Source organism: Eupeodes corollae, chromosome 1 (assembly GCF_945859685.1).
Source record: "Eupeodes corollae chromosome 1, idEupCoro1.1, whole genome shotgun sequence".
NCBI lineage: Eukaryota > Metazoa > Arthropoda > Insecta > Diptera > Syrphidae > Eupeodes > Eupeodes corollae.
In genome coordinates, this window is record NC_079147.1 from 88,675,911 (window position 1) to 88,955,021 (window position 279,111).

A 279,111-nucleotide genomic window follows, 5' to 3' on the forward strand; every position below is an offset into this window, starting at 1 on the left:
GGGTTACTTGTTTTGATCCTTGATGTTAAATATTTAATTTTGTACCTTTGTGTATATTTCAGTGTTTTTCTTGTCATTAAGGTTATGTCAAAAGGTACAACAATAGAATATAATTTACATAACTTTTAGCACAGTAACTAAATTTTTGTTAAAGAAAAAACAATTCTGACCTCATTTTGTTTAAATCCTTGGAGTACAACAAAAAACACACTTGTTAATTATTATAATTAAAACAAAATTAAAAGATTATGTACTTATACAAGTATTTAGTTTAAAAATTATGCTTTTTGTTTATAGATTCATACAAAAATCAACAATTTACATATTTTTTCAAAATCTAAATAAAAATAATTGAATTTATTTTAATTTTAATAAATATTTTTAATGAATTTATTTGATATTATTATAGATACATATGTTTATGCAGATATTTTATACACGTTTACTTTATTTTTTTAATCTACATTAATTATAATTTTTATTTTTAAAATTTTTATTTTACGTCTTGGCACAAAAATCAGGATTTTTCATTTCTTAAATTATTACATACATTTTATATATTTTCATTTTGTTTCTTATTTATTTTTATTTGTTTTTGGATTATAAAATGGAAGATCGATATTTAGGTTGTCATTTTTGAAAAATTGACATTTTGTTATTATGTATTTCTTACAAGATACTTCTTTCTAAATTTCTGACATTTGATCGTCAGGCATATGATGGCTGCTATCATCTTCGTCAATTGAAGATTTGACATTTGATATTTTCGATACGGTAAGTTTTGTCTCGAAATCTAAAATAGGTGGCGGGGGACTTAGATCGGTTGATTTACGTTTATTACTGCTTCCACCATTACCATTACCACCGGAAGTAGAATTATTTTCAGAAGGCGGTCTTGATTTCTCTCCATTGGGAGGCGTTGATGGTGTATTTAAAAGTGCAAGTTTATTTTTCATTTTTGTTGAATGTTTCGCTGATAGTTTCGCACTAAGTTCAACTGAAATTGGTCGAGTTTTTTCGTTTGGTCCCATCACCGCCGTCGCCACTGACACTGGAGTTATTTGTGAGGATTTTTTTGAACTGATGATGGGCGTGGTAGATTCATTTTGTGGTGTCAGTGTGTTGTTGCCTTTGGGATTTTCTGAATTTTTTGATGTAACAGTCTTATGCTCTGCTGCTTCGGTATTCGTGACATTGTCTTGTTTTTTCCATTTTGTTCGACGATTTTGAAACCATATTTTAACCTAAAATGAAAGTTAAGAAAAAGAGTTGTTTAAAAAACAAATATCGAACAATTAAGAGTTTAAATGCAAACAAGTTTTTTTATACAAATATCTGTGTTTTAAAGTTTAAAAAAAAACTATTATGTATCGCCAGAGGTTTATGTCGGCTAAAGAACTAGAAGACTTGTTAATGAATCCTAGTTCAGACAAAGATGATGAATGGAACCAGAAGGTACATAAAGCTATTGAAACAAACGTGATTATTTTGCCTCCAAAAAATGATGCTTTGAGTGACCATGAAGAAATTGATGATAACGTCAAATTATTGGAAGACGTGAACATATTGCCAAATGAACAGCCGTTGAATTAGAGCTGGAATGCATATTAGACGATCTACATTGTGGGCCAAATGATTAAGAAAATGCATCAATATCACAAAATATTGCATCAACTTCTAAAAAGGAATCAAAGTGGTCAAAGAGCCATCGAGTTGGCTTTTCAAATACTCCAAAAGACGTATCAAGTGAAAAGATTCAAGCGATCTATAACAAAATAGGTAAGTTTAAAATAAAAATCACTCAGAACTTCCTATGTTGAATCCAATCCTTTTTTCTTGTAGGCAGTTTCAATCCTCTTCAAATATTCGAATTATTTCTTGATAATGAGATTATCAATCCCATTGTTGGAAGCACCAATACGTATTCTAATGCGGATAGAAATAATTTAACATTCAAGACAAATTTCAATGAAATCCGTACATTTATTGGAATAATGTATTTTTCTGGATTACATACAATTCCACAGTTGGATTTATATTGGTCCAATCAACCAGTCTCTCGCTGCAATATAATAAAAGAAGCCATGGGCCGAGATCGCTTCAAACTTATCTAATCGTTCTTACATGCATGTGATAATAGTACAATTGATAAGTTAAGCGATAAGTTTGCTAAAGTCTCAACTCTATAAACAACATGCTCAATAAGAATTGTATGCAGTTTGGAGTATTTTCCCATCACCTTTTCAATAGACGAACAAATGATACCCTATTATGGACGCCATTCTGCAAAAATGTTTATAAGAGGGAAGCGAATTAGTTTCGGATGCAAATATTGGGACCTGTGTTCTCACGATGAATATTTATATCAATTCATTCCGTATGGTGGTGAAAGTGCTGATAATTCCCCTAGCTTTGGCTTAGGGGAAAATGTTGAGACTTCTTTCTAATATCGATGTTCCAGACCAACACACAGTTACTTTTGACAATTTTTTCACGTCGCACAAACTGATTTGTCGTCTTAGAATTGGGTTACTTCGCAACTTACGATTTATTTATACTAAAAAATTAATTTCTTTTATACCAATCTACAGGAACTGTTCGTGAAAATAGAACTGGTAAAGCAAAGTTGACAGAACACAAATGAAGAAACAAAATAGAGGAACTATGGATTTTGCATTCGACAAGGAAAATGGAATTGCCGCTGTTCTTTGGAACGATAACTCTATTGTAATAGTTCTTTCAAATTGTTTGATGGACCAACCAATCACCCAAGCAAAACGGTTTGATTGCAAAAAAAAAGGAAACACTTCAACATTCCCATGCCCAATGCAATGCATGAATATAATTCCACGATGGGAGGAGTGGACTTGTTTGATAATTCTATCATCATTTACCGGATACGGATTCGAGGAAATAAGTGGTTCTGGCCACTTTTATTAAATGTATTGGATGCAGTATTGGTAAATGCATGGAAAATTCATGGCATTTGCAAAAAGTTTGCAAAGGAAACACCAATGGCACAACTTGAATTTAGGACATATTATGTATGTTGTAGACTCTTTACTGCGATCATCAAATATTCCACCAACACATCAAAGGGAAGGAAATCCCAGCAAAATGGTTCGATTTGATGACACAAAACATACAATAATAACAATGGAAAAGCGTCTTCGATGTCGAAATTGTTCCAGTCAAACAATTTACTGTTGCAAGAAGTGTAAGATCCCAATTCAACCGAAATGTTTTGATCCATACTACACAAGGACCCATTCTTCATAATGATATGTATCGTCATGAAGTTTAAAGCACCCAAGCACTAATAATATTTTAACCGTGAAATAAAGCTTATACCTAAATTTTACAACAAAAAAACTCGAAAACGCAACACGAATTTTCCGGAAAACTAAAAGGTTTTAAACTTTTTTTTTCAGGTTTCACTAAATTTAGATATAAAAAGCCCGCATATTAAATTTCAAGTTTCTAGCTCACCTGGAACTAGTAGCCGCCGGAAATGGGATAAAGTTCATTGATACTGAGATTCAATTTTCTATGAAACATTTAGCTTTCATTTAATCACCCGTGTTTTGTTGGATTTTACACGAATAACAAAACCAATATCCATAGTATGAATAACACCGACAAAATTTAGAGTAGAATCTTACTATGGATGGGTTTTTGACATTTATACGAGTCTCGAATGGATCTTATGTGATTTCGTTCTTAAATGTTGGTAAGATTGATATTGCATTTGTATCTCGATGGCTTTGTTCGTTGATTAGTTGTGCATTTGGAATCATGTGTGGTTTCCATTGGGGGAAAAATCAATCTATTACTGTTGATATTATTTAGTTTTGTTAGTGAAAATGAACTAACTGGGTTTATTTTGCAAGAGAAAACAATAGAAAAGATATTTTTGTTTTGGTATGTTTCCACTAAAGGTTTATGTCAGTTTAGATTAAATAAACCTTTTTGGTGTTTCCACCGCACAAGAAGATTTAAAAATGATTAAGTTTTACATTTGCATTCTAAAATGCAAATGATGTTTCGATGTTTCTTATTGTACACAAACATGCAAATAAACAGACCGTAACGCATATCTGTAAAACCAACTCCTCAGAACAAATTTTGACTCGATTTCATTCCCCGACCGGAATCGAAGCAAATCAAGCCCATTTCAACTCGGTTCAGGTATATAAAGAATTGAGGGGAGCTTTGAGCTCGCTTAATACCACATGTTAATGTACAAGTCTACGAACAAACCCCCTCCTTGAAGCAGATGTTAAATGAACTTTTTTATAGAATCTCAATTTCCAGATGTTTTATTACCATTTCTTCTTGAAAATTATCCATTTATTTAGTTAAAGTAAGTTTGTTTTGTTTTTGTATCAATTTTTAAATACAAAAATCTGGTTACTGCTGATCGTTTTGTTGGCAATTTCTTACTGTACTATGTATGGAATACCAAAAAAACGCACTTATTGAGCCAAAATTTAAAATTTGTTTGGAAAGGAAGTGTCATTTCAAGTTTTTTAAGATGGAGTAAAAAAAACTCCAACTATACAAATTACTCGGAATATTTCTTAAGACTTGATTAAATCAAAAAGCTGCTTAAAAACTTTGTTAAGTTGATGGAATCCACTAACCTCTTGAAAAGTCAGTTTCCAGATCTGCATGCATAATTTATACACACATGGTTTGAGAACTGTAATAGGGCTTATAAACGAAGGTGTTTTCAAACTTTAATACCATGACACCATAAGTGATTCATTCAATATACTTACATACAACACAATCCACTCAATCATTGATTAGCAATCAACCAATCTATTATCCAAAAGCATATTAATCAAGTGCCTTTTCATACATACGTCAAACAACAAAAACAACTCAATATAAGTTCAAATACACATGAGTTTACTAACATACAGGTATGGCCATAATAATAGGAACATTTCTTACTTATGAGTTTAAATTTTGTTTCATCGTTAAATCAAATCCAATCAATAATTGTGGTTATTCATTTTGCGGTTTCAAAAGCAAGCGTAAATGAAACACATGTTAGATATTTTTTTATGATACATTTCTTTTTATTATTAACCTTAAAAGTTGACAATTTGTGTGAAACACTACATCATTAAAAAGACCACACGCGAATTGTTGCAAGCATCGATTATTTTGAGGGAATTTTCAACTACTTTTTGACACATTTAGGGCGGTATTTCAACCATAACTGGACAGATGTTGTTTTTGTAAGTTCTCAAAAGTTAAAGGTTTACCTGCATAAAAACGATCTTTCGCGTAGACCCACAAAAAAAATCCCAGCGGTGTCGAATCGCATGATCTTGGTGATGAGTTGATATCGCCTTGCAATAAAGCCATATTTGCTTGAGTTGTGTGGCATGTGGCACAGCAATGTGGTTCCATTTGTATGGGAGGTGCGGTCAAAACTCCAAATTTAACTTTAACTCATGGAAACTAAATTAAAAAAGAGGGTGGGATGCGACCCACGCTGATAACTTCCCATCCCGTCTGTCGATTTGTCTTGCTTAAAAGTTTGTCTATATGTACTCGTATCAATTTTTACCAAATTTGCGTACTATTTCTTGTAGATTTTATTTTTTATGAAAAAACGGACTGTTGGATTTTTATATAAAAATTACTGAATATTGAAAACAATATTTTCTGTGCAATAAAATAAGTTTGAAGACAATATTTTTAATTTTTGTTTTAGTATTGTTTATTTTTAGAGTTTTATTTTTTGTATGTCAATTCGATTTTTTTAAAAATTTTACCAAATGTTAAAAACAATATTTCTTATAAGATAAAATTAGTTTGAAGCCAATATTTAAAATTTTTGACGAGATATTTGAGTCGAAAATCAATTTTTACCAACTTTTATACATTTTTGTTTAGGTTTTTATTTTTTGTAAAAAAAACTGTCAATTCGATTTTTCCCAAAAATTGTCCTAATGTTGAAATCAATGTTTTTTGTAAGAAAAAATTAGTAAGAAGCTATTATCTCAAAGTTTTTAAAAAATATTTGAGTCGAAAACCATTTTTTACCAACTTTTGTTAATTTTTTTTCGGTTTTTAATTTTTTGTATTTTTTTGATTTTTTTCAAACTTTAACTGAATGTTGACAATAAGATTTTTTCAAAGATAAAAGCAAATTAAAGCCAATATCTCAAAGTTTTGGAAAGATATTTGAGTCGAAAATCAATTTTTACCAACTTGTATTAATTTTTTTTTTAGGTTTTTATATTTTTGTAAAAAAAACTGTCGATTCGATTTTTCTCAACATTTTACAAAATGTTGAAAACAATATTTCTTATAAGATAAAATAAGTTTGAAGCCTAAATTTCAAGTTTTTGAAAAGATATTTGAATCGGTATTCAATTTTTACCAATTGTGAGTAATGTGTGTTTTTAGATTTTTATTTTTTATAAAAAAAACTGTCAATTCAATTTTTCTCAAAATTTTATCAGATGTCAAAAACATTATTCTTCGTTGCACACAATTGTTTTAGAGATGAAATCATATTTCAGTCGTAAAATTTTGGCGGCGACAAATTTTTTTTCAGTTTTATTGATTTATAAAAAAAACCGTTATATTGATTTTTTTTCAAAAAATATACCTGTTTGGTATCACGTTACAATATATTATCAATATATTATATAAAATTTAATTCAAGTCTCTAGCGTGTAGGGTTAACCAAAATGTTCACCTTTTTTTCAAACTGCTATGGTAAAAAAACCACCCACGCAATTTTCTTGAGAGCCCTTTCTGCATCTTTCTGCTTTATTATCTGTATAACAAAATTTATTTGAAGTTGATACCTCTTCTGGTTCTTGAGCTATGGACGACTAAAAAAACGTCGCGAACGTACGGACGTACGAACGTACGTACACACGCAGGCACAGACATCTTTCTAAAAATCTTTTATTTCGACTAAGGGACCTTGAAACGTCGAGAAATGTCAATATTTTCAATTTGACAAATCGGACCCATTACAATAACTTCTTTTGGGAAGTTAATAAAAAAGTAATTTTTTACATATATATTATTTTACTTTCAAAAGAATTACATCAATAAATTTTAAATTTCTTTGGACAAAGTCGATTTTTAATTTTTTCAAAAAATGTCTTTCGTTAGAAAGCAAAGGGTCTGAAGTCAACAATAGTCTATTTAACAAATCGGTGTTTGTTGACGGCCTTGATATTTTCCTGTGTTTTTTGAACGGAAAAACTTCACATCTTTGTTTTTGGCTTCAGCTGCCCCCTCCGTAAATTGGCCTATAGGCAATATAGAATGTTTCACTATTTTACCGCCATGAATTAAAACCTTGTGCTAGCAATGGATACCAATGATACTCTGCAATGATTTTTCGGGCTGTTTCTTGAGTGTATTCCTGAAAAATTTCTTCATTTTTGCAAGACAGCTAGCCAAAGTTTTTAAAATGACAGCACATCTTTCTATAACCGACTGTTTTATTCCAGTTGTACGAGAGTATACAGATGGGTTTGCGAAAAATCTGCGGGCAATATTTCCATCGTTTGAATTGCCTTTACCTTGTTTCGGCTTGTCGACTATCAACCCAATCTGCCTAAATTCTTCTTGGATACGTTTTTTTGTGCTTCCATAAGATGTTTCTCACTAATTCTCGTACGCCATTTTTTAAAGTCCAACCTATAGGCTAAATGAATGAAGAATTCAAAAAACCTTATCCAAGCATGCAGGGTAGATATGCCGAAATCTAGGAAATCTTTATTCATCGTTCTTTCTAAGGAGCTTTCAATGTCGTTCATATTGGTCGGTTTTGCTCCACAAATATAGCAAACTTGTTATGAAGCCGTATGAGACCTTACCATACCATCAACCATTGTCAGTTTAAGTATATGCCTTACGCTGATAAAACGGTCTGATATCTTTATAATTGTTTCATTCAGTTCAATTATTTGGCTCTGTATATACTCTTGCTCAGCTCTGCCGTTTCTTTTTTCAATTGAAAACGTATGGTCCGGCAGTATCGAGTTGATCCTGGCTGAAGATTTTGCCATACAATTTTCTTTTCAGACTCAGAACCCATTTAAGAAAAAAGTTTTATTGGAACATATTAAGTTATAAACATTACCGAAATCATTCTTCAAATTTTCAAAAATTTCTTCTTGGGATTCTACGATGAGTTCAGCTGTATGATTAAGAAGCCCTTGAAGGAAAACTTCAGCTAATGAATCCGATATTTGTATCATTTGACGTGCTGGGTAACATTCTTGTTTGGCTTTAAGAACTTTTACAAAGCTTGGAAAAACATCGACTTCAGTTTTTTGGTTTAACAAGTTTCTGATGATTTGTTACTGATGTTTTGACAATTTTGCCTCAACCAAAAGCTTCAAAGCATCAATCGTATCAAGTTGTTTAACTTGAACACTTTCTTTGGACTGACATTTTTTAAGGCACAAGCGACATTTTCATCGACCCCGTCACCGATCTCTGCAAGACGTCTTCTCTTTGTTCTAGACGAGTTTTCCAAAAATGGCTTTTTTGGTCTGCCTTGAGCTTTTTGTGAGATTTTCTCATACAGAACTAAAATCTTCTTCGAAATCAAGCACTGCACTGTTTTTAGACAGAAGTGAGTCTTTCTTTGAAAGCATTTACAAAGACTAATTATCTACTTTCGGTCTTGTTAAACCACAGATTTTTCAAGTCATAGGTATTCTTCAATAGCAAGCAAAAAAGTCTGTTATCAGACCACATCGCTCCGAATTGACGGTGATAGTCGTTCCATCATCGTTTTCGAAGAAGTAAGGTCCAATCACCGAAAGAGCGCACCGAACAGTAACTTTTTTGTGGATTTAATAGCCTCTTTTGATTGACTTGACGATTCTCAGAACCCAAAATAGGACAATTTTGTTTATTAACATACCCACCGAGTGAGAAATGTGCTTTGTCGCTAAAAGCGAAGAAAATTTTGTGTGAAAAATCGACGTCCACCGCCTGTTGTTCAAACACCCATTCGATTTATTTACGACATTGTGAATGGTCAGCTGTCTTCTGCTGTGATGTGAGCTGGACTTTTTATGGATGTGGTTGTAGATCCAAATGCAAAATATGCCATAATGTGCCGTGAGACAGTCCTAATTCCTGAGAACGACGAGGAATCGACACTATATCACTATACGGAACCATCGAACGGGATAGTCAATTTGACTAACAGAAAATTGATAGTCACTTATTAACTTAGCCGATTCCACCTCTTATCTTTTTATGCCTTCAAAAATCGGTACCGATATTTGGCAGGCAAATCAGCTTTTGACCGATCCTTCGGGTCCTGCAGATATATAGTCAAACTTCTTTATAACGAACTTCCTTATAACGTAATTCTCTCTATAGCGAACTTAATTTTGTTCCCTTTCCCTTTAAGAAATATCCCATACGTATTAGGTTCTTTATAACGAAATTCTCTTTATAAGGAACTAATTTTGTGGCCTGAAAGCAAAGTTGTTTCCTTATAACGAAATTTCAATTTTCAAATTTTAAAACAAAGTGTACTACGATTTGTAATCCTTATTTTAAAAGGGAACTCCACGTTTTGGGAAGAATTTTCTTAAAGTGAATGTGTGTATGCATCGAAAGAAGAAATATTACTTCAACAGGTCAATTGTTTGAGATGGTATTTTTAGTTCGAGTGTCAGAGATATAATTACCAAAAATGATGTTTTGCTACTAATATTTTGACCATAGCTGTAAGAGCAATTCAATATCCATTATTATATTGATTTGCATTCTGGAATCCGTGTTACATTATTTACATTATTGCGATGCAGTTAATTTCGAAGTGATTTTCTGTAACGAATTTCATGTTCTCTCTGTTAATATGTACAACTTAAGTACATTGTATATTTATGAAGATATGGCAACTCGTATGTAATAAGCTAAAACGCAAACACACACCAATGTGGATAAATAAATTAGGTATCACGACTAATTGTCAGCTTAATTGAAAATTAATTCAACTTACCACCAACTGCAATTACAATATTGGTGATGATGAATTAGCTACATATATGTAAGGTTATACATATTCATATGCATGCATATTGCATCAATATACATTTTTCTAGTTTGAGTATTTTCTAATATAAATTTAAAAATAATTGTTTAACAATAAACCTGTGAACAAGCTAAACGCATTTTATATTATTTTTAAATTGAGATCTTGATTTTTTGACAATATTTTTGTTTACATTGTGTTATCAAAGGCTTCATTGCGGATAGCCCGCTATTTGAGCAACTGTCACTTTGAAAGCTGTCATCTTTTGACATTTAACTAAAAACCATAATTAAAAATAAAACCAAAATGATACACGTTTCAACAACGCAAACAAATTATTAAAACTCACTATAAAAACAAAGAACATTTGGCAGTCATAAATTTTGCACAGGTTTTCCTCAAAACCCACCACTCTCTACCAACTACTAATCTCACCTCCCCGTGGTGAATATTGGGTGCCTAGTAGTTTGACTCAAGATAAGGTTCTCACCTCAGTGCAAATTTTTTGGGGGTAGCAAACGAGAGAGGGAGGGAGAGGTGTTTTCCACAAAGGCACCTTTCCTTTCATCCAGACGACAGCGGAGGAATTCCCGAAATGGAATCAACGGTGGCGTCTACAGTTTCAGTTGGATTGAACTACTTAGCAACATACTCGGAGCCCAGGCCTGTAAGGAGCAGTATCTTGCTCCAGGCCCTTAGATTCACACTAAGGATTTGGTTTCGAAAATGTTAATGCTAAGTTAAGAAGTAAGGACATATTTGGTGGAATAATGGAAACAAAACAGCTACACGATAATACTTCCGATAACGGATTCACGCTCATCGATTTTGCTGCAGGTCGAAATGGTACGCGTTTTCCACACCTCAATATCCCCAAACCAACTTGGAGTTCTCCAGAACAATCTACCTTGAACGACACACTTCCAGTATCATGTCCGAACTTTCGGAGAAGCTAACATTTACTCGGACCACTACTTTCTAAACCAAAACAGGGAAATTCTGGAAGAAGATATAACGTTGGACGGCTACAATTGCAAGAGATTACCGAATCCTTCTTCAATGGAGTCACAAGTATCCTCTTTTGAAGTTCTCTGCCGCCAATACAATTTATTGAAAAGCAGAACACCGACTTCGCAGAAGGAAAAAGAGAGATTTTGAGAAGACGTACGGTGGAAGATCTTGAGAAATTCAAAATTGCCATACATGTATATAAGCTGAAGTCTAAGAAAACCGGTGGAGCAGATGACTTGAATGCCGAGCTCTTCGAAGCAGCTGGAGATAATTTGGTAATTTATTTGTTAAAAGTGGTCGGAAGAAAGCTTCCCTGATTAAAGGGACCTTAGTGTTGTATGGCTGATACTGAAAACAGGGGACCTTCTAAACTGTAACAATTATAGGTCCTTATCAGTGTGATTTAAGACCAGGAAACTCCACAGTTGATGAAATATTCACATAGCGGCAGATCCAATTCAACAATTCAAAAATTTCTATTCCGAATTTGACAGCATCTACAGGGACGAGCTGTTTAGAGCCATGTCTAGTTTTGACATCTCTGCCAAACTCGTTCACATCTTAACAGAACCTTTCGATGTCAAAAAAGGCTTTATCGATTTATTTAACGTCGTACTTGAATAAAAGTGCATAGCTCCCACTTTAACACTAGAGGCAGTATCTTTCAAAAGTGTGTCCATGCTGATGACACTGACATATCAGAAGAACTCAGCGTGATGTATGTCGAATGGGCTTTTGCGAGTATTGAGGCAGAGGCGGACAATCTGTGTTGGACGGTTCATGAGGGCAAAACAAAGTACATGCTGTCATCAAGCAAGGACCTAAAACACCGAAGTCTCCGTCAAAACATCACCACCGACAGACGTTAAGGACTTCGTATACCTAGGCTCCGCTATGAACACAGATAACAGCACCAGCGTTGAGATCAAACGAATAATTATTCTTACTTTTCGCTGTTTCTTTGGTCTAAGAAAGCAACTAAGTAGTAAAGCTCTCTCACTGGCGCTTTTTAAAAACCTCATTATCCCCGTCCAGCTATACGGTGCAGAAGCATGGACTTTTCGACACAAAAGTTCTTCACGTGATCTACGGTTCCGTATGAATAGAAGGTAAGTGGATTAGAGTTTGGACTGACGAACTGTATAGCGACGTGGCCAAAAGTAAAAAAAACAACAACTGAGATGCCTGGATTAAGTAGAGCGCATGGAAACCAATGCTCCGGCCAGAAAGTCTTCGAATCCAGGCCCACAAGACAGCGCAGTAGAGCAAGACTGCAGATTAAGTGACAGTACGCAACTGTGGGCATATAGCTAGTCTCCGAGCTAGATGCTGCAGTTTGTTGGGAAGATAATTGTTCATAAAGACTATAGCACCCGTAATAAAGTAAGTTCTTCCGGTCCGACAAAGAACATTATTTGATGGTAGCGATTTGTGGTTTACGGATTACTTGTAAATTACTTAATATAACTCTGTAACGCCGATAGTTGACACAAAACCTTGTTCTTAATCTCATTTAACAATCCACACTTAACTATTCACCAATTGTCAAGGTATTGTCTTTTTAGAAAATATGATATTATACACTCTTAGATACAAGAGTCAAATTCTTATCTGTGCGCAGTATACAAAGATGGGGACATGAGCGTTGTCCACTAGCATCAGTCTCTTAAGGACGTTTTAAACAAACTTGTATACAGCAGGCGCTTTATCTCAGCCAAGACTTCTTTAAAAAAAAACGAATGGTTAGGGCTACACTTAGTGAAGTTGGTGCTACAGTCCTGTTTGAACAAGTTTGAACCCAACAAACTTCTCCATCTAGCTGGGAAAGGTGACTTTCCACTTGTGCGCGCCACCTGATCCGCGGTCTTCCTCTACTGCGCTGTCCTGTGGGTGTGGTATCGAAGACTTTTCGAGCTGGAGCATTGGTTTCGTGACCCAGCCATCTTAGTCGCTGGACTTCAACCCTTTTGGCTAAGTCTACGTCGCTGTACAGCCCGTACAGCTCGTCGTTCCATCTTCTCCTCCACTCCCCTTCAATGCATACGAGACCGTAGATCACACAAAGAACTTTTCTCTCAAACCGACCCAAGGTGCTTTCATCCGCTTTTGTCATAGCAGGACGCGGATAGTAAGGGTATTGTATTGTAACACTTTGGTCCCTCGAGAGAGGACTTTACCACTCAATTGCTTTTTTAGTCCAAAGAAACAGCGGTTAGCAAGAGTTATTCTGCGTTTGATCTCAGCGCTGGTGTTGCTTTCTGCGTTTACAGTGGAGCCTAGGTAGACGAAGTCCTTGACTACCTCAAAGTTACGTCTGTCGATGGTGACGTTCGGACCTCGGTGTTGTTGGTCCTTTCTTGATGACATCATGTTCTTTGTTTTGCCCTCATTAACTGTTAAACCCATTTTTGTCGCCTCTGCCTCAATACTCACAAAAGCTCCATTGACATCACGGTGAGTTCTTCTGCATATGCTAGTAATTGGACAGACTTTTGAAAGATAATGCCTCTAGTGTTGACGTGTGAGCTCTGCACTATTTTTTCAATCACGATGTTAAAAAAATCACATGACAGCGCATCACCTTGCCTAAAACCTTTTTTGACATCGAAAGGTTGTGTTAAGTTGTTTTCAACCTTTATGGAGCAGCGTGAATTCTCCAGTCATCCTGCACAAACTGACGAGTTTGGCAGGGATGCCAAAACTGGACATGTCTCTTTACAGTCATATGCGGCCTTGAAATAGATGAAAAGATTTGTGGATTTTGTGTTCTTGTTTTTTTTTCAGGATCTGCCGTAATGTAAATATTTGATCTACTGTGGACTTTCCTGGTCTAAAACCACACTGATAACGACCTATCATGTTGTTGACGATGGGCTTTTGACGTTCACATATTACGACAGAGAAGATTTTTCAGGCGATGTTAAGTAGACTGATTCCTCTATAGTTGGTGCAGTTTAGAGGATCTCCTTTTTTCACGATCGGGCAAACAATACTGAGGTTCTATTCATCGGGCATGCTTTCTTCCGACCATATCTTACAGATATGTTGGTGCATGCTCCTAACCAACTTATCTCCAGCTGCTTTAAAGAGCTCGGCACTCAAGCCATTTGCTCCAGCTGCTTTATTAGACTTCAGCTTAGATATGGCAATCTTTACTTCGTCTAAGTCGGGAGAACGGGTTTCCACTTTCGTCTTTGCTGCCTTCGGTTCTAGGTTTATGTACCTTTGAATTTCGTTTCACCTGTTCATAAAACTTTCGAACTTCATTCCTGCTTTTAAACCTCTCAACATCTTCGACCACACGCTTCTCGGTGTTCCTCTCGCCTCTTCTGCTCATAGAGCTCATGAGCAGCTCTCGTCCTTTTATGAAGCGCCGCTTTGCGTGCCTGTTGTTTGGCTGCATTTGCCTGCCGACATCAAACCAGGGGTTCCTTGTTTTTGGCTGCTTGAAACCCAGCACATCATAGGCGGCTTCTCTGATTGCATCATGGCAATGTTGCCACTGGTTTTCGATACATTGTGTTGGCGGCAGAGGACTTCGAGAGAGGTAACTTGTAACTCGGTCGGAAAAGGATTTGGCGATCTCTTACGATTGTAGCCGTTCAACGTTGTACCTTCTCCCAGCATCTCCCCCTTTTGCCTTGGGTCAGGAAACCCGAAGTCTTACCTTGGCTACAACGGAGTTGTGGTCCGAGCCGAAAGTTCGGACATTAAAGATGCTGGAAGCGTGACTGGCGTAGATCGCAATATAGTCAATCTGGTTGACGTTAGATTGATCTGGAGAACTCCAAGTTCATTTGTGGATGTTGAGGTGTGGAAAACGCGTACTGGCTACCATGTTCAAGCTTAAATCGGGGTATTTTGTTCGAAAAGGAAGAATACTGACTTTTTAATTTCGAACGGGAAACAGTTGTCAGTGTCAAAGTTACCTATGACTTAATTTTCAAAATACATTTAAACAACACGTTCAGTCAGAAGTCAGTTTATTTATGTTGAAATTCCAACCAAAACTAAAAATAATTGACTTGACAGCTGTGAAAAAAGTGAAATTAGAGTTGCCAACTTAAAGTTCTAAGTAAGTTTAAAAAAAACACCCGTTGTTTCATTGAACTATGTTGGCTTATTGGTGCTATTTAAACTGAGGAAATAAAAAGACACTCTGCATGTCATAACCGCGTGCTTTGTCAGGGCAGGGCCACGGCACAGCAGCGCTAGGAAAGCAACGGCAGCAGCATCAGCAGGAGAAATACATCACTTGGCCCGGCCCCAATGTTATCACAGCAATTAGTGTCAAATAATATAACGCCTGAGATGATCCTGAGCCTTTTATGATGTTGCAAACGATAAGTAGACAGATTACGTCTAACTTCTTCTCCTCACACAACCAGCAATTCAGCATTCGAGTAGTCTTTTCATTTGCAGCTCCCACCGACCGCCACTGACTGCCCTGCTCCCAACTTCGAACTGCTTTGCCATCTTCAGGAGGACTTTTCAAATGAAAATGGAAAACTCAATAACAAATTAACACTTTGTAGATTAACATTTTATTTGCATTTGACTTTTTATTTTGAAATCTAATTTTATGCCAATGAGTGCTCTCGCGCTGCTCGATTCTTGGAACGAAGGAGATGGGATGGGGATCGGGAGGGGCGTTCCAGAAGGAGAAGTAAAGATGTAATTTTTGTAGGCTGTTTATTTAGTTTTAATTTCTTGAGAAATTTCAATCCACAGAAAAGAAAAACGACGACGGACAGCTCAACTACAAACATCACAGCACAGCAAGCCTTCGATGACGATGTGTATTTTAAGCGAGCGGTGTCATTCGCACAGGAAGTTTATGTTTGCATCCCGCACCCCAAGCCAAGAGCGATATAGTCTCTATGGCACTCGAATATGAGATTTTTAAAGAACCCCGCACGGAAGCGAGATGATGTTCTTATTCTTGTTCTTCATCTGGGATGTTTATAGATTTGATCGATGATGGGGAAATCATCTTTCGGCGCTAATTGCCTAATTATGAAAATTCAATTAATCGCATAGGGAGGAAAAATATCTCTGTTGCGGACTTTTAAAAACAACATTTTTTGATTGAAATTGTGCAATTCTATCTTTCATCTCAATTTTTAATTAACTTTTTATTCTGATGTATAAAAATGTTGTTAAGTTAACAAATTACAAGTCGAGTAGGTAAATGTAAATTAGTGAAACATATATTATTGGTGGTTGGAGTGTGTGTGTGTTCTGTGATGATGAGAACGTATCCTAATTGACTCGTGAAATTAGATTTTATGGATGTATTTTTATGAGTAAAATTTTGTAATCTCCGGTCAGAAAAAGTTCTTAAAATTAAATTTTTTTTTTATTGTTTAGAGTGCTTTGATGATTGGTGGATGCGGATGAGTCCATTGCCATTCGAACTAATTGAAATATCAAACCATTAAATGTTACAAAAATTTTTAGGCGTTCTTAATTTTATAAAATCACAAAAATATCATTATGTCTTGAAATTATGGTTTGGAGCACATGTTTTTCCGAAAGAAATATTAGATATTAATTGTACTTATTACTCGAAATTAACTGGGGTGCATTATTTTCATGTTTAGATGAAATGATTTAAAGATTTAATGAAATCTTATTAAAAACTTTAAATAGTATCCCGCCATGGTTTGATTCGCAATTAAACTGGTTGAAGTCAAATCTATCGAAGAGTGATGATACCCTTAGAGTTAACCAAAAACTGCAATATGACTTGGTGAATCATTTAAACTTTGTGTACTCTCAATTCATTTCAAATATGAAGTTTAATCTAAAAATAATCTAATAAATGAATGTTTTAAAGATACGTTAATAGTAAACGGATATCCAGCAAGTATGACCTTTCAAAATTCTTCAAAAGTTAAACTCTATAACATATTTGCAGGTTATTTTAAAACTGCCTTTGAAGATTTTTCTTCTGCAAGCACCTCCTCTTTTATTTTTTCTAACACATAAGAACGCTGCCATCTTACATCAATACATTTTTCGATTTCTAAGGACTCTATACGTGACAATATTTTTAATCTAAATGAATGTTTTAGTCTTTGAATTGTTCGATGTTTCCAGAACTTTAGTTATATTCATACCTTACGCCAGTCCATTAAAAAGGTTCTAAACATTTATTTACGAAACTACAATTACAAATTTATTACAATTCTGTACTTTTTGTTTCTCAAAGTTGCCGATATTTTCAAAAAGAAATTCAAAAATTCCTTGACGTGACAAAACTTCTCATGTTCATTTTAATAATCCAAAAAGAGGTCCATCTAAAGTTATAGTGGAATTGTCAGGAATCAGTGTGGACCAAATGAAGGAAATCCTAGCGGAAAGCAAAAGACTTTCAGTTCCTCTATGCCGACTTGTCTGCCCTAAAAACAAAACAAGACGCAAAAGTTGCCTTCCTGGAAAATCGAAATAAGATACTCGAGACACAAATTGACGGACTTATGCAAAAAAGAGGCGAAGACAACGTTGTAGTACATTTGCCTACTGATCTTCACATCGACCCAGTTGAAAAATCCAAAACCGTATACGCTGCACTACTCGACGGAAATGAAAACAACACTGAAATTGAATCCGCGCACAGAGTAAACCACCAAAACGCACCCACTGCAGTAATTGTTGTCAAATTGAAGCCCCGAGCAACAGCTTTAATTGTTTTACGAAACGCGAAGAAACTTATAGGAACAAAAATAAGTATCAACAAAGATTTAACACATAATACCCGCCAAAGAAAAAGTAAGATGGTATCCATAATGAAGATACTCAGCGAGTCAAAACCTAGTCACACAGTACTTCATCCAAATGAGAAGAATCCGTCTAAGAGGCGAACAACACAATTTTTGACACCGCTGACGTCCCCCAGAGTTTTCGAAAGGAAAGATTCATCTAATTATAAAGGCATCTCATTTTTAAATACATCAGTTAAGATCCTTGGCTCGGTATTATATAATAGACTCACCAATTGACCAAATTTGTTCATTGATAAATATTGCTGAAATTTATAAAAGTAAAGGAAAAAAGCTTTACGCTTTTTTGTGGATTTTCGAAGAACCTTCGATTCCATTCCCGGGGAAGCACTTTTTTACAAGCTTTATAAATATGGAATCTCAACTAAACTTATATCTGTCATTAGAGCCATGTAGAGAAAATGTCGCACGAGTTTGGGATGGAAATTCTCTTTCAGATAAGTTTGGTACGTCAATGGACGTTTAGCAAGGATGCGTTTTAAGTACTCTTCTTATACATAAATGACATAACTGATTCGGTGAAAGGTGGTATTGATATAGGACTGAAGTTCGCGGAGGATATAGTTTTCCTAGCTTAAAGTATAGACGAGATGCAGCTAATGATAAATAGGCTTCAACTTTATTGCAAAACATGGAATTTGGAAGTTAATATTTTTTAATCAAAAATGATAATATTCCAACCATTTCTTGAACCGCAACACCTACTTCTTGGCCGAAAACAATACACAAAAAATCAGCTTGTTATTTAAAGTAAGAGGTGAACTCATCAATTTGAACTACTTTCCTCACTCCCATTTCCTGGGAGTTTGTCCAATACTCAAGGAGTTCCGAAAGCGCTATTTTGGTATAGATTTACTCGGTTTATAAGAAACGATCAACATCTTGAATGGAAAATTGGGTTGGGACCTTCTGTATGAATACTCATTGAACGCTTATCGCTATAGAACCAGAATAGTTGAGGAAAATTTTTAAAGTTCTAAAGTTTGAAAGTTATAAAGATTATTTTATTGAATTGTATCTAATTAGCTTTTTTTCTTCTGATAGACGACCTTCGGCCGAACCATTTAAAGACTTGTGTAATCTTACAATTAAGAATATAATGTTTTGTTCTTGTATCTTTTGAAGTCAATAAAACTAAACTAATCTAACTAACTTGTTGGATGCATTTAAAAAGCTCAAGTCGATTTCATCATTGGCAAATAAATTCACGAGATTCTTCTTAATAAATAAAGTAATACTGGTCGTGAAGTCCTGATCTTTAAGATAGATAATACAGCCCTATGTTCAAAAGCAACCGTTTATATACATATAAAGTCAATTCTATTGTACCTCAAGGGAGCCATATTGGTCCATTGCTGTTTATTTTATTTATTAACTATTTGACCACTGTTTTAAATAAATCTTTATCGCTAATCTATGCAGATGATGTTAACATTTTTCGAATTATTAACTCCTTCAAGGATTGCAAAGAGCTGGAAGAAAATTTAAATCAATTTTGGGATTAGTGGAATAAAAAGAGTTTGATTTTAAATATTGACATATAAATTATGACTAAACATTATGTTGAAATCGTCACGTTTAAATAAAGAATCCAGTTTTTCTGAACCTGGTGTTGTACTAGACTCAAAATTAACGTTTTCTGACCACTATAATTATATTATAAGACACTTGGATGTGTATGTTATTAGGCTAATTCTTGAATACGCTCGCGTTATATGGGCAGAATGCTATTCCGGTCATATTGAGAGCACAGAAAGTATGTTTAATTTTATAGTAATTTTTTTCATGACAAGAATAACTCTTGAAGGATTTGCCACTTTGTTGCAAGAAGCAGTATCCGAGAAAAAATCTTTATAGTTGACACGGAAAGACCTCTGGCATGACTTACCATCGAAAATGTCCGTTTTTAGGATGTTACTTTTGAACGGTAAAAGCTATAATAATCTTTTGTTTGCTAAACTTTGAAGATGTGCTAAAATAAAACCAAAGTATTTTTTTTACAACTAGTTAAAATGTACAATGCTTTCAAAAAATGTAAAGTGTCGATAACAACTTTTTTCGGATATTGTGCCTAAACTGCACTTTTAATCTAAAAGTATTGCAGTTAATAAATTTAGTTTTATTGTTCCCAAAGTTTCCACAAATTTTGTTGTCACTTGTCAATAACGATTTTCTAAGTGTCTTTACTAATTTTTATCGAAATACGAATTATTCCGCTTAAAAAGTTTATTTTGAGTGGACTATAAGGCTTACGGTGGACTTTTAAGTTGTGGCTGGCATTTATTGATTTCTTTCACCATGGGGTCTGAAAAACAAGGTGACAATACCTATATAAGTCTTTTTGAGTCGATCTAAATTAATGAAGTTGTTCTATATAATCCGTGTCTTCAATATACAGTTTGAATATTTATAGTTTTTAATAAAGTTAACAAATAAACTATAAGTTGTTAGATGTTGCCTATTTTACACAAATCTTAAAGAAATACTTAACAATTTAAGCTAAACAAGTTTTTACCAGAAGAAGACAAGGCATTTTGGAAGTAAATTTTGATTTTGTATCGAATCCATCGTCTAGCTTTTAGCAAGCATTAAGCTTTTGAAATATGGTAACGAAATTGAAAACGCATATTTTTAAAATTTGAGCTTATAAGTTCAAATCAACGTTCGAACTCAAAATCGGAACTAGAAATTAACCCCAAACTTTTTTTTCGAGACCATGGAAGTAATTAGTTCAAGGTTTTTCAAAACATGGTATATAGGGAAATGATATTAATATGATTTAAATTGTATCTAAAATACCAAGATGCGTAAAAATTATTGTCATTGACTATGTTGTTTTTTAGCTTGGCCGTTAAAAGCCATTTTGGTTGTCTTTAAAAATTTTAAAAATGTTTATTTTATAAACCCAATGTGAATACAAATAAATTATGTGTTGGTATCATTCAAAAGAAAACAATATGACAGCTGTCAGTTTAGGATTAAGACGACTGATATATTACACGATACGACAATATATTTTCATTGTTAACAGGCTTAAACAATTAAATATAATATTATGGATAATACAGGGTATTTTATGTTAAAGCAGCAATATTCTCAGATATTCTTGAGCGACACAGATGTTTTCGACTCCTTACGGAAGTTACTTGTCACAAGAAGCTCAACCTTTGCAGTTTCAGTTTTGCAGGCTGAAAATTTGTTTCACAAAAATATTTTATTTTATCGAATTAGCGATTGTAACAGTTTTGACCATTTTTAATCCTAAATTAAAAGAAAATTGAATGCATTGATGATACATTGATAGCAATGGCGTAGTTTTCATTTTTAAAATGTCCAAGAGAACAAAAACATGACAGTTGTCTTAATAAAGGGCTGCTCAGAAGAAAGAAATAAGAACGACAAAATCAATCCAACACTTGAGCCGCCACAAATTGTCATAAAAATACCCCCTTGAATTAAAATTTACAGAAAAGGTTGCTTATTTGTATCTAACTGTATATCAACTTTTTTGCCCCAGAATTTATCAGCTTCATTGTCCAAACCTATTCGTGATTGTTTTATAGCTAAGTTATCAAATAGTCAAAAGAAAAAGATAGAGCTTGAGAAGTGTGCGGTAGAAGATGTTAAGCAGTTCAAAAGCAGAAATGAAGTTCGGAAGTTTTATGAGCCGGTGAAATAAAATTCACCTCGAATCGAAGGCTGCAAGACGAATGTGTAAACATCATAGAGGAACCGCAGCCAAAATGGTGAGAATATGGAAGGACGACTTCTGCAGACTATATGTGACGAAGAACCAAATTCCAGTGTCAGACAGGATAATCCATTCAACATAGACGACGAAAGCGTAAAATCCTGTCTTCCCTACTGAAGTCTATAAAAGCCGCTGGAGCAGATGGCTTAAAAGCCGAACTCTTTAAAGCAGCTGGAGATAATTTGGTTAGGAGCATGCGCCAACTTAACTTAAACTTATGATATAAGATAAGAACAGAACCTTTAGATGTCAAAAAAGGCTTTAGACAAGGTTGTGCACTGTCATGCGATTTCCTTAACATCATCCTTAAAAGAACAGTCAGAGCTCCCACTTCAACACTAAAGGCACTATCTTTCAAAAGTTTGTCCAATTACTGGCATAACCGGAAGAACTGGTTTTGATCGAAATATGGCTTTTGTGAGTATTAAGGCAGAGACGCCAAAAATGGGTTTAACGGTTAATGAGGGCAAAAAGTTCCGTGTACATAGAAGGTGAGTGGGGGAAAAGATGATACGACGACCTGTACGGACTGTACAGTGACGTAGACTTAGCCTGAAGGATACAAATCCAACTGCTGAGATAGTTGGGTCACATAGAACGATGTAAACCAATACTCCTGCGTAAAAAGTCTTCGAAACCACGTCCACAGTAATGCGCGGTAGAGAAACACCCCGAATCAGGTAGCGCCCATAAGTAGAAAGTAACCTCACCCAACTTGAAGCTAGATGGAGAAGTTTTTTTGGATGAGGCCCTAGTTCACACAGGACTGTAGCCGCAAGTAAGTATCAAAGGGTCGCCCAGTCTATTTTGTTTTTCCTTAAAATTTGTTTTTAATATTTTCCAAATTTTCTATTAAATCAAGAAGACTCTATAAACACCAAACTTAATATTCCAAGGCCATGAAAAAAATAATTAAATTGATGTATTTATGAAATAATTCACTCAATACTTCATAATTTGATGCAAAGCAATTAGCTTTATGGATTCTTAAGTTTATACCCATTTCCCGCACCCGACGCGCTCCTTAGATACAAAAACATAAAACAAAAAAAGCTAAATTATTAAACAAAACAAATGTACCACATGCAAACTACCCGCAGTTTAATGTATTAATTCACAGTCTGAATAAACACCATCTAATGTGAAATAAATTGTTTAAGTGCAGGCTGCCCCTAAGATCAGAACATCAGATCAGATCCGATCAGCCAGCCAAAGCCTGCCAGCCAGACAAAGACACAGACACAGACACTACTTATAAATTATATGAAATTTTATTTACCACAGAATCTGATGCTTGAATTATAATCTCCGAGAATCATCGAGCTACATAAATAAACCAAACAACCAATTTAAATTGCCAGCAATAACAATTAGATCATTTTAATTTTACGGCCACAATAATGAATTTACATATGGATTGGATGTGGGCCTGTGGAATGATATCCATCCATATCGTCAAAAGATGGAAATTTCACTCACAATCCCAGAAATAAGTTCACAAACAAAACAAAAATCAAATTGAAATCTAAATATTTTTATTATTAAACGTTTTCGAGATTAAGAGAAAAAAAATCTCCATCAAGATCACGTATCCATTAAAAAACGAAATATAGATTGTTTTTGAGATACGAAGCTCTAGCCCCTGCCACATAATGATTTGCCATTAATTTTGTGTGAATCTTTCAATGGGATTGCCAACTTTATGGCACATGGCTTTGGCTACACATATTTTTATCTTTCTTTTTTGTTGTTTAATTTTTTTAATTAATTTTATTATAAACATTTTGGTTAATGATCTCGGCGTGATGAGTTTTGGAAATGTTTTTTTTTTTTTTTAAGATTTTTTATGGGTCATTTTAAGACTTTTTATTTATCTCAGAATTTAAAAATTAATTTTTAAACAATCAAGAAATAAAATCAGGAAAAACTTTAACCTGAATATGAGATATTTTTTTTACACTTCAGAATTTTCAGAAAGTAGGCAGCTGATCCGAGGCTTACGTTATAGCCTAACAGTTGCACAAAATACAAAAAAAGTTGTGCAAAGAAAGAAAGAAAACGTACGAAAAAGACCTGGCAAGAAAATAAAACCATTGCAACGACACCACGGAGTTTTGGAAACTAACAAACAAAATAAACGGAAATGAAGGAGAAACTAAGAATACCACCATTTCTCTGGAGGACTTAAGATTACATTTTTCAGGATTGCTAAATATCTCTTCAGAATAACCAGTATGGAGTTATGCGACACCACATACGCTGAAGATGATATCCTTGATGCGCAGATAACGGTTTTGGAAGTAGAAAGGGTACTAGAGTCGATTAAGGATGGCAAAGCAGCTGGCACAGACGGGATTCCCGCAGAGTTCTTCAAATATACTCCCACCGAATTTAAGCAAAAACTGGCGCAAGCACTCAATATCATCTTTAGTTTTGCTATACAACCCGATTGCATCGATGAGGCTACTATATGACCAATACTTAAAAAAGGTTACCCAAACGACCCAGAAAACTATAAGGGAATAACATTTCTTAATGCAAGTTTGAAGATTCACAGTCACACATCAATACGAAATAGAAGGCTTATTAACTGGGTAAATTTAAACAACAAACTGAGCGAGTATCAGTCAGGATTTCGGGAAGGGTATTCTACAGCCGATAACATTTTTATTCTTGGATGTATAAAACGAAGCAAACTCAACCGTAATGCTAAACTTTATACCTTTTTCGTTGACTTGAAAGCTGCATTTGATACAGTTGACAGAAAAACGCTGTTCTATAAACTTTACAACTTAGGTGTATCATCCAAGTTTGTGAAAGCATTGGAAAACTTTACAATCAAACGACAGCTAGCGTTCGTAATAGATGTAGCAAATCCAAAGAGATCCAAATAAATCGAGAACTACGTCAAGGATGCAACCTCAGCCCATTGTTATTTGCGTTATTGCTTGATGACTTAGTTGATTGGCTTCCTTGTGAAGTGGAGTTTGAAAGCTTAAAAATATGTAAAATATGTATGCTGATGACATTATCATTTTTGCAGAGTCTCCAGCTTCACTTCAGCTTTTGATCAATAGGCTATATGATTATTGAAAAAAATGGGGACTGGAAGTAAATTCTGCAAAATCTAATATAATGGTATTCCAAAATGGTACAGGACGGACCGCAAGAGGAGAAAGCTGAATATATGATGGGGTGGTATTGGAAGTAGTCAAGGATTATGTTTATCTGGGAATGACTCTCACGTTTAATTTGAACATGGACAAACACCTCCAAGCCAAGGCCGATGCTGCTACAACGGCTATTCGCTCGAACTGGAAGAAAATTTTCAATAATAACAACATATCAACAAACGCCAAATATGAAGTTTTTAACTCAACTGCAAAAGCAGTTCTGTTTTATGGAGCATTGATCTATGGTGTTCGGAAATACGGAATTGTTGAAAATTTCCTTCGGTTCTCTCCCTCTAAGTACGCCTAAGTACATGTATCCTTTGGAAACAGGGCTTTCGACACTCTTTGTATCAACATTGAAGCTAAGGGCAGACTATTTGATGCAGGTAATTAATACGGACCAAAACCGATTGCCATGCGTCGAAAAACTGGATTCTACAAAGATTGGATTGATCTTGCTGCAAATGTTGGTATTATTTTAGAACTGAATGGATGTACTGGTCTTCAGATGAAAAAAGCACGGTACGAGGTTATCCAATCGATCGATGAAAATGAAAGGAACACATTCATAGAAATGGCGAGAACATCTACGGAAAGGGACATTTATTTATTTGTTAGGCTAAATTTTTCAAGAAAAACTATTGGAATTATTTTTAAAGTAAGAAATTAAATAACATTGTCACTCGGGCAGACGAGTGTCATGACTTATTATTTATTCCTTAAACCAAAAAATGTTTGTAGCAAGAACCTGAAAATTATTGAATAAAAATATCTATCATCTATCTATCTATCTTTGTACAATGAAATCCCACCTTATTTATATTTAAATCTACTAAATTAACATTGTTTCCATAGTTAGTTCTATGGAAGTCAATATGTATAAAATGAAATGTACGAAGTTGATGAGTTCCGCCTCCGTAATTCAAATGTACAGAAGATAGCCAATAAGGTGCATTAATTTCACCATTAATGAGTTGACGAAAAAATATATAGTCATTATTAACACGCCTTTGATGTAGAGATTGCATTTGAAGAAGCTGCATACGATGAGCATACGGAGGCAGATCATAAGGATCATCCCAAGGAAGACCCTTTACGGCAAAGGGAATGAAATTATGTTAAATTGATTCAATATGTTTTCTATGAATTTCGTAATAGGGATTCCATACTTGCGATGCGTATTCAAGATGAGGACGAACATGGCAATTGTACAATGAAAGAGTATCATAGGGATCATTGAACTCCTTTGCCTAATATTTTATAAAACCATGCATAGAACTTGCCTTATTAACAATAAAATCAATTTAGATTTGTAAAAGAATACGATTATGGGTGGATTTAATTATTTTAAAAATCTTCATGTCATCAGCAAAAATGAGAACTTCACTTGAGCGTAGACATGACGATACATCGTTTATAGACAGGACGAACAGAAAAGGGCCAATATTACTTCCCTGGGGAACACCAGATTGAGCAACAAAAGGTTCAGAATAACAATTTCTAAATTTTTCCTCATAGGACCTGTTTTCAAGGTATGATTTAATCCAAGCTAAGAAAAATGGTGGAAAACCTAGAGCTTTAAGTTTAAATAAAATAATTCCCTGGCTAAGTTGGTCAAAAGCTTTGGTAAAGTATAACCTTGTTCTAAAGCGTTTGAACATATATTTGAAAATATGAGGAGGGATGTGACTACAAATAGTTTGCAAAAAGGAATGAAGATTATAAAAATATACTTCATCAACTACACAGAACTTAAAAAGTCATCCTATTGACTATTTTGGTAGTCAATAGAACAATTTTCGGATCGGATATTTTTTTATAATTTGGTAGTCAATATGACAACTGTTTTCAATCTGACAACTGCGGTTGAAAGAAATTGAAACAACGATTGTCTTTTTGCGACGATTGTTAATATCACAACTTTTTTTTTCTGTGTACTTTAGGGCTATTAACAAATGAATCTGATTTTTTCTTTAAGCTTACAAGTGTACAACATTTGTACAACATTTCTTATAATTATTCTCTTTCAAAGAGAAAAAGAGGATGGGATTCGACCCACACTGATAACTTCCCACCCCGTCTGTCGATTTGTTTTGCTTAAAAGTTTTCTATATATTCATCAATTTTTACCAAATTTGCGTACTATTTTTTGTAGATTTTATTTTACTGAATATCGTAAACAATATTTTCTGTGAAATAAAATAAATTTGAAGACAATATTTTTAATTTTTGAAAAGCGATTTGAGTCGAAAGTGAATTTGTACCTACTTTAAATAATGTGTTCTTTTGGGTTTTATTTTCTTTTAAAAAAACTGTCGATTGATTTTTCTCAGGATTTTATCGAATTTTGAAAACAATAGTTTTTATAAGTGAAAATTAGAAGGAATCAATAATCTCAAAGTTTTGAAAAAAATCTTACAAATTGTTGTTAAATGTTGTTTAGGTTTTTAATTTTTTGTAAGAAAAACTGTCAATTTGATTTTTCCCAAAATTTTACTGAATGTTGAATACAAGAGTTTTTGAAAGATTAAAGTAGTTTAAAGCCATTATCTCAAAGTTTTGAAAAGATATTTGCGTTGAAAATCAATTGTTACCAACTTTTATAAATTTTTGTTAAAGGTTTTTAATTTTTTGTAAGAAAACTGTCAATTCGATTTTTGTCAAAATTCTAATGAATGTTGACAATAATATCCTTTAAAAGATAAAAGCAGTTTAAAACCAAAGTTTTGAAAAGATGTTTGAGTCCAAAATCAATTGTTCCCAACTTTTATTAATTTTTTGTTTGAGTTTTTAATTTTTGAGAAAAGTTCTTCTTCGACAGTGTGATCTACGGTCCCGTATGCATCGAAGGGGAGTGGAGGAGAAGATGGAACGACGAGCTGTACGCGCTGTACAGCGACGTAGACGTAGCCAGAAGGGTAAAAGTCCAACGACTAAGATGGCTGGGTCACGTAGAGCGCATGGAAACCAATGCTCCGGCCCGGAAAGTCTTCGAATCCGCACCCACAGGACAGCTCAGTAGAGGAAGACCGCGGATCAGGTGGCGCGCACAAGTGGAAGGTGACCTCACCCAACTTGGAGCGCGAAACTGGAGACATCTAGCTAGGGACCGAGCTAGATGGAGAAGTTTGTTGGGTGAGGCCCTAGTTCACAAAGGATTGTAGCGCCACCTTAAGTAAGTAAGTGTTCATAAAAATAGCACTGCATGGCAAAGTACTAGATCTATTACGTAAAAAGTAAGAAAAACTGTAATAATTTATATGAAAGTATACAAATAATGTTAGCTTACAATTACTACGTTGTTGCATAACCATTATTCATTATGATGCTTGGCATCTACGTGGCATCGAGTCCGCTAAAACCTGACACCTCTCGTCTAGTATTGCGTTTCACGAATCACGAACTGCTACCACAATTCTTTCGAATTCTTGGGTTTTTCTTTATGAACTGCTTTCTTAACATCCCCCCCACAAAATTGGGATGCGGTTAAGGTCGGGGGATTGAGCGGGAGACTCCAAAACGGATAACTTCTTCCGCACAAATCATGATTTTGCCTTTTTGGACGTAGGCTTTGGGTCATAGTCTTGTTGGTATACCCAAACCAAATGCATTTCCTCTTCAGCATAGGGTAACATAACCACACATATTTTCACATATTCGGTTGCATCCCTTAAACCCCCCATGGGATAAATAGGCCCGACCCCGTAACATGAAAAGCAAGCCAATATCATAATTTTTCCTCCACCATGCTTCAATGTTTTTATAGTGTACCGTGGATCGTATGCTATGCATATTAGGGTCTTGTCACATATTCCCGACGACCCTTGGACCCAAAATGGACGACTTTGCTTTCATCGCTCCACAGAACTTTCCTCCATTTCTCTTTGGGCTTTTAACTTCGCTTTTAAAAGACGTCTTCGTATTGTGACAGTGTTAACAGACAGTTAAAGTCCATTTCTTATTTTCCTAGAGCGTATGGAAGGGTTCTGACTGATCAATATTTCTGTCTGTTCTTTCAGTAGTCATCCTTTTTGTGCCTCGCGTTTTCGGTTTATTTTGGCAATTTGAGGCGTTACAGACCATTTTTGCTGAGCCTAGGATGTCTTGAATATTTTAGTAGGTTTTTCTCTCCAAACGCAGTTTTTGAATTTCATCTGTGTAGTGTCTTGACCGTCCCATTGTTTATTTTTGAGCTAATATTTAGTAATTTTTTATATGCTAGTATGTTACAAATACTTTAAACTTAATATAGTAAAATATTTACTTACCGAAAAATAAAAAAAAAATGAATTTTTAACACTTTTAAATTATAAAATCGAAAGCACTGCTATTTTTATGAACACTCTATATCCAGAGAGTTTGAAATAATGTGTGTTCACCGGGAAAAGTAGAGTATAACTTTGAGCTAAAAGTTTCTAATATGACAACGAAAGACCATTAAATGCAAGAAACATGACTGTTATTATTTTTTTTAAAGAATTTCCGTTACTTAAATAATTGACAATCTAATAAAATCTGACCAGCACTGCTGTTTTAATGAACACAACTGTATATCTTACAGATAATTTGGTGGATACTCCTAGCTTAAGGGTCTCCAACTGCTCTAAAGAGTTCGGCATTCGAGCCATCTATTCCAGCAGCATGTTTCAATGTTCAAAATTTCCTAATGTATTTTACGTGCTTTACCCCATATCGTGTTGAATTTTATCTCTTATTAGCTTTAAATTTTATAATTTTCCTAAATTGATGTTTTATACGTTTATATTGTACAAAAATAAATATTCTAAAATGATTACAATAGCACCTCAAGTTACTCGCACCCTCTTTGAATGGGTCTAGCCAGAAAGCCAAGTAACCAACAGTGAATCGATTTTAATAATGAAATGTCAATAACTAATAATTTGGACTTTGTGGTTATACTTCAGAATTAACTCGCATTTCTTTATCTAAAGGATGAGCTAAATTGTAACGAAACATATTCTAAAAAAGCGATTTTCCTCTTTTCCAACTTACCTGAAGAAATAAGCTAAAACATTAATAAAAATAAAGAAAAAGATCAAAAATTATTAATCGCAAACGTTTTAATTCCCAAACAGTGAAATATATCTCTCTCATAAAAACATTCTACATAATTTCAATTCAAAATGAAACAAGAAGAAAAAGAAAAGCCAAATTTCTTCAAGTTGTTCAATTAATTTTATTAAATTTAATTAACAATTTAGCACATCAGCCAAACCTATGTATGCCAATTCGTATACCTATCATCTTTTACCGATGTATGTATGAATATAAAATAAATTTTTCCCTCTCTCTTTGACAGGACACATTTTTCAAAATTAATTTCCCGCATTAATGACATCGTTAAATTGCGATACAAAACAATTTGTCTGACCTACGTTACATGGTTACACCCTTAAACCAACAAACCAATCCTAAAAAAGCCGCATTCACACTCGCACCCTCGCCCTCGCTGCCAAATCCCTTCCCGCAGAGGTCTCCTTCCTCTGCGTCAAAAATAAACATAGTTTTTTAAGAAGAAAAATGACACATAATTGCAAATTGAGATTAGAAAATGCAAAACACTTCAAGTCGGCCATCAGCTCATTATTCTTAATTCTATTTTATCAATTCTTCTATCTCATTAAATATCAACATGCCTGACTCTGCCACCTCTGCACACCCCCTTAGCTTAACTTTCTGTCAAATTCAAGAAACTTGGCTACAGAAACGTCAAATAGAAATTTTTAAAACAAAAAATATGATCTAGAAATAGAACGGCACTCAGATGTGATTGCAATGTGTGAAGTACGATGAAGATGACAACGACGACGCATGGTACGGTAAGGACTGAACGACGATGCGGCAGGGGGGCGACTATGATGACGCGACCGACCGACGCGACACGGACTGCAACACGACGACGTGACGCTCGCTCTTGCTCCTGAATTAACAGAATAATCGAAAGCAAAAAGGAGTGAGATTGGATGTTTCTGCTTCTATGCAGAGTTATGCCATTACATCGTGATCCATCCTCAGATGTCACCACTCATTAATTGCATTTCGCTAAGCGAATCCCATCCCAACCTCAATCCGATTGTACAGACTTATAAGTTGCTTTTTACGAACCTCTGAACTATATATGACACGGCTTGGGAAATGGTTTAATGGGTGCATCGGGCTAGGAACAGGGACAAGGACAGGGAAAGAGGTATAAGCATTGCATGTTGGCTTATCCTTCGCATGGCATTCTCTTTTTCTCGTCTCTTAATGTTCAAGCTTCAAACCAATTAAAATCCACGGAAGCGTGAAGCAGGTCTAAGCAATTTAACTGCAATGTTGAATGCGCACTGAATCTATGGGTGTCAACATTAATGCGTTCTATGTTTGCGAAGCCCCCTTTTGAAAGAGTTAGCGAAGGAATGAGGAGGGGGGATGGTGTAACGACACAGGAGAACGACAGCAGGAGCATAATAACCATCAGCTTGTGTTTTTGCTTATGAGGTTGTCAAGTGAAAAGCCCGTTTAAATTAGCTTCGTTTATCTGCGAGCAATACACCTTATGATGTGGTTTGAATTAGCGGGGTCTTGTGCGGTATTCGGTGCGCGGTAATGGATGGTGTAAACCACACAGTACGATGTGCGATGAAAATAGAAAACTTTATACCTTACACTCTGTGTTGTGTGATAAGTGTCAAAAAATTCAAAATATATAAACTTTAGGGATTTTGGGAAAGATGATACTTAAAAAAAGGATGTCAAAAATTAGAGGCAACAATAGAAAGTTCAGCTCAGCTCTGCCCTTACGAAGATTCGAAAAACGAGATTAATATTAAAAAAGCAAATTCTGACTTTATTGTGAATACGCCTTTGTCTGTTTTCTTCCCATTTTCATGTGGGATTGTGAATGAGGCGTAAAATAATTTTTTCATACGAAAAGGGCTATGAGCTTCAGATACGTTTGTGGACAAAGTTGATCCGATTTGACACAAAATGTCAATTCAATGAAAAACATTTAATACTGAAACCATCTTGTTACAAAATTAAGTTGGCGTTCACATCAAATCGAAACAAAACACTTGGCCTTTATTGGCTGACAGATGACAGTCCTTTAGATTTGTTTGATTGCTTATCCAACTCCCAGTTTTTCATGATTACAGAGCATACTGCGTGAAGTTCAACAAAACTCTGCCTGATTTGTTTGCGAACAACAATATTCCTACATTGTCTAATCTGACATTTAGAATTTCTTTGATGAGTTTAATTGGTAGCTCTGTTTCCTTCACTTATCTCACGAACATGGGCAAATCAAAAGTCGACATAGAATCATCATTATTAGATTTAACCCATTAAACTATTAGTTGGTTGTGACTTTCGATGGTGAAATGTTTTATAACACTATTTTTAAATTTAATTAAACCAATTTTCGCGTTTTTTAGCATGCAGAAAAATACATTGAAATCTTGAGAAACTGGGAATTAAATAAGTAAACAAACAAAACCACCCAACTGTGATTTGTCAGTCAGTCAACGTCACCTTTATGATGGTTTTACTATTTAATGTTTTCCTTGAGTTAACAATAGAAATAAATCGGAGCTTAACGAAACAATGTACTTCTTTCAAAACGTTTACAACTGTCACAAATAACAAATTGGCAACCCAAATGAACTTTAAGATATTGAAACACAAATATTTTGACATACGAAATACTAGTGACATTTGACGTATACATTTATACAATTTAGTTCAAAAATGTATGCACTGTGTTTTAAGAATGAAAGTTATAAAACGAATAATAAATTATTCGAAATGATTTAAATGACTTTTAATTCATAAGCACAATAAATTAATAAGATTATTTTATTCCCCGTTGTATTTTTTTCAGTATATATTAAAATAAATAGCACTAATATGAATTTGGCTCTGAATGCACTCTCTTATTTTACTGTGAATACAATCTTGTTAAACAGAGTGTCAGTATGTAAGTATTTCTATACCTGTCATTCACAATTAAGTGTTTGTGTGGCTTTTCAAATTGGATTGATTAATTTTAGAAATTGTTTGGAATAATAAACTATTAATGTAATGATTACAAATACAAAAAGTGTGTATGTAATCTGCACAATGTCATACAAATGTAACAAAGCATAAAATTGATTTATTTTAAATTAATATATCTGACATAGTTAATACGACTTAATAAATTGTAACGTGGTGCGTTACGTTATGCTAAGTGCGTTATACTGTCATAATGACATTCAAGATTGATTTGAGCTAGTTTTTTGTATAATTGTGAACTTTTCTTCGGTTTATATTAAATAAATCTTAACACAAATTCTTAAAAGAATATTTTAGAAAATAAATTAAGACACAATGTTGAAATGAATCATTTTGATTAATTTCAGGACTCAATCAGCTAGGTTGATGGTGATCTACGGGCTATTGAACTGAATAATAAACATTTAAGTGTTGTTTTAGTAAAGGCGTTATTTTTATTTATGAAATTTAAAATATTTACAGCTTTGAAAATGACAGCTGCCGAAATAGTGCTTAATTCTATGCTAAACGTAAACGTAAGAAGACCGTTAATGTTTTTGCGACAAATCGTTCAAACGTTTATATTTTTTGATTCAACGCCATCATCTCTTTTTGTGCATCGTTTGACAATTAAAGAAAAACAAATAAGGATCTGGCCGTATTTAAGCCATATATCCCAGCATTAATTTTTGGACTATCACAGGAATCGGTACTATTTATTATTGCATTTATTTCAACTAGCGTGGGAATATGTACATCTTTTTTTGTGTGCCACAAACTATCAGGTAACGCAGATAAGGATCGAAAGCATGGTTTCGTCAATTTTAAAATTGGTGTTCCGGTAGATGTTGCATCAATGGTCTTTGCGGATAATTTTCGATCTTTTGTATATATGGCAAAAAACTCCTTGGAGAACCTCGGATATTGAACCAATTTGCATTTCCGTCCACTTAAATGGCTTTTCCAGACCAAATGTATTTTTTTATTCTAAGTTATGTGTCTCCAAGTAGCACACTTAATTTGTATGAAAAACATATTAGCAATATTGATTTCTTTAATAATCTTTGTTCTATATCTGATAATTTGCGTGTCTTAAGTGATTTTAATCTTTCTGATATATGTACATTGGAATTGGTACGAAACGGATAAAATGTTTTTGCCATTTAATATTAAATAAGATACCGATATTACATTTATTGATTTTGTATATTCCTTAAACTTAGTGCAAGTTAATAAAAAATAAATTGGGTGGCGCGACAGTCCGTTAAAAACCAAGGCCTAGTGACTTACAACTCTCAACCATTCCTGTGTGCGAGTAATGTTGTCAGGAATGGAGGGGACCTACAGTTTATATGCCGACTCCGAACGGATAATTTTGAGAGAGCACTTTTTCATGACAAGAGTTACTCTTGGAGAATTTGTCAATTCCTCGCAAGAGGCAGTACCCGTGAAAAGACTTTAGATGGCATAGGCAGGGATCGAACCCAAGACCTCTAGCATGAAAGTCCAACGCACTTTTGCTAGACAAAAATTCATAAAACCAGCCTAATTATCCATAACTTACAACTAACTTGATAGTCCCATACGGACACTCTAAGTTAAACTATAACACTAACTACTAATGCCTTTCGGCCCTAAGATCTATTTTACTTTAATTTGAATTTTATTTATTTTGTATTTATTAGAAAAATTTGTAAAAAAAACTAATATCAAGATCATTTTTTTTTATTTTTACTTAAAAATTACTTAAAATTAGGTCCTTAAATAAAACTTAAAACTAACTATTCTACCTATAAGCTACTTAAAACTAGAGCTACAACCACATCAGCAAATATAACTATCTAACATTTTTGTTTTTCATATTTTGTTGTCTTTTTTTGTTTTTTTTTAATCCATGTTTTTTTTTTTATTTTTTTTTTCAATTTTTTTATTTTTTTTATTGTTTTTTTTCTTTTTGTGCCACCATGCCTATTCTACTTAAAACTTAACCCTAAAACTATAAACCAAGTATGTAAGCCGGCCAAGGCTTAAAACCCCATCCCGACTACCCAATATCAAGTGCCGATTGAAACCACCAAAACTGGTTCTCCTGCTTCAGCCTATCAGTTCGGTCCCGTTCGGACACAGCCCTACTGAACCGAAGGAGCTCTGCTCCGCCTTGTGCCATGACGTCCCGATTGTACAGGAGTCGCCTATCCACGGTTCTTCGTCTGACGTGGTAGATTAACGGAACTGCCAATCTATCCTGTATCAGACCGCATTTGTCTAAAAAGAGGAATGCCTCTGGGGGAATGAAGACGCTCAAGCGTGAATTAAGTTAACAACGAAAGTTTTTTTTAAAAAAATAAACAACTTTATTTGTCGACGTCCAAAAATCAAATGCACAAGATTTTTAATTCATAACCTTCACAATGAGAACAAACTATAGATACATATTTATTATTTGGTGTGAGAACGGAAATGCAGAAGGCTTCTCACACCTGAATTTAAATGGTTTTAGTTTACAAATTCAAAATAAAGCAACTATGTGCTGACAATCAAATTTAAATGAAATATAATATTATTTATAATGAACATTAAGTAAAGGTTATGATTACATTGATATTGTATATATATATATTTATGAAGATTCATAACTCCTCCCGCCTAAGTATGAAGTGACGGCCATGATAATGTAACATTATCGTTCGGAGCTTCTTGGTCCATTGCTTCCTCTTCAGGATTATTGTTTCTATGACGTTTAAGGTATAGTATGGTTGCAGTTAAGATAAAGATGATGATGATGTAAATCAAAAACTCTGGTCGGTGGTCTGGCATATCTTTGGTCAAAGTGATAACTTCGGTGTTGGTTATTTTGGTTGCTTCCAATGTACTGCTATTAAATTTGTCTAAATGAAGAGAGTTATTAATTTTTATAAAAATTGATGGAATAATTTTAATTTGATCCCAAAACATAGTTAATTTGTTTTTGTAGATAATATTGTTAATTTTTATTTCACATTCTTCATAATGTAAAAGCAGGGTTCCGGAGATAAATTTGTCATCGATTCCACATGTTGAAGTCATCTTCGTGGTCGGGGAATTAATTTATAGTATGAATCCTTCTTCTGGTTGGGTGATACTACTGTTGATGGTGGTTTCGATGACGTCACAGGTTGCTTCCTTGTTTTGAATGATTTTTGGTATGCATTTTTCAGAGGTCAAGTTCTTTAGCTCTTCTTTTGGGCAGTAAAACGTATGTTCAATGGATGTACAAGGTTTGCTCATGTATTGGATGAAATGTTCATTCATAATTACATAGGATTGATTTAAATTTATATTGAGAGTTTCGTTTATAGGGAGTTTTATCAAATGGTATAGGTTGAAAGGTTGTGGGAGAAGGATAGGTAGTTTTATACTGAAAATTATGTTTGTATTATTATAATAAGCTTGTAGAGATAAAAACTCATAAAGTTGTTCGTCAGAAGAAATTTTAATATTTTGTAAATTCATATGTTCATGTATCAGATCAAGCTCACCAGGATTCAAAATTTGTTTGGATATTATATTAACTTTAGCCAAATTAATTGATTCAATTATTTCTTGCAAATGGCTTGTAAGAATTTCAATATTATAATTAATCTGATATATATATTGCATGTATTGAAATTTGTCTTCATCGGTTCGAATTTTTTGAGAGATTACTAATTGATACTTGCTCAAATACTCTTCTAAATCTTTTTGCTGTGCATTAATGTGATTGGTTATGTTTGCAAATCTTTGGATCATTTTGTCATTGATTTGTACTTGTCTGTTTAATTCTTTATTCATGTCATGTTCGTTGAGTTTTAAATTTTGTATGTCTTTATTTATTTGTTCTGCGTCATTATTGTCCATGTTGCCTGTAATTGTTTTGATCAAGGAACCTAGTCCGTTGATTAATCCTCTCCTTTTCCGGTATCGGGGAAGTAAAGACAACAATTTTGTTTGTAGTTCTTTAAATTTGAGATTAGTGACATCTTTCATTAATCCTAGGTTTGTATTTTTATTAATGAACTCTACAGATTTCTTAATGTTGTTAATATTTTCTTCATAGGCGGTTAAATTTACGATATGGATGATTTTTATGTTAGATTCAATCACTCGACTCGGACCTAATTTCATGGGAAGGATGCCTTGACTCTTGGATAGATCTTGTATGTCCATGCGTTGACTCATGGCTTGGGTTACCCTGAAATTTTCGTTTTTTTAGTAATTTATTTTTGTGAGCTTTTCTATTGTTTTTGGTTAGTACTGTTATTTTATTGTCTTTGATTACTGTAAGTTTTTTCGCTCTGGGAGCCATTTTATTCCTTCTGTTATTCCGTTCGAAGATTATATCATCCTTATGGAATAAAGGTGGAGTTTCCCTATTTTTATTAATTTTATCTATGTTTAATTTATTGTGGGTTTGGATTTTGTTTTTAATATCTCTATACAATTGGTCTTGATAAGTTTTTAGTTTGTTAATATAATCATGTTCCGAATCATCACGTGTTAATTGCTTGAATTTATGTGTCCTTCCCGTCATTAGTTCAAATGGTGTTAGGTTTGTCACAGTATGTATGCAGTTGTTGTAGGTTATTAGTGCTTCATTTAATATGTCAGTCGGAATCTGTTTGTTGTTTTTATCGTAAATAATTCGATATATTTCGGTCAAAGTTGAATGGAAACGTTCGACCGGTGAGTTACCAGTAGAATTTTGAGGTGTCGTTATGTGTAAGTTTATATCGTATTGTGTGCAGAAATCTTTGAATAGATTAGATTTAAATTCAGCAGCTGAGTCACACACTATTTTCTTTGGTGTACCGTGTTGCGAAAAGAACTGTCTTAATGAACTGGATATACACATACTGTCACGTGCAGTAAGAATAAAAGCAGAAGCAAATTTCGAAAATTTGTCTAAAATGGTTAAAATTTGTACGTTATGAATGCTGTAAACATCAATATGTAAAATATCCATGGGTTTATTAGGTATTTCTGAATGTTCGTATTGAATTTTCGGTGGATGTCTGTCGTATTTAAGAAGTTTACACTTTTCGCAATTATTAATTGTTTTGGTTAATGGTTTGGAAGTAAGCATATTATTTGATGGAACAGAAAATCTATTATTAAATTGTTGTTGCGCTGGATATTGTAATCTTGGAGCACTCTGTTGAATTGGTCTATATTGTGGTAATTGGTTGTATTGAAGGTTTTTAAAAAGATGTTGTGGGGAAGAATTATTAAAATTAGGTTGGATTGATTTATTAGGTCTGGAAAATAACAAATTAGAACTCGGTGAAGGTTTAATCAGAGAAACATTTTGGTTGTTCATATTTTGAGAAGGAAATTTGTTTTGAGTTGTGGAATATTTCATATAAAACATATTTTGTTCTTGAACACAATAATTAAAGGCTTCTGTAAGCGTTTTGGGCTTCATTGCACGAATTGTTGAACCTAATGGTTCTTTCAATCCGATTAGGAAGGTATTTAGACACATATCCGTAAAGAGAGATTTTTTGGCTGTAACAACTGATGGTAATTTTTCATGAATTTGAACATGGTTTACTATTGTGGACAGTAATTCTATTACTTTCGCGTAAAATTGTTCAATAGTTTCTGTTGTTTGTCTAAGACCGTGAAGGTCTCTTATCAGAGATGTTTCATTTCTCTTGTCTGCGTAGTGTAGAATGAGATTAGCTTTTATAGTATCCCAGTTTGTTGGGGTGCCATACATGTTTAGTACTTCATTGGCATCTCCCACAATTTTGTTTCGGACAGCTCGTAAAATAACATTCGCATACGGTGTACCATCTATTTGTGGTAATAAAACTAATATTTCCTCTACGTTTTTAATGAAGTCATACAATGACCTCGGGTTACCATCATAGAGTGGTAGGTCTTTTATAGCGTCCGGAATACGGAGACTTTGAAATATAGCGTTTACGTCTGGAGCCGTTGGGATTGTTGGGATCGTTGGGTTAGACATTGTTGAGTTACTAGCAGAAAGATTTGGAAGGTTTTCAGTTTCTGTGCTAATATGATTTTCTTCCAAAATTATTTTGGATTCGTAGGGAGCTGTATTAGATACACGACTTTGTTTATCTTTAGGCATATGTTAAAAAAAATATATATATTATTATTAATATTACTACTTTTTTTTCTTAATTATTATTTAGAATTATTTAGAACCAACTTTATAATATATATTTTTTTCTAGGCTTAAATTAATTTATTTTATTATTTATATCTAATTAGAAAGGCAATTTGATTAAGGAAATGAACAATATTCATCAATACAGAACTCACATTAAAACAATCCAGTAGAACATTGTTTCCTATCCTGAATTTCGGTCTGGTAAAGTTCTTCTTTGCTGTAGCAGGTTCCTGGTTTGATGAAGGTGTTGTACTTCTGTTGTTGCGTAAGTTCTTTGTGTCTTTTTCACAGTATTCACAGTTAACCGGTGTCTTTTTTGTTTTTAGTATCCACAATAAACCGTTGTGATTTTCTTATTTTATTATTCACTATTAACAGTACTGTTTTTTTTTTATTTTTTTTTTTTTTGATTTTACACAATAAACCGTTGTGATTTTCGTATTTTATTATTCATTATTAACAGTAGTGTTTTTGATTTTACACAATAAACCGTTGTGTTTTTCTATTTTATTCAACACGATTAACTGTATTGTTTTACACAATAAACCGTTGTGTTTTTTTTGTGAAAAAAAGAAATCCGCACGACTGCGCCAATTAAGTTAACAACGAAAGTTTTTTTTAAAAAAATAAACAACTTTATTTGTCGACGTCCAAAAATCAAATGCACAAGATTTTTAATTCATAACCTTCACAATGAGAACAAACTATAGATACATATTTATTATTTGGTGTGAGAACGGAAATGCAGAAGGCTTCTCACACCTGAATTTAAATGGTTTTAGTTTACAAATTCAAAATAAAGCAACTATGTGCTGACAATCAAATTTAAATGAAATATAATATTATTTATAATGAACATTAAGTAAAGGTTATGATTACATTGATATTGTATATATATATATTTATGAAGATTCATAACTCGTGCACTCTCAAAATACTCGTCGTTCGGATAGAACGCTCCGAAAATTAAATTGTTGGTCGAAGACATAGCTCTTGCAATGTGACCTCGAACGAGTTTTATCACGAAATTGTCAATTCTGTTGATTCGAGCCCCGTTGTATAGGACCTCGTTTGAATAATAATGCACATAAGAAGATTCGGCTGTTCGATATAAGCCGGTACAGCGTCGTAAACACTGCCGCTCGAACACCCGAAACTTCTCCATCTGGGAAGGGGCAACGTTGAACCACACAGGACAACCATAAACGATCATTGGCCGTATGAGGGCCATGTAGCAAATTACCTTCACTCTGGGGTCAAGCCGACTGCTAAAAAACAGTCGTTTCGTCAGAGCGAAGGCTCCTCTGGCCCTGGTCAGAGCAGCATTTATATGTCTGTCGAAATATAAATACTGATCTAACCAGATACCGAGGTACTTCACTACACTTTTGCTCGCCAATGGCTGACCGTGAAGATTAACGATGACCATCTTGCACCAATTCTTGCACGTATCCCTTGTGGCCCTAGCCAACGGAGTCCGGAACAGAATTGTCTCCGACTTGTGGACATTTATTTTCAGTTTCCAGTCGTTGCAATATCGCTGAATCTTGTCAAAATCACGCTGTAAGAGAATTCTAAAAACCTCAACCTTTCGGGCCGTTCTGTACGCGATTAAATCGTCGGCGTACGCAATTGCCTTTGTAAGACTACCTATCAGATCGCTGGTGTGAATGCTGAAGAGAATCGGCGAATTCACCGCTCCCTGTTGAAGACCATTTTTAATTGTGAATGTTGTGTTAGAAGTTACATTGCCACTTTTGACAACAAACTTTCTACCGTTAAGCATATCATAAAGTATATACAACAATGGCTTGCTTATGCCAAGCCTGCTCAGTTTTAGGTAAAGACCCTCTAACCATACGGTGTCAAAGGCCTTTTCCAAATCAACTAGAACAGCACCTGTGCATTGTTGTTTTGATTTATTCCATTGGATATCAGAAACGATTTAGACGCAGCATGAATTGTGTCATGACCCGCCTTGAACCCGAACTGTGTATCCGGAATTATCTTGTTGTCCGCAGCCCACTTAGTCAGAGCCCTATTAATGATTTTTTCGAAAAATTTGCTGATGCTCGGAAGAAGACTTATCGACCGAAGATTTGACGGGTTGGAGTTGTCCTTTCCCTTTTTCGGGAGAGGATGAACCACAGCGGTCTTCCATTGCACTGGATAATATGCATTATTCAGTGCATTATTGAAGAGCGTGGTGTAAATTGATAACCTGTAGTTCTCCTTAATCAACAGATTGACATTTTTTATTGACGATTTCAGTGTCCTAACCTCCAAGTCGCGTGGGTCTGTAAGTCGTCTGTGCAAGTTTTTGAGTCTTGTCAGTAAGCCACTCTTGTGCCTACGTAGTGCGTCAATTGTCGCGTTTCTGTAAGCGTCCATTTGGTCCCGTTCTTTGTACTTTGGGATTGTCCGTTCCATCGTTCGTTTTATTGTTTCGTCCATCTGTTGTAAGTGCTGGTCAATTTCTGTATTTGTCAGGTTTCTGTTGTTTGGTGGGGCTATGTCACTCGAACGAAGTTCTCTCGCTAAGTCGTTGGTGAAACGAGGCCAACGCATCTTACTGTAATTGTAAGAATGCGTTGGAACGTATTCTTCCAACTCCACGCGTTCGTTCGGAATCTGCATTACAGCAGCCAGTCCGCAGTGATCACTGTCGTACTCGACTGTCTGTTAGCAGTTTCGCGGGTGATTACCCACTTTGTCTGTAACTGTCAGTCTGGTGTCGTACAGCAAAAGATCCAGAAAGGAGCCGCTTCTTGGATACGATGGCTTTTCAGTAGCCAGCAGGTCGACGCCATATTCAATGCTGTAAAGATTCATCAAATTAAAAAGATGATTACCTCTGGGATTACTATGTTGATTTCCCCAATCTTCATGTTTTGCGTTCAAATCACCGGCCAAGATGAAATAGTTTTCTTCCAAGCTCAGTTTAAGTTCCCTAAAAACAATCTCGAGTTCTGATGCAAAGTAAGTGACCTGCGGGGCCGCATAATGTGTCCAACAGTCCAACGCACTAACCATCATGCCACGGGTACTAAGTTAATCATATTGATAATTCTTTAGGAAAAATATTAGACTTAATTTGTATATGTTGTGATGAAATCAAAGTTAATTTAACTAATGCACCTTTTTCTCTTTTAAACGAATCTATTCATCATAAGGAATTATTCTTTGAAATAGAGTTTTACATTATTATTCGTTAAATGATGTTAAAAAAACTGTTAGATGGTATAATTTTTCTAAAACTTATTTTGTTCAACTAAATAATTATTTCTCTGATATTGATTGTGTTGAAGCACAAGCAGTTCATCAATCTATTATTGAATTTTTTTAAACTAATTTTTTGAATTCACTTAAAATCTATACTTAAATTAACTTTTGACTTAAAACTAAATTTATTTCCTATTTGATATTAATACTTAAACTTTAATTTAAATGTAAAACTTAAAGTATTGACTTGAATTAAACATTCTAAAATGTAAATAAAAAATCATTGCGAGTATAGCTTAAAATGTCAAGATCCTAAATTTGTACTAAAATTCTTAAACTTTTAAATTTGCCGCCACTAAAAATCATCGGCCATCTTTTAATGTGAAAAAATGTACTAAAACTAAAAAAAAACAAGAAAGAGAAAGAAGAAAATAAAAAAGAAGGATCGGGGATTCAAGCACTGACCGTCATGACCACCTTACCGAAAAGTTTAAGTTTGTTTTTCTTGCGTGAGTTTCTCGAATCCGCTCCACCGTCGTCGTCGCCTATTTTTTTTTTTGTCGAATTTTCCGAAGACTTTTTTAGTTTTGAAGTAAGTAGAATAATTTATTATCTGCGAAGATTTGCTAATCAGATCATTCGCGATTAAAATCTTAGCAGAGCGAGTGAAAAAAGCTTTGCTCGTACAGATTGGTTAAATGAATTTATGTTTCTTGATTTAAAAAATATGTACAACCGCTTCATTGAAATTGTATTAATGGATTTTGAAATATTTGTTCCTTATTCTTTCCAAAAAAGTCATCAGTTACAACTTGTATTAATAAGCAGCTTCGTGACTTAAAAAGAAAGAAACGCAATGCATACGTGAAATACAATAAATCGCAAAATCAATCGGATGATGATAAATTTAGTAAATTACGTAAGGATTTTGTAGTTCTTAGTAAGTTTCTATATAGAGCTTATATCTTGAATATTGAAATTAATAACAAAAACAATAGTAAACCGTTCTGGCCATTTGTCTATTCGAAAAGATAGGGATTCCAAATACCATGTTTTTCAGAGGTGTTGAATCGTCGGATTTAGACTCCATAGTTGAATTGTTTGCTAATTATTTCAAATCTGTGTATACTTATTCAGGATTTAATAATAGTTCACTGAATAACATAATAAGTAGATTTGACATTAACTTGATCCAGTTAAGTATTGAAGAAGTTATTTCCGGACTGAAATCACTTCAGTCTATTTACAGTTCTGGACGAGACGGCATTCCTTCGGCACTGTTAAAAAATTGTTGTGATTCCATCTGTGCTCCTTTACTAAGCATATTCAATAAATCCCTTAAGGGAGGTATTTTTATTGATGAATGGAAACTTTCTTACTTGGTCCCTATACATAAACAAATTATGTGGAATATTATAGGGTTATTTGTAAACTCTCCGCAATTCCCACGATGTTTAAAAGCATGGTGAAAATAAGGCTTGATTTTCTTACAATTGAATATTTATCTGAAGTACAGCATGGTTTTGTATTCGGTCGATCATCTGTTACCAATTTAACTTATTTCACTTCGTATGTCACTAATGCTAGCGAACAAAAATTTCAAGTGGACGCAGTATACACTGACTTCAGTAAAGCCTTTGATTCTTGAGCTTTTCGGTTTTCATTCTCACTTTCTTCGTTGGTTATCGTCATATTTATCTTGTAAAACACAACAACAACAGCAAGTCAAAAAATTCAGTGTACATCAGGTGTCCCGCAAGGGAGCCACCTAAGTCCGATATTGTCTCGGTCTTAATTATTGTGAATGCTTATTATATGCGGACGATCTGAAAATATTTTCAAAACGTTCGATTATGGATGATTGTCAACATATGCAATCTGACAAAGATTCTTTATCAAATTTGTGTCACATCAATAGCCTTAAATTGAATATCAAAAAGTGTAACACGATTTCTTTTCCCAGAAAATCTCATATTTTAATTTATTATTATTTAATTTATTATTTATTATTATTTTTAAGTATTAAAGATTTAGGAGTTATTCTTAAAAAGACTTTAAAGATCCTCGTCAGACCAATTTTGGAATGCGCAGATATTATTTGGAGTCCTATTTATATAGTTCATTCAGATCGGATTGAAAAGATTCAAAGACGATTTACAAAATATATATTTAAGAAAATGGGTTGGAACTTAAGTTCTAGTTACGAGGCTAGATGCCAATTACTTGAAATAAAGTCGTTACAATCAAGAAGAAAAATTCATAGTTTGTTTCACTGCGAAAATAGGTTTAGGTTCCTTTAGAGAAAGAAAACTAATAACACAAAATTCAGCATAAATTAAAAGATATGAATGTAGGCGATAAGTGGTTTCGATAGGACGATGCCGCTTTCCACACAACTAACGAAAAAAAGTTTCTTTTGCTCCATAAGTTCATCGCCAGTGTTATCTCAAGTCTTGGCGATATCATGTGATTTGACACCTTTCGACTTCTTTCTTTGGAGTTATTTGAAAGAAAAGATGTGCGTCGATGAGTCAGCAACAATTCAAAATCTAAAGGTTGAGATAATTCGGTTTATTAACGGCATAGAACCTCAATCCTCAATTATGCCTCAGCGTCATCGACCATCGGATGGAGGTGTGCCGCCGAAGTCGCGGCCTTCATTTCGCCGATATTTTGTTCCATAAATATTTGAACCATTATAATGTTATCATAATGAATATAAACGAATATGATTTCCTTATTAATTTGAGTTTTATTTAAAATCAACATCGGCTTTAAAAACTCAGAGTCAGAGTTGTATATAATGTTTAGTACTATTGCTGCTTTAATGTCAACTGATCAAAGCAGAATATGATCCCAGAAATCTATAAAAGCTTTGTATATTGAAAAAGTTGCGGTTTACCAATATGTCACTATTTAAACATTATTAAGATGTACCATAAAAAAATTATAATTTGTCTGTACTATTTCAAAAATAAGCTGAAAAATGCGGAAAAAAAATAATCAAAAGCTAATTTTAAAATAACGACGAGACGATACAATATTTATTGTTGAGGTCATCAAAACCGTTCAGAAAACTGATTCTTGGACATTTTAGGACCCAAAATCGCAGAATCTTAGAAATGTAATGGGTACATTTTTATTTTCTTACAATAATTGTCATTCAAGAGAATAAAACTGTTAAGAAACATGGAATTTTATTTTTTTGGGTGTTTTTTTGTTAGAGTTTGAAAACTTTAAATCTGGACCGTGTGAAGTCAATGAAACCTTGAATATTGCCTTCCAATACCGTAAAAGCTGCTAGTCTGTTAACAATGACTGATAGCTCCGTAAAATGTAGCCAAGAGGCGATAAGTTAAACGAGGGATGAAGCCAGTTAACAGGACCTCGTTTGGAAATAAAGTTTGCATCAAATTGATTCATTTTTAGAAACAAAAAATGTGGTTAGAATAGTTCGTTAGTGTTCACCATACGGCAGAGCCTTCCTCATTTCGAAAGAAAAAAGAGGCTGAGATGCGACCCACACTGATAACTTCGATTTGTCTTGCTTAAAAGTTTGTAGTTTTTCGTATTGGGTTAAAAAAGTTGTAAGTTGAATTATTCTTAAAAATTTCAAAATTACCAACAATATTTTTCATATAAGGGAATAGTTTAGTTTGGAAATCTAGTTTTATAAATAGATTTTTAGTCCAAAACAAATTTTTACCAATTTTAGCAAAATTTCTTAAATTTTTACAAATTGGATAAATGAAATTTATTTGAGAGATACAGTGTTGGCTAAAACTAAAGCAACAGTTTGCTTCAAAGGAGTTCTTACGATGTAGTACGTTGTATTGATAGTGAAATCATAATTTTTTCTTGTTTCCTATAGCCACTGTTGTTGTTAATTATTTTACTAAATCTGAAAGCAGTTAGCAAACAATGCAAGAAAAAAAAAAATAGCAAAGAATTATCTCCAATTCGTTTTACCGTTGGCCAAATCTACATAAAGCAAATTTTTTGCTGCTCTTCTTTGAACTCCCCACACGACATCAGGAGATAAAAAATACTGTTACTTTTAATCAATCTGGAAATTAGAAACAAAAAAAAACCTAAAATTAAAAAAAAAAATAGTCATTCACTGTATGCAATTTGTGGAGTAATAACCTGTGAAGTGATTGTTCTCTATTTTTTTTTCAATTGCGCGAAATAAATATCCAACAACAAATTAAAATTTATTAACGATTCTATAAGTGGAATTAAAGAATCAGAGCTTGCAAAAAAGTTTAATATTAATAAAGCAGTGATATCTCGCTTAATAAAATCATTTAACAAGAATAACACCGTGAAAACTATCCACAGAGGTGTTAGGCCAAGGGCAACGACGCTCAGAGAGAATAAACTGCTTGTCCGAGCAATAAAAAAAAACCCTTCTTATCCTCAAGAGAACTTAAAACAGATCTATAATTGAAAGTGAGTAAAAGAGCTATTCGCCGGAGAGCGGTGGATGGTGGCTTGAAATCGTTCAAAATAGTTGAAAAACCTTTTATTTCGCTCAAAAATAAGAAGGCAAGATTGAAATTTGCAAAGAGCATTTAAAGTGGACAGTTTCCAAATGGAACACGAATTTGGTGTGCAACGTGTTCGTCGTCCAATTAACAGAGGACTAGATTCTTCGTTTATTTATTTATTTATTTATTTATTTATTTATTTATTTATTTATTTATTTATTTCATCAATGGACTATAGTCTGCTGATTACATTTAATATAATAAATAAGCTTACAAGATAATAATAGATATTACAGCTTTGATACAAAACAATTAATTGATTAACTAACGGTATGATTATACAGATTTACATATGATAAGTTAAAAAGTCTAATACTTGTCGTTTAAATTGATCCCTACTCACTACAATGTCGACTTCATTGCAGACGGAATTAAACAATGTCAAGGATCGCGAGATAGGCTCATTTAAGCCATAGTTGGTTCTATGATTAGACACATAAAAAAGGACACGTCTGTTCCGAAGTAATCTTTCCGGGACATAGAACTTTATTAGAGACAATAATTCAATTGAATCGATACGATTACATAAAATATCTTTAATAAAAATTATGCTTTGAGTATTTCTTCTAACTTCAAGCGTTTTCAAATCGATAAGTGCACATCTTGAAATATAGTTCGGCATATCATCGGTCCAATATAGATTTCGAAGTGCGAATCTGGTAAATCTTTTCTGAATTCGTTCTATTCTTTGTACACCATTCGCATAAAATGGACTCCAAATTATAGAACAATATTCAAGATAGGGGAGAACTAATGAATTAAATAAGGTTTTAAGTGTATATACGTCTCTAAATTCTTTCGAGTTTCGTCTTATAAAACCAAGCATTGAATTACCTTTGGATACAACAAAATCTATGTGCGCTCTGAAATCCAATTTTGAATCTACAAACACACCAAGATCTTTCACCAATTCGACCCTTGAAAGTTGTTCATGATTGAAGTTATATGAATAATTTATAGCATTAATTGACCTAGTTGCACTAAAAATCTTGCATTTTAAAGAATTTAACTCTAGGTGATTGTATTCGCACCAGTTTAAGAAAAGATCAATTTCCATCTGAAAACTTAAACAATCAGTTAAAGAGCGAATGGGATAAAACATTTTTACATCGTCAGCATACATTAAGCATTTAGATTTATGAAAGGTTAAGGGTAAGTCATTAATAAAAATGAAGAAGAGCAATGGACCAAGGTGACTTCCCTGAGGAAGACCTGAGTCAACACTAATAGGATTAGAGTAATACCCAGATATGTTAACGATTTGACTTCTATCAGATAGGTATGACTCTAACCATAAAAGAAAATATCTATCACAACCTAACAACTTAAGTTTTTGGAGTAGTAAACCGTGGTGGACTCGGTCAAAGGCTTTAATAAAATCCGTATAGAGTACATCTACTTGGAATCCCTTTTCGATTTCATTTAAACAAAAATTAGTGAAAAGAACGAGATTTGTGGCCGATGAGCGACCTTTAATAAAGCCATGTTGACTAGGCGATAAAAACTGTTTCACGGATGCATAGAATTTATCAGTAATAATTTTTTCAAGAAGTTTTGGAATAGCGGAAATTTTCGAGATTGGCCTATAATTTTTAATTAATTGTTTGGGGCCACTTTTATAGATAGGGTTAATAAATGATATTTTCCACTCGTCCACAAACTCTCCTGATAAGAGTGATTTGTTATATAGGAGTGTGAGAGGAAAACAGATAGATGAGGAGCATTTTGATAAGAGAAGGGGCGGAATTTTATCATAGCCTGCTTTTTTAGAAACATCCAATTCACATAAACCATCTAAGACTTCATTCACCGACAAATGCGGAAGAACAAAATTTATATCGGCATTGAAATTTGAATACTTAGAATTGAGATCCTCGATTATGTCTTTATTGTAAGATGATTTAAAAAATTTATCAAAAAGGTCGGTAGAAGATTGTAAATCATTAGATTTTTCATTACCATATTCCATACACTGGAAAATGAGACACATTTTTGCGCTTCGAATTTAAAAAAATCCAAAAAGATTTACTATTTTTTCTTATATTTGATTCAGTAGAATTTATGTATTGTTTATATAAAAAACGATTTAAAAAATCAAATTCTCTTCTAAATTGAAGGAAACGAAATCTATCAAAATTTTGCCCCGTCAATTTGAAACGCTTGAAGGCTTTATTTTTTACATTTTCCAGATTTTTTAGTCTTTTGTTATGCCATGGCAGTTTTAATGATGTTTTTTTCTTTGAAATTGGGACAAAAAGTTCTAAGCCTTCAAAAAGAATACTTTTGAAAATTGTGTACATGTCCTTGAGGGAACCATTTTGAAAAATATTTTCCCAATCAAATGCACTATAAAAACTATTCAATGCAATGAAATCGGCATTCACAAAGTTGAAATTTCTGTCTTCAGTAGGTGAAAGAAGTGCAAATTCATAAAATTCAAAATTTAACTCAAAAGCAATATGGTGAACTGAGTTATTTAATAATGGACATTGAACAGTCTCTATACAATATTTTAAATCATTATTAATAAAAACGAGATCAAGTATTCTGCCTAGATAGTTTGTTATATGATTAATTTGAAATAAATTAAGTGAAGAAATTGAATCGACAACTAAACTTTCAATTTCTTTGTATGTATTGAACGGAACTAATGTGAATTCATTTTCACCAGTCGATTTCACCAAGATTGAAATCGCCTAGTACGCAAGGATACTGATCAGTTGTCAATTCACTAATTAAAGAATTTATATTAATAATATGAACAGAATATATATATATACAAGAGGAACCGTGAAACATGGATGAGGATGCATCCTGATCTTGGGATGCTTCTCTGGACAGGGAGTAAGGCTTATTATGAAAGAGGCTTGGTTCCTAGCACTATTATCACGAATCTTATTAAGAGTATGCCTAGAAGAAGCAGAGCAGTGATCGAAAATAACGGTTTCTCCACAAAATATTGGTTAGAAATCACGTTTTTAAGAAGATTATTTTATTTGTAAATAAAGTTGCATTTGTTTTGGCCAGACAGAAAAGACATTTTTTATTGTAATTTTTTAAGGATTAAAATATTTTTTTTTTTTATAATTTTGATTTTTAAAGTTCAAACATTTTTGTAAACTATTAGCGAAATGAAATATATGCATCTTTATGCATTTAAATTCCAAAGATTTTTTGTATTAAAAAAGTTGCTTTAGTTTTGGCCAACACTGTATCAAGAACCGAACATCAATTTTTACCAAATTTGAGTTCTATTTTTTTTTTTTCGAAAAAACTGACTGTTGGATTTTTATATCAAATATCGAAAATAATATTTTCTGTGAAATAAAAAAAGTTTGAAGACAATATTTTAAATTTTTGAAAAGATATTTGAGTCGAAAGTAAACTTTTACCAAGTTTTAGTATAATTTTTTTTAAGTTTTTACTTTTTGTAAAAAAGCCGTGAATTCCAATTTCCAAAAATATACTGGTTTCCTATCACGTTACAGTATATAATATAAAATTTAATTCATGTCTCTAGCTTCGTGAGATATTTAGGGTTAACCAAAATGTTCACTTGTTTTTTTAAATTGCTATGGTAAAAAACCGCCTACGCAATTTTCTTGCCATATTTATTTGAAGTCGATATCTCTACTGGTTCTTGAGTTATGGATGACGAAAAAAACGTTGCGTACATACTCAAGCACATACATCCTTCTTTAAATCTTTTATTTCGACTCTAGGGATCTTGAAACGTCGAGAAATGTCAACATTTTCAATTCAACAAATCGGACCCATTACAATGACTTCCTAGTGGAAGTTAATAAGGATCGATGGTGCAATCGACGTATTAGGCAATTTTGGTAAATGACGAAGCCACTTATGAATTTTTCGAACAAATTTAATTTTTTCAAAGTAATCTCCACAATATGGAATCGTTTCTCTGGTATTAAACATTTATTATGAACTGCCAAACTTTACTGAAAAAAATCAGAATCTTGATGGTTGAAAAACAAACAAGCTTCATCTTCGGTTTCGTCTGCGTTACGTTGGGCCTGCTTCGAGATTGCTTTGAATGACACTTCCAATATGGCATTTCTAAAATGTCACTTCTATCATTAGCAACTGTTATTTTCTCTCAAAATAAACAAAAAAATTAGTTTTAAAATCTAAAAATTAAATTAATCGCGGAAGCAGCTTACACAGCCTATAAAAACCGAAGGGAATCCGTCCAAAACAAATTTATTTTGTTTGTTGAATTTTTTACAGCTGTGGAGCTGTCAGACGAAGCAAATGTTCAGCAAATTGGAATTAGAGCTCATATTTGGAGTCACATTACGTTATTTCCTTACGATTGTCAAACGAAACGTGAGATCGAAGCTTCATTGTGATAGCATGCGTTGAATTCTTATGTCTGAACTCGTTAACGCTGAGGCGTGTTTGTGATTAAGCCATAATTGTCATATCATAGACAACAACCCTCAAAAATGTTCACTCTCTAAAAAAAAACACCTTTTAAAATACATTTTTTGTTCTATGTGTACACACATTCACATGAAATTGCTCCCCTTGGATCTTTCACGCAATTAGTTTTCATTTGAAAATATTTAATTCTATAAAACAAGCTACCATTTTGTTTTCATTCTGCGAAGTCGCTATTAAATTAAATGTAAAATATAATATTCTAAGTCCCAGATTAGAAAATAAAATGTACATATATCATTTTTAATCTAACACACACAAAATTATCGTAATTAAATTGTTTCGATAAAATTACACATATCAAAACATAATTCATAGTCTAATATTTACTTAACCCCACTTGAATTATTTAATACTTCCGATGGTGGCCAAAATTGTATTACATATTATAAGCGCATCAAATTTTAATTTCCCCCAAATAATTATTACATATTTTATTAGCAACAAATCCACTGATGCCCTGACGCCTACATCAACCGGTCACGAATGCCAAACAAAATTTTTCCGAACAACTAATTCGACGAATTAAAGGATTACGAATTAAAAAACCCCAATTTAATTGAACATTAATACCGCGAAACGTTTTTCTAAAAACAAAACGGCGATGATGATGATGTACGCCCGCCCGCTCAACCCCCCGAGCGCAAAGCACCTCATCAAACATACGAATAAAATAATTCGAATTGAAAAATGAAATGCTGCCCTGAGATACATTTCGTTCTACTTCTCGCTATGAAATTGCAACTCTCGCAACATCATAACAATTTAACCACATTTTAGATATAAATTTCCCTCGTTGAAATAATTTGTGCAATTTGTTTAAATATTTTAATCCATTTCGACCAAAAAATCTTAACATAGGTATATTTGTCAGGATAAATATCTATGTATACGCATCACGGATAGAAAGGTAGGTTGGTTTTTGCAGTGAGTACATTTTTACATTTTTAGAATTCGCAGTGATTTGAATTAAGTGCGTTGTCGAGAGAGTGCAGCCCCATTAATTTACAACGACCACTTGGGCTGTGTTGTTGGCTCTTCCCGCCATATTATTCTAAAACGAAGCGTGTTCTATTCGTCCCTGGGCACCTCAATTGTCAGCGCGAGCATTGCAAATTTCCCTTTCGAATTTTAAATCGCACGTCGTCTATTTAATCGTTTCACATAGACAGGGTTGCCAGAGTTGGGGTTTGAATCAATATTTAAACTATTTGCAGTCAATGACCATGAGCATGAAGTTTATATTTTATTAATCAGTGGTTAAAATGTAAGTTATCGCTTTTTCTTCTTTTAGCTTTTGCCTATAAAGGGTGTTTTTTAGAGAACTTTGAAATGGAATTTTTGTATTAACATTAAATTTACTTTATTTCAAAGATAATCTTCTGGGACTTAAATTTTTAAATATGATTTCTGGCATAGCTGCAACTTCATATGAGTTTTTAAAATATTTGTGGCTGTATATCGAAAATAAAGGAGCGAATGTTGTCCTTCAAGTGGTTAATTGTTTCGGGCTTATGGGTGGCGTAGGCCCTAGTTCACACAGGACTGTAGCGCCACCTTAAGTAAGTTATCGGTGGCGTAGACTAGCGAATTTTACATATTCCGAATATGATGAAGCAGTTCACGGGTCCGTATCGTGAAATAATTTGTGGCAAGTGATCTGTAATATGTTAAAACGCGTACGTCCTGTTGATAATACAGCACGAAACAGTCAGTAATCGTGATTCTATTTCTTTCACAAAAAATTGAGTATTTTTGTTTAATACCATTAACATGTTTAAAGTTTAAACACAGTGGGAGCTTTAGGAAAACATGGAAGGATTAAAGAAGAGACACCGATGCACATTGGTCTTAAAGTTCTGAACATCAAAATGATAGGGAAAAATAATGTTGGGTCATTGCACATTTTCGATGTTCTCTCTACACTTGCCAGTACGTCCGAAATTGAGGCCTAGAATTCCTACAAGTACAAATATTAAGGCTTAATTTCTTGCTAGCAGCTGGCTAGTTTGACATATCACTGTTTTTAAAAATACCGGTAGAACAACGAAAACCTTCGGTTATAATTCTATCGCTTATCATTTCCAAAGCTCTTTTTTTGGATTCTCTCCAAAAGACTTGTCTTAGGAGCAACTGCCCAAATATGCGAGTTATATTCAAGTTTTGAACGAATGAAGGCCTCGTAATTTAAAGTCAGATCAGAAGGGGTGACAAATTTCTTGCATCTCAGAGAAATCCTAAGCAACTAGCAGCATTTTTGACAATATCGAATATATGATTTTTCCATAAGAGGTTATCTATGACACATAAACCGAGTATTGAAAGTTAATTAGTTTCCTAGGTGCAAGAGCCACTCTTAGATAGTGGCATGGGGGGTGGGTTACGTTCTAGCGACGTGAGACAGCATTCAGTTTTTGAAGCATTAATTTCCACACGGTTAATAATTCACATGTCGAGATCAGAATTTAATGAACTTAACATACGCTGCTGTTGAAGTTCCACATCCGAAGGAAAAGGATATGAATGTAGAAACAAATATAAAAAGCTGAGAGTACTGTCATCAGCGATACTGTTAAATGGATTAGAAGTGATTTGAAGTGACAGAAAAGATCGTTCATGAATATAAGGAAGACAATCGAAGACAATATGAGGCCCTGGGTAACACCATCATTTATTATTTATTTATGAATTTCAGACTTGAAACCGTCCAATACAACTTGAGTAAAAAGTAATTTCTAACCCAACGAAGAAGAGATTCATCAAAACCAAAAGCAAACACAGTTTCGATAAGACAGCTTGAAGCCAAACTCCATCAAATGCCTTTGAAATATCAAGTGCAATAATCTTACTTTCTTTAAAACGATGATGTAAAGATTTGTTCCACTGTTTGGTCAGATAAACCATCACCAGTAGACCTTTTGCTACAAAAGCCATTTTACGGTCATTAAGAAGCTTCGAAATATTTTCTAAGCTACTAAATAATCAGGCGATAGGTGGAGGGGGAAGAGGGTTCACCTTTTTTAGGGACAGGCTGGACCGATGCAGATTTCCATCCACTCGGAAAGGGACCCATAAATTAGGAAAGATGGAAAAGCTTACATAGTGGTTTTGCCAGCATTGAAGAACATCTGATTCTTAAAACCTTTTTACAGCTCAAATCAAACCGTTAGTTCTCTTTAGGTTTGAAAAATGTTATCCTATTCGAGATAAGATTTCCCATTCCACAAAGAATTAAATTTGTAACCATATTTCATATTTGACGTCACTATCGAGGAAGCACAGTGACCAGTTAAAGTTAACTGGGTTTTTGACATGAGAAATTTGCAGATGCTATGCAATGGTTTGATGGCAACACAATGATTGATTATTAGTGTCAGAGGTAAGAAATAAGTTAAGGGTGTTGGCGTATTAACAGTTGTTGGCTCAGTTAAAGTTAACTGGGTTTTTGACATGAGAAATTTGCAGATGCTATGCAATGGTTTGATGGCAACACAATGATTGATTATTAGTGTCAGAGGTAAGAAATAAGTTAAGGGTGTTGGCGTATTAACAGTTGTTGGCTCATCAACAAGCTGAGTTAATTCAATTTACTTAGCAAATACATCAACATACCTTCCTTGGGGAAATTCCAGAAATGTGATTAAGTCCATTTTCGGTACCGTGTTGATTAGATAATAAACGAAATATTTTGTAAGCAGAGCTTATATTAGGGCTTGTTTGCTACTAAATGATACTTACAAGTTTGAGCTTTTAATTAGTTTATTTAAAACATAATTTCTCATTTAAATTCAAAGTTCTTTAGCTTCGACTTCTTATGAAAATTAATAGCATCTTTTTTGTAAAAGAAGTATTTTTTACATTTTTGCATATTTAATTGGTTAAAATGTTAGTAATTTTCAAAAATTGTTCATTACACAAAAAACTATCCCGGCTGCAATATGAATTGCAATGAATTTAAGATACGACGTGAACAGCTTCTTTGATACTTATTTTTAACTTTACACATGGTATTCAGACTGAAACATAATCAACACGTAGAGTTACCACTTTTTAAAGCTTTATTATTAGTTTAAACTATTATGGCTTATAATGAATAACAAATAAAAAAAAGTAAATTATCAAATTATTGAAATGCATCATCTCAACTTTATCTTGCTTTATCAAAACCATTGAATATTGCCTTCCATCTTCTACTGATTAATAACAATTCTGAATGGAAACTAGTACATTTAAGAAAAAAGTTTTCAAAGTTACCAAATATAGAACAAATTGTTAGTATGGTCTTTTCGGCTTCTTTAAGTGCTTTGCCAGAATAGTAATGGCTTCACTAATCAAGGTTTAATGTAGACACTTAACCTCAAGATATACATTATTAAATTCATACCACAAAAATCGAACTTCAAATCCAATCTATTTGTATGCTTGTTTTGTCAAAAAAGACACCGATTTGTCAAAGCCTAGGTTGGTTACTTTTAAATTGAGTGGTCCAGCATCCAAATTTTCGGTTATCATGGAGGCCATGATTCGGTAATGTAAAAATATAAAATAAATTAAAATAAAATAAAATAAAGTACCACCACGCTTTCCAACAACAATACCAACATCTCAACATGATTTTGTTGTTGGTAGATCTTATAGCACAAACCTTAACATTTTTCTAATATTATTAAATGGACATGACAAGGTTATCAATTTGATGTTGTTTATACGGATTTCCCTAAAATAATCGATCGAGTTAATCATAATTTATTACTTATAAAGTTACTCTTTAAAAATTGTTTTACTTTAACTTAATCTGGATAGATGCATCGGGAGTGCCTCAAGGAAGCCGTTTCGGTCCTTTTTTGTTTTCATATTATTTAAAAATTACATTCCCAAAGTATTTTTAAATTCAAAGTGCCTCATGTATGCGAATCGTATATGCAAATTTAAAAGTCTTTCGTTGTATACAAACAGAACAGGAAAACCGATTTTTAACATACCAACAAAAACCTTTGCCTAGTTATTTAAGAGTAACTAATAGCGTTTGCGATACGATCGACTGAGTAGATTATACTTAAAAAATAATTTGCTTTTAATTTAAAGTAACCTTTATGGTTGCAATATTTAATATAATTGTAATTTTGTTTTTATATCACAAATTTTTTATCAAAATTATTGAAAAGTTGTAACTTTGTTTAATGAAATAAACTGAACTAAACTTAATTGTATGTTAAAATTTGTCAAAACGTTTTTTATTTTAACTTTGGGATTTCGGTTTTTAAAACTTTAATAAATGCTGTTGAATTTTGGAAACATTTTACTGACAATTTGAAATGACGAAGAATTATTTTTAAAAATCAAAATCCTTTTTAATTATCGATTTTATAAATCCACTTTACAAAATGTCTGCTTATTATGCTTCAATATGACCCGAGCTCCTCTTAAAATGCCGCCCCACGCCACCATTTGCCAACGCCGTCGCTGCCGCTCCAAACGATATGTAAAAACCAAACAAAGTTGGCTTAAAGTAAACAAATTCTATAAACTTCGAATTTAATAAGATGCAGCTAATACCATCCGTTGTTTGGCAATTAATGATAAAAATCTTAAATATTACAGGACCTTAGTCAATTGTTACACCATTTGTATGGTTCGTTAAAAACGTCACGTGTAGAGACATTTATGTCTTCGTTTTGATACCTGTCATTAGAAGGGCCATAACATAAGCAAAATTTTTGCCTATAGTTCCAAAATATACTATTTTTCAAAACTTGCTACAAAGTTCAGAAGATTCAAACGTAACCAATATTCGGCCTACATTCAGCAATACATGAACTTTTCTGTAAAATTTAAAGATTTTAAGGATGCGCTCGTTGTGGATGTTTAAAGTTTCCAATGCTAATTGTTATGAAAAAAGTTTAAAAAATGCAAATAGGAAACGTTTATTTCAAATACAACTTGAAGAAGGTGAATATTGAATATTTCAAACCAAAAAAATGAAAACTTTATGCTCTAACGAAAATTTGAATTGTTCAAAAAAATACTTTTTTACCAAATTTTAATCGAAAATGTTAATTTGTTTAAGCCTTATAGGTATACAGTTATGACTAAACGAACTAATGCAAAAGTTAATTAAAAACAATAATACTTTTCTTCAAAAAGTTAAATTTTGTTTGATACATTACCACCTGGCAACCCTGCATTGCCCACAGACACTCTTTAACAAATACTATTCGCAGTAATAAATGTACAATTTGTTGTATTTTTGTGTAATTATTTATAAATCAATTAGTACACAATCAGCAGCGGTGGATGGTGCGGTAACGGGCAAAATCAGCAGCCAGCCAACGAGACCGATGGGGGCGGAGCTATTCACCACTGCCGCCGCCGCGGCATTACCGTTTCTGCTGCCAGCACCACGCTTCGCTACCGTCGTCGGTCTTCCCAACCACCCGCCAGTGGCGCTTTTATGACACAACAATGCTTCTGGGAATAGAACGCGCTAAAGTATGTACTAACAGCTTGAATTTTCATTAAGCGGGAGGTAAGGCGTGCTATCTGGCCGACTGGCTGGCTGTATATATGTACATGTGTGTGGTGTGGGTGGGCGCAAAGGTAGGCAGGCTGGTTAAATGAAGTATAGGTAGGTTTATTTTGTTTAAATTTTCTTCAGCACCCCGTATCCCCAATCAGTGATGGGTGGCGCGGTACCGCACTATACCTTTCTATGTTCATTGTGAATATGATGGTCAATTTAAATGACCATCAAACAAGCAATAAGCTTAAGCATGCCAGACCTAAAAGTCCACATTATTATAGAAAATAACAGATCAGTGTGTCAGGCAATTTAATGAAATTATTTTGTATTATTTGGCTAACTGCCAATAAAATATTTATTTTATTGCCACCATTTGCCATTTTAGATATATTGCGGGCTAATTTTTGAATTCGTTCAACTGAACGTAACTTATATATGATGGCATCGGTCGAATTGCATTTTCGAATTAAAGATACAAAAATATATGTACATAAATATTATAGAAATCAAAACGCTACATCGTCCGTGCATCGATATAATTATAGTCGAACCAATGTACCAGCCCACTCTGAGTTTGCCAACTTGCCACCACATTAGGAATGTGATTGAGTGCGCGGTGGCAAATAACATTTATAATAAAACAAATACCTCTCGTATAGGTAAGAGTATCTATCTAAATTCTATACAATCGATTAAATGGGAATTTGAATAAAGCGTTGCATTAACGCACCGTGCCGCACCGACACGACGACGACGCGACGATGTTATCCCCTCTTGGTCTACTTAACATCTGCTCGTATTTATTAGATATAAATGGCAGGCCAATGCAGTATACTCGGGGTCAATTAAACGCGAAATATCTCTAATAGATACAAATGGACAACCCCAGTGTGAACTTATATTTATAGCTACATATATGAATGATACTAGATACAAATAGAAGGATAGATAGATAGATAATGAGCAATGCACATACGTTGTACAAGGAATTTAATACACAATGCGAAATGTCTATTTGATTGTATTCCCATGGGGGACGTTTTGTGCTCACCTGATGCGATGATTTGATGCAAATTTAAAGTAAGAACTGCAAAATTAGGTACATGGTATTATTTTGTAATAATAATAAATTATATAATAATAATAATAATTGGAAGCTATTGTAATCGATCCGATTGTCAAACTGAGTAGAATCGAATTAAAAGGTCTGTCTGCGTGTATAGGTATACGTTTGTACGCCTGCACGTCCTTACAATCGTGATACCTTTTTTCATTGGCCATATCTCAAGAACCGCCAGAAATATCGGCTTCAAATAAATTTTGTTTTACAGATAATAACATCATGAGAATGCAAAAAGGAAGGGCGGATCCAGACTTTCAATCAATAGGGGGATCACACACTAAACATAAAGATGAGTTTTTAAGTACCGTTTGAACATTTTTTTTTTTAAATTTAAATATCATAATTTACATATACCTTAACCTTACAATTACATATTTCACGGGCTAAAGTGACAATTTTAATTATTAGATTATTTTATAAGACCGTTGTTCAGGAAGATTTGGTATAACTGTTTCATTCGGGCGACTTCCTAAGTAAGAAAACATTGCAAAATTCCAACAGAACTCTAAATATGGCATATTTAAGCTAAAATACAATAGTAAAGATGGTTTTTGGTGCACTTTACGCCAAAAATTTAGAAATTGTGTTGAACCAAGGGCTAATCCAGACTTTTCATCGGGGGGGGGGGGGGGGAGGGGCGTCACACACTTAGATGGGTACTTACTCACCGCTTAAAAATGTTCTCTAATGTTTTGTAAACGATGCTAACAAAATTTAATAATTGCTAAAATGACAACTTTAGTTATCAAATTATTAAGAACACTGTTGTATAGCAGTTTATGGTCTAAAATATGCCACATTTAAGAGCTTAAATGCAATAGCTTGGAGGGTTTTTGGTGCATTTCACGCAGAAATGTAGGAAATTGTTTTGAAACGATTGCTTTTTTCCAAACGCTGCAAAAATTACAAAATCCAGAAAATGAGAGGATCTGATATGTTAAAATGTCGGGCTTTTTTGACGTAGTTTTTTCGAACTCAATTTCCGGGAGTCTCTTATTACAGCAAAAGCGTTTGACACAGTAGAGCAGAGATTTATTTGGAAGGCGCTTCTCAATCAAGGTGTAGAAGAAAAAATAGTTCGAACCCTAAAGAAAATGTATGACAGGAGCACATCCCACATAAAAACAGAATGCATCGGACCAGATTTTAAAATATCGCGAGGTGTAAGGCAAGGAGATCCAATTTCACCAGCACTCTTTTCCGCGGCCTTAGAAGGAGTATTTAGAAAGCTAGACTGTGAAGACAAAGGATTGAAGATAAATGGCAAATGTCTCTCAAACCTCCGAATTGCCGATGACATTATAATTATCGTAAACAGCAGTGAAGAACTTCAAACGATGCTGAACGAACTGTGCTCGGAATGCGGAAATATTGGGTTGTCAACAAATCAACAGAAAACTAAAATTATGACAAATGGTGCTTATGATCCAGTTAGTGTTAATAACAATATATTAGAATACGTTGAAGACTACACATACCTTGGTCAGATTATCTCATTCAAAGACAAAGAAAAAAAGAATATAGAGCAACGAATGACGAACGCTTGGAGGCAGTTCTGGAACGTTAAGCATCTTCTTGCATTGAATATTTCGAATAAAACAAGGAAATATGTGTTTGACTCAACAGTTCTTCCAGTCCTCACCTATGGGTGCCAAACTTGGCAAGTCACGAAAAACACTGAAATGAAACTCCAATCATGTCAGAGAGCAATGGAGAGAGTTTTTTTGAACGTTCACATTGCCCAGCAAATTAACCATCAGAATATAAGAAGTCAAACTAATTTTGAAGACGTTAGACATAGGCTTAAGAAACTCAAATGGGAATGGGCAGGACATGTAATACGTACACCTGATAATCGATGGACAAAATTAGTAACCGAATGGATACCCTTAGAAAGCAAAAGAAGCGTAGGTGGACAACATAAACGCTGGAAGGATGACATCCGAAAAATATGCCCACTTTATTGGAGAGAAGCACTAGATAGAATTAGATGGAGAAGTCTGGGGGAGGCTTATGCTCAGATAACCTAAAATTATACCTCTCTTTTCAAATAATGTATATATTAAAATTAGTTTTAAACCTTCATTGAATTATTTGTTTCTTGCAATTTAATTAATTTTACGTACACATACTTGTTTAAATGTAATGTAAATATATTCAATCAAATGGTAATTATAAAATTATTGTAAATTTGAAAGTATTAATGAGTGAATAAAGCTTGGAATAATAATAATAATAATAATATTACCACAAAAACTTAAAAATTGTAGAGACAAAAAAGGTTTGGTTGTTGAATTTGAGGAGATAGTTGTATTTAAGAACATAATTTATCTAAAAACTTAAATTAAAACAAAGTAAGGTAAGTAAACAAATAAGTTGGAAAGAAAAATTTTGTAGCACTCACAAATTACACATTTCAAAGCTTTTATCTCAATGGATATGAAACGTTTATTATGTTTTTACTTAGCCAATAGTTTAACAAAAGTGTCACTTGATTTTTTGTAACATTTTTATTATTGAAATTTTTAATTCATTTAATTTTTTAAGAACTTTTGTATTCAACAGAAAACCAATTTTGAAAGAAATGAAATGCAAGACTGGGTCGCAAGAACTTGATAATTTCTTCCAAAAAGTCTGTTTAAAAATATTGCCTATATTTTAAGATTTAAAAATGTACCTCCAAAATAAGTTCTTAATTTCAATCAGAACAATTGTTTGGACTGTAGGGGCCAGGAAAGACAGACAGACGGAAGGAATCGAGGTACCCACTTTTTTCGACTTGTCTACTTTGTCTACTTGTCGACTTGTCGAAATTTTGCCCGAATGCAAAACTTGCCATATATGTGGTTCCTATATATCGCAAGTAAAAAGTGTAAGAGTGTTAAACAGGGCTGATAAAACCTGTGTACCCTGAAATACCTAGGTACTCGAGTAATTTGGGAAGTCTTCGGTTACCCGGCTATTACCCGGAATATGTGCAAATAGAAGACTTGCACTAATTTTTATAAGGCTTTGAAAGTTCAAATAGATTTGTCAAAGCTAGCCGAATGAATTACTTAAAGAAGACATAATAAAAAATAGCATCGTTTTTAGACCCAAGATATAAAGATCTTAAAACTGATAATAGTGAAGTAGCAGACAAAATTCGTACTTTAAAGGTTCTGGCAATATTCAAGATGACCAAGGTTTGGTTCTCCTCTTTGTAACTGAAGGTCAATTACAAGACAACATCTCATAGTTCGACCAGCAAGTAATGTTGTTACTCCAAAGAAATCATGGCCCCAGAATATATTTCTTTGTTGGTATTTTTACACAAAAATCATGATCTGTTATTTTAGTATTTAACTTATCAAATTTTCCATTTCAAGAATTTATGAAATTTTGAAAATTATGTTACTAATTGTGTATTAACAGGTATATAATATATATTTCAAGGCATTGTTTCTATTTTTTGGTCTACCTACTGATTCGGGATTTCGATTTCTATATTTTCGGTTTCGTGGATTATGGGTTTTTCTCTTTTTAGGTTTTCTGAATTTCAGCTTTCAGGATTTTTACTTAACCCATTGCGATCACCTCTAAACACGGTTAGTAAAACTCTCTCTGCAAATTTAATTAATTTTTAGTAATGATGAAATTCTTGTTTGTAAAATGGCAAGCATTTGACAGTAAATTGACATCTTCCAGATAGCAGGCAATTCAAAATGAAACCTCTTATTGAAAAACCCTATACACACATACAGCCCACTTAAATTGCTTATTTTAAAACATTCTAACTTCTCAAATTAGGGCAACGAAAAAAAAAAGATTGTGGTTCTATAATTATCATAAAATATTCCTTATGAGAATTTAAATGAAGATATTTTGAAAATATTTTGGAACAAAAATTGAATTAGATGTTTGTTTTAGTGACTCATTTTCAAAAGTGGCATTTAATTTGTTTGATAGATGGATGGATAGATTCCTTATTAAACATTATTTCGATGTTAAGCATCCTTTTTCTCCGTTTAATATTTCATAAAGCCGATTTGAAGAAAGGTAACTTTCATCAATTTACAACAAGCGAATTTCGTACAATATAGGACAATTGGCAATATGTCTTCATTTTCAAGTCTAAGATTTGAGGTATATCAGCTCGATGGGACAGGAAGTTAAAATCTTTAATAAGTGCTCTGAAAATTAAGGTTATATCTTCGACATGCTAAAATAGGTTACTAAAGAAAACTGGTGATTAAGGTTCCTGTATTTAAGCCTGGACGATGTTGAAGTTGCTTTGGGTAGATGCTGAGTGTAAAGCTTCTCATCTTATTTTGCCACGTGACATCGTTATCTGTAAACATGCCCTGCCCTGCCATTCATCAGCGTTTGACTCCATGAATTGAGATCCGTTTGTTTGCAAAAGTATTATCATGATATTTTTGTGAAGACTAATTTCACTTCTTTTCATCACCCTATCAAATAATCATAGCTGGCTTTAAGATTTTGGATGCAAAGATTCATTATACCAAATTGTACATATATAACATAGTTCTGCCCTAAATTAGGCAGTCTAAATAAGTAGCTTAGTAGTACCCGTAGCATGATGGTTAGTGCGTTGGACTGTCATGCAAGAGGTCTTGGGTTCAATCCCTGCCTGTGCCACCATAATTAAAAAAAAAAAATCATTTTCGCGGGTACTGCCTCTTGCGAGGAATTGACAAATCCTTCAAGAGTAATTCTTGTCATGAAAAAGTGCTTTCTCAAAACTAGCCGTTCGGATTCGGCCTTAAATTGTAGGTCCCTTCCATTCCTGACAACAGTACTCGCACACAGGAATGGTTGCGAGTTGTAAGTCACTAGGCCCTGGTTCACAACGGACTGTTGCGCCACCCCATTTTGAATTAAGTAGCTCTGTAAAATGTATTGCTCTGGGAGTACTTCACGAATTTCATCAATAAATAAAGCAAAAAGTAATGGAACTAAAATGCAGCCCTGGGGAACACCTGTCGATGTTTCAAGCCATTCTTAGAAAATTCTTCCTAAGCAATACTGCTGCATTCGATGAAACAATATAGCTTAAAGTACATCATCAAGAATTTCCGGAAGATTCCTAGCGTTGCAGAGAGCTTGCACATCAAAGCTTGTCTATTTATCTTGTCCAATGATGCTTTAAAGTCGAATTGACATTCTAGCTAAACTACTTGTCAACGCAAATATATTGTTCTTCGTTGAAAAAACCGTCCGGCTTGAAACATTTTCTGAAGGTTTATGTAATTTGGTTGTGAGTTGTTTCAAAACAAAACTATTCCAATCTCAAAGCAACAACACACAAATGGCACAAGAATATCAAAATCAATTACTACACAAATTTAAATAAAATAGCTTAAGTACTAATTGACTTAAATTAAATGTCGCCCACTGTACTTGTTTTAATTTTGTTGTTGTTTTGTTTAATGTGGTAAGTATTCACTATTCAGTGCACATAACTGCTGCGCTAAATGCTCTGAAATTATTAAACTCACCCACTTTTCATCTAACCTACCCTCCCCGGCATAATTTGCATTAGTGATATGTTATATAGCAGAGTAAGTAAAGCGGCATAGCTATACTTCAGTCTTCTATATGTACAATCTGCCATCATTACTGAACTGGGGCGTCGTTGAGGAATATCATACATATCTATGGACCAGGGGTAGGGGTAGATAGTAGGGGTCAGCAATGCAATAATGGGCAAAATGGGTAGGTAAGAGGTATTTGTAGCATTGGCGGTCATATGGGGGTCTTGTCCACATTGTGAGCATGATATTAATTGAGATTTATTGACTAATTAGAATAAATTAACATTGCAACAATCTGTGCATATTGAATGGATTGTTATTGTTATTGCTATTGCACATACATTTTAAATAGGGGTAGGTTTATACGAAAACGCATTAAATAGGGGATGGCAGAGGCATTAGCAGCAGGGAAGTGTTGGGGTAGGGTATGTGGATGCATTTTAATGCGATCCAAATTGCTATCTAAACGTTGCTACTGCTGCTGGTGGTGCTACACTGTTGATACATGGACACCGATTATATTCGCGCCAGAAGGGTTGCCTGCCATTAATGTGATGATGCCAACTATCGATATTGATTAGCACCTCTTTACGCCTGCTTGTAAGTGCGGCGGGTATGTTAGAGGTGGCCAGAGATAGCCAAAGGGGTTGTCATCATCATCATCACGATCATCGTCGTCGTGTAACACAGATTGCCCAGCTCCACATCACGTACGAGTATAATTGCTATATATGCTTTCCCACATTGCAACAAAACCACCAACCACCCCGCCCACTAAAATCTAAAAGGTATACTCTCCTAAACCTCCCCCATTCATGTTATGTTGGAGAGGATACATTAATAACTAAATTGGCCATAAATATTATCTGGAAAATTGAATCTTTATGGTTTTAATAATAAATATTTTCATGCTAATGCAAGCAGATTAGATAACCTAATGAGAATGGTATACACTCGTCTATACCTGTAGACACATACTCGTAGGTAGGGTTTTTGAAGCTTTGGAAATATGCCATCGGTTAGCTATTTAGAAGCTTAAAAATCTAATTGCGTTGATGCAAAGACAAGCTGTTGAGGTAAAGTGGTTGGTTAATTGATAGTCAGATATTTTGAAGCTTATTTAGCGGTGTGTGCGGTGTGGAGTGGTGATTTTTCGGGAGGGGGCGTATTTGGAATAAATCGGTTTGCTTCAAAACAAGAACATGCACTTAAAGATATAATTTTTGATGAATTTGATGTCAGTGTTTTATTATTGTCTGTATACGAGTACACACAAATACAGATAAATGTGTGTGCATATGAAATTTCTTTAAGGCGATCCTTTTTAATTAGATTTGGGAATTAATTGACGAAGATTGATTGTTTTATTAGAAATGATTCTTAGATCGATCCTAATGAGCTGTAATTGTAATAAGCCTACTTTCGCGTGCCGCACCTCGTGTAAGAACCTTCAACTTCGTCTTGATTGTGATGGATAGAAAATGTATCAAAAGTCAGTTTTCCTTTCTATCTTTGAAATCGTTATATTTGTCTGACTTTGAAGAGGCCATGAGTCTGTCTATAGCTGTAAGCCCGCACATGTTTGTCTACAATTATTTGGTTGATGCACAAATCCACCGTGCTAAGGAAACAAGCGTTAAGCTGACCAATTTCAATTCGATGTTTTTGGAATGCAACCAAACTAATGCCTCAGTTTAGAAAACCTAGATTTTTTTATATTGTGCGCGCTAAAGGGGTCATGAATACCCTTATAATGATTGAACACAGTGCAAGCAATTAGAAAGAAAGATAGGATAAGAAAGGAGAAACCGATGCACATTAGTTTTGAATGTCTGCATATTGCAATGAGTGGAAAATATTGAGCCTGGTAAAGCATTTCACATTCGTGTAGTGCGGCTAAAGAAAGAATCTCTGTACTTAACAGTACGTCTGAAATTGTGCTCAAGGGTAAACTGATGGGCATTCCTAGCAGTAACGGTATTACGATTGAATTGTTTAAGGGGAGGAATGCAACTGGCTATTTCGCTAGAGCATTGTTTATAAAAATAACGATAAAACAATGACAGGCATGAGACCTTGCAGCGCTGTTCAAGAGAAGCAAATGTCTCGGTAAGAGAACGATCTCCAATAATTTTTAGAACTCTTTTTACAATTCTTTCCAGAAGACTTAATTAAGTTATTGGTGCACCAACCCAAATATGAGAGTTATACTTAAGTTTTGGACGAATAAAAGCTTTGTAAATTATAGCGAGATCAGGAAGGGTAAAAAACTTCTTGCATCGTCGCATTTGTGTCGACGTCAAATATGTGATCAATCCCTAAGAAGTGGTTTGTGATGCCAATACCTAGGACTGATAGTTTTTCAGTCTAGATGCAAGTACCACTCATAAAAAGTGGCATTGGGGAGGTTTACACTTTTGCGGCAGTAGACAGCATTGAGTTTTTGAAGCATTAAATTCTATACCGTTTTTGATTTTCCATTGAACAATACTGTCAAGATCAAAATTTAATGAGCTGTTGGTAGTCCACATCCGAAGAACAAGGATGAGAATATAGAAATGAATATGAAAAGCTGAGGGTACTATCGTCAGAAAAAAAATTTAGTAGGTTAGAAGTTTCAGACAAAAGATCATTTATAAAAATAATAAAGAGATTCGGAGACAAAATGGAGCCCTGGGGCACACCAGTGTTTATTGATGAATATCAGATTTAACCCGTCCAATACTACTTGATTTGAATGGCAATTTCTAACCCAACAAAGAATAAATTCATCGATACCAAAAGCACGAATTTTCGATAAGAGAGCTTGGTGCCAAACTCTATCAAATGCCTTTGAAATATCAAGTGCAATAATCTTACATTCTCCAAAACGATGTAAAGATTTGTTTAACTGTTCGGTGAGATAAACCATGAGATCACGAGTGGACCTATTGCAATGAAAGCCAATCTGCCGGTCATTAAGAAGCTTCCGTTGACATGACCTTGGAAAGAAGGGACGTAAGTGCAATTGAACGATATAGTTAGAGGGGGAGGATGATTCGACTTTTTTAGGGACAGGCTGGCCAAATACAGTTTTCCATTCACTCGGAAAGAGACCAGAAGGGACAGATGGAAAAGCTTACGCTTTATTGATAATAAACCGTCTACCATTAAGCATGTAATAGTATTGTGTACAGCATATACAACAGTGTTTTATTTTTGTCAAGCTTGGTCAGCTTTATATACAGACCCGCTAATCATAAGGCGTCGATGTCCTTCTTCAAGTCAACCAGACAAGTACCCGTACGTTTCCTTTTAGATTTGTTCCACTGGATATCGGAAACAAGCTAAGACGCAGCATTAATAGTGTCATGTCCAGCCTTAAAAGCCAAACTGATTATCTGGAATGATTTTGTTGTTCTCAGGCCACTTGGACAGAGCTCTATTTATACATTCCACTTTCACCTACTTCTGGAAAACCTTACTGATACTCGGCATCAGACTTATGGACCAGAGATTCGCCGGATTGGAGCTGTCCTTTCCCTTTTTTCGTGGAGTGATAGTTAGTGCATTGGACTGTCATGCCATAGGTCTTGGGTTCAATTCCTTCCTGTTTAACCTAAAGTTTTTCTAAACAAGTATTGCTTCTGCTTCTGTAATTGAGAAATCAAATAAGAGTAATTCTTGCCATGAAAATTGCTTTTTCAAATAAGGACTCGGCATTCAAACCCCGTATAGGTCTCCTCCATCCTTGAAATTACTTGCAGACTGTAACGAGGGGCGTTACAAAATTTAAGCTCGAGTTTTTCGAAGTCAATATCTAATTTTGTTTTGCTTCATAGCTGGTATTCCTTAGGGGTCTGTTCTTGGACCACGTTTGTTTTGTAATTAATCCTATATTAATGAAATGTCTAAGCTGATGGTCAGGTATTGTTCAGCTTATATAATTTTTAGAAGACGTTTGTTTTTTTTACTACATTTTTTCCCAAAAGCGGGACCTAGAAATCAAACAAGTGGGCGAGTAAACTCACCCGTAGTCATGTTGAACATAATACGAATAGTAGTAATTAATTCATATTATTAGAACAATTATTTGGTTCCAAAGTTTAAGTATTATGGTTATAAATTTGAGATAGCTTTGGCTTAGCCGTCAGCTTGAATGGCAATATATTATAATGGTAATGAAAAGTTATAGAAACAAAAGTAAAATTTAACTTCAAATATACTCAGTCATTAACAAATTTCTGCTTTCAATAATAGATTTAAGAAAATTACACCATTCTTTCCAGTTTCTTTCGTTTAAAATGTCTAATGTTTCCATCATTGTAAAACGTTAATTTCCTTGACATGCATGTCTTAGGTGTTTGAAGATTGGACAAACGCTTATAAAATGAAAGTTGTCTTCTTTGGCCTTCATGCTGCACAGCGTGCAAAATTGGTCGGATGCACCATTGTATGGACTGCCGTTAAGGTAGATGAGCTCACATCTCGATTTAAACAGAAGCGATATTTCTTCGTAGCTAAGGTTGTCCTTAAAGAAGTTGTTACTGCAGAGGTGATAATTTGATTGTGAATATATAATTCTGCTTTCAGATTGTCGTGCTTCTTCAATCAATGCGTTACAAGCATAGTCTTCATTTATTTGCATTAAGGTATAAATTTGTACTTTTCCAGTATAAATTAATGTTGTTATAAGAGGCAATATTTTGCCATTTCATCAACTACCAGTCGATGTTTCTTTGTTCGTAGTGTTTCGTTAAACGAGTATCAGAATGTGAAGCCATTTTTAAAACGTAGTCTGCTTGAAGCATGGGTATTAGTAAAAATCTTAGGCAACCCTGTTTCAAGATAAAATGCGTGATATGGGGTGTTTCTATGTAGATAAAACATTTTTTTCCGAAATTTTTTATGAAATTTTTCAACCACTTCAAATTCATCTATTCACCAAATATGAGCAGCATAACAGAGTGTTCATTTTACTACGGTTTCGCAAACTTTATTTAGATGAAAGAGTGATGTTTTGGTTGTAAAATATTTTTCGCCACGTCATGTTGACGTGAAGCAACAGCTTTGCCTTGAAGGTGTTTTTTGAAGTCTGGAACCGTATTCATTTTTACTCCGAGGTATTTATATTCTTTAGTAACCGTTGTACTACTGTTTATTTCTATTTAAACTTCGGAAGCTATATGTGAATACCATAATTCTCGATTTTTCAGTGTTTATAGAAAGACCCCAGGTTTTACAATAATTTGAAAGACGGTTAATCGTCAATTGCAGGTTTTCAGGTGATTCCGATAGTAAAACTAGGTTAGCCGCATAAAAAAGGACATTAACATTAGTGTCAGCAATATGAATTCCACCGGGTATACATGAGACTATATCATTTATAAAGAGCGAAAATAATAGAGCACTTAACAGGCATCCTTGTTTTACTCCTGAGTCTGTATCTAACCACTGAGAGTCAACTGAGTAACATAATCCGAATACATTTCTTATAATTTGTAAATAAATAAATAAATCGATAAACTGTTATTTGGTTTGAAAAACATCATTCTGCCTTCGATCATTTAAAAACATCAAAATACTTTTGGATTAATGGAATCAGGAAGACGATACCCAAACAAGCCTGCAGACATGGAAAACCATATCCAACATTTTCTTTTACCAAGTTCAATAGAGGGTGTACGGCCTTTTTAATTCAGAAACCTCCACTTTACATAAATCGTTCTTACTAAACTTACATTTACACATATACCAAAACTCAATCGAAAAATGTTTAAAAAATATCTGTGAATATTAAAATATAATAAATTAATTTGATTTTTTTTAAATTAAAACTTCAGAGTGTTTCTACTGAAAATATAAACATTTCCAGTGCAAAGGTAGATAAGAAGTACATAATCCAAAACAAAACAAAGAAAAAACAGTGTAGGACTAAGTATACAATTTTGCGGGACTCCACATTTGTGTGTTTTTTAAGATACGAATAAATATGTTATTGAAATTTCGGCGCTATTGGGATAATAAATGTATGGAGTTTGGTTTTTGAATTAAATGTTTAAAAAAGAATTATAAAATTCTGCTACTTTTTTAAAATTAAATTTCTGAAATCGAATAATAACATTTGAAAAAATTTGAAACATCAAACCCAAGAATTATTTGCTTACGAGTTTCAATTTCTAAATGATTCTTAGCTTACTTTGTTATAGGTGTTTTTCTTAGACGTGTGGTTTTTAATTTTGGAATACTCTTTTTGGAGTTCGTCTTTTTCACAGCTATTACTTGATTTGTTTTCAGTTTGGTTTGCCATTTCATAATAACGAAGTGCACAACGTTTCCATGGAAATATATTACCAAAAGAATGGTTCGGTTCGACTGAAGCTTCGAGCACTGCGTCCAACATTCGGTCTATATAGCAGCCTAGCATTATCTAGCGTCGTGGGCTTGTGGCAGGGCCTCCAAGATTATGCGATTCACCACCACTTTACCTTTTTTAGTGGGGTTATGTGTTTTGGAATTATGTCATAAGCCCGAAACGATTGACGCTTTGTAAAAGAATATTCGATGAGTTATCGCTGACATACGGCCGAAAATTGTTCCAGCCAGCTGCGGCGGCCAATTGTCCATTATTATTTTTTTTAACATAATGCCGACCCTTGTCTTTATATTAAATTTAAATTCTTGGCCATAAAACTAAATTATGTGAGTTTTACTTCTCTCACGTCTCTAAAAAAACACCCTTTACTTGTGTTTAGTGACAACAAACTGAGACTTATGTTCTTCTAAATGTTTACTAGTTTTAATAATAACAAAAAGATCGACATTTTTATCGACAGTTATACTATACTTATTGACGAAGAAGAATCAAACCAATTTATTAATATTTTAAACAGCTTGAAATTAAGTTTTTACCATTTTTCTTATTACTAACACTTAACTAGTTAAAAATCACTTCACTAAAATGTTCACCCAAGCAGTTTTATAAACAAACATCACCTACTGAACGCACCCAAAATAGTTAATAAACGAACCTTTTCCGACATTTAGAACTGTCAAAGTGTTATGTGCTGCTTACATGATAGAAATAATAATTAAAAAATTTAAAAGAAGCAATAACTTCCTTTTCAAATCATGACATTTAAATTTCCCAAAAACACTTCTAAAAGACAACTCTTGATATGATCCGAACACATAATGCAGAACTTCAATGACACTGAAGACGATTTTTAATTTAAAACTTCGAAATAACTTAAAATCAGTTCACTCACTTTTTAAAGTTATCTATGTTATGGTTCGAGTTTTAAAATTAATAAAAACAAACATTTATCTCACCTGAGTTTCCGTGACATTTAATAATTTCGCCATATCAGTCCGTTCACTCGAACTAAGGTACTTTTTAATTTCGAATTGTTTTTCCAATTCGAAAATTTGTCTCCCCGTAAATGTTGTACGGGCTTTCTTTTTTCGACGATTATCAGTTGAACCTGAATCTGAATCATCTTCAGTTGTTTCTAATTGTTGTTTTTCTTTGATTATTTCAGCGGCAGGAATAGCTTCTATAGAGAGTTTCTTCTTTTTCACATGTGGTTTGGAAGGCAGGTCTGAAATAAAAATATAAAAACAATTATAAATATCATTGCTTGAGAATTGTTTCTATAATAAAATTATCGTATAGATGAATTGCATTATTTTAAGGCAACATTTCAAAATTGAATCGGAGAATTTCGGAAGTGGTTGTACGGAAAAGGAACTCGTGTAAGGACACCATTAGAATTAACCGGTTTTTGGAGTTTGTTTATTTTAGTTCAGTTCAGTTCAGTTCAGTTCAGTTCAGTTCAGTTCAGTTCAGTTCAGTTGAGTTTTCGTTCAGTTCCGTTTAGTTTCCTTCATTTGATCTTTCAAATGCCTTCCAATGAACTTTATTGGAAAGTTGACTGGAAAGTTAGTCAAAAAAATCCCCCTAACTATTAAGTCAAGTTCACTTATGTCCAAATGACAGTTGTTAATGTTTTTTCATTTAACTGAAAGCTGAACTTTATTACTCTATCATTTATTTATTTTCTGGACAATTCAATGTAATATTTTATATTGTAGGGTTCGTTGTCAAATTGGAAAAGAGATATTATGCGTTCACAATACAAAACACCAATCGTGATGGGCTTCAAGCTTGACTGATTGGAAGTGTTTTGGAGACAATAATGGTTTGGTAGTTTTTGTACTATAAACTAAAGGTAGAGGTTAGTGAAGTAAAGTTCTGAGTTTGAAATGTTTGAAACTTAAAAAACTAACTAGTTGCCTTGGGTCAAAATTTCCGTTCAAAGAATGCAGTTGACTTTAAATGAAGTTTCTTATGTTGTCTGACCTTCCCCATTGTTCACATTGTAAACGTAAAAAACAAGAAAAATTGACATTTGACACTTCTATTAAAAATGGCGGACGTTTCATCTTGTGGTTAGAAGATCTGTTCCAAGATGTTTCCCTAAATAAAAGATCTCTGAATTTCTTTTCATTGAAATGCAAACAACATTCCTTTTCTAGTTGATCTTGACTTTAAGTAAGCAAGATCTCAATCCACACCCATTCGCTTTGTCAACGACATTTTTATTTTCATATAAAAAGCTGTCAAATCTATCTAACCAGAAGGATGATTGATTCATCAAATAGACAATACCTCCAATATGTGTCTCCCCTAGCCGTAAAAAAAAATATAACCTTGATCAATGCAAAATATTTCCATTATTTTATATTAAATCGTGTCTTAGCTTAGTTTAAAATGCAACAATAAAGTTATGCGCAATCGCACTCTTGAAACAATTCCTAAATGGCTCAACTGGCCATAAAACTAATTTTTAATAGAAAACAAAAGCCTATTAAGCCCCGATAAGTATTATTCATTGGCAATCAGCTTCATTAACATACTGCGGTCGATTGCAATTGCAATATAATATTTTTATTAACCGAACAAAATATAATGCATTAAGACGACCGACGACGACGACGACGAGTATGGCTTGCAAGTCCGGAAAACGCCAATCGTTTAATTGACTCCAGCGCGTGCAACGATAGCTATTTAGAAAAAACAAAATTCTAAAAATAACACTTGTGATCACGTAGAGGGTACTTAAAAATACAAATAAAGTGTCTACACAGCTTTAGCTGGGTTGAGTTGGATTGGTTTGGTTTTGGTTCAAGTCGTGGAATAAAAGTTTCAAAAATTTACCAAAACCCTCACCCTCCTGCAGCCATTTAAGCGCAAGCTGCATCAAGCAAAAGAAATAAAATACATAACTTAATAATAAAAAAAGCATTCCATATGCGAAGCGCATTCGTTCCAATTTAAATTGTTGCAAGTTGGAACGTTTGGCGCGTACGACTATAGCTCAATGCTACTCGCGTCGTTGTCATCGTCATCGTCGTCATTATTGCCATCACAATCAATAAAAATAACATTGAACAAGTTCACAAATTAAATATACCAATAATCATCGTTATATTAAAAATATCAAGAGAAATGAGCCATTTAACAAAGCAGTGGCGTATCAAATGAGAACTGATAAATTTCTAGGCGTCCCTTTTCTCGTATAGCATTGCAATCATTTTTCTCTCATTTTTTAAGGACCGAAATTCAAAATCCAATTATAAGTGTAAGAGTTTAAGGGGGGCCTTAAGATCCGATTTCAGAATAAAGTTAGTGTAAGTTAAACAAAAAGTCATATAAACCAAAAAATGAGTAGGTACTTCCATAGACAGCTAGGTTTCAGAATTCGAGTTAAGTGAAACCGAAATCTAATTTTCAAATCGAGTGAATTTATTTTCAGTGTTCTGCATTTCACGTCATTTGCTAACTCCGATTTTTTTCCGAAATCACTTTTCGTCTGATATTTTTTTTCTGATATTTTTGTAACTTGGGATATTATTGAAGAGTTTTTATTTTATTATTTTATTCTATTCCCTTGGAAATTGCAGATGCCACGTATGTTATTTTAAGACTGAAAACAAAAGTTAATCCCGATCAATTATTATTATGTATTGTTTATGTAGGTTCATTTCATACTACCGTCTTAATAAAAGTGAATTCCTAATGGTACTGGAAATTGTTGAGCAATATCTTAAACAATTTTCAATTCCTTCAACGTAAGAGCTAACCACAGTTTTCAGTTTTGCGGTTTTTTGAAGAAGGAAGGTCATTTGGGAAGGATGCTGATATCGGTTTAGGACGAAGCACTGTTTAAAAAATGCTTCCAGAAGTACTACAAATTTTGGAGAATCGAATTTGTACAAGTTTGATAAAACTTTATATGTCCGATGAAAATTAAAGTAAATCAAAAATCGATTTTTTTTGACAAAACCAATATTCCTGGAGTCATAGGTTGCATTAACGGTAACCATATTCGAATGTCGCAGCCAAATCAAGATCCAACGCTTTTCTATAACAGGAAGGGGCACTTTTTAATGATTGCAATGATTGTAAGTTGTTTTATTTTTAAAACATTCTTTCATTACGTTTCTTTTGAACAGATATGCGATAACAACGACGTCTGTCGTCAAGGATCAAGTCATGATGCTCTGATAGAATAAGCAAAGCTCGAAACTATTTTTAAAGAAGATATGACAGAGGCGAGCATTCATTCTGGCTGGAGATGCTGGTTATGGATTAGAGCCTTTTCTTCTGACGACCTATAGCGATTCACAATCGGGAACCTTAACGCATTCAATCAAAAACATTCATCGGAAAACAATGCTCTAGAAAACGAACCAAATGAAAATGAAATAGAACCCAACATTATAGAAAGGGCTCTTCGACCAAGTAAGAAACCAAATTTACAGCAGAATACACTTGAATGTATTAAGTTAACATGTGTACAGATTTATAAGTTGAAAAGCGTTAATAAAATTAGTATTACATTTCCGCTTGTCGAATTCAAATCGCACCAACTTTGTCTGGTCGAATTCAAATCACTTGAAAATAGCAAATATCGAAATGTAGAACATGGAAATTCACTTCGCTCTGAGTTGGAAAAAAATAAAATCGATATCGATAAAAGTGAATTTCAGAACTCCAATTTATATTTTGAATCGATTTCAATTCCACTTCGAGTAAAAGTAAAATGTAGAACCTAGCTGAGAATTCCACTTTTCAAATAATCTGTTCTTTGGCATATTTCGTCATGAGTATACTTTTATGAATGAATATACTCATAGCACGGGCTTCGTTTTATTGCTTGCTTTTTTGACGTGATTGCGGATTACCTGATCAAAATGTATAAAATTGTCATTAGCTGTTCATATTAAGAACTTGCATTAAGTATACGCTTGAAATCTATTAGTACAGGGTTTTACGATTATTTCAAAAAGCAGTAAACGGTGCGGTTTGGATTAGGATCAGTGATCGTACGGATTTCTCATTCACGACGTCGCACTAGTGAAATCGGTTTAGTACGAATAAATGATGGGCCGAGTGTGAATTTATTTCGTTCTTAAGGGCAGAGGTTTCGCGCAACTTCTTTGGCTATGAACACTTAAAGGCTAGGGCCCAGTCGATCTTCAAGGACTCCCGAAAATATTGAAGTGGTTGAAGAGTGTTTATATTAAAATCCACGGCTTTCAATACGGAAAGGGGCAGCTTCGCTGGGACTTCCAGGAGCGATTATTCATGAAATTTTAAAAAAGCATTTAAAGTTCAATATATATAAAGAATCTGATATTGGTTTACGCAAACAATTTTGTGAGACGATGTTTTAGCGTTTTGGTATTGTGAATCCCTTTTTTTCGAGCGACGAGGCTCGTTTTCATTAAACGGGCATGTTAATAAACAAAACTGTCGTTATCGGGCTCCAAAAACCTCAACCGAAATACGATAAACCATTGCATTGCCTTATGGAATAATTGTACCATTTTTTCTTCGAGAATGCTCGTTACCAGGCGACAAATGGCAATAGTCGCAATAACCGACGCATGATAACAGATTTCTTTTTGACAAACCTGCAACCTCATCGTTTTCATCGATTACGTGGATCCTAAAGGATGGTGCGATCGCACAAACTGCTAGAGATTCGATGCAATGGTTTCGGGAAGCCTTAACCCAAAAACTTATCAGTCGCTTTGGCGACATCACGTGGCCACCAGGTTCGCCGACTTAACCCCAATGGAAATTTTTTTGAATGGGATTTTGAACAGTGATTTATTCTTAGTTTGGTTTGGAATTCCACATTATTAGACTGACGTGTGAACAACGCTGCCAAATCATGGTTTTATTGATGCACCTTAATGAAGAACACCGTTACTTGTTAAGGGTGGTTAAATTTTAAGGGCCGATGTTGAATGTGAACCACTCCTAAACGTCAAGTTTTTTTCTGCATTTTCATTTTTCAGATAAACTCAATTTTAACCAATTAAAAATTCGTGAAAATCGTGCAAAAATTTAAGCAAACCGGGTCTGCAGGAGATGTGAAAACAGCAGTGCATGCTCGTAAATGGCAAAAAATTGCTGCTGTTTGTGATAGTCGAGCGCAACAATTGCACCAGTCACTCTCATCGTTGATGAGCATTATGCATAAAGACTTGCATTTACACGCTTACAAGGTGCCATTGATTCAAAAACTAAATCCTCGTGACCATTTTAAGCGTTGGAAATGTTCTGGATGGTGGCAAAAAAATGGTTACATGGGATGATCCATTTTCGAGGAAAATCAAATTCAGTGATGAGACACATTTTCACCTCAATTTTTTCCAATGAGGTCGGTCAAACGGTCGGTTATTGTGAATGGTGTTCACTATGGTGAGATGATAACGAATTTTTACAAAAATAATTGAACAATTGATTTATTGAAAAAACGTTTTGAAGTTGATTGACCTCCAAGATTGTGCAATATAACGCCGGCCGGCCGCTTGACTATTTTCTGTAGATATCGTGAAGTCGCTAGTCTACGGCAATAAGCTCAAAAAGATTGACCACTTAAAAGACAAGATTCGCCACGTTATTGCTAAAATACGGTCACAAATTTATTAAAATAGTCGTCGAAAACTGAACCTCCAGATTATAATACGTCCAATCTAGCCAGAAGATTATGTTTCGAATAAAGTAAAATTAATGTCAATTTAAAAAAATCATGATTTTAGTACTTAAATTTTCATTTCGTAATGAATAAAATGGGACCTAGTTTCATATTAGAGAACATGCCCAGAGGGCAAAGTATTTGCTCAATTTGGTATCTTAAGTGTAAGATAGTAATAAAATGAGCAAAATTCGGTTTTTCAAATCTTTGCAATATTACATGACGATAAGTTTCTCTTATTCAAAGAATTTTATTGGAGCAAGTGCTGCGATTCAGTTTGATTAAGTTAACTTTTTAGTTTCAAATTGTTTTTAGAAATATTGATATTGGAAATAATTGAAAATAGAAAACTATTCCATGATAATCCATATTGTAATTCCTCGGCAATAGCTAAAAACATAATCTTTAAAACCCTTTTCAATATTCTAGAAATTGTAGAAAATTGGCATGAGTGGCTTTTCTAAGATGCAAACTGCTACAGATATTCTTTCTAAGAACTATCGGTCAGGTAAAATGAGAATCAGAAATTCTTAAATAAACCTTTGTTCAAGGGCTCTGAAAGTCAAAACAATTAAAGGGAAAGTAAGCTTTGTTAGAAAACATTGATATTATCAGTTAAACTTTTAGTTTTCTACAATTTTAAAGAACAACTCTAATTTAGTGATTTTGGTCATTGCTCATCAAAGCCACTCTTCCTAGTTTTCAGCTAAAATCTAAATACTGTCAGAAATCCAGCTAGCACTCACTTATTCTACACTTTCCCGGACATAAGTCGTTCGTTTACATATTTATTATCCTGTATCCAAATGGGTTAATTAGTGTCTTCTCTTCGGCCAACTTCCCCAGACATTCAAGACTTTTACCTCAACACTTCTTGACACTTTAGCGCAACAATCTGTTGAGAACTAGACATTTCAGGAACAGTTTTAAGCCGAATCCGAATGGCTAACTTGAGAAAGCACTTTTTATGACAAAATTACTATTGAGGGATTTGTCAATTCTTTGCAAGAGGCCTTACCCGCGAAAAAAGCTTTAGATGGCACAGGCAATGATTGAACCCAAGACCTCTAGCATGACAGTACAACGCACTAAACATCACGCCACGGGTACTACCAAAATCATTTATTTAAGCATTTAATCACAAGAGCACCCATTTGAAAATATTCCACTGACCCCATAATTTCCTATTTCTTGCTACGCTACTGCCCACATTCTGTATGTCCGTCTCCGTACGTCCACGTCCGTTTGGACAGATCTAAATGATGAAGAGTATACGACTACTCCACAGCTTTGTTGTAAAATATGTGCACCGATATCATGAGTCACACACAAATGGCATCAAGAATAATCAACAACAACGGCAACAACAAAACAAACCAAGTGCGGCCGCCGGGTTAAACGATGATGCATTGCCACTTAAATTGACAGTTGAAGTCTATTTTGATGTTTTTCTTTTGACGTTTATTGGTGTAAACATGAATGTAGGGCTTGCATTAGCTTTGATGGGTTGGGTTTGGATTGGGACTTGCGATGCAACTTATTGTGGAACTTGAGTAAGTGAACAAAAACGAGCAAAGCAAGTTGCGTTGTGTAAATTGAGTCATTGTTCAAAATGAAAGTCGATTTTTGCAGTCACATTCGTGGAAAATTGCTTGACGATCTCATTAAGAACGCAACAATAAATAAATGTAGATTGGCAAGATTGAGTTCATCAGTAACACAAATATAATATAATATCAATGTTTTCATTTAGGAGCATTCATGATAATTCAAATAAAAATATACACACTCGTACATTAAGTATAAAAATGACAAATCGAAATGATATGCTAATTGATGGATGAAAAATGAGAAATGTTTTTCAATCTATTCTGGGACATGCCATTTAATGGGTGCGTTTATGTGTTTGAGTGAAGAAATAAGTTTATTATTTTTGTTTGAAAATGTAAACCAGATGAATGACACATTATGAAAGAGAGACGGAAGTGGAAGTTGACGGGTTTAACCAGAATGTTTTCTTTTTTAAGTGGCACATTTTTAAAGATCTTATTGTAGGAGAGGTTAATTTCTAAGAAATTGCCTTGGAATATAAAAATAAGGTTGAATCAAAGTGTAAGCACTTCAACATTAATTAGCAATCAAATTAATTGAAACGAAAATGGAGAGTATTAATTTAATATTCAATTCTTAGTAAAAGGCAGGTTTTAGAAATGTAAGAGATAAGTTTTTTAAAGATTTTAATTAGGGGAGTAACTTAAACGATTTTTCATTTCAATATTATAAGAAATCGAACATTTCATAGAAGAATTTAATAGATGTTTATTTTATTTTTAAGAGGTATGTCTCTAAAAATTCTAAAGGCAAATGGCCACCACTGCTACGGATGCAGCCACATATCCTGTTCTTGAAATTTGAAATGAAAAATTTGTATATTTATAGCTGTATGTCTTCGATAACTTCCCGAATTCAGATTTTTTGGAGCTTAAAAGAAAATATTTAAGCCCAACTATAATAGACTTAACCCAAAGTAAGCTAATGTCAAAACCGAACGAAAAGTTATCGTCAAAAAAAGTAACCACAATGAATTCAAGTAACTTAAGCAAATTTGACATTTGCTTAAGCTCAAGCCACTTAAATGGCTCTTGCGTAATTGCGCAAAATTTAACGAAACTGAGCAGAACGTCTATTATGATTAGTGACATATAAGGCTGCGTATTGGTTCGTTCCCTTAAACTGGCTTAAGCTCGGTTAAGTCTATTATAGTTAAGGCTTTAAGGAACATTGCGTGCTATGATCAGAGTTATGTGCTCTCATAAGGAAGGCTTACGAAGGCTTCGATACTTATTTGTGGGGTCAAAACTCAACGCGATCTGTGTGACTGAAGCCTGGCTAGTTGAGTGTTTGATTTATATTTTGTGTAACTTAAATGAGTAAAAAGGTTTTAGATTCGATAGGAAATATCGAATGGGTGGCGACGTTGCGATTTTTGCTAAAAAAAGAATTTAAGTTAAATTGCAATTCACCATCCGATAGTGCCATCGAACATGCCTTCATTGACAATTGCGGTGAAGGAGAAAAGCTTTTACTGTGGTGTGTGAATAGGTCAAACCAAAATATTGATTTCTTTCTCTTCGTATCTCTAATGGAAGAGCTTAGTTGAAGTCCCTGTACAATTTTTTTTTTTTTTGTGGAAATATTAGTTCAAATTCAATACATGATCAGTCACTACTAAACGATATTGGCACATTGAACTTGAACGCCGTAAATACAGCATATTCAAAACATTTTGCCCGTAATACATCTATGGGTACTTTGCTTTATATTTTTCGGGTCAGCAATCTGAGCAAAGTCAAATTTTATGATCAAGAGTTTGCTCCTGCTTTTCCATGAAACGATCTGATTCACTTCAGGAAATTCAGACGTATTAATTATGATTTATTAGAAGAAGACCTTCGTAGTTTTAACTAGAATTCTAACTACTACCTGCCAACGTCTAATCGAAAATTGGTTTCCTTAAATAAAGTTATATAAACGCTTTTCTTTTTCAGGCACGTCCTACCTAAAATTAATATTAAAACGTGACTTGGCGCATATAAATACTGGAAACGCTTCAATTTACCTGAACTTTTAGATGCGTATCGTTTTGACCGTAAACAAGTTGTATCTGCAATTTACTTCATAAAGCGGAATATGTATTTCAACAAATTAAGTCCATGGCTTACGGGACGAAGAGTATGGAACAATCTTTGTAATTTAGGAGTCGCCAAAAGTAAGAATAATTGTGTAAATGAAACTTAGGCAAATGAAGTCAACAACAAATTTATTTCAATTATATGGAGCCATGTACCATCAAATCAGTGTACCAAGATCAGTGGATAGTATGGAAGTAGGTAGTGTAAAAAATATTATCTGACTTCATATATGCTGTCCGCCTAGATGAAATGGATCCCAGATTCCTTAAGCTCATATTAACTCTTGTACTACCGTACTTTACTCATGTTTTCAACACCATATTTACAGCACTATATTTTTGAATAATAACCACTTTAATGGAATTTAGCTAAAATAATACCTATTCTCAAGAACTCTTAGAAAACTAATTATAAACCTATTGCTTTAATAAGGCATTTAATTAAAGTGTTTGAAAGACCTTAACATAAACAGATTACTCTATTCCTGGATTCTTTAAACCTACTCACAACTTAACAATCGGGTTTTCGTAAAGTTCAGTAAGGGGACAAAAAACATCCGACATGCCTTGGATATTGAAAATATAAGCCTTATTCTATTAGATTCCTCTCAAGCATTCGGTTTGGTTGATTATTCGGTTGTAAGTGAACAACTTTTTCAAACATTTAATTTTCCTAACACGGCAGTTAAACGTTTTCATGCATATTCCTACTTCATGTGGTGTACCACAGGGTTCAATTCTCGGTCCGCTTTTATTTTGTTTATATAATGATTTTTGACTTAATTTGTTAAATATTGTTCTAAACAAATGTGTGCCGACGACGTTTAGTTATCGCTTGAGCATTTAGTATTAATGAAGATATCGACAGAATTTCAACCCCAAAAATCAATATTTTCTACCTGTGGTGTTGCAAGTTGATACTATCTCACAAGTCGAAACTGCTTAAATTTTTAGAGTAGTTTTTAAACGTAAATTAACTTCGAACTGGAGTTCTGATACAACCACATTATGCATCTCTTATAGGCTTTTCACACCAAGTCCAAAACCCGGTTTTACGCGAAATCATCGGTTTTGGCCGAAAACCTACATCGAAAACTCAAGTTTTCCCATACATTTTTGGCAAACCACAAGTTTTCGTAAACCACAAGTCTTATATAAAACCTCTCGAAAACTAGTAGCAATTCAAAGTTAAACGAAACAAACAAACCTTTCGAAACATTCAGCGCTAAAATTAATGTCAACAAAACAGCTGATAGCTGCTGTCAAAGCAAATATTTCATTTTGAAATAAATTTGGTAGTGGTAAGTAATACAATTTTCTTACAAAATAAGATCTTTCATGATCCTCCAGAGTATCAAACGCTCTTTGTAAACATGGAACCGGAATTCATTATAGCTACTGGCGTGACGAACCAAAGGACGAGGAAGACTTGCTAATAGTTCGTAATGACGTTTCCAAGGGATTCGTCTTCGAACTCGCCGCCACAAATATGTTCGACGCTTTTGCTTACTACCTGGAGAAAAATTTTGCGGTTATTCTGTTTATTCACATGGGTTTTGGAGATATGAGAAAGGCGATAAGTTCATTTGTGTTAGAGATTAAGTATATGAAAGACAATTTTTGGTGCAGGCTAAGTCGCAGCAGGGTAGGAAAATTTGCGCCAAAACATTCCACAAAGTGGGAATCGTTGTTCCAGTGGGCTATCGCCCCTTGATGGACAGCGAGGCCAATATCAATAAGATCCTCAGTGCTTTGGACAAGCCAGGCGAGCACGCAAAGGTAGAAACCAAAGAGATAGTCATGGCGAAACTTCATCCCATCATAACAGCTTCAGTGATCGCTCTGGATGAGTGATATTTTTGTCCGAATATGGGACTAGGATTTGACCTTTTCTGTTCCGCCCATAAGGACCTGCACAAAATCGTTCAGAATCTTCTCAATCCCGCCTATAAATTGCTCAGACGGCCACAATATGTGGCGATTCTGCAGGCGCATTTGGCCAACAGAAGCTCAGTATTTTGGATTGAATTTGAATTGAAGAAGAAAATGTTTTGTTTGTTGTTGATTCTATGATATATTTTCTAAACAATTAGCTTTTCCTAAGTGAATTGTTCTGACTGGTTGAAGTGAACAAAGAAGATAGCAGCAGCTAAGCGAGCTTGTAGTTCTCGTTGGTTCATGTCGGGAGCCCATTCCACCCGACTGCAGACCTTCAGTTGAAACTCTTCTTCGAAACGAACTAGTGTTGCGGCCTGTCGGCGCTGATATGCTGCTCTATCACAGCACAGAAAAGGATTATCGACTTAGGATAGGATGTCGACGGCAAAGACAAATCCTTAGGAGAATGTGGTTAGAATTCATTTTGTTTTTACAAATAATTTGAGAAGAAGAAATAGTCATAACTTTTTACTCATCGATACAAAATTTGACAGCCGGTGTTAAACAAATTTAAATGTCAAATAAAAACGTGTAAGTGTTCTTTGTGAACGATTTTTGGGTTTTCGAAAACTTTTTGCCGAAAACTCGGTTTTGGGTTTGGTGTGAAAAGGCTATTACACCCGAGCGTCAGTTCTTTGCATTTTTTACATGTTTATGAAACCCCTTACCTCGTCACTGGTTCTCCAAAACATTTAAAATTTGTATTCTTATTTAGCCTTTCAATATCATCAAAAAAATGTAAGCTTTCAAACCTTGAAAATTTCAAAGTTGTATCTACATATGTATTTCATAAGACAATATGTCTTAATGTATGTATATAAGCATTACTGTGGTTGTGAAAAAGTGGAACACCAAGAAATATCGAAATCGGGAAACTTTAATTCCAAGACTCTTAACTACAAATTGTGTTTGCAAAATGTTCATATTTTGTATAATGAATTTTAAAATGTCTTTGTTGAAGCGGGTATCGGTCCATTTTCAATAATGGCGTAGTTTTGCTTGCCAAATGTCAACAGATGGCAGCTTCAAAAGTGACAGCTAGCTGAATAGCGAGCCTTTTAAAGATGGAAAATATGTGCATTAAATTCAGAGCATCCGCATTTCATGATGATGAGACTTACTGAACAACATTCGCAAATCGTGCACATTTATTACCAACACAATGATTCGGTTCAGGATTGGAGGTGTGCCCATCCACGTTTGAGAATAATTCGTGGAGGGATCTTGGTTTGAGGGCTTATAAAATCTAACTCGTACAATAATTAAACCCAAACTACTATCCAATTTTCAACGAAAAATTTTGTTCAGCGATGAAGCTGAATCAGCAGATGAAGACCGATCCATTATCGTGATTGTCAAACATTCAATTGATATTTTAATATTTCAAATGACAGCTGAGTTTGACATGTGTCAAATGACAGCGATACCAACTTGAAAGCACGAACTTACTGCCAAATCAATAAATATTGGCTAAAAACCCAAATATTTAGCTAAATAACACTTTTGGTGCATCATTCAAATTTCAAACTTAGGAGGTGATATGTGATGCATCGATAACTGAAAGTTGTTCTGTTAAATTTGTAGCGGTTTCGGGTTGGCTATTGGACAATACTCAAGGTCTGAGAAGGGATTTTCATCAAACAAAAACTGAACCATCTTTCGGTAAGCTTTTTGTTTTTTTCTGAGGCGTTCTTAATCTACATCAACTGTGTACTTTGGACGAGCCCAAAGTTCAAATAAGTAATTTAAGTCTAAGTCGGTCTAAAAAAAGGCTGAAATCATTTGAAATATAGAATACTTTCGTTAAATATTTTTGTCAGAATCTATGAACTTGTCAAAACTTTTGATAATTGATAAATTAGCAAATTTAAAGACTCAACTTACCTTTTTTATGAATTTTCGCAACAGATTTCGCCGTAACACTGGTACTATCGTTCGAGTCACTTTGCTTAGGAACGCACAAGTTAAGCGGCTGATCATTAGCAATGCTTCCACTATCATCTTCACTTGTCTCACTTAGAGAAGTACTTCGTGTATGACTGCTGCATCTTTCATCGAACCGGCTTATTTGTTGAGAGTATTGTTGTTGAAAAGTTTTCAATATAGTTCGAGGTGATTTCATTCGACTTGCATCTACTTCCGATGGAGTTTCCGACTTTAAGCTAAAAGCCGTCGAAATGAACGGCGACGTTCTGGTATCCAAATCACTCGACGCAAGCTTTGTTGCCTTTCGCCAACCCATAATATCAGCAATGGCATATGGTGTTGGTCGATTGGGGGGTTTGGCATAGACATGTGGATGCCATGTCGAGTTCATCGATAATGTCGTCAGATCACTGGGTTCTGGAGATGACTTTATCGTGGTACTCGACGGTCTGGAGGGTTGAAAACTTATGGGTTTTGGCTTTGCCGGTAACATGTCCTCGACACTCAACTGCCCGTTGCGTTTTAGGCTCCGGTATTTTTCTCTTTTCCTATCTCCTGCCGTGGGGATGTGGGCATCAAAGGCATTCGACTCGGAGGATGATATCGATCGAGAACTGTTACGCATTTGAAAGGTTAGTGGGGCAGTTTGTGGACGTTCGGCGTTTAGCAGAGTTGCCAAAGTGTCTTTATTTGTCGGTGGTAGCGACATTGATTGTGCTCCGAAATTCGTGAGAGCAGAATTTATATATTTCGCTGGTGGTATTGTCAGAGGGCTTTTATAAACAAACGGATGAACCATTGATTCAGAATCGGTATTATCGACTTCAGTACTTCCTCCTCCATTAATAATGCCACTAGCGCCACTGATACTGCTTCCACCACTGCAGCCTGTTCTGCCGTTTGTAAGTCTTTCGGTGGAAAATATTTTGTTTTCCTTGAAGAGAGCTTCTGAATCGAAAATTGGTGCATGTGCTCCACTCACCACATCGGCAACGCTGTCCTTATCCACTTCGGGCATCATCTAAATTATTGACATTGACTGAAAGTAAATAAAAAAAAAGAAGTTTAAAAAAGTGTAAAGACTTAATTTTTGGTATTTTAATTTCGAGAAAAGCTTAATAAATAATCAACAAATTTTGGGAAACGAAGTTACTTTGGGGCTTCTAAAAGAATTAAGGTAAGGACTTCTAACACAAATTGTACAATTTTAGTATTTTACTTGTACAGGGTGTTCAGATAAGAACGATAAGAACCACAAGGTTCGACAGATTGTTAAATTCTTTTAACTTATTGATCATCATCAGTTCAACAAGTCATTTATATTAAGAGAGAAAGATATGGACTAAGGGTGCAGCCTTGTCGTATTTTTTATCCATTCAAAATTGCTGATTTTGTGTCTTTGTATATGTTTTGAATTAGTTTCCTAAACTTTTGAGTCATACCAAGTCCATATAGCTTGTAAATAAGAGCATCGCGAATCACGGTATCAAAAGTTGCTCTAAAGTCTACAAAAAGAAAGTACATTTTTGTATTTCTTGCTAGTAATCACTCAGTAATACTTTCTTAGCAAAAATACATGATGAAAGATGGAATATGCAGATCTAAATGCAGCTTGGAAGTCACTTTGTTCAAAGCTATCCAAACTTTAAGTCGATTCTGGAGTGCAGCTTTGAAAATTTTATATGTGGCATCGACCTCTATAGTTCGATGGGTCATTAATACTACCTTTGCTTTATATGGGAAGAAAAAGCGCTTGGACTGATCTGGAACTATTCCATCTATAAAAACTTGGTTCATCAATGCAGTCAGCTTTTGGATAAGGTGTTTTGACGCGTAATTATGAAATTAAATTGGTATTCGGTCAGCACATGCTGCTTTGCCATTTTTGAGTCCAGCTATAAGTCTTCTTCTTCTGAAAGGGGTGACTCCAGGAGAAGGTTCATAGAAGCCAAGTGAGCATAGCGAAACTTCGAAGGATTCCTTGGGGTAGGGTTCAAGAATTGTTGAAAATGGTTTCGCAAAATTTTATTTAAAATCTGAGTTAGAATCCAAAAATGGAGAAGAGCTTATCGCCAGTCTTAACTTTCTTCTTTCTTCAGATTCACAGTATAATTTCTAACTTTCTGTACTTATTGCCTTAAAAATTCGATTCACTTCCAAGTATAAGTTCTTGACCGTATTTCTAGTGGTTTTTCGAAAAATGTTAAGCCATGTACATATAAGACATAATGCCTTCCTTTTGTGGAGCTTGCTTTGAACCAGCATTCTTTATAAGCTGTAGCTTGGCTTTTCTTTCTGTAAATTAGTGTCTTCGAACATATAAAAATCGATTGATTCTAGATAAAGCAGCACCTCAAACTAACCAGAACTTTTTTAAACTTGAACTGTGTTAACAAAATCTTGTGAGGGTTCTGCTCTCAAGTCTTGTCCTTAAATAATGTTAGATGAAGCCTGTAAAGGCCAAGGGTAACAAAAATTTGGCTGATCCTTAGAGAGAAGTTATTGAATGATTGCCCTTTATTAGATGACACTTTTTGGTGTAGAGATTCTTTTATGTATATGTCTTAAATCATTCCTAAAAAGTCCCCTTCAACTTAGAGTGGAGCAAGACATTTTGGGGTAAGAGGTTCGAATAAAGTTCAGTTTTTTTTCCAAATTACTCGAAAATAATAGTAGAGAAATATTAGAACTCTTTATTTTTGCAATTAATAGATTAAAGCAGAGTCTTTTGAAAACATTGGGGCTATCAATGTATAACCTGATTATACAGGTTTATTCATTTTGCCATTTCAAAAAATTAGGACTGGAATTTGACATCTGTCAAACTAAGTTGGAAAACCTATTATAATTCTTTCAGTTGAAAGTTTGACATTTACGAAAATGGAACGCTTAGCTATCGCACAATGCATACAAATTATTAAAACCTACTTCAAAAATGGTGATTCTGCCACAGCCACATATCGAGCTTTAATAGGAGATTTTGGTTTACATTATCGTCAAACTACACAAGCAATTGGCAAAATTGTGAAGAAATTTAAAGAGACTGGATTGGTCACTGTCAGGCCTGTACGTCATCGTTTTGCTCGTACCACTGAAAATATCGATGCTGTGTTTTTTCAACTCACACAATAACTGAAGCCAGCTGACCATTCACAACGTCGCAGATAGGTCTTGAACAACATGCAATGGACGGCGATTTTTCGAACAAAGTTTTCTCCAGCGACTTACATTTAGAGTTTTTGGGGCTCTGAAAATCCTCAAGTAATTGAAGAAAGACCATTACATTCACAAAAAGTCACTGTTTGTTGCGCTCTTCCGGTCCGGAGGTATGATTGGACTTTACTTCTTCGATAACGTCGATGGAACGACTGTCAGCGTCTATTCGGAGTCACATTATAAACCGTTTTATTCCTGGTAAAATGAAAACGCTCTGGAGAATATGTGGTTTCAACAACACGGTGCCACAAGCGAGCCAATATGCCTTCATTGCAAGAGACATTTCCTGGTCGCATAATTTCTCTTCGTTTCGTTTTCATGAATCCCTCCTTTATTGGATTAGTAATTACCTTTCGAAGTCTGAAAACCAAAAATTAAATGCTGATGTGCCCCAGGGCTCTGTTCTATTTCCAACACTCTTTCTAATTTTTATTAATGATCTCCTGTCTGCAACTTCTAATCCAATACATTGTTTCGCTGACGATAGTACTCTTAGCTTTTCATATACGTTTTCAGATTCACATCCCTCTTCTTGCAACTGCTACGACAAAATATTGTAAGCACATTAAATTCCGACCTAAACAGGCGAGATACACCCCTCTTGCCATTATCCATAGATGGCACTTGCATTGAGGAAACTGAACATCTCGATATTCTCGGTATGTGTATCACCAACCACCTGTCGTGGAACGATCACAAACGTGATGTCGCCAAAAATGCCGTAAGATGTTTGGGTTTTCTAAGGCGATGCAAGAAGTTTTTCTCCCTCTCATATCTGGCTGTTATCTACAAAACTTATATACTTCCAAAGCTTGAGTATAACTCCCATAACTGGGCTATTGCTCCTGCAACTAAATTAAACCTCTTGGACAGTATTGAACGTAGAGAATTTAGATTGATTGGTGATAATACCATCGTAGGATCATTTACGTCGCTCGAACATCGTCGTAAAGTTTCCTGTCTCACCCCCTTTTAACGTCATTTTAACGGTTTATGCTCTCTTGAAATAGCCAGCTGCATTCATTCCCTTAAACAGTTCAACGGTATTACTCGCGCTTCTAGGATTGCTCATCAGTATACCCTCGAACCCAACTTCGTTCGTAACGTCAAGTACAGAGATTCGTTCTTTAGCCGTACTACGCGAATGTGGAATTCCTTACCACACTCTGTCTTTCCCAGCCATTGCAATATTCAGGAATTCAAAACCAATGTGCACCGACACCTCCCGATGCTTGCAAAATTTCGCGTGGTGTTTATTTAAATGATGATGTAGCATTTCACACATAATGCCAACTTTCAAACTTTATAATAAAAAAGAAATATCATGATGTAAAACATTTTATTTGTGTTTTATTAATTTCCCACAGGAAGTTATTGCAATTGGTCCGATTTGTCAAATTGAAAATTTTAACATTTCTCAACGTTTCAAGGTCCCTAGATATGTATTAAGAGTGACGTCCGTACGTTGGCGACGTTTTTTTGTCGTCCATAGGTCAAGAATTAGTAAAGATATCGACTCCAAATAAATTTAATTATATAGATAATAATGCAGAAAGATTCAGAAAGGACTCTCGAAAATTGCGTGGGTGGTTTTTTTTTACCAAAGCAATTTTAAAAAAAGGTGACAATTTTGGTTGACCCTAAATACCTCACGAATCAATAACGCTAGCGACTTGAAGTAAGTTGTATCTTATGAACTGTTACGGGATACCATTCCACTTAACTGTTTTTTTTTACAAATAAAAAAAAACTAAAAAGAAATATTTTTCACTTTTAAAATTTTACGAACAAAAAAAGATTTTATCTCTAAAATATTTTGTACAACGAAAAATAACGTTTTTAACATCTGGTGATTTTGAGAAAAATCGAATTGACAGTTTTTTAACAAAAAACTAAAAACCTTTAAGAAGCAGTACAAAAAGCTCTTAAAAATTGTATTTCAACTCAAATATTTTTTCAAAAATTTGAGATATAGGCTTCCAATTAATTTTGTTTATAGAAAACTTAACTTTCGATTCAATTTTGAGAAAAATTAAACCGACACTTTTTTATAAAAAAATAAAAATCTAAAAAATGGGGATGCGACCCACACTGATAACTTCCCATCCCGTCTGTCGATTTGTTTTGCTTAAAAGTTTGTCTATATGTACTAGTATCAATTTTACCAAATTTTATTTTTTATGAAAAAACGGATTGTTGGATTTTTATATCAAAATCATTGAATATCGAAAACAATATTTTCTGTAAAATAAAATAAATTTGAAGCCAATATTTCAAATTTTTGAAAAGATATTTGAGTCGAAAATCAATTTTACCAACTTTTGTTAAATTTTTTTAGGTTTTTAATTTTTTGTACAAAAACCATCAATTCGATTTTTTTCAAAATTTTAATGAATGTTAACAACAATATTTTTTGAAAGATAAAAGTAAATTAAAGCCAATATCTCAACGTTTTGAAAAGATATTTGAGTCGAAAATAAATTTTTACCAACTTTTATTATTTTTTTTTTAGGTTTTTATTTTTTGTAAAAAAACTATCTATTAGATTTTTTTGAAAATTTTACCGAATGTTAAAAGCAATATTTCTTATAAGTTAAAATAAGTTTGAAGCCAATATTTCAAAGTTTTGAAAAGATATTTGAGTCGAAAATCAATTTTTACCAACTTTTGTTAATTTTTTTTCGGTTTTTAATTTTTTGTAAAAAAACTGTCAATTCGATTTTATTCAAAATTTTACTGAGTGTTGACAACAATGGTTTTTGAAAGATAAAAGTAAATTAAAGCCAATATTTCAAAGTTTTGAACAAATATTTGAGTCGAAAATCCATTTTTACCAACTTTTGTTATTTTTTTAGGTTTTTATTTTTTGTAAAAAAAGATCAATTCGTTTTTTTCAAAATTTTATCGAATGTTGAAAACAATATTTTTTATAAGATAAAATAAGTTTGAAACCTAAATTTCAAGTTTTTGAAAAGATATTTGAGTCGATATTCAATTTTTACCAACTTTGAGTAATGTTTTTTTTTAGATTTTTATTTTTTATAATAAAAACTGTCAATTCCATTTTTCTCAGATTTCAAAAACATTGTTCTCCGTTGCTTAAAATTATTTTGGAGATGAAATTATATTTTAGTCGGTAAATTTTGGAGGAGACATATTTTTTTTTTCAGTTTTTTTGATTTATAAAAACAACCGTTAGATAGATTTTTATCAAAAAATATACTTCTTTGAGATCACGTTACAGTTTATTATATACAATTTAATTCAAGTCTTTAGCGTGTTGGTTCGTAAGATATTTAGGGTAAAAAAACCACCCACGCAATTTTCTTGAGAGCCCTTTCTGCATCTTTCAAACAAAATTTATTTGGAGTCGATATCTCTTCTGGTTCTTGACCTATGGAAGACGAAAAAAACGAACGTTCGTACACACGCACGCACAGACATTTTTCTAAAAATCTTTAATTTCTACTCTAGGGACCTTGAAACGTCGAGAAATGTCAAAATTTTCAATTTGAAAAATCGGACCCATTACAATAACTTCCTATGGGAAGTTAAAAATTAAAAACATTTGTTGGAACCATTCAAATTCTGAAAAATTAATTTTTAGTTTTCTGTAGATACGTTTTCGGAATTCCTTTTCTTACCTATAACTCCTGTAAAATTACATCCACAATACATTTCGAAAAAGTAAAAAAATGCCTACACAACATATACCTACTCTCATTAAGGAAATGAATAAGAACATTTAACAAATCATTTATAACATAATACATAAACTCCAACAGAATACTAAATTTGAAAGATCAATTACTCATACACAAATAATACAATATACTTAAATTGAATACTAAAATATTTCACAACGTTATAAATATAAAGTCATCAAATCAAATAATAAAATCATCATCATTGAAGATACTTAAAAACCATTTAACAGAAATTCATACATTTATATTTATAGAAGCTCTTCTTCGTCTTTTTTATGACATAAATAATCTACCCTTACTTTTCACAAAAGAACACACACACACACACATACTCGTATATAACATCACTTTCTGTGAATTAAAAGCAAATCAGAGAATTTGTCACCCTAAAGGCATCATACAATAACTATTTCGTGCTTAATCTAAACCCCATTGTTTGATGTTTTCAAATTACAGCCTCCGGATCCGTATCCTGACAAAAAGCATAAGAATCCAACACAACACAAGAAAAGAATAAAATGAAACATTAACTATAGACGAATAAAATACACACACACACACAACATACACGAGGACAACACACAAACATGCAAACAAAAATACCTCCTGGGCCACAAATCACTTCAATTCCAAGTGATTAACTAACACACATGTGTCACCCTTAAATGCAAAATACACAATAAAACAACTTACTGAGATTGAGCACGTCTGGCAATGCTGCCGCTTCATCGATTTTGCCCATCGCTACAATAATATTAATAACATTACATTTCAGAGCAACTCACTCTCACTCTCACCCTCGTCCTTAAATTCATCTCTGCAGCTATCACTAGCCGCCGCCACCGCACCGCGCCGCACCGCTTTTCCGTGAGCAGGAGAAACAAGAGCTGCACCAGAAGTAGCAGCACAACAGTAACTGAACTTATATACTCTGGCAACCACCCCACCCCCACATGGACTCCTTCCCTTTTAAACGTTCCACCATTCTGGGAGAGACTCCATCAAGCTCCGCCAACTGACAACAATTTAACTCAATTTTCTATACAACTTGGCAGTCGTTTCGATCCAACTAACAACACGACACGAGCGACGCCATCACCGCTGCCGCCGCACCACCAACGAGGATGATGATGGGGCAACATGACACCCTCATCAAACCCTCTTGATTTTCACATTGCCTGAAGGCATACTCGTACACATAACCAGGAATTTGGGTGGTCCTGCTCCTCATCATCATCATCATCATCATCGTCGTTCTCGTCCTCGTCATTCACGTTAAAATCCTGTGTTGCTTTCCTTGAATACGGCGGCGCGCGGCGGGTGGTGGCGGCGAACAAAACGTGCACGCTAAAGACTAAACTGACATTTGTAGCACACAAGCGACCCCCAATAAATGGAATATCTAGGTATTCACGGAATCGTGCTTCATAAGCACAAACAGCAGTAGCAGTTAGCAGAAGCAGCATCGTAATATAGTATCCTAACCACCCCCATTCCATTGTATGCCAACAGTTCTACGAGTAGTTCCAGAGAAACCAAAGCCCACACCACTTGATCATCCAACAACCTTTATATCATCATTATTATCATCCCTTATGGGTTATGGGTTGGCTGGCTTTGGATTTGGATCTGGGTCTGGATCTGGATCGGGATTGGGGTACTATAGCTTGATGGTTTGGCTTATAGCAGCAGGAGAGTTGTCGTCATTTAAACATTGTTGCTTTGGCAATAAGTTGTGTCTCGTGTCGTATATTATTGAAGGAACAAAAAAAAAAAAAATCTCAAGGAGAGCCGAATGGTGGGGTTGTGTTGTGCTGGGTGAGAAGAGAAGGAAGGATTTGGAAAATCACTTACTTTTATGGGGCAGTGATGTTATATTACGTAAGAAAGGAGCTGTTGTAACATTAATTGGTCCTTATTTATTTTAAATAGGAGGAGTGTTACACCGAACCCGTTTATTAAGTTCTGCCTTAATCGAGACAAGAACATCTCATGTTTTTAGAAGTTCACGTCACGACCAGTTTTCAAGTTCAAAAACTTTATTCGATCTTGATCGACAACTGCAGCCAAACTAGCAGCCAAAGAATGGCGTTACCAAATCTAACAATATTGTTAAATTCGTACCTTGTGCCCATTCATAAGTCGGGTCCAAAAAAATATTGAAATTTATAGAGGTAATTAGACACTATCTTCAATTACAAAGTTATTTGAAAGCTTAGTGAAAAAGAAGCTAGATTTTCTTACGCCTAAATATTTCGCTGCAGAACAGCACAGTTTTATTAGTGGTAGATCTACGGCGACTAATTTAACTTATTTTACATCATTTCAGGAAGGCATTTTATTCAGTGAACCTCCTAAGACTAAAAAAAGCTTGAAATATTTGGATGCTTCGTTGGTTATCATATCCCACTGGAAGAACTCAACAAGTTCAGATAAATAACGTATTCTCTATCTACGTATGCTGAATGTCAGGTGTTCCCCAAGGAAGCCATCTTGGTCCACTTCTTTTTATTATTTTTACTGATGATATTATTACAGTGATGTTCAAATGGTAGACATGTGCACTCAAGAGGACACAAGCGTCCACAGGTTTTTCTCAAAACCCACCTCCGTCTATCAACTCCTACTCTCACCTCCCCGCGGTGAAAATCGGGTGCCTAGTACCTCAACTGGAGTTTGGGTTCCAACCCCAGTGAAAAGTTGTTGGGGGCAGCAAACGAGAGAGGGGGGAGAGATGTTTCCACTTAGGAACCTCTCCTTATACAGAATTGTCGAGATAGAATCAACGGCGGCATCTACAGTTCCATTAAGGTTCAACTACTTAATGAACACCTAATAGGGCTTCTACGAATTATTCGCAACCCAGGCCTATAAGGAGCATTCTATCCGGCTTCCCGTCCTTGGAGTTATATTAAGGATCTGGCCCTCCAGCTTTCATAGTTGCGGAGCACCAACAAGCCTCTGATACGGACGGATTTACTGCTGACAACCCAAGCAAACGAAATAAGGACAACGAACTTCGGATATGTACGTGGAATGTTAGGTCCCTTAACAAACCACGTGCAGCTGAACAATTAGCAGAAGCCGTAAACTGCTGCAAGGCATATATTACCGCCATCCAAGAAGTGCGATGAGATGGACCGGGCAAACGCAAACTAAAAGACTGCGATATATACTACGGCGACTGCTACCGAGAACAAAGACAGCGGCTATTTGGGTGTGGATTTGTTGTTGAAACTAGACCCAGGCAAAAAGTCTTGAGTTTCAACAGTGTGAGCGAGCGCATTACGACAATCCGCATCAAGGCTAAATTCGCCAACATAAGCCTAATATGCGCGCATGCCCCAACAGAGGAGAAAGATGAAGACACCAAAGACATATTCTTCGAGCTTTTGGACAAGACATATGAGCAGTGCCCTGGCTATGACATTAAAATTGTCTTAGGAGATTTTAATGCCAAGCTAGGAAGAGAAGACATCTTTGGTGGGATAATCGGGAGATACAGCCTGCACTTACTAACTTAAGGTGGCGCTACAGTTCGGGGCGGACATGGGCCTCAATCAACATGTGTCTCCAGCCAGCTCGGTCCCGAGCTAGCTGTCTCCAGTTTTGCACGCCAAGTTGGTTGAGGTCCTCTCCCACCTAGGTGCGCCACCTGAGTCACGGTCTTCCTCTACTGCGCCGTCCCTCGGGATTGGATTCGAAGACCTTCCGGGCTGGAGCGTTGATGTCCATCCGCTCTACATGACCTAGCCATCTTAGCCGTTGGACCGTTGGCCAAAAATCACTCGAAGAATTTTTCTCTCGAAGCATCCTAAGACGCTCTCATCTTTCTTTGACGGGGTCCAGGCCTCAGCGCCATAAATGAGAACTGGGATGATGAGTGTCCCATAGATGGTGATTTAAGATGCTCGAGAGAGGACTTTACTTCTCAATTGCCTTCTAAGTCCAAAGAAGCAGCGATTTGCAAGAGTTATTCTTCGTTTGATTTCAGCGCTGGTGTCGTTGTCTGTGTTAATAGCGGTACCTAGGTAGACAAAGACCTTAACTACCTCAAAGTTATAGCTGTCCATGGTGAGGTTTTGTCCAAGACGTCGTTGTTTAGTGTCCTTTTTTGATGACAGCATATACTTGGTCTTGCCCTCATTGACCACTAAACCCATCTTCTTCGCTTCCGTCGCAATGCTCAAAAACGCTCCACTGACATTACGCTTTAGAGATTAACTTTGTTACAATATAAAGCGTCCATCACTTCTTGCACCAGTTCCTATTTATGTTCCAGCAAGAACACTGAGAGATAGATTTTGTATATTTCAAATATAATACTACAGTACCCGTGTCATGATGGTTAGTGAGTTGAACTGTGGTAGAAAGTTTGTTGTCAAAAGTGGAAATGTAACTTCTACCACAACACACATAATCAAAAATGGTCTTCAAGATTGAGCGGTGGGTCGTATTTACACCAGCGATGTGATAGGTAGTCTTACAAAGGCAATTGCGTACAGAACGGCCCGAAATGTTGAGGTTATTAGAATTCTCTTGCATCGTGATTTAGACATGATTTAGCGATATTTCGACGACTGAAAACTGAAAATAAATGTCCAGAAGTCGGAGAAAATTCTGTTCTGTTCTGCTCTGACCAAGGCCAGAGGAGCTTTTGCTCTGATGAAACGGCTGTTTTACAGCAGTCGGTCTGGGGGTCAGAGTGAAGGTAATTTGCTTAATGGCCCTCATATGGCCGATGATCGTTTATGGTTGTCCTGTGTAGTTCAACGTTGCCCCTTCCCAGATGTAGAAGTTTCGGGTGTTCGAGCGGCAGTGCTTATGAGGCTGTACCGGCTTATATCGAACAGCCGAATCTTCTTACGTGCATTACTATTCCAACATGATCCTATACAACGGGACTCGAATCAACAGAAACGACAATTTCGTGAAAAAACTCGTTCGAGGTCACATTGCAAAAGCTATGTCTTCGACCATCAATTTAATTTTCGGGGCGTTCTATCCGAACGACGAGTATTTTAAAAGTGCACGCTTTAGAGGCTCAATTACACCAGAGGCTTTCCTCTTTTCAGACAGATGCGGTCTATTACGTCAGACGGCGAACCGTGGGTAGGCGACTGCTGTACAATCGGGACGTCATGGCACAAGGCGGAGCAGAGCTCTTTCGGTTCAGTAGGGCGGTTTCCGAACGGGACAGAACTGATAGGGTGGAGCAGGAGAACCAGTTTTAGTGGCTTCAATCGGCACTTGATAGTGGGTAGTCGGGATGGGGTTGTAAGGCTTGGCCGGCTTACATACTTGTTTTATAGTTGTAGGGTTAAGTTTTAAGTTAAATAGGTACGGTGGTGCAAACAAAAAAATATAAAAAGAAAATTAAAAAAAAGAAAAAATGGACAACAAAATATGAAAAAAAAAATATAAGATAGTTAGGTTTTTCACGGGTACTGCCTCTTGCAAGGAATTGACAAATTCTCCATGAGTAATTCTTGTCATGAAAAGTGCTTTCTCAAATTTGCCGTTCGGATTCGTCTTTAAACTGTAGGTCCCTTGAATCCATGACAACAGTACTCGCACACAGGAATGGTTGAGAGTTGTCAGTCACTAGGCCCTAGTTCTCAAACGGAATGTTACGCTACCCAATTGATTTTTTATTTATTTAGTTAGATTTGCTGCTATGGTTGTTCTTGTTTTAAGTAGTTTATAGTAGTAGGCATTAAAATAAAGTATTATTGTTTAATGTAAAGTGTTCGTATGGGACCAGTAAGTTAGTTGTAAGTTATGGATAATTAGGCTAGTTTTTTGAAATTTTGTCTAGCCTAAAGATATTTTTAAGAAATAATGAATAATATGTATTAAAAAAAATTGTGTTGAACTGTCATGCAAGATGTCCTGGGTTCAATCCCCTCCTGTACCATCTAAAGGTTTCTTTTCAAGTGCGCTACCCCATCTGCAGCACTGGACCCCTTAATCTACCTAACACATTTTAATATATTTAGCAAACAAATAGCTGCAAGCTCTGCTATACGGCTCAAAGACACTCCGTAATTCTTAGGTATTTAGAATCAATGTGTATTCTCAACGATTAAAATGAATCTCTCATTCCGCTTTCTCAATCATTGTAGGGTGTTCCAGGCGGAACTTTTGGCGATAAAAGAATTCTTGTCCTGGCTTAAAGAAAATGTGATATCAACATCTGATATCCGTATCTTCTCAGATAGTCAGGCCGCTATCAAATCTCTGGACCCTATCTCTACAAACTTCTTGTGAAAAAATTTCGCTTCACATACCCATATTAGAAGGTCTAATTTATCAAATAGAATTGTAATTTTAATGATTTTATAGGAAGCGTTCGACAAGAATTTTGTATTTTTTATAAATGGTATATCTTGAAATAAAACAAAATAACATTCTAAGTCAGTTTTTCCATCATTCCTACTCTACATGTCACTTTCTGAGGCAATGGAAAACAACATTTGTTCATCCTGTCTCTACAAAAACTTATCGTTCTCTTCATACAATTTTCATCCAATAGCACTCAATTTCCATCCTTCGAAGTCTATAGAAACGCTGATTAATTATCAGCTTAAAAAATATCTTGAAGAACGGAAATTTCTTTATGACCGACACTATGGCTTTCGATAGAGTTTGGCACTAAGATCTTTTATCGAAAACGTATGCTTTTGGTATTGATGAATCTCTTCATCGTTGGATTAGAAATTACCTTCCTAATCAATTCAATACAAGTTCTATTGGATGGTTTCAAGGCAGAAATTTATAAAATAAATACTGGTGTTCCCCAGGGCTTCGTTTTGTCTCTCTACCTTATATTCATAAATTATCATCTAATCCATTAAAAGACAGTACTCTCAGCTTTTCTTTTTTGTTTCTATTGTGAAACTTCAAGAGCAGCGTATGTTATAAGCTCTTTAAATTCTGATCTCGACAGCATTGTTCAATGGAGAATTATAAATTAATGCTTTAAAAACTTAATGCTGTCTCCTGCCTTTAAATCGTAACACACTCTCGATACTTGCATCCTTTAAACTTATTAACTATCAGTACTTTGCATGATTTGACTGTAATTTACAAAGCCTTCATTCGTCCAAACCTTGAATATTACTCGCATATTTGAACAGGTACCCTTAAAACAAGTTTGAGTCTTTTGGACAGGATCCAAAAATGAGCTTTGAAAATGATAGGCGATAGAACTATAACCGAAACAAGTACGTCACTCGAATGACAATGTTTCGTGTTTAGTGCCCTTCGTTGTTCTACTCGTAAAATTTTGTCGAATTAGCCATTTTTTCCCTCAAACAATTCAGCAATAATACTCGCACTTCTTGGAATGCTCACCAGTTTAAATTTGAGCTCAATTTCGCAGTCAAGTATAGATATTCTATTTTTAACCGCATATCGAGAATGAGAAATGCTTTCCTCAACTCTGCTTTCCTTATCATTTTGGTATTCAAAATTTTAAAACCAATGTTCACCGGTTTCTCCTTTTTAATCCTTCCCTATTTTTCTAAAGCTCACACTGTATTTAAACTTTCAAAATGTTAAGTGCCCGTTAATTATATAAAAAAGTTATATTAGGAATTCACTTTTATCCATTATGCATTTACGTCAGAATAAAAAAGTGTTGCTTCGGAGCTCCAATTTTCGGATTTTGAAATAAAAAACACTTTAAGTCCCTCCTCCTGTTTGGACAAATATATCAATTTTTTCCAATTATTCAAAATTGGAAATATAAAGACAATTATTTTCTTTTAAATATTTTGTATAACATCACTGTTTTTTAATTTTTATTATTGTATTACCGACGCTATGCATCACTTCTACTTCCACATTCAAACCCTCCCATCCTCACCATCCAAGTAAACCCTTCAAAAGGTTGTTTAATAAATGCTTTCAATGTGGGAGTGTATTTAATATGGAAAATATTTTTGGATTTCCCCATCACTATAATACAATTGAATACAGTTCCATATTTTCCATATATCCTATCCATGGTATGGCTTCATTTCTGCAGCAGGAGCTATACAGCTTCAACTTCCAGCTAACATCAGGCTACCAGCTAAGCTATTCACTTTGAAAAGTTCATGTATAATTGAGAGAATAATCGCTTAGGTACCTATTTGTATACCCATTGCCATCAGTTGGAAAGTTGGGATGGGTTTGGGATTGGGATTGGGATATGTTGGAGATCTGATGCTTCTGCTTCTGCACACAGAATGAGAAGATAAGTATTATAGTAGTTTCTATATTTTGCTATAACCTCGGAAACGACACGAAGTGTCCTTTAGAAAATTTATTATGTGCTAAGGATCTGGTTCTTCTGTTGGCTCGAGTCGATGTCGATGTCGAAGAGTCGAAGTCGGAGCAAGGCAACAAACAGAGAAAATGATGATGTACGAGTATAATAGTAGAGTAAAAGTTTTGCAACATTGTACGAAGAAGCTATAGATGTTCCTCCTACCAACCAGGACGAGGACGACGATGACGAAGCATTCGATGGAGGAATGAATGTATATAAAATCCATAGCAAAAGACAGAGATAGAAGGAAGAGCTCTGGATGAGGGTTTGAGGGATGAATGAGAATATGAGGATATCTTCTTGGAATTCATCATTAAACGTTTCCTTTTTTTTTTGTTGCTTCTTTGGGATGTACGAGGAGTATATAAATTCAACAAGGATAAAATACAATTTTACTTCCTCATCTCTTTTGTCCCATTTTCGTCCCTGGCTAATGCTGAGTGCTGAGAGACTCTTCCCTCTGTGTCATGCCCCAGCAGGGATTTTTACTCTGAAAGTCGACTATAACAATTTAAGTAGGTTTTTATGTAGGTTTGGGGTTGGGATGGAAGGGGGGTGGGTTACAAGGTATACATTTCTACAAAAGTGAAAATGTTATTTAGACATTTTCATTGTTTGAAACTCTCGTCCTATGATGGCTGTTAAACGAGATTGCTGCTTAGTACTTATGTTTATACGAAAAATGGGCAGATGGAAGAATTTTTGAACGCGATTTGGGGCTTGGGTTAATTAGGGCATTAGTGGTATAGGGTGGTTTTAGTGTAGTGAACATGCAGTGTGTTTAACAGAAAAGTTACTTCTTTGTCAAGTGGAAATATATTAAATCAGTAAATTAAGTATATGTAATTTGTATTATTGGAGTATTGTTAAGGTAATGAAGATATTTGGGATAAAGCATTTGACACATCATTTCTGGGTAGTTTTTAATTGGGCTTCTAATGCAATAAAAATGAAAATACTTGAAAACCCTTTTTTATGAAAAAGTAATGTTACTTCGAGCTCGAAAATTTAGACTATCAATATTTTGTTGCACATAATACGGCCCATAGACACATACATATATATTTTGTTCACACTTCTGTGCTGTGTGTGGGCTAGAGCAGACACCGATTTTCAGTGTCAGACACGGAGGGAGTAAAATCAAAAGTTTTTGATTTTCCGTGTCGGTGTCTCGATCGGTGTGATGTGCAGGGGATGCGCGAGCACATTTACTGTTCAGTTGCATCTGAATTGATGTTGAGTCAGGTGTGTGACAAGTTGTTTAAATCAAACGTTCAAGCTTTAACGTCACTCATTCTAATTTTCCTTCCTTAAGAACTCTTTCACAACTAATGTGTGTACGATTATGCCACACAATGATGGTGGAATGCCACACCGGATGCCAGTCCAACGGTGTGCACACAAGTGAGATTTCTATGGGCCGCTTTAAATTTTATCGTTCTTACTAGATGTGAGTAGTACCCGTAGCGCGATGGTTAGTGCGTTGGACTGTCAAGCAAGAGGTCTTGAGTTCAATCCCTGCCTGTGCCACCTAACTTTTTTCACGGGTACTGCCTCTTGCGAGGAATTGACAAATTCTCCTAGAGTAATTCTTGTCATGAAAAGTACTTTCTCAAATTAGCCTTTGGGGTTCGGCACTTAAACTGTAGGTTCCTTCCATCTCTGACAACATTTACTTGCACACAGGAATAGTTGAGAGTTGTAAGTTACTAGGCCCTGGTTCTCCATGGACTGTTGCGCCACCTAATTTATGTATTGTGAGCTAAACAAGAAGCTTGTTACTTTCAATTTTCAGAGACGTTATGTCTAAATGAGAGAAGAAGAAAATTCTCAAAATGGATTTGTCCCCAATGAATAATAAAAAGTTTGTATCTCTGTCGAAAAATAATGTCCAAGGAAAATATAATAAAAATGGCTAGAGTCCGAAATTCAAGAACCTCATAATCGATAAAAATAACGTTTCCAACATATAAGAAGAATTGCTTCTTTTATTGCACGAAATTGAGCATCAATTAAGTCTTAAAACGCTTTACTTTTTTAAGGCCAAATTCAAGCTCTTTTTTAAATGATCAATATGTCAAGTACCTACTGATTGGTTTTTGTACGAAGTGTTGTGGAGAATCTAAAAATTATTATCATTTTAGTTCCTTTACGCACACTCGGAATTGTGAACAAATAATATGATTCTCATGGCTATTTGCTTTTAGAACTTTAATACTTTGATAGATGCATCAAACTATAAATAAGTATTTGCAACAACTATTCGGGGATACTTGTATGTTTTTGATGAAGTAAGTATTTGAAATTTTATCTCAAAAACTGTGCCTTTTTGAACCTTAATAGTTCAAAATCTAGTAAGAAGTTTCCATATAAAAATGAATACTGTAAGAATGTTCGTAAGTCCAGAGAGTTGGGTTACTGTAATAACAAAGAGTTAATGTATACTATATTTAAAAAAGCGCTACCTTTCAGACAAATTTTTTACTAAAACGCCATTTAAAGGGGTTGAGTACCCTAGCCCCAAAGAAATAATCCCCAAAACATAATCCCCAAATGTAAAATCTCCGAAACCAAAATCCCTAAAACCAATCCAGAACTCTCAAAATCTAAATCCTTTAACACAGATCCACCATATTTTCAGTGCATCTAAGATATACTCGAAATATGGTGAATCTGTGCTTAAGGATTTTGATTTTGGGAATAATTCAGAACAACGTAAAGTTGTGTTTATCTTTTTATTCAACAAAAGATAAGAAATTAATATTATATATGTTTTTCAAAAATAAGAAATACATTTTGAATTCATGGTATTAAATAACCAAACTAAAAAAAAAATTTAATTTTAAAAAATATGATTTAAAATCGAACCAGCATAAAAGTGTTCATATTATGCGTTTCGCCCCCATGTAATGGTTGAGCTCATCAGAAGATGATGGCATGTTGATTTAGATCCTGATGATTTTGTTTTTGGAGATTTTGTACTTGGGGATAATAATTTTGTGGATTTTTAAAAGTGTGGGGATTTTGCTTTTGGAGATTTTGAACTTGGGCATTAAGTCGGTATCCCCATATTTAAAGCTTACAAAGAGCTTCAAAAACGTTCCTGTTTCAAAAAGTCCTCCGATTTATTGACAGAAACCAACACAACGATTCGAATACTTGTTATTATGTTTCACTGGAGGTTATGAAAAGTATTGTCAAATAAAAATTAAGACGGAATATGAAAGATTTGAAACAAAATTGTAAACTCTCATTTTTTACCAAAACTAAAGCTTCGGGTGTACGTGTTTTTTTTTATAATTTGTAGGCACTCATGGTGTTATCAGTACCCTTTATATTTAAAAACAGTGCGATTATTGGGAAAATAGGGAAGGATTAGTCTTAAAGTTTTGAAAATCAAAATGGGGGAAAAAACAGAGTTGGCCATAGCATTCCACATTCTCGGTGTGCGGTTTAAGAAAGAATCTTTATACTTGACAGTACCCCTGAAATTGAGCTCAAGGATAAACTGATGAGCATTCCTCGAAGTGTGAGTATTACGGCTGAACTGTTTGAGGGAGACCATGGAACTGAATAGTTCGACAGAAAAAACATAAAGCATGAAACATTGCGGGGTGTTCGTGTTTCGGTAATAGTTCTATGGCCTATCATTTTTAAAGCTCCATTTTGAATGCTATCTAAGGGATTTAAAATTGTTTAAGGGCACAAATATGCGAGTTGTATTCAAGTTTTGGACGAATGAAATCTTTTTTAAGTTACAGGCAGATTAGAAGGGGTGACAAATGTCTTGCACCATCGTCCATCAGAAAAATCCTAAGCACCAGCAGCACTTTTGGAAATGTAGAATATGTGATCAATCCATAAGATGTGATCTGTGATACACATACCGAGTACTGAAAGTTTATTAGTTTCCATGGATGCAAGTGTCACTAATGGATAGTGGCATCTGGGGTCGGTAACGCTTTAACGACGGGAGAAAGCATAGAATTTTTAAGAATAATATTCTACAAATCCCCAGTGGACAATTCTGTCGAGATCAGAATTAAATGCATATTACATTATTATAAAGTTGAAGTTCCACAACCGAGGGAAAAGGATGTGAACCTAGGAACTAAAATAAAAAGCTTTGAGTACTGTAGTTTAATACATTAGAAGTGGCAATCTTTTACACATAAGAAAGAGAGTCGAAGACAAAACGGAGACCTGGGGAACACCAGCATTTATTTTGTTAATTTCAAACTTGAAACCATTCCAATACGACGTGTATTGAACGGTTAGAAAGGTAATTTCTAATACAACTAAGAAGAGATTTATCAATACCAAAAGGAAGCAAAAGTATCAAAGTGATAAATCCGGTAATCGGAGGGAAAATTCCAATATTGTTTCTGCAAACCTCATCCGACAGCTGAATTCATTTGGATGCAACTCCTGGACAGTTATAGTTTTATATGCCAATCAAAGTGCAAAAGTCGCCGAACTGAACGATTTGACTTCGGCAGAGCCCGAGCGTGACATACAGCCAATCGACGAGGGCTGGCTTCAACTGCTTGACGCACACTTTCAATTTCCTGGAGTCCTTACCGATCGACTACTTCCTTCCGCAGTTCCAGTTCTCAAAGAATCGGTTCTGTGAAAGCTTCTTACCCACTCTATAATCATATCAAACTTTGGTAAACGACCGAGGTGACCAATATTAAAATTATTTTGGAATCATCTTTGCGTTTCTATGACCGAACGACTCGTTTTAATGAAAATATTTTAAACAAACACACGATCATTTTTGAAATGGCATCTCACAACAAGTGAGATACTCATAACAATACAGTTTTCCCCACCTCTGTTTAGGCACCTTTCAAAATTTCCATAATGTCGCAAAATTTAAAATGATTTATTAAAATGTTCGTGTTACTTAGCTTAGCTCCGATTTTCTGAAATTTCAAATAGTCACTTTTACATTTAAAGGATTTTCTTATAAGAGGTTTCAAAGTAAAGTAGAGTTTTTAAAGACAGTTATTCCATTTGTAAGACAAAATTTTGAAATTAAAGAATATCAGCCAAATATACCCTGCGGTTAAAGCTTCAATCACAAGATCTGGATAGCCTCAGACCTCTTCGAAAAAAACGGTAGTAAGCTTTACTTGTAATACGATTGTTGCTACTTATATTTCTAGCCTAGGTAACAGCAAGTGTTGCCAGGCACCATTTTAAATTTTCAACGGAAAGTTTGACATTTTTAACCATAACCTGCTACAAAACATGTTTTATTTTAGTGCGAATTGTGTTGTTGACAGTTACTTGAAAAATGGATCTCGGGCAAAAAATGGTATTAACTAGTGAACATTTTCGTGCGATTATTTTTCATAACTTTCGACGTGGATTATCAACCCAAAAGGGCAGCGATGAACTTAATTCTTTCTACAGCACCATCCTAGAGCACTGTAAAAAGTTTGTACAACGAATTCAATCATGGTCGTCGTTCGCTCCAGGATGAATTCCGTGAAGGCTGTCCAAAGTCGGTTGTTTCATATCGCTAGATAGAGTCATCTTTGGGCTTTAGTATGACTAGCATCAATAAGATATTACATAAATATTTGGCCTTGAAAAAGATTTATTCGCGTTGGATCCCGCATAATCTGACTAACGCTCAAAAGAAGGCTCGTGTCGATTGGTGCTAGGAAATAGTGAAAAAATACGGTCAAGGTGCATCAATGGCTGTGTATAATATTTGCACAGGTGACGAATCATGGATCTATGCGTATGAGCCCGAAACAAAAGAGCAATCGACTGTATGGGTCTTCCAAGATGGACCAAATCCAACAAAAATTGTTCGCGGAAGAAGCACATCGAAGCAAATGGTTGCCTGTTTCTTCGGCATTACCGGTCACGCGGCGACAGTAGCGTTAGAGAAACGAAAGTCGGTCAATTCTAAATGGTATACGACAATTTGTTCGCCCGAAGTCATCGGAGAAAATCGAAAGAAGCAGAAGAAAAGGCGAATCATTTTTTATCATGGCAATGCAAGCTCTTATACATCGCCTCAAACAAAGGAATTTTCGACCATCCAAAACATCGAATTAATGGGTTATCCGCTGCGCCGTACAGTCCTGATTTGTCACCCAATGATCTCTTTTTGTTCCTGCACATTAAAAAAAATGCGCGGACAACGTTTTTCGACCCCTAAAGAAGCCGTTGTTTCATTTAATAACTATGTTTAGGAGGAACCTCAATCGGAGTGGAAAAAGTGCTTCGAAAATTGGTTATTTATATTTTGAAAAACAATAAAACAAATCTTGATCGTTATTCTTTGTTTTTTCATTCATTTTTCATTATAGTAGCAACTCGTATAGCGATAGTTGCAAATAAAAATATCTACTAGAAAATCTTTCAATCAAGTAAGCGGCACCAGCCTCATTTCGAAACATGTAAAGTCTTACCACTGCCATCACCAGCACCAAACAGTTAATTGTTGGGAATGGAAGAAGCTTTTCAACAATCAGTCTTGGATTTTTCGATCAACAAATGCTACAATTTTGCTTACTTACGTAACCTTCCAGTAAAAACGGGCCTCATCAAGTATTTTGATTTTGGGCTGAAAATCCGGATCATTTGTAACGCTACTGTTTTGACTTAGAAACTAAGCCTTTATGTTAAACAGTTTGTAACATTTCTAATTAGAAAACCTTTTACTAACATTCATATTTAGAATTTTACCAATACTTCTGTCATCCAAAATATTTATTTCTTCATCGGGACTGCAATCTTTCGTTTCAAATTACATAATAAACGATGATATTTTATTATTCAATTATTATCTACTTTTGTTTTAAGCAAAGTTGAAAATGTTTGTATCCTTTTTATTTCCTTAATAGCTCAACGTACACATACACAAATCTTTATCAAAAAGTCCTCTAACCTCTTTTGTGAAATATTTAAATTTTGTAATTCTTAATTCATAAAATGAATTAAGAGACCTCAACCCTATATAATTTCATGTGGTAAACAAATCCTTTTTATGAATTATTTTTGCTCTTGGATCTTCCTTCCGAAATTCCCCTCACTTGTTTGAAACACTGTTTAGAGCCATTCCATTTGGCATTTAACATTTTAAGAGCTCAACTTCTCTTCTGTATAAAATGTTTCGGATTTCAAAAACAGAACAAAAATTAAAAAGGCATTTCATTGATGTTATTTTCGTTTTATTTTTATTTTTGTATTTGTTCTTGTTTTGCTTTTGGTGTTATTTTATTTCATTTCATTTTCCGGAACTAGGTCCTTGGATTTCTATGTCGATGTTTTTTTTCGAAAACGAAAACGAAGTCGATGTCTTCTTTAACGCGAACGAGGAGGGTAGGTTTTGTGTTGTTGTTATTTGTTTCATTTTGAGAGAGGATATCATTAAGAGCTCACAGTGGCGTCTGCTTACACATCAGGGGGTAGCATCATCAGCCCTACTCTACAAAACAGCCCTTAAACACGTGCTTCATATTAAATATTTTTCAGCCTGCTATGCGGCACAAAATTTAGGTTGTAGATATGCGGTGGTAAAGAGTTATGTTTGGTTGAATATAAGAGCAGCAAAGCAAGGAAGAAAATCAAACCATAATGCACGCACAGAATATTTAAACCTTACTTCAACCCCCACCCCAACGTGTACAGCATAGCACCGCATATCGTGCCACTGCCTGCCAAAGTATTTGGGAAATTATTCTAATTACGGATTGGAAACATTTTCCACTCTGTCATTTTCCATTAATAATGTAATTTTCCTTCCGGGGCACGACGACGCGACGCAACATGCGGGGGGTCTCTAATTCGAGCATTACATTCTGCAAACTCGGCACGGGCACGGAATCCGATGATGACGATAATCGTCGTTCTATATCTATGTGCCGTATTTAGTTGGCTTTAGCTTTGGCTGCTGCTGTCGTACCTCGTTCGACTCTGTCGTCCTTGTCGTCATCGGTTGAACGTTGAACCATCACCAAAAACCCATCACCATCGTCGTCGTTCGTCGCAACGGAATATTCCATATATGCTGCAATGGAAATTGAAATTTCACACATTATTGCATAATTAATATTTGAAATTATTCGCCGCTAAGGGATATGGGGAATTCGAGGGCGTACATTTTAGTTAGCAGTCAACGCCAACGCCAACGACGACGCACGACACGAGCTACGCAAAGCACGGACGACAAAAACGGGGGGCTTGACTTATACACCCCATTCCACATTTTGAAGATAATGTGATATGTGAAAATAAAAACAAAATATTTCTATACCAAAAAAAAACACCCTCTGTATATTTTATATCTTGCCTAATTGGCTTGAATTAGCGACGCGATATTTATGCGATAAAAACGGAAAATAAAATAGAATAAAAAAAAAAACAACAAAACAAACTCATAAAACGATTATAATTGTTACTTTTACAGTTTTTTATGTGAACTATAATTAATTGATAGCTGATTAGGGATTTCGATTGCCGGAGTTTGTACAAATAATCATAATTATAATAATGCCTAATGTCTCTGATGGTTTTTTAAGACCTCAACTCCTTCCCCTGACCTTACCATCACATGAGGGAAATATAAATATGAGCGATATTAAAAAGCAACTAAGGTTTGAAATGACGTCATTATGGCAGCGAGTTTGGAAAGAAGGGAAAACAAACTAAGTGAAAATGAATGCTTTAAAAGTTTTTCACTGTAGGATATTTAATCCTTTTTTTGCTGTCTTTCATTAACTTGCTAAAGAGGTTTTTAAAAACAAAAGCATAAAAAGGTTAATTAACAGCGTTTACGGAAAGTGGAAAGATGTATGAGATTCTGCAATTATTTTAGTTTTAGTAAAAGGATTCGAAATGCAGATCCACCTGGATATCAAAATTTCAATTAATTTATCTAAAAGATGTGAACTATTGGGGCATTCGTTCACCTCTGGCGATTGGTTTTGTTGGTTAAGTATGAAGCAAAATAGCGTTTCTATCGCAAACCATGTTGCATCTTAAGAAAAATTCGAACAATGGAAAAATATATTCAAAGACTTGTAACGCGCTGAGTTCTAAACTGCTATTATTGATATCAATGGGGATCTTTTTTTGAAGAGAAATCATTGCAGTCGATCCGATTTGTCGAATCGAAATTTTTGATACTTCTCGACATGCTACGGTTCCTTCTTAAAAACTTCGAAATCAAAGGTTTTACATACATATGTGTGTGCGTGTGTAATGTGTTTGTATAAATAACCTTTTTAAGTTAAGTTCAAGAACCCGCAAGGATATCGACTCCAAAAAATTTGTACATTAGTACGTCCGTACGTTCGGGAAGTTTTATATCACAAGAACAAGTTAACACATCGACTTCCAATAAATGTTGTTATACAGATAATAACGCAGAAAGGGCTCTCAAAAAATTGAGTGGGTGATTTTTTTACCATAGCAATTTTAAAAAATCAAAAACCTCCCCGCGGTGAACATCGGATGCCTAGTACCTCAACTGGAGATTAGGTTCTAACCCCAATGGAAAGTTGTTGGGGGCACCAAACGAGAGAGGAGGGGAGAGGTGTTTCCACTTAGGCACCTCTCCTTATCCAGACGTCAGCGGACGAATTGTCGAGATAGAATCAACGGTGGCATCTACAGTTCCAGTAAGGTTAAACGACTTAATGAACACCTAAAATGGCATCTACGACTTATTCGCAACCCTGGCCTATAAGGAGCGGTTTTTTCGGCTTCCCGTCCTTGGAGTTGTACTAAGGATCTGGCTCTCCAGGTTGGGGATTGTGCCGTTGGGTTGACTTCCTGGACACGTCAAAAATACCTTTAGTTGTGAAGTACCATCAAGCCTCGGATACGGACGGATTCACTGTTGACAACCCACAACGAACGACAACGAACTTTGGAATAGTACGTGGAATGTTAGGTCCCTTAACAGACCACGTGCAGCCGAACAATTAGCGGCAGTCCAACATAAGCTTAATATGCGCGCATGCCCCTACAGAGGAGAAAGATGAAGACACCAAAGACATATTCTTCGAGCTATGGGACAAGACATATGAGCAGTACCCTGGCTATGACATTAAAATTGTCTTAGGAGATTTTAATGAAAAGCTATGAAGAGAAGACATCTTTGGTGGGATAATCGGGAGATACAGCCTGCACGACACTACCTCCGACAACGGATTCAGGCTGATCGATTTCGCTGCGGGGCGAGACGTTTCGGGTAGCTAGTAAGCAGTTCACACATCTAAATATCCACAAAGGGACATGGAAATCTCCTGATCAATCAACCGTCAACCAGATTGACCACATTGCGATCGACGCACGACACTTCTCCAGTATACAGGATATCGGAACATTCCGAGGGGCCAGCATTGACTCGGACCGCTACCTCGTTGTACGACCAAGGTACGGCTACGGATATCCCGATCCAAGCCAAAACAAGGAAGTACTGTGAGAAGATTCGACGTTAGACGGCTACAATAGCAAGAAACTGCCATGCCCTTTTCCGATCGAGTCTCTAATAACCTCTTAACTCTTAAGGAGTCCTATGCTGCCTGCATTAAGCATTTAAAAGCAGTGGCAACATTGCTTTGCAGCCATCAGAGATGCTGCCTCTGTTTCACACGGCTAAAATTCACACGGCCACCACAGCGAAACCCCTGGTTTGGTGATGATTGCCGGCAAGCGCACCCAGCGAAACAACAGGCATACAAAACGGCACTGCACAAAAGGAACAGAGCTGCTCGCGAGCTCTACGAGCAGAAGAGAAGAGAGGAACACCGGCTTCTTAGACGGAAAAAAGAGAGCATGAGAAGAGAGCGATCGAGAAATTAGGTTCATAAATTTTACCAAAAGGTAAAAAACCTCTCAATTGTACCAGCCACGAACCGAAGCCTGTAAAGACGATCAGGGGAACATCGCAGTAGAACCGCAGTCTATGCTGAGAATATGGAAAGACCACTTCTCCAAATTATATAACGGCGATGACGAACCGAATTCCGCTGTAAGGGAGATAGAACCACTTAACCTAAGCGACGCAGATGAACAATTCCGCCTACCCGACCTTGACGAAGTGAAGATAGCTCTATCTAAACTTAAGTCAAACAAAGCTGCTGGAGCTGACGACATCGCTGCCGAACTAGTCAATGCAGCAGGCGATGACTTGGTACGGAGCATGCACCAACTCATCTGCAAAATATGGTCGGAAGAAAACATGCCCGATGAGTGGAATCTCAGCATAGTGTGCCCGATACATAAGAAAGGAGACCCTCTAAACTGCGCCAATTACAGATGCATCAGTCTCCTTAACATTGCGTATAAGATCCTCTCTGCCGTATTATGTGAACGTCTGAAGCCATTCGTCAACAACCTGATTGGTTCTTATCAGTGTGGCTTCAGACCAGGAAAGTCCACTATCGACTAAACCCAGGAGCTTCAAATCGATACCCACCTTCTCCGCGTATGACAACATCTATAGGGAAGAGCTCTACAGAGTAATGTCTAGTTTTGGCATCCCTGTCAAACTTATCCGTTTGTGCAGAATGACGATGAAGAATGCACGCTGCTCTATCAAGATCGGAAAAGATCTTACCGATTCATTTGATGTCAAAAAAGGTTTTAGACAAGGCGATGCACTGTCATGCGATTTCTTCAACATCGTTCTGGAAAGAATTGTGCAAAACTCAACCGTCAACACTAGAGGCACATTCTTCCAAAGATCCATCCAATTACTCGGATACGCAGATGATATTGACATAATTGGAAGATCAAAGCGTGATGTCAGTGGAGCGTTTTTGAGCATTACGACGGAAGCGAAGAAGATGGGTTTAGTGGTCAATGATGGCAAGACCAAGTATATGCTGTCATCAAAAAAGGACACTGAACAACGACGTCTTGGACAAAACATCACCATGGACAGCTATAAATTTGAGGTAGTTAAGGACTTTGTCTACTCAGGCACCGCTATTAATGCAGACAACAACACCAGCGCTGAAATCAAACGAAGAATAATTATTGCAAATCGCTGCTTCTTTGGACTTAGAAGGCAATTGAGAAGAGTCCTCCCTGGAGCATCTAAAATCACCATCTATAAGGCACTTATCATCCCGGTTCTCATTTATGGCGCTGAGGCCTGGACCCTGTCAAAGAAAGATGAGAGCTTCTTAGGATGCTTCGAGAGAAAAATTCTTTGGGTGATTTTTGGTCCCGTACGCATAGATGGAGAATGGAGGAGAAGATATAACGACGAACTGTACGGGCTGTACAACGACACTCACCTTGTTAGCAGAATTAAAGTCCAACGGCTAAGATGGCTAGGTCATGTAGAGCGAATGGACATCAACGCTCCAGCCCGGAAGGTCTTCGAATCCAATCCCGAGAGACGGCGCAGTAGAGAAAGACCGCGACTCAGGTGGAGCACCCAGGTGCGAGAGGACCTCAACCAACTTGGCGTACGAAACTGGAGACAGCTAGCTAGGGACCGAGCGGGCTGGAGACGCATGTTGGTTGAGGCACAGGTACGCCCCGGACTGTAGCGCCACCTTTAGTAAGTAAGTAAGTAAGTAAGTAAGATGCCTTTAGTTACAAAAATGATATTAATTTAATTTTATTTTTTATTTAATATTATTTTTAGTTGTTTTACTTTTTTGTTTAAATCATATTTACTGGATATGTGCTGGCGGTATTTTAGTCACTACTTATCTATCGCAGTAGCCTTGTGTTAATAATCAAAAATAACAGATTGTAATTACTACTCAATATTTTCTCGCTAATTGCCTAATATAATTAATACTCCAATTAAGAACAAGAACATTAAACCAGTCGTACAGAAGTTTTTATTTCTAAAATAAAAACAAGCAAAACTTGTCCTCAAAAGTCGGACAGTAAATAATACGATTAAATATTTTACTACAAAATAATTAAAGCTAAAACTCCATGATGATGTTAATCTCAATCAATTAAATTCTAGGCAAATACTTAGTTTCAATTAACTCGTAAGCGATTACTAGATTTTAATCGATTGATTATAATTTATTTAAGCCTCTTCCAGCTGAATACACATTTTACAAAATAATAAACCTAAACTTTTCTCCTCTAATCCATCATGTAATTGTATTTATTGATGTCACAGTAGAACTTATGTCAATAAGTACAAACCTTAATGAAAAACTTTTTCCAACAAAAAAAAAAGAAATCAAAACAAAATCAAATCAACTATAATAGTTTGACAACTTAACATGCAAATCCTATTTTCAAATAGAATAATATCCTATCTATAAATAGGTACGAGTATGTAGATTGTATCTGTAGGTTGTACCTATTCGAGTCGTATAATATAGAGGTTCAAATTGTATTTACGAGTAGATAAGTTATTGATTGAAAGTTTTGCAATTTTACAAAACAGAAATTGATGACCCAGTTTTGTATACATACATGAGGTCAACAACAGCCACTGACACATACACAAATACAAACACAGAGAGAGACGTGAATATCGATGGCATTTATTAAATGCTTGCGTCAAGAAGTGATTTACGACAAATTGTAAAATAATTTTCTTTTTATAGCCTCTATAATTTTCTTGTACAGCAATGGTGCAAATTACAGGAACACTTCTTAATTTTTAGTTTGAAATGTTTTAATTTGTCACTTAAATCGATTTCAAGCATCATGAAAAACCTACATATATTATATTAACGGTTAATATTCTTTCAAACTATTAAATTAAGAATTTTATGAGGACACAACAGTACATTTAGTTTATTGAAATTAACAATTTAGCTGACTTGAAGAAATTCTTTTATCGTAAAATGTGTACATTCGGTTTTCATGAATCCCTCCTTTATCGGATTAGTAATTACCTTTCGGATCATTCAATACAAGTAGTATTGGGTGGGTTGAAGTCTGAAAATCACAAAATAAATACTGGTGTGCCAAAGGCTCTGTTCTATCTCCAACACTCTTTCTCATTTGTATTAATGATCTATACTGTCTACAACTTCTTATCCAATACATTGTTTCGCTAAAGATAGTACACCTATCTTTTCGTGGAACAGCAACGAGAAAATTTAATAAGCTCATTAAATTCCGACTTAAGAAGGGAATTAAAAATCGAGTGAAATTTAATGCTTCGAAAACCAAAACGCTATCTTTTATCGTTAAAGTGAGATTGTACATCTCTCTTGTCATCATCAATGAAAATGAACACCTCGATATTCTCGGTATTTGTCTCAGTAACCACCTCTTCTAGAACGATAACATACGCTATGTCACCGAAAAATCCGTACGTTCAATGCTTGAGTATAACCCTTACCTCCTGCAACTTATTAAAGCCTTTTAAACAGTTTTGAACTTAGAGCATTTAAAGTGATTGCTGATAATATCATTATTAGTTCGTATATTTCGCTTGAGCATCGTCTCTTGTCTTACCCTTTTTTATCGTTATTTTAAAGGTTTATGCTCAGTTCAACAGTTATACTCGGGCTTCTAGGGATGTTCATCAGTATACCCTCGAGCCAAACTTCGGGCGTACTGTCAAATACAGAGATTCGTTCTTCAGCCAAAGCGAATGTGGAATGTCTTTTCTAGTCATTGCAATATTCAGGAATTAAAAATCAATCAGATTCTAGAAAACGTCAATATACTGTGTGGTTCTACTTTTTCTTTACATACCTTTTTGAGATTACATTAGTGTTAGCACTGTGTCTCTGCAGTAAGTAATGTCCCCTTATTATAAAAAAAAAACAATTTCATTCAATGACGTTAACATACCCACGGATTATTACCCAAGCCTCTTCGAACTTCTTTGAAACCGAATTCATTAGTGAAATTAACGGTAAAACTTTGATTCTTCAAGCTATGAAACCTTAAACTGTAATACTACAACCAATAATAAGTCTGTCGTAATAGCCCAAGAATTTTGATTTATTGAAATCTTTATTAATTTGACTAATACGAATTTCCTTCAATATGAATACTGACAACATTGCAAAGCTTGTTCCTAATCTTGATGATACTTTTTCGTAAATTTGTGTAAGTCAATTGTAGTTCCCAATGTCCATTATATTCAGTTTTACAATACCTTCTTGTGTGTTTTCAACTTTTTAAAAAATTCTTTTGTAACCCGATTAAATACAAAAATATAATAGACGAAGTTAAAAATTAAGGGCCTACTTCTATAGATAACTTAGATGTAGGCCCGTATTTTTTTCCTAAATTCTTTGAGTCTTTTCAGTCTAATGACTTCCAAATCAGCACAGCTTTTAAAAGAACGTTCTACAGCTCCTTTTTTATTCACTCATTTAAAAGCAAAAAACAATTGGATTTTATTTTTACTGACTTAAGTAAGTCGTTTGACAAACTCTCACATCGAGTTTTGCGTTTTTAAATAAAAAAAGTAAACATTTCGTATAATAGTTTTAATCTTTTTTCTGTCAAACAAACAAGTTCAAGGTAACCTTTGTTGGAATTCCACCAGGCAGGCATTTAGGCCCTATTCTCTTTTTACTTTATTTTTAAACAATTAAACGTCTGTGTTTAAGCCCACCAAGTGCTTTATTTATGCCGACTATGTAACGTTTTTTAAAAAGCTTTTTCAAATAATTGTAAAAATTATAATGTGACCGTTTTTTGATTAGACTGTCTTTCTGTGCTTCACGTTGTTAAATGTAAAAGTTTAATTATTAGTTTGAAGGAGTTTTATTATCTTGTGTAATTAATATTTCCGTCCTTGGTGTGTTATTTTATAAAAGCTCAAATAATTTTTTGGCCCGATTAAGACAGAATCAAAACAACTTTCACATCCTTTTGTTATAGCTTTCTATATTATTTGTTCGACGATTTCTCGCGTAAGCTTGTCAGATCTGAACAACAAATTATTTCTGTAATAAATTCAGACTAGAACTGATGGGAAAGAGGTTTCTAACATTTGCGCTTAAGGAGTTCTGATGAATAAATCACTGTAATCTTCTACATTACCAACACGAACTGAAAGTAATTATTATACTTTTTTTTCTGTTCAAGGTCAGAATTTAGCAGCCTAAGAAAAGTCTTCTGATCTTGTTACAAATGGATCATTAAGATTCCAAAAAATGCATTCCTTGCCGCGGAAATAGTTGACCTCATACAAGTTATCGTTACTAAGTTTGCAATAGTATTGTGTGTATAAACAAATAGTGGAGAAATTTAAGTTTCCGATGAATTTATTTTGCCAGTCTTTATGAATGCTTAAACAATCTTTACAGAAAAAGTGTCAGAAATTTTCAATGTCTTCCCTTACTTGCTAACTCAAAACTTAAGCCCGATTAAACAAAACTGACAAGAAGTTGATTCAAACTTGTTTCTACCTCGCACTGAAATTTTGTTTATTTGAACTAAAAGAGGTTTGAAGTGATTATAAGCTAACTGAAGCTTTTTGCGAAGATGACTTTTCATAGTTTGGTATTATTTTTATTACCAGATGATAATAATTTTTAAGGATCCCAATTTATTTATCATATAATTTCTACTTTTCGTTTCTTAAACAGCATCAACCGTTCTTTCTTCATATTATGATTTTGCATTAATAGAAAATTACAATGATCTTTCATTTTTCATAAAATCTCTAAAGTCCAAAATGATGCTACTAAGACCATATGGAGAGTCCGATAACAAGACAATATCATCAGCAAATAAAACTAATTTAATCTTCTTTCTAGTGCACAGAAGAACTCCATTAAGGTTATCAAAAAATAGAATAAACAGAAGGGTACCTAGAACACACCCCTGCCTTACTCCTATCGTTGTTGAAAATCATTCTGACAGAATTTTTCTATTTCATACTGCAGGTTTTGTGTCAAAGCACAAGAATTTGAGAACATTTCAATCACCTTTTTTAATATTTGCATCAATACAAGAAAAATAGTGAGTTTCTGTCAATAGAGTAAAAAGTTGAATTGAAATCTTTTGTCGAATTATTTTATCTTAAACCAAACCGAAATAGTTTTTTGTTTGCATTTGAAAGCAAAGTTTTGGTGTAGAATTTTATAATCTTGTATTTATTTAAAAATTACGTCAAAGTTTTCTGCAACATATTAAACGGTGCAGCAAAACACTGCACTAAGACACGTCTTGAAGTCTGATTAAGAAGAAGCAAAACGTCTGTTTTTGAGTAGTATTCTCAAGGTTGTTGCGGTAAAATTTACCACAACAAGTTTCACTAGCCTATCTCATATCCTTTTTCCTTTTTTAACCTTCCTTCCGTCGTTGCGGCTCCAAAATATTTTAAGAGGTCAGTAGAATCCTGCTTTCCATCAGTCAGTGACCTGCTCTTATTGTATTTTGGAAAAGCAAACAAAATAGGTTTCAATTGTAATGCGGTTGTGTGACAGAGGGTCCACATATTCACTTTAGAAATTTGTGACGGGCGGTCACAAATACACAATTGTGTGACGGATGAGTCACGGTTACGGCCTATTGAGTGTGTGACAGGTGGTTCACACAAGGAAAAAAACGAAAGTGTGCATCCTTGGTATAATTGGCACACCAACCTAAAATTAGTATGGCTTAATGCCCAACGTAAAGTGTCGGAATACGAAGTAAGGTCACCTTGCGATGTGTTTTTCCTTTTTCCTAAAATTGTCTGCACGAAAGTCTAAGGGTTTATAGTCTAAATTTCAAACTATCGGATTCTGCCTCTTAATCTTGATTGAAAACGCTTTCCTCAAGTTATTAAACTGGGCCGGTTTGGGCTGGGGAATTTTATTCGCGAACTTTCAAAAATTTTTCGTTTACTTTTTAGACCAATTGAACTGAACTCGTTCATTAAGCCAAGGTTGGTGTTCAAATCACCAATGTGAAAGAGACCACAAAGGTTTGACTGGTTTTTGAATCGGCATGCACCCCAGCGAAAAAGCCGGGTGTCGCAGTTAGACCGAAAGAGAAAACCAGATCATAACAAAAGGTCAGAGTAGGATGGCAAACTTGTCGTGGCTATTGGATGAGGAAAGTTCGCCATGAATATGGCACTTTTTAGAGAAGCTAAGAAGAGTGAGGTTTGAAATAAAAAGGAGTGAAAAATTTTTGGAAGAAAAAAAAATAAGAAGAATCGTGTAATTTTTTTGTGTTTGGATATAACTAATTAAAATTAAAAATTGGAAAAAAAAAAACAGACATAAAATTTGAGGAAAGCGTGATTGGAAAAAAAAAGGAAAGGCAGGACCGATTTTTTTTGTAAATCAAGGAAGATAAGTATTTTTTTTGGCTGAGTGAGTTTGTGCTTTTTTTATCTTTACTTTTAATTTGTGGTTGGCTATAAAAAGCCAAAATTTAATCCGTTAGACTTTCGGCCGACTTCTTTGTCTCCCGAGATTGCGGGACCCGCGACCTTTGTTCTTTTGTTCCCAAGGTGACCTTTTCTTTGTGTCCTTTGTACACAACCAATTGTTCTTTTTTTTTTCTTTTGTTCTTTCATTTTAAATTGTACAAATTTTGTTTGAAAAAATTCTGGGTTTTATCCCTATATTTATAAAGGTTTCCCAGATACAAAATAAAATATCTTAACCTTTCTAGGTGAAGAATTAATATTGAAGTTTATTTTATTTTTTTGGGAAGTAAATTTTCGCTTTTTATTATTATTTATATTAACTGGTGATGGTAAGTACCATAATACTTCCTGGCGCCCATTTTCATTATTTTTTTTGCTACGCCCCTGTGTAGTACATTTTATAAATTAATAATTAATTTCGATTTTATTAATCGAGTTCGATTAATAAAATCCACCTTTTCCAAACCCACCCCCAAACTGAGCTACTGGGTGACAGCACTGTTTTGCTGTCGGTTGTTAAATTAACAAACCAACCTTTTTGGAATTTGACATTTGTCAATTGTTTTCAATAAGTAGGTATCCACTCGTGCGCGCCGGCTACCTACCCATTGTTATTTTAAATAATATCGTTTTGTTTTCTTGTGTTTTGTTTTGTTTAATTTGCGGATCAGTGTTCCGCCAACATAAATAATAAAGTAATATAATAATAAAATTCGGGTTTGTTAATTTTACAACAATTGGCGCCCAACGTAGGGCTTTCGATTTCGCTTTTGTCAACAAAAAAAAAAATGTTTGGAAGTGCACTATACAATATAATTATCGGGATTTGTTTTGTGTTGTAACTAGGAAAGTGTCGTTCCTTTGTTTTATTTGAAAAGAAATTTATTTTGTGTTGTTTTCTTTTTCCTAGGTGAAAATTCAATCGTATCCAGGTAAAATCGCAACAACTACAAACAAGGAATACCTGCGGTATCACCAAGTGTTCGTTGGTTCGGATTTGTGGCGAAGGGGTTTTGTTTTATAGGAGAGAAAGAAGTAAGAATTTTATTTTTATTCGTGTTTCAATTGATTACTTCTTTTATCGTAATTGTATATAAAAATTATTTGGTGAGAAAATTATTTTGGCCACCATTTTGTAAATTGCGATTGATTATAGTGTTGTCTCGTTCAGACACATTGAATAATCTGTCAGCGCAATTTATATTAATTTTTAGTAGTTTCTATTGAATCAGTGCTGTCGTATCAACATTATAACTTTTAACTTAATAGTACTTTTTCTAATACTTTTGAATATTTTAAATATTATTACAATAGGAAGCAATTTAATTTTCGTTTCGCTTTTAGTTATCTTTTTTGTTAAATATATTTTTTTACTTTCGCTGAAAACGAGATTCGGTTTTCTGTATTGAATTGTATTTTAATATATGCAGATTAGTTTGTTGTATTTTTCTCAATATGGAAGTGAGTCAGGTTAATAGGTTATCTCAGGACGAGATAACCTATGAAATAGAATTTCGAGGTTTAACTGTAGGGACAGTCGAGGAGATGCGCAAAGCGCTCAGGGTAGCATTAAAGTTAGAGCGTAGGAATTCTTTTATTCCTCCCGCTTATCCGTTTACGTATGAACAGGATTCGATGGCGGTAGAGAAAAAATTGATAGAGATAGGAAAGTTGCTAGAAACTCCGCCGAAGTCGGAAACTTCAAAGGAGTATTTAAAAATAATTACAAAGGTTGAATGGGGATTACGTAGGATGGATAGAAGCATTCCAGAGAATGAGAATCAGGAGAAGGGAAAACAGTTTCTTAAAAATAAATTGGTAATGGCCATGGCTGAGTTAGAAGGGGATGAGGAAGACGAGGAAGAGGAGGAAGAGGAAGAGGATGAAGACGATGATGAGGAAGAAAATAAAGATAGGAAACAAAAAGGAAAATCGGGTGGTAGAGTTAGTGAGGTTGAAAAGCAGCGTTCAGCTGAACCTCAGCAAAGTATGTCGAGTAGTACGGCTACCGGTACCTCGAATAATTTAGAAGTGGCAGATTCGAATAGGGATAAAATTAGAGTTATTGAAAATCAGGTTAGCTCGGATAAGTTTTTCAATATAAACAAGTGGGACGTGAAATTCACTGGGGAGCGCTGTGGTGCTTCAGTGAACGCGTTTTTAGAAAGGGTTGAAGAGATTCGTTCTGCTAGGGGGGTTTCGGAATCCCAACTTTTTAAGGCAGCTGTTGAGCTTTTCGTAGGGAAAGCTTTAATTTGGTTCAGGGCAGTTAGACCATCAGTTAGTTCGTGGTCGGAACTCATTCGAGAGATGAAGTTGGAGTTCTTGCCACCGAACTATGATGATCAACTGTTGGATGAGATTAGGCGTCGCACACAAGGCAAAGATGAATCCATCGGAGTCTATGTGGCGACAATGCAAAATTTGTTTGGTAGGTTAACCGAACCAATTTCGGAAAGTAGGAAGTTGTCAATGATTCAAAGGAACTTGACACCTTTCTACCAAACTCAGCTTGGTTTGGCTAAACCAAGTTGTGTGTCCGATTTGGTCGCATTAGGTAGGAACTTAGAAGCAGTTAGGGCAAATGTGGAATCGTATCTTCCACCACCTAGTGTTAGGGATAATAGGAATCTGCTAGAACCGGATCTAGCATATGTAGGCGTAGAAACTCCAACGGTTTCGGTTGTTGTGGGGAACGACCAAACCAAAAATCAGGCCAGTTCTGTTAATCAAAATTCTTCGCTGAGGTGCTATAATTGCAATGGATCAGGCCATTTTGCAAATAGGTGTTCCGCTCCTAGGCGTTGTTTTGGTTGTGGTCAGTTAGGGGTGAAGAGACAAAATTGTTGTCGCTGCTCGGGAAACGGGCAACGGGCTCTTGCGCCAGCAGGGCGGGAAGTCCGCAGGAATTGAATAGGTTGCCTGCTGAGAACCAGCCGGCAGATCAAATTCATCTAGGTTTTACTTTGGAGGCAAACGGGAGTGATAGGAGACCATTTTTAGGTATTAGCATTTATGGTACTAGATTTTTAGGGTTATTAGATTCAGGAGCTTCTAGAACCATAATAGGTAGGGATGCTTGGAACATTCTCCAAAACTTAGGTCTTTCTTTAAAAACAGATGGTGTTCACTGCGTTCGTTTAGCAGATGGGACAGGTGTAGGAGTGTTAGGGACTGTCTCTCTTCCAATAGTTGTTGAGGATAGGGCAATCTTAGTTGACTGTATCGTCATACCAACTCTTCCACAAACAGTGATTCTTGGTGCAGATTTTTGGGCACTTTCGGGTATCGTCCCGGATTTGAGATCACGCGTTTGGAATTTTTCGGAACAGCCGGTTTCGATTTGTTCTATTACAGAACGTTCGGAGTTAGATGATAGGAAAATTAAGAGTCTAGAAGATCTGATAACTCAATCTTTTAGTAAAATGCCTGATGGTTTAGGTTGCACAACTATGGTTGAACATAAGATAAGGACGTCGGCGGAACCGATTAAGCAACGTTATTATCCGGTTTCTCCGGCAATGCAGGAACACATCGATAGGGAACTAAATGAGATGTTAGAAGCAGGAGTTATTGAGAGATCGACAAGTGCTTGGTCATCTCCAATACTTTTAGTCAAAAAGAAAGACGGCTCCTATAGGTTCTGTGTGGACTATAGGAAGCTGAATAAACATACAGATAGGGATGCTTATCCACTTCCATACATTAATTCAATTTTAGATAGGCTTCGAGGGGCTAGGTTCTTGTCTTCGCTAGACATTAAATCAGCATATTGGCAGATTCCTATGGAAGAGGAATCAAAGCCATATACTGCCTTCACGGTACCTGGTAGGGGTCTTTTTCAGTTTAGGAGAATGCCTTTCGGTCTTCACAATTCGCCTGCGACTTGGCAGAGGTTTATCGACACAGTTTTGGGTGCCGACCTCGAACCATACGTTTTCGTCTATTTAGACGACATCATCATCATTACAGAAAACTTCGAAAAACATCTTGAAATTCTGAATGAGGTGATGAAAAGGTTAAGTGAAGCCGGATTAAAGGTTAATAGGGAAAAGTGCAACTTTTGCATGCCGTCACTTAAATTTTTAGGGTACATAGTGGATCGAAATGGTTTACACGTAGATCCAGAGAAAGTGGAAAGTATGGTTAGGATTCCAGCACCGAGGAATGTTAAAGAGGTTAGGAGTTTTATAGGGACAGTTTCCTGGTACCGTCGTTTTGTACCAAATTTCGCTGAATTGCTTAGGCCGTTATCGGATTTGTTAAAAAAGAATAGGAAGTTCACTTGGACTCAAGAATGCGAGGATAGTTTTAGAAAGGCAAAAGAGTGTTTGGTGACAGCACCTATACTCACTTGCCCAGATTTTAAACGACCTTTTGTCGTTCAAACAGACGCGTCAGATTTCGGTATCGGTGCAGTTCTTTCACAGAACTTTGAGGAGGGAGAAAAGGTTGTCTGTTACCTTAGTAGGTCTTTAAATAGAAATGAAAGAAATTACTCTACGACGGAGAAAGAATGTTTAGCTGTATTGTGGGCTATTGAGAAGTTGCGGCCGTATATCGAAGGTGTTCGGTTTACGGTTGTGACCGATCACTATTCATTGGTATGGCTAAACAATCTTAAAGATCCACAGGGTAGGTTAGCTCGTTGGGCAATAAGGCTTCAACAATTTGATTTCGAGATCATTCATCGCAAGGGCAAGGAGCATGTAGTTCCAGATATGCTCTCTCGGGGAGTGCCGCAGTTGGGTGGTATCTCAGACGAGGATTTAGACCCTTGGATTAGAAAAATGATCTTAGCAATCAATTCTAATCCGCTTAGGTATCCGGCCTGGAGAGTTGAACAAGGTCAGTTGTTCAAACTGGTGAAGGCAAATCATGTTATAGTGCATGAGAACAGTCAGGAATGGAAGAGAGTCTTAGGGAAAAACGAAAGGTTAGGGATTTTACAGGAATACCATGATGGCCCTCTAGCGGGACATATGGGAGTTAGGAAAACTTTTTCTCGAATCGGAGCAAAGTTTTACTCTCCAAAGATGAGGGCCGATATAACCAAATACGTTAGGAACTGTAAAGTTTGCCAACAGGTAAAACCGGTGAATGAGAAACCAGCTGGGTTGATGACTGAGAGGGTAGGAATTAAGGCACCGTGGGAAATGATTTGTGTTGATTTGGTAGGTCCGCTTCCTAAATCGAATAGGGGTTTTATTTATATCCTGACGGTGGTAGATTATTTTACTAAGTTTCCACTTCTGTTCGCTTTAAGGTCGGCCACTGCAAAGGCCATAGTTAGGGAACTAGAAGATAACGTTTTCCTCTTAACAACGGTCCCCAGTTTCGATCTAAGGAACTGGAAACGCTTTGCCAGGCGTACGGGTCACAATTAAAATTCACAGCCCACTATCATCCGCAGGCGAATCCTGCGGAAAGAATAAATCAAATAATTAAGACGACGTTGAGGGCTTACGTCGCTGAAAACCACAGAATGTGGGATTCACAGTTGAGTAAGGTGGCGTGTGCTATACGCACTTCGCAACACGAGGTTTTGGGAGTTTCGCCGTATTATGCGAACTTCGGTATGGATATGGTTACTTCAGGTCGAGAAGTACCATTAGTTGAAGATGGTTCGGGAAATGTTCAGGATCTGGGTGAGATCGCTGAGCGTTTCAAGGAACTAAGGTTAGATATTGGGAAAAAACTGGAAGTAGCATCCAAGAGAGCTGCTCAGGCCTACAATCTCCGACGGCGTGATGTTCAATATCACCCCGGCGATCTTGTATGGCGTAGAAACTTTTCGTTGTCGGATGCCGCGAATTATTATGCTGCCAAATTAGCACCGAAGTTTGTCGGTCCGTTTGAAGTTAAAAAGCGTGTGTCACCTTGGACATACGTGTTAAAAGATAGTAAAGGTAAAGAACGCGGAACATGGCACGTTAAAGATTTGAAACCGTATACCGATGCATCCGAGGATTGATAAGTAAAGTAGCTTATTTTTTTTGTTGTTAATGTGAATCATTTTTTATGTAACATTTTTTTTATTTGATTTTTTTTTGATGGAAAATCCTTTATCTTCTTTCCATTACCTTGGCAACCTTTAGAAAATGTGTTACAAAACTGTAAGCACATTTCCTAGGAGGTAAGGGTGGGATTTGTTGCGGTAAAATTTACCACAACAAGTTTCACTAGCCTATCTCATATCCTTTTTCCTTTTTTAACCTTCCTTCCGTCGTTGCGGCTCCAAAATATTTTAAGAGGTCAGTAGAATCCTGCTTTCCATCAGTCAGTGACCTGCTCTTATTGTATTTTGGAAAAGCAAACAAAATAGGTTTCAATTGTAATGCGGTTGTGTGACAGAGGGTCCACATATTCACTTTAGAAATTTGTGACGGGCGGTCACAAATACACAATTGTGTGACGGATGAGTCACGGTTACGGCCTATTGAGTGTGTGACAGGTGGTTCACACAAGGAAAAAAACGAAAGTGTGCATCCTTGGTATAATTGGCACACCAACCTAAAATTAGTATGGCTTAATGCCCAACGTAAAGTGTCGGAATACGAAGTAAGGTCACCTTGCGATGTGTTTTTCCTTTTTCCTAAAATTGTCTGCACGAAAGTCTAAGGGTTTATAGTCTAAATTTCAAACTATCGGATTCTGCCTCTTAATCTTGATTGAAAACGCTTTCCTCAAGTTATTAAACTGGGCCGGTTTGGGCTGGGGAATTTTATTCGCGAACTTTCAAAAATTTTTCGTTTACTTTTTAGACCAATTGAACTGAACTCGTTCATTAAGCCAAGGTTGGTGTTCAAATCACCAATGTGAAAGAGACCACAAAGGTTTGACTGGTTTTTGAATCGGCATGCACCCCAGCGAAAAAGCCGGGTGTCGCAGTTAGACCGAAAGAGAAAACCAGATCATAACAAAAGGTCAGAGTAGGATGGCAAACTTGTCGTGGCTATTGGATGAGGAAAGTTCGCCATGAATATGGCACTTTTTAGAGAAGCTAAGAAGAGTGAGGTTTGAAATAAAAAGGAGTGAAAAATTTTTGGAAGAAAAAAAAATAAGAAGAATCGTGTAATTTTTTTGTGTTTGGATATAACTAATTAAAATTAAAAATTGGAAAAAAAAAAACAGACATAAAATTTGAGGAAAGCGTGATTGGAAAAAAAAAGGAAAGGCAGGACCGATTTTTTTTGTAAATCAAGGAAGATAAGTATTTTTTTTGGCTGAGTGAGTTTGTGCTTTTTTTATCTTTACTTTTAATTTGTGGTTGGCTATAAAAAGCCAAAATTTAATCCGTTAGACTTTCGGCCGACTTCTTTGTCTCCCGAGATTGCGGGACCCGCGACCTTTGTTCTTTTGTTCCCAAGGTGACCTTTTCTTTGTGTCCTTTGTACACAACCAATTGTTCTTTTTTTTTTCTTTTGTTCTTTCATTTTAAATTGTACAAATTTTGTTTGAAAAAATTCTGGGTTTTATCCCTATATTTATAAAGGTTTCCCAGATACAAAATAAAATATCTTAACCTTTCTAGGTGAAGAATTAATATTGAAGTTTATTTTATTTTTTTGGGAAGTAAATTTTCGCTTTTTATTATTATTTATATTAACTGGTGATGGTAAGTACCATAATACTTCCTGGCGCCCATTTTCATTATTTTTTTTGCTACGCCCCTGTGTAGTACATTTTATAAATTAATAATTAATTTCGATTTTATTAATCGAGTTCGATTAATAAAATCCACCTTTTCCAAACCCACCCCCAAACTGAGCTACTGGGTGACAGCACTGTTTTGCTGTCGGTTGTTAAATTAACAAACCAACCTTTTTGGAATTTGACATTTGTCAATTGTTTTCAATAAGTAGGTATCCACTCGTGCGCGCCGGCTACCTACCCATTGTTATTTTAAATAATATCGTTTTGTTTTCTTGTGTTTTGTTTTGTTTAATTTGCGGATCAGTGTTCCGCCAACATAAATAATAAAGTAATATAATAATAAAATTCGGGTTTGTTAATTTTACAACAAGGTCAGAACCAAAAAGTGATTGACCATTTCATTGAATGCAGGATTAAAAACCGTAGACAGAAGTTTTCTAAAAAAGCAATTTGTCAGAAAAATGTAACAAGCGAATTTGAAGAGCACTTTCAAGCTTAAAATCGAAATATAACATTAATAATTGGAGATACAGAAATAATTTTCTTTCAGAAAGTTGATCAACTTTTACGGTTACAAGAAAACTAGCTGAATTACAAAATCGCAGTTCATGGAACCCGGAATCTATACTCTGAGTTTTTTTTTTTAATTTTTAACTTTGTTTGGATTTTTAAAGCTTTTGAGCTAACTTTCAGTTAGGGTTTGCAAAACCCTTTGTTTTTAAAAATTACTATTTCTGGCAAGAGAAAAATTTTCAAGATGGCTATAGGTGAATAAGTAAGATAGTAAATTCATTTTTTCACAAAAATCAAGCATTCAAAAATGTACAGTTTAAGGATTCAAAAAAATAAACTTTCTTATTTTCTTCCCTCTAATTCAGTCTTATATTGACGGAATTTTGAATAACAAATTACTTGTTTCTTGTTGTAAAATCTATCAATAGTATAGTAGGATTTAACACGAATAACAAAAAAAAAAAAACAATAAATAAAAGTTAAACTAGAATCTTACCACTAATAGGTTTTTGACATTTATACGACTCTCGAATGGATCTTATGGGATTTCGTTCTCAAATTTTTTTACGATTGATATTGCATTTATATCTCGATGGCTGTGTTCGTTGAGTAGTTGTGCATTTGGAATCAAGTGTTTTCCATTGGCGACAAAAATTCAATCTATTAATGTTCATATTATTTAGTTTTGCTAATGAAAATGAACTAACTGGGCTTATTTTGCAAGAAAAGAAAAGATAATTAATTTTTACTATGTTTCCACTGAAAGTTTATCTCAGTTAAGAATAAATTAATATTTTTGGTGTGCGGTAGAACAAGAAGATTTAAAAATAATTAAGTTTGACAGCACTTTCTAAAATGAAAATAGTGTTTCGATGTTTCTTATAAAGTGCAAGTGCGATAGTTTGATTAGTGTTTAACAATAAAGAAGTGAATAGTTTAGCTCAATATTTGATTAAAAAAAACTATATTTTTTGTTCAAAAACATGCAAATAATGCATTATCTGTAAAACCAACTCCTCCATACATATTTTTGTTCACAAATTTTGGCTCGACTCCGATCCCCGAACGGAATCGAGTCAAATCAAGCTCATTTCAACTCGATTCAGGTATATAAGAAGAACTTCAAGCTCGCTTCAACACCACATGTTAATGCAGTAGTCTACGAACAAACCCCCTTCTTGAAGTATTTATTTGATGTTAAATGAATTTTTTTATAGAATCTCAATTTCAAGATGTTTTCATACCATTTCTTCCTAAAAATTCTCCATTTCATTAGTTTTAGTTAGTTTTTCTTTTTGCTGAAGTTCATTTAAACTTTTGATGTTTACAAAACTTTCTTCTATTTGTGTATTTCTTTCAGTTGTACCAATTTTTAAATACAAAAATCTTTCTACTGCGGATGGGCTTTCTTGGGAATTCTCTACTATACTGTTTTAAGAATGCCAAAAAAACTCTGGTATTAACATTGTAGTTAAAAACGAAATATTTGCAACTTGATATCATTAAAAAGGCTACATGTTTTTTATTATTATTTTCAATATTTAAAATACAAGTTAAAAATATTAATTTTCTACAATTTTTGTTTTGACAATTCCACCAAAAATTGTCTAATATAGTAAGGGTCGCCAAAAACTTATTTGTATTCCTATTATTTCGGCCATAACTGTATGTTTGTGTATATGAATCTTTTTGATGATAAAGAGCGAAATCCTTTTCAACGAAACTTGTCATTCAGTTTTATTTTTTTCCAGCTGCTTCTTGTCTTTTTACATCATTAATTTCAATTGAGTTCGCAGTTAACTCTGACTGAAGATTTATTTTTCATTTCAAGGATTCTTTATGCAGATACTCGTATAAAGCGAAATAATTAAGATAGATGATTTTTAAACGCAACACAAATTTTTAATTACTTCGAGTTTCTATAATTATGAAAAATGTTACGATATTAGATACTTTCGTTTTATAAAGTATGTCCGTATCGTCTACGACTCACTCTAAAATCACAGTGAAATCCAAAGTCCATAGAATAGAAAACTCCTTTATGCAAACATTGACCAACATCCAAAATCATGAACATAAATATACTATGCTAAAACCAATAACAATAAAAACCAATAATTATTCCATAATGTAATGAATTCACAATAAAATTGTCTATCGACACTGCACGTTATTATTATGCATTTATTAGCATTTCACATTGATTCCTGATTCTAGATAAAAATAATATTTATTAATAAGTGTCAACATTTACGGAGTAGATACGCGTGGACAGGTTTATTTGTTGTTTATCAATTCGCATCAGTTTATTCGCCGTAAATTGCCTTGTGGATTGTTTTATGGAGGTGGTATAACTTATCTAGGTAAACGTATATACACTCGTAATTCTACATTATAGATAGGTTCTGATGGCGTGCGCTCTCTTAACCAGTAATTACATATTAGTTTTAATGTTAAAACATTTTACACTCTACATCACTTGATAAGGGCTTCCAATAAAATCGTCGAAAATCTACAATTGCTGAAGAATCCAAATATTTTATCAGTTTTGAAGGACAATCTTTTGAGTAAATAACTTAAAATGCGAGGGCCACAATCTATACGGAAAAATCTCGCAAATCCGTCTTTGATGCCTTAAAAATATCTATAATTTTTGTGCAATGTGTTCACTCTCGATATGTATAATTATTTCTAGATGCACTTGACTTTTCAAATTGATTGTTTTAAAGTTCAACTGTTTATCAATGTTCTTGACTCAGCGAAACTTTTTTAAAATTAAATTTTTTGATCAGCATTAAAGATAATTCAGGAGGAAAATACAAAATAATGGGTAATTTCAAATTTATTCGATGTATGTTAATGAAGAGTTGACATGAATTATTGAGGAAACGAAATCAAATATTTCCAGAAAAGCCAAATATGCGAAAGAATTGTAGATTGAACCCTTATTAGAACCTGATGCAAAAAGATTTTTGATAAAATTTGTATCCCAAAACAACTGCTTGGAATAACTCAACAAGAACTCCCCAAATTGGAGCTTTTTTGTATTCCAAAATTAATCCCCAACCTTCAAAGTGAAAGAAATTCCTAGAAAGGCATGAAACAAGATTGAAATAAGTTTCAACTTTGAGAATTGTCTTACCATTTAATTTAATTACAGAACAGATATAACACCAATATTCAAATGTTGATCGTATTGCACTTTGATAAAGTGAAATAAGGCCAAATGATGTTGAGAAATAAGACCAATTTATGTTAATCAAGGAGAAGCACCCAGGATTACTGTGAGTTAAATACGAGGCATGTCTGGGGGACATGGTGTTCCCATGCAAGAACCCTGCCTTGGCATGTTATAGGATTCGCAGGATAGTTGAAAGAGGGCAGCATGCCTTAAAATCTCCAAACATACGTTACTTTTTACTTGCCCTAATGATGTGTAAAAACTAACCTATTGAAAGTCAAATTGGCTATAGGTAGGTAGGTAGAAATGGCGATGTCAAGGCAACCTAGCCAAAGATCCAATTAGCGCTGTTGTGCTCCGTTTTGATACCAAAAACTCGTTTGTCCTGTGATAGAAAGGGAAAGATTTATAGGAAAGCTTCATAGCGATTATGTAAGAGCCATTTTGTCGCATTGACAAAAAAGATTAGGTCTCTAATGTTTGTCTCAGATAGCTCATCAAGTTCGTGAAAGAATGCTTTCCAAAGTATTTCATTCTAGTGTTTGCCAAAGCAAGACATTTGCAGAGGAAATGGATTATCGTTTCACTTTCTCTTTGGTCCCTACAGCTACGGCAAAAGGTTGTAAGAGATACCCAACTTCTCTGCATGAACTCCTATAGGCCAATGCCCGGTACAAACCGCAACAATCCTGGCGGGTTTTATTATAGGTGGGCCATATCTTCCTAGATATAATGCAGTTGGGTAAATTGCTCCACCTTCGGTTTGATTCAGTTTGGTAGATAGAAAAGATTTTACCCTTTATAGCACCAAGAGGAATGTCAACCATTTCCGCAAGTGAACTATGAAGGGCCGATCCTTGCCTGGCTAGCTCGTCAGCCCGTTCATTTCAAACGATACCACTATGGCCCGGAACCCAGATCAGTTTAATATTCAGGCTCACAAGCTTATCGCGTCATTGCTGGACCAATTTAGATGGGGATATGGCCGAGTTAATGGCTTTGACAGCTGCCTGACTGTCTGTAAAGATAGCCGCATTTCGGTTTTGGTTTGGGCTTTGTTTAAGTATCTTACATGCCTCCCTTATTGCCAGTAGTTCAGCCTGAAAAACGCTAGCAAAGTCAGGAAGCCTAAAAGATTTAGCTACATTTAGGGACTCAGAAAAGATCCCAGAACCAACTCCGCAGTCCATCTTTGAGCCGTCAGTAAAGATGGTTGTGTCGAAACCTATCGACACAATGTCATCCTCCCAATCTTCTCTAAATGGGAAAATAACCTTAAAACCCATACTAAGGCTCAAAGTAGGAGTGCAGTAGTCAGTGTCTACGGAGATAATATCTGAGGGAATCAATTTCGTTGTGTTGCTGTGACCATAAGGTTTTGACAACCAGCTGTTTGATTCCTTCAGCCCAATAGCGCTGCAGGAAACTAAGTATTTAATAAAAAGGTCGATTGGAAGAAGATCCTAAATAACGTTTAAGGCGTCCGTTGGGCAAGTACGCATGGCCCCTGTGGTGCCCACACAAGCTGTTCTCTGAACCTTCTATAGCTTATCAATATTATGGGCTTTGCTAAGAGCAGGCCACCACACAATCGACCCATATGTTAAGATTGGACTTACTACGGCTGTGTACGTCCATAAAATCATCTTCGACTGAAGTCCCCACTTTTTGTCGAAAGTTTTGCTGCAGGCGTAGAAAGCAACACAGGCCTTCTTAACCCGTACTTCAATATTTAGTTTCCTGGAAGACAATGATAGGATTTGACCGTTGAGTCGAGGTAGCGTTAAGGGCGGCACTTTAGTTTTGGTGGTAAAGAGCAACAGTTCAGTTTTACTTTGGTTAAAGTCCACAACTCGTGGCCCAGTTGCTAACTTTCTTCAAAGCTGACTCCGTGATTTCACTAATCACGTGTACTTTCCTGACACCAATAGCACCAAATCATCTGCATAGGCTACCGCCTTCACTCCACATCTCTCTAATTAAACGAGAATTGTATCCATGACCAGAAGCCATAGAAGAGGCGAAAGGATACCACCCTGGGGTGTTCCCCTACTCACCTGTTTTGTTGCAATTGTATTGCCTAGAGTGGCTCGAATCTTATTACCACTGAGCATGGAAGTAATCCATTCTCGAATGAAGTCTTCTACACTGAACTTAACGAGCGATTCTTCTATGGATTCGGTAAGGACGTTGTTAAAAGCACCTTCTATGTCTAGAAAGGTGGCAAGAGTAAATTCTTTATAATGGATTGTTTGTTCTACAGTACGCACTACCTCATGGAGGGCAGTCTCCTTAGATTTGCCCTTAAGATAAACATACTAAGAGCTTTCGAGAGGTTGTCCAACGAAATTTCGGTCTTATTGCCCAATAAAATATCTCCAAGATAATCAAAATTTCATACTGCGCAAAAATGGTTCTATCGCCCAAACATTATTTTTGAAGCACTCAATTCGTTTGCTATCTCTAAGCAGATATAGCATACAAGCTCTTTAATCTTTCTCATAACCCGAGCATTGTCTAACAAGAAACTACGCCACAGATCTAAGCATATTCTGAAATTAATTTTTTAAGAAGCCGTATGGAGTAGTAGTAAGTCAACAGGCGCTAGTTCTCAACGGACTGTTGATTTTAACGAAAAGTAAAATAGTATTAAGTAAAGATTTAGGTAAAAGGTAAAAAAAATCACTTTTTATAGTAAGCTGTGATTTTAATTGTTTCTAACTTCCTGAATTTAGTTTTACAAATTATAAAATTATAACAATCGCTCAAAGGAGAAGCTGAACTACATTATCGCTGGGAATTGTCCTGCAGGTTTTAAATTTGGCAATACAAATAATAACCAAAATATCAAGATTCCATGACTTTTGTCAATAAGGACGAATTGATTAATATACCCTTCTTTATTATTTGGCTACAGATGCAGTATTTTTAGCCCTATTCTCTAATCCTGCACCACAATAAGTAAATATTACAAAACTTAAATATTTACACTTTTCGAACATAATTGTATCTATATTGTTTATCAACAACTTTCAGAATGTGACCTCAATAAATTTACATAAAACAAATAAACAATAAAAATATAACCTCAATCCTGTGTTTTCGAGTGTACTAATGCGGATATTTTATGAAGTAGTAAGTTTCAGGCAAATTGTCTGTCCAATCCAAGTCCAAACCAAACAGAAACATCAGCGGCGAGTGTAACATTGAACACACAAAGTTACCAGTCCCTACTCAATACCACACGATTCAAAAGGGAGGTTATATGAGTGTTGCAAGTAAAACTCTATATTTTATCATAATGTCAATTCAAGTCACGAACACCTGACTCTATGCATCACATCTAACATTCGCACATTGTCGATCGAATTCTATCTATAAGTACATAAATATCTTAGATATGTATTTTTGTACTCGTACATTAAAAAGAAAATTTACAAATCGAAAATGGCACGGTGCAATTTTATTTTCTTCCAGACATTTCTGGCATATTCGATTGACATCAAACTCCATTCAATGGAAGCTCACTTCCTCGAAAAGATTTTTCATTCTGGGCTCGTTCCGTACCGTCTCATCTCTTTCTATCTCTCTCTGTCTCTGTGAAGTCTCTCTCGTTCAATAATGCGGAGCTGTCTATATTTACATTATGCGATTTTGAAATGGTGTTAAAAATCATTCCCACTTCTTATATTTCTTAATTCACAGCCACTTATAGAAGACCTATGATGGTCCGTTGAGGCGATTCGTGGATAAGAATTCAACGATTCCAAGGATTCGAAAGAAATTAAACGTGGGTAAGGTTAATTTTTATTCTTAATTATTTTTATAACATTTCGCATCAATTTGAAATTTAATAATAATTCCAGCTTAGTTCGGAAAAAGACTTAAGAGGAAAATGGGGAAAAATAGCTTGAGACATAAATAAATGATTTTGACGGAAAATTGTTATTTTTGTTAAAGTTACACGTTACTTGTACTTTAGACAGTGGGATTTATCAGACCTCTCAATTTATGGATTGGACGTGGGATATAATAAGGAGATCAACAGGATTAACTTCCTCTATTTTTATTCGATAAACCAGAAATGCCACACCTACACAAGGAAATTAATTAATTAATTTTGAACATTATGTCATCCAAATGGCTACCGTCGAGTTGCACGCACTGTTCAAAACCGATCCTCGTTTCACACCCAGACGGTTTTGACCGTACGGCAAAAAAACGGATGGCTACATTTTGTTAGAGGTGCGAAGAACAGGATATTCGCTTTCATATTATACGGTTACTGGAAAATACCGACGCCGCGCAGTGTACCAACCGCCTACTGCCACTACTGTATACGGCAGCCGGACGGCGGCGGCGCGCGATAAGCTTAGTGACGTACGTGACGAAATGCATGTTTTTACATCATACGATTTAATTCGTGTGTCACAGTTCGATCAGCCACTTCAAGACACGATAACTTGTTATTACTAAGCACAGGAACCCTTCATATATCGTGTTTTTTCGTACGGTTACAATGTAATGTGTAATTAGCCATTGATCCGGTTTTTACCGCCCGGGTTTTTGCCGTACGGTTAGAACCGTGTAGTGTGAAACTAGCCTTACGCGTCACACGCAGCAGTGAACTCAATTTAATTGCGGGATTGTTGCTGTAAACTCTCTTTTTAAAGTTAGGTCGGAGGACTTCGGTGGCCATGGGATTTTCCCATAGCGAGTGATAAGTTTTTGAGGTTTTCCGAAGTAAATTCATGGATTCTCTAGCCGTAATTGCGGTAGCACCATCCTGGAACCACGTGAGCGACGAAAACGATAGATGAGCTTGCAGGTTCGGCAAAAAGAAAAGTCTGAAATTGTCACTATTGACAGTTGTCGCCTTGTCCGGAGCATTCTCGAAAAAAATAGTCCAATTAAGCCATGCGTGAATAAGGAGCACAAAATAGTTACCCTGAGGCAATGCAATAGTTTTTTGTATTTCTTGTAAAGGATGAAGTAATCTTTCAAGTGCTGCACCCATAAAGAAGCACAGGTTCGACATTTGTGCGAAACAGTTATTTCCGACAAATTTTTGACAGCAAAGAACGCCGCTTTTGCTTTGCCTCATGCTGCAGATGACGTCTTGTTCGGATCAGCCTTCGATGGGGACGATACTTCCAAGGTCTTGAAAGCTCTCCACTTTTTCCACCGTTTGCCAGGAAATATTTATTTGAGAGGATGGTAGGGTCCCGAGGCTGATCATTTTTGTTCTGCTGGAATTAATTTTCAGTCCCACAACTTCTGCTTATCTCTCCACACTTGTTGTCATTTGATGGAGATCCATGATCCTATGAGAGACTAAGCAAACACCGTCCGCGTAATCCAAGTGCATTGAATAGGATGTCAAAGTCCATTGTATTACCTGACAAAGCTGAGCGCAGAACATCGCTTATCACCAACAAAAACAATATTGGGGACAGAATACAGCCCTGTCTGACTCCGGGATGGATTTAAAAATCATCTGACAACCTACCATCGGGCAGAACATGACACTTGGATCCACCATATGTTGTAGTATGGTGTATGGTGTGATGGAAATCGATATTCAACGCAGGGTGTTAATGTGATCAATACAGGAAGATCTAGCGCGGAAAGCTGCATGTTCGGCATCGGTATAGCCTCAAGGTGTTCTCTGATGCGTTCCTATATGACTTTTGCACCTATTTTGGCAACGGCAAAAACTACAAATTCCTTTCTAGTTTTCGTACTTTGTAAAATCTCCTTTTTTTTGGGAGCTTAATGATAATGCGCTTCTTCCATTCTTTAGGGAAGCTTTCGGTGGCCCAGGCTTATTTTATGAGCGGATGAAGCAATTCGCTAGATGACATTGGCGCTGCTTGTAAAAGCTCTGCGGAAATTCCATCAAGTCCTACCGCTTTGTTGTTTTTAAGTTCAACAACAATCTCATCTTTACTGGGAGGTGAGGTGCGGATTCGGGGATTCATTTTTCTGCACCCAAGAACGACTTAAATTCACACTCACTTATTAATCTTGTATTGAAGTTTGAAGAAAACAGTCAACGCTTAATTAATATCTTCTAATTTCAGTGAAATTTATTTACCGTAAAAGTTGGACCTTCCTTTTTATCGAATGAGTAAAGTCCAATCTTAGTGCCACCCCACAAACCACACCAAAAAGTAAGACGTTGAAAATAGAGAGCATTTTCACCAATCATTCTTGGTTTTTTCCAATACCTTAATGAGATAAATCTCCGTACAAACGGAGATTTTCAACATCCACGTTGAAAATAGGCCTCACCACTGCAGATAACTTTTTAGTGAAAATCTGGATAATTTGAATTTAGTTCTATGATGCACTTAGCAAAGATACGACATTGCTGGTGATTGACTGGCTTGAGTTTTCTTATTAATTAGTTAAATTTCATTTGTGGAATGTCTGATTGCAAAAATCAGGAAAGAAGTCGACAAACCTGAGTTTCATTAAAATTTCAATGTTGTTTTTTATTTTTGAGCAACGCATACGATTTCGATTCTAAACATCCATAAACTTGTTTCAAAAGCTCAAATTTCGTTGAACATTTCCCATGAATTGTAACAAAGTTGTTGTTGAAGCTTGTATCTTTCTATTCTTAGTAATGCCGTAGTTTCTGTCAACTGTCAAAATATGATGACTTTCAAAGTGACAACTGACCAAATGGCAGAATATTCAAAAAAAGTCATTATGAGACAGACAACGAGCCTTTGAAATGAAGTGATTTCATGGCGACAACGAAAACGGAACCTCATGGAACGTAAGCTCGATTTATAGAGCTCAAGCTTTCGGGCAACTGATTGCAAAAATCAGGAAAGAAGTCGACAAACCTGAGTTTCATTAAAATTTCAATGTTGTTTTTTATTTTTGAGCAACGCATACGATTTCGATTCTAAACATCCATAAACTTGTTTCAAAAGCTCAAATTTCGTTGAACATTTCCCATGAATTGTAACAAAGTTGTTGTTGAAGCTTGTATCTTTCTATTCTTAGTAATGCCGTAGTTTCTGTCAACTGTCAAAATATGATGACTTTCAAAGTGACAACTGACCAAATGGCAGAATATTCAAAAAAAGTCATTATGAGACAGACAACGAGCCTTTGAAATGAAGTGATTTCATGGCGACAACGAAAACGGAACCTCATGGAACGTAAGCTCGATTTATAGAGCTCAAGCTTTCGGGCAACTCAGCCAATACCCTGTGAATATTAAAGTCTGACTCCAAAGCCTTTTACAGAATGAAGAATACGACGTATTCTACAGCTGTCAAACAAGTGAAGTAACGAAAAAGTGAAGTAATAATTATCGGCTTTAACGCTATAAACAAAAGGATTTAGTTCTGGGGCAGGGATTTATACAATGTACTTCGAGTCTTAAAACTGACAGTATCGAACATTTGATCGTTGCGAGTACCAGGTTTCTGCTTGACCAACTTGACCAACTCTTAATATTCTTGCAAAAAAAGCAAGTTTTAACATCCGAAAATTACAAAAGTTAAATATGAATGGATCACCGAATAAAACCAGACACCGTTCTTCGAAAACATATGCGAATATTGGCAGATCAACAGGGTTGAGTTTAATATGGACACAAACTCCTTGAATGGATGCCTCATGTTATTCAATAAAAAATAAAACTAAAATTTCCTACAATTATCTTGACAATTGTTTGACAATGGCAACTGAATATACGACTACGAACGAGGGAATACAAATTAAATGAAAGTTAAAATACACAGAATAAATGATTTTTGATTTGAATTCTGAGTAAAAGTTCCAATTGTTCCATTGGAATGAAAGAGACACAATACAAAAAGTAATTGTAAATGGCATAATAGTTGAATTTTATATTTAAAATAAAAATTGAATGTTCTTTACTTCGTTATTTCTTTCTTTCTTTTCTCGATGTTGACCTCGGGAAATATTGTATGGAATGGAAATTTGAAATGTATCTCAACCTTATTTACGTTTATTTAAGTATTTATTTAAGCAAGTTGAACAAGATATTGCTTTAATATTATTTAAATAAAACATTTAGAAATCAATATCTTCTTAAAAAATAGGTTGATTAATTTTTTTTAAACGGTGGCAAGAAGATTTAACAAGGACAATTATTACTGATCACTATACTAAGTTTGTATACTTAGTTTAAATCCTAAATTTAGAATTTATTTCACAGCAACAAATGAAAAGGGCTTGTTAAGATTATTTTAGAGACGTTAAGAAATATTGAGATCAAGTTGACATAAGATCAAATGAATTTTAACCCTCAAATTTATTCAAATGCCAAACTTTTAGTTATACATATGAGGGTACATAACATAGTGTGCTTTTAGCTTAATACACTTTTCTCAGCGATGTTCAATAGCTTCGATGCCCAGTTTGTAGTGAGAACCATCGAGTTCCTCAAAATAGACATCTATCGCAGATTCCACCTCTTCATTTACCAACGAACCATTTTTTCTTGATTTCTTTAAACGCTGCAATAAGTTGGAATAATACTCGCTGTTGATTGTTTTTCCTTTTTGAAGATGATGATTAAATAATCCCAAAAAACTGACGTCATGACCTTGCCCGCAGATGGAACTATCTTCGCCATCTTTGGAACCGATTCTCGCCTTTCAGTCTATTGTTTTGACTATTCCTTCGTTTCAGGTGTGAAGTGATGGACCCATGGTTTATCCAGAGTTATGAATCGACTCAAAAGCTCTGGTTCATTGCCTTAAAACTTTGCGAAACACTCAATTAAAATCGACGGTTGTATATGAAGGAGCAGGCTCTTCCAGAATAGAATCTAGCTCTGCTTTGATATTGGCTGGATTAAGGCCTTTTATTGTATCACATAACGATGACCTTTAAAATTAAGCTTTATAAAGTTTGTCTACTATAGTCATTCTATCAAATAACAACAGCAGGTCGGGTACTTCTGGGACTACCTTAGTACATAATAGACAATTTATTAAAAATGGTTTTCCAACAAGGGCGGTTGATGTCGAAATGGAATAAAACAAGCTGCGTGTGAGGCATTAGCAAAATTAATTTTTAATTGAAAGGCCCCTGTATGCCATTAAGTGTGGAATATGACATCATTCAAATGCCCGCCTCGGCTTCCAACGGTTGCACGGATCCCAGTGGTCTTACTTACTTTTAGGGCATCAGTCGATTGTAGTTTATTTGCATAAAGCTGCGCCTTCAAGAAAACTCACAGAAAAAAGTCTAGCGGGGTCAAATCGCATTACCTTGGTGGCCAATTCACATCACCCCTGAGAGAGATAACCTTACCCTCAAATCGTTTATACAAAATGTCAATCCTTGCAAAATGTCAATTGTTACGTTTACTGTGTGGCACGTATCGCCGTGCTGTCCTGCTGGAACCACATGTCGTGGTCCTCCTGGGTCAGTTGGAACTTGTACCAGTGTAGGCCTAAGTTCCGACTAAAATTCGCCAAGTTGAAGTCTGCGAAAGTATGAATTCTTGTGTGACGAAAAGGCTGATTCAAGTTCTGCTGTACACGGGGCACCAAAATATAACCGCTCCAATTTTAAAAGGCTATATAAAATATAACCTTCCTTAAGTCTAGGCAATACGACTGTAAGTTTACTTAGGCCTTACACAAAAATATATATACATCATTTAGAATTGTAAAGAGAGTTGGTCCATAGTATGTTCAATTTGTGACGGGTGCATTCTTAGAGGTATAGAACTTTAAGTTGGCAAAACCATTTTAACTTGCTATATATCATTTTCTTAGGTGTGACAGTCAGTATCTTTCAAATAAAGTAAATTGTATGGCAATCATCATTATTTTATTTTATATATAAGTACTTAGAAGGATTAACATTATGTCAACATTAAATCACATTGTAATAGAGAAAAAATAAAAAGTTTTCTATATCACTTTTTACATGCGATACCTTAAATCAGTCTTTATTTCTCAGAATGACTCTATATCTACCTTTACCAATGTTAAAGGACGGATCCATGCATTTAGCCAGGGGGAGGGGTACCCCATATATCATAAGAACTTATAAAGTATGAAGGCAATTGAAAACTATTGAACTTTCAAATGAATTAAATAATGCGCTTATAAATGCATTACCATCTACAAAATGGCGTTGTTATGGAAATTTGTTTAAATGCCTTTAAAAAGTTGTGTTTTTAATGTCAATTAGTTATTTTACATCCAATCAAAAATATCCTATTTTGACGAAGAGAAAATATATTTATTTACTTATTTTTTTTAATACGCTAGACTTGTTCAGCACACAGGGTAAATCGTTTAAAAATTTTGCAAAAAGAATAGGTCCTAAATGACTACCTTGTGGAATTCCACAGTCAGCTTTTACTTTGTTTGTATAACCACTATTAAAAAGTACAGAGTATACATTATAGAATCAATTAAATTTCAGTCATTTTACGAGTTTGTCAAACTATTTACTGAAGCTTTAATATAAGTCAATGCAGTTTCCTGCTAGTTCAATCTTAAAAGTAACAGCAGAACGTCATTTTGTAGAAAATTGTTGCGCTGATTTCATTCACTCAAAAACTTTCGCAATTATAGAAATAAGTCTGTTATTTTTAACTTCTTTTTATGAGAGAGGATTATGATAATTAACTTCTGAAATTGGATTAAAACACACAATATATTCTAGAGATCAAAAACACTGGACAAGGAAAACGACCCATAATTTAAAAATACCATTAAGGCCATTTTTTGAGAGTATAAATCAAAGTTTTGGGCTATTAGGTCAGATTTGTCACAGGTTGAAGTATCACCGTTTAAGGCTTTACAGTTTTAAATATCACAGTTTTAAGTATCACGATTGAAGGCACTTTGAAAGGAGTTCGAAAAAAGCTGTTTTGAAACAAATTCAATAGTATTTCAGTTAAAATTTTAAGTCTATGGTGCTTTGCTCTTTGATTACAATGTTATGAAAATTTAGAAAAATCGCCCAAACATCCAAACCAGACATTGCTAGTGGTGCTTTTTAGAATTCTGAAATTCAGAGATTAAGAGATTCGGCTTAAAAATGTTTATAGACAATTTTAGAAGATATACACTGTATAAAAAGGAACAAAACAGAAAGATTAAGATATTCATACCCCCCCCCCCCTCTTATCGACTGGATCCGCCTTTGCTAATATTGCATAGAATTGAAGATTGTGAAAAATAAATATGTAATATTCGTCACGTTGACTGCTGCGTGAACAAAGGACTCTCCCTTTTCTTTCTTAACTTTATTATATACGAGAAGGTACATATATAGGTAAAACTTAAAATAAGAAAATATCCCAGCAGGATTCTTTGGCGAGTATGTCTTTGTGTCTCTACGAGTACCTATGTTCTATGATTACAAATACTTATACGAGATGTATCAGGTATAAAAAATAATATGAATTTATAACTTTACAAAATATTTATGTAACTAAATGGGTCACGTTGTATTTGGATTTCCTTGGGGATAAATAGAAGAACTTAAAAAGTTTTGCAATATCTACATAGTCGTAGATACATTATTTCAATATTTATTCATCACGTGGCGTTAAGTTGAATTTGAGGAAAAATATATGTTTATGTGCAGGTAAGTGAAGAAAAGTATCAAAAACAGATATCAATACGATATAAGACGATATTTTTTTGAAGGATATCTTTATATTATAAATAAAGAAGAGTAGAGGTAGAGTTTGAGACAAGACAATTTATAGAGAAATAGATACGATACGTATTATTGATTTTGAAGGTTTGATAAATGTTACATTATTTCATTGAAAATATGGTTTTGGATAAACATTTTTGTAATTTACGAGAAGAGACAAACTAAAAAGAGGATGGGATGCTAACCACACTGATAACTTTCTATCCCGTCTGCCGATTCGTCTTGCTTAAAAGGTTTCTAGGTTTCCGTGTTTTATTAGAAAAATTGTCAGTTGAATTATTCTAAAAAATAATTTTAAATTACCAAGAATAATTGTCATATTATGAAATAGTTTGATTTCAAAATCAATTTTGGTTAAAGAAATTTGATACAAAAAACAATTTTTACCAATTTTTGCTGGCATTTGCGTACTATTTTTTGTACGTTTTAATTTGTATGAACAATTATTTTCTGAATATCAAAAACAGTATTTTTAATTGTTGAAAAGATATTAAAGTCCAATGTAAATTGTTACCCTGTTTTAATATTGTTTTTTTTTTTCTAGGTTTTATTTATTTCGATTTTTCCCAAAATGTTACTGAATGTTTCCCTCAGATATTATCTCGTTAGACACTGACTACTGCACTCCTACTTTGAACCTTAATAAGAGTTTTAAGGTTATTTTCCCATCCAGAGAAGATTGGGAGGATGACATCGTGTCGATAGGTTTCGACACAACCATCTTTACTGACGACTCAAAGATTGAGTGCGGAGTTGGTTCTGGGATCTTTTCTGAGTCCTTAAATGTAGCCAAATCCTTTAGGCTTCCTGACTTTGCTAGCGTTTTTCAGGCTGAACTGCTGGCAATAAGGGAGGCATGTAAGATACTTAAACAAAACCCAAACCAAAACCGAAATGTGGCTATCTTTACAGACAGTCACGCAGCTGTCAAAGCCATTAACCCGGCCATATCCTCATCTAAATTGGTCCAGCAATGTCGCGATGAGCTTGCGAACCTGAATATTAACCTCGGTGTCACTCTGATCTGGGTTTCGGGCCATAGTATTATCGTGGGAAATGAACGGGCTGACGAGCTAGCCAGACAGGGATCGGCCCTTTATAGCTCACTTGCGGAAATGGTTAACATTCCTCTTGGTGCTATGAAGGGTAAAATCTTTTCTATCTACCAAACTGAATCAACTCGAAGGTGGAGCAATTTACCCATTATATCTAGGAAGATATGGCCCACCTATAACAAAACCCGTACAAACGATCTTCTATGCAGTCCAAGGCAAGGCATAGCCAGGATTGTTGCGGTTTGTACCGGACATTGGCCTACAGGAGTTCATGCAGAGAAGTTGGGTATCTCTTCCAACACCTTTTGCCGTAGTTGTAGGGACCAAAGAGAAAGAGAAACTATAATCCATTTCCTCTGCAAATGTCCAGCTTTGGCAAACACTAGAATGAAATACTTTGGAAAAGCATTCTTTCAAGAACTTGATGAGCTATCTGAGACAAAGATTAGAGACCTAATCTTTTTTCTCAATGCGTCAAAATGGCTCTAACATAATCGCTATGAAGCTTCTCTATCAATCTATCCCTTTCAATCAAAGGTCAAACTTTTTTTTGTTATCAAAACTCAGGCTAGGTTGCCTACTGAATGGATTCACCAATAAGTCAGAATTGACTCACTCGGGCGAATGATAATCTTAGAATGAATGCCGAAAACCAATCCGCTTACAAGGAGTGACTGTTTAATGTGGTTTTTGGACTGGCGGCATCATCGGGCTGTATATTTTTCAAAACTGAGATAATATCGATCTTTTTATGAACCGAATTGGAAGATACGGATGTAGACGATACGAACGTGATTTCAACATTACGGTTCGACTTGCCACACAGCTAATGAAACAATTGCTCTTTTGTGGGACAAATTCAATGGGAGTGTTATCTCACGTGGTGGCGATGTCAATTGGCAGCCAAGATCATGGGGTTTGACACCGTTGGACTTCTTTGAGGGTTTTTGAAATGAAAGGTGTATACATCAATAAGCCAAGAAACCGACAATAGTTTTTATTAAGTTGTGTTTAATTTATGATTTAGTAGATGTTGGAAACGTCATCTTTATATTTGGACCTCGAAAACTGACCAAATGTCGAGTTAATACCACAATCATCTAAAGAAAATTCACTGTCGTACCCACAATTAAAATAAAAGAAAGATCCGCCGAACTTATTTCGAATATTCTGAAGAAGGAGGATCAGATGTCTGAAACACTTAATTGCTAACATATGACGCGATATGCCTACGGATACTTGCTTTCTAATGATTTTTATTTCTACATAATGAAGCCTATATGTAATCTCCTTGGAAATTGTATTCTTTCGTAAATTTTTGTCCCCACGGATATTTTTCCTCAATCAATTACACCTCAATTTACTGGAAATTCTTTTAACTGATTGCAAAAGTGGTTATAAAAAATTAAGTTTGAATTATTATCGGCTGCCTAAGAGACTAAAAACAGTTTTTATTTCGGCTTACAGAAGAAAACAATATGCTAATTTCAAAAATTTGTCAAATTTCATTTCATTACATTTTAAACTAGGTCAGGTTAATGGATTGGCGATTAATGACGTCATCAACAAACTTGAATCAATGAAGATCCATTGTGATACCTTGAAATATTGAACGCATTTAAAAGACAATTAAATAATAAGAACCTATGATGTCTATGGACTGCCATGTTTTAGCCTTTTAAAATCTTTGGTAAAAACCAACAGGCTGTTTTCTGGAATTTCTTGAGTGCGTCAAGTTAGCCGCCCTTTTATTGATTTTTCTAATTTTGGAAATTTGTTCCAGTTTGTTCCGCATGGTTCCAAAGTTTTTTGTAAAATATGCAAAAATGGGGGTTTTAGATCCCAAAAACTATTTTTGACCTAGCCCCCCCTTTTTGAAAATCGATTTTGTTCTAAACATTGTTCCAAATTTTTGGACCTCTATGAGCAAAATTTGAAAAAATTCTAGCCCCACTGTTTCGAAATGCCAACTTTTTTATTTTTCTTAAATTCTAAAAAGTGTTCTAAACATTGTTGCAAAAAATAAGAGCCGTGAAGTTTATATTTTAAAAGATATTGAATCCGAATTTTTTTTTTTTAAATGCAATACACATCTCCCATTTTTTTTTGTTTTTTTATTTAGCCTTAATTTTAATAAATAACACGCTTATAACCTATTATTTACGCTGATGATCGATCTTTCAAAAAAAACCTCGATGTCTTTAAACTTTGTAAAAAATATTTTAGCCCCCCTTTTTAAAAATCAAAAATTATAAAAATGTTCCAAGTCAAACCATACTTCCCCCAGTTTTTGTCCAAATTTCGCCCAAAACCATAAGCAAATAAAGCTAAAGGCGCACAAAAACGATACAAATAATATTTACCCTCCTTAGTGCCCCTCCCCTCGAAAAAATTTAAAATTTTAAGCCAAAGCTGTATTCTTTCAGCAAAGACCAAAATGTCTTTAAGATTCCGACTCTATTAAATTAATAATGATTATGCCTACATTCAAAAAAACATAACCAACCCACCCCCCCCACAATCACTCACATTAAATTGTTCCAAAGTTTCATTCAAATATGTTCAAAAATAAAGATATTAAGTCTAAATAAAACTTAACAGTGTACTATTATGTTAAACATATTCTGGCCCCCCTTTTCCGTAATTCAAATTTCCAAAAAATGGTTTTAAAATGTTTCTTTATTTTAACTCTTTAGAGAAATATTGAAAATTGTTAAATTGTGGTTTTTCAACGACTGGTTGAACTTATTATATGCGTATTATTATTAACTTAAAAGTATCAATTGGGGTTTTCCCAAAACCCATTAGCAGGGGTCAGGTCATTCATTCTTCGAGTCATTCATCATTTTAAAATGAAAAATGCAAGAATTATCCTAACATTGCTTGAATTTCAGTTTATTAGGTGCTTCTTAAACTACTGTCCTTTATGCAAGGTTTTAGTCTCAGAAATTCAAATTTTAAGATACCCTTTTGAAAGGATACAACATTTTGTTTGCCAAGTTGTCACACTGTACTATATTCTGAAGTGTGTCTCCTATCATGGTATTAAGAATCCCATGGTTTTTCATCCAACAATATCTATACCATTGGAATACTAGATATGGACTGCTTATCCACATCTGAAAGTTCGGAGAAAATATGGAGAAACTTCTTGTACTCGATGTTTGTATCAAACTATGTAATAAAAGATGTCTTTTATTTAAAAAAAAGGTTTTAAGGTCTAGAAATAAAAGATGGCATTTTAAGATTATTTTTTTACTTCAAGTATGTCAAAGATCTTCACTAATTACAAGTGTTTTACGGGCATAATCGACTGATATCGAAAAACACCATTTAATTTATTTCTTACAAAACTAATTCTAGTTTGACAATATTTAAATTAAGCGGGAAATAAATGGCTAGTGTCGTCCGTTATTTGGTTGAACTATCGTGAAATTAGCTCTTATTAATATCTGATGTAAGGTAATGTACAAGACTACAATAGATCTGGACCGTGAACAACTTGAGCAACTGTGGGTTGCTTTAATGAGTGGCAGCCCTTTAGCTATTATTTTCCTGACTATCTACATCGAGATTGATATAATTTGAAATATAGTTTAACAAAATGATTTAATGTGTGTATATTCGACAGATTAAAACCACTATCATTCACATTCGTCAAACATCAATCCCATCTGAATTTTTTCGGATATTATCCCTTATAACTCGGATTTTTTATCGTTATCTTTAAAGTACTGCTGCTTGTAATTTTCCTTTAAAATTAATTTTTCTGCAGGTTAGACAATCATGCGCGTTGGAATTCTCAAACATGCTTGTGAAACCAGCTAAACATAAACAGATGATATCCTGCGGCTAAAATGTCTATATTTTGGTGTTAACACAAATTAATAATGCATCTGTGATTTGAATGTAAGCAAAATCTAGTTAACCAAAAACAAAAAACCCTTTAAAATACTACTTCACCTGTCAGTGCGGTGTCGTTTCTATCGGTATAGTTACCATTTTATAAATATATATAAATCTCTGTATAAAAGTTTAGTTTAATTGACTTTTTTATATCTTAGAATAATAACATTTCATAATATTAATTTCTAAAGCCTTATTGGTGTGGCCTATTTGGCCGTCTACCAGAGTGACATATTATAATATGAATTCATTGAAAAAATACAGAAACTGTTAAAATTTGTTTTGTTTATTATTTTATATAATTAAAAATCTTCTTCAATAACAGCTTTTCTATAACGCAGTGCTATGATAACATAGTTGTAAAGTCCATCCTATCCCTGGTCGCCGTTGAGTATGCTGAGCATTTCTCCTTCTTCCAAGTTGCGTTTGTTGAAGTATCTCAACTGAATTTCAATCAGAACAGGACATATTGCCGAATTTCAATCAGAACAGGATATATTGCAATAAAATGAAATGTATCTTCACGCGCTTTCAAGTTACTTAGACTACACAGTAAAGGCAGATCTGGTCGGTGGGGTACAAAGTTGAGACTGAGCAATTCTACTCTTGCTTTGAAAATAATATTTATTTTATTTAATGAGTTCTTATTTAGAAGGCACGAGTTCTGTTGAAGGTTATAGTTAACACGATTATAGTAGCATCTAGACAGAGAAGAGCTAGCTCCGATGCACATCTCTCAAACAAGATGCTTCCCAACTTTTGGAGGATCTCATTGAACGTTCTCCTTAGAATTGACGGTTTTTCCCTTGAGGATATGTTCATGGTTGTACCACATGTTTCGGCGAGGGTAGTCCATTCTTCGAACAATGATCCTTTTCCTTGGATAGCTGCTCTGCAGATGTTGTCTCATATTCATGGTTGAGGTTACCAAAACTCCTAGGTATTTGTACTAGCGCACAATGTCGATTGTCTGTCCGTTATATTTCCACTGCTCATTTCTTGAATATCTGCCACCCCACCTCTGAACATCATCATCTTCGATTTTTGCAAATTAACTTCCAGATTCCATCGATTGCAATATATCGCAAGCCTGTTTATCATCAGCTGCATGCTATCTACTGTTTTGGAGAATAGCACGATGTCATCTGCATGCATAAGGGCTGGAATAGTCAATCCTTCTACAGTGATTCCACCTCTCACTTCATCAGTAATATCATTTATGTAAATTATAAATAGGAGGGCGCTAAGAATACAGCCTTGCTTAAGACCAGTTACTGTTGCAAACTCCTCGGATATAGACTCGCCATCCCAAACGTAAGCTAAGTTGTTGTCGTACATTGCTCTTAGCACGTTTATAACTTTACTTGACACACCTGATACAGAGAGCTTGTAAAAGAGAGCTTGACGGTCGACAGAGTCAAAAGCTGCACGGAAGTCTATAAAGAAAGCGTATAATTTCTTCTGCTTCCTTTTATAAAGATCAGCAATGTTCAGTGAGAAAATATGGTCTATGGTTGAATACCTTTTCCTGAAACCAGCCTGGAATCCCGATAGAATGTTCTTGTCCTCCACTCACTTCGACAGTCTGTTGTGAATAAGTCCAGCAAATAGCTTAGCGCAGGTGTTAAGAAAAGAAATCCCTCTGTAGTTTGCTGGGTCCTCGTAGCTACCTTTTTTGTGAAGCGGAAAAATTATCGACTTATGAAAAACTTCCAGAACAGAGGCACTTTCGAAAATTCGGTTGAATTCGGATGTTAAAAGAAAGATAAATTTTTCCGTGGCGTGTTTGAAGAATTCAAAGGGGATTCGGTCATCCCCTGGGGCTTTGTTTAATTGTGCATTTGGAACAACTTCTTTCACTTCTCGAATCGAAAAAGGGGCATCTAAATAATCATCGATGTGTGTTTATATCAGCACGAATATCCAGATTTCCAAGCGTCTCCAATTCTTTGTTTAAGTTTGTTTGGTAAAAATTTCGGTTCCTATCGTTCCAAATCAGTTTTGGAACAAGGTTAAGCTGTCTTGTATTGACTGGAGATTGTGATGTTGTACACGAAAGTGCTATTTCAAGCGGCATATGATCTGAAAACGTTTCGACTCCTACTCCAAAATTACTTATGACATCATTCCATTTTCCAGATATGAAACAATAGTCAATGACAGAACAACTAGTTCCTCTAATGAAGGCATACTCCCCTTTATCTCTTTATACAAAAGTTCGAGTGGCTACGCCCACATCTTTGTATGTAAAACCTATAGTACTTATTGTCAAGAAGCTATTTTTGTTTACGTCTTCCGTAGACCAATTTGCTCGTCGGCGGTTTCATATACAAAAGTCAAGTCACCAATCTTTGTACGAGCTTATGTTACCAATCACCATAGTCACTAGATGCCCCCACCTTAGAAATGTTCGTTGATGGTTCCTACTATAGTTTTATTAACGAAGCCTACTGGTGAGGAGCTAAGCATAAGATCTTTATTTTTAGAACAAGAAGGTTCCCTATAATGTAACGCTGCATTGAGATAGAATTTATTACCGAACATTATGAACGTAAAATGTTCTTATAATTCAAATTTAAATATTAAATATTAACAAACCAATTAATTAAGACCTCTTCTATGTACGAACAGAGCAGAGCAACGTCTACCAGACCTGTAAGTATCTTTGCTCTTTAAAAAGTATAAAAATTCCAATCAAATTATTATTGATAAATCCAATCTTATAAAAACAGAAAATATGAAAAAGGTATCATAAACGAGAAACTTTAAAATAATAATTAAAGTTCCTCCACCGCAAATTGCCATTTAACCTTTTAGACTCAAAATACCAATTCTAATCGAGTCTGCAAAATAAAATCAAAAAATTAATTTATATCTTTATCTGGGTGATATAACTTTTGCTGCCATCATCACTTTGTTTCATATCAAAACAACTTGCCTTTATATCTCATGTAGCCTTCTCTTCAATCTCTCTATCTCTTTTTCTCCTTATTAAGCTAAATGTATTTCATCTCATTTCATTTCAGAAAAGCATCATTTTATTGTGTGTCCTTTTGAAATCGATAAATCGTAATCATATATCCAAGCCAAGGGATGAAGATGATGAGGATTGAGGATGCTATCGGTTGCCAGGATTCCAACCGAGAAACAGTGATGGTCGTCGTCGTATTAATATCATCATCTCAATATTATAGTGCGATACGTATATAAACTATAAAAGGAGAGAAATTACTGCCACAAACTATAATCCAAAGCAATTAACACTCAATTGACATTTTGTATCTTTTATATCTATTTATAGGCATGTGTATCTAACCTACGCTCTCTTAAAAGGTTTTGAACACAATTTTGAAAATTATTTCTGCTTAAGTCTTAAGAAGTGGAATATTATATAAAGATACTTTATCGAATGAAATATTTCAAAATTATCCTATGTATCTGACATTAATTGGATTCAGAGATTCGGGTGGGTGCGGGCGCGGAGTCATCGGCAGCAGCGGGGGAAACAAACTTCTGATATCTACTGTTTTGATGATGGCAGGCAGGCAGGAGGGCAGAATCCAGAAAAAGATTTGGAATCAAATTAGAATTGGATTGTGTTGGGTTTCGTTCGTTCGTTCCTAAGTCGATCGAGAGGAAAGGAAGATGGAAAACAGTTTGGATAAGGACCTTGGTGAAGCAATGAATCAACTTATAGTACATTAAACATCTAGGTAGCTCTATTCAAGGTATGTACATATATATAATTGGTAAAACGTTCTAAAAAGCAGACAAAGATGAACAAGACGATGATGATGCCGATGATGATGAGGATTCTAATGGTAAGTAAAGACGATCCCAAAGGTTGAAGGGTAGGTAAAATATACAACATACGTAAGGGTTGTAAGTCAGACAACCATACAATTGAAAACGAATGCTCACTCATCAAAAAAGAAAAGAAGGAATGAGAAAAAGATATCTATAACCAGGTTCCTGTCCTGATATTTTTAAGGGAAAAAAGGTTTCAAGTTGGCATTCAACTTTCGACATTCCTCATTTCTATTCTATTCTTCGAAAATGAATTTATACAAGTATTTTGATGTCGCATTTAATCGTCTTATTTGGAACAAAATAGATACTTCAATGAGATACTATATAGATTCATAGATATATATGTACGTAGCATAGGATGAATGACTATATATGGATGTATATCCAAGGATACGAACTTTTAAATAAAACGTACCTACCTACTTCTTGAAAAGATGAATATCCGGAGTTAAGAAAATATATTTTATGTCGGGATTTATTATTCACTTGATTGAATTTGATATAATATTTTATTTTTGGTTTAATGGGAAATTAAATGGGGTCTTATCTTTTATATGTCATTATGTCAATGGGATTTTTATTTGAATTTTGAATTGTTATTTTATGAAATGTTTAAAAGTCTACCTTACACAATAGAGGAATGATAAAATGCTAATAAATAATTGTATCTGAAAACATGTGAGTGTATACAATGTACATAAATATGTAAAGATATATTTGATGATTTTGGATATTCTGTTTTCTGAAGATTGTAGTACTCAACGTATGGTTGGTTGAACAATGTTTCTTTATACATACTCGTATTCATACTCGGACAAAGGTGAGCGTAATTAAGGATAAAGTGATTTTTCATACAAATTTGTAAAATATGGGGTGATTTTTTAAAAGTTATAGGAACATTTTTCAAAAAACACATACAATTCAGAAAAATGCATGAAATCTTTATTTGAAGCGATAGTACGGTCTTTATAATTCAATGTTTGAAGATTATTTCATGCAAATGTTGACCTTGACTGCTCCTCAAATGGTCCATCCGCTTAGTCCAATTTCGGCATACTCTTTCAAACATTTCGGCCGGTACCTCACAAATAAATACTTCAATGTTGTCTTTCAATGCGTCAATTGAAACGGACTTGTCTGTACTCTGTATAGACATGAGCTTTAACATACCCCCCCAAAAAATAGTCTAAAGGCGTTAAATCGCACTATCTATGTGTCCAATTGTTCACCGATCTTGCCTCTCAATAAGTCTATTTTTGCGTGTGCTGTGTGGCATGTGGCACCGCCTTATTGAAACCACATGCCCTGCAAGTCAAGCTCTTGTATTTTGGGCAAAAAAAATGCTGCCACCAGCTCATAAATACCAAACTGTTAATTTTTTGGATGCCTTGACTGATATTCACTCCAAAATCGACAATTCTGTTTATTTTCGTACTCATTGAGTAAAAATGAGCTTCGCCAACTTTCCAAGAGCCCATTCACCAAAAATTTTACGTTGCAGTAGGTCGTTCGGCTTCAATTCTTGCACCAGCTGTATTTTGTAAGGCATCACACCTAAATCCTTCAGCAAAATTTAACGACGATGTTAAGTAACAGAGGCCCAATTGCTGCGAATGGCAACAAATCGATAGTTGATAGTCATCATTAACACCTGCCGATACAGCTGCGATATTTTCATCAGTTTGTATTCTACGTCAGCGTGTTGGTGGCTTAATGGCCAACAATGAAAGTTTGGTGCAAAATTTAGTCCCAATAGCCCGAATAGCCGCTCCAATTTAACGATTAAACTGACCTTAAAATGGAAGAAGAGCGAGATACACTTCCTTAGAGCAAGCAATTTAATAGTAAAATTCAATAATTTGCTAGCGTTGTTCATTGTAAGACGATTCATGGTGAAATTATAGACCAAACTGAAGATGTTTGACAGTGAAACAATACACGAAACGTGTGTCAGCTATTAAAACCAGTGTTGCCAAAAAGATAATAGCTACAAAATCACCCTTAACTTCCGATTCAAAGCTTTATAGGTATGCTCGCCAGATTCAGTGTCCATCTTAAGAAGTTACAGATAACTTAAGTATAAATGTCTATTCCGTATTATGACTTTCAAATTGTATTCCATAAAACTTAAAACTATGTTAGTGTAAGTAAATCTTCTTGATACCCATCGATAGTCTGAGTACTAATCATAAGATTGCTGGTCTTCAGGTTACTTGTTTTCTTCTTCGACTGTTGGCTTTTCACTTCAAAATCAGTTGCCTAGATTCGCCATTCTTGGTTAGAAAACTTTATCCAACGACTTTAAACCGGCTTATGAATGGATTTTAACTGGCTTTTTAAGTTTTTTAACCGGCCTATCAACGACTTTTAAACGGCTTATAAACGGTTCTTAACCGGCTAATTAACGCCTTTTGACAGACTTATATTTTTTTCAAGTCTTGGTAAACAAAGCTTATCAACGACTTTAAACTAGCTTATCAAGAGCTTTTAACTGTCTTTTGACCGGCTTATCAACTACTTTTAACCGAATTATCAACGGCTTTTAATTGGCTTATCAACATATTTTGAAAGGCTTGTCATAGGTTAGTGAACGGTTGGCTTACAGCTTATGGGCTTTTACTAAAAGAGGGAACCCTAACTATTGATAGGAGAAGTCTTTGTTTGTAGTAAAATAACTGACTGTCCTCCGTGATAATTATTTGGGTCACTTTACTGCCTTAACTTAAAATCAATATTTACTATTTAAATTGTTTACTCTTAATTTCCATAATAGTTATAATTAAAGATTTTGGGGGCGGAAAAAAGAGTCAGTGGATATTATTTTTGTTTCCGACAAATAACAGCGGATTCCTTCAAAATTTTCTTATAAAATGCTTTCCATAGGTTAGGTAAGGTTAATGTGGCTGTCCGGGATGGAGCAGGATACACTTAGCTCAATGAAGTGCCTTTCGAAACGTTAGAGGCTGATTATGTTAATATGATTGAGATCCTTTAGATCGTTATAAGAGTTTTTCAATTGAGGCGGGTAGGTTTTGGCGTCCAGTGGCGTTCAAGGAACGCAAGATCGGCTGAGAATCGCCACGGTCCGTGAAAGTGTACAGCAGAACACGAGACAGTCTATTCTTCGCTGGCCATAAGAACTCGGCCTGTTGCAGACTTAAACTTGGCGAATTTTTTGTCGGCACTTGGACTTACACTCTTAGTTCATGACCACAGACAACGGTGTTTTCTCGCTTACTGCGCTTAGAATCGCTTGGAAGAGGACCCCAATTTTGACCAAAAATTCGTCTCTAGTGTCGAGGCCCATGCAAAACTGTCGTATATGGGAGGACACCAACCCACGCCAGGTCTACCAGGTGGTGGAATGGATTTTGGGTCGGCGGCGTTATTGGTTTGATCACCGTCAAAAGCTAGCGTAACAGAACGATGACAACCAATTGCTTATGGCCCAAATTGAACCATATGGACCTAGACGACATGTGGTTCCATTAGGATGCGCTGCGAGCCACACAGCAAACGCAACGATTGACATTTTGCCTAACCGATTTAAGGGTAAGGTTATCTCTTGTAAGGGGTGATGGGAGTTGGCCACCATGGTAATGCGATTTGACCCCGATAGAATTTTTCCTGTGAAGTTTCTTGAAGTCGTAGCTATATGCAAATAAACCACAATTGACCGATGCCCTAAAAGTAAAAATAAGACAAGCCATCACCCAACCCATCAGCCGGACCTATGCGAATAAGTCATTTAAAATTGGATCACTCGGATCAGTGCCACCGTAGAAGCTGAGGCGGGCATTTGAATGATGTTATATTCTACACTTAATGGCATACAGGCGCCTTTCAAATAAAAAAAAAATTGTTAATAAATCACACACAGCTTTTTTTATTTCATTTCAACATCTATCCGTCCTTATTGAAAAACCCTTTAGAAGAATTCTCTTAGCTAATTCTTGCGTTTTTAAGCTAAGACAGGGTATTTAAATAGGAGATGAAGAAATATTTCCTCTATCTCATCCAAACAGCTTTAGCAAAAGTTATTTGAGAATACGCCAAGCCGAGTGGCGTGCTTTCCTATTAGAAAGTGGCCTGTTATGACACTGTTATTATTATCGAGCTCATATGCGATCTGCTTGAAGATAGCAAGCACATCGATCGCTTTAAATCTAGTGTAAGCTAGATGTTTTTTTTGACCTGACACGTGGTAATGTGTTTTTCCACCTGATGTTATCGCCTGGCATCAGCAATAATTTACATGTAGCCACCATTTGCCAAACGAGGTATAATAGGTTGCAGTGAATCTCTGCCCTACAATTTCTTCATTACCCGGCACTCAGCAAAGGTGAATATTCAAAAGTTGTGACATCGCCATTCGAGATGATCAAAAGTTATGGACTGATAAATAGAGTTTATAGAGACAGAGCCCAGAGATTTGATAGCGGCCTGACTATCTGAAAAAATACATATTTCAGATGTTGATATCAAGTTTTCTTTAAGCCAGGACAAGCCTTTTTTTAACTTCAAAAGTTCCGCCTGGAACACGCTACAATGATTGGGAAGACGGATTGAGAGACTTCATTTTTTTTTTTTTTTTGTGTTAAAGTGGATTAAGTCTCGTCTTCCAGGAATGCGATTTGAATTGCTGTCGAATTGCAGTTGTAGAATGATTAATTCAATCTGTATGCTTTGTAATTGATTAAAAATACTTCAGAATTATAGAGTGGCCAATGTTGTTGTTAACCCACTACGACGAAGTTTTGATGATAGCAGAGCTTGCACCTATTTGTTTGCTTAGTATATCAAGAGGTTTTTGGTATTGTAGGGTATCCATTGCCGTAGACGCCAGTTTCTTATAAAGCAATCCACCATACTGCCATACCGTACATTAAAGTTGGTCTGATTACCGATGTGCATAACCAATGGCTGATTCGGGGTTGTAAGTCCCATTTATTACCAATACCTTTGTTTACTCTTTCTTATATATTGCGTTTCCAATTTAGATTTTATTTTAAAATAAGACCCAGTGGTGCTTTCCATAGGTTTTGATAAATCACTTTAGGATCATTTTAAACAAGTTGTAATAAGCAATGGTGTACCTCAGGGTTCTGTCATGTTTTCGTTACTTTTTTTACTTTTAAAATTATCTTTTGTTTGAATATTCTAATCCACCATTTAAGTGTTAGCTTTAATATATGCTTAAAAATTTACATTTTACCTATTTACTTTTTGGATATACTTTTTGAACGCAACTGTTTGATAAGTTCATTTAATTAATGACCTCGGCAGCATTGTCAATTGTCAAATGCACGTGAAAAGTGTTTTCTGAACTTGTTTAAATCTAAAAAAAAATTTTAAATGCCCAAAACTTGAGCATAGCTCACTTCACTCATCTTACTTAAGCCTCTTGGACAATATTAAACGAAGAGCTTTTCAAATGATTTGTGACAGTAACTTTATTTACTTATTAAGATGACTAGAAATATATCGTCGTCTGTTTTTTTTTAAGGGAATATGTTCGTCGAGTGTTATGTGCATCTAGAACATTTTATTACTTACGCGAATGTGGAATGCTTTAAGACATTCTATTTTCAGTTGTTGTTGCAATATTAAGGAATTTTAAAAATTGCGTTTTTGTCATAAAGAGGGTTTTAAAAGCTTTATAAGTCCACCTTTATTACAGAATGCAGAAATATGTCGGTAAAACAAAATTTAAAAAAGGAAAGGTTAGTACCGTAAAAACATCAACACAAAAATGTTAAAATCTCCAAAATTTCGTTAAGATTTCTTAATTTTTTGAAGAAAATTTAAAAGAAATGATACGCATTGAAATCTGAAGAATTTGGGCCCTTTAGTAAAGTTTAACTTCCAACAAATTTAAGCAACATTTCTTTGAATAATGTCAATTATTTTTGATGTGATTCAATAACAAGAAATAATTCTATTTTAAGACATTCCTATATGAAGCTACATGACAAAACTCTCTTCTACCCAAGTTCTATATAATGTGCATCAACAATTAGATAAATCAATCAATCAAACTACAACATCATCGATGAAAATAGAGACAACAAAAAATATGTAGTAAGTATAGAAAAATTAATTAACTCTTAGTTTTTAAACAAGCCCCACCACTTCTCACGCAGAGAGGAGGCAGTGCATCAGGTAGGTTGTTGAAGTTGATATACACCTCAAAAAGTCACAAATCCGCTTTGCTTTTATAGACGAGAGAAAAATGCCGCAGAATTACGACAACGACGTGACGGACGGTGGTGGTGGTGAAGGAGCCGACCAGCATCAATCAATTGATGTATCACAGGAGCATCCAAGTGTCAGTACGTAACGTCGGTCGCATCATGCGTCGATGTTGTTGGTTGCATCGTGCAACAGACGACGTCCGATTAGCTTCCAATAAAATAAAGTCAAACCCACTAATAGAACCTTCTATCTGTACATCCTACCGTGCATCGTTTTCGTCGTCATCATCAACTTGCCACATCAAAAAAAAGCTCCTATAGGCCCGACCGCGACTTTTTATTTGCTGCAAATGGCTGTACTAATAGTTTGACGTATATTTATACAACTTTTATATAAAACGCACCTTTCTACACATCACTGCATCAATTGCAATGTATTTTTAAATTGATATTTTATTCATCTCTTTATCTGGGAATTAATCGACATATTAGCAGCAAACAGCCGTCAATCGTCACCGCAAATCGAAGTCTTTTTTTTTCTTTTTTAATGTGGCATTCATCACATAGTGCAACTTCATGATACTTCATTGCTTTGCAACAACATTCGCAGCACACAGCAACCCTGATTGTAACTAATAATGAATCCAGTTGTGAAAGAGATCGACCAATGCAACAAGAACTTGTATTTAACATTATTTAATAACGATTAATTTAACAGACAATCTCGATTCAATGAAATTCGAAAATGCAAATGAAATATAAGGTTGGGGATGGAGTTGAATGTTACTGCTTGTAAAAAAGTCATTCTGTGAAAAATTTATTCCAAAAGATTGAGGTGATGTGTGGTGGGAGAACTCAAGAACGTGTTTTCTAAAAGCTCATCAATCTGAAAACTTCATCATTATTTTTAAAACTTTAATTGCACCCTCAAAAATTCACTTCTTAATGTCTTTTCATCAAAGTTTTACTTTACATTTCACACTCACTATGTGATGATAACAATTTAAAGTGCTATTCTAACTTTTTTTCTGATTAAGCTTAGATTAAGGCCGTTTTGTGAGATAAATCGGAAGAATACAACTTTAAGCTACTTTGAACAGGTTTATTATTATTATTATCATTTATTAACATGTAATTTAAATTAAAGGGTAATATTATTTTACAGAGCCTAGCTGCGGAGGCTATTAGCTCTGAACAGGTTTAAATTTTGCCTCTATTCAAATAGTGTGATAAAGCGTAAAATGGAGGACATTTTGTTGAGGTATCCTATTTAGGAGGCGAGGCAAATACTGTGAGTGTAAATAATTATATTATATTCTTGGTACTAACCTCTTAGTCCAAGACATAACTCTTGTCTCAGATAATATACACCATCTGATCTTGGACTGGAAAGTATCCAAAGAATACTCGTTCTCTGATCATAGATATTTCCAGTTCAATATCAATGTGGATGGAAACCCGAGTCCATCGAATTTTCGAAATTATCGGAAAACTGACTGGGCTTCATACAGGAACTCATTACAAAGTTTACTAAAACCTGGACTATCTAGTCCTTCCTCTAATGGTAATAAACTTGATAACAAAGTTAATGACCTCACTTCAGCTATGCACAGATCGCTGGAAATTGCTTTCCCACTTATACACATAACATGAGCTTGACACGCTCAGAAAAGAATGAAGGAAACTCTTCAACCGAGCCAAAGCCGTAAGACTAGCCTCTCACTTGGACTCTTACAAAGAATCCCTAAGAATTTACAAGAAAGCACTAAGGAAATCTAAGCGATATTCTTGGCGATCCTTCTGTGGCACGATAGAAGAAACTTTTGAAGCCTATAGGTTACGGACAATTCTTTCAACTAGTCCAGCGATGCCAAGTTGCTTAAAAAATGCTGACGGCTCCTAGAAAAATTCAAGTAATGAATCGCTGAACTTACTATTGGACACACACTTTCCCGGTAGTTCTCTTACCGAAACTTGCAACAATTATATACGTTCAAGTTCAAATACAACATATCCACAAGGTCTGATCACAAGGAACAAGCTACAATGGGCTCTCAATAGAGCTTCAAACCATTTAAATCTGCAGGACCAGATGGAATAATACCAGACGAGTTACAAAAGATTTCTGACATAATTGCACCAATCCTTGAGGCAATTTTTACCAGCTGTCTTCACCTGGTCCATGTTCCCTCGGCATGGAGAAAAGTTAAAGTTGTTTTTATACCCAAAGAAGTTAAATGCTCGCAAGTCAATCCTAAAGATCTACGACCTATAAGTCTATCGTCATTCCTTCTTAAGATCTTGGAAGGATTGATTGATATAAAATAAGGGCAAGTATTGGCAAGGTGGAAACAGCGTTACACACCTTAGTACGCACCGTCGAATATTCCCTCCATCATAAAGAGGTATGATTGCTTTCTTTGTCATGGAAGGTGCCTTTAAAAACGTGGACACATCTGCATTCACATCTGCACTAACATCTCTAAATGTAGAGAGTTGGCTTCTGGAGTTGATTCATTTAATGCTGACTTACAGAATAATCAACCCAAAACTGGGCAACTCTTCTGGAAGACGATTCGTTAGTAGAGGGACACCACAAGGTAGTGTTCTATCCCCTCTTCTATGGAACCTAGTGGTGAATGAAATTATAACTAGTCTGGAGGCGGAGGGCTTCAGACTGATAGCCTATGCGGACCACGTTGCTATAGCAGTATCAGGAAAGCATCTTAGCACTTTAAAAGAACTCTTACAAAATGCCTTAGACAGACTTGCCACCTTTAGTTAAAAAATACAAGATTTTCCTTTAATAAAACAACCAACTTATCTGCAAAATATTGTCGGAAGAAAGCATGTCCGATGAGTGGAATCTCAGCACTCCTCTAAATTGCGCCAACTACAGAGTTATCAGTCTCATTTACATTGCATATAAGATCTTTTCTGCCGTATTATGTGAACGTCTGAAGCCGTTCGTCAACAACCTGATAGGTCCTTATCAGTGTGGTTTCAGATCAGGAAAGTCCACTATCGACCAAATATTCACACTACGGCAGATCTTGGAAAAAACCCAGGAGTTTCAAATCGATACCCATCTCTTTATCGATTTTATACCCGCGTATGACAGCATCTATAGGGAAAAGCTCTACAAACCATTGTCTAGTTTCGGCATCCCTGTCAAACTTATCCCTTTGTGCAGAATAACGATGGAGAATGCACGCTGCAAGAGATCTCACTGATGCATTTGACATCAAAAAGGGTTTTATATAATGTGATGCACTGTCATGCCACTTTTTCAACATCGCTCTGAAAAGAACTGTGCAAAACCCAACCGTTAAAACTAAAAGGCAGAATCTTTCAAAAGTCTATCCACTTACCCGGATACGACGATGATATTGATATAATTGTTATTAAAAAAGAACATTAAACGACGACGCGAAGTCTTGAACAAAACGTCACCATGGACAAATATAACGTTAAGGTAGTTGAGGACATTGTCACTTAGGATGTTTCGAGAGAAAAATGGATGATTTTTGGCGACGTCTGCTTTGGTGGAGACTGGAGAAGATGACCTGATTAAAAGAATAAAAGTACAACGACTTAGATGGGTCATGTAGAACGAATGGCCATCAAGACTCCAGCTCGGAAGGTCTTCGAATAAAATCCTGAGAGATGGTGCAGTAAAAGAAAACCGACTTGAACCTTTTTGGCGTTTGAAACAGCTAGCTAGGGAGCAAGGCTGGAGACGTATGTTGGTTATTGCACAGATCCACCCCGGACTGTTGTAGCGCCACCTTAAGGTAAGTAAGATAGTTAAAATGCATTCCAAAGGAAATTTTGAGGTATATGGGATACCTCAAAATTTCTTTTCTTGTTGTTTTCTTGTTTCACGAAGAATATCAATTAAGTCTTCGTACACCCACAAAAATGTACCTAGAGCATTAGCAGTGATTTGAATCGTATGCCCACCTCTTTATGGTTTTCACCTTTTGAAGCTTTTCCACCATTAGTTCAAAAGCTATTCAACTTTTCATCGTTGTAGCATTTGTTAGAAATATTAACATATCTCGAATCCAGGGATCGTCTTCCTGAGGAAACGAATGGGATAATGCACCCGGTTAAACAATTTTGAGTTTGGTGCTATGACTTCACACAGCTTCCTTAACTTAACTTAGAGAGAGAAAACTTATGATTTTTGAGGGATCTCGTGTCCTAATTTAAATGGCCGAAAAAAGAAGAGTACCGGATTTAGAAACACTTTTTTCCGTTGAAATGATCAAATCAACTAAACTGGTAACGATCAAAGTAATATGACAAGATAAAAAGTAATGATACAAGAATATTCGCCTTCAAAAAATTTCCCCTTTTTTAAGACTGTACCCTTAATAGAGTATGTTTTACCATCTTCACAAACTATACGATATAAAGATAAGGCTATTAATTTTTAAATTATTTGTTTACGTTAAAGTCTTTTTAAAATTTGATTATTTAGTAAACATCAAAGTGGGAAGTGTATTTTTCTTTCACCTACTAGGGTCCTAGTACAACACACGTTATTATAAGAACTTTTAAATAAATTTTGAAGTTTAGATATCTTTTTTTATATATAATTTATAATACCCTTTATATCTATTTATTTAGACACAATGCGAGCGTAAGGATATAACAGGAGACACAAATTTGAATTGGCTTTAAAGCATTCCACATTCTCGATGTGTGGCTAAAAAAATAATCTCTATATTTTACGTCCGAAATTGAGTTCAATGATAAACTGGTAAGGATTCCTGGTAGTTCGGATATTACGGCTAAATCATTTTTGGCAATATTGAATATTTGATCATTCCATAAAAGGTGATCAGTTTTTCATATATCAAATACTGAATTCCCCATTTGACAATTCTTTGGAGATCAGAAAGTAATGAGCCTAACATACGCTGCCGATGAAGTTTCACATCCGAAGAAAAAGTATATGAATCTAGAAACGAAAATGAAAATCTGAGGGTATACAAAAGATCATTTATGAATATATGAAATAGAATAGGAGAAAAAACTGACCCCTGAGGAACACCAGCATTTATTTTATGAAATTCAGACTAAAACCATAAAATGAAACTTTGTATTGAACAGTTCGGAAGGTAGTAGTAGCGCGCATTTTCAAGAGCTTTTTGCGAAAGATTTGCTTTTGTAGAATTTTCATAAGTGATTTTAAATTTTTGAATTATTTCTTTTTGCATAGTTGAATTTTAAAGACGAAAGATAATGAAATTTCAATTTCATAATTTCTTAATATGTAAAACTCCAGTGTCCTAATGTTTGTTTTCATGACTCTTAGCTAAGCGAAACAATTATTCTGAGAGTTAACAGGCCCACGTCCACCCGGACTGTAGCGCTATCTTTAGTAAGCATTTATATGTAATTTGGTCTAAATTAAGGTTTTTATTTTCATTAATGGTAGCAACATTTATGAATTTACAATAAAACGAGAGTTTAATACTCATGATCACCACGTAACCTTGCTTTTCTATACTTTTTTTATTTCAGCTATTACTATAAGTTAATTTCAACGTCAAACAATGTCTTTTGGAGGCTTAAAATTAGAAAATCTATGTTTTCCCATGGACAACTAACTTGGCTTATTTACGAGATGGACGACCATCAATTTTATTTGTATTAACAAAGGACAAACTGACTAAAAATATTTATTAAACAGGAACAAAGATTTATTTCTTGGAAGGAATTGCCACAACCTTCTTCCAGTAATTCTTGTCATAAGAAGTGATGTCTTAAATTAGCCGTTCGGAATCGGCTTCCCATCATGCCACCTTTACTACTGATTTACGACCCGAATGTCCCGAGGATTAATGAAATGACTTCAAAATTATTTCACTCCTGTTAAAATAACATGATTTTTTAGACAATTCATTACTGTATCGGTTTTTTTTGCTCGGCTTGATTTTGAAACTCCGTGGCGACCTTTTTTCTATTTTACAATCGAGTTTGATTCTACATTTTTTTTAAGATTGAAGTAAATATTATTATTGCACAGCTTATTCTTGATAAAAAACTAAACCGTATTTTCGTTATCAAATCCAGAACTTGCCCTTAATAAACACTTTCAAAAATCGGCAAAGTGTAAAAGGACAACGTTAATTAATTATTAAATGTCGAAAACGTTAAGTACCTATATGAACCTACGTACATATATATTTATGCATATACAATATACATACTGTATTTAATTAAATAATATAAAAATAAAAAAACAATCCAATTCAATTCAATTTCTGACGGATAGCGACGGCGACGGTGAAATAAAAAGCCGCGAAACGTGCTTCTCTGGTGTATATACGAATAAACGAGTAAGTACCTTCCTACATCAATTCCATCCACTGGTGGCACACCGGCACTTTTCGAGTTAAATGCATAATAAAATACTTAACCTCCTCTCGTGACGTGAGATGACGCCATGGATACATAGATACAGATACAATTTACAAAAAGATACAGATAAAGTGTAGAAGAAAAAATAAAATAAAACTATAATCTTGATGTTTTAACGAAGGCGAACTCGTTCCCGTTAGTGTGAAATGACTTTAAAGGAGTTGAGGTTTTGGAGCATAAATTGTTGATTTGATACCATTTGAACAGTGGGGGCTGGTTGGTAATAATTGGTATTGGTAATGGACCAACAATTGACTCATTACCTGGGTAGGTTTAAAGTTGATGTGACAGATTGTTTAGAATGTGTGACGAAGCTGATTTGGTTTTATCCATAAAAAGATAAATTCAATTAACACGATACATTCGATTAAACAAATGAACTATTAAATGAAAGGAAACGTTTTTGTGGACAGAAAATTATAGAGAAAAGGTTGAAATCGTTGTGATAGAATGAAAAACTTATTCTTTGTATAATTACTGGGAAAGTCCACTGTCAAATCAATAAATAAATTATACAGTTACTGTACTTAATAATCTATCAAAAAACAATAATATTTATAACAATAATAATCTAATAATCAATCTTTAACAAGCTGTGAATTGTATTTCATTAATATCAGCTTTTGAAGGCAAATCCATTTTGACTCCCACTTAAAATTCAGTATTATATTTTCCTTGATGTACGGTATCAATACAATAATAATTTTATTTCAAATAAATTGTTTATTTGGCAACAAAATGCATTTTTGATCAAAATCATGGAGACTTTTGCAAAACAAAATCGAAAAAGGTACACTGGGCGTATACGTACTTTTTAAAATTCTTATTTTTACACTAAAATAATTGAGTTCCTGAATCGTAATAGAAAAACTGAACAATGAACTTAGTCTTTCCTACCTATTCGTTTAAAGCAATTAAACAATATGTATAACTGTATTTTTATATTGGGCGCTCATTTAAAGGGGTTATGAATACCATTATAATGATTAAACACAGTGCTAGCAATTAAGAATGGGGGGCCGGAATAGAAAGGAGATACCAATGTACATTAGTTTTAAATGTCTGCACATTTTACTGAGTGGGAAATATTGAGCCAGGTTAAGTGTTTCACATTCGTGTAATACGGCTAAAGAAATAATCTCTATACCTAACAATACATCCAAAGTTCAAGGGTAAACTGATGATCATTCCTAGAAGTACGCCTATTACAATAATTAGTTATTAATTCTAGAAGGTTGAAAGAACATCTGTAACACAAACAAAAAGTAGTAAGGTTCTAATTTTTGGTCAGGTATTTGTTACAGTTATGAAATTCTTTTTCAATGATTTGGTTTTGTATTTTAAATCGTAGTGTTTTTCTTAAGAATTGTAGAACTTCCGATAAGTATAAACGATTTTTCAAAGGAAAGTATTGAAGTACAAAACGAAGAAATCTTCGTTAGATGCTTTCTATTCTTGATATGTGTATAAGTAGAGATCGGACAAAGATCATGTTAAGTGTCCTTGTTTTTATTTTATTATTTTGTCCGTGTGGAGTAGAAATTTCCGAAAATTTCACATCACATAAAAGGCCAAGATCCCTTAATTTTTTTTTCACTATATGTATGGACTGACTATGGTATATGTAGTACCTGTGTCATGATGGTTAGTGCGTTGCACTGAGTCAATCTGTTGATAAAGGAGAACTACAGGTTATCAATAAAAAAGAACTGGGACCCAAAGATCCGGTCGGTTAATTCCAGTGACTCTAGTATGTTCCCTAAAATCAACAAGATATTCAGGAAAAAGAACGATAACGACCTTCCGTGTCTGAAACTCCAAAAAACTGAAGAGAACAATTTAATTGCGTACAGAATGGTCCGAAAGGTTCAGGTTATTAGAATTATCTTGAAACAAAATGTCCAGAAGTCGGAGACAATTCTGTTTCGGACTCCGTTGGCTATAGCCACGGGGCATAAGATGGTCATCGTTGATCTTCACGGGCAGCCATTAGCGAGCAAAAGTGTAGTGAAGTTCCTCGGTATCTGGTAAGATCAGTATTTATATTTCGACAGATACATAAGTGCTGCTCTGACCAGGGCCAGAGGAGCTTTTGCTCTGACGAAACGGCTGTCTCACAACAGTCGGCTTGACCCTAGAGTGAAGGTAATTTGCTTCATGGTCCTCATACGGCCAATTGCCGTTTATGGTTGTCCTGTGTGGTTCAACGTTTCCCCTTCCCAGATGGAGAAGTTTTGCGTGTTCGAGCGGCAGTGTTAACGAAGCTGTACCGGCTTATACAGCCGAATCTTCTTATGTCCATTACTATTCCAACGAGGTCCTATACAACGGGACTCGAATCAACAGAATTGACAATTTCGTGATAAAACTCTTTCGAGGTCACATTGCAAGAGCTATGTCTTCGACCAACAATTTAATTTTCGGGGCGTTCTATCCGAACGACGAGTATTTTGAGAGTGCAAGCTTGAGCGGCTTCGTTCTACCAGACGTATTCCTCTTTTTAGATAAATGCGGTCTGATACATGATAGATTGGCAGTTCCTCTTATCTACAACGTCAGACGACGAACCGTGGATAGGCGACTCCTGTACAATCGGGACGTCATGGCACAAGGCGGAGCAGAGCTCCTTCGGTTCAGTAGGGCTGTGTCCGAACGGGACCGAACTGATAGGTTGAAGCAGGAGAATCAATTTTGGTGGCTTCAATCGGCACTTGACAGTGGGTAGTCGGGATGGGGTTTCAAGCATTGGCCGGCTTACATACTTGTTTAATAGTTTTAGGGTTTAGTCTTAAGTAGAATAGGCATGGTGGCCCAAACAAAAAAATACAAAAAATATTTCTAAAAAAATTAAAAATATGGTTAAAAAAACATGGAATAAAAAAAAATAAAGGACAGCAAAATATGAAAAACGAAAAATGTCAGAAAGTTAATTTTGCTGCTGTGGTTGTTCTAGGTTATAGTCAGAAGATTTGCCTGCATTTGACAGTCACTATGATGACACAATTTTGTCAACAAAGCCCTGATCTCCCTCGAATTAAAAGACTTTTTCTTAAATATTGTGTGTGCACTAAAGGGTGAATACCCTTATAATGATTAGGCACAGTATGAGTAATTAGGAAAGAGGGATAGGATTAAGAAAGAGATGCTTTTTGATTTTGAATGTCTGCACATTGTAATGAGTGGAAAATTTGAGCTTGGTAAAGCATTTCACATTCGTGTAGTGCGGCTTAAGAAAGAACTCCAATACTTAACAGTACGTCCGAAATTTTCCTCAAGGGTAAACTGATGAGCAATCCTAGAAGGACGGGTATTACTGTTAAACAGTTTAAGGGGTCGAATAGAACTTGTTTATTTACTAGAGCATTGTTTTTTCAGAGATCTTGAGTTCAAACTCTACCTGTTGCATCTTAAGTTCTTTTTTCATGGGTACAACTTCTTGCGAGGAATTGACAAATTCTCCAAGAGTAATTCTTGCAATGATAAGTGCTTCCTCTAATTAGTTTCGGATTCGGCTTAAAACGGTAGGTCCATCCCTGAAAACATTACTCGCATTCAGGAATGGTTAAAAGTTCTAAGTCACTAGGCCTTCGTTTTCAAAGGACTGTTGTGCCACTTAATTTATTTTTGTTTGGAATGATTATGAAAATAGGAATGACGAGGAGATGCGTTAAACCGTTTGCGCTAAAGGGTATTACATTTTCTAGAATTTGCTCAACCAGGTTGAGAAATTGTCGAATTCTGTTTGGAGGAGAGTTGCAATGATTTTGAAAAATTTCGTATCATCGGCGTAAAGGGATATTTAACAACGTCTAATGAGCATAATAAAAAGAAGAGGGCCTAAATGACTACCTTGGGGAACACCTGAAGTAGCTAGAATTGGACTGGAGCTAGTTTTGCTGAAGTCAGTGGATGACATACCAACTTCTATCCCGTTTTCTAAGGCTCTTAGAGTGAATGATACTAACTCTAAAAGATTTGTGGTTGTAGATCTATTTTTTATGAAGCTATGCGGAAAGCTAAGGAGTTCAAATAAAATGCTTTCAAAAATGTTTGTGATATGCGGAAGTTTAGCAGTTGGTTGAAAGTTTATCACCTCCCCTTTTTCCCTTCATGTGAATTGAAGTTATAAAGTTGATTTCCGTATTTAAGGATAATTTTAGATACAGGTGTTTAAAGAGAAAATGAACATTCTTTTAGGAAAATAGTGAAGTAAGTTTCTAACTGCTGACATAGAAATGCAATCATTTAAGAAAGGACCCAACGAAAAATTCGGTAAATACTCAAAATAAGTTCGATCTGGTGTAAAAGAATCTTGTGAGAATGAATTTTAAAAATATAGTGCAAAGTAATTAGCTATTGTTATATTATCATTGGAGGTTTCATTATTGCAGGATAATTAGGATGGATACCAATCTAAGTTTCTTTTGTGATTAACCGACTGAAAGAAAGATTTGGATCGTTGGCAAAGTTAGCTTGAGTTTCATTTAAATATTCTTGGTATACAGAATCGAATAGATCGTTGAAATGAAGATAAGCATCGTAAGGCTCTTAGAGTAGGAATTTTTCCATAGCCTTAATCAACGAAGAAACAAACACAAACCACGCAACAACAACAGCTCCGTAAAAAAACTCCAATAGGAAAGAAATTGATGGTACATTTTTCACAGATTACTAGTGGTATGAACTGTTAAATTGGTGATAGCCAGCTAAAGCTATTGATAGCCGGCGAAAATCGTTGATTGCTTTGTCATACCCGCTGCTAGCCAGCAAAAGCTGTTGATAACTGCCAAAACTCTGTCAGGGACACCGTATAAGGTCGAGAACAACCCAAAGACCAACAAGGGCGGTTACTTGCAACAGCAGTAAATAAGTTTTAAGCTAAAGTTGGTGAACGAACTTACTTCCGGAAAGAATTTCGATGTTCCTCAGTTTCCATGCGATCGTTAATTGTCTAGTTAACACAAATAAAAAAATAATGTAACCTAAGAACTTCTAATTCTAAAGAACGACCTTTAAACAAAAGCTCCTGTATTTACTTTAATTAGAGCTTTGGATTCTGGCTAGCGAAACTTTGGCCTTAAATAACAAAGTACATAACAAATTGGCGCCCGACTGACAATGATATTGTAAGACTTTGCGACAAAATCTGTTTATTGACAGGTATTTACTGAACTGACAATATTCTACTTGGCAGTGTCAAAGAAAGGATATCCTGAAACCCTACTCTTTTCCATTGCCTTAGTAGAATGTACTCGTATGCATACAGCAACATTTTTAAGCCCGTTTTGTTTAATCACTCTTGTTTAACCTTTTTAATGTTTCATTTAGTTGACGAGGTGATAAAACCCCCATTCCAGTAACAACATCATTTCCTTCCTTCCATAGACCCCACTGTCCTCCAAAGGCAACCAGTTCTCGCAGCAATAACTTGAGGCAAGCTAAAAAATTAAAATCAATAATCCCAAGAAGGCGACAGCCTTGCCTTTCCTTACCTTGCCTTGGTTTGCTTTAAAGAATCTACAGCTTCCCCATCCTCGCAATCTCCGAACGTCTTGAGTTCCACCTTTTTTGTATCTTTTTTAAAGCGAATAGTTAATAGCACGTAGATTAATTGCACCGGATTGAGTCGTATACCCAGAGATATAGAGGGAGCGCGTCATCGTGACTGATACAACCAAAACGAAAAAAAAAAGAAATAAGAAGATAAAGAAAAATAACAACGACCCAATAAAAGGGAAGGACGAAGTAAAATTTAAAAAAAAAAACGCTTAAATTCCCACAATAAAAACGCTTTTGATTGATGGCGTGTAATATAACTTTGCCGTTCGATTTTATTTCAATTTGTTGTTTTTGCTTTTGGATTTTGTTATAAATTTCGCTTTGGCTTTTGTTGGTCTCGCTTAATGGATTCCAACAGACCGACAATTTACCTAATGAAATATGCATGTTGATTTATTTGTGCCCTTGCTACCCTCCACTTTACCGAACCTACATAATATGTATATCCAGTCCGCTTCACCAGCCGCCATCCATTGCCACCGACCGCCCCACGCACCGTGCGGCTGTCCCGTCCCGTGATTTGCATTATGAGGCATGCGATTCACGTTGATGGCATAAATGGTTGGAGTTGGTAGGCGATATGGCGGCGGCGGAGTGTGGTGCTGTGCGGAAAGAGCATTTCTATTTCTGCCGCAAAAGTTAATTGATACTGAATGAAGTCACTTAGCGAAATGTCTGCGGTGGTGGTGGCGGGTTGCTGGAAGCGGGCAAACGGGCAAACGGGCTAGAAGAGCGCACTGGAACTAGTTATCTTGTTAGCTAGGCAGATAATATCTGAGGCAGGGAATGTAGGTTCTACGATTCCAAATGCTATCGTCGTTCGTCGTCGTCGTCGTCGTGATCGAAGTCACATTCACAGTCGCATTCGCAGTCGAAGTCGACGTCGCTCGCTCATTTGGTTTGCGTCTTGTCTTTGACCGTTTAAGCCGTAAGACTTCTTAAGTCGTTCGCCGTTGATTGCTCATTGCATTTTGTCGGCGAAGCGTCTTAAAGACTGACAGGCCAGGCAACTTATAGTCATACTATGTGTGCCTTTTGCATGTTCCTGTGCTGTGTAGTGTGGTGGATGGCGGGACAAGTTAAGAGACTTCGACTTGGAGTTCCACTTCGGCACGACTATAGGCTGCATTGGCGGGCGATTACGTTTCACGTGTGTCGCTTCGCTCTTAAAAAAGACGAACGCTCCTGGTTGTTTGTCGATTCGATGTATGTCGTATTCAACTCGCAGTCGCAGCGCAGTCTATTTCGACGAGCTTCATCGTCGTCGTCGTCCTATAGGTAGATACTTTTTTCAAGAGTCTCGGATTAATTCGCCACTGCACTCGAATTTGTGCAAACGCAAAGTATATAGATGCGTTGCGATTGCGGGATTGAGTGTTGTCGTGTACCCTTTGTGGTTTTGTGGTTGGTTGACAAATAAATGGCATTTGTCAATTCGATTACTCTGAAGTAATTGAGGTTGTAAATTTAGTATATCGTGAATGTGATTAGGGAGTGCATCAGAGTGATTATCTCATATGGAGGACCGTATATGTGTATGGTAAATGGTGGGGGTAATTTAGCAAAATCAAAAGGAAGGGGGTGGAGAGTTTGATTCAATTCAATGGAATCGATTATTAAATCTACCCATAACTCTGTGTGATGATGGAGAATTCATTGTGGTGTAACCAAAACAATGCTGTTCTGTTGTTACTCGTTTCGTTATAGACAGTCTCCATCAGATCCATAGACAAAATCGTACAATCAGAACATGAGAGCGGTGGTGGGTGGTGGGAGGTATCTATCTATCTATTTTCGAGATTGAGTCAGTTAGAAGTTCAATCTGTTAATTAGTTGTGATTTTCTACGAATGGGTTGTCAGAGTTTTGTCGTATAGAACCTAGGTACGTAAACTTACTTAGAATTGAATGTTTTGAAATTATTCGAGAATATTATTTTGTCATCTTGTTTTGCTGCTCGTTCCTAGTTTTGCTTTCAGAAGGAATTTATTACAAGCTTATGCAAAATATTTTTTTATTTAAGAAATAATGTGTCATTTTCTGTGATTAGGCTGTTAGTCAGAAGATATGGAAAAATTGCAGTTAGTTGGTAATTGAAGTCAATAATAATTTAAAGACTTATTAATTCTGAATATTTGTATGTTCTTGACAATACGGTTTGATTAGATCAAAAATGAGTCAATAATCAAATGTCTCCTTTGAAAAAATGATGTTATTACAGTAATACAAAAGTGCAAAGCTGTCACACGAAAGATAATTGGAGACAAAAGGGAGCCTTGTGGTACATCATCAAATTTTGTTTGTAGAAAAACTGTTAATAATTTTTTGATTGGTTTAGAAGTTTTCTTGTTTAATCTGGTGATGGTATAATAATGTTATTCAAAATATAAGTTGGGCACCTTTTAAATAAAGGTCTTTCCATAAAGACGTACCCTGTTACTTCTTTAGTGTTCGCATAGAACATAACACAAATGAATGAAGTACTCCAAGAATTTTCTTAGCAGAGCGCGCATTTTAATAATAAAATTCAATCATTCAAAGGTTTTTCGAAATTTATAGGGTGGCCTAACACCAATTTTTCAATGGAAATTTCGAAACTACTTGACTAACAAAATCTTTGAAACAAAATTTCGAAACGTGTGCTCAAGCAGGTATTAAGTTGTGAAATTAAGAAATGGTTTTAACATTTCGATAACAACCGTGGATAAACAAATACGTTCGCACAGGCATATAAGTTATCGTTGGGTTGCTTAGAAGTCAGTTTAAAAATAAATAAATTAGGTGGCGCAACAATCCGTAGAGAACTAGGGCCTAGTGACAACTCTCAACCATTCCTGTGTGCGAGTAACTTCAGGGATAGAGGGGACCTACAGTTTTAATCCGGATCCAACCGGATAATTTGAAAAAGCACATTTCATGACAAGAATTACTCTTGGAGAATTTGTCAATCCTTCGCAAGAGGCAGTATCCGTGAAAAAAACTTTAGATGGCTAGGCAGTGATCAAATTTGAGCATTTAAGTGAGCATAAGTGTTTTAGTTAACTTGGAAAGAATATATAATAATACAAGGTTAGAACGTAAATATTGATGTGTCTCAGGCAGAGATTGAAAAAATTTAGTGGTCATTACAACTTTTTGATACCTATTACAGAAACTTTTTATTACTTCGTACGAAAATGTCGTAATATTGATTCAAATTGAACCAAACTCAATCATCATAAATACGAACGATTACCACAGTTAGACTTAGTTTGTACCAATTATTTTGCAAAATCATTAAATGTGTAAAATTGTAATGACTCAATATTCAAGTTCAACCAGCTTGAAGTTATTCAATATTTCGTTGTTTCAACCTCCAATCATAAAAACTAGATACATGCTCAGATAAGAATTAGTTTTGACTTAAGCCAGTAATATTGTTATTGAAAAAGGGTTTTCTCTTGAGCAACATTCCAAAGAAAAGTAATAGTAGAAATATCGGATTGTCTAATAACAACTTTTGCTTTAAAATGAAAGATTTAGTTTTATTTAAAATACAATCATTTACAATATTTATTGGCAAACACGTTTCCAGCGGTCGATTCGTTGAACACAATCTTTTAAGACCTACTCGTACCTTATAGAAGAAATGGCTTATATTTTGTATTCCTAAAAATTCTGCCTTGTTAGCAAAGATCAATTTGTTTATTAAAAAGTTATGATTACAGGATCATTTAAAATCATTAAATATTTTAGCCATAATTGTTTGTCGAAACGTCTTATTTAGATCACAAATCACAGGTATGAATCACAATTTAGTCAATAGAACCAAAGAAATATCAATTGTAACCCTTTTCTGTGATATGATGGTCACTCTCGTGAACAGCTGCATTCTGTTTGTTGATAAGGCTGTTTCAAGAAGAATATAATTCATTATTATTCGGGAAAAAGATTATTTCGAAGAAATCGGTCTTAACATTGCCGACGCAAACTCGAAAGAAGTAAAGTTTAATTGTGTTTTAGTATTTATTTGTTTATTTGATAATATTGTATCAAAATTTTAAACAGCTTAGAAAAATGTTAAAGCTACTTTCAAAAGTAACTTAATTTTTGAATATGATTTTTCTAATCTTACACGCATATTTCTAAAGTTAAAAAAAACAATACATTTGGCCATTTGAAAATATATGAAAAGGTTTGTTCTCTAAATTTAAGTTTCGTTTGTTAGTTTTCTTCTAAGGTGCATCAGTTCACGTATGAGTCTGTCACTCATGTGAACTCCTAATGGACCACTTCTAAGTAACATTGCTAGTAAGGATAGAAAAACAAATATTCGATAATTTTAACCCAAGGCCTTACGGCACTAATGGTACGATTTGGTCAAATGAAGTTGATCTTATTCAAGCTGGAAGACATCGTATTGCCTGAGCTAAGGCTAATTTTAAATTCATTTTTGCAAGAATTTTAGAAGCTCTGAGCAACTAACTGTGTTCTGCAGTTTACTGTGAAGAGTTTTAAGAACCGAATTGTAGATTCTTTTTTACAAAATATCTTTTCTGTAAGAATTGTTGACAGAAGGTCCTGAACCACGGAATAATTTTCGAAAATTAATTTAATTCTCATCCACTTTTTTCCCGATTTGTCTGCTTCAGACTTTTTTGTATGGTGTTATTTGAAGGATAAAGTGTATGTGAATAATCACTTTTCCGCAGTTGAAGCAGGAGGTTTTTGCTAAAATAAATACTAGAATTCGAATTTTGTCAAACTAAGTTGTTGAACCAACTTTTTTTCAGTTGATAGTCTGATGTTTACGAAAATGGATAGCTTACCGCATCGCACAATGCATACAAATTGTTAAAAAGCTACTACAAAACGGTTATTCTGTCACAGCAACATATTTTGCCGAGGAGATTATAGTTCACTTAATCGCGCGAATCTCACCTAATCCATACAAATTCCAGCTTACAATACCACTAAAGAAAGCTGACCATTTAAACGTCGTAAATACGTCGATTTATCGAACAAAATTTTCCTCAGCGACAAAGCACATTTCTCATTCGTCATATATGTGGATCTGAGAATCCTCAAGTAATTGAAGAGATGCCATTACATCCAGGAAAAGTCATCGTTTGATGCGCTCTTTGGTCCGGAGGTGTGATTGGATCTTACTTCTTCGAAAACGACGATAGAACGACTGTACCGTAAATTCTTAGCGTTATGCTCAAACGATAACCGACTTTTTTGTGCCTGCTATTAAAAAATACTGCTTGGATGTGGTTTCAAGAAGGCGGTGCCACATGCCACTCGAGCTAATATGACTTTATTACAAGAGACATTTCCTGGCTGTGTAATTACTCGACACGTCTTGACGATATCAACTAACCACCAAGATCGTCTTGGCTATATCAACTGCCCACCAAGATCTTGCGATTTGACACCGCTGGACTTTTTATTGTAGGGCTACCGGAAAGACCGTATTTATGAAGGTAAAACATTAACTCTTGAATACTTTAAAACCAACATTCGGCAAGCTATGGCTGAGATACCGTCCAATAAGTATCGAAAAGTGGTCGAAAATTACCTCAAAAGAACCTAGTGTTTCACACATAACGTCAAATGGATAACCTTGTTTATAAACTATTAGAACCAAAATAAATCCATAAAAATTATTATCACTTTTAATCAGGAACTCACTTTGGACCTACCCTTTAGAATGATGTGAAGAACTTATGGCTGAAACACAAACACGCTTAAGCTTCAGCTTCGACTGACGTTTACGAGTTCAGCCATAGGAATTCAATGCATGTTATCCTTAACACATTGAAGCTTAGGCATAACGTTTCATTTGACAATCGTAAGGAGGTAACATAATGTGACTTCAAACGAAAGCTCTGTGTAAGCTACTTGCGTGATAAATTTAATTTTTTCGATTTCAAAACTCATTTTTTTTATTTTGAGAAAAAATAACAGCTGCTAATGACAGAAGTGCCGTATTATTAATGTCATATTGGAATGGTCATTCAAAGCAACCTCGAAGCAGGCCCAACGTAACGCAGACGAACCCGAAGCTGAAGCGTGTTTGTGTTTCAGCCATTGGACTCTTTTATTCATTACCCGAAAATATTTAAAATAAAGAGGTCAACAAAACAAGGACGAAAGTCTATATGAAGGAATCTGATGGATAAACTAAAAACCAAAAGAAAAAAAGAAAAAAAATTCAAAGATATAAGTTACGCGCAAGTCCATAAAATGAATGAACACTGGTATGTAAGTGCTAATTGCGTAAAACTTCCAAATAAATAGGGGCTTCCAATAAGTCGTTTCACTTTAAATTTCTCGTTATTTTTGCAGCTGTCATGTTTGAGTAACCTGAAAGATGTGGAAGTTGAACAATTTTGTTTTCACTGTGCAAATCATCAATTCAACTAGAATCCAACGTCATAAAACCCTTAAACAAAACTTTTGAAAGTTGATAAAAATAAAAATAATGTTGCTCTAGTCGCTGTTTCTCGAAGCGCTTTAACGCTAGAAAATAGTTCGAAAATCTTTAAAAAAAATTAGAAAAGTATGTAGCTTGACTTTAAATCTACAGTGTTGGCCAAACATGAGCAACTTAAACTATCTCCAACAAAATAAACTTTTTATTGCTATTATTATTAATAGAGAAAATGGGGTCCGTTAACTAAAAAATTCATTGCTCATATTTAAGGTGTTGGCATACGAGTGCAGTTTAATCTATTTATTAAGTCTCAGTTTGTTCACGGGCAAGCTAATCAGTTTTCTTAGGTAACTTTTGTAAAACGGCCAAAAACAAATACCCTAACGGAAAAAATTATTAAAGAATTTAAAAGTAGAATGAGTCAAATTAAAATATCAGAAAAATATTAAATTCCAAAATCATCGATTTACCGATTAATAAAAAAAAATTTACAAATCCAAAAAGTCATTCCAAACTATTCATCGAGGTGGCAGACCAAGAAAAACAACAAAACGACAAGATTCTGCTATAATAAAATGAATTAAAAAAAGACCCTTTTATATCATCAAGAGAAATACGAACCCAACTCGACCTGAACAAAAGCGTGAGGACAATTCGGGGACGAGCTGTTGATGGTGGACCAAAATCTTTCAAAACGCCAAAGCGTCACGTTACACCAAAGCTAGTACTGTATAACACGGAGGAGGTAACGTATGGCGATGCTTTTCAGGGCATGGAATTAGTCCGATTCACCAAATAGATGGTACAATGGATCGTTTTATGTACCGTGACATTTTGAAACATATAATGCTGCCACACTCTGAGGATCAGTTGCCTCTGAAATAGATATTTCGTGTTACAATGGCCAAAATAGTCCCCTATGTCTTAAATCTATAAAAAATCTATGGAAAATTGTAGATCGATGAATTGTAAGGATTAATTTAAAGAATAAAAACGATCTGTTTGATCAAATTAAATTGACTTGGGAAAGTATCCCAAAATAGCATTTTAAGCAATTTAATTGATTCCATGCTTCGAAGATATGCTGAAGTGATTGAAAAGAAGGGATTTGAATAGGGAAGAGGGGGGTCAGACGGGATGGTGGTCAAGACGGGGTACCCATCTTATATCGGAAACCATTGAAAAAATTAGGATCGTTGCTGCGCATGACGCAGCACCGCCATTATAGCTTTTAGTCGACGCAGTGACAGATCGACGTCACCACTGGTTTTGTGTGTTAAGTAGAAAAAATAGTAAATTGGCGATTTTCTTAGCGTTTTTTCACTTTGGTTGCACCGTGATCGAAAAAAGTTGAAAGAAATAGAAAAGCAATAAGAGAACTTACGAAAACCAAAAAAAAAAGAGGCTGGGATGCGACCCACACTGATAACTTCCCATCCCGTCTGTCAATTTGTCTTGCTTAAAAGTTTGTCTATATGTACTCGTATCAATTTTTCCCAAATTTGCGTACTGTTTTTGTAGATTTTAAAACGGACTGTTGGACTGTCAACCAGATTGACCATATTGCGATCGACGCCAGACATGCTTCCAAATAGCCACCAACAAGGAACCCCTAATTTCATGAGGATTGTCGGCTGGCAAATGCAGCCAAATAACAGGCACGCAAAGCGGCGCCGCATAAAAAGACGAGAACTGCTCGTGACCTCTATGAGCAGAAGAGGCGAGAGGAACGCCGACTTCTCAGAAGAAAAAAGAGAAGGCATGAGAAGCGTGCGGTCGAAGATGTTGAGAGGTATAAAAGCAGGAATGAGGTTCGAAAGTTTTATGAACAGGTGAAACGAAATTCACAGGTACATAAACGTAGAACCGAAGGCTGCAAAGAAGAAAGTGGAAACATCTAAGTGGAACCGCAGTCAATGCTGAGGATATGGAAGGACCACTTCTGCAGACTGTATAACGGCGACGAAGAACTGAATTTCGCTGTCAGGCAGGATGATCCGTTCAATATAGACGACGAAAGCCAACAATCCCGTCCACCCGACTCAGTCTACTTAACATCGCCTATAAAATCTTCTCTGCCGTAATATGTGAACGTCTAAAGCCCATCGTCAACAACCTGATAGGACCTTATCAGTGTGGTTTTAGATCAGGATCCTGGAAAAAACCCAAGAACACCAAATCGACACCCACCATCTTTTCATCGATTTCAAGGCCGCATATGACAACAGCTACAGGGACGAGCTGTATAGAGCCATGTCTAGTTTTGCCATCCCTGCCAAACTCGTCCGTTTGTGCAGGATGACCATGGAGAATTCACGCTGCTCGATAAAGGTTGAAAACAACTTAACAGAACCTTTCGATGTCAAAAAAGGTTTTAGACAAGGCGATGTGCTGTCATGTGATCTTTTTAACATCGTGCTTGAAAGAATAGTGCAGTGCTCACACGTCAACACTAGAGGCACTATTTTCAAAATTCTGTCCAATTACTGGCATATGCTGATGACATTGACATAATCGGAAGAACTCAGCGTGATGTCAATGGGGCTTTTGTGAGTATTGAGGCACAGGCGGCCAAAATGGGTTTAACGGTTAATGAGGGCAAAACAAAGTACATGCTGTCGTCTAGAAAGGATATACAACACCGACGTTTTGGTCAAAACGTCACAATCGACAGACGTAACTTTGATATAGTCAAGGACTTCGTCTACCTAAGCTCCGCTGTTAACGCAGAAAACAACACCAGCGCTGAGATCAAACGCAGAATAACTCTTGCTAATCGCTGTTTCTTTGGACTAAGAAAGCAATTGAGTGGTAAAATCCGAAGTGTTGCTATATAAGACCCTTATCATCCCCGTCCTGCTATACGGTGCAGAAGCATGGACTGACAAAAGCGGATGAAAGCACCTTGGGTCGCTTCGAGAGAAAAGTTCTTAGTTTGATCTACGGTCCTAAATGCATGGGGAGTGGAGGAGAAGATGGAACGACGAACTGTACAGGCTGTACAACGACGTTGACTTAGCCAGAAGGGTAAAAGTCCAACGACTAAGATGGCTGGGTCACGTAGAGCGCATGGAAACCAATGCTCCGGCCTGGAAAGTCTTTTAATCCGCACCCACAGGACAGCGCAGTAGAGGAAGACCACGGATCAGGTGGCGCGCACAAGAAAAGGTCACCTCACCCAACTTGGAGCGCGAAACTGAAGACATCTAGCTAGGGACCGAGCTAGATGGAGAAGTTTGTTGGGTGAGGCAATAGTTCACACAGGACTGTAGCGCCACCTTAAGTAAGTAGGTAAGGACTGTTGGATTTTTATATAAAAATTACTGAATATTGAAAACAATTTTTTCTGTGAAATAAAATAAGTTTGAAGCCAATATTTTTAATTTTTGAAAAGATATTTGAGTCAAAAATCATTTTTTACCAACTTTTGTTAATTTTTTTTTCTGTTTTTATTTTTTTGTACAAAAACTGTCAATTTGATTTTTTTCAAAATTTTACTGAATGTTAACAACAATATTTTTTGAAAGATAAGAATAGTTAAAAGCCAATATCTACAACTTTTGAAAAGATATTTGAGTCGAAAATCAATTTTTACCAACTTTTATTAATTTTTTTTAGATTTTTATTTTTTATAAAAAAAACTGTCAATTCGATTTTTCTCAAAAGTTTACCAGATGTCAAAAACATTATTCTTCGTTGCACAAAATTGTTTTGGAGACGAAATCATATTTTAGTCTTAAAAATTTGGAGGTGACACATTTTTTTTTTCAGTTTTTTTGATTTATAAAAACAACCGTTAAAGGGATTTTTTTCAAAAAATATACCTGTTTGTTATCACGTTACAATATATTATATAAAATTTAACTCAAGTCTCTAGCGTTTTTGGTTCGTAAGATATTTGGGTTAACCAAAATTTTCACCTTTTTTTTCAAACTGCTATGATAAAAAAAAACCCACGCAATTTTCTTGAGAGCCCTTTCTGCCTTAATATCTGTATAACAAAATTTATTTGAAGTCGATATCTCTTCTGGTTCTTGAGCTGTGGACGACGAACAAAATGTCAGGCGCACACACAGAAATCTTTCTAAAAATCTTTTATTTCGACTCTAGGGACTTTGAAACCAAAAATTTCAATTTGACAAATCGGACCCATTACAGTAACTTCCTACGGGAAGTTAAATATACAATAATTGAGTCCTAAATCTGTTTTAGTTTAAATTATTTTCTAATCGAGACAGTTAAAGTTGCTTTTATTTTCACCAACACTGTACGTTAAGTTAACTTTCCATTCTCATTCTAAATAGCCTCTTACTTAAATTCACACGACACAGTTTTGCCGTCGGGACTTTTCCAAACAAAATTCTCAAGTTTTTGTTAAATCTTTAGAATGTAAAATAAAAAATTAATAACAATGTAGACATCAATTTAAATTCAAAATATAATCCAACAATAAAGAGAAAGGTAAGCTCCTACCTAAACAATCATTAATAGTTAAGCCCTTCTCAAATAAACATTAAAAAAAAAGAACTAAACTATCACAAACTTACCTTAATCACTTGGAAAAATAAAATACAATCAGCAATAACAGTCAAAGACCACTTGAATCAAAATAATTCAATATCCAATTAAGTTGATAGGAAGGTAAGTTTTTTTTTAGTTTTGTGTATTTTTATATTGTTGTCCCGTTGATTCGATTCTTATTTTTTAAATAATTATAATATGTTTGCGTTTTATTAATCCTCTTTTGAGCAAACATAAATCACTTTTTTATTTTTGTTGATTTCAAATTATATTAATATCCTAGCACCACCATAATTCAATGTTTTAAGGTAGGTAACTATGCAGGTAGGCTAGGCAGGTAAGTAAGGTAGGTCGGTAGGTAGGAGCCTATGCCTAGTTAGGTAGATAGATAGGTTTTGTTTAAATCCACAGCACACACAAAATATACATTAAATGAAATCAACTATCCATTCAACCGCAAATACAATTAAATTATGTATTTTAAATATTTTTCGGAAATTAATTTCTCACCACAGCATCACTTAGTATGTGTATATGATACATTATTATTATTAAACTTCACTTAATTTTATAACGTCGCCGTACATTCAAACATATATCCGTAAATATGTATTTAATATGAAATATTTTTTTATTGGCACAATCAATTACCCGTGAAGAGGGAAAATAACAATGTAATTATTCATTAATTCCCGGCGCCGTCGCCGCTTCTAGGTACTGTTATAGTACACAAAACCAGTGTTGGCCGAACAGCAACAACAACGAAAAAAGATACTTATGTACATATAACGATTCATGGGATCAAACGATAAACGAATAAAAATAATTGTATCTCAACTTTTGATGGGTTGATTAACAAATCACACACGAATCTACAAACCGACATAAAACACACAAAAAAGTGTGAACCAGAATGAGTAAAAAAAGAAAAGAACAACACACACAAGATTGATTATATTCTGAAATCTAAATTCTAGGGGACAAAAACCCCATACCGTGGTTCTTAAAAAAAAAACAAAAAAAAATCTATCTTTTTGTTGTTGTAGATAGGTTGGTATCTTAAATCTTCTTCCAGATAGATAGATAGATAGATTGTAATGAGGATGATGAACAACACGCAATAATAACGACAACGAGAACAAACAACGACGTTGAGAACCAAAGAGACGACACACCGCAAACAAAACCCACGATATATCTTTCACACTCTTATAACCTCTTTTTCTTTCTCTTTTTGTCTCACTCACTATCTAAGTATCTTTCACCAACAAAAATAAAGAACATTTATCTAAAACCAAAACAACGGTTTAATGTCTGTCTATCTGTCCGACCCGACTGCGACCAACAAGACAAGCAACTAGCAAGCAGGCACAACGCAACGATGAACGAACGACAACGAGCAACGACAACAAGACGGTAGCACCACTAGACACTAAATGAGATCAAAAAACAATCTCTCACATGCAATTAGCACACAATTGACACCCGCTGTTTCGTCTCACAAAACCGTAATAATAATAAAACGAAATATAATCATCATCATCATCATCATCATTATCAACATCAACTTCATCGTTCCGATGTCGATGTCGATGTCGGTCGTCGCACAATCATCATAAACATGAACAACATATCTCATAATACAAACAATCTAAACAAATTATATTTATCGCAACATTATAAATATCTCAGCAACATTTTACATTATCAACATGTTAGCGATGGGTGGTGTTGCCAGGCTTTACTCGTAGATAGCCCGAAAAAATAAAAACAATCTTCCATCAAATGGAATATGTAATAACAATAATAATAATACACTTGATAGATTGTATCTGATGGATACAACACAAAATATACAATATCTACACACACTGCACAGGCACATAGATAGATAGATAGATACACAAGCAAGCCCCGAAGTCGAAGTCGTAGTGTAGTGGAAGTCGAACCTGAACCCGAACCCGAACCGTCCACTTATTACACCAATTACTCCAAGCGACAGACTATTAGCGATTATGTTGGCGCACGACTATTAAATTCGAATATCATAAAGTATCTCTTTTTGCGAGCGAGATACAAGATATATTCTCTCTCTGTCTCTCTTTCATTCACTCTCGTTCGTATTTGTATCTATAGTATATGTCTATGGTTGTAGTTGCAGTCGACCACCGGAGACCGAACCGAATCTGAATGGGAAATTCATCTAATATAAAATGTATCTGAAAGATACTCGTACTATATACACAAAAACAGTGAATAAACAAAGTCAATCACTAATACCAGCTCACTAAAAGAGCATTTTCAAAACACACAACAAAACACAACACAGCTGATTTTTGTACCACTCATGTTTCCCCACATAATGTGAATTGCATTTGCTTGCTGGGTGAGAACGAGGAAGGAGGACCGAGCAGGGAAGGGACTAACTAAGCAGAGGCAGACATAAGATACAAAACACACATTGAGCTATAAAAGATACTTTTGAAAATGGAAGGGGCTCTTTCTGTTCTTTAGTATTCAGTTGGGTTCAGTTCGGTTGACGGTTGGTTTGGTTGATGATGGCGAAGTATGGTGTGGTGAGGTGTGGTGAGGTTGGGGGTGGAGTGTTAGTGTATAGTCGAGCTCGAGAGTCAGGACCACGACCAGGACAGGAGTGCCCTCTTAATAGTTTCTCGTTTTCCACTCTCAATCTTGCTTTGATTCCTTGGGTTTTTTGGGTGGTTGTTGTTTTTGTAGGTTGTCGATGATTTTCTCTTCTTTACTTTACCTTTTTATTTTTGTATCCACTTATCTTTTCTGCTTCCTATGGCAAAATAAATTTGCCCCGTTTCATTTACGTTACTTAAGTCTTCTTTCTTCTCAACTTGTATCGAATCGGCTTTTACAGAACGATACAACTTGACTGACTTAACTCAAAATGAGAATGACTATAAATATGAACCGAACTGGCAGCTAACTCAAACGTCAATTTACAACTGAATCTGAAACGATTTGCCTGCTCATTCGGAAAGCAAACATAATATACGGCCTATTATTATTATTGCTGTTAAAATATATCTTATGGATTCATTTTCATATTGTAAGGGTGTGTTTGTATGATGTATCTCATCTTTGTATAAATTGATTACTCATATAAAGATTAGGGTTGCCATTATGTTTTGAACAATAGATTTATAGGTTAATTTATAAATATTTGTAGGCAGAAATTGGGGCTCAAAAAGTAGCCCAAATAATAGACCAGTTTTAATTCGTTTTTAAGTTATAAATGAAGCGTTCAAATGAAGAAGGGGGTAAGTGACATTTTTTAATTTTTCTGTTTTTTTTTTCACCAACGAAGAAGGTAAATGAAAACTTACATTTCTGTGTGATTTGAGGCTTTCTACGAACTCTAGTTTCTAATAAAGCCATACACAAAATGGTGTTAAGGAGGTAAATGCATCATAAAAGTGCAAGATATTAGTAGAAGAAGGAGTTAAAATCACTTAACCCCTTTACGCACTGAAAAAATCCTGCATTGGGAATATTATGCAGAACTGGAACTTGTCGCTACTCCTTCTAAATAAAAATAAGCATTCATTAATGAAAAGAGCTCTTAACAAGTTTCTACCTATATATGCTTGATGTAAATGCTAAAAATTCTCTGCTATTCAAAAGCATGATACGCAGAACAAAAAACCGCAAAAAAGTAAATTCTGGTAAGGAGAGACAGTTTTCATTTGAATATTATGTTATTGTTGGTGGAAAAATAGTAAGAGTATGTAAAACTGCTTTGTGTTCGCTTTACCAGATTGGAAAGGAAAAACTTGACGTAATATAAGGTAAGATTAAAAGCTGTGATAAAAGAGGTAGTCACTTAAGCAGCCCAAATAAGGCTCCAAGTAAAGTAGAAGCTTTTGTATCTCAGCACATATGTCAATTCCCAGCTGAAGAACCCCATTACTCTCGAAAAAAGAACGCGCATAAACTATATCTGTCACCATTGCTGAATATTGCCAAAATGTATAACCTCTACCTTGAAAAACGCACTCAAGAAGACAAAACTGCGGAATTTTTGGTAAACGAGTCTTACTACAGGACCATTTTTAATACGCAATTCAATCTGTCTTTCCGCCTCCCTAGAAGCGATACTTGCAGCACATGCAATTCTAGTAAAAGCTCGGCAAAACATCGAACAAGCTATAAGTCAGCATTCGAAAATCAGAAATTCGATCGCGAAAATCTCGATCCGATGCAAATGTTCTTTATATTACTTTCGACCTACAACAAACCATGCCGTTGCCTAAACTCACAATTTCAAAAGCTTTTTATATGAGACAGATGTGGTTTTATAATTTAAGAATACATGTCATTACTTCTGATGCAGAAATGTCTTACATGTTAAACCGGACATGAGATATAGCAGACCGAGGAAGCACAGAAGTAATGAGTGCACTCTTTACATTTTTTCAGCAATATGAATTTGCGAAAAATAGAAGAGCTTTAATAGCGTGGACTGATTCTTGCCCTGGACAAAACAAAAACTTTTTTTTAATCTGTCTATATCAAGTTCTCATTTAACTTGACTCTTTCGATGTCATCGATTATAAGTTTCCGGAGTTGGTCACACTTACTTGGATAGTGATCGAGATTTAAGAAGAATTGAGAAGGAGTTGAGGAAAAACGAAACCATATATACCGCGAAGAAGAAAACCAAAACACACAAAAATTAAAAATTTAAATTAACAAATGTAGTTTATTTCACTTGAGCATCAATGGTCCAATGAAAAAGCTCTATCAGAATCTTCAGACTTAGCAGAAAAAAAAATGAATTAAAAATGTCACTTAACCCCTTTGTTATTCCTTTGAGATAAATTTAAAAAAAATGTATGGAAGAAGAATGTTATTAAAAAAATGTATCTTAAAGCTATTTTTATTAAATGAAGTCCTTACATCTTAAAAGATTGTTGTGTGTTTTATTTTTCTTCCTTATTAGAAAGTTTCAGTTGTAAGCCCAAAAAAAGTTCTAATCAAAAAACTTTAAACTCATACATATATCTCAAAACTTCACTAATATCACTTAACCCCTTCTTCATCTGAACGCTTCAAATAATACAAATAAATTGGGTGGCGCAATTGTCCGTTGAGAACTAGGGCCTTAGTGACTAACAACTCTCAACCATTCCTATGTGCGAGTAATGTTGTCAAGAATGGAGGGGACCTACAGTTTGTATGGCGAATCCGAACGTCTAATTTGAGAAAGCACTTTTTCATGACAAGAGTTATTCTTAGATAATTTGTCAATTCTTCTCAAGAGGCTGTACCCGTGAAAAGACTTTAGATGGCATAGGCAGGGATCGAACCCAATACCTATGGCATTACAGTCCAACGCTTAACCATCATGCCAAGGGTGCTACTAAGTTCTTAAGTTGGTTTTTATTTTATTCAAAGATATTGAAAGATGATGTTGTTTTCTGTCGAGACGTATCCAAGAATAAAGACCGACTTTCTATTTCGGCCGCAAGCTTGATTGATTTTGATTTTATTTGCAGTTAAATTAGGCAAAAATTTAAAAAATATGAAATATTCAACAAAATCTCCAAAAATAAATTCAAGTATGGCATCATTGAAACAAGAGTTTTTTGAAGAAATTGCAAATTAACTATTTTGACTTGTGTTTTATATGAAAGAGGGTGAAACTTTAAAAACTAATTACAACAGTAATAAAAGTTTCCTGACTTTTAAATTTTAACATTTTTTAATAAATAAATAAAAGTATCTGAATGCTAAAAGATTTTTGCAAGATATTTAAATTAAGATTAAATCGTTATTAATTTTTAGTATTTTGCACTTGTCTACATATAGAATCTAGGTATATGGCAAGTTATCGATTTGTACCAAATTTCGCACTCAAGATTTTAATCAAACATGATATTAACACTGTAGGGAAGTCGAAAAAAGGATCCCACGATTGCGTCCTTCTTCTGTCTTGCCTTAACTCTAAGCCCTAAACTATTGGGTCGATTAAGTTCAGATAAAAGTTTAGGCGGCAGGAGTTTGCAAATTGTTGGTCAAAATGAATAATTCAAATTTACTCAAAAACGAAACGATAGATTTTCATTCAATTTACATTAAAATGTTTTTTCTTAACTTAGATTATTTTATTAAAAAAATAAAACAAATATTGTTTTGTATTGCTCCAATAGGGTGTCCCGTATAAAACCAGAACTGATAAACCGATTTCAATAATTTTGTTACAGCACAAGCTCACAATACTGTCTAAAAATGTTTGATGACCAAAAATGTACATTTTCCTTGGACTTAAACATTGTTTTTTTAATTCCATGTCTCCCAAACGGGTCCACATTTCTTTACGAAAATGAAATGTAAAATTTATATAGATATGTTCTTAGTAACTTTATACTAAAAATATTTGTATACAAATAAATTAATATATATCTACAAAATTATTAAAAAAAAAAAAACGATTTTGCAAAATTAGGGTTTTTTGAGAAATCAAATGGCATTAAAATTTATTTTAGAAGACAAATTTATTTTGCAGGTATATTTTCAAATCTTTAGCTTAGCTATAGGTTCTATTTTTAAACAGACTCTTGAGATACAGAAGGCAGTTCTTGCGACCCAGCCGCACATTTTATTTTAATTACACCATGTGTCAAAAACGTTATTTTTCGTTCTATTTATTATTAAGAATTTGCTGTTCTGTCAAATAGATATAAACTAATTATTCTTGGACAGCTTTGGGTATACTTTTTGATAGCCCAGTTGTTAAATTTTGTAAATTCATTTATTTAAACCTACAAAAAAAGAGAACTTAAAACGCTACTTAAATCCATTTTTGTTTGTGTTTTAGTTTTATATTATGCTAAGGCTTGATTACGAAGGCACACATTACTTTTTGATGAACGAAAAACTTACAACGGGTTGTAGGGATTGTTTCTATGAAAGGAAAGATTAATATGAAAATCAAAGGAGGTATGCACGTTATTAGCTAAACGCAGCACGATTGTTATAGGTTCAAAAAGCCCATAATTTGTATGGTGATGAGGAACGCAAAAAAAGCGGCCTGTCTGACGATCCTTAGATTAGTATAAATAGGAATATTTTCTAGAGGAAACGGTGAGTCTATGGTATCTATACTAAAAGTAGATAAATAAGTTGTAAGAGATCTTCATAAGGTGGTTAAATAGGTGATGTGAACGCTTACGGGTAAATGTTATGATTAGCATGTAGTTACATTTAGTTCTAAGAAATTTTTGTCCCACAAAGTCTAAAATGAGTCAGGTCATTTTGGAGTAAGACAGAATAAGATGGAGTAGAAATAACCTTTGTTAGTTTTAAGTCAGCAGCGTAAATAAAGACACTGGAATTATTAACGTCCATGATAGTTAAGACAAATAATAAAGGACCAAAGTGGCTCCCTTGAGGGACTCCTGAGATTGTATAAATGGGATCGGAGATTGAGAACCTAAAAACAACTCTATTTTGGAGGTTTTCAAGGTACGATCTTAGCCATAATATTAAAATGGAGGGGAAATCAAAAGCTTTAAGTTTAAGATACATAATTTGGTGACTAATTTTATCAAAGCCTTTACTAAAGTCTGTAGTGGTAACGTTCACATGTTCCTTCTCTAATTCTTTTAAAGTGTTAGACATAAATTCAGTAAGATTTATTGCAGTGGATCTGCCTTTTAAGAAGAAATTTTGTTTTGAAAAATAAATAGTTCTAAAATTAAAATAGAGAGATTCGTAGACAATGCTTTCGAAGAACTTGGAAATCGAAGAAAGCTTGGCTATGGGCCTGTAATATTCACAATATCATTTTTTTCTTTTTTTTTATGAACGAAACGGTTTAAAAACACTTTTTGTTCTTTGTTATTTAAGAATTTAAAAATATTAAATCATAATCTACTGAGCGACTTATGATTCTATAAATGTAGTTCATAAGGTTATAGGTGAATTAAGATTGGAAAATCATGACCCTTGTCACTTTAAGCTCTCCAATGATTCCAGCTTTACAACTCTCACTGCGGATCCTTTAATCACTGACCACTGATCACTGATGTACACATCTTTATGAATGCCGACATACCTTCATGGTTAAAAAAATCCGTCATTTTCCCTATACATAAAAAAGGCTCATTAGACTCTTCTGAAAATTACAGAGGAATTTCATTCATGACTGTGATTTTGCAGTAAACTAGTTGTAAGGCTCGAAAATTGGGCTACAGGCAGGTTTAAAAAAAAAACAACTTTTAAACGATTTGTCACATTTTTACACTATCATCTATAGTCAAAGCATTTCAAGCACGTAACAAAAAGGTCTTTGCATTTTTCGTTGACTTTAAGGCTGCTTTTGACCAAATGCCTCTTATAAGCTGACACAAATTGGCATATCCTCAAAATTCCTGAAAGAAATTAGAGAGATGTACACGGGTACAAAGGCTGCTGTTTGGGATGGAGTGAGCTTTCAGAATAGTTTAGCACCAGCACAGGAGTCAAACAAGGATGCCCACTTAGCGCTCTTTTGATCTCGTTATGAACTTCCGGGGGGAATAAGAAAAGCTAGCTGCTCTGTTATTATACGCCGTTATACAGGGTCCGGCAAAAAAACCTCCCGTATTTTTACACGTTTTTTATTTTATGAAAAATGGCATAGTATTTAATTTAAAAAAATGTAATAATTTTTTTTTGTTAAATTGTTTATTTATTTGTCATTGCCTTTTTAAATATGGGAGATCTTTTTGCCGGACCTTGTACTTTCAGAATCGCTTGATGGTTTATAATTGATGATGAATCGGTTATCTGCATATTGTAACAGATGGGGACTTTCTATCAACACAACATAATCCAAAATAATGATAGTTTCCCGTACACAAAGCTCTTATATTGGTAGGAGCTATAAATATAATGGTACGCAACTGGAGGTAGCAAAAAAGATCAAATATCTTGGCTTGAAATTGAATCCAACATTAAATTTTAAAATTCATTTACCGGAAAAAGCTCAAAGCTCACAAAGTTTGATAAATTTAACATGGAAACATATCTTCTCCGACAAACAAATTAATGTATCTACAAAATACAAAATATTTAATTGAGTAAATGAAACCTCTTCTCTTGTATGCTGCTCAGGTTTTGGGATCAGAAGAATATGAAGAAATCGAAAAATTTTATAGGAATTTTATAAAGCAAATTTTAAGCCTTCCTCTGGATATCCCTAGTTATGACAGTTATATTTAGAAACAGGACTTCCAACAAGCACCCTGAAGTCTCAAGCTGACTACATAATCAAAGTCTGCAGCAATTATTAGAGAACAAGACTTTCGAAAAAGCTTCTTTTATATTAGCTGAGAAACGATGATGATGATGCGATGATGATTTCAGCAATGTAGGCCATGTGAAAGAACAAATGTAGAGCATCATAGAGAAAAATAAGGATATAATGCGGCATTCACTGATAGAAGAAGCTCAAGACTCATTCAGTAGAATAATCTACAGTCAGCTCTGCTATAATCTTGGTTCCAGACATTATTTCAAGGATTCACTGAGTTATGAATTATAATCTTTAAAGCAAGATGTGAAGCTTTCACCTTAGATGGAAATCCTTATAATGGTAGTTTTAAACAATACTGTATGCTGTGCAACTTAAAATCAAAACAAGATGGTCTACATTTCATTGGAATCTCTCCAATATTCAAAACTCAAAGACGCTATTTTTTCGGGAAAAATACTCTTGCCCTACAAGAGACTATAAACATCGTCAAACGAATATGATTGAAATACATTAAGAACATTTTTGAAAGATATTTACAAGTATATTAATATCAGAATTCTAATAAAGTCAAAAACATACATAAATTTAAATATTCTTACTTTTTTTTGTCAACCCGGCTGACGGGATAGCTATAGCATTTAAATTCAAAATACTGTACAAAATTCTTGTAAATTAATGCTAATAAATTAAGTACTTACTTACTTACTAATTTTATTTGTATCTTAATCCTACAATATTTTGTTAAGAACTACGTTTTTTGTCTTAAAAACAGAAAATATGGCCTAATAGAAAAATTGTATTGTAAAATATCAATCCGGGATAACAAATTTCTTTGAAAAATTTTGGAATACAAAATAGCTCAATTTCCGATATATAGCTCAATCTGGCAAGCCTGATACAGACAGACACACAGCAGTTGAACAGAACTGCGAGACAGTATTAAGCAGCAAGCAGCGGCATTTCAGTTCAACAGTAGAATTGTAGCAGAAATGACTGTGGTGTGGCGCACTGTGCTGTGTGTGGGTCTGTGGCACTGACACAGGACAGTCGAGTATAACGCCGCTGTCACTCCGTCAATTTAAGGCATAAGAACGCAGAGCAAACCCTAGCGAGTCGTCGAACATTAAGCAATTTCAATTCCATTTGAGTTGTGTTGCTCTGCCTTGATGGGTTTTGGTTGGGAAGTTGGGACTTGGGGAGTTGGAATGGGACTGAGTCTCAAATTGGGTTTGGGGTTGGAGATCCATATTCCGTTCAGTTTTGTGTTTTATAGTGTGTAAGTAACTTGCTTCCTTGTCTTCTTCTTCACCTACTCCTCAAACCTACATACCTACAACTTCATCATCATCATAATCATCTTTATCATCGTTGCCCCATAATCGTCTATCGTCATCCTCTTCGTCATCATCGGTTTAGTTGTTGTTCCCGTTGTCGTTGTCTCATTCCCTTCATCCTTTTATTTGGTATAATTGAAACCAGCCCGATACCCGACTTCACGAGAGAGATACTAGGTACTTGCTGTATAAGTTGAAAATGTTAATATAATGACCCAGCAGAGGGCAGGGTATGTTATGTATATATTCCATTTTCTCATTTCTGCTTGATGTATCTAGATACAATTATTATTAAGTCCGAGATAGAGGAAACAGTGTTGCGGGTAGGAATCCAGGGCAAGCGGAAGAATTGGAAATTATTGGAGAGTCAGAGAATTGCCATGTCAAGGCATTAAAGGGATTTGTGTTATTTTATTTATCTTTTGTTGCTGTTGTATCTTCTTATGTTTTGTTTACATATGAATGAATGGATGATTGAGGAATGCAAAAATGTGTTTGTTTTAAGAACAAAAGACCGAGGCAGGGCGCGAGAACCAGATAAGAAAAAAAGAGAGCAAGACATTTAGCGCAGCAGAATAAGGTTTATGTTGTGTAGCTCTGAAATTGAGAACTCAACTTCAACATTTATACCTAAGTTCAAAAAAAGGGGACGAATGCGAACGAACGTTTAAGAAGCAATAGCAACCGAGTCAATCGACATTTCTTGTTGTTGTAAACAAAAGTTATTGTTCGTTTAATTTTTATTACGTGTTTTATTGGAGTAAGTTTAGCTATGAGGGTTTTATTCTCTACCATATAACGACGATGTTAATAGGGTAAAAAGGAGTTATTATATTCGTACATTGTCTACTGGTAGGATTTATACTGTGGCACCTTGAAGGGGCAGTTTGAAGAGATTTTTATTTGAGGCTCAAACATTTAATTGAATGAGATTGAGGAGGGTGATCATTGACTTCTTAGGGCTTATATCTTGAAAGATTTCTAAAAATAATTATAAGCTCCATCTAGCTAGTTTAGGTTCTTCGGTTTATCTTTGAAACTTGGCTTTAAAAATATTTAGAATTGGAGAATTTTTTGACTTTTAATTTTTTTAATACCTCGTACAAGAGAACGTAAAAAGCATAGTTACTCTCATCTGTTATTTGATAATGACCAATATTTTTACCAAAGATATTTATTGGAATAACAATTTGCGGTATGCTTTAACCTGGCCCTAAATAGGGTTGCCTACTTACACACAGTGTTGGTCACAACAAAAGCAACTTTAACTGTCTAGATTATTAAATATTTAAAAAAACTAATTTAGGATTCAATTATTGTCGTATATTTTCTTTTTTGAAATTTATATAAATATTTACTGTTTCTAATGGAATTTTAATAGTTAATTAAATAAAGCACAGTTAATACTATTACTTTAATGTTAAGCTGATCAAAACAAAAGCAACTTTTTAAAAATACAAATGTATATTTTTGTAGTCTTACTACAATATGGTTTATGCATGGTTTCAAATAAATTGCTTTGTGATACTTTGCCAAGTCAATTTAATTTGATCAAACAGACCGTTTTTGTTTTTGCGATTAATCCTTAAAACTCATGGATCTACAATTTCTGAGATCTGGGGCTTGTGCTATCCATTGATAGATACATAGATAAGTTCTTTATTTTTTCAATTTTCTTATAAGTACAATATTTCATAATAAAAGATATACAAAGCATGGCTTTATAAGCCGTCCGCCGGGAAAACAAACTTATTAAATAAACAACCAAAAAAAATTACAATTTGAGTAAAAAGAGAGAATATTTCACCAAATAAGTTTCATAGTTAAAAAAAAAATGTAAATATAAATATAAATATTAAAGAAAACATTTTTTTTTTTTCAAATTATTATTTTCATAATGTGACTTAGTTTAGTTAAAAACAAAGAAAAAAAAGAAAACATTGAACCATATGGAATAATGTTCACCATTAAAGTATATTTTGATATATTTATATGTTTAGTAAAAAATGTGATTTTTAGTTTAGTCAAAACAAAAAATTAAGGAAAAAAAGAAAAATATTGGTAATGGGCTTTTAGTTTAGCTAAAACAGATAATGGTTTGTAAGTGAGAAAAAATGCAAACAATAGGAAAAGAACTGTAAATTTCTCAAGTTTTTTTTTAATTTAATTTTTCAATTTTAAGAACTTTTAATTTGGTTAAAAACGAAAAAAAGGAGAAGATACAATCACATTAACATCTTTCGATATTTTCGTGCTTGTGAGACATAGCGTATAAGAGGCTTCCAGCCACGATCTCCGTTTAGTACACTGACACATTCCTCTTTTGAAAGAAAACTAGAATAAAATTAGAGCCTTCGGATTTCCTGTAATATTGGACAAAGTGCTAAAAAATGCAAAACATCTTCTTTTTGACCAAGGTTGCAACGTGAGAACACACAGGGTTTAAGTCTGTTCTATGTGGTCTATAATTCAAATCGAGCATTTTCGTTCTTATCTTGAAGATTAAGCTCATTTCAGAAACTGTAAACTCTTCTCTAAAATAGTTTCTTTCACCAAGTTTCAGATTAAGTAGTCTGTATATATTAATGGATGTTGATGCAGTCCCTCTCGCAACACAAAGCCTATACATCGAGTCATCTTTAACAGAGATACATTCATATAGTGCATTTTTTATTGCTTCCACATTGTCCACAAACAACAACAAAACAAATTTTAAGGAGTCTTTTTTGCAAGTTTTGGTCAGACCACTTCATAACTCTGATCATAAAATCGGCGTTAGCCTTTAAGTTTTTCAAGAAAATTTGAGGTAAGCCTGAATCTAGGTGGATAGCATTATTAGGAGTGTTATTAGAATACCATAGCAAAAACAAGTAGCTATTCACGGTGGCATTGAAGACTTTGAATTTTGAGATTGGATCTACGAGTTTATTAGCGAAGAACATGGGACCACATTGTATTTATTGCAATTTTTGCAGCGGTTGTTTTATCTTCTATAAAGGTTTGAATGTTAAGATTATATGTCATTGTGTACCCAAGATACTTAAATTCATTTACGACCTCAATTAGCTCACCATCTAAAGTCCAACTCCGCCCATAGCCAGTTGATCTATTTCGAGATCTGAAAACCATTATTTTACATTTGGTGGTATTTATTCTAAGATCCCATAGATCACAAAACTGGAGCTATAGAGTAAGCGGACTGTCTGATAAAATCACTAGATCGTCAGCATAAAACAAGACTTTAAGTGTAATATCCCCGAACTGAACTCCCCCAGGTATACTGTTTTCGGCATCGTTTATATACAGCGCAAGCATCATAGGGCTTAGCACATTTTTTGAGGGACACCTGCTTCACAACTAAATTTTCTAGATACTTTTTCACCATTCTGAACAGATGCCATCGTGTTTTCGAGAATTTTTTCGTAGACTCTGATAAATTTAGTAGATAGGCAAATTGCTGAGAGCTTATAGAGTAAGGACCTCCTGTTAATAGTGTCAAAAGCCGCTTTTAAATCAACGAAAAAGGCATATAAGTTCTGTTTTTTATCAATAAAACGCCTAGCAGTGGTGCTGAGTGCAATCATTTGATCAATAGCTGAAAGGTTGACTCGAAAACCAGCTTGAAAGCAACTAATTATGTTTTTATCTTCTAACTAGCCATTGTAACACGTCAATCTGGTTTTCTTAAAACCACGTCTTAGCCGTGTTTTTTGGACGTGTTCTTTGGGTCGTTGTTTTGCTGAAATATCTATTTCAGTGGCAACTGATCCCCAGCATGTGGCAGTAATATATTTTGCAAAATGTCAAGGTACATAACACGATTCATTCTACCATCTATTTGGTGAATCGGTCACAGTCTATGTCCTGAAAAACATCTGGCTGGTTTGCGAACAAGACGGGAACTTACGGGGCCTTTGTAATTGAATTTGGACTAGTACGTTCCTCCATTTCTAACGCTCCAGCATCTTATTCTTTGTGGAAATTTGTAAAAATATAGCGTTGCCTTACCAAATTCTGGCTATGCCAGGTACTATTTACCGCATTTGAAATGTAAAGTCTCTATACTGTTGTTGTGTTAAAAATTGGTTCAAGTATTATTTAGCCGGTTTTTGGTTAAAACGAAAGGTTTGTTTAACTATCCCTCTAACAGCAAGGAGTTGAATAACCAAAATAAGTCACAAACTAGTATTACCTGCATTTAAGATGTTAACTCATTATTAAGGGTCAAATCACCTTTATCTGTTATATAATTGATTTTCTTAACATACGAAATGGTATTTGGCCAGGGATGTCTGCAAAATGTTATACTTAATCAGCATTAAGCCTTGTGGGTATGCTTAAAATAACTTTACTTTTAGGAACACTAAGAGTGCTGCAAACTGTCATCGTTAGCTTGCAACTAGCTGACCCAACAAACGTTGCTTTGTCATATAAATAATTTCTAGAGAATATTTGGCAAGCAATAAATAACTTAATATAAATGTTTAAGGTTGTGGTACATAATTGGGAGAGGTATAGAGCACTGTTAACGGTAGCAAAATACTAAAATAACAAATCCCTAAACAATTTTTTTAATTTATTAAAATAAATTCTTTAAAATAATAAATAATATGAAAATACTACAAAAAAAAACTAAGCAAAATTACCGGACATCCAACCTTCAGCTGTAAATTATGCGGTGGCATGCCCAGTAAATCCAATGATTTCAAAAATTCAGTTGGATAGTTTACAGCTTCGTTAAAATCACAAACTGTATCAATAGATTTCTATTGCACCAAGTCTCCTGGTAGTAAATGTTGTATCTTTATATTTAATACGTTGACATCCACATTTGTTGTTGCCAAAATTGCCCTTTCTGCCAGTCACTCAGGATTTGTATATTGCCTGAGTACATCGGGAAATATCTAGTCATCCCAGATGATAATTTTACACTGTTTCAGCACTGTTTATTATGCACAACGCGCTTATGTTATTTTGAATATTTAGTGGCAGTTTAAATTTTGAATGAGCTGTTCTGCCTCCCTCCAATAAAGTTGCCGCAATCCCAGAAGATGAAACAGCCAATCCGGTACCATTATTTGATCATATTTAAGCAAGAATTAGCGAAATAAGGAATGTTTTCCAGTTCCACCTGGTGCATCCAAAAAAAAGAATCCACATTGTCGTGCCGAAACTACAGTATTGTATTGTACTTCATGATTCAATTCAGTGTCTATTAAATCAGTATACCTAAATTACTGAGTTGTAAGTGGTCCTTTACTGTTCTCTATGTTTATTAATGATCTGCCATCTGTTTTATCTTACTGCCAGTTTCACATCTACGCTGATGATGTAAAATTATATATTAGCTGTCCTATCGGTATGATTGAAGATGCGATAAAAAAAATGAACATTGATTTATGCTCAATATTCGATTGGTCAACTCGCAATGAGCTTGTACTTAATCCAGAAAAAACAAAAGCTATTCCAATTTGTAAAAATAAACCCCACCTTGTAAATTTTCCACCCCTTTACTTGAACGCCTGTCAAATCGAATATGTCACAAATGCAAAAAACCCAAGGTAAAACTTTCAACAGTAGGCTAACGTCGGACACCCATATCGATACTGTTATCTCCAAAATGTATGCTTCACTCCGAGGACTATCTGTTACTAGATCAATTCTGCCTCCTTGAGGTAAATTAAAGCTGGTTAAATCACTTATCATACCAATAGTAACGTATGGTTGTGAGATATTTGCAGATCCTGACTCCAACTCGCTTCGTAAGCTAAAGGTAGCATTCAATGCCATTGCTCGATTTGTTTTCAACCTCCAAAGATACGATCACGTTTCGTTTCAGGCTCGTCAACTTTTAAATTGCAACTTGGAAGATTTTTTTAAATATCGGTGTTGTTTGCTTCTCTTCAAACTAATATTTAACAAGACTCAAAATTATTTGTTTAATAAGCTTGATTTTTGCTCTTCAAATCGTCTTACCTTGTTGCGCACCCCAGGTTTACGTGTTTGACATCACGGAGGCAATTTTTCGTTTATGCTGTCAGACTGTGGAATAATCTTCCCAGTCACATGAGGTCTGGAATCGAACATAGAAGGTTTCATCAAGTTTGTTTTGAATATTTCTCAAATTTGAACTGAGGTAACTTTTTTGTAATTAAGTTACTTTTTTGTAATTATTGTAATTTCTTCTTCTTGCGACTTTAATTTTTAATTTTGTTTTTAATTGATTGTTATTGTATAAATTATTAACAGTTTGCTACAATTGCTTTAAACATAGTGTTTGCATACTTGCATTATCCTTAATAAATATTGTATTATATCCTGTACTATTTATAAGTCAATCTTGATGTACAGCTGTTTTTTTTGAATCAATAACTATTAAATATCAAATATTAAGTTGGCAATTATAATGCAAAGATCCTCAATAGCAATCAATGCTTCATTGAACATAGCGTCACTGAATACTATCGTAAAATCGTTGCACCGTGTACGATGTTGATGCAATTGAACCATATCACTTTGGAATATAAGGAATATAAAAAATAGATAAAAACCTATTCTCAGACCTACCGAATGTATATGCAAAATTTCATCGAAATTGGCAAAGCCGTTTCGGAGGAGTACGGCAACTAACACTGTGACAGGAGAATTTTATATATTAGAGATTTTTTGTCTAAAACTTCTAACTCGATATTGTTTCGCTGATCACAGTACCCTCAGCTTTTTTGTCTAAAACTTCTAACTCGATATTGTTTCGCTGATCACAGTACCCTCAGCTTTTTATATTCGTTTTTTGATTCTAATCCCGTTCCTCTTATATGGAATACCAACGGTAGCTAATGAAAAGCTTATTAAATTCTGATCTTGACAGCATTGTCGAATGTGGAATCAAATAACGTGTAGAATTTATTGCTTCGGAAACTCAATGCTGTCTACTGTCGCGAAAGAGTAACCCTCCTCCAATGCCACTATCCATCGCCGGTACTTGCATCGGCGCGACGAATCAGCTTTTAGTTCTATGTATGTTCATCACAAACCACATATCAGACATTGCCAAAAATGCTACTAAGTGCTTAGGGTTTCTCCGAAGATGCAAGTAGTTTCTTACCCCTTCTAATGTGTCTATAGTTTTCAAATCTTTTTTTTATCCAAAACTTGAGTACAATTCTAATATATCTTACTTGAGTCTTTTGGATAGAATTGAAAAAGAAAGATTTTCTTGAACACCACCGCGGGGTTTCATGCCTATCGCTATCATTATTTTATCGATATTTTCACAGACAACAATAATTGGCGCAACAGTCCATTGAGAACCAGGGCCTAATGGCTTACAACTCTCAACCATTCCTGCGCGAGTACTGTTCAAGGAATGGAGGGACTTACAGTTTTATGCCGAACGGCTGATTTGAAAAAGCACTTTTCATGGCAAGAATTACTCTTGGAGCATTTGTAAATTCCTCGCAAGAGGCAGTACACGGGTAATAAAAACTTAAGAGGCACTGACCATCATACCACGGGTACTAAAAACAATACTCTAGTAAAATAGCCAGTTTTATTCGTTATCTTAAACAATTTAACCGTAATACCCGTACTTCTAGGATGGCTCATCAGTTTACCTTTAAGGAACGTTTCGGACTTACTATTAAGTATAGGGATTCTTTCTTTAGCCTCCCACTCATTACAATGTGCCAGGGCCGGATTTAGGGAGGGCAACCGGAGCGGAAGCCCCGGGCCTCCACAAACGCTCTTTTACCTTTACCTACAGCCTAAAGTTCTTTGTTCATACATGATTATTTAATTATATTAATCTTAAATAGCAGAAATCATTGATCTCTATTTGATCACTCCAATCAGACAATCAGTGAAATGTCAAAATCTCAAATGGACCTGATTTTTTATCAGGTTTTAATTCACTACCCATTTTGAGGGAGTATCCCAACCGCTTAAAGGCTGAGTGGGATGGTACTTGCCCTCAACCTCAGAGGTTGGGTAATCGATTCCGTGTCTCGAAAACTTTTTGTTCTTGTATATATATGTACATATAAATTAATTGCTGTATATGAAGAATCGGTATTCTTCAATTCTTGGAAAAATCAATTATCATTGACTTATTGGTAATTTGTACATCGGCTGTTCAATTCTTTGACTTCCCGCAGAAGTTGTAAACGTTTTTCACAGCCAGTACAGAGCGGCACCGAATTCTGATTAAGAAATTATCGGAGAAGAAAAGCGAACAGTTTTTAGTCTTCAAAAAGCTCAGCGACACTAGAATCATTGAAATCATTCGTGGAATCCAAACGAAATGATTTTGATAAATACAAGGAAACAGCCAAAAAAATATCACACACTAATGAATATGTACAATCACGCACCCGCACCAGAATGAGAAATGTTAGGTTGAATCCGCTCAATTACGAGAAAACACAAGACGCAAATTTGTCACCCAAGGAAAAATACAAAGTAGGTATATGCCTTCATGCCAGTGATTGACCAGCTATCCGTTTTTCTTACTGAAAGATTGCATGCCTATGTAGTTGTAGTTCGAAATTTGGATTCCTGAATCACATCGAGAAGATGGATGCTGAAGATTTGCATGCTGCAACAGAGGCATTGGTGAAAGTGTATCCGGATGATTTGAAGCCTAATCTTGGTAATAATTTGGTTGGTTGGTTCTTTGGATTCTTGAATTCTTTGAACCACGATGGGACATAACCGTCTATCGAAGCTATCTCTCCTCAGCATTGAAAGCGATTTACTCTGAGAACTGTATTTCAAGGAAACCATCAACGATTTTTCTTAGCGAAAACCTCGAAAGGTTCCGTTCGTTAACACTAAAATTTAATTTCACATAATTCTTTATTCAGTTTATATTTATATTATGTGCTTTTCAAAACTAAAGGAATCTACTTGGTTTCACAATAAACTATTTATTGAAAAAAATCGAGTGAAAAAAAATAGTTTACTTTATTTAAAAAAAAAATACTTTGGGCGAGGGGGCCTCCACTTCTTTATTCCCCTTAGGCTTCTGGACCTCTAAATCCGGATCTGCAATGTGCAGACATTAAAAATCGGTATCTAATTTCTAATCCCAATTCGTCGCACAGTGTTTAAACACTATAAGGGTGTTCGGTTCACATTCAGCATAAAAACTATAGGTCCTCTAAAAGGTACCATAAAATACAAAAATTGGGAAAGCAACAGTTCTTAGAGAACCAGGGCTTTGTGACTTACAATTCTCAACCATTACTGTGTGCGAGTCCTGTCAGGAATACCATACTATCGAATAATTTAAAAATGTTCAAGAATAAATAAGGCCCGAATTCATGAAATTTAATAATTAAAACCAAGCCAGCAATAAATGCTGCGTATCCAAAATCTATCACTTTACATTTTGTCCAGACGCTTTGTAATAATAACTTAACTTTTATTGGGCTATTCCTTTAATTCAAATTGTATTCAATGGCCAAGTTTTTTTGAACGTTTGATCAGTTGGAATTCAAGCCAAGACTTTAAGTGAGTTCTAAGAATTGTATGTGTTTTTTCTAGCATTATTATCTTCCTATGGCTTTTGTTGGTAATAAGTTCTTACCAATAATCAAATATTCTAACCCGCATACACTTTATTTTGTCAGTTCAACGTGTCAACGCATTTTGTTGCACAGTATTGACCTAAGAGTGTCGTTCGTGAAATAGTCAACCTTCTATAAAGTTTGATATCAGTATATGTAGCTATTTCTTAAAAAATGATTAATCAACCGCCCTAATTCAAAAAAGGGCCAACACATCCTCGATCTTTTCCTCTTTTTAACCTCACCAATATCAACTTATCAAGGACATTTTTATCATAACACTTAAACGCTACGTTTAGTCAATTATTTACATTGTGTTTGTTTTCTGTATTTCATTTTCCGATTGATTTCTAGAATTTTTGCAAAATCATTCAAGTCAAGCCTTTAATCAATCTTCCTTCTTCAACCCCTCTAAACATCAATTTTTCCATACACAGAATAATCATATTCCTTTCCTCGAAAACCCCACTGTGCACTTGATTCACTTCAACTAAAATCAGGAGAATATCTTTTCATATTCCTGAGTGAACATAATACAGTTTAGCGAGCACAAAGTTAATCGTTTCCCGCAGCAATTTTCATTTGAGTTCATCGTATTTCCCTTTCATGTCAATGTTTCTTTATTCAGATGTGTGTTTGTGCCTTAAAACAGGGTAGAAAAAGGAAGAGAGGGAGATAGGGACTGGATAAGATAAAGAGTGAGAGAGAGAAAAAAGAGCAGAGAGGATAACATTTAAGGGAATGAAAATTGGATACACGAACAAGTGGCATATTCCTTCAGTATTCAGTTATTATACCCTCTTCCTTGCTTATTTATTCTAACACAGCAGTACCGAGGGAGCTTCTGTTTCAATAATGCAATATAGCCTTATGTTTGAGGCAAGCTAGCAACGTCATAATTCAAATTGAAGCATTATAAACGAAGTATTTAAGAAGCCATGAATTATTATTTTTACCACCACAAAACGACTTTGATGAACAATATAAGGTACTAGGCTTGCCAGATTCCAGAATTGCCGCCAAAGTTAATATGACAGTTCAACAATAACTGGACTAGAAGTAGCTCAAATCTTATGTTGGGCGAAGTTTTTCTTTGTAGAGATAAATGATATAAAAGCACATTGTTTCCTAAATTATTAAACTCATGCGTCAGCAACTCTATAAGGCGTTTTAAGTGCTGAGAATTATTTTTGAAACAAATTGGAAATTTCTGCTTGTCTGTCAATTTCACCTGTCAAATGCTTGTATGAAGCATTCAACTCGGTCTGCTTGGTTATTTTATTCTGTGGACAAACTCAGAATACGTTCAGTACGAAAAATGAAACACAAGTTCGAAAGTCTGAACATTCAGAGACTAAAACAAACACTATATTTTGGTTGACAGTTCAGGCTCTGCTCTGAACTTAAAAAGAAAGCGAACAATTAATTCTCATTGAATCTACAAGATTATTCTAACTTCAAATTGGGCTATTTGAGCTACTTTTTCGGTTTCGATTTTCAGCTATAAAAATTTTTTAAATTGGGCTACTGATTTGGTGCAGGAAATGGCAACCCTACAATATACCAACTATGAGGTATTACAGCGAGAGTTGTGTGTTGTTAATGTGTGCGTAGGTCTAGAGGGGGTGGAAATCAGAACCCCATTTATGCTCACCCATCAAAACAACTTTGTAACAAAGAGGGTTGGATAGATCGTTAGGTTAGTTGTTGTTGTCGTCATGTTAGTCGTTAGCTGGCTGGCACACTTCATACTTTGTATATGAAGCTCAGCAGAGCTCCGAGTACTCGTATACAGCCATTGTTCCATTTTTATCGTTGCGGTTTTTATTTGAAATGCAATGTTGCTGATTGCATTATATTATTTTAATGGCGGCCGGTGCTGCGGGCGGTGGTTGGCGCGATGTTGCTAAATTTCTAAATGGGGTTGTGTGTGGGGGCGTTTGGATGAAAATAAAAAGAGCAACAGAGGCTGTTTTTATTATTATTTTTGTTTTTGTGTGACTTGTAGGTTTTGACATTGAAAAATGCACGTTTAAATAAATGGTCAAAACATTGGCATACCTTCTATAGAATATTTTAATTTATTGTCATGATGGTTAAGTGTATTGGAATTTTAAATGTTTTGTAATTGATTTTCTCTTTTATAGGTTAGGTTGGTAGCTACGAGTACATATGTGAATTGGATATACTGTATATTCAATTAACTTGAAATAAGTTGAAGTGCATGCTTCGAAATTTCAATGTGGACTTATTAAAATTGGATAAATGGGTAGACAAATTTCAAATTGATTTAGCTAAGCAACATTTTTGTCTAAAATTCAAAGCCCTCGTCATAATCTAAGTTTTTAATTTATGGATTTAGTCACGTGGAATCAAATTTTTAATAATAGAACAATAGTAGAAGTTAAAAAACGTTAAAAGTTTGTTTTTCCAAGAAAACAACAAGTTTGATCTACTCATATGAGTATGTATTTTGTTTTCCATAGCAAATATTTGAATCCAAAAAAACGCGTCTTTTTTTATAAATTTTTGTCAAAAGTCTATTTCATTTCATGAAATCAAAATTTGTATTTTCCAAAAGTTTTGATTACCGATGTCAATCCTGTTTTGTTTCGCTAACATGGAAAAAAAGCCAAAATATTCTTAACACTCTAGAAATTTAGGGTTTTTAAATAGCAGATTCTTGAAACGTAAATCTTTTATGACACCAAATACGATTGTATAAATTCCGAATGTTACCCATGAGCTCCCCAGGTCCTCACATCAACATCAAAAATTCCGGCTCGAAGGACCAGATTTTAATTCGATTAATGTCGAATTATATTCTTTCTTTAAAATATTCGCTATTCTTATTCATTAAACATTCTTTTAACTAAATTACTATAAAAAAATAGAAATATTAACCAATCTTCTTCAAATGGCTTAAGCTGAATATTATTTTCAGCATAAAATTAAAAAAAAAAAAAACGTTTATGAAAAGCGAACATTATGTTATGAATTTCGATATTGTTGCTTACTCAATTAAATTGTTTGCTATAATTTTTGTTACAAAAATGTAAATTTTTAAACATTTCCAATAAAAAACAGAGTGTTTTGAAATGTATCCTCCTTCTGCAACTTAATTCTTTATAAGAGTACCTCTATTAATCCAATTATATATATTTCCACTTGATAGAAAAGTACAAATTCAACAATGAATTTTTCAAAATTCGAAAAATTGCTTCGGATAAGTATTGTATAGGGGATGTGTTAAAAAATCGTAAAGTTAAGGGTACAATTTATTGCTATTGAATTAAATTTTCGCTTATGACTCAGTATAAATTTATAAAAAGTCTGTCTAGTTTAAAAACATAGTTTTTATTCCATTAATGTTTATTTTTAACTTCCCATAGAGAGTTATTGTAACTGGCCCGATTTGTCGAATTAAACATTTTGACAATTTTCGACGTTTCAAGGTCTAGAGTGTGAAAAAAAGATTTTTAGAGAGATGTCTGTTTTTATCGTCCATATCTCAAGAACCAGTAGAGATATCAATTTCAAATAAATAGTGCTTTAGAAATAATAATTTTGAAGGATGCAGAAAGGAATTTCAAAACATTGTGTGGGTAGTTGTGTTTGGTTAATCCAAAATACCTCACGAACCAGTAACGCTAGCGACTTGAATTAAATTTTATATTATAAATTGTGACGTAATACCAAATTAATACAAATTAAAAATAAAAAAACAACTCCGAATATCTTATAAAAAAAAAAAGATTTTATGTATCTCCGAAATAATTTTATGCAGCGAAGAATAAAGTTTAAGACATACATTTTTAATTAAATTAGTTTAGTTAAAACAGTTTTTTTTTAACAACAAATAATAAAAGTTGGTAAAAATTGATTTTCGACTCAAATATATTTTGAAAAATTTGAGATATTGGCTTTAAACTAAATTTATCTTTTAAAAAATATTGTTTTAAACATTCAGTAATTTTTTTATAAGAATCCAAAAATCCAAACAAAAAACAAAAAATAGTACGCAGATTTGCTAAAAATTGATATTCGGTTTTCGATATTATTAATTAATTTCATTCATTCAATTTGTATTTGTTTATATAAAAAATAAAAGTGTTTAAGAAATGATAGAAAAATAGAATTTGAAATCAAATATTGTTGGTAAATTTTTAATTTTAACAAGATTTCTACTCAGGGTTGGATTGAAGGGAGGGCAACCGGGCCCTCCACAAACGGGGGGCCCCACAATAGAGACTTCCAAAAAATTTGTTTCCGATTCCAACTAATAAACACTAGGAAACATCTTTTTCCTTGTTATTTATTTTTTTTGCTCTTTTACCTTTACCTACAGCCAAACATACATGAATAATGGATTATATTAATATTAAATAACAGAAATCATTGATCTATATTTGTTCATTCTAATCAGGCAATCAGTGAAATATCAAAATCTCAAAAGGCCCTGATAAGAAGCACTTCTAATATACTACTCATCTTGAGGGAGTACCCAAATCGCTTAATGGCTTAGTGGGATGGTACTTGAACGCAACCTCAGAGGTTGGGTATTTGATTCCGTATCTCAACAATTTTTTTTCTTATATAAAGATATGTACACATTAATTAATTGCTGTATATGAAATTGAAGAAGCTCTAACCAGCATATCTTACAATAAAAAAAAAGTGAGGAATGAAGCAACGCACCTTCTACAGATAATGAGTGGTCTCGAAACCGCTTCTTTGCAACATTTTTGAAGGATATATTGGAGCAAGATGTTGCAAGGCCCGAAATGATTCTTGAATCGGCAACGCGTGCACTAGAGTCATTGAAATCATTCGTGGAATCCAAACGAAATGATTTTGATAAATACAAGAAGCAGCCAAAAAAATATCCTATACTGATGAATATGTACAATCACGCACCCGCACCAGAACGAGATATGTGAGGTTGAATTTGCTCGATTACGGGAAAGCACAAGACGCACACCTGTCACCCAAGGAAAAATACAAAAAAACCGCCTTCATCCCAGTGATTGACCAACTATCTGTTTCTATTACTGAAATATTGCATGCCTATGAAGCTGTACGTTTGAGATTTGGATTCCTGAATCACATCCAGAAGATGGATGCTGAAGATTTGCACTTTATAGCAGAGGCATTGGTGAAAGTGTATCCGGATGATTTAGAGCCTAGTCTTGATAATGAGTTGGCTCAATTTGTGCCTTTGACTGACTCATACAAGATACAAATGAAAAGGACTATGGAACAAATCAGTCGCCGGAACTATTTTCCTACGAAATTCTGCAAAATCAAAATTTCATAGCTACATTCCCAAACCTAGAAATTGTATTGAGAATGTATTTGGTTTTAATGGTACCAAATTGCACTGGAGAGCGCTCATTTTCAAAAATGAAAATTATAAAAAAATTGGCTTCAAACCACTATGGACAAAACCGTCAATCGAAGCTTTCTCTCCTGAACATTGAAAGCGATTTACTCCGAAAACTGGATTTCAACGAAATCATCAACGATTTTTCGGCGAAAAAAGCTCGAAAGATTTCGTTCCAATTATATTTATATTTGTTTGTTCAATACTGAAGGAATCTAGTTGGTTTCAAAATACATTTTTTATTGAAAATATTTTTTGAAAATAATTTGGGCGAGGGGGGGCTCCTTTATTGGCCCGAGGCTTCTCGACTTCTAAATCCGGCCCTGATTCTACTGATAACTTTATTAACAAAACACGATAACCCTGAAACTTTAAAGCAAGACAAATCGACAGACGGGATAGGAAGTTATCAGTGTGGGCCGCATCGCAGCCTCTTTTTTCATTTTCTTAAGACTTCAAATAACATACAAATTGTTGGTCAAAAATCGATAAATCGAATTTCTCAAAAAAACCGATAGATTTTTATTAAATTTTCTCCAAACATTTTTAACTTCCCATAGGAAGTCATTGTAATGGGACCGATTTGTCAAATTGAAAATTTTGACATTTCTCGAAGTTTCAAGGTCCCTGAGTCGAAATAAAAGATTTCTAGAAAGATGTCTGTGCGTCGCCCATAACTCAGAAACCAGAAGAGTATATTTTTTATATATATAAATCCAAAACCCTGAAAGAAAATTTGTCACCTCCAAAATTTTACTACTAAAATATGATTTCATCTCCAAAACAGTTTTGTTCAACGAAGAATAATGTTTTTGACACCTGATAAAATTTTGAGAAAAATCGAATTGACAGTTTTTTTTTATAAAAAATAAAAATCTAAAAATAAATGTATAAAAGTTGGTAAAAATTGAATATCGATTCAAATATCTTTTCAAAACTTTGAGATATTAAGCTTGAGCTTAAGCTTACTTTTATCTTTCAAAAAATTGTGAACAAAATCGGTATGACAGTTTTTGTAAAAAAAATTAAAAACCGAAAAAAAAATTAACAAAAGTTGGTAAAAATTGATTTTCGACTCAAATAGCTTTTCAAAAATTAAAAATATTGGCTTCAAACTTATTTTATTTCACAGAAAATATTGTTTTCGATATTCAGTAATTTTTATATAAAAATCCAACATTCCGTTTTTTATAAAAATAAAATCTACAAAAAATAGTACGCAAATTTGGTAAAAATTGATACGAGTACATATAGACAAACTTTTAAGCAAGACAAATCGACAGACGGGATGGGAAGTTACCAGTGTGGGCCGCATCTTAGCTTCTTTTTTCCATTCTTTTAAGACTTAAAATAACAGTAGTCTTCATACAAATTTACTGGTCAAAAATCGATAATTCGAATTTTCTGAAAAACTAACCAATAGATTTTTATTAAATTTTCTCCAAAAGTTTTTTTTCCTATATTCAATTTCTCAAAAATGGGTCATAATTTTTTACAAAATTGAAATGTAAAATATGTTTTTATAAGCTCTAAGTAACTGCATTCTGCAAATTCTAAAGATATCGACGCTTTCATATTTTTTGACAGTTTTATGACAATGGAACGTCTTAAAATCATCATAATGCTATAATAACTGAGATATAAAACGATGAAACTTCATAATGAGTTGCCTCAAAAAAGTCCAACCTCTCTTTCTCGGTCTTAAGAAAGCCCTAAAAAGGACTTTTTAAAATGAGTATACATAGATATGTATGCCGTTTCATAGAAGTCAATATCCTATCCATAATTATTAAACGTCATAACTCAGCAACCCAGGTGTCAAAAAATAAAAATTAAAATCCATTTTCAGTGGAAATGAAGAAGATAAATAAGTTCAATGAAGACTTTCGCAAAGTCAATTAAACTGATACCATTTTATCACGATTCTCTGAATCACCTTACCTGATTTCAAGGAATGTGTCACGAGCTTATCATCCATTAAAAAATGTTCGCTCCTGAGCCACCTAGGGCCACACGCATCGCACCAAAGAACAACTGTCAACCAAGTTAAAATTATAAAACAATCTTCCGCTGCTATACCAACGTCGCGTACGTTCGGTCGCTAGACCGGCTTGTTAGTACCTAATAAAAATACACCTTAAAAAAACGGATACTGCGCCCTGGGATGCATACGATATTCTCTTGATTTTCCTCTCACCATCACAATCACACCAGCAGCAACAATACCAACAAACAAGGTTGCCATATTCCGTGTTTCATTGAAGGCCAATTTCCAGCATTAAATGGAACGGCATCATCATAAGGAGGTTGGCTGGCTGACATCACGGCAATAAACGCATGTAGTCCCCATCCCCCAAAAACCAATCCCAATACGAATACGAACGCAGAACGCTGCGACTTTATAGAGGATTCCTTCACAATATCCCGTTATAAGTGGGTAAAGCATCGCATTTAATGCCTTTTCACTGTTTTTACAAAATCGCTGCTGTGTTGTATTTCTGGCTGATGATGCTAACGCTGATGCCGACTTCGTCTCTCAGTTTCACAGTGTAATTAGTGTCGTTAAAGTGCTGCTTGCCAGTCCTGCCCTGGCTGTCACCCACCCGCACTCTGGGTCTCTCTCCCCAAAAGTTCCCTTTAAATGATGTCAAACTAAAAGAATCCATATTGTGCCCGTTCTTCTTTTTCCGACAATTTGAAACAGCTCCAAGTCAACAGAAAGCGAGTTCGTTGGTAATCGGATGCTAGCAGAGTCTGTGCATCTGTCAAACATAGATGGCACTCGAATAGCGATGGCAATTCCTCTGAACTTAGGAGAAGGGTGTAGCGGGCAAAGGAGTTTAAATATGAGGATGGGATGGAGAACTGGGAATGGCAATGGGTATGGGACTAAAGTGGTTGGGCGAGAACTTGCAATATATGTACAAATACACTCTGTTGGCTCGATTCGACTCCACTTGGCTTGGCTTGCCCTGGCCTGGCCGTTAAACAATTTATCCTCGTTTTCGGCATGCAGCCATTTAATTTCCGATTATAGCGAGATTTTCATTTAATTTTTGTTTTTCGTGTTTTGCGTTCCTTGGGTTGGGATATTTTGATGTGCTGCTGCTGCTGGAAGCTGGATATATAGGATTGGGATGGGACATGAGACTCTTTGGGCTCGGAGTACGGAACGACGGCGACGGAACTTATGGGGCGCAAAATTGTATCTTTGTGTGGGTTTGTTGGTATTTAGGGTTTTTGGGCTGGGCGTTCGGGGACGACGACGACGCGGAGATGAGAAGACGCAAGGAGGTCAGGCCGAAAAGAGGATTGTGTAGTGCGGTCGGTGAATGGATAATTGCTACGTCCTGTAGTTGATGAGGCGGCACATTAAGTTTTATTTGCATTTTCGATTTTCCAAATTGAAATTATTATTTATACGGGTTTTGGAGGTTCTGTTCTTTTTTATTTTCAGCTCACTTTTTGTTGGTTTATAGGTTGGGTCTGTTCAGTTATCGTTGCGTTGCCCCATCATGTCCGATGCCAGCGCCAGCGGCGGCGCGACGGCGAATTCACTCATCCTGGATACTGGATGGGGAGGTTTGATGGAGATGATGAGGAGGTATGAATGCTATGTTGATGCTGATGCTCTGGAGCTAGAGCTGGAACTGGATATAGATGACGTGGTAATTAATTTGCTTGACGTTTTCATTTGAATAACGGGTGATGGCTGGATGCGGGGCACGGTGAGGTGGGTCTCGATATGTTGGCAAAATTGCTTCGAGTTATTCATGAAGTTGGCTGATGTTGTTGGTTTGGTGTTTTTGTTGTTGATATTTTCTGGAACGTTAAAAGAGTTTTGTTTTGTAGATGACGGGAATGGAAGTGGGTATATAATTTTTGGACGGAATAGGGATACGTTGCGTTTGGTTCGGTTGGACTTGTTTCGGTTTGGCATATAATGCAGAGGATATAGAAATGCGGATTGGGCTTGTTATTTCGTTCGCTCGTTTTTATTGCCATAATATCGGTTGGATGCGGGTGGTGCGTATGTTTATGGGACAACCATCATTGATGTTGGGTAATTATGACTATGAGTGGGTATAAATGCCGTTTTTCGCGTATATTTATGGCGATTGTGTGTATGATGATGATGCATACTGAGGTGACCCAGAACAAATTGAAACATCAATCGTTTAATTAATATACGCTCAGTGTATTTATAGTGGCCAGAAGTTTGATAATTAAAATGCTATAAGCGTTTTATATGTTGGTTTTATAGATAGGCATAGGGTTTTGCAAGGATGTGATCATGGATTTTGGAGAATTTATGTGTTTTTATTTCGGACGAGCCCGCATGGGTGAATGTTAAATTGAATTATTGGAAGGACACGGTGGAGGTTTTATACTGTTTTTAATATTTCTTTTCTAAATTGGGATAGTAATATTAAACAGGTTTGTAAGTTTATGTATGTTGATATTATATTTGTATATTTCTAATAAAGAAGAACTGCATTCATCCCTTCCTTTGGGGATTATGATACTTGTTCCAACCAGGAAATTTCTCAGCGGAAGTGGTTTCTGATTTATATTCTAATACCGCACTTGGATGGATAATCAAAACTTCAAAACGTTAATTTGATCCTAAATAGGTTTATGTGTGCTTTAGAGTGAGACAACATTTTGGTGGAGTTATGACATATCGATTAAGGACTTCTTTTTCACTTTGTTGTTAATCAAACGCGAAATATTAATGTTTTGACGAATATTATGATGGCGGAATACCGATCCGCAAACCCAACAAAAGAAGAAAACGATTGAAACCCGAACGAAACAAATGTCAAATTCAAAAGGGTCTGTTTGCTAATTTTAACACTGACAGCAAAAGCAGTGTTGTCACCCAGTAGCTCAGTTTTATGGTGGGCTTGGTAGGAAGTAGATTTTATCAATCGAACTTTATAAAATCAAAATGATTTATACGAAATATAAAAGATACTAAATTAGTATAGGGGTGTGACAACAAAATAGTGAAAGTATACAGTGTTAGCCAAAACTAATCAACAGTTTGCTTCAAAATCATAATTAACTTCCCATAGGAAGTTATTGTAATGGGTCCGATTTGTCAAATTGAAAATTTTCGACATTTTTTCTGTCGTCCATAGCTCAAGAACCAGAAGAGACATCGGCTTCAAATAAATTTTGTTATACAGATAAAAAAAAACAAAAAAATGCAGAAAGAGCTCTCAGGAAAATTGTGTGGGTGGTTTTTTTACCATAGCAGTTTAAAAAAAAGGTGAACATTTTGTTTAACCATAAATATCTGACGAACCAAAAACGCTAGAGACTTGAATTAAATTGAATATAATATATTGTAACGTGATGTAAAAGAAGTATATTTTTTGAAAAAAATCCATTAACGGTTTTTTTAAAAAATCTAAAAAACTGAAACAAAAAATTTGTCACCTCTAAAATTTTACGACTTAAATATGATTTCATCTCCAAAACAATTTTGTGCAACGAAGAATAATGTTTTTGACATCTTATAAAATTTTGAGAAAAATCGAATTGACAGTTTTTTTTTATTAAAAAAAAAATCTAAAAAAAACATTACTCAAAGTTGGTAAAAATTGAATATCGATTCAAATATCTTTTCAAAAAGTTGAAATTTAGGCTTTAAGCTTATTTTATCTTATAAGAAATATTATTTTCAATATTTTGAAAAATGTTGAGAAAAATCGAATTAACAGTTTTTTTTACAAAAAATAAAAACCAAACAAAAAATTAATAAAAGTTGGTAAAAATTAATTTTCCACTCAATTATCTTTTCAAAACTTTGAGATATTAGCTTTAATTTAATTTTATCTTTCAAAAACTGTTATTGTCAACAATCAGTAAAATTTAAAAAAAAAACGAATTGACAGTTTTTGTACAAAATATTAAAAACCTAAAAAAATTAACAAATGTTGGTAAAAAATGATTTTCGACTCAAATATCTTTTCTAAAAATTGAGATTATAGCTTCTAACTATTTTTTACTTATAAGAAATATTGTTTTCAGCATTAGAACACTTTTTGAGAAAAATCGAATTGAGAGTTTTTTTACAAAAAATAAAAACTTAAAAAAAATTTATAAAAGTTGGTAAAAATAAAGGAACCGTGAAAACCTACTCTCTGGACAGGGAGTCCAAATATACGGTTTGGCCAGAAAATCCTTAGGATATTACGAAGACATCTATTCACGAAGGTTTGCAGCTTTCTTGTAATGGTTGAAGTAACCTTCCAAGTGCTACACTTATATAAGGCACAGATTCGACATTTGTGTGAAACAGTCTTAGCTTTGCTCTTAAGCTGATAAGAGTCATTCCTCTAAATTTTCGACAACATACCGAACTGCGGTTTTTCTTTGCCGATGCGATAGATGAAGTCTAGTTCGGTTTCGGCTTCGATGGAGACTCCAATTTTTCCACTGGATGCGAGGAAATATTTATTGGAGAGGATGGTCGGGTTCGGAGCCTGTAAATTTTGATTTGCCAGACTTCATTTTAAGCCCCCCAACTTTTCCTTCTCTCCACACTTCTTGTCATTTGATGGAGATCCAGGATTCTATGGGAGAGTAAGTAAACATCGTCCGCGTAATCCAAGTGCTTTAAATAGGATGTGAAAGTCCTTTGGATACCTCCACTACACTACCTGACAAAGCTACGCGCAGTACATCACTTATCACCAAAAAAACAGTATTGGCGACAGAATACAGCTCTGTCTGACTCCGCAATGGATTTCAAAATCATCTGACAACCTACCATCGTGCAGAACGTGACATTTGGATCCATCAAATGCTGCTTAAATAATAGTTTAGTTTAGTTTTTCTGGGATGCCTTTCCTCCGCAAAGCTAACCAGATATACTTTCTCTTAAGGCTATAAAAGGCCTTCTGGAAGTCGATGAATAGCAGGTGTAGTGGTGATCGATATTCAATAATGATCCGCAGGATGTTGATATGATCAATACAGTAGGATCCAGCCCTTAATCCTGCTTGTTCGGCATCGAGTGTGGCCTCAAGGTGTTCTTTGATGCCTTCCAGTATGAATTTTACTACTATTTTGGCAACGGCAGGTAGAACTGTTTTCGAATAAAAATCTCGTTAACCAAAATAGATTTTTAGCCAAAGAAAATGAACGAAAGACTGAACGGATCAAATTGTTGGCTCTTTATAATCAATCGCAAAACAACACGACAACAGTCAATGCTGAGGATATGGAACGACCACTTCTGCAGACTGTATAACGGCAACGACGAACTGAATTCCGCTGTCAGGCAGGATAATCCATTCAACATAGACGACGAAAGCCAACAATCCCGTCCTGCCGACTTAGACGATGTAAAGATTGCCATATCTAGACTGGAGTCTAATAAGTCCACTGGAGCAGATGGCTTGAATGATGAGCTCTTTGAAGCAGCTGGAGATAAGTTTGTTAGGAGCATGTACCAACTTATCTGTAAGATATGTTCGGAAAAAAGCATGCCCGTCCTCAGTATTGTTTGCCGATCCTGAAAAAAGGAGACCTTCTAAAATGCACCAACTATAGACGAATCAGTCTACTTAACATCGCCTATAAAATCTTTTCTGCCGTAATATGTGAACGTCTAAAGCCCATCGTCAACAACCTGATAGGTCCTTATAAGTGTGGTTTTATAACAAGAAAGTCCACAGTTGATCAAATATTCACATTACGGCAGATCGTGGAAAAAACCCAAGAACACCAAATCGACACCAAATCGACACTCACCATCTTTTCATCGATTTCAAGGCCGCATATGACAGCATTTACAGGGACGAGCTGTGTAGAGCCATGTCTAGTTTTGGCATCCCTGCCAAACTCGTCCGTTTGTGCAGGATGATTCACAATCTTTCAAAATTCTGTTCAAATACTAGCATATGCTGATGATATTGACATAATCGGTTTAACGGTTAATGAGGGCAAAACAAAGTACATGCTGTCGTCAAGAAAGGATATACAACACCGACGTCTTGGTCAAAACGTCACATTCGACAGACGTAGCTTTGAGGCAGTCAAGGACTTCGTCTACCTAGGCTCCACTGTAAACACAGAAAACAACACCAGCGCAGCGCTGCGATCAAACGCCGAATAACTCTTGCTTACCACTGTTTCTTGGACTAAGAAAACAATTGAGTGGTAAAGTGTTGCATTATAAGACCCTCATCATACCCGTCCTGCTATGCGGTGCAGAACCATGGAATATGACAAAAGCAGATGAAAGCATCTTGGGTCACCGTATGCAGCGAACTTTTGGCATGGTAAAATAGAATTATCGGATCATTCGATTTCAATTGACTTTATCTTTTATTCACGTCTGACAATTGAAAATGTCAACCTTAATGTGACATTTCTATTCACTTATGTTTCGCAATTTGTCATGTTTTTTTTGACACCAGACTAATACTTCCAAGTTGTGGGAATTTGAAAAATTGAGCACTTTGTTCGAAGATTTTTGTCGAATGAAAAAGCTTTCTGGTTTCATCAATAACCAAAACTCGTACAAAATTACTACTACTTCCAATAAAAAAGACTGTTTGGTGCTGTTTACACGTTAGTGGAAAAAAAGCTGCAGTAACAATGAATAGTGCTTACGTGTCATTTACAAATGCACTGCAAATAGTTAACGTTGAATTCATTTCATTTAGGGTTAATATAAGTTCTATTAAGTTTTGACTTTTAAGTCACGTAATTTTCCCTAGAATTCGTATCTCCTATTTTGCAAAACAACTGTCAAATTTGTATAAACTGGCTTCAAACAGTGGTTTTATATTTCCGATACGTTTCTCTATTTTGCCTCTGGACGAAGCCTGAACTGTCAAACTCAGTGTGTTCAGAGCTTAAAAGATTTATTACTTTTATCGATTGACATTTTCTAGCGCGATCAACAAGCTTGTAAAAAACCGAGCGATCTGACTTAAAAAGCTGAAGAAGGCAAATCAATACAATTTTTCAAAACTCCAAAAAAAATGGAATATTATTAATAAACAAATTATAAATGTCAATTCTTGAACGAAGTCAGAGTGTTCAGAAAAGGTTCAGATAACACTTTGATCTAATCGTTTTCAGTATGCTTGGAGCCCTCAGAGCAAACCCTTCTGATGTTTAAGAGATTTTTTGAATAGATAGAATTTTGGATTTCGTAAAGAACTAGAATTGGTTTATTCTTCTACTTCATCAGATTCGTCAAAAGCGACAAACAGTTTACTCTGACAGCATTAAAGTAGAAAAACAGGTTAAGTAAATATGTATGTAAAATTTAAGGGCCTTAGCCATACTTCTGAATTCTGATTCCAGAAAAATGAGATAGTTTTAAGGGAACAATGACATCAATGAGCTAAATTTGATGGCATAGATTAATGGACATACCCTTACGATACAATAACGATGTGTATGAATAAATGGGGTGCATAATAAATACCTTCGATAACAAAGAACTACATGCAACATTAAACATAATGCATGTAGATAGGTATGCATAATGATTTCAATATTTTATCCCCTATACAAACTACCTGCACTATACACACAACCGACGCAGTCAAGGGTTGTTCCTATTCTTGTCTCCGAGTTCTACTTTTCAATTTAAAATTGAATCAAGTGTATAATGTTTCCCTTAAAATTCTCAATCGCCTTTTTGATTACTTAGTTTCATGTTTTCTTTTTCATTTCATTCAATATTTAACAGAACATTATTTTTTCAAAAACACTCGTACGAACACCCTCTTATTGTTAAATTGCCAAAGCGTTGCTACCTTTTAGCTCAACTTTATCCATAGGTAGGGTTAGGTACAGACATACCTTAAAATGCAAAACAAATCTCCACACTTGAACTGACAATAAAATAACTGAAAAGCCATCTTTAGGCAGGCTTTTTGATATGGGAAAATCTGGAAAATTAATTGATATACTTCTCTACAACCTAAATACTCACCAGTTCAAGTCTCCCACCCACATGGGTAGGCACTTCATAAACTGGGTTGCCATGTCATGGATTAGGTCGATAGCTCTATTTGAACAAATCTTTTTAGCCCAAATCGGGTGAAATGTATGATACAAGAACCATTGCCTAAGAAAGAAATCTTATTTTGAAAATAACCAAGTTTATCGCCAAATAAAAAGTACAAAGGAATTCTGGTCGACTGGCAGAAAATTGAAAAATGGAAAGGCATCTGTAGAAGATGGTATCCCCTATGAATTTTTCAAGAATGTGACTGATGCTTTTCAGACCCGATTATAATCATTATTCAACAGAATAAATTTACTGAATGATGTTTAAGAGGCCGGTAATCCTTCCTATTCACAAAAAAGAGACTTGAACAATGTTTAGAATTATTGCGGCACCTTCTTTATGAATGTAAATGGTTTTTCAATTGGCCCTGGTAGATTTTAGCGCCCCGTGGCTTCCATTTTGTTTTGATGACATCTGTCAAATCTTTGTTTATTTTTCAATTGTTTATGATAAATCATTATCATCAGTCAACTCTTTAACATTTGGTGGCCAAATTTGAGACGACCGGTTCAGTAAACAATCAGCCAACGCCAACATCCTTACGTTCAAGGAACGCAAGATCGGCCGAGAACATCGTCGCGGTCCGTGAAAGTGTACGTCAGCACCCGAGACAGTCTATTCCTCGCCGAGAACAAGATCTCGGCCTTTCGCAGACTTCAACTTTGGTGAATTTTATGTCGGGACTTGTACCTTCACCTGTACAAGATCCAACTAACCTACGAGCTCAATGTTCATGACCATAGAAAACACCGTTTGTTCCTTGACCGGGGTTCGAACCGGTTGGAAGAGGACTTTAGTGACGAGGAGGATTTTTTAATAAATGGCAGTGTTAACCAGCAAAATTGGCGTACTTGGGAGGACACCAGCCCACTCGAAGTACACCAGGTGATAGCGCATCCTCAAAAAGTTATCGTTTGGTGTGGCTTTTGGGCCGGCGGCGGCGTAATTGGTACGTACTTTTTTGAAAACGACGTTAGTGAGGCGGTCACCGTCAACAGCGAGCACTAACGATGGTAACTAATTAACACAACGGCACTGCGTGCCCCATAGCAAACGCCACGGTTGACATTTTCCATGAATTATTTAAGCGTAAGATTATATCTCGCAAGGGTGATGTGAGTTAACCACCAAGGTAAAGCGATTTAACCCGGCAAAACATTTTCCTGTGGGGTTTCTTAAAGTCACAGGTCAATGCAAATAAACCACAATTGACCGATACCCTAAAGGTGAACATAACACAGGCCATCGCTCAAATTCAGCCGGATCTATGCAGAAGAGTCATTTAAAATTTGACCACTCTTTACTTGCCAAACTATTCTGTGGTATACTTGGGAACATATTAGAGACTTGGGTGGATGTACACAATATTCTTTCTCACTCGTGGTTTTCGGATACGTTCTTCGATATCTGATAATATTTTCTTGATAATATTCATTATTAAAGCGGTCCAAGCGATAATCAAGAAAGACCTTCTAAATGGAAATACTCTCTTTTACCAGCTCTCAAATTAAGAACTATTAACAAAATTCTTACAAGTTACTCGTATAAAAGAATTGTATTCAAAGACACAACAGCTGTATGAATTGGTTCTTATGCCTCAGAATGATTTGAAGTTGGAGTAAAGCAAGGTTGCCTTTTTAGTGCACTTTTGTTTCACTCTATAAAAACGATGTGCAAGACTACCTTCCTGGTGGAATACGTATCTCTGATTTAAACATCAAAATCTCTGATTATTATGCAGAAGTGAAGAAGTGATAATTTCTGAAATTCCAGACAATCTTCAACTTATGAATACTGCAATGAGTGGAGTCTTGAAATAAATTCTAACAAATCAAAAGTAATGGTCTTTAGTAGATCAGCAAGGATTCAAACATGTAAAGTTGGGGTTTCAATGATTTAAGTTTAGAGATTGTTGATCAGTACAAATATTTGGGTGTGTTACTTATAATCGAGTTCTTGATTTCAGCCTGCATCTTTCAGAGAAATCAAATACTTTACAAAGTCTTCTTATTGTAAAGTGGCGAAACGTCTTTTTGAATAATTAAATTGACCACTCAGCGAAGTATAAAATATTCGACGCCGTGGTAAAAGTTATAGTCTCTGTATAGTTCCAGAGAAATAAAACAAGATGTAAAATACATGAAAATAAATGACGGAAGTTCCAATCAGTTCTGTACATTATGTAACTTTAGCGCAAAATAAGACTGTTATCACTTTTTAAGTATATGACACACATTTACTACGGAAAGCCTTGGTTACTTTGGAAAGAGAACTTTTTGGAAGCAATTACAGCTCTGAACAATTTTAACTGAAAAAACCCTTAAACTACTCGAAAAATATTCCAACACATAGAATGTTACGGATAACAGAATTTATATGCATATTTTTTGAAGATATTAATAAATGTTTAAAATAAATGTTACTTACCGAGCTGATGGCAAAGCCATAGCTATAAATTCATATTATTGTAACATATAAAAATGAGCCAATTTCAATTAAAGAAAAAGTGTCTAGAATGCGACCCACGCTTCGAATTTAACTTCTTATTCGTTTCGGAATGTATGTATTTCTTAAAATGTTGGTACAAAATGAAACAATTTTGAATTCATAAAATAAAATTGTTTAACCCTTGCATCAATAAACCAGCATAGTGTTGATATATGCGTTTCGCCCCGATGTAATGGTTGGGCTCATCAAAAGATGACCATTACACCTTGTCTTGACGCATATTTTCTCGAATAATTCGAGATTCCATATAATATGAGCTACATAGAGCTACTGTGAATTATAGGGTTGCTACAAGTCTTCAGAGAAGATAAATTGTAGCTATTTTTATTTCCTTGCTATGGAACTTTTGAAGATGAAATGTAATGGTCATCTTCTGATGAGCCCAACCATTACATCGGGGCGAAATGCTGGTTTATTTTTATATTCATTTTTTTATTTTAAATCATATTTATTAAATTAAATGGTGTTCAGGAAAAAACAATCCGATTGTTAACAGTCAAAAATTTCATCTTAGCATCAGTACAGAAGACAAAATTGTAAGGAACGATGCTGTTCTTAAGCGATTTAATGGTTTTCCTTGAACACAGCTCATGAAAGAACAAGTGTCTTTAAAATAAAGCGTTGCTGACGTATAAGGTTAATAGCTTGATAAAACTTGTTTCTTGTATATCATAAATTTGAATAAAAAGATCGGCCGTGGGTCATGACAGAGGTCTAGGGTTCGATCCCTTCCTATAAAATCTAAAGTTTTTTTCACGGGTACTACTCTTGAGAGGAATCGACAAATTCTTCAAGAGTAATTCTTGCCATGAATAGTGCTTTCTCAAATTAGCCGTTCGGATTCGGATTAAAAGTGTAGGTCCCCTCCATCTCTGACAAAAGTACTCGAACACAGGAATGGTTGAGAGTTGTAAGGCACTACGGCCTGGTTCTGAACGGACTATTGCGCCACCCAATTCATTTATAAAGACATCGCCCAATATTAAGAATTGGGCTATTTATGGCCCGATTCAGAATTGTGCTATTTATAGCCCAATTATGATTCAACTGTCAAAATAACAATTTCTTTCCATGTTGGAAAAAGATAGCCCAATTTTCCACATATAGCCCAATCTGGCAAGCCTGTTCGTAAAGTTCATACAGACAACACACTCATATTATCCCATATATATCAACTGCATGAAGTTACCTCTACCTACTCTTATAAGACTTCATCATCCATAGCATGAGTTTATAAATCGGATTTTCATCGCACATACGGTACATTATTATCCTGCAATTAGTATGTAGACACTCGACAATTTGCTGTCGGCGTTGCCAGATGGCGCACACTATAGCTTCGACAGAGACTACATAGAGTGGAGTATCTCCACCAATTTGTAATGAAGATAAATGTGCATAATGATCCATGCTCTGCTAGCAGCTACTGTTGCAATTTCAAATAAACGATTAAGGTGACCAGGGTGCTTGGGTTTTCATAAATTAATCATTGATAACATTCACTCAAATTAAAGTAGTCATATTAAGAATAATTGGCCGGGAATGAGATAACCTCAAATTTAAAGTGTTATTATCTCTATGTTGTTTTGCTTATTTTTCTTATTATTAAATAATCAATTGTAACAATGTTGAACTTACTATTCTCTGTTTGCGAAGTTTCTGGGCCGTTTTCCTTTTTGTTTACTCAGTAAAACATTTATAACATTTCACTAAATCTTAAAATTTTGTATTCGTTGTTTTCTTTTATAGGTATAGCGAATATATAAAAGAAGTGAAGCTTTAAAATCCTTCATGCTATATTTTTGTATTTTAGGCAGATTTTTTCAAAGCTTTGACAATTTAAATTTTGATTTTTTTTCTTACTTTGCATACTGCCCGAAAAAGAGGTACAAACTCTTATTTGGATGCTCTTTTCCTCAATTATCTTTATTACGTTAATATGTTCAATATTATTTTATTATGTAGCCTACGACTTTTTGCAAAATAGGCTTTAATGTCGCTGTTGGAATGCATAATTACAAAGGTCTACTCATGATTTATTTATTTATTTCAAAATGTTAAATGCTAACGTGAACTTTGCTTATGAATTAATGCTTAAAAATAATTAACATCTTGTTTTAATCTAAACTGTTTTATATTGTTTTGGATTTGAAGTTCTTAAAATCGTCATATGGTGAACTTGCAAGAAAATAAAATGTGTTGAATATTTTAATTATTTGATTAAAAGTTGTGGCAGTTCGACCAGCTAAAAATTGTATTAAGTTGTAATTGTAGTCGCATGCTCGATCGACTAAAATTAAAGTTGAAAGGAATAAGAACCGATGGTAATGATATTCTTCAATTTATTATTGCTGCACATAAACAACATTTTAAAAATTTTCTATGGTTTGTCAACGGAGAAAGATTCATAAAAGTGAACTTTGAGAGTAAAGGGCCGAATATTTCCACTAAACAAAGGAAGAGAATGGGGACAGAAAACTCTTGAGAACGTTAGGATCCCGGAAATCGCGACCAAATCTCTATATGAAGTAAAGGACTCTATTGGCTTTTAGAACTACAAACCTTATTTGCTCTACTAAAAAAAAAAAAACAATTGTAACTCATTTTTAGTGTAGGAATTATGGTTTTACATTTGTCAACATTTAAAACCAGATTGTTTTTACTGCACAATTCCCATAATATTAAATCTTCATTTTAAAGTAGGCATTCCGTATTAGCGTTAATTCTGTTTTATGACACAACTTATCAGACGCTTTACTGAAATCAGTAAATACCCAATCTACTTGGTCACGTTCTCAAGGACTTAAAGACTTGTTAAAGAGAACACATAGATGCAACAACAAATAAGAAACGTATTTCTTCAAAATAGAGGATGGTGCACCAGGGTTAAAATACTCATCTAATTTTAATATGTTTTGTGCAACAGTATTTTCACTTATTTCAAAATTAATAAAGGTTTTTTTTTTAATAAGAGTGCATAGATGTTGAAATGGAATAAAACTTGCTGTATGTAAGGTATTCACAACAATATTTTTTTTGAAAGGAACTTGTATGTCATTGTGGAATATGACATCATTCAAATAACTTGCTCGGCTTCTTACGGTGGCACGGATCCGAGTGGTCCAGTTGACAATGACTCTTCCGCATAGATCCGGCAGAATTTGAGCGATTGCCTATGTTATGTTTACCTCTAGGTCATTGCTCGATTGTGGTTTATTTGCATAGACCTGCGAATTCAAGAAACCCCACAAGAAAAACCTAGCGGGGTTCACATCACCCTTAGGAGAAATAACCTTTCCCTCAAATGTCAATTGTGGTGTTCGTTGTGTACCACGAAGCGCCGGTCGTCCTGCTGGAACCATATGTCGTTTAGGTCGATATGGTTCAATTTGGGCCATAAGAAATTAGTTATCATCGTTATGTAGCGCCCGCTGTTGACTGTAACCGCCTCACTAATGTCGTTCTCAAACAATTACACCGCTGGGCCTAAATCCACACCAAACGGTAACTTTTCGAGGTTGCATTATCATCTGGTGAACCTCGCGTGCGTTGGTATCGCCCCATATACGCCAGTTTTGCTTGTTAACACAGACTCCTCGTCACTAAAAATGTTTTTTTGGACAAAATAGTGGTATTCTTTATGAAAATTCCATGCCAAGTCAATGGGCAAACGGCGCGCGTTGTCTATGGTCTGAACTTTAAGCTCCTGGGTCAGTTGGATCTTGTACGGGTGTAGGACCGAGTTCTGACGCAAAATTCGCCAAGTGGAAGTCAAACAAAAAACTACGTCGAGTGTTCCTCCGAAACGGTTATTTACTTTATTTAATTGACTTAGACCACACGACGAAATATCTATTACCGTATGCTTCTTTGCGCTTACTTACTTACTTACTTTAGGTGGCGCTACAGTCCAGGGTGGACCTCACCGAAATGTGACGCACTCCCTAGCTAGCTGTCTCCAGTTTCACACGACAAGTTGGTTGAGGTTTTCTCCTACCTGATTATACGCCACCTGTTACGCGGTTTTCCTCTATTGTCCCTCTGGATTCGATTCGAAGACCTTCCGGGCTGAAGCGTTGATGTCCATTCGCTTTACATGACACAGCCATCTAAGTCGTTGGACTTTTATTTTTTAACCAGGTCAGTGTACAGTTTGTCGTTGTATCGGAAGGGACCAAAAATCACCCGAAGAATTTTTCTCTGGAAGCATCCTAAGACGCTCTCGTATTTCTTTGAAAGGGTCCAGACCTCAGTGCCATAAATGAGAACCGTGATTATGAGTGTCTTATATATAGTTATTTTAGATGGTCGAAAGAGGACTTTACTACTCAATTATATTTAACTGGCAAACGGCAAATGCCATGCTCAAACGATTTTATGTATCTTAAATATTGTATTCAATCTCTAAAAAGAAAAAGATATGAACCAATAAAAATCTATATCTAATCTAAAATCTAAATCTATTTTAACTCCAAAGAAGCAGCAAAGTTTTCTTTAATGACAGCATATACTTGGTCTTGCCTCAATGACCACTAAACCTAACCTTTTCCGCCTCCGTTGCAATTCTCAAAAACTCTCCACTGACATCACGTTTTGGTCTTTCAATTATGTCAATATTATCGTCGTATCCGAGTAAATGGATGGATCTTCGGAAAAGTGTTGACGGTTGAGTTTTGCACAATTCTTTCCAGAACGTTGTTGAAGAAGTCACATGACAGTGCATCGACTTGTCTAAAAACTTTTTGACATCAAATGTGTTGGTGTGATCATTTCCGACCTTGATAGAGTAGCCTGCATGCTCCATCGTCATGTTGCACAAACAGATAAGCCTTAAGTTTATTTGTTGCGTTTCATTGTTTCCAATTTAGATTCGGTAGATTGAAGTCATCTACAATTAAAATTTCATGTTTCGGTTCCAAAAGAGTCTATAGACTTCTTGGAGGTATATATGTAAGTCGATATAATAAATAAATGTCCGAATACCACCATAATTTGTATACAAAGAATATCGATGTCAGTGGATCGAACATTTTCAACGGTATAGCATGTATGCGAATCCTTAATGGCAAGAAGAATTCCTCATCCTCAATCAGTATAACTAGGTTTTCTTCAACACTGCGGTCTACATCAGCAATATTCTCAGTTGTTCTTAAGCGACGGTCAAGTTTTCGAATCTTCACATCACTTACTTTTCCCAAGAGCTTAAATGCCTTACCGGCCATGAAGATGCTTTCAGACGTCCCTAAGTGTGACCTGTCACATATGAAAAATGACAGTTCATAATAAAAGTTCTTATTAGAAATCGTCTTATACTCGTATGTGGATATGAAACTTTAATTTGGCTCAAATGCTTTCTACGTTTTGAAAAATCTTTTTATATCAAACTTTAGTTGGTAGACTAATTCTTGAAATCAAATCCCATTCTGTTAATTGTTTCCCTTTAGAATTTTCTCAAACGTCTGGTCACCCTAATGATAAACTGGGAGTGCATACAACTTACACAAATCCAATTCAACATCAATTATATTGCGAGGTTAACGAGAGACAGCAATAGAATTTGATTGCGTTACTTACTACTTTATACAATATACATAAATTCAAACGCAGGTTCGTAACGTAACTCGTAAGTTTGTCTTTTGCACTGTCGACTTCAACTTCCACTTCGACTGCAACATGCAAACACACCCCAATAAGACCTCCTCTTTATATTTTAACTTGTAAGCTAACGAAACCAACCTCTCTTCCCCCCTCCCCCTTTCACATATGAATGGTGCAACACTACAAAGTGCATTTTCTAAAACAATACCACTCTTCTCGTGAAACAGTTTATAAATAGGTCTGTTATGTTCTCTGTCCTTGTTATCCCGGTCAAAGGCAAGGGGAGGAAGGAGGGAGGTAGAAATATGTTTGATGGTTTGGATTGAATTGAGTTGAGAGTAGGAACTTGTGGTGTTTTGTTTTTGTTGCATGGGGAACAATCTTACTCCCTCGGCGAATATACAAACGAATGTATCTACTTGTGGAAGGGAGGTTAAGTCGTACTCGTACTTACATATATTGGAAACTTATTCATGTGCATTTGACGAGAGAACGGTAACCGGTAGCTATGGGGGTGATCCGTTTCTACGTTTGCACTTTAAATATTACACTTATTCCAACCCCCCTCCCCCGATTACTCGCTTTCAAACGAGTGCCATGCTACTTCCATCAATCCTTGTGGAGAATAAGAGATGGAGTAGGGTGCATCAGCATCAGGGCAAAAGCAATACCAACGCAGCAACAGAGAAACAGCAGCATGTTTTCAATTACCAACTGTCAATTCGAATTGTGTGTGGCGCTGCTGTCTGTGCCATAGCCATAGCCATTCCGTTACAGTTATTGTTGTATAGTTGTTGCATGAAGCTGGCTGACGCTGGCTCGGTGGAGTACTCGTTTCTTTTGGCATTACGTTGCGTTGGAGTAGGTCTGGGTAGGTATAAATACAAAAAACTTCATTCTCATGCAACAGAAACGCTTTCAGTGTTCCTTGCGGACTCCGACATTTATAAAACGACAAAGCGACCCCATTGACATTACATTGGCATTGCCATGCCAGTCGTAGTCGTTACCGTTTTGTGATGTCTATGTGCCGTTCCCGTTACCGTGCCGTACAAACAATATTATACATTTATATATTTGTATACCTTTACCCACTTGGCATTGCCAAAGGGGAAGAAGGAGGAAGAGCAGAAGTATATGATGTGGATACTTCACAAATTATAGGGATGATGTTTTTGGGGGTTAAAAGAACTCTCAATTTAAATACACCACTCTTGCACTGTAATAGCCTGAAGCTAGCCAATTGCAACATGTTTCCCTTGAGTGCTACTGCTACTGCTGTTGCTGCTGCACAAAATGAAATGAAACGAAACAACTTGCAAGCTTGCAACGTCGCATTAAAATTAATTTGAGAAAGAGGAAGAATCCCTAGCTCTCTGGTTCCCTGCTCCTCGGTAGTCCATTTCTCTGTTTCTCTGTTTTTCTGTTGTTATGGGGGAATAAATCAGAGAATGTGAACTTAAATTGAATTGGGCATCTGTTTGAGTTTTTAACATTTTACAAATTAATCTGTACAAACAAGCAGCTTGTTTAATGTGCCTACATATAAATGGATTTATAGTTATACGAGTATCATCAGCTTCAATAAAATGATTCCTTTTTTAATCCAAAGCAAAGCAAAAAAAAAAAACAAAAGAGGCAAATTGGTCTTATGGTCTTTGTTTATTGATCATTAATTATGGGGTGGTTTGGAATTAAAAAGCAAAGGGGGGTTGTAAATACGTTTAAGCTAACTAATAGTCTTACTCGTTCATGTTTTTTAAATATTTTATTGAGTTGTGAAATATGTTTAACCTATACCTATCTGGGTTGATTTTTGTATGTTTATCTGTGATTATCTTAACGTCGCACAGATGAATGAAAAAGGAAAGTCTTTTGACGAATAATATAAGCTTTGTGAAATTGATCTGGTTAAGTTCTTATCTACAGGAATTGAAGGAAGGTTTTCGAGATGAAATTGAGGATTGGAAGATGTTGAAGTATAAGCAGACTCCGTTTTTGCGCTAACTTTTGGTACGGATTAAGCGGACATTTTTCATTTGCATCTTTTAAGTTATGCTTAAATAAAGTTTACACAGATATGAGAAACACGGGTCAAATTGATTCATTTTAATACTTAATTAACGTCTTATAGATACCTCTTTAGATGAAGAAGAATGTGGTAAGCCCACACGATGTTCACATCTTGAAAGTCAGTATAGATATATATTTTTTTTAATACTACTGCATACAAAATGAAAATTTTTCTTTTCTTTACTAAGTTATCGTAATCGGTTCGATTTGTCGAATTGAAAATGTTGACATTTCTCGACGTTTCAAGGTCCCTAGATTCTAAATAAAAGATTTTTAGAAAGATGTCTGTGCGTTTTTTCGTTGTCCACAGCTCAAGAACCAGAAGAGATATCAACTTCAAATAAATTTTGTTATACAGATAATAAGGCAGAATTATGCCAAAAGTGCTCTCAATAAAATTGCAAGTGCGTTTTTTTTTATCATAGCAGTGTAAAAATATATCTCTAAAACAATTTTGTGCAACGAAAAATCAAGTTTTTAACATCTGGTAGAATTTTGAGAAAAATTGAATTGACGTTTTTTTTTTATAAAAAATAAAAACCTAAAAAAAACATCACTCAAAGTTGGTAAAAATTGAATTTCGACTCAAATATCTTTCCAAAAATTGGAGATATTGACTTTAAATTACTTTTATCTTTAGAAAAATATTGTTATCAACATTCAGTAAAATTTTGAAAAAAGTTGAAATGACGCTTTTTTTTTACAAAAAATAAAAACTTAAAAGAAAATTTAACAAACGTTTGTAAAAATTGAATTTCGACTATATCTTTTTTGAATTTCGACTATATCTTTTCAAAACTTTTATATTATACCTTCCAGCTAATGTTAGCTTACAAGAAATATTATTTTTAATATTCGGACAAATTTTGAGAAAAATCGCAGTGACAGCTTTGTAACAAAAAATAAAAACCTAAACAAAAACTATAATCAAAATTGATAAAAATTTATTTTCGACTCAAATATCTTTTCAAAACTTTGGAATATTGGCTTTAAACTACTTTTTTCTTTTAAAAAATATTGTTGCCAACACTCAGTAAAATTTTGAGAAAAATTGAATACAGTTTTTTTTTCTACAATAATAAAAACCTAACAAAAAAACAATACTAAAACTTGCTAAAAATTTACTTCCGAGTCAAATACTTACTTAAGGTGGCGCTACAGTCCGGGACAGACCTGGGCCTGAACCAACAAGCATCTCCAGCCAGCTCGGTCCCTACCTAGCTGTCTCCAGTTTCGAACGCCAAGTTGGTTGAGGTCCTCTCCCACCTGGGTGCGCCACCTGAATCGCGGTCTTCCTCTACTGTGCAGTCCTTCGGGATTGGATTCGAAAACCTTGTGGGCTGGAGCGTTGATGTCCATCCGCTCTACAAAACTCTGCTCCTCTCAATGCTTCTTCGCAGTGGACTAACAACAACATTGGCCACTCCGTAATTCTAAGGTACTTAGAATCAATTTTAAAGCACACAGACTACACCATCCCCCAACTGCAATTCGACAGGAATTTCCAGATTTCTATACCTACCAGATCTTTTTGGGAGGATAGGACATTCTTGGAGGATGAGTCAATCCATTTTTACACAGATGGGTCAAAAACCAAAGAAGGGGTTGGTGGTGGTGTGTACTCTGAACGACTGAAATTAAGGCTCTCATTCCGCCTTCCCAATCATTGTAGCGTGTTCCAGGCGGAACTTTTGGCGATTAGAGAAGTCTTGTCTTGGCTCAAAGAAAACGTGATATCAACATCTGATATCCGTATTTTCTCCGACAGCCAGGCCGCTATCAAATCTCTGGACTCTGTCTCTACAAACTCTATAACAGTCCATAACTGTCGATCATCTCTAATGGAGATGGCGCAACAGTTTAATATTCACCTTTGCTGGGTGCCGGGCCATAGAGACATTCCAGGTAACTGTAAGGCAGATGAACTCGCCAGGAACGGTACAGTACAGCCCATCCTACCACGTTTGGTAAGTACAGGCATACCAATTGCTACTTGTAAACTGTTGCTAATGCAAGACGCTGCGAGGAGGGCAGGCACCAGCTGGAACAACATCACCACGTGTCAAGCCACAAAAAACACCTGGCCAACACTGGATTTAAAAGTTCAAGGTGCATGCTCTCTCTAAGCAGATCGCATATAAGCTCGATAATAGGTGTCATAACCGGACACTGTCTAATAGGAAAGCACGCCACGAGACTAGGCGTTTTCTCAAATGACTTTTGCAGAAGCTGTATGGACGAGGAAGAGGAAGAAAAGGTTCTTCATCTTCTCTGCACATGCCCTGCTCTAGCTCGAAAACGCAAGAATTACCTAGGAGAATTCTTCTTTAACGATATAAACGATCTAAATCATATCAGTATAATCAGCCTCTCACGTTTCGTAAGGGACTTTAACTGGTTCCATTGAGCTTAGGAGGAAGCCTCAAGATTCATGTGGTATCACAATGGGACATTAAACTGGCCTAAGTGTGTCCGTTTCCATCTTGGACAGCCACTATCACCTAACCTAACCTAACCTACTTTGTGCAATTTCCGAAGTCAGACAAGAAAAATTGGGGTGAAACAAATTGTATCTTGTTGAAAAGTAATATAAGGGTTTGAAAGCGCATAATGATCAAGGATTGTAGATTTGCTTTGAATTACGTGACACGTGATCAAATCTTCTCTTTCCAAATGCACAAGGCGTGGTATATTGTTGAAACAAACAGTCTTTTCTTGCTGATAACATCACATCAGTCATACATTTTGTGTTGCCAAAAGCATGCATGTTTTAATAGGGGTGTAATATTTCGATACCCACAACCTACAAAGAACACCAAAGTCCTCACCAACTACAGAATTGATTGCAAATCCCAAGAATATCAAATAACAATGTTCAAGTTTTTTAAATAAAAATTGGGACACTAATGATTTCAAAACTGTTTATGTTATTCGATCAAATGATAGAACACTAAAAACAATTTCACTTGCTTTTCAGATTTCGATTTTATTCCCTTCGATATTGGGACTGTTTTTAAAAGCTAAATTACAAAAGTTTAGAGGGTTATTATATCATTTTATGCGGAAGAACATAATTTTTCTAAAATAAAATAAAAGCAAATAAGTTGGGAAGAAACTTTAGTGTGACACTTAAAAATTATGCGTTAAAAAATCTTTTTTCACTTCCATTCTAGAGAGATTCAGAGCTTTTATATTAAAACAACAGATATGAAACGTTTATTATGTTTTCCAATTAGTCCTTATTTTAACGTAAGTGTCACTTTATTGTTTTTGGGACAATTATATTCTTGAAATTCGTGTTTAAATCTCATTTTTGGACAATTGAAAGTAAATCCATTGTTTCTAGAGATATGGACGGTGAAAAAATCTTTTATTTAGATTCTAGGGACCTTGAAACGTCAACGGCGAAAAATGTCAAAAATTTTAATTTGACAAATATTTATGTGAGTGCAAAAAAAAAAGAAGATGGAATAAAAGACGAGTTTCAGAAATTAAAAGCCAACATTATAAAAAATTGGGGATCTCTTTTTCAAAGTTTTCTTCTTAAGAACCTGAATGTTTGCTTTTTCTCTCAGAAAAGATCTTATACAAATAAGTTAAAGCGTTACTAACGTTTTTTCAAATTCTAGGTTGTGTGAAAACAAAGATTTTATTTGTTTTTGAAAGTAAACCGCTTTTTCGTGAATATCGTTGAGTTACTTACAAATCCTTAAATTAAATCTTATCTTATATAACATTACTGTATAAGCATATGACCGACCCCCTCTGCTTCATAACTCATATGGCCGACCCCCTCTGGAGCTTTCAATGGCCAAAAGTTAATAAATTTGTGCTGCGTGATTGAAACAGGGCTGGATTTGCTGCTCCTACTATATTCATGGGCCATTCCTCAGTTAGAAGTGATAATTTTAGCAACAAAGTTCAAAGCATTAAAATACAAATCTTATTTTCATTTATTAAAAATAAATAATTCAAAGTATTAGATGGGGTCATATGTTTCAACGCAATACGATAAGTCTTAAATTTAGGGGCAGGATACCCTAGATCCGCCATTGAGTGGGAACTGAGGAAAATATTGTAGTAGTATCACCCAGTGTTATGGAAATAATTGAGAAAGGCTTTAAGTGAGAAGCCTTTCAAAATTCAGCTGATATTAGAATTGAAACCCAAACGACATTCCAAAATGTCAAATTGGCTGTTGAAAGCGGCAAAGTTCTTTTCAGGTTGAATGGATACGTGAATAGGCAAAATTGCCTTATTTAGGGTTAACAGTAGCCAGAAAAAGGAAAGGTGCTACTAGTGCATCTAGAGAAAGTTGAGCTGTATAGAGGTTATTAGGATCAAAAAAGGAAGTTTCCGGGATTACAGAGCAAACCCAACAGATGTAAACCGTAATAAGGACATAAACGACGCATTAAATTTTTGCATGACCAGAAATAACGTCAAAAAAATACTACAATGTCCCAATGGTAGTAAAAATTTCTGGTCATTTGTAAAAAATGTGCGACGTAACAGTACGTCATCGTCGGTTCCGACGCTCGTTTTCAATGAAACTCCCCATGATTTTTTACTGTTAATTCAATGCTGCCAATGAGTGACATGACTCCGCCTGTACTTGAAAGCGTAAACTATTCCATGGAACGAATCTTCTTTCGCACTCGTTCAGTTACTAGAGTACTTAAAAATCTTGACATTCACAAATCCCCGCTAATGTTCTGAAAAGGTGTTCTTTAACGCTGGCAAAACCACTGCGTAAGCTTTTCCATCTGTCCTATTCTATAGGTCTTTTTCCGAGTGGATGGAAAACTGCATTTGTCCAGCCTGTACTTAAAAAGGGCGAATCCTCCTCCTCATCTAACAATAGTCCAAATGCACTTACGTTTCTTCTTTTGGTATTGATGAATCCCTTCTTCGTTGGGTTATAAATTACCTTTCAGACCGTTCAATTCAAATAATATTGGACGGGTTCAAATCTGATATCTAAAAAATAAACGCTGGTGTGCCCCAGGGCTCTGTTTTGCCTCCAACACTCTTCTTTATTTTTATAAATGTTCTTTTGTGTGAAACTTCTAACCCACTAAATTGTTTCGCTGATAAGAGTACCCTCAGTTTTTCCTATTCGTTTGTAGTTTCACATTGTTGTTTTTCGGATGATGATGCTGTTACCAACAGCAGAATATGATAAGCTAATTAAATTCTGATCCGTGTAGAATGTAATGGTTTGACAACTCAATGCTGTCTACTGTCGCAAAAGCGTAACCCTCCCACAATGCCACTATCTATGAGTGGTACTTGCTGCTATCAGTCTTAGTTATTTGCATTACAAACCACTTGTCGTGGAGTGATCAAATATTTGACATCGCCAAGTGCTTAGGTTTTCTCCGATAATCTAATTTTTTATTTGTAAAGCCTATATTCGTCCAAAACTTGAGTGGAATTTCCATATTTGGGCAGGTGTTCCTATAACCAACTTGAGTCTCTTGGACATGAATTCAAAAGAAAGCTCTAACTGAAACCTTTGCATCTCTCGAGCACCGTCTTTAGGTTTCATGTCTATCATTATTGTATCGCTCCTTCCATAAGCAAAGCTCTAATGAAATAGCCAGTTGCATTCCTCCCCTCAAACAATTCAACCGTAATACTCGTCCTTTTTTTTGGGAATGCCCATCAGTTTACTTTTGAGCCCAATTTTCGTCGTACTGTAAAGTACAGAGATTCTTTTTTAGTCACACTACACGAATGTGGAATGCTTTATCAGACTCAATATTTCCCACTCATTACAAAGTCCAGTCATTCAAAACCAATGTGCATCGGTATCTCCTTTTCTTTCCAATCCTATCCTCCCTTCCTAATTACTCGCACTGTGTATATAATCATTATAAGGGTATTCATATCCCCTCGAGTGCTCATACAATATTCAAAAAAGGTCAATGTTTGTTACGGATTATTGGTTTGGCGGAATCTTGGGCCGTATTTCTTTGAAAATGATGCGAATCGCAACAATATTCTGAATTATGAGCGGTACCATGTGATGATATCAACCTTTCGAAGAGCTTGACTTGCAAGGCATGTGGTTTCAACAAGTTCTGTGAAGAGTTTATTTCAATAGATTGTGCAATTTAGCGCCTGTAGGCGAAGTTTTGTTGGTCTTTGTTAAGGATCGTGTCTATTGACACACTGAAAAAAAAATGCATTTTGGCATTTGCTTTAAATCAGCCGAAATATTAGATAAAATATGTCAATAATTTACTACACAAATGGACCATTCATGTGAGTTTTTTTTTAATCCGGGTAGCTCTTAAAAAGTCACAAGGAAAATAATATTTTGAGTATTTTAATTTTCAATTACGTCGCAGCCATTAGTAAAGTCAAACACCCAATTATGAGAATTATGTGTTACATCAAGTTCTGTCTTAATTTACATTATATTGGGATAACCCCTAACCCTTGACTCACATTTCAATCAGGTGAAAAGTGTTGTGGTTTTGTTCTAGTTTGGAAACAATTTAAAGTTTCGTATCCATCCAAAAAACATTATGCCACCTTTCTATACCTTGGTACACTTCTCCAAACTCCACCTTTCCTCACTCGTTCTTATTAAACAATCGATATTTTAATGGGGTTGATTAATGCCGAATGTATCCATAATTTATTAACAATATCATGCCTAAAACTAATTGATTAATGGATTTGATATGTAAGCATGAAATGCTTTCTCTTTCCTGCTAAATTATATCAAGTAGGCATAAGTACCTATACCTAACTATCTAATAACACTAAACAGTTATATCTACATTACAATACCTACGACGACGATTGGTATCCAATTAGAGATATATCTACTTATATATTTATATTCCTTAACATTTCACTGTAAATTATTATTATCTATAAATCAAACGTCGCCGTTTACGTTGCTCGGCTCAGCTCAGTTCAGCTTTTACTCGACCCGTGTGTTGATTTAGCTGGAAGATAATAGAAGACATTTTCCATTTAAATTTATACACAAATGAAAAACCCCAAACCCTTACCCTAATTCACTCGACTCTTTAGAGTTCATAGATATACTCTACACTCTCCCACCCTTCTCCACTTACACCCTCTGTTCTTTCCCATCGAAGAACGCTCTGCTATCACCCAAAATAATCTATACCTATAGAATATACAATTTCATAAACGTTAGAAATTCCCTTCTGGAGGAAATCTCTTCTCAATAAATCATACGTCCGCAACAATGGCACGAAAAGTCGTTAGGGGCGCGCTGCAGACTGTACAATGTACACAACGCGGTATAATCAATAAATACGTTTGTACGCGCAATTGAATGGAAATGGCAGATGAGGTAAGGTGGTGGAGGCTTATACGAACACGATATCACGAGGGGAGAGCAACACAAATTAAGGGGATCCTATCCAGAGCTAGAGCTAAAGCCTCCATCAGAGATCTATGAACCCACTTGGCATAAGCTGGAATCTACAACACGCGAAGCACAGTGAAGTTATGGAAATGGAAATAGAAGAACCCTATCGCATCGCATTGCCATGGCCAGAGCAGCGCGCACACGACAGACAAAGGGGTTGTTTATCAAATAAAAGAAATCGTTTCAATTGATTTTCTTTTTTGATATTTTGTTAATGGAACCGTTTAACCGGAGCGAATGCCGAAATAAAGCCATTAATGGGTTTTCGTTTCCCCTGCATTCTTATAGCCTTTGGCCTAGATGACGAGGGGTGAAGGGGAGGTGGTATTCTGAGTGGGTGTTCGTTGGCCTTTGAACTAATGGTTGATTCATGGAGAAAGAGGGTAGCACAATAGAATGAAGAAAAAAAAAAACGAAAGCATTTATAAATACACAACAACTATAACAACACTCTTTGGCAACATTGTATCTAAACATTTTGACACAGATACCTTATGCCTCAGAACCACTTCATCCACCCTCGCTAATTTCGTTTGTCGATTGTCGTGCGCTTCTATTTAACACACACAATGAAAAATAAAATATGGACGTGTGTTATCTCACCGCACCACCCGCATTATACCCTCGTAAGCCTATTTTGATGCAAAGGGTAGAAATAACAGTAGGTAAGGTATACGTATGTTGGTTCTCTGTGTTTGCTACGTGCTCTCTACCGTTTAATGATGCAATTAATGTTTATGGAAAACGTGTATTCAGGGTTGATGACTACTGGAGAGAGTGAGGGCAGCTCGCAATCGCAACGGGTTGGTCGGCAGAGAGGGAGGAAGTTAATTTCAGTGGGGGATGAAGACGTATTTAGACTCTCTTATTAAGACTTCTCTAAAAGGGGTTTATTTAGCTCACAGGAACGAAAATATTTCATTATTGTTTGCTTGGTAGTTCGTTCGGTTTGGTTTGGCAGTCATGAAGAAGTAATTGCTCGTTCGTCAGCGATAATTGATACAATACATAATATTAAATTATAAACGATGCGGGCATTGCCAGATGGATGAAAGATTAAATGTTAATGCAACAAAAAAAAAAAACAACAAAATAAAGAACGTGATATTTGCTCACAAATTTAGTACTTAAGGGATTTAATGATTTTAGATTTTGAATAAAATAAATAAAATATATTAATCCATGAAAATTTATAAATCTATGCATCTACATGCAATCACATTTATTTTTGAGGGATATTGAAAGGGTGCGATAACATACCTGTTTTTGTGTTAACGTGCGATAAAGTAAAATAAATAGAACTACTGTGGATACGAGGACAATTTTCAATATCTGCCACAAACATAAGTTTTACCAACCGTATAAAGACTCTTTTAAAATTTACAAGCAAGCCCTGTCATCAGCCAAAAGACAAGGCTGGAGAGAATACTGTCAATCAATCGAAGATATAAAGGACTCCGCAAGGCTCAGCAAAGTTTTATCGAAGGAACATTGTAATCCTTCATTTCTAAAAAAGCCTGATGGAACATGGACAGCCGAATCTCTTGAGCTACTGTTGAAGACGCACTTTCCGGGTTGCGAGAGTTATAATCCCGAATCGCTTGAAACCACAGAGCTAAACGTAGCTCATGTGGAGCAAGTCAATTCCGTTAAAACCAGAGAAAATATTTTGTGGGCCACCAATACTTTTTCTCCATATAAATCCCCAGGCATGGATGGCATACTGCCAGTTATGCTTCAAAAGTTGCATGATGTGGCAGCTCCATGGCTGGAACCAATTTTCAAAGGATGTCTCCTTCTCAAACATGTGCCTATGTCGTGGAGACAGGTCAAAGTAGTTTTTATCCCGAAAGTGGGTAGGCGAGGTCACGAATCCGCGAAGGATTTCAGACCAATAAGCCTAACATCTTTTGTGCTTAAAACCTTGGAGCGCATTCTTGATTACCACATTAGAGAAATCCTAGTTGGACCGCCTCTCGAAAGCTCTCAGCATGCTTATCTTAAGGGCAAATCTACAGAGACTGCCCTCTATGAGGTAGTGCGTCCTGTAGAACAAACAATCCATTATAAAGAATTTACTCTTGCCACCTTCCTAGACATAGAAGGTGCTTTTAAAAACGTCCTTACAGAATAAATAGAAGAATCGCTCGTTAAGTTCGGTGTAGAAGACTTCATTCGAGAATGGATTATTTCCATGCTCAGTGGTAGGAAGATTCGAGCCACTCTAGGCAATACAATCGCAACAAAACACGTGAGTAGGGGAACACCCCAGGGTGGGGTTCTTTCGCCTCTTCTATGGCTTCTGGTCATGGACAATTCTCGTTAAATTAGATAGATGTGGAGTGAAGGCGGTAGCCTACGCGGATGATTTGGTGCTATTGGTGTCAGGAAAGTACACCTTTGTGATTAGTGAAATCACGGAGTCAGCTTTAAAGAAAGCTAGCAACTGGGCCACTAGTTGTGGACTAGGAGTTAACCAAAGTAAAACTGAACTGTTGCTCTTTACCACCAAAACTAAAGTACCGCCCTTCACGCTATCTCGAATCAACGGTCAAATCCTATCATTGTCTTCCAGTGCAAAATATTTGGGAGTTATATTCGACCCTAAACTAAACTGGAAACTTAATACTGAAGTACGGGTTAAGAAGGTTGCCTTCTACGCCTGCAGCAAAACTTTCGGCAGAAAGCGGGGACTTCAGTCGAAGATGATTTTATGGACGTGCACTGCCGTAGTACGACCTATCTTAACATATGGTTCGATTGTGTGATGGCCTGCTCTTAGCAAAGCCTATAATATTAATAAGCTAAAGAAGGTTCAGAGAACAGCTTGCGTGGACAACACAGGGGCCATGCGTACTTGCCCAACGGACGCCTTAAACGTTATTTTGGATCTTCTACCAATCGACCTTTTTATTAAATACATAGTTTCCTGCAGCGCTATTGGGCTGAAGGAATCAAACAGCTGGTTGTCAAAACCTTATGGTCACAGCAACACAATGAAATTCATTACCTCAGATATTATCTCGGTAGACACTGACTACTGCACTCCTTGTTTGAACCTTAGTAAGGGCTTTAAGGTTATTTTCCCATCGAGAGAAGATCGGGAGGATGACATCGTGTTGATAGGTTTCGACACAACCATCTTTACCGACGGCTCAAAGATGGAGTGCGGAATTGGTTCTGGGATCTTTTCTGAGTCCCTAAATGTAGCCAAATCCTTTAAGCTTCCTGACTTTGCTAGCGTTTTTCAGGCCGAACTGCTGTCAATAAGGGAGGCATGTAAGATACTTAAACAAAACCCAAACCAAAACCAAAATGTGGCTATCTTTACAGACAGTCAGGCAGCTGTCAAAGCCATTAACTCGGCCATATCCTCATCTAAATTGGTCCAGCAATGTCGCGATGAGCTTTCGAGCCTGAATATTAAGGTTGGTGTCACCCTGATCTGGGTTCCGGGCCATAGTGGTATCGTGGGAGATGAACGGGCTGACGAGCTAGCCAGGCAAGGATCGGCCCTTCATAGTTCACTTGCGGTTAACATTCCTCTTGGTGCTATGAAGGGTAAAATCTTTTCTATCTACCAAACTGAATCAAACCGAAGGTGGAGATATTTACCCAACTTTATCATATCTAGGAAGATATGGCCCACCTGTAATAAAACCCGTACAAACGATCTTCTATGCAGGCCAAGGCAAGACATGGCCAGGATTGTTGCGGTTTGTACCAGACATTGGCCTATAGGAGTTCATGCAGAGAAGTTGGGTATCTCATACAACACCTTTTGCCGTAGCTGTAGTGACCAAAGAGAAAGTGAAACTATAATCCATTTCCTCTGCAAATGTCCTGCTTTGGCAAACACTAGAATGAAATACTTTGGAAAAGCATTCTTTCAAGAACTGGATGAGCTATCTGAGACAAAGATTAGAGACCTAATCTTTTTTCTCAATGTGACAAAATGGCTCCAACATAATCGCTATGAAGCTTCTCCATCAATTTATCCCTTTCAATCAAAGGTCAAACGAGTTTTTGGTATCAAAACGGCGCACTACAGCGCTAATTGGATCTCAGGCTAGGTTGTCTTGAGATCGCCATTTCTACCTACCTACCTACTGTGGATACCTTGTGGTACTTCATAATTGTGGATAAAAGAAGATATTGTAGTGATGCCCTCACTTATCATTTTGAAATATATCAGGTTCCTTTATATTTTCTAAGAATCTGAAATCATTTGTTTAAGAACTGTGACATTAATGCTATGTGCTATAAATTCTACTGCGTTCTCTTTAACTTTTTTTATGAGACCACACTATTGCAAAAACCGAGCAATATCTAAATCTCCTCCATCGTTTCACTCTTGCTTAAAAAATAACAAGGCCTGGATTAAATGTAATAAAACAAAAACTGATAATGACTTGGTAATATACAATGAGCTAAGAAATATGTTTACTGGCTATTCAGATATTCTTTATAATGACATAAGAAACAACTCAAAAAACTTTTGGAGCTATGTTAATAGTAAGAGAAATACTGGCGGTTATCCAAACTGCATGCTTTCAACAACGAACTTAGCCATGGCTCTGAAAAAATTTCAAATATGTTTGAAAATTTGTTCAAAGATGCTTTTGAAGTAGCGAACTCCTGTCAAATGCCTGAGTCATTGGCCCTCTCACAAACGTTCCATCATTTAAATTCAATTAGTCTTTGGATCTCTTTTGTTATAGTCCTGGCTAAGATGGTATACCTTCTTATATTTTGGAAAAATGCGCATTCTATTTATCCTACCCTCTTCATATTATTTTTAATGAATCGCTCAAATCTTCAATTTTTCCTGAAATTTGGAAGAGTTCGTTCATAACACCGATACATAGAAAGGGTAGTAAAAATGAAAGACAAAAATATCGTCCCATTGAAAAACTATCCGTCATCCCTAAGTTATTTGAGTCCATTATTTGTAAAGTCATATCGTTTAATTGTACGAGTAAGTCTATAATTTGTGACAGTCAACATGGCTTTGTTCAAAATAAGCTAATAGTTTCTTACATTTCAGTTCTTTCTGTTCAGATTCGTTTGAAAAACGGAAATAAGTTGACTGTGTCTTCACAGACTTCAGTAAGGCCTTTGATAAATTGTGCCATAAATCATTAACTTCCAAACTTAAATCCAAAGGCTTTAACGATAAATTTGTTAGTTGGATTCTGTCGTACTTATATAATAGATCATACAGCGTAGTTTTTAGGAATGAGCGGTCATCATATTTTAGTACCAACTCTGGCGTACCACAAGGTAGCCACTTAGGACCTTTACTGTCTATTTTGTATGTTGTATAGGACACACTTAGGCTAGTTTAAAATCGCATTGTGATACCACATAAATCTTGAGGCTTTCTTCTAAAGTCTAAACTCAATGAAACCAGTTTGAGTCCCTTACAAAACGAAAGAGGCTTACTTATTTATTTAAAGTGGCGCTTCATTCCTGTGTGAACTAGAACCTCATCCTACAAATTTCTCCATCTTCGATCCCTAGCTCGATGTCTCCAGTTTCTCTAAACGACCCAAGGTGCTTTCACCCGATTTTGTCATAGTCCATGCTTCTGCACCGTATAGCAGGACGGGGATAATGAGGGTCTTATAAAGTGACACTTTGGCCCCTTGAGAGATGGTTTTGCTACTCAATTGCTTTCTTAGCCAAAAGAAACTGTGGTTAGCAAGAGTTATTCTTCGTTTGATCTCAGCTCACCGTTTAGCCATCTGCTGTAGCGGCTTTGTTAGTCTTCAGCTTAGATATAGCAATCTTTTCTTCGTCTCAGTCGGGATTGTTGGCTTTTTTTCGTCTATGTTGAATGGAACATAAAAGACTGATAAAGTTAATATGACACCACCTTGCTGTGTTCATCTACTAACGAATCTTCTAGCAGAAGAGTTGCTCAGTTTTGAGTTAATAATTCTGCTAGTCAGCATCGAATGAATTAACTTTCCAAACAAACTCTACATTGCAGTTTTTTCACCGATTTACCTTTACAGTAGGCATGTTTAGACGTCGACAGAAGTCTTGTATCAATACTTGCCCTTAAATGGATATCAACTTATTTTTGTAAGGTGTTAAGAAGGAATGCTGATGGACTTTTAGGTCGTGGATCCTAAGGGTTGACTTGTGAGCTTTAATTTCTCCTTTGGGCTTAAAAACAACTTTCACTTCCCTCTATGCCGAGGGACTTCGGACACATGCAATTCAAAAATGTACGAAATACTTATTTGAACGATGGAACATCGTTCGATATCATTTAATGTTGAAAGATAATATTGACCGCTTAGTAAAATTTTAATATACTCTTTCCAAGATGGTATCTCGCGTTTAAATGAACTCGCTCGCTCTCGATGAATTTTTTTAGCAGAAAACGCATTTTGATAGTACCTAAAGTTCAATATTTTGCAAGCGTTGTTTGTTTATGTCACGAAGAACCGCCGGGCGCTGCACTGTTTAAACATTATGTCATTGGTTCCATATCATATCGCCTTTGATGGCCAATAGCGGACTCAAAGAAATGTCATCACAAAATCATTATATTGCACGTATTTTTTTTCTTTCAAAATTCTACAACTTTATTTGTTGATGTAATAATTCTTCCAGTTATGAATGTTTTTGAAAATAAGGATTACTTTCAAACTACTTCAGAACCTCTTCAGCAAAAAACAATGCAGTCAGCTAAGAACCTATTGAGCGATGTCTCCCACTCTTCCGAAAAGCGAATATGTTTAAAGACCTTGCGTTTTGTCAACGGAGGGACAACGCCAATTACGGTTACCGTAAACCGAACAGAATAAAAAGGTGATCTGGCCAAATAGACTGAACAAATGACAGCCAATATGAAAGATTTAATATTGGAAAGTGTAGGTCCTAAGTGTCCACCTTTAGTTAAGCGTATTAGTTTTTAATACTTAAATTGAAAACAATCAACATAAGCACAATTTTTGTTTATTTATGGTTTTATTAGAAAGACCAATCTTTTCTACATTGCACTCCAATTTTCAAAACTTGGTCTCAAGTGCTTAAATTGTTTCCATATCGTTGGAAAAACATCTGTCAGGAAATGCCCAAAGAAGGGTTCAAATCTCAGCTCCAATATCCTCTATCCAGCTCAGTTTGAAACCAAAAGTCGTTCAAATCCATGTCTTCAATTTCAGAAAAAAAGTATATATTATAATATTACCTAAGAAAAATGGTTCAATAATACCAAAACTCCACAGTCCGCAACAAACTGTCCATCTTACCCTTTTAAGAATCATTACCTTCTCGATAACAACGAGCGCATTTTGTGAGTCCTAAAGGCGGTAGTGTTTTTTGTGAATGTAGCACTGGAGATATAAATGTGCTTCATCAGAAAACATTTCCTGCATTGCAGACACGTTGGGTGCTTCAATTTTGCCAAAACTTTCTTTTTTTTTAAACGCTTTTAAAATAAGTTTTCAATATTTCCCAACAATGTTCAAGAGTAAAGTGAACAAAATTTTCCATGGTACATACTGATCTCTGTCTTAACCTCGATCGTAGCTGTATGTGTCAAAATCTATAAGTTATGCTTTAATAAGAAACTTCCTGAGACCCATCCTGCAATGTTTCAACAGTCTTACTTAACTCGCTTCAAGATCCATTAATTTATTTCCATTATGCTATGAGTAAAGTTTCGAATGATAGGGAAAATGCTTGTTAAGAAGCTTTACACTTCTAACCAGAAAAGGTGAAAATTATTCACAGTGACTTATGACAGGCTATTTCATATAGGAATAGGAGAGTGGGATTGACAGTAGGTGTTAGTGCACATTGGTTTGAATTCATGAATATGGCAATGACTGGGCATTCTACATTCGCATAGTTCGACTAAAGAACATATCTCTTTACTTGACAGAACAACCAGAGTTGGGCTAAAGAGTATACTGATGAGCATTCCTGAAAGCACGAGTATTATTCTACTCTTGAACTACTCGTATTTAAGGGGAGGAATGCAGCTGTCTTGATCGTTCTACAAGAGGTGGGTGGACAGTATTGGCTTTTCGAAGCAGTTTTTTATACCTCATTGTACAATGCTGTTAAGATCGTAATTTAATGATCATATCATAGTTTTCCGTTGAAGTTCCACATACAAAGAAGAGTGAGTCTGAAAACTAATATCAAAAGCTATAACAGTACTATCGTCAGCGAAACAATGTATTTGATTGGAAGTTGCAGACAGGAGAACATTAATAAAAATGTGAAAGAGTGTTGGAGATAAAACAGAGCTCTGAGGCACACCAGCATTTATTTTGGGGTTTTCGGACTTAAATCCATTCAATACTATTTGTATTGACCGATGTGAAAGGTAATTAATTACTAATCTAATGAATTAGGAGTTCATGAAAACTGGAAGCATGCACTATCAAATGCTTTTAAAATATCAAGTGCAATAATCTTACTTTCTCCAAAACTGTGCAGAGATTTCCTACATTGTTCGGTGAGATGAACCATGGGATCTAAAGGGTGATTTTTTTGAGGTTAGGATTTTCATGCATTAGTATTTGACAGATCGCGCGGGATTTCAGACATGGTGTCAAAGAGAAAGATGCTCAGTATGCTTTGACATTTCATCATGAATAGACTTACTAACGAGCAACGCTTGCAAATCATTGAATTTTATTACCAAAATCAGTGTTCGGTTCGAAATGTGTTTCGCGCTTTACGTCCGATTTATGGTCTACATAATCGACCAAGTGAGCAAACAATTAATGCGATTGTGACCAAGTTTCGCACTCAGTTTACTTTATTGGACATTAAACCAACCACACGAATGCGTACAGTGCGTACCGTGAAATGTCGATTCGTCGCCGTTCGCAGCAATTGGGTTTGTGTTATTCGACCACATGGAAGATTTTACGCAAAGATCTTGGTGTAAAACCGTATAAAATACAGCTCGTGCAAGAACTGAAGCCGAACGATCTGCCACAACGTCGAATTTTCAGTGAATGGGCCCTAGAAAAGTTGGCAGAAAATCCGCTTTTTTTATCGACAAATTTTGTTCAGCGATGAGGCTCATTTCTGGTTGATGGCTACGTAAATAAGCAAAATTGCCGCATTTGGAGTGAAGAGCAACCAGAAGCCGTTCAAGAACTGCCCATGTATCCCGAAAAATGCACTGTTTGGTGTGGTTTGTACGCTGGTGGAATCATTGGACCGTATTTTTTCAAAGAAGAACTGTTGGACGCAACGTTACGGTGAATGGCGATCGCTATCGTTCAATGATAACAAACTTTTTGTTGCCAAAAATGGAAGAACTGAACTTGGTTGACATGTGGTTTCAACAAGATGGCGCTACCTGCCACACAGCTCGCGATTCTATGGCCATTTTGAGGGAAAACTTCGGAGAACAATTCATCTCAAGGAATGGACCGGTAAGTTGGCCACCAAGATCATGCGATTTGACGCCTTTAGACTATTTTTTGTGGGACTACGTCAAGTCTTAAGTCTACACAAATAAGCCAGCAACTATTCCAGCTTTGGAAGACAACATTCCCGAAGAAATTCGGGCTATTCCGGCCGAAATGCTCGAAAAAGTTACCCAAAATTGGACTTTCCGAATGGACCACCTAAGACGCAGCCGCGGTCAACATTTAAATGAAATTATTTTCAAAAAGTAAATGTCATGGACCAATCTAACGTTTTAAATAAAGAATCGATGAGATTTTGCAAATTTTATGCGTTTTTTTTTTTTAAAGTTCTCAAGCTCTTAAAAAATCACCGTTTACCATTGGACTTATTACTACTATAGCCATTAAGAAGCTTTCGATCTTGAATATATTTCTTGAGCTGCTTATTAATCAGCATTGTACGAATGGGTGGGGATTACAAACCCAGCCGATTATTCCGTGTTTAAGCTCTTCTGGGGCATGACGTGAAGCTTCCAATGGCCCGAAGGGATAAAATCTGCCGTCGACTTTTTCTACCCATACGTTGTTCTTTAGTTTGTTGCTAGGGGCAGGAAACATTATCCCAACCGATCATTTTGTCAAATAAAATAGTTTAAAATTCGGATTAAAAAAAAACCATAATTCAAAGTTTCTTGCTTTAGGAAGAATCCTAGACACCGGCACCTTATAGCCTCGTTAAAATCAGCATAACGTCACAGGGCGCCATATAAATTAATAATTCGCTTCGAGAAACTTTTCCAAATTTCCCATCTATCTTTTGTCCGAAGGCACAAGAACAAAAACTGAAAGCATCAAGCAGATAAAAACATTAAGTAAGAATGTGTAAATCTGTTTCCAGTGTGACAACAACTTAAATTAACTATAAATTTGAGAACAAAATTAATGTAAAATTTTATGTCTTGGAAAAGTTCCCTCACGGTATAGATCACAAAAATCGTGCAGCCTTACATCAAAAATTCTGATATCCATAAATAAAAACATAAAAGAAGAAAAGAACTATCCTAACACCTGCTGAACCCAAAACTTCTACGGCACACCTGAAAAGATCCATTAACAATAATATTGCCTAATTTTTAAATTATATATTACTTGAACATTCATCATCATTCTATAATGTTATTTTAACGTGATCTTTTCGTGAAGAACAAAAACAATCTCCATCAAAATCATTGTAGCTTTCATACTCCTAAATAATTCACTCCGCTCTGGCTATAAGATTGAAACTTTTATGATTTATTCCACTTAAGATTAAGAGACATGTTATGTTTTAATGGAATATCATCACAGCTTGCTAGCTGTTCCACATAAACGCTTGAACATCAAAAGTACGTTCCAATTTAGAATCCTGTCATCCTGCCGCACCTGCTAAGTTCATAAATCATAAAATAAAACTATCAACGGGTTCTGATTTCTGATGACGATGAGTCTGTCCTATATCAATAAAATTTTTCATCTTTATACATAATTATGTATCCAACAACAATAATAAAAATATTTCAAGCTCAACATGCATACCTTGCGTATAGAATTTTGAAGCCAAAAGGTAGGTTATCAAGATATTTTAAAACTTATTTATTTCCCTGAAGATATTTTATGTACTACATTCGTGTTCTCCCTCCTTAAAAATCAAACGGAAGTCCTATCTAAGCACAACCGAAACCGAACAACCGGCCTAATGTTGTTTTCGAACATGTTGTTAATAGTTTTTATTAGGCTCTTCATCTTTCATAGCTATAGGAGCTGAGCTAGAGCTCTATGTTATGGCTAAAGCAATGTCCAATTAAATAGGAATTCAAAAAAGAATTTCACTTTATCACTTCGGCAATATAAAATGGAATTGAAAATGAAGTGGAATGAGGAGGAAGACAGGGTCCAGGAATCTTATATTTTACGAGCATCCCAGTACCCCACATCGAACGTCACACCGACAATCCACTCCACTCTACTATACCGACGAAACCATCCCACTGTTTAGTTTATATCAAACGCAACAATGAACCGCCATTAAAATGAATTTATTTAACATCCTGCATGGTTTATGATACTAACAGGGGAGCGACGACGAAGACGCCGCCCGCCGAGCCTATGAGACAAGTATCTTATAGATACTTCATTCAGGCCCGATCGTCATGATAATGGCTAAAAGTGCATAAATGCTGTGCGTGCCTGGGTCGATGTTTGAGGAAATTGGTCCCCAAACGATCTTATTGTAAGCGTCACAGTCACAGTTATAGTCACAGTCACAACATAATGATGCATCAGGCGTTATTTCCATTTCCGAAGCAATCAAATGGGAAATAAAACATTTTTGTTAACACATTGTAAATTTTATGATATGAAATGAGTGCCTTTGCCTTGTGCTATGTGTCGTTGTCGGAAAAGTCTCAGTGATCACGATCTACATCGTATGTTTGAAGATGACAAAGATTATTCTTTTAGATTGATTTCAATCACCCGCTAAGATTGATGAGATCCAGAGCAATCGTATGTTTTGAAGAGTATTTTAAAATTTTGTAAAACTGCATCATCAGGGATAGCCTCATGCTGAGAGACACCCCTACTGATCTTCATCCATAGATAGATAGATAGAAAGATAAATAGAAATGGCAGACTTCCACCCAAATTGGATTCTAGATTAGAAAATAGGAATGATGTGATTTATGTTCAACAGGCAAATCGAATTAATAGACTCGCCGGCCGCCGCCGCCGCAATGAACGCCGCCACCGCACCGCGAGACACTTGAAGACATACTTTTGCCTTTTGCCGAACTGGCTGTTAAATTAAAGTGTTTAATGCCTTGCATGCCAAGCTGTCAGATAGTCTGAGAGGTGGCGTTTCTTCGGAAAGCTGGGATAAAATAGCTGACGACTTGATGGAACTTAATTTCATATTTACACTTTAAGCAAGATTTTATTTGTAAATAATATGAGTTATACCGTTAAGTTGATGCAGCCACGAAGATAAACCCTGGTGGACTCCACCGGTGCCAGTGGCAGGTTGGGCACGTAGCACGTATGAGCTAGGAAGAACCCGCCTATAAAGTAATTTGCGTTATAACTTATGGGAGAAGACATACACCACTGGAAGAATAGCCTACAGAGCCTTGGATTGCAGAACTTCATGTGGAAGCAAGAAGTAAGTAATAAACGAGGCTTGAAAAATTAAAGGAAACTATAATTTCGTTCGAAACAATAACAAGTATTGTTTATGGGGACAATTCAAGTTGATCAGTCTCTTTCCTGCAGGATTACCACTTATAAGCTTTTGAACTGCTAGTTCTTCTAATTTCTGAGCATCGGGTTTTGGCTTCTCAACCGTTTTGTTCGATTATCAAGAATTTCCACTTGACATCTTTATAAGTTTTAAACTTATTAAACAGTTTTAACTAGCTTATGAAAGTCATTTTAAGTGACGTTTAAGAGGAAGTTTCCAGAATCAATTATGGTCTCATTTTGTTTTTACGATAGCTTCTGATACGTTTTTGTCAGGTTAGGTTTCTTAAAATAACGATTATGTGTTTCCATCATAATGTCGCTGAAGTCCGGATATACGTACGTTACGAATTTTCCGATTGCAGATATGCTGAACACGACAAAAGCAGGATAATTATCATTTTTACATGGCATCGCAGGAACTATTCCCATCAAGTTGTAAATATTTATAAAATAAACTATTATAGAAAATAATGTGAGCTTACACAAATTCCGAAACCTTCATGTATAAAGAGCTTAAAAGTTGTCAGCATCATCAACATCATCATCGGCTATATAGCCGGGTTCTAGTGCTGGCCTCTTTCATTTATTGTTTCTAATCAATGCCGTCCATTCTAATAAATTCAACATTTTTTCCGAACCGATTCTTTTTCAAACAAAAAGCTACGAACCTAAGTTTTGGTCACAACATCTCGTACCCGTGGCGTGATGGTTACTGTGTAGGACTGAATAATGCATACTATTTAGTGCATTGGAAGACCGTTGTTTCGGCTGAAAACTGCATGTCCCTTCCATCCTTGACAATAGTACTCGCACACAGGAATGGTTGAGAGTTGTCAGTCACTAGGCCCAAGTTCTCAAACGGACTGTTGCGCCAACCAAATTATTTTATTTTTAACAATGCATAGGTGCTGTTCTGGTTGTTTTGGAAAAGGCCTCTGACACTGTTATTTATTGTTATATGGTCTTTGCCTAAAACTGAGCAGGCTTGGCATAAGCAAGCCATTGTTGTTTATACTTTATGATATGATTAAAGGTAGAAAGTTTAATGTCAAAAGTGCCAATGTAATTTAAACCAAAATATTCATAATTAAAAATGGTCTTAAACAGGGAGCGTTGAATTCGCCGATTCTCTTCAGCATTTATACCAGCGAACTGATAGGTAGTTTTACAAAGGCGTACGCCGATTATCAAATTACGTACAGAACGGCCCGAAAGGTTGAGGTTATTAGAATTTTCATGCAGCGTGATTTCGACAAGATTCAGCGACATTGCGACGACTGGAAACTGAAAATAAATGTCCAGAAGTCGGAGACAATTCTGTTCTGGACTCCGTTGGCTAGGGCAACGAGGGATACGAGCAAGAAGTGGTGTAAATGGTCATCGTTGATCTTCACGGCAGCCATTAGCGAGCAAAAGTGTAGTGAAGTACCTCGGTATCTTGTTAGTTCAGTATGTATCTGGATATGTGGATAGGCGACTCCCAAACAATCGGGATGTCATGGCGCTAGGTTGAGCAGAGCTTCTTCGGTTGAGTAGTGCTGTGTCCGAACGGGACCGAACTGGTAGGGTAAAGCAGGAGAACCAGTTTTATTGGCTTCAATCGGCATTTGATAGTGGGTAATCGGGATGGGGTCTTAAGCCTTGGCTGGCTTACATACTTGTTTTATAGTTTAAGGGGTTTAGTTTTAAGTAGAATAGGCAATGTGGCACAAAAAAAAATACAAACAAACAGAAAAAAAAACATTAATTATGGAAAAAAAAGAGGAAACCGAAAAACAAAAAATGTTAGATAGTTAGATTTACTGCTGTGTTTGTTCTAGATTTAAGTAGTTTATAGGTAGAATAGGTAGTTTAAGTTAATTCTAAGTTTTATTTAAGGACCTAATTTTAAGTAGTTTTTAAGAAAAAATAAAAAATGATATCGATATTATTTTTTAAATAAATCTTAGGGTTAAATATATCTTACGGTCGAAAGGCATGAGAATGAAATATTTTTGTTTAACTTAGAGTGTCTGTATGGGACCAGTAAGTTAGTTGTGAGTTATGGTTATTAAGGCTAGTTTTATGAATTTTTGTCAAGCTTTAAGATAGGTTTAAGATGGAATTAATAAAAATTAATTAAAAAAAAAGTCGTGGGTGCCTGTGCCATCTAAAGTTTTTTTTTTATCTCGGGTACTTCCTCTTGCGAGGAGTTGACAAATTCTATAAGTGTAATTTTTGTCATGAAAAGTGCTGTAGGCCCTCTTCATACCTGCCAACATTTATTGCACAGTAAAATGGTTGAGAATTTTACGTCACTAGGCCCTAGTTCTCAACGGAGTGCTTCGCAACCTAATTAATTTACTTCCCATAGGAAGCTATTGTAATATGTCCAATTATTTGTCAAATTGAACATTTTGAAATTTCTCGACGGTTCAAAGTCCCTAGAGTAGAAATAAAAGATTTTTGGAAAGATGTCTGTGCGTTCATGTGTACGCACGTTCGTACTTTCGCGACGTTTTTTTCGTAGTCCATTGCCCAAGAACCAGAAGAGATATTGACTTTAAATAAATGTTCTTATACAGGTAATAGTGCAGAAAGATAGACATTTTGGTTAACCCTAAATATATTACGAAGCAGGAAAGCGCTATAGACTTAAATTAAATTGTATATAATATATTGTAACGTGGTATAAAAAAGGAATATTTTTTTAATAAAATCCAATTAACTGTTTTATTTTTATAAATCAAAAAACCTGAAAGAAAAACGTATCACCTCGAGAATTGTACGAATACAAAATGATTTTATTTGTAAGACAATTTTATGCAACGAAAAATAATGTTTTTTAACATCTTGTAAAATTTAGAGAAATATCGAATGTACAGTTTTTTTCATAAAAAGAAAAACCTAAACACAGCATTAGTTAAAGTTGGCAAAAATTGAATTCCGACTCAAATATCTTTTCAAAAATTTGAGACTATGGCTTCCAATTAATTTAAATTTATAAGAAATATTGTTTTCAACATTCTGAAAAAAATTAAGGAAAATCGAATCGAAAAATAAAAACCTAAACAAAAAAATTAATAAAAGTTGGTAAAAATTTTTCGAAAATTTGGGATATTGGCCTTAAACTACTTTTATCAATATTGTTGTCAACATTCAGTAAAATATTGAGAAAAATCTAATAGACAGTTTTTCTTACAATTAATAAAAATCTAACAAAAAAAAACAATGCAAAAACTTGTAAAAATTTACTTTCGATTCCAATAGCTTTTCAAAAAATAAAAATATCGTCTTCAAACTTTTTTTATTTCACAGAAAATATTGTTTTCGACATTCAGTAGTTTTTTTTTTATAAGAATCCAACAGTCTGTTTTTTTCATAAAAAAATAAAATCTACAAAAAAAGTAAGAAAACTTGGTAAAAATTGGTGATAGGTTCTTGATATCTCTCAATTAATTTCATTATTTTGTAAAAATTTGGGAAATTCTACTAAAATTGGTAAACATTTGTTTTCGACTAAAAGTCTATTTAACAAAACAAGATTTTCAAACTAAACTAGCTATTTCTTTATATAAAAAATATTTTTGGTAATTATAAAATTTTTAAGAATAATTCAACTAAGAACTTTTTTATCCCAACCCTACAAACTTTTAAGGAAGACAAATGGACATTCGAAGTCGAGATTTTAATCAAAAATGATGTTACGATAGTAGAGAAGTCGAAGTCCCGCGACTCCGCCCGGTCTGTTTTGTCTGTCTGTATACGCTCCTACAGCCTAAACCATTGGGTCGATTGAGTTCAAACTTGGAAGTTAAGTTTTCAGCAGATTCGCGTTAGGCGTTTTTTCATATTTTTTTAAGATCAAAACTAACAGTGGCCCCCATACAATTCTCAAAAACAAACTGATAGATTTTTTTTTAATTTTCTCTAAAATTTTATTTTTTAACTTGGCTTCTTTTAATAAGAAAAACATATTTTTGTATTGCTCAGGAATGGTACCGCTCATAGAACCGTTATTTTGTTTTTAAATTTTCTCAGCAACTTATGAACTGATTTCCATAATTTTTTTTCTGAATTAGCTCTTATATTGCCTTAACAATATTTGATTATCAAAAGTGCAATTTTTAAAAAAAATATTGAATTTTTTTATATCTCAAAAACGGGTCAACATTTTTTTACAAAATTCAAATATATGGCGTATATTTACAACCTCTAAACAACTGCATACCAAAAATATTTTAGAACAAAATTGAAAAATTGTAGGTATATAAAAAAAAATAATTTAAAAAAATCGCTGTAACGATTTTCAAAAATAAAATTTGAGAAATCAACGGTTTTTTGATTTATAAAATGGCATTTAAATTTTTAAAGACAAACTTATTTTTCAGGTAAAATTTTGAATCTTAAACAATTTTTTTTAAATTATTTTAACTGTATTTAAAGTAAATTATTTTTAAAAATTTTAATTAATTAATTTATCCAAATTAATGCATTTGGTACATATTGATGTATTTTTATAAATATAATTATTATAAATACCAACGATGGCCGTCAGTGTAGCCCCACTATTCTTTTACTTGCCTTCGTCTAAATAAAAGAATAAATACTTAGTACTAGTTAAAGAAACGTACAACCTCTACAACTACTGCCTACGTGTCACTTCATAACTAAAATCCAAAACGCACAAGAGCGTGACTGTAACCAACACATAAATAGCAATTTCTTAATCTTTAACGAAAAAAATAAACTGAACGCAATAACTCCATGTTTGCGCTGAAAACTTGTAGGAAAGAAGGAATGTGATTGGATTGTAGTAGATACCTTCTACCTGCCAATAACATTCTTTTACTATCATCATAAACATGTCATTATCTATCTATCTGCCTAAAGCTGAGCACACGAATGAACTATGCTTTATTCGTTTTAGACACCTACCTAACTACTCAACCAATAGGCGATCGCTTTACAATTTAAACATACATATTCTTCCTCTTTCTTATATTCAGATAATTTACTTTCCATCCTGGTTCTTCTAATATGAAATTAAAATAAGGCTATCCAATTAAACGAAATAGTTGAATACATAAACTATTGTTTTCGTTAAGTACGCTTACAAGTATATTTCACTTGTGTGATGAAATGTCCTAGGATGAGTTGTGTCCTGGGATGAACGCGCGTTTTTTTGACAAATCAAATGGCATTAAAATCTTTGAAGACAAACTTATTTTAGAGGTAGGTACATTTTAAAATCTTATAAAAGTACTTTTTTAAACAGACTTTTTGCATACAGGAGAAAAGTTCGTGCGAACCACATTTTACTTTTATAAGAATCCAACAGTCCGTTTTTTAATTAAAAAAAATAAAATCTACAGTACCTACAGGCACGCAAATTTGGTAAGAATTTGATGTTTGGTTCTCGATAGCTCTCAAATTAATTTCATTCATCCAATTTGTGTTTGTTTATATAAGAAATAATAACTTTTAAGAAATGCTTCTAAAATTTATAAAAAGTGATTTTCGACTAAAAATCTCGTTAACAAAAATAGATTTTGAAATCAAACTATTCCATTATATCCAATTTTTTTAACAAAACACACAAACCTAAAAACTTTTAAGTTTGGTTTCGAAATAAGCATTAAAATCTAACTCAAAAACTTATTTTTCGAAACATTGAAAGTATTAAATTCAGCGTTAGCCTAAATCATCATACAAAGTCCCATAACTAATGATAATTTCCGAAAACTAAGTAAGGTAAGTACCCGGGGCGTCGCTCGTGGTGAGTGCGTTGGACTATCATGGCAGAGGCTTAGGGTTTAACCCTGGCTGTGCCACTACATTTTTTTCAAGTCTACTACCTCCTGCGAGGTATTGACAGAGAAACTCTTGTCATAAAAAGTGCTTTCTCAAATTAGGCGTTCGGATTCAGCTTAAAATTGGTTTAGAGTTGTAAGTCACTAGGCCCCTCAACGGACTGTTTGATTGAAAGTTGGGAAACCTCATAAATCGCTTCGTATGTGTTAATCATTTACATCAAAGCCTGTTAACATCGGAAACCTTCTTAACTCAGACTATTAATAAAGTAGTTTAAGAATTTTAATTGTTTTCTTAAGTGGCAAACAAACATAATTCCACACAGCGACTGTGACGACTTAACGTCGACGACCGACACGATGATGCGTTATCGTATGGACAAGCCTTCAGCATCAGCAAAAGCATCGGCTTCATCATCATCATCATCATCATACACTTCCACTCCATGTATCTTAAAAATCTTCATCTTATTTTCCATCTTCTGGATGCTGTTGTTAGTGTTGCGCGCTAATTCGAAAAAATGTTTACATGACAAATAGAAAAGTAAAAATTGAGTTATTTTTAAAATTATACATGCGGTCTTTAAATACCAACATCTATCTACACGTATAGACTCTTAAACTCGTACTCGTCAATCTGTAAAATGAATGTTGTTTGTTCAAATTATTTATCTACATTCATATAATTTCCTCTGCGAGATGCCAATGGATGAAGACCTCTTAATGGATTTTCATGTCAAAGTATATTTTTAAGTTCTAATTAATTTTTGTTCGCCCCTTAATCTTTTGAGGTTTTGTTCTAATATAAATTTCTATAGAAATGAAAATAGAAATAAAAACAGACAGAGAGAGCGATAGAGTCACATCAAAAAAGGGATTGTAAGATTGTAATTGGAAATATTTGATTTTTATTTAGTTTTATGAGATCATAACTTTAAGTAAGTATTTCAAATGGATTGGATTTTAAGACACCCAAAAGCAAAACAAACATATTTATATATAGATACAGAGTTAAGATAAATTAGGGCTTATTTGTTATTTGTAGGGTTGTTGAGAGAGAGGGAGAGATTGATTGGATTATATTTTTACTAATTTAAATGTTTAATTTGGATGATTTTTATGCATAAAGTTGGTCTCTAGTTTGACTGATTAAAATTTATTGAGAGTGTCTGTAATGTCTTAATGAGGGAAGCTTTTGATTTTGAAAACGATGAATGAATGGAAACAGGCTTTTTGCAGAACAATGCTATAAGTTGTTAATTCTTTTAACAATATTAAAACAGAGCTACATGTACAGGGTTATTCAAAAAAGGTGTGTCTATGTTATTTTTAATAAAACTGGCTTTAAGTAAATTTCCTCTGGGAATTCCCACGCTTCAATCAATCAATTTTATACATGTGTGTAGTTTTCCAATAAGAGGTTTAATTTTGAATAGTCCGCTATATGGACATTTGGTAAGTAAGAACTACGCTTATACGCCACATGCTTCAACAACTCAATGAAAATGGCATGTTTCACTTCAGAAATGGTAAACATTTTGGGGATGGCAGAGGAACTGCTATTGTTCTTGATGAAAAATTAAAATGGAACATTTTCCATAGTAAAAACCTTTCAGTTTGTCTTCGTCTTAATTTGTAAAATTATTCTGGCATTATTTAACCCTATTCTTATCATAAGTCTTTTTGTGTCCATGCGTGTTTATATGTTGGGTGAATGCTGCAAAATTGCAAGGGCGAAGTTTCCTGACTTTTCAGGATAGGTTACGGAAGACAAGCACTCTTCGTAACTGAACTTCATCCCGCTACGAAAACCGAAATCACGCCTCGGATGATTAATGATAACTCGTTGACGACTTTTGGGTATTTCACCGGGACAAAAATTGTTTTCTGGAATGTAAGGACGCTTCTGGACGCAGGAAGTGAAGGTCCGACAATGCCGGATTCATCCAATTAGAGAGAGAATTTATGCGGTACTGGATAGATATCTTAGGGCTAAGCGAAGTGCAGTGGTTGGGATCGGGAAAATAAAATTCACCGACACGTAACACTGTACTGCTCTACTCTGGTCACGATACAGGAAACGCTCGAGAAGCTGGAGTTGGGTTTCTCCTTACAAAAACTGCAACAAGAAGTCTAATTTCGTGGGAGCCCCTTGAGGAAAGGCTTATGGAAGTTAGGTTTCAGAGCAGAGTACGACCCGTCACCATTATACAGTGTTACGCACCGATGGAGTTCGCATCTGATGGAGAGAAAGAAGAAGAATGCTTTTGTAGTCAACAAGGATCCGCCTACAACAACAATCCCCGCGGGGATATTATCTTGGTTATAGGAGACCTCAATGCTAAGGTTAGCAGTAACAAGGACGGGCTAAGGTATGCGATGAGTGTTCACGCTGTTGGAATTTGTAATGACAATGGTGAGAGGTTCATTGACTTCTGCAATGCCAATGGCCTTGTGTTTGGTTTCACTATGTTTGAACACAAACATTGTCATAAAATTAGCTGGGTGTTGACGGACAGGCAAGCGTATTCGAAGCAAGTTGACCACTTCGCGATTAGTCGACGCTTTCTCTTGGATGTACGCCGATATGGGATTTGCCCGTGACCACCATTTAATGATAGCTACGCTTAGATTGCGTACAGCTACAGTTCGAAGATCCAACGGAACAACACAATGTAGGGAACACTTGTCGCAGGAAATGAGAACAGTCAGAAGCACAGTACATGACAGCATCGAACAGCATTGGAATGCTATAAAAAATGTTTTCATTTCAGGTGCTGACAGAATAGTCGGTCGGAAAAAAGCAACAACACTTGCCTTTCAGAAGAATCTTGGGCAAGGATCAACGAACGCAAAAATTAAAGGGCTGGAATAACTGCTGCACAAGAGGAAGAAAGAAACGACCTGGAGTCCATAAAAAGAGAGAGGTTCACCACAGTGTTCGCCGCGACAAGCGTAACTACATCAACGCATTGGCGCAAGAAGTAGAAGATTATGCTAATATGTGCCACAGCAGGAAAATTTACAGAATAACCAGATAGCTGACCGGTACACACAGCTCAAAGCAACACCTGGTAAAGGAAGTAGACGGGGCTGTGATAAAATCGGTGGATGAGCAAGTCAGAAGGTGGAAAGCACACTTTTACTCATTTTCAAACCGAGGATTTGCAAACAACGTGCAGCCGATACCTTCTGAAGCGCCTCCAAGTAAAGATGAGATCAAAACAGTATAGGACTTGATGGTATTCCCTCAGAGCTTTTACAAGCAGCGCAAACGTCATCAAGCGAACTGCTTCATCCGCTCATAAAAGAAACCTGGACTACCGAAAGCTTTCCTCATGAGTGGAAGAAGGGAATTTTCGTCAAACTCCCAAAAAAGAAGATCTTACAAAGTGCGAAAACTGCACAAGAATTCGCGTTCTACCTGCCGTTGTGAAATTAGTAGCAAAAGTCATTCTGGAACGCATCAGAGAACACCTTGAGGCCACACTCGATGCCGAACAAGCAGGATTCCGCGCTGGATCCTCTGGAGGAGAGGCATCCCAGAAAAACTAATTGCTATTATTAAAGCAACATATTATGAAAGATCTAAGTGTCACGTTATGCATCCGAAAGGAGTCAGACAGGGCTGCATTCTTTCGCTAATATTGTTTTTGTTGGTGGTAAGCGATGTACTGCACTTAGCTCTGTCAGGTAGCGGTAATAGACTTTGACACTTGGATTACGCGGACGATGTTTACTTACTCTCTCATACGATCATGGATTTTCACCAAATGACAACAAGTGTGGAGAGTTAAGCCGAAGTTGTGGTACTGAAAATTAATTAAATCAAAACCAAAAACGATCAGCCTCTGAACCCGACCATCCTCTTAAATAAATATTTTTTCGCAACCGGTGGAAAAAGTGGAGAGCTTTCAATACCTTGGAAGTATCGTCTACATCGAAGGCGGAATCGAACAAGACGTCATCTGCCGCATTGACATAACAAAAGTGGCGTTCGTTATTGTCGCAAATTTGGAGGAATAACTCTTTCAGCTTAAAAACGAAGCTACGACTGTTTCGCACAAGTGTCGAATCTGTGCCTCTTTATGAGTGCAGCACTTAGAAGGTTACTTCAGCCATAATAAGAAAGCTGCAAACGTTCGTGAATAGATATCTTCGTAACATCCTAAATATTTTCTGGCCAAACCGCATATCAAATAAGGTCCTTTATAGTTGGACAAGTCAGGAACCTTTACGATCTATAATACAAAGACGTAAGTAGCATTGGATCGCACATACGCTTCGAAAAGGTAACGACTGCATTGAATGCTAAGCAATGCAGTGGAATCCGCTCACACAAGAAGGAAGAAGAGCTGGACGCCCAGGAAGCACATGGCGCAGGACAGTCATGGTTGAATAAGCGTCACTAGATAAAAGTTGGAGTGAGCTTAAACACATCTCCGGAAAGGATTCCGGAGTATACACACACAAATTTATGACATAGGACATAGGCTCAATGACATCATTAAGACTTTTGATACAACAATTAAAGGTGATGACTTCAATGCTCGGCACCGATCCTGGAGAGATCTAGTGCGAACTTCAAATCACAGCATTGTATACAATTGGTATAATCATGGTCCATATCTCCAGCTTGATTTTATATTTCCTCTTAGATAAACCTATCCTTAGTCCTCTTCAATATTAGATTACTTCCTTGCATCTAGTTCTCTTTTTTGCTAACCACAAGTAAGGTCAACAACAGACTTTGCAAAAAATGTCCCACGTTTTCAAATTATTATAGTATAGGAATAAGTCTGGTAGTTTTTCTTATCTATTGGATATTTTTACACTGTTTGGGATGTATTCAGAATACAACTCCACAATAGGCTTACAAGAGTGTCCATTCCAATAGATACAAATATTACAAATTCGAAAATGAATACCATTGTAGACAATATGTTAATGTTAAAAATAGTTCAATTATATAATAATACAAAAATATTTCTGATGTTAACTTAAAAGAATCTTACACAGATATTTAATAAGACGCAACTCAGAGTATCAAAATCTTTATTCGCAGATCCAATACCTTTCTAAAATAATAAAGGAAAAAGTGAAACATGGCCTTGACCAAGAGATCAAAAGATGTCTTAATAAAATTATACCGCTTTTAAGGAGATTGATACAATTACTGGAAGGAAAATGTTTGCAACAGATATTGTTAAGGATGTTTTGAATATCGATGGACAGGAACTAGTCGATGTTGAGAGTAAGCTCGGTGCAGGTATTCAAGAAACTGTATGCTAACGTTCTTAAAGTCCGAACACCATATTATAATTTATATTAAAATTATTAAGTATCTTCAAAAGTCATCAAACACACAGCATACAACCACGTTTCTTTACCGTTTACCACATACGAAAAAGTCAATTTGTTAAGAGCTAATCTAAATAGCAAAAAGTCCTTTGATCTTGATAAAATGTCAAACTTTGCATTAAGGAAATGCCAGAGTAATGGAAACTATTTCAAAGAGTTTTTGCAGGTTCTCTTAATAGTTTCAAATATTATACCAAACACACAATTTGGTTTAAAAAAACAACACTCAACGGAACATTGCCTTCTAATGCTTATTGATAAAATAATTCATAAGGGCCTTATCTTCAAGTTAATCAGATTCAGCTGCCCTGACACTCTTATAAGAATAATAATCAGTTTTCTCAACTCAAGAACCGCGTCATTGGATCGCAGTTTTTAAATTATTTCCCAGTCCATATATGTAGGAGTTCCTCAGGGAACTTTACTTGGGCCAAAATTATTTATGTATTTTTACATGGTACGCTATTTTGTAACTTAAATTCGGAGAATAAATCACTTCTGTACGTAGACGATTAAAAACTTTTAGCTACTGCTATTAAGCCAAGCAATGCATTAAAAAAAAATTCAAGTCGCCTTACCTGGTTTACTCATGTATATTTGAAGTCTTTTTGTTTAAAAATAAAAGCTGAAAAAGCTGGACTATGACATCGAAAGGCTGTTAAAGAAAGCAAATAGTTATCTTTGCGTATTGAAAACAATATAGTTCCATTAAAAACTGAAACAAAATTTAACAAGCATGCATTTGGTTTACAATTTCTCCACGGCAGCAAAAGAAGTAGAAAAGTTCGAAAGAACAATTTTAAGACTTTGCAGTGGAAAGTGCAGTAGATCCAATAAAAAATGGTTCTCCAAGTACAAATTGTAAAGCTTAACAATGGTAAAGCCTTTAATCATTTATATGACACCTCAATTAGAAACCAAACTAAGTTCTACTGCTAAATATCCAGATCTGTTCGTAAAAGAGTTATCTCTGTGACTTTTGTATATATTTTAGAAAAGAAACGAAAATGAATTCTTTTAATTGAAATTTTTTTAAGTCAGACATAGTTTATAAAGTCGGAAACATAAAATTAAACATTGTTATAAAGAATGAAATGAAATGAAAAATGAGTTCACATGTTTGCAAGAAAAGCTTCCTGGCTCGAAGAGGTGATTACAATTGGCTACCAAGAACTTGTGATTTAACACCCTAAGACATTTTTCTTTAGAATCAATTGAAAGTGAAGTAGATCTTAGCCAGTTTTTCAGAATCTTTTCAAGATTTTAAAAATGGAATTCGTAAATTTACCGAGGACAAAACTCCACATTGTGTGAATAAATAATTAAAAATTTCATGAAAAGGATATGGTACAGCAATTGAAGCTTTGGCGGTTATCTGGCTAATATCGTCTAATATTGTTAAAGAAGCACCTTTTTCTTTATCAGTTTTTAAAGATCCATTGGTCTTTAAGTAGTTTCCGGGTTGTCAGTCCTTCATGGTTATTCACAAACTAAAAGTAGAATGTGTTCAAACTGCTGCTCCGAGACGTATAACTGACATTATTAAAACGGCGGATAACACGATTTCGAAATATGGTGCACAATAGATCAATAGACGACCAAAGCCGAAAATCTTGTCTTCCCTACTAATACTTAGTAAAAATTTCCAAATCTAAGGTAAAGTCTATCAAGGCCACCGTAGCAGATGGCTTGAAAGCCGCTGAAGATAGTTTAGTTAGGAGCATACACCAACTTATCTGTAGAATTTGGCCCAAGAAAGCATGTTTGATGAAGAGAACCTGATACTAAAACAAAGGAGACCCTTTAAACTGCACCAACTTTAGAGGCATCAATCTACTTTAAATCGCTTACAAAATCTTCTCTGACGTAGCATGTGAACGTCTAAGGCTCATCGTCAAGAAATTGATAGGTCCTTATCAGTGCGGTCTTAGACCAGTTAATTCCACTTTCGATCAAAAATTCACATTACTGCCTTTCTTGGAAAAAAAACAAAGAACATCAAATCGACACTCACTATCTTTTCATCGGTTTCAAGGCCGCATATGACAGCATCTACTGGGACTAAACTGTATAGTGTATATGGCCACTTTCTAGTGTTTTAATCCCTACCAAACTCGTCCGTTGGTGCAGGATGAGCAACGAGAATTCGCGGAGCTCCATACATTTTTGGAAACAATTTAACAGAACCTTCCGATGTCAAAAAAGGTTTAAGACAAGGTGATGCGCTGTCATGCGATTTTTTGTTTCACATAGTACTTAAACGAATAGTGCAGAGCTCCCACGTCAACACTATAAGGACTTTATTTCAAAAGTCTCTCCAATAACTGAATCGGAAGAACTAAGCGTGATGTTAATGGGGCTCTTGCAAGTATTGAGGAAGAGGCGTCAAAAATGGGTTTAACGGTTAATAAGGAAAAAAAAGTACAAGCTGTTACCAAGAAAGAACCTCCAACACCCACGTCTCGGCCAAAACTTCACCATCGACGGCCTTGACTTTGTTTACACAGAAAATAACATTAGTTCTGAAATCAATCGAAGAATTACTGCTAACCTGTCATTTTTGATCTTACCCAACTTGAAGTGCGCAGTGGAGGCATCTAGCTAGGAACCGGGCTATATGGAGAAGCTTGTTGGGTGAGGCCCAAGTTGCTCTACAAAAATTGAGTTCAATTAATATTTTGGTTTGAATTTATTTGAATGATTTCACAAACAACAAAATAATTAAAAATGGAAACATCCCGGGCGCCATTTAACTAATAATCAATCCCTTTATTGCTACAGCCAATATATTTACAAATTAATTATCCAATTCAATTCGAGAATACATAGGGAAGTAGGAAGAGGAGGGAGGGCGCGATAAGTCACTTTGGTTACATTATATTTGATTTTGATCTTTTTTGTTCATATGAATCGAGCATTTAACATAATACTCTTCTCTACTCATTCAGTTATATCGTAATTAAAATCAAAAAAACAGTAACAAATAATAATTATTGTCTATAATTAAAATAGTTTGGTTGAATGCAATAACCAGAGTGAGTGCAAAATGTACATAGATACAAAACATACAAAATATAAAATTAAAAGTTAAAAACCCATCATCATCATCGTACAATGACGACGACGACGATGTAGTGCAATAATATAAAATTGTTTAATATAATGCGCCATTAAATTTCAATTAATTATAATATTTTGCGGGCAGCGAGATGCACTCGACATCATATAGTCGAGTCCACAGAAAGTCGACAATCTGTGAAATGGGGCTTCAATTAAGTTTAATTAATTTATACTAATTAAATCAATATACGTCCTATTGAAAAACTGTGAATATCTACGATTCTACCTACGCGATTGCTATTTATTTCGAATTTATATATTTTTATTATTTGCTTTGTATTTTTATGACACTTTGATTATGATGATGAGGGTAAGTAACGTCCCCACAAAATTGTCGATATTAAATCTGGGGAAAGGTGAAAAGTTATTCAATGCTGGAACGGGTTGATGTTTTGACAGTCTGCACGATGGCCGTGTTATTTCAATGATTTCTGTAAAATATGTTGAAAAGATTTTATTTAATTATTGATGATAAATTGGTGTGAAAAAGTAAAACGATTGAGGAGGTGTCACATACACAGGGTGTGCCATCTTGCGGTTTCCTTTTAATTTTTGAACTGACAACTGTTTTGTGTTCAAAATGATTCGCTTTACACTGTTACAATGTTGGGACATCTTCTTTTGAACTGTAGGTACATTTTATGAAAGAGCCCTGGCTGCAATGAAGCACTGTTTTAAAAAGTTCTGGGTCTTGGTTCCCTTGAATGTGACTGCTCTAGCCGAAAGTGTGAGACTGAATTCACAAATATTATAAAATCAATATCGGTCTCAACAGTTCAACATTTCTCGTAATAGCCTAAGAAGAGTGCTGCACGGAAATTAACTAATTTTTCACTTTAAGGGGGACTACCGACTCAGCAGTTAAAGAAGAGCGGTCATCCCAATCTTTTTACTTTTAAAATTTTGAGCCTTAGAGCTGCTGGAATTCGACAATAATTTTTTGAACAAAAAAACTTTTCTGACGAGGCAAAATTTCATAGCGTCAACAACCAAATTCAATTTATTTATTTTTGAGCCCGATACACTGGATGACCTCTCGTTCATGCAGAATGATGAACCATGCCCATAATGAACATCCCTTGCCACAATAGTGCACTATGTTTCGAAATAGTGTTATCAGTCGTTTTGATTAATTGGTCGTCGAAGGACCGATTTATTGCTAATAATCCGAAACCAATGCTACAGCTACAGTACCATATTCTTTTCATACAATTTTCAATGATTAATTCAAAGATTTTTGCCTTTTGTCCTCGATAAAAAAATTTAATCTTTCAAATGTATGTAAGAATGTGGATCATTGGCGCAGATCTACTAGGTAGGTAGAAATGGCAATCTCAAGGCAACCTAGCCTGAGATCCAATTAATGCTGTGGTGCGCCGTTTTGATACCAAAAATTCGTTTGACTTTTGATTGAAAGGGATAGATTTATAGAGAAGCTTCATAGCGATTATGTTAGAGCCATTTTGTCGCATTCAGAAAAAAGATTAGGTCTCTAATCTTTGTCTCAGATAACTCATCATGTTCGTGAAAGAATGCTTTTCCAAAGTATTTCATTCTAGTGTTTGGCAAAGCAGGACATTTACAGAAGAAATGGATTATCGTTTCACTTTCTCTTTGGTCACTACAACTACGGCAAAAGGTGTTGAAGGAGATACCCAACTTCTCTGCATGAACTCCTATATTCCAATGTCCGGTACAAACCGGAACAATCCTGGCCTTGGCTTGCATAGAAGATCGTTTGTACGGGTTTTGTTATAGGTGGGTCATATCTTCCTATAGATATAATGCAGTTGGGTAAATTGCTCCACCTTCGGTTTGATTCAGTTTGGTAGATAGAAAAGATTTTACCCTTCATAGAACCAAGAGGAATGTTAACCATTTCCGCAAGTGAGCTATGAAGGGCCGATCTTTGCCTGGCTAGTTCGTCAGCCCGTTCATTTCCCACGATACCACTATGGCCCGGAACCCAGATCAGAGTGACACCGAGGTTAATATTCAGGTTCGCAAGCTCATAGTGATATTTCTGGACCAATTAAGATGAGGATATGGCCGAGTTAATAGCTTTGACAGCTGCCTGACTGTCTGTAAAGATAGCCGCATTTCGGTTTTGGTTTGGGCTTTGTTGAAGTATCTTACATGCCTCCCTTATTGCCAGCAGTTCAGCCTGAAAAACGCTAGCAAAGTCAGGAAGCCTAAAGGATTTGGCTACATTTAGGGACTCCATCTTTGAGCCGTCGGTAAAGATGGTTGTGTCGAAACCTATCAACACGATGTCATCCTCCCGATCTTGTCTCGATGGGAAAATAACCTTAAAGCCATTACTAAGGTTCAAACAAGGAGTGCAGTAGTCAGTGTCTACCGAGATAATATCTGAGGGAATCAATTTCGTTGTGTTGCTGTGACCATAAGGTTTTGACAACCAGCTGTTTGATTCCTTCAGCCTAATAGCGCTGCAGGAAACTATGTATTTAATAAAAAGGTCGATTGGTAGAAGTCCAAAATGACGTGATTTTGCACACCTCCTCCGAAGATGATGGTGCATTATGGGCAGAGTAAAAAGAGGCCAACGGCAAACCCCGTGCCGTATTTTACGTAGCCCTAGAGACAAAAGGCTACTTAATTACTTAAGGTGGCGCTACAGTCCTGTATGAACTACGACCTTACCCAACAAACGTCAACATCTAGCTTGATCCATAGCTAGATGTCTCCAGTTTCACACTCCAAGTTGGGTGAGGTCACTTTAGCCTTGTACGCACTACCTGATCGGCGGCTGAGCGGTGGCTTTCCTTTACTGCGCTTTCCTGTGGGTGTGGATTCGAAGACTTTCCGGGCCGCAGCATTTGTTTCCATGCGTTCTACTTGACCCAGCCATCTAGTCTTTAGACTTTTACCCTTCTGGCTAAGTCTACGTTGCTTTACATCCCGTACAGCATTACATTATCACGGCAGAGAAAATTTTGTAGGGGATGTTAAGTAGAAAAGTGTGTGGATTAAATTTGGAGAATCCATACCCTTCAAATGAGCAGATCTATATGGCTTGCTCACGTGTCAAAAAACCTTCTCAATTCAATTGAATATTTGTGTACAGCTTTTTCTTTAAAATTATTTGTCTTAAAATTATTTAAGTTGTTGGCGTAGCAACGCGTGCCGAGTACAGCTAGTTACAAATAAAATAAAGGTAAAGGACTTTTTTAACTTGAAATTATGAGGTTTCTTTTGACCCCACATTGTATAAAAAACTGGTGTTGGGATATTTTAAATTATTTAACAATTTGCTTTGCCAAAGCTTGAAATGATTTTTGATACAATTTGAAACCATTGTCTACTATTTTGCAACTTGAATATCATGGATAAACATTGACAACTTCTAATAATCGAATAGAACTAACTTTAAAAAATGTTTGAATTCATAAATATGTACTATCAAAAGCAGTGCACTTTACAAAAACAAACAATTAAAATGAATTATTTGACAACAGTTTCCTACATAATGAATATATGATTTCCTTTATTTTAATATTTCTAAACATAATTTAAAACGTTTGAGTTCTTTATTTGCAATATTTCAATTTTAATGTTTACAAAAATAAATCGCAAGTTTATTTGATGAAACAAAATGTTTGATTCATTCAAAGGAAAGGGCGTGTTTTTTCAAGAACTTTGAATGAATGAAAAATTATCAAAAACATCACATAAAATCTTAAATTAAATTTGAAAAAAATAAAACCCATTAAGTCAGATATGATTGTCTTTTTCAATAAAACTACACCCACGAATACGCTTTGATAAAATAGAAAAAAAAAACTAATCAAGAAGAAACTCAAACTTAATTAATAATTTAATCACATTTTAATGGAACCACTTGGCAGCGATAAACATTCGAATAAAAAATAAAACTTTCATAATTTAAGTTTTTCCGCAACAATCTAAATTGTTAATAATTTAAATTTTTCAAAACAAATTAATACAATATATTGGCCATTTTATAAAATGCAGCTTTTAGCCTACTCTATAAATCATCATTAAAGAAAACTCTCATATACCTCTCGAAACATTCGAAAACACGCTTTAAATAAATTCAAACATCTCTGGTTGATATACTCGTATCGTAGCTAACAAAAGATCGAAATTCCCATGGCACTCTGGCAGAGATCAGATCAACCGCAGAAAAAGATTGTGAATGTTTTTAATTCAAAAATGCTTAAACATTCTACAAATATTGTTATTTTTAATTTTTCCTTCAAAAATATCCTTTTTCTTAATATGCAATTTAATGGATCTTATAGGGATACATATATAATTATAATTTATTCGCTCATCATCGCAATAAATTAAACAACTCGCATACCTGCCTACCAAGCTATTATACAAAATAAAAGGCTCATCATAAGAGTCAAGACGGCAGAAGGCAGACGCGCGGATGAGGAAAAAACGACGAAAAAGTTTCCGTCACATCCTCCAAAAGATTTTAATAACAAGCCACTTGTCAAAAATAAAACAAACACGCCCAAAGTCGACGATGTCGTGCCAGAGGAGCGGGAGGACATCAAGCGAACGTAGAGAGGTAGGGTTGGCCGCCAGAGCCCATAGCATCAGCATTCAGCACCACCCAAACCAGGCCGGTTAATGGCAGTCGCAGGCGGAGCGGTGTGGCGCAGTGGTGGCGGTCCGGTCGGAGCAGCGGTGTGTGGTGACAGAAGCAATGGAAATGGAAACTAATTCCCCCAGGGAGTACGAGTATTTAACACGACGCGCATCCTTTTAATTGATGGCATTTTATTCATTTCAATTGAATTTTAATTACCTCGACGTCACCGAGGAATGTCAGAGTCATTTATGGAGCCCCTTTTGGCCCCAGAACAAGACGGCTGCTAACTTAAACCGACTTATACTTTGTAGGCACATTCACTTTACACTCCGCAAGTCCCACGTCTCACGTCGTCCCCATGTGAGCGAGATGTGAGGATGTAGTACTTTATGTGGATGAGCAAGTAAAAGAAGATTTTAGGACTTCTTTCTTTTGTGTTGCATTGTTATTTCGGCAGATGCTGAAATGTATAGAGTCTGCAGTTTGCAGCAGAGGCAGCACCAGTTTGTTGCACATTTTTGCCGATGCCAAATGCACTTTGTTGAACTCAAGTGCGCGACAAGCCAAACAGAAACAGTAGACATACAGCATCCTAATTGCCAACATTTAAAGCTGTCGCACAGGAGGGGTCCTCTCGTCTCTTCGTTCTCTTTTTTGTTTCAACATCAGTGCATTGCCGCCACGCCACGTCGCGTCGCCGTCGCGTCGTCGATTGGTCTTCGGCCTTTGGATTTAGAAAATCCACTTTGTTCAAATGAAAAACGAAATTACTGACAAATAAAAAGGAAAAACAAATTGTTTACATATCGTGCGCATATTTAAATGATGATTGAAGAGGAGAATTTCATCAGGAAGATTTTCTCTCGAAGTTAAAGGTGGATCTCGATTGTAAGTTATGGTTTTGAAACTTTAGGATATATCAAAAACCTTTACGCAGACATATGTTTATTGAAAAATAGGATTTTTAATAAAATGCGCATTTTTATTAAGTCTATTTTATATAATCTTGAAGCTTACTTATGTGTGTTTTTTTTTTTAAGTTAGCTGCTTATATTTTCTTATAAACGGCGATTTTTTAAGAGCTTGAGAACTTTTTTTAAAAAAAAAAAGCATACAATTTTGCAAAATCTCATCGATTCTTTATTTGAAACGTTAGATTGGTCCATGACATTTACTTTTTGAAGATAATTTCATTTAAATGTTGACCGCGGCTGCGTCTTAGGTGGTCCATTCGGAAAGTCCAATTTTGGGTAACTTTTTCGAGCATTTCGGCCGGAATAGCCCGAATTTCTTCGGAAATGTTGTCTTCCAAAGCTGGAATAGTTGCTGGCTTATTTGTGTAGACTTTAGACTTGACGTAGCCCCACAAAAAATAGTCTAAAGGCATGAAATCGCATGATCTTGGTGGCCAACTTACCGGTCCATTCCTTGAGATGAATTGTTCTCCGAAGTTTTCCCTCAAAATGGCCATAGAATCGCGAGCTGTGTGGCATTTAGCGCCATCTTGTTGAAACCACATGTCAACCAAGTTCAGTTCTTCCATTTTTGGCAACAAAAAGTTTGTTAGCATTGAACGATAGCGATCGCCATTCACCGTAACGTTGTGTCCAATAGCATCTTTGAAAAAATACGGTCCAATGATTCCACCAGCGTACAAACCACACCAAACAGTGCATTTTTCGGGATGCATGGGCAGTTCTTGAACGGCTTCTGGTTGCTCTTCACTCCAAATGCGGCAATTTTGCTTATTTACGTAGCCATTCAACCAGAAATGAGCCTCATCGCTGAACAAAATTTGTCGATAAAAAAGCGGATTTTCTGCCAACTTTTCTAGGGCCCATTCACTGAAAATTCGACGTTGTGGCAGATCGTTCGGCTTCAGTTCTTGCACGAGCTGTATTTTATACGGTTTTACACCAAGATCTTTGCGTAAAATCTTCCATGTGGTCGAATAACACAAACCCAATTGCTGCGAACGGCGACGAATCGACATTTCACGGTCTTCAGCAACACTCTCAGAAACAGACGCAATATTCTCTTCTGTTTGCACTGTACGCATTCGTGTGGTTGGTTTAATGTCCAATAAAGTAAACTGAGTGCGAAACTTGGTCACAATCGCATTAATTGTTTGCTCACTTGGTCGATTATGTAGACCATAAATCGGACGTAAAGCGCGAAACACATTTCGAACCGAACACTGATTTTGGTAATAAACTTCAATGATTTGCAAGCGTTGCTCGTTAGTAAGTCTATTCATGATGAAATGTCAAAGCATACTGAGCATCTTTCTCTTTGACACCATGTCTGAAATCCCGCGTGATCTGTCAAATACTAATGCATGAAAATCCTAACCTCAAAAAAATCACCCTTTATAAGGGAAATATTAACGGGTATAATAAATAAAGGTATACAACTTTTACCCTCTAACGGGCAAAATTGTAAAACGGTCGGTTCAAGTTGATATTTATTTTTCAGGTAAAATAAGCCGTCTCAAGACGGTTTGCGTGTAAAAAAAATACTGTATATTGTGGTAGTCTCAGGGGCAATTGTTGTTAGATGAACAGCACATATGAAGTTTACATTTGGAGCAATAGACTTGTGTGTCTAACAGTGCTTATACCTTTTCTTTCTAGTGCTATGCACCCAAATCGGAAAATTATTTTCTCTATCAAAAGGAACATTTTCAACGGGGTGAATATTGAATGTGCTAGGAACTGTTGATGTTGATTTGTTCGCACTTTGAGCGGACGAGGATCTTCCTACCAGTCTTTTACCTTTGAAAGAAACAAGTGCAGCAGCTATTTTTTGCTGAAATTGTGGAAGCGACAGAAGCTGTTCTCCTTCGAACAAATCATTTCGTTTTTTGGCCTGAAATTTGTTATATATAACGTTGCGGCCATGTCAATAAAATGGTAAACGAGCCTCATTGCGATGTTTTGGCTTTTACCTGGAATATAATGCCGACGCATAAGCCCAATCCATAAGTTCAACTCCATCCAAAAGCGCATTATATATTCCCGGATGATTTGGGAGCAGTTTATTTCAACAAAAGTTTTCTGTATTCTGTCATATCGAGCTTTCTTAGCTATAGTTTGATCACGGTTGATTTTTTCAAATGATTCAATGCCCACGTAGGTGGATGTCAAAGGAATACACTTGTTTTCTTTCCTCTGCATGACCCTCTAAGATTACATTTTTACCTGCATCATTGTACACCTCAGAAAGATGGGCAAATCCATTTGAATAGAATAGAACAAACAATTTGACACCCTACTTGCGCGGTTTGTTTGGCATATATTGACGAATTGCTGTTTCGTCTTCTTGCAACACAAAGTCAAACTGATTGTGGGATTAAATTAAGCCGCTCAGTGAGTTTGTTGGCTAGAACACGGATTCTGCTTTAAGATTAATGTTCAAAAAATAAAAACCTCTAGATTCTAATAAATCGTTATGAGGGCATACATTTTTGGATCGATAAGAAGGCATTTTTGCCAAAGTAGCTATCCATATTAGTAAGTTTTGAATCCGGAGTTTGTCTTTACCGCCAAAGCACAACGATTTGGTTCTTCAGCGATAAGCTCAATGATTTCGTCAGTAAAAATGATTAGAAATTTCTATTGGCGTGTCAAGGTTTTAGACACTCATTTGAAGTGATGCACCACCACAAAATGCAACTTCATTTACTGTAGGCACATTGAGCGTTTACGCTTTTTTTGAGTCCTTTGTAACAGCAGTAAGCACTCGATTGAATCCTTCAGAAGATGGCTGTGCTATTGGCACAGTAGATTCAAATTATGGCAAAAGAGATCGTGGCCTTTTCAAATGTTTTCGTAATCAGCAATTAAAGCTGACGAAGCTGCTCGATAGTCTATTCCGCTAAGCATAGCCCTTAGAAAAGCATCTGTTGTTTCAGATTCATTCATCTAATGGATGTATTTTTCAATTATTTCTGCATCATTTAAAGAAATCTTAGCTAAATCAGGATCACAGATGGTACCATCGCTGCTATAAACATCGTCGTTGCTTTCCACTGAGTTCTTAAAAATTAACTTTTGTATTTCAATTAAATAATTTACTTATAGTCGAATTGTGAGTTCGAGTTTTTCATTCTAATTGATACAAATTTATTTTCTGATCCAATGAATGTTCACACGAAAGTAATAACAGCATTCAAACACGTGGTCGAAACGAAATGACAATGTTTAAAATTGTAAATAAAAGTAAACAAAAACAATTTTCCGTTATTTTAACAAAAACAAATTTTTATTTTGACACTGGAGGCAATCAACTGAAGGCAGTTTTTAGACGGTCTCACCAGTTAGAGGGTTTAAAGTGGCAACTTTATTTTAACTGGTGGTCATTTCGTTTTGCTGTCAAATGATTTATGTTTTGTTTGGTTTGACATTTTAATAATCACTTCGTTTTGATTTGTAAAACAAAATTTTAGGGTAAATATTACACTAAACAAACACTCCCTAAAATAAAACAAATTTTAGAGAATATTTTACATTGTTCTCAACATATTTTAGTTAAAAACTATTTCTTACCAATATTTAGTGATATTTTATTTGGTTTTATTTTTCTAAAAATAGTTTTATGTTTTCAAGATCTCAAAAACATTATTCTTTGGGACACAAATCAATCTAAAGGTGATATAATTTCTCGTTCGTGAGATATTGGTGAAAATAGTAGCTACTGTAAGATCGAATTTCAACTTCAGAATGTCTAAATTTAACACGGACAGGCTTAAAGACCCTGCCTCTCAATTACAATGTAGGAACCACTTTTCGCAGAATATGAAGACAATAATTAGAAACCCATTGGAGTGCTATGAAAAATATTTTTTATAATAGGTATTAAAAGAATAAATGGTGATGTGCAAAGATTAACGTTTGTGCAAAGATTAACGTTTGTGCAAAGATTAACGAAAGGAAACAATTAAAAGCTCATTTAGCAGCTGTTTGATGTGAAGTATGAAACGAGCTAGAATACTCATATCACATGAAAAAGAAAAAGGTTCAATGTATGAAGCTTTGGACCCCATAAGTAAAATTACATCAACGTTTTTAGCTCAAGAGGCAGAAGAGCCACAAATTGGTGCAAAAATAGAACCCTCTATAGGAAAACAAAAGAGCTCAAAGCAACACCCGATTAAAGATATAGACGTTTTCCTGCCAATCTCAGATGAGGACCGGCTTAGATGGAAGGAACATTTGCTTTGGTTATTAAGCGTGCATTCGACAGAAACGTGCAATTGACATCTTCTGAGTAACCCATTGAACAGTAAAGAAAAGATATGCACTAGCACTCCCGCAAAACTGTCGCAAGCAGCCCAAAGTTCATCGAGAGAACTGCAACCGGACATAAAAGCAGTTGGAAGAAAGGGGATTATTGTCAAGCTTCCAAAGAAAGGAGACTTGTTGCTTGCTGGGTTTGCTTGAATTTTCAAAAATTATAAGCTTATCGTAGATTGTATTGGAGAACACCTTAGAAGAAACACTGACTCCACACTGGATCTCTCTGCCTTGATCTTATCAACATCTTTCGGATCGTCGTCGTTGAATATTAATCACCAGTTTACTTCCTGCTTATCGATTTGAAAAGCATTTCGACAGAGTTAACAGGGAGTTTATCTGGCTTGCTTTTCCGAGCAGAGGTATCCCGGAGAAGTTCTTCTCTATTGTCAAGTAGAGTTATAATGGGACTAAAAGATTCTAGGAAATGTCAACATTTTCATTTCTACACATCGAAAAAATTAGATTAATTACTCCGTCATCGAAAACATCGACTGGACATTTGGTTTTGTTGTAGCACGGGCGTATTTTGAATACCGGAAGAGTCTTTTTCACATTTATGTTGCGTTGACAACAAAACAACTTTTTTGTTTTTATTTGGAACATAAGTCACCAACGCCATTCTTTCAGAAAATCTAAAGATAGGAAAGAAGACCGGCCAGTAGTTACCGTTTCATATCATCAAAAATTTCTTTAAGAAAGGGTACTTTAGGTTTTGCGGATTTTTTTCAAGATGGTGCTATTTTTTATCGAGAAACTTCAAGCAAAGTCCACAATTGTAAAGAAGTTACCGATCTGCGTAGATCTCCGAGGAATTTTAAACTAATGGCATTTCCCGCCAGTTTTGATATAAAACAAATTTAGGAATATATTTTTGAATGACCTGAAAGATTAACGTCCTTTTGAAATTTCAACTTTACTTACCTGATCAATATTTAAAAATCATTTATAAATAAGTTAGACAAAGCTAAACTGAATAGATTTATCGAAAACATACTGGGGTACAAATGAACCCCATGACACGATTGTGCCGATTTTCGAATTGATGTAAACGAAATTTAACTATTCGTTTAGTCAGGCTGCATAAATTGACATGTATACTTATCCATAAGAGTAGCCATTAAGGCATGCTATCTTCGTCCAAAACTTCCAATTTTTGACTTATACAAATAAGCTTGAATTACTTAATGGCATTAATTTATATTTTGTCTTTCAGGGAAATGATTGTTTTAAGGTCTTTAAACTATGCCTGTAATTTAAGCAATTATTTTATAAGAATAAGCTTTTTTTTACTTTTTAAATGAATAATTTTGACTGACCAATTTTTAACCTTCTAAAAGAAGTATTTTTTCAAAACCTAGAATTATTTTAAAATGTCCTATTCATTTATAACATAAAAAAAACCACAACTACTGGAGAAATTCACCTAAAACTGTTTAACAAATAATTGCTAGAGAGAGGTGCTGGTAAATTTTAAAAGCCTTCTTTGAAAATATATATTTTTAGTCGCGACAATTTCAATTTCACACTCGTGATGGTTTTATGTGGCGGTAAAACAAGTGCTAAAATGCCGCGCTACAATATACTTTAAAAAATGCAAACAAAAAGAAACTGCGTTATTTTTCATACAAACATTTCGACAGAAAGAGAACAATTTTCGCTAAATTACTTAAATTACTCGTACACTCGAAGGAAAAACGTTTTCACGGATGCAAAATACTATCACTTGCCCTCAAATACTTGCTATGTTTATGATTTTGTTGTTGTTTTGGTCTTACAGTTGGGTCTAAAGTCTATAGGGTACGAGAAGGTAGGTATGGACAAGGCGGATGGATCAAATGTCTCGAAGCGGGCTAAAAATAAAATAAACAAATCGACACTCATAGTCACCATCATTTTCGTCGTCATGAAACAAGAAGCTATGGGAATATTTTGCAATCGGAGGTAAAATAAAAACCAAAAAATATCAACGGACGTGTCGTCGAATTTCTTGTGATTAGCAGCAGCGCAAGTCTGAAGGCTTATTACCTACCTTTGTAATATATATCAACCTGTTGGGGATTGCCGTAAAATAAGACACACACACGAAATAGTATTGAGTGACAAACGTATTTGTTTGTGTGGGATTCCGGAAAATTAAGCACTTTGTAAGGTAATTTTTATTTTTCAATTGGTCGTAAAATTGTTTTGCTTTTCTTGCAGTTTGAAAAAAAAGAAATATTAAAATGGATTTTTATTTTGAATGACATTTAAGTTAAATACAGGTAAGTGAGTACTTGAGTAACCGTGGGTATTTTCGTTTTGTTTATTGATTAAATTACACACACAATTTAATCGCATGTCATTAGAATAAAGCTTGTGCAGTTAAAGGTTTAAATACTCTTGAAACGTTATTGGAAACTTGGTTTTGAAAGCAAAAGGTGAAGCGTTTTTAATTAAAATAATTTTTTAAATAAGTACACTTCATTTTCTTACAAGCTTAATAGGGTGAATTATGAAATTATTAGTGCACATACAGTGGTGGACAAGAATTTAGCACGCTTGTTAAAGAAAATAAAAACCATTTAATTTTCAATTTGTTTTCTTATTATGAAATTAGTTATATTTTATTAACATTACATATACATAGCACTATGTTTTTATAGTACTTCATCAAATATGTTTAACATATGTAAGAAGAAAAATGTATGGAATGTAGAAACATCAACTTTTCTCCTCGACACGAATTTAGCACATCAACAGTTTCAGTTTCAGTTTCAGTTTATTTATTTATAAAGCTTACACAGTAAGATAATAGATATCTTATAAATTTGTAACAGCCTAGGACCTAACTTTATAAAAGAATTCAAATTTTTAAAAAATACGGTAAGAAAATAATATAAAATTAAATTATATACAAAAAAAAGAAAATAACAATAATTTATCGATAAAATATTAATTGACGTTAAAATAGAAATAATAGAAAAGAAGATGGAAAAGGTAGTTAAGTTAGTTAAAGTTAAGAAGAGAAGATAGTTTATTAAGTTAAGTTAGTTGCTTTGGTAAGAAAAGAAGATTTTAATACTTTTTGGAAAATATGTATATCACTTATATCTCGCAAATGAGTTGGAAGTGAGTTCGAGAGGCGACATGCAGCGATGAAAAATTGCCTTTCTTAGGTCAAACACGAAAAGCGTGGCAAAATTACCGATGTCGATCTATTCGATGTTGACATTCTGATTGTTTTCAAGATTTTAAAAAACAGTATCAATGTTCGAAGCTTCATGAAGTCATTAAAAGGCATACTAAGTAGAATGTCTTGCAAATGTGAAATATTGTCGTACCTTCTTAAGCCAAAGATGTATCGAATGATACTATTGAATGTTATGTTTAATTTATGTTTGCTGATGGAATCGCAGTTGTAAAAAATTTCGCATCCATGAGTGAGAACAGGTATTGCAAGGGTCTGGTTTTAAATGGAGTGATGTTTTGGGCGGTCCACAGCGTTCGAAGCGTTCCATAAGTTTTACCTACTAATTGGCTGATGTGGTCATTCCAGCTCAATGTTTTATTGAAGATTTCTTTTAGATTTTTAATGAAATTTACGAATTCTAATGGGTTCTGGTTTTGCAATATGGAAGGAAAGTATGTTAATTCTAATTCTTTTCTTGATTGTTGAGAACCAACCCATTGCACGACGCCCAGTAGGATATCTTTTCTAGTTCTTGGTTCAGGGTGAAAGCGCAGTCGTCAATTAAACCCAAAGGACAGCTTTTGTAAATTTGAATGTCATAGGCATAAAAATGTTTTGATACTTCATTTATAATGGAACCGATTTCATTCACATATAATGAGAATAGAAGGGTGGATAAAATTGATCCTTGAGGAACTCCTTGTTGAACCGGAAGAAAATCGGAGAGATTTCCATTTAAAAAAACGGCTTGCTTTATCATTCAAAAAGGAAGAAAGTAGTTTAATAGCTTCTGAAGATATGTTGAATCTGTGACGCAGTTTATTCAGAAGTATCGAGTGATTCACCATGTCGAATGCTTTTGAAAAGTCTAATAGGACTACAAAAGTTATATAAATAGCAGCCTAGAGCATAACATTTCCTCCGCCATGTTTCACCTTCTCAATGGTGTACCTTGGATCATATTCCCTTTTTTTTGGGCGCCATACATATTTTTTCTCATCCGATCCGAACCGGCAGAATTTGGATTCATCGCTCCAGAACACGTTTTCATAAAAACTAATTGGTTTGTCCAGGTGACCTTTGGCAAACTGTAACATAGATTTCAGATTTTTTTTTTTGATACAAGCGGTTTTCTCTGATCAACGTGAAGATTGTTTTCATTAAATCGGCGTCTTATGGTCCGTCCCTTTGACTTCATTTTCAAGATCAGATTTTTTTTTCCTTTGAACGCCACTTTCCTTTTGCAACTGCTCTAGTCAATAGGACAAATTCGATAGTCAATAGGACCATTTCGGTAGTCAATTTGACAATTTTGTCTGAAAACCATAATCTAATTTGACTACCGGATAGTCATTATAACAGTTCTCGGTAGTCAATTTTGGTAAATTGTCGCATTGACTACCGAAGTTGTTATATTGACTACTTTTATTGTCATGTTCAGTACCCGCAATTGTCAATCGAAAATTGTTCTATTGACTATCCAGTAGTCAATACTTTAAAATAAGTCATATTGACTATTTTGGTAGTCAATGTGACAATTTGGCTTAATTTCAAGTTAATTATCGCCGCCGATTGTTAAAATGATAACTTTTTTTCATGGGTAGCTTAAGAAGTTTTTTAACCTTTACGAAAGAGAGCTATGAGTATGATGGGCCGATATTTGCAGTGCCAATTCATCAGCCCATTAATGGGCTGGAATCCAAGCTAGAATGATACGGAGGTTGATTTTTAGGCTGGATAGTGCACCCCGACATTATTGGATTGTTGTAAAGGGGATGTTGTCGTCCAATTGATAGCTGTAACAGCGGCCTATCTGTCAGTGCAGATAGCTGTGTTCCTGTTTTGGTTTAAGTTCGATTTGATTGTTGTGCATGATTCTTCTTCTAGTAATTCAGCTTGAAATACTCTGACAACTTTGCACTTTATCTTTGACTCATCAGTAAAGACGGTGGTATCGAAGTTTTCTATAACCATGTCATCTAGGCAACATAACAGTTTGATTCTTTGAGTCTAAGAGCGCTACACGATACTAAATATGTGTAGGTCTACTGGTAGGTGGTGCAGAAAAACATTGAAGGCATATCGGTTGGGCAGGATTGAAAGACCCCTGTTGTGGCGATACTATAGGTGTTCTTTGAACCTTTTTTTAATATTGTAGAGGATGTTTTTGTTGCTAAGCAAATGCCAACACGCAATCGATTCTTTATACCTTATAATTTGTACAACGCACGGCTGTGTTCGTCCACAAAATCATCATCGATTGACCGCTCCACTAAAGCTATATTCACCTTTGCTGGGGTGCCGGGCTTTAGAGACATTCCAGGAAACTGTTCGGCAGATGAACTCACCAGGAATGGTACGTAGTTACTTACTTAAGGTGGCGCTATAATCCGGGCGGACCTGAGCCTCAACCAACATGCGTCTCCAGCCACCCCGGTCCCTAGCTAGCTGTCAGTTTCGCACGCGAAGTTGGTTGAGGTCCTCTCCCACCTGGGTGCGCCACCTAAATCGTGGTCTACCTCTACTGCGTCGTTCCTCGGGATTGGGTTCGAAGACCTTCTAGGCTGGAACGTTGATGTCCATTCGCTCTACATGACCCAGCCATCTAAGCCGTTGGACTTTAATTCTGCTAACTAGGTCAGTGTCGTTGTACAACCCGTACAGTTCGTCGTTATATCTTCTCCTCCATTCTCCATCTATATGTATGGGACCAAAAATCACGGGAAGATTTGACAGAGTCCAGGCCTCAGCGCCATAAATGCGAACCGGGATGATGAGTGTCTTATAGAAGGTGATTTTAGATGATCGAGAGAGGACTTTACTTTTCAATTGCCTTTTAAGTCCCAAAAAGCAGCGATTTGCAAGAGTTATTCTTTGTTTGATTTCAGGGCTGGTGTTGTTGTCTGTGTTAAAAGATGTGCCTAGGTAGACAGAGTCCTTAACTACCTCAAAGTTATAGCTGTCCATGGTGACGTTTTGTCCAAGACGACATATACTTGGTCTTGCCTACTAAACCCATTTTCTTCGCTTCCGTCACAGTGCTCAAAAACGCTCCACTGACATCACGCTTTGATCTTCCAATTATGTCAATATCATCTGCGTATCCGAGTAATTGGACCTTTGGAAGATTGTGCTTCTAGAGTTGACGGTTGAGTTTTGCACAATTCTTTCCAGAACGATGTTGAAGAAGTCGCATGACAGTCCATTGCCTTGTCTAAAACCTTTTTTGACATCAAATGCATCGTTAAGATCTTTTCCGACTTTGATAAAGCAGCGTGCATTCTCCATCGTCATTCTGCACAAACGGATAAGTTTGACATGAATGCCAAAACTAGACATTGCTCGGTAGAGCTCTTCCCTTAGATGCTGTCATACGCGGCTTTAAAAGCGATAAAGAGATGGTGGTTATCGATTTGAAATTCATGGGTTTTTTTCCAAGATCTGCCGTAGTGTTAATATTTGATCGATAGTGGATTTTAATGGTCTGAAACCACACTGATTAGGACCAATCCGGTTGTTGACGAATGACTTCAGACGTTCACATAATACGGCAGAGAGGATCTTATACGCAATGTTAAGGAGACTGATGCCTCTCTAGTTGGCGCAATTTAGGGGATCTCCTTTCTTATGTATCGCGCATACATATTTTGCTTAGATTCCACTCATCGCCTGCTTCTTTTAATAGTTCGGCAGCGATGCCGTCAGCTTTTGTTTGACTTAAGTTTATATATATGTAGCTATCTTCACTTCGTCAAGGTCGGGTAGGCGGAATTGTTGATCTGCGTCTCCTAGGTTGAGTAGTTCTTCTCCCCTCTTCTGCTCGTAGAGCTCGCGAGCAGCTCTAGTCCTTTTGTGCAGCGCCGTTTTGTATGCCTCTTCTTTCGCTTGCCGGCATTTGTCGTCAAGCCAGGGGTTTCGCTGTGGTGGCCGTGTGAAACCTAGCAGTTTAGAGACGGCATCTCTGATGGCTGCAGGGCAATGTTGCCACTGGTTTTCAATGCTTAATGCAGGCAGCATAGGACTTCTTAAGAGGTTATAAGAGACTCGATCGGAAAAGGACATGGCAGTCTCTTGCGATTGTAGCCGTCTAACGTCGAATCTTCTCACAGTACTTCCTTGTTGTGGCTTGGATCGGGATATCCGTAGCCGTACCTTGGCTACAACGAGGTAGTGGTCCGAGTCAATGTTGGCCTCTCGGAATGTTCGGATATCCTGGATACTGGAGAAGTGTCGTGCGTCGATCGCAATTTGGTCAATCTGGTTGACAGTTGATTGATCAGGAGATTTCCATGTCCCCTTGTTGATATTGAGATGTGCGTACTGCGTACTAGCAACCAAAACGTCTAGCCCCGCAGCAAAATCGATCAGCCTGAATCCGTTGTCGGAGGTGGTGTCGTGCAGGCTGTATCTCCCGATTATTCCACCAAAGATATCTTCTCTTCCTAGCTTGGCATTGAAATCTCCTAAGACAATTTTAATGTAATAGCCAGGGCACTGCTCATAAGTCTTATCCAAGAGCTCGAAGAATATGTCTTTGGTGTCTTCATCTTTCTCCTCTGTTGGTTCATGCGGATTATCGTGAAACTTAAGACTTTTTGCCTAGGTCTAGTTTCAACAACAAATCCACACCCAAAAAAACGCTGTCTTTGTTCTCGGTAGTAGTCACAGTCTTTTAGTTTGCGTTTGCCCGGTCCATCCCATCGCACTTCTTGGAGGGTGGTAATATCTGCCTTGCAGCAGTTTAGGGCTTCCGCTAATTGTTTGGCTGCACGTGGTCTGTTATGGGGCCTAACATTCCACGTATATATCCGAAGTTCGTTGTCCTTATTTCGATTGCGTGGGTTGTCAACAGTGAATCCGTCGGTATCCGAGGCTTGTTGGTTCTTCGCAACTAAAGGTATTTTTTACGTGGCCAGGAAGTCACCCCGACGGCACAATCCCCAACCTGGAGGGCCAGATCCTTAGTATAACTACAAGGAAGGGGACCAGGATAAACCGCTCCTGGGCTCCGAATATGTCAAGAAGCCCTGTAAAGTGTTTACTAAGTAGTTCAACCGTAATGGAACTGTAGATGCGGACGCCACCGTTGATTCCATCTCGAGAATTCATCCGCTGCCATCTGGATAAGGAGAAGTGCCTTAGTGGAAACACCTCTCCCCCCCTCTCTCGTTTGTTGCTACCAACATTTTTTCACTGGGGTAAGAACCCAATCTCCAATTGAGATATTAGGCACCCGATGTTCACCGCGGGGAGGTGATAGTAGGGGTTGATAGACAGAGGTGGGTTTTGAGAAAAACCTGTGGACGCTTGTGTCCTCCTGAATGCATATGTCTACCATTTGAACATCCCAGGAATTGTACAGTGCAACATATTCTACTGTTAGTGGTCCACTAGCTAACTAACTTTCATCAGAGCCATTTCCGTGATTTAGTTACCACTGCTGAGTACTTTCCCGAGACCAGTAAAACCAATTCATTAGCGTTTTATTGATGACTAAAATCCATAGAAGCGGAGAGAGAATGCCATCCTGAGGTGTTCCTCGACTCACATTTTATGAGAAATTGTCGTACCTTACTATGCTTGAATTCTTCTAATACTAAGCTAACAATTTTTGAATAAAATCCTCCACCCTGGCTGAAGTAGGTCTATGAGGGCCTTTGGTTTTTATCAACTCATTCAGTTAAATTAAATTGGGTGGCGCAACAGTCCGTTGGGAACCAGGGCCTAGTGACTTACAACTCTCAACCATTCCTATGTGCGAGTACTGTTGTCAGGAATAGAAGGAACCTACAATTTTTTAAGCCGAATCCGAACGGCTAATTTGAGAAAGCACTTTTACATGACAAGAACTAATCTTGAAGGATTTGTCAATTCTTCGCAAGAGGCAGTACCCGCGAAAATATTTTTTTTTTTAAATTAAGGTGGCACAGGCAAGGATTGAACCCAAGACCCCTTGCATGACAGTCCAACGCACTAACCATAATGCCACGGGTACTACAACTCATTCAGTTAATAAAAGAAAATATCGCAGGTTAAAACCTTTTTTTTTATTTTGTGCTCCCTTTTTAGCGAATACACTTTTAAAATACTGTTTTGATTTTATAAAAATGTAATTAATTGTAAAATCCTTTAAAATCTTCTCATAGCCAAATAATGTCTTAACTTATTTTGTGTACGTACCAATTTTGATAAGATCATTAAAACCAAATATCCATAATAAAAACGCTTTTCCTCTTCTTCAAACTTTTGTCCCACTTAATTGATGTTTCCTTAAAAAATCTTTGTATTTAATTTTTTATTTTTTTTTTCTTGACGGAAATAGAAATTAAATTTTTAAGTCAAACATTAAAACCAACAAAATCGAAAAAAAAAAAAACAAAAAAGTTTCATTAAGAGTATGGCTCACATTTAAATAAGACGTGAAGCTAAAATAACTTATTATTGTATCTCTCTATGGAGCGACACACGCCAA

The 279,111-nt window shown here is 35.3% G+C and overlaps 1 protein-coding gene across 1 annotated transcript; it reads right to left on the reverse strand.

Annotated features, from left to right (window-relative positions):
• Positions 1-428: 428 nt before the first annotated feature.
• LOC129952866 (homeobox protein DTH-1) lies at positions 429-182,397 on the reverse strand. The gene is made up of 4 exons (XM_056065765.1): positions 179,467-182,397; positions 84,923-86,003; positions 71,687-71,955; positions 429-1,244 (listed from the first exon to the last, which is right to left on the reverse strand). The coding sequence occupies exons 2-4, from the start codon at positions 85,983-85,985 to the stop codon at positions 687-689; spliced, it is 1,890 nt and encodes a 629-aa protein (XP_055921740.1). The 5' UTR covers positions 85,986-86,003; positions 179,467-182,397; the 3' UTR covers positions 429-686.
• Between the last annotated feature and the right edge of the window lie 96,714 nt (positions 182,398-279,111).

Excerpts from the sequence above, each read along its gene's own strand:
- LOC129952866 (XM_056065765.1), bottom strand. The coding sequence starts at position 85,985 with ATGATGCCCGAAGTGGATAAGGACAGCGTTGCCGATGTGGTGAGTGGA. Across the intron at positions 71,956-84,922 it reads TGCGAAAATTCATAAAAAAG|ACCTGCCTTCCAAACCACAT; the intron begins GTAAGTTGAGTC and ends TTTTTATTTCAG. Across the intron at positions 1,245-71,686 it reads TAAATGTCACGGAAACTCAG|GTTAAAATATGGTTTCAAAA; the intron begins GTGAGATAAATG and ends CTTTCATTTTAG.